We start from the raw sequence: 288,358 nt of genomic DNA on the forward strand, positions 1-288,358 counted from the left end.
CGCAGAGCCTAAGTGCAACTTCCCACCAACTTGTTTTCCCATTTATCTCTGACTCTTAAAAGCAGAGCTGTCAATCAAAATAGAGGGAGGGCGGAGATAGAGAAAAAAATAAGTTGATGGGAAAGAGCTATTAAAGGGGTTGTACACTATTAGGACAACCCCTTCTTAAAAGAAATGTTCAGCCCCCAATCCCGCGCTCTCGGCCCTCACTCTCCCAGAGGCTATAATGCGTGTTGTGACACATGATCCAAGCACCCAATCAGCGCTGGCATCACTGTCTCCGCATTTGGACAAACTGAACATGAAAAGGAAGACAGATCAGCTGCAGTCTGGACTGCATCTTCATGTTGAGTTTGTCCGAGGCAGTGATGCCAGCACCGATTGGGCGCCGGACATCACGAATCACTCCACTGCATCACAGCCCGGGGGACCACGAGTGTCAAGACCGCTGAAATGGAGCTGGCACAGGAGGTGAGTATAGTCTTATGATTTTATCGAGGCAGAACATTTAGTTTAAGAAGGGGTTGTCTTAGTAGTGGACAACCCCTTTTAAATGTCTGGCCCACAAGGGTGCACCCGAGCACCTGCGATTGTTTTCAATAATCATTCTGTGCTGACAAAGTCCTTTAAAGGGGTCGTGCAGTGAAAATAAGTTATCACCTAACTAGGGGACAGGTCATAACATGCTGATCAGTGAGTGCGACCGCTCGGACCTGCACCGATTGGCAAAACAGGGACTTTCTATCCCTGCTACAAAATAGGGTGGCTGGTTGGATGCCGACCACTACTCCGTTCATCCTCAATGGAGCTGCTGGAAGAAGCAGAGCTCTCTGCAGCCCTATAGAGCAAGAATGGAGCTCAGACTGAGCATGTGCAGTGCTGCTCAATTCTAAGGACTTAATTATCTGTCCCATTCTCATCCAGGAGAGTAGGACGATTGTACACGGAAGACAAGTGAGAAACAATCTGTTTTTTACTTAGCAGGTATTAATCTTTTACAGGATCATTTAGTTTCCCACTTTACAGAATTATAATTTTGGGGAATCGGGGGTCGGCGGGCGCCCAAGTCCGCTAGCCGGGACCGCATGAACCAGGAATCGTCCCACCTAATGCCCACTCTCCCGTTAACGTGGGCATAACACTACTCAGACAATGCAGGGTGAGGGTAAAACAGTGTGGCAATAATTTATTGAACCACAAAACAGGCAGATAACACATGGAACAGTCCCAGCAAAATTCCCCAAGATGGTCCATATTACAGAGTCTTGCCCTCCCGCTGGCCCGCCGGATTAATGGGAGATGTTACCTCAGACCTCCCAAGGTCGGCTACCCCACCTTGGTACACACACAGAGAAGAGGTACCGATAAGCGTAGGAAGAAGACAGTCCACTGAGTCCATACAAGGTCCAAAGCCAGTTGACACGAGACTCACCACCTGGCTTATCCGAACATCTCCATGGAGCCAGGCGATCAGTGGGTCCCAATCCTGGCTTTATCCAAACGTATTTATGGTTCAGCGATGGTCAATGGAACAGATCTGTATTCTTCCAAACGGGGCCAAAAGCCCCTAGGTTGTTTTTTATATAATGAGAGATCCGTGTCCCTCGTGATGATGCCATGAGTTAAAATAAAATGGCTGCCGCCTTCTCTGGTTCTTTGGATGTTTTTGCAGAATGTCCGGCTGTGTCGCTCTCTCAGTCTCTGAGTCTCTTTATACAAAGGCATGCAACCTATTTTTAGATTTACCCAGTGTCCTTCAGTTCACCCTCACAGTTAAGGAGAATGGTGACAAACAAGTTGCCTTGTTTGATTATGTCATCTGTTTGTTGATTTTTAAAACAGAGGAGGAAAATCTATGCAAACTATCTGGGCTAGACAATGTATAATTAGGATATCAGTAGACCTCACTATTCATCAACGATAACAGCACACCATGTTATATCAAATATCAGCTTACAAGTCAGTATTCCAGGCTTACACAATCAAAAGTCTGTTTTCTCGACAGACCAGAAATCAACACTTAAATCCAAAAGCCAACATACAGATAAAAAGTCAATTCTTCATGGTTTGCTAAACATTGTCGTCTAGGTAATTAAGATATAATCTGGTTTCTTCATAGTAATGTATCTGGAAAAATCTGATGCCATACTGGTGGTCCATATAAAGATGGTCCATATGCTGGTGGTCCGCATACTGATGGTCCGTATACTGGTGTTCTATATGGCATCTGATTTTTTTGTGACACCCATCACATTTCAGAGTGAAATCGTGTTATGCTGAATACAGCTGAGAAAAAATGCACAGATCTGCAGGGCCTCATTATAACATTGGTCCGAGAGCAATCTGATTTTTTTAATCAAATTGCACTTATCCAACTTATATGCCAGTGTGATCGCAGCCTTGAGGAGATAAGTGTGCCCAATTCTGCCGATCAGTGCAAGTCCCAGCTGATGGACACCAATCACCTTGGATAGGTGATAAAGGGGTTGTATGATGAAAACAAGTTATCTATTCACACATGGAAGCATCGATATAAGATCCAGCTTCCCCTCATAGTGAGATTTTAGTGTTCTGTACATCAGGGGTGACCAATTTATTTTCCCGAGGGGCCACATGAGAGTGTGACTGTTCTGGAGGTCAAACCAATAGGCTGAAATTCTGCTCAATATTAATATAATTATTACTATTTTATATCATTTGTATCAGTTAATACTGAGCAGAATTAATTCCACTGACTCGCTGCTACATGTTACGATAGTGATTATTGCCACTTGTTTCCTTACTTGTAGCAGAGAATCAGCTCCATATAACTCACTGCATTTTATGAAATCTATAAATCATTTGTTGCCGTTATTCAGCCATTGTACCTTGAAAAACAACCTTACTACACAGTACAATACCACAACGTACGATGCTTCCACAGCCCCAGCCACACAGCACGATGCCCCCAAACACAGTACAATGCCGCAACGTAGGATGCCCCCACAGCCCCAGCCACACACAGCACAATGCCCCCACACACAGTACAATGCCGCAACGTAGGATGCCCCCACAGCCCCAGCCACACACAGCACAATGGCCCCACACACAGTACAATGCCACAACGTAGGATGCCCCCACAGCCCCAGCCACACACAGTACAATGCCACAATGTAGGATGCCCCCACATCCCCACACAGTACGATGCCCCCACACACAGTACAATGCCACAACGTAGGATGCCCCCACAGCCCCAGCCACACACAGTACAATGCCACAACGTAGGATGCCCCCACAGCCCCACACAGCACGAAGCCCCCACAATGTACGATTACCCCACAGTCTGGGATCCATGAGATCACCTTGACGTTGGTGAATGGGCTGACATTTTTTGGCCAAATTTTGTGCTAAATTTCACATTGATATTTCACATTGATATGCCTTAATGCAATTGAGTGCAACCATTTCATTTTGAAATGTAAGCGGTTTTTTGGCATGCACTTGTTCAGACTAGTTCTTGATGTGCCCTCAGTTTTCTGTTATTTGTATACCCCACAGACCCAGCCACATACAATACGATTTCCCCACAATGTACGATGACCCTTAAACCACACACAGTATGATGACCCCATAGCCCCAGCCACACACAGTACGATGCCCCTACAGCCCTTCCGGAGTACAATCCCCACAATGTACAATTACCCCACTGTCTCAGCCACACACAGTACGATGCCCTCACAACATAAGCCCCAGCCACACACAGCCCCAGCCACACACAGTACGACAGACAGTATGATGGATCTCACAGCACCCCCATACATTGCTTGATGGTCATCACAGCCCCCCCCCTTACACAGGACGGTCCTCACAGACAGCCGCACATAGTATGACTGTCCTCACAGCGCCCCACATATGATATAATGGTTCTCATGGGCCCCTATACACAGTATAAGCCCCACAACACCCCAGAAAATATTATGGTCACCACATCCCTCTATATAGTATGAGTCTTCACACACACAGCCACTTATATACACTCATAGCCCCCCTATATACCGATGAGACCCCACACCAAAAAAAATAATCACCTTGTTCCCATTCTCCTGCGCTCTGCACCGGTCTTTCCGGTATGCACGCACGTTCCGCACAGCAGACGCAGTGTAGTGACATCATCGCATCTTCTTTCAGGTGCTTGTGCCGAATAGTGGGAGGAGCCACTGGCTGCCTTCTCCAATAGATTCACCCAAGCAGGGTTGCCTTCTCCACCATATATTGGGAAGTCGGTAGGGTTGTCTCCTCCACCATATATTGCATCTCCGATAGGATTGCCAACTTGACTTTTTATTTTTTTCTGGACAGCCAATTAAAAAATCAGGCAAAAAAAAAAAAATAAAATTATGGACACAGTGAAAAATCATTATGACTGTAAATGGTACATACTGTATCTACAATCCATAATTATATGAAGACAATAGCTGCTTTCACTATAAAATTATGAAAATTAGTCAAATTTATCTGCATAAGTTTCTTCAGATTCAAAAAAGAAATATCATGGCCAGGCAAAAAATTGCCATGTTTTCATAGACTGTCCTGGAATATCTGGATGGTTGGCAAGCTTGGTTGCCAAGAAAGCAATTGTATGGTGCAACCCATGGGCCACAATTTTCAGGCCCTTTGGCTGCCTCAGTCCACATGTCAGACAGGAACAGCCGGAAGGCTGTATCTCCTGCGTGAAGAGGGTGTCCCATCAATGCAAGACTGCAGGTCCTGGCCTGGAAGTGGGCGGGCTTCAGGAAAAAAGCCGCCTCATCATCCCCCCTCCTCCCCACACAGCCCCGCATCATCCCCCCTCCTCCCCACACAGCCCCTCATCATTCCCCCTCCTCCCCACACAGCCCCACATCACCCCCCCCTCCTCGCCAAACAGCCCCTCATCATGCCCCCACTCCCAACACAGCCCCTCATCATTCCCCAACAGCCCCTCATCAACCCCCCACAGCTCCTCATCATCCCTCCATTCCCACCACAGCCCTTCATTATCCCCCCATTCCCCACACAGCCCCTCATCATCCTACCATACAGCCACTCATCTTCACCCATTCCCCACACAGCCCCTCCTCACTCCCCATTCCCCACACAGCCCTTCGCCACCCCCCATTGCCCTCACAGCCCCTCGTCACCCCCCATTCCCCACACAGCCCCTCGTCACCCCCCATTCCCCACACAGCCCCTCGTCACCCCCATTTCCTACACAGCACCTCATCATCTGCCCTATGCAGCCCCACTCAAGTAACATCAACCCCTTTCCAAAAGAGATCCTCAGAGCATTCACAGCGAGTCCTGTGTCCTCATACCCATTTGTACAAGGGTCCATAGTGCGGCCCCTCAGTCCTCTCCTCACAAAGCTCCATGGTGCAGCCCCTCAGTCCACTCCTCACACAGCTCCATGGTGTAGCCCCTCAGTTCTCTCCTCTCACAGCGCCATGGTGCAGCCCCTCAGTCCTCTCCTCACACAGCTCCATGGTGCAGCCCTTTACTCCTCTCCTCACACAGCTCCATGGTGCAGCCCCTCAGTCCTCTCCTCACACGGCTCCATGGAGCGGCCCCTCAGTCCTCTCCTCACACAGCTCCATGGTGCGGCCCCTCAGTCCTCTCCTCACACGGCTCCATGGTGCGGCCCTTCAGTCCTCTCCTCACACGGCTCCATGGTGAAGCCCCTCAGTCCTCTCCTCACACAGCTCCATGGTGCAGCCCCTCAGTCCTCTCCTCACACAGCTCCATGGTGCGGCCCCTCAGTCCTCTCCTCACACAGCTCCATGGTGCGGCCCTTTAGTCCTCTCCTCACACGGCTCCATGGTGAAGCCCCTCAGTCCTCTCCTCACACAGCTCCATGGTGCAGCCCCTCAGTCCTCTCCTCACACAGCTCCATGGTGCGGCCCCTCAGTCCTCTCCTCACACAGCTCCATGGTGCGGCCCTTTAGTCCTCTCCTCACACAGCTCCATGGTGCAGCCCTTCAGTCCTCTCCTTACACGGCTCCATGGTGAAGCCCCTCAGTCCTCTCCTCTCACAGCTCCATGGTGCAGCCCCTCAGTCCTCTCCTCACAAAGCTCCATGGTGCAGCCCCTCAGTCCTCTCCTCACACAGCTCCATGGTGCAGCCCCTCAGTCCTCTCCTCTCACAGCTCCATGGTGCAGCCCCTCAGTCCTCTCCTCACACAGCTCCATGGTGCAGCCCCTCAGTCCTCTCCTCACACAGCTCCATAGTGCAGCTCCAGTCCTCTCCTCTCACAGCTCCATGGTGCAGCCCCTCAGTCCTCTCCTCACACAGCTCCATGGTGCAGCCCCTCAGTCCTCTCCTCACACAGCTCCATGGTGCAGCCCCTCAGTCCTCTCCTCACACAGCTCCATGGTGCAGCCCCTCAGTCCTCTCCTCACACGGCTCCATGGTGCAGCCCCTCAGTCCTCTCCTCACACGGCTCCATGGTGCAGCCCCTCAATCCTCTCCTCACACAGCTCCATGGTGCAGCCCCTCAGTCCTCTCCTCACACAGCTCCATGGTGCGGCCCCTCAGTCATCTCCTCACACAGCTCCATGGTGCAGCCCCTCAGTCCTCTCCTCACACAGCTCCATGGTGCAGCCCCTCAGGCCTCTCCTCACACAGCTCCATGGTGCAGCCCCTCAGTCCTCTCCTCACACAGCTCCATGGTGCAGCCCCTCAGTCCTTTCCTCTCACAGCTCCATGGTGCAGCCCCTCAGTCATCTCCTCACACAGCTCCATGGTGCACCCCCTCAGTCCTCTCCTCACACAGCTCCATGGTGCAGCCCCTCAGTCCTCTCCTCACACAGCCCCATGGTGCAGCCCCTCAGTCCTCTCCTCACACAGCTCCATGGTGCGGCCCCTCAGTCCTCTCCTCACACAGCTCCATGGTGCAGCCCCTCAGTCCTCTCCTCACACAGCTCCATGGTGCAGCCCCTCAGTCCTCTCCTCACACAGCTCCATGGTGCAGCCCCTCAGTCCTCTCCTCACACGGCTCCATGGTGCGGCCCCTCAGTCCTCTCCTCACACGGCTCCATGGTGCGGCCCCTCAGTCCTCTCCTCACACAGCTCCATGGTGCGGCCCCTCAGTCCTCTCCTCACACAGCTCCATGGTGCAGCCCCTCAGTCCTCTCCTCACACAGCTCCATGGTGCGGCCCCTCAGTCCTCTTCTCTCACGGCTCCATGGTGAGGCCCTCAGTCCTCTCCTCACACAGCTCCATGGTGCAGCCCTTCAGTCCTCTCCTTACACGGCTCCATGGTGAAGCCCCTCAGTCCTCTCCTCTCACGGCTCCATGGTGCGACCCCTCAGTCCTCTCCTCTCACAGCTCCATGGTGCAGCCCCTCAGTCCTCTCCTCACAAAGCTCCATGGTGCGGCCCTTTAGTCCTCTCCTCACACGGCTCCATGGTGAAGCCCCTCAGTCCTCTCCTCACACAGCTCCATGGTGCAGCCCCTCAGTCCTCTCCTCACACAGCTCCATGGTGCGGCCCCTCAGTCCTCTCCTCACACAGCTCCATGGTGCGGCCCTTTAGTCCTCTCCTCACACAGCTCCATGGTGCAGCCCTTCAGTCCTCTCCTTACACGGCTCCATGGTGAAGCCCCTCAGTCCTCTCCTCTCACAGCTCCATGGTGCAGCCCCTCAGTCCTCTCCTCACAAAGCTCCATGGTGCAGCCCCTCAGTCCTCTCCTCACACAGCTCCATGGTGCAGCCCCTCAGTCCTCTCCTCTCACAGCTCCATGGTGCAGCCCCTCAGTCCTCTCCTCACACAGCTCCATAGTGCAGCTCCAGTCCTCTCCTCTCACAGCTCCATGGTGCAGCCCCTCAGTCCTCTCCTCACACAGCTCCATGGTGCAGCCCCTCAGTCCTCTCCTCACACAGCTCCATGGTGCAGCCCCTCAGTCCTCTCCTCACACAGCTCCATGGTGCAGCCCCTCAGTCCTCTCCTCACACGGCTCCATGGTGCAGCCCCTCAGTCCTCTCCTCACACGGCTCCATGGTGCAGCCCCTCAATCCTCTCCTCACACAGCTCCATGGTGCAGCCCCTCAGTCCTCTCCTCACACAGCTCCATGGTGCGGCCCCTCAGTCATCTCCTCACACAGCTCCATGGTGCAGCCCCTCAGTCCTCTCCTCACACAGCTCCATGGTGCAGCCCCTCAGGCCTCTCCTCACACAGCTCCATGGTGCAGCCCCTCAGTCCTCTCCTCACATAGCTCCATGGTGCAGCCCCTCAGTCCTTTCCTCTCACAGCTCCATGGTGCAGCCCCTCAGTCATCTCCTCACACAGCTCCATGGTGCACCCCCTCAGTCCTCTCCTCACACAGCTCCATGGTGCAGCCCCTCAGTCCTCTCCTCACACAGCCCCATGGTGCAGCCCCTCAGTCCTCTCCTCACACAGCTCCATGGTGCGGCCCCTCAGTCCTCTCCTCACACAGCTCCATGGTGCAGCCCCTCAGTCCTCTCCTCACACAGCTCCATGGTGCAGCCCCTCAGTCCTCTCCTCACACAGCTCCATGGTGCAGCCCCTCAATCCTCTCCTCACACGGCTCCATGGTGCGGCCCCTCAGTCCTCTCCTCACACGGCTCCATGGTGCGGCCCCTCAGTCCTCTCCTCACACAGCTCCATGGTGCGGCCCCTCAGTCCTCTCCTCACACAGCTCCATGGTGCGGCCCCTCAGTCCTCTCCTCACACAGCTCCATGGTGCAGCCCCTCAGTCCTCTCCTCACACAGCTCCATGGTGCGGCCCCTCAGTCCTCTTCTCTCACGGCTCCATGGTGAGGCCCTCAGTCCTCTCCTCACACAGCTCCATGGTGCAGCCCTTCAGTCCTCTCCTTACACGGCTCCATGGTGAAGCCCCTCAGTCCTCTCCTCTCACGGCTCCATGGTGCGACCCCTCAGTCCTCTCCTCTCACAGCTCCATGGTGCAGCCCCTCAGTCCTCTCCTCACAAAGCTCCATGGTGCAGACCCTCAGTCCTCTACTCACACAGCTCCATGGTGCAGCCCCTCAGTCCTGTCCTCTCACAGCTCCATGGTGCAGCCCCTCAGTCCTCTCCTCACACAGCTCCATGGTGCGGCCCCTCAGTCCTCTCCTCACACAGCTCCATGGTGCGGCCCTTTAGTCCTCTCCTCACACGGCTCCATGGTGAAGCCCCTCAGTCCTCTCCTCACACAGCTCCATGGTGCAGCCCCTCAGTCCTCTCCTCACACAGCTCCATGGTGCGGCCCCTCAGTCCTCTCCTCACACAGCTCCATGGTGCGGCCCTTTAGTCCTCTCCTCACACAGCTCCATGGTGCAGCCCTTCAGTCCTCTCCTTACACGGCTCCATGGTGAAGCCCCTCAGTTCTCTCCTCTCACGGCTCCATGGTGCGGCCCCTTAGTCCACTCCTCTCACGGCTCCATGGTGCAGCCCCTCAGTCCTCTCCTCACACGGCTCCATGGTGCAGCCCCTCAGTCCTCTCCTCACACAGCTCCATGGTGCAGCCCCTCAGTCCTCTCCTCACACAGCTCCATGGTGCGGCCCCTCAGTCCTCTTCTCTCACGGCTCCATGGTGAGGCCCTCAGTCCTCTCCTCACACAGCTCCATGGTGCAGCCCTTCAGTCCTCTCCTTACACGGCTCCATGGTGAAGCCCCTCAGTCCTCTCCTCTCACGGCTCCATGGTGCAGCCCCTCAGTCCTCTCCTCACAAAGCTCCATGGTGCAGACCCTCAGTCCTCTCCTCACACAGCTCCATGGTGCAGCCCCTCAGTCCTGTCCTCTCACAGCTCCATGGTGCAGCCCCTCAGTCCTCTCCTCACACAGCTCCATGGTGCGGCCCCTCAGTCCTCTCCTCACACAGCTCCATGGTGCGGCCCTTTAGTCCTCTCCTCACACGGCTCCATGGTGAAGCCCCTCAGTCCTCTCCTCACACAGCTCCATGGTGCAGCCCCTCAGTCCTCTCCTCACACGGCTCCATGGTGCGGCCCCTCAGTCCACTCCTCTCACGGCTCCATGGTGCAGCCCCTCAGTCCTCTCCTCACACGGCTCCATGGCGCAGCCCCTCAGTCCTCTCCTCACACAGCTCCATGGTGCGGCCCCTCAGTCCTCTTCTCTCACGGCTCCATGGTGCGGCCCCTCAGTTCTCTCCTCACACGGCTCCATGGTGCGGCCCCTCAGTCCTCTCCTCACACAGCTCCATGGTGCAGCCCCTCAGTCCTCTCCTCACACAGCTCCATGGTGCAGCCCCTCAGTCCTCTCCTCACACAGCTCCATGGTGCAGCCCCTCAGTCCTCTCCTCACACGGCTCCATGGTGCAGCCCCTCAGTCCTCTCCTCACACAGCTCCATGGTGCAGCCCCTCAGTCCTCTCCTCTCACGGCTCCATGGTGCGGCCCCTCAGTCCTTTCCTCTCACAGCTCCATGGTGCAGCCCCTCAGTCCTCTCCTCACACAGCTCCATGGTGCAGCCCCAGTCCTCTCCTCACACAGCTCCATGGTGCAGCCCCTCAGTCCTCTCCTCACACAGCTCCATGGTGCAGCCCCTCAGTCCTCTCCTCACACAGCTCCATGGTTCAGCCCCTCAGTCCTCTCCTCACACAGCTCCATGGTGCAGCCCCTCAGTCCTCTCCTCACACGGCTCCATGGTGCGGCCCCTCAGTCCTCTCCTCACAAAGCTCCATGGTGCTGCCCCTCAGTCCTCTCCTCACACAGCTCCATGGTGCGGCCCCTCAGTCCTCTCCTCACACGGCTCCATGGTGCAGCCCCAGTCCTCTCCTCTCACAGCTCCATGGTGCAGCCCCTCAGTCCTCTCCTCACACAGCTCCATGGTGCAGCCCCTCAGTCCTCTCCTCACACAGCTCCATGGTGCAGCCCCTCAGTCCTCTCCTCACACAGCTCCATGGTGCAGCCCCTCAGTCCTCTCCTCACACAGCTCCATGGTGCAGCACCTCAGTCCTCAGCTCACACGGCTCCATGGTGCAGCCCCTCAGTCCTCTCCTCACACAGCTCCATGGTGCAGCCCCTCAGTCCTCTCCTCACACAGCTCCATGGTGCAGCCCCTCAGTCCTCTCCTCACACGGCTCCATGGTGAAGCCCTTCAGTCCTCTCCTCACACGGCTCCATGGTGCAGCCCCTCAGTCCTCCCCTCACACAGCTCCATGGTGCAGCCCCTCAGTCCTCTCCTCACACGGCTCCATGGTGCAGCCCCTCAGTCCTCTCCTCACACGGCTCCATGGTGCAGCCCCTCAGTCCTCTCCTCACACAGCTCCATGGTGCAGCCCCTCAGTCCTCTCCTCACACAGCTCCATGGTGCGGCCCCTCAGTCCACTCCTCTCACAGCTCCATGGTGCAGCCCCTCAGTCCTCTCCTCACACGGCTCCATGGTGCGGCCCCTCAGTCCTCTCCTCACACAGCTCCATGGTGAAGCCCTTCAGTCCTCTCCTCACACAGCTCCATGGTGCGGCCCCTCAGTCCACTCCTCTCACGGCTCCAAGGTACGGCCCCTCAGTCCTCTCCTCACACGGCTCCATGGTGCAGCCCCTCAGTCCTCTCCTCACACAGCTCCATGGTGCGGCCCCTCAGTCCTCTCCTCACACGGCTCCATGGTGAAGCCCTTCAGTCCTCTCCTCAAACGGCTCCATGGTGCAGCCCCTCAGTCCTCTCCTCACACAGCTCCATGGTGCAGCCCCTCAGTCCTCTCCTCACACAGCTCCATGGTGCGGCCCCTCAGTCCTCTCCTCACACGGCTCCATGGTGCGGCCCCTCGGTCCTCTCCTCACACGGCTCCATGGTGCGGCCCCTCAGTCCTCTCCTCACACGGCTCCACTGTGCGGCCCCTCAGTCCTCTCCTCACACGGCTCCATGGTGCGGCCCCTCAGTCCTCTCCTCACACGGCTCCATGGTGCGGCCCCTCAGTCCTCTCCTCACACGGCTCCATGGTGCGGCCCCTCAGTCCTCTCCTCACACGGCTCCATGGTGCGGCCCCTCAGTCCTCTCCTCACACGGCTCCATGGTGCAGCCCCTCAGTCCTCTCCTCACACGGCTCCATGGTGCGGCCCCTCATTTCCCGCTTCTCTTCTCCAGCAGCTTCCTTCTATTTTGGTTCTTCACTATCCAGACGAAGCTGAAGTTGGTTTCTTATTCGGCTAATTTTTACTTTCTGCTTTTTTCAGGTTTTTCAATAAAAATAAAACATTCTAAGTATACAATAATATGCAATCATGTGTCCTTTAGTGAATACACTTAAAAACAGATAAAAAAAATAGAAGGCTGGCACAAAAATGGGCATCAAAGTGGGCACTGGGGTATGGTATTGAAGGGGTTAAATGGCTTTGTGCCACTGATCTGACACCTGATTTACATACCTACTGATGCCCCACATGAAATCCATGTCTCTCCAGCCTGGCACAAATGGGTTATCGGCATCAGAACTGGCATCAAAGTGGGCAAATCACCCATTTTCACAGATTCAAATCTTCGTACTATCCAGCACAGCAGAGTCCTGCAGACACTGAGACACCTGGAGCTCCGCCTCTGATCATGTGACTGCCCCCCATGTGACTGATCACATGACTGTGACGTCACGCAGGTCCTGTCCGCACACGGCGGGGCAGCTCTGCAGGTGGAGGTATGTGTGTGTTTCTGTCACTCGCTTCTATGGCGCCACCATATTCCTCAGCGCTGTACAGACATTATCACAATCTAATTCCCCATCAGTCTCTGGAGCGCGGGAGGAAACACGGGGAGAACATACAGACTCCCTGCAGATGGCGCCCTCCTCCTGTTATTGGGGAGGATTAACCCTTTATGCGGCTGATGATGGGAGGAGTTGTAGTTGTTATTCTCTGTGTGGTAACATCTGATGTCACATGACCGCTGCTGTATTCAGTCTCCAGCCCCCAGGACTCTCCTGTACCTTCCTCCCTATGACGTGTCCCCTCCGGGCTCCTGTACCTTCCTCCCTATGACATGGCCTCAGTGTGGCCCCTCAGGGCTCCTGTACCTTCCTCCCTATGACATGGCCTCAGTGTGGCCCCTCAGTGCTCCTGTACCTTCCTCCCTATGACATGGCCTCAGTGTGGCCCCCAGGACTCTCCTGTACCTTCCTCCCTATGACATGGCCTCAGTGTGGCCCCTCAGGGCTCCTGTACATTCCTCCCTATGACATGGCCTCAGTGTGCCCCTCAGGGCTCCTGTACCTTCCTCCCTATGACATGGCCTCAGTGTGGCCCCTCAGGGCTCCTGTACCTTCCTTCCTATGACATGGCCTCAGTGTGGCCCCTCCGGGCTCCTGTACCTTCCTCCCTATGACATGGCCTCAGTGTGGCCCCTCAGGACTCTCCTGTACCTTCCTCCCTATGACATGGCCTCAGTGTGGCCCCTCAGGGCTCCTGTACCTTCCTCCCTATGACATGGCCTCAGTGTGGCCCCTCAGGGCTCCTGTGCCTTCCTCCCTATGACATGGCCTCAGTGTGGCCCCTCTGGGCTCCTGTACCTTCCTCCCTATGACATGGCCTCAGTGTGGCCCCTCTGGGCTCCTGTACCTTCCTCCCTATGACATGGCCTCAGTGTGGCCCCTCAGGGCTCCTGTACCTTCCTCCCTATGACATGGCCTCAGTGTGGCCCCTCCGGGCTCCTGTACCTTCCTCCCTATGACATGGCCTCAGTGTGGCCCCTCCGGGCTCCTGTACCTTCCTCCCTATGACATGGCCTCAGTGTGGCCCCTCAGGGCTCCTGTACCTTCCTCCCTATGACGTGTCCCCTCCGGGCTCCTGTACCTTCCTCCCTATGACATGGCCTCAGTGTGGCCCCTCAGGGCTCCTGTACCTTCCTTTCTATGATATGGCCTCAGAGTGGCCCCTCAGGGCCCCTGTCCAGCAGCCCAGTATTCCTCTGCTCGGCTGCCCGCTCCTGGTCTGTACCGGCCCCTTGTCCTCGGTGTCTCCTTCACATCGGTATTTGGACTCTCCATAATCCGCAGAACACATCCCCTCTGTCTCCATGTGACACTTCTGGGCGTAGCGATCTCCTCCTCACTGTGTGATCTCCTCTGTTCGGCCTCTGTCGCTCCTTCCTCTTCTTGCTGTTACCGCTGCTGCTCTCCTATAACAGTGACTGGATGTGACGCTCGGCCGCTCTTACTGGGCCTCTATGGACGGGGTCTGCACAAATCCTGACCCTAAGCCTCTATTGTGGTCAGGAGTTAAGGCGGACCCCTGGAATACATTCACGGCGTGGCTGCTGGCCGGTGGAGCGAGCTGGCAGAGAAGAAGTATGATGAGAAATCAAAGTCAGGAGGTGAAAGTCCGGGACAGAATGCAAAACAAAGAGCGAACTACAAGTGATAACCAGCGCTCCGCTGTAAGACACAGAATCCCTGCTGGGTGGCACCATAAGTCCCAGCAACACTAAAGTTATATAGGAACATGTCACTGCCTGCACACAGTGCAAGAGCGGCGCCACCTACAGGCAGAGGTCACGGGAGAGGATAGAAATGGGGGTTAGTTTATAAATGTTTCTCCATATTGTTTCCTATGAAGTTTATGTTGTTTTAATCTCATATTTTCCATTCAGGTTTCTCCAATAAAGGATCCTCTGCTGAGAACGTCTCTGTGGGAATCTTCCTGATTAATGTGTCAGGGATGAATAAGGACAGAGGCAAGATGGCGGAGAGGATACTAAACCTCACCCTGGAGATAATCTTCCATCTTACCGGAGAGGTGAGAGGCTCTGATGTCATCACATGACCTCATTATCTATGTGAATAACAGGGGATATGACCGGAGAGGTGAGAGGCTCTGATGTCATCACATGACCTCATTATCTGTGGGAATAACAGGGGATATAACTGGAGAGGTGAGAGGCTCTGATGTCATCACATGACCTCATTATCTATAGGAATAACAGAGGATATGACCGGAGAGGTGAGAGGCTCTGATGTCATCACATGACCTCATTATCTATGGGAATAACGGGATATGACCGGAGAGGTGAAAAGTTCTGATGTCGTCACATGACCTCATTACCTATGGGAATAGCAGGGGATATGACCGGAGAGGTGAGAGGCTCTGATGTCATCACATGACCTCATTATCTATAGGAATAACAGAGGATATGACCGGAGAGGTGAGAGGTTCTGATGTCATCACACGACCTCATTATCTATGGGAATAACAGGATATGACCGGAGAGGTGAAAGGTTCTGATGTCGTCACATGACCTCATTATCTATGTGAATAACAGGGGATATGACCGGAGAGGTGAAAGGTTCTGATGTCATCACATTACCTCATTATCTATGGGAATAACAGGGGATATGACCGGAGAGGTGAAAGGTTCTGATGTCATCACATTACCTCATTATCTATGGGAATAACAGAGGATATGACCGGAGAGGTGAAAGGTTCTGATGTCATCACATGGCCTCATTATCTATGGGAATAACAGGGGATATGACCGGAGATTTGAGAGGCTCTGATGTCATCATATGACCTCATTATCTATGGGAATAACAGGGGATATGACCTGAGATTTGAGAGGCTTTGATGTCACCACATGACCTCATTATCTATGGGAATAACGGGATATGACTGGAGAGGTGAGAGGCTCTGATGTCACCACATGACCTCATTATCTATGGGAATAACAGGGGATATGACCGGAGAGGTGAGAGGCTCTGATGTCACCACATGACCTCATTATCTATGGGAATAACAGGGGATATGACCGGAGAGGTCAGAGGCTCTGATGTCATCACATGACCTCATTATCTATGGGAATAACAGGGGATATGGCCGGAGAGGTGATGGACTCTGGAGATGTCTGTAGTGATATTATTAATGTCTCCACACTCAGGATTACACAGTAGTGAAGACCTCTAGTGATCGCTGTCAGGCTCCTGTGTCTGAAGGACGGAGAGGAACCCTGAGCCCAATCCCAGGGCCTCTACCTCACCCCCGGATACATGAGGACATCAATGACCAGAAGATCCTAGAACTCGCCAACAAGATGATTGAGCTGCTGACTGGAGAGGTGACACTGCTGGGAATGCTGGGACATTATACAGGACAGCACTGGAGGATTCTGGGTGATGACGGTATCATTGTGTGTGTCAGGTTACTATAAGGTTTCAGGACGTCACCGTCTATTTCTCCATGGAGGAGTGGGAGTATCTAGAAGGACACAAGGATCGGTACCAGGAGGTGATGATGGAGGAGCACCGGCCCCGCACATCACCAGGTAATAGACAGGACTAAATACACACGGCCTCTAATTCTCTGTATGTAATAATGATGTCAGTCCTGTCTGTGTCTCCTCAGCTCTCTCCAGTAAGAGGACAACCCCAGAGAGATGTCCCTCTCCTCCTCCACAGGACCATCAGGTAGATGGAGATCTCCCTATGATGTGTAGACGGCTGTGACGTCCTTGTGTTCAGTCTTGTTTTCTGCTCCAGTATTATATGTTTTATACTTGTGTAATGAGAGCGGTGGAGACGCCATTATTCCCGGGGACTTCTCCGATCATCGGGGACTTTTACAATATTTGTTTTTCAGCTTTTGCATCCAGATAAAGATCTGATCAATAGTAATGGTTCCGAGAGAAATGTGAGGGGCGATCAGCGGTTTAGAGAGGAGACCCCTACAGATCACTGCCCAGGTGAGGGTCTTTTGATGAATATTCACTTTCAGCACAATGTGAATTGATAATGATGTGCTCCTGTTATATCTGAGGTCACAGGTTGTCATTTATAATGTGGATGATAATACTGTATATACTTGTGTATAAGCCGATCCGAGTATAAGCTGAGGCACCTGATTTTGCCACAAAAAAGTAGGAAAACTTATTGACTCGCGTATAAGTCGGATATGCATGGCTCCTCATCCCTATCCTTGTCTGCATTGCTTTTCCTCCCTATTCTTTTATGTGTGGCCCCCATGAATAAAGCATAAAAAAACAAAAAGCCTCCTACTTACCTTCCCTGTGCGCCCTTGCAGCATCTTGTTCCTGCACCATCAGTTGCTGCGGCCGAGCGATCACTTTTCCCCGCTCATTAATGAATATTCACCTCTTTCCACGCCTGTGGGTGTGTAGAGAGGTGAATATTCATTATCTTAATGAGCGGGCACATGTGGAAGCTGGCGGCTGCTGCTGACACTGTGTTCGCTATAAAAGAAATGAATATTAATTTCTCTTTAGCAGTGGGCACAGTCTTTAGCCGCAGCAGCTGGCTCCTGCCTCTGTGACCGGTTGCTCCCCCTCCCCTGCCGTCTTCTGGGACAATGACTCGTGTATAAGCCGAGCGGGATGTTTTCAGCATAAAGAAAGTGCTGAAAAACTCTACTTGTACACGAGTATATACGGTATACAGCTGGAGATGAATTATGCTTATGTGAGCGGCCAATTTCTTCATCATCTGATGTGATTGTGCCATTGATCTGGTGCCAGGGTCTAAATTGCCTAAGGCTCGATTGTTCAACCTTTCTGGTCCTGAGCTGGTTGCCATGAAGGAATATATATCTGAGAGCCTCCGCAAAGGACATATTCGCCCTTTTGTGTCTCCTATTGCCGCAGGGTTCTTTTTTGTAAAAAAAAAAAAGACAGTGGCCTTCGCCCATGCCTTGACTTTCAGGAACTATAAAATCACGATAATAAACACATCCCCTTTCAGTCACTCCCGATTTGTGTAACCAATTGTCCTGGGCCAAATGGTTTTCTGAGTTGGACTTGGGGGGGGGGGGGGGGGGGGGGGCTTATAACCTTATCCGGGTACAGGAGGGGGATGAGTGGAAGGCGGCGTTTCTTACCTCTGAAGGGTTATTTCAAAATCTTGTTATGCCGTTTGGTTTGACCACTGCTCCTGCAGTCTTCCAAAACTTCATTGATTATGTGTTCTCTGATTTCATTGGGTGGTTTGTGGTCATATACTTAGATGATATTTTAATCTACTCATCCTATAGGGTCTTCAGCGCTTCTTGAGATTTGCTAATTACTACTGGAGGTTTATTAAAGGGTTTTCACATGTGGTCAATCCCCTCACTGACTTGACACAAAAGGGGGCTGATGTGAAGAACTGGTCTCCCTCAGCGGTAGCGGCATTCCTGACTCTGAAAAATTGTTTTATGACTACCTGGTTCAGCCAGATCTATCTAAACCCTCTGTGGTGGAAGTTGACGCCTCTGAGGTGGGGGTGGGGGCGGTGTTGTCCCAATGGCCCGCCACATTGACCAGTCTGAGACCTTGCGCCTTCTTTTCTAAAGAATTCTCCCCGGCAGAAAAAAATTTCGATGTGGACATTCGGGAACTGCTGGCGGTGAAGTTGGGTTTTGAGGAATGGAGGGAGGCATTTTTTGGAGGGGGCTGCTCATCCCATTACGGTGATTACTGATCACAAGAACCTGGCGTACATTGAGTCTGCTAAACGATAGACCCCGAGGCAGGACCGATGGTCACTTTTTTTTTTTCCCGGTTCCAGTTTTCAATCACTTTTCGTTCACGATTCAAGAATGTGAAGGCTGATGCCTTGTCCTGGATTCTGGATCCGGTTTCTCCTCCTGAACCTCCATTCTTCAACCAGGGGTGGGGGTGGCTGATGTTTTGTGGGGGTTGGAATGGGAGATTCGAGAAGCTCAGTCTCAAGCTCCCTCATCCAAACCGGTTGATAAACTGTTCCAATTCAGTTTTGACTCGGGGTTCTTCGAGAGTTCCATGATTCGGTTCTAAGTGGTCATCCTGGGATCTTGGCTACGGGGGGGGGGGCATCGCAAGGGTATTTTGGTGGTCCTTGCTTTTGTCTGATGTTAAGAAGTTTGTGTCTGCTTGTGTAATCTATGCCCGCGCTAAGAGCTTTTCATAACCGTCCGGCCAGGGAATTGGTGCCTTTGCCAGTTCCTGATAGACCATGGACACATTTGTCCATGGATTTTATCACCAATCTTCCTCCTTCCAAGGGCAATACCGTTGTAAGGGTAGTTGTGGACAGATTTTCTAAACAAGCACACTTCGTACCCATGGTGGCTTTGCCTTCTGCGGAAACTTTGTCCAGGTTGTTTGTACAGCATGTGGTTCGTTTGCATGGGGTGCCCTTGAATGTGGTATCTGATCGTGGAGTGCAGTTTGTGTCCAGGTTTTGGAGAGAGTTTTGCAAAATGCTGGGTGTTGAGTTGTCCTTTTCGTCTGCATATCATCCGGAGACCAACAGCCAGACTGAGTGGACCAACCAGTTGGAGCAAAAGCTTAAGGTTTCTGTGGCGAAATTGGGGCCTAAGTTTATCGGCCCTTATGAGATCATGGAAGTGGTTAACCCGGTGGCGTTTCGGTTGCGTCTTCCTTCGTCTTTTAAGATCCCCAATGTGTTTCATAGGTCCCTGTTTAAACCGTTAGGGGCTGTTGAGGAAGGATCAGTGAATCCTTTGCCACCCATTTTGGTGGATGGGCAGAAGGAGTATGAGGTGGAGCGCATCGTGGATTCCCGGATGGTCCGTTGTTACCTTCAGTATCTTGTTCATTGGAAGGGATATGGTCGAGAGGACCGATCTTGGGTTCCTGCACAATCAGTTCACGCCGCTGGTGCGTTCTTTTCATGCTTGATTTCATGTGAAACCTGGGGTTCGGTGGCCCCCATTGAGAGGAGGGTACTGTCATAACTCAGATCGGGGTGGTTTTGGCTTCATCTTGGTCAGGTCAGGGTTAAGTCTGTCTGCCTCTCTTTGGTTCTGGGGCGGCTATTTAGTGTTGGTAGTTCCTGGGTCCAGTATCGGTGATACTTCGTCTACTCGGTTTGATGTCGCTGACCCAGATTACTTTCTGTATCGTTGTTCCTCTGCCTGTGTTTGTTTGCTGTATATGACCCAGTTTGCCCCCTGACTTTTGTCTCTGTCTTTCTGCTCAGTACTGATTCGTCCCTCCTGGGAATCTGACCCCTTGGCCTGCCTCTGGTTACTCATCTGTCTTGTCCCTGGTTACCTCATTCCTGTCTGGCGTCTGACCCTCGACTTTGCTCTCTGACTACTTTATTGGTTTTGTCCTTTGTATTCTGTGCCCTCAGCCAGCTCCCTGTCCTGGCGTGGGGTAGCTCTGCCCCCTGTGGTCACGTGACTGGCTAAGCTCAGGTCCTGTGTGCACTGCGCTCCTCGGTCTCTGCACACTAGGGTGACCGCAAAAAATCGATGTTGGAATTTTGTCCGTCTGGACCCCACAAAACGATTCCCCTTTCCAGATATTGAGAGAGCCAAAATTTGAGCTCGATCAAACGACGTTAACCCGTGCCGCTCGTCGCTCAAAGTTTGAAAAAAGCCAAATTGAGGTATTTTAAGATTTAGGTATTTTGCATAGTCTGTTAGACTATAAAGAATGTGACAACAACATTGCAGAAATAGCCCTGACCAAATCTTCGAACCATTAGTGGTATTTGAATGCAGAGTTGGTGGGATTATCGTTTTTTGATCCCACCATTACAGACAATGAAAAGTTGTTAATGGCTAATAAATTGCTCAGTAGCACAGATGAACCATCAGAGCACGCTAGGGTTGGAAATCCAAAAGTTAGGAAAGAAAAATTAAAAGAGGTAGGAAGTATCCGACTTTAACGACCTTCTGACAAAAGATGAAGAACAAAAGCAATATGTCCTGCAAGTTGTAAGCAAATGCCGAGCATTATATTCTGACGTTTCAAAAACTACTTTAACAAAAGCTCTAGAATAGATTAGATAACTATGTAAAATGATCAACTCATGTAGGTTAGCGTGCTCTGATGGTTCATCTGTGCTACTGAGCAATTTATTAGCCATTAACAACTTTTCATTGTCTGTAATGGTGGGATCAAAAAACGATAATCCCACCAACTCTGCATTCAAATACCACAAATGGTTCGAAAATTTGGTCAGGGCTATTTCTGCAATGTTGTTGTCACATTCTTTATAGTCTAACAGACTATGCAAAATACCTAAATCTTAAAATACCTCAATTTGGATTTTTTCAAACTTTGAGCGACGAGCGGCACGGGTTAACGTCGTTTGATCGAGCTAAAATTTTGGCTCTCTCAATATCTGGAAAGGGGAATCGTTTTGTGGGGTCCAGACGAACAAGATTCTGACATTTTTTCCCCCCCATATGAGATCCGGTCACCCTACTGCACACTAGTGATGAGCAGTCCAGCTCTTTTTGGTGATCCAGCTCTTATAGCTCCGCTCACCAAAAAGAGTCGGCTCTTTTTCGATCCTAAATGGATCCCTATTGCATGTGTGCTCAAGCATCCGAAACCCCGCCCACCTACCGCTTAAACCCCACCCACTTTATAGGGACCAATTAAATTACTGAATGGGCAGAGTTTTGTTCTGGTGGGCGGAGTTACGTCTGTCGAACGCCGGGATTTTACTCCCAGTGAGAGCCATTCAGAGATTTTAGTGGCTCTCACTGGGGTGCAGGCTCCCATTATTCACAGCAGGGAGCCGGCTCTTTGTGTCGGATCGTTCGCGAACGACACATCACTACTGCACACCCTGTCTATTGGCGCATGTTCCTTGTTAACCCCGGTGACACTGTCACTACAACATGCTTTTTAGAGATCGGTTGTGGCCACTTTTGGATTGCCTCCACTTTGTCTTTTTGTGGATTTATTTCACCCCTTCCAACGATGAGCCCAAGTACTTTGCCTCTTCTTTCCCGAGGGTGCACTTCTTTGGGTTTATGGTAAACCATGCCTTCCCCAGTGCATCGAGCACCGCCTGGACCTTCTGCAGGTGACATACCCAATCCGGGCTGAAGTTCACGATGTCATCTAAGTAAGTGGTCGCATACTTGTGAGGGACTAGTATACGGTCCATAGCCCTCTGGAAGGTAGGTGGAGCGCCTTGTAGTCCGAACCTCACCTGGGTATATTGATAGCACCCATCAGGTATAGAGTAGGCTGTCTTCTCCGTGGCACTTGGAGACAAGATAATTTGCCAGTACCCTTTCATCAGGTCCAGGGTGGTGATGTAGCTGGCTGACCCTAGCCTCTCAATAAGCTCATCGACCCGGGGCATCGGCTATTTGTAAAATTTGGACACCACATTGAGCTTCTTGTAATCGTTACAGAAGCGCCACTCTATCCAGTTTCGGCACAAGGATAGTAGGGCTGGACTAGCCGCTCTTTGATGCCTCGATGTCCAGGCTCAACATTCTCTTGGAGACCACCTCACGGCAAGCTCCAGGAATCCAACGAGGCCTTTGGTTCACCTTCACATGTGGTTCCGTCAGGATATTGTACTCTACAACCTGTGTACATCGTTGTTACTCCGAAAAAAGATCTTGGTTCCTCTGAAGCAGCTCACGGCACTCTTGTTTCTGGGCCGGCGACAGTGTCCCTGCCACCGTGACATCCACGACTTTGCATTCAGGATGGGCCCCTAGGCATGTTGCTTCTTCCAGATCCCTGTCTCACCACATTTTCAGCAGGTTAATGTGGTACACCTGGTGTGGTTTTCTTCTTCTTGGTTGGTACACCTTGTAGTTGATGTCACTCAACTTTTCGACCACCTCATATGGCCCTTGCCACTTGGCCAGTAATTTACTTTCAATGGTGGGGATTAGCACCAGCACCCAGTCTCCAGGGCTAAACTGTCTCAGTCTTGCCGATCGATTGTAGACCCTTGCCTGGGCTTGTTGTGCTTGGTGGAGACTCTCCCTCACAATCAGCATCACAGTCGCGATCCTGTCCTGCATCTGGGCCACATGTTTGATAACGCTTCGGTGGGGTGTTACCTTCGATCCCATATCTCCTTTGCAAGTCCAGAAGACTTCGAGGGTGTCATCCGTATAAAGGCTCAAACAGTGAGAACCCCGTAGAGGCCTGTGGGCCTTCTCTCTGATAGAGAACAGTAAAGATGGCAGGAGGCAATCCCAATCTTGAAGACAAAGGATTTTTCCAGCACTGGAGATTTTTCCATAAAAAAAACATCATCTTTATTCAGGAAATCTTCATTTTTAAAAAACAATACATTCGGGGGAAGCCCCCAACGCCTGACGCGTTTCAGACCTGAAGCGGTCCTTCCTCTAAGGCATACAGACTTAAAATCAACAATTCCTTTATATGTTCTCAACCATTGCAAAAGCACATTTGGCTAATTAAGGAGACCACTTCCATTTAACTATTTAACAACCAATACTATTTTCCTAGAATGTGGGCACACAAAAAACGCATGTCACTGTTATAATACCGCATAAAGTGCATATCTGCATGCTAATTTCATGTGCATCGCTTATTGTGAACGGGTAAAGTTAGCTGAAGATCTACAAACTTTAAATTCTAAAAAACCTTTTTTTTTTCATATATTGAGACAATAATATAAATACAATGTACCAAAATCTCCTGAATTCGTGCAGATATCTCAACCAAAAAAATGCATGAAAAACTTTCTACAATAAAGGTTTAGAATATGATCTCATAAAAACAAAAAGCACGTAATAGCACCTAAATGGCGCAAAGAATATGTATACCTATTTTCATGTATATATTGAATTGATCAATCACTACAGCATATATATATTCAACCCTATTACAGTGAAAATTTAAACAGAAAAAAAGGTGTCTTTAATTTTCATATATAAAAATGCATTAAGAAAACTTCTAAAAAATTGTTACAAGAACTTATACCTGGAAAGGGTTAGGAATAATTTAATAGAAATATATAAGAGCATTTCTATAGTTGAGACCTTCTGGGTAACGCGCATTCATGGCCAATATCCAAAAAGCTTCCCGACACTGAAGCGTGCGCTCCTAGTCACCTCCCCTAATCGGTCTATTCACCCTTTCAATTCCCTTAACCCTTAAACCCCGTAAGTCCCCACCATGCATATCCAAAAAATGTTTTGATAAACCCAAGATATTTTTCCGACTTGCTGCGGACACTGGATTTGCAGTGGTGATATGCTCACTCAACCTTTTCTTTAACCCCTTTCTGACATCTGACGTACTATGCCATCCATGGTACCCGGGCCCGTATCACCGGGGATGTGATAGTACGTCACCGCGACGGGTGGAGCGCCGCTGATCGCGGCCGGGTGTCAGCTGATTATCACAGCTGACACCTGGCACTATGTGCCAGGGGCGGTCACGGACCGCCCCCGGCACATTAACCCCTGGCACACTGCGATCAAACATGATCGCAGCGTATTGGGGGCATAGGGAAGAATCGCGCAGGGAGGAGGCTCCCTGTGTGTTTCCCTGAGACCCTCAGAACAGCGTGATGTGATCACGCTGTTCCGAGGGCCTCCTCCCTTCCGGGCCCCTGATCCAATAATAGCCGCGGGGGCCTTCAGGGTCCTGCAGGGAGGCGGCTTTCTCAGTGCCTGCTAAGAGCAGGCGCTGAGAAAGCCTCCTCAGTGCCTGTAAGATTGCTGATCTGACACAGTGCAATGCAAAGTGTCAGATCAGCGATCTGACACTTTATAGTGATGACCCACCCTGGGACAAAGTAATAAAAAAAAAAATTCCCTAATTCTTTTTTTTTTTTTTGTAAATTAAAAAACAAACCAATAAAAGTACACATATTTGGCATCGCCACGTCCGTAATGACCCGCCCTATAAAACTGTCCTACTAGTTAACCCCTTAAAAAAATAAATAAAAAACAAAGCAAAAAACAATGCTTTATCATCATACTGACTTTTTTTATTCCACAGTAGCCTTCTCACACTGGCTTTGTACCCATTCTGCAGAATATCTTGCAAGAACTAATACACCCCGATCACATCTATGGAGCTTCGCAACTTACAGGAGTTTTACAACCCCAATTTCATGTAAGCAATTTCCAACTTACAGGAGGCTACAAACTCCAATTGGAATTGTTGACAATCCGAGTCCCCAAATCAGTTCCTAAAATAACATTAACACTGGATTAACAAGGTTACTGAATATGATGAAAATTATTCAGATACAGACGATTCCCAGAGATCCTTTGACTATACAAAATCCGTCACTTCCCCCTCAGTCCGGGATAACTGGTAATGCTCCTGTTGAAGCCTAATGCTAAGATGGAGGACTTACTTAAGGAGTTCCAGACTCCGCCGTGCACGGTTTACAGTCCTCCCCGGTGAGGGAAAGATGATGGATTTCCCGGCCAATGCACCAAATGTCAGTGGAGTTTTAGTCTTCGAATTAGAAATCATCCAGACCTGAATAAGTAAGATGATTTGTTCTTTATTGATCATGCCGGCATGGAGAGAGAATGACGGCCGCACCAGATGTGAGCAGTCACCTGTCTGCCCCAATACAGAGTCTTTGAGTTTAAATAGAATAAACAGAAGGGCGTTCAAAATACAAAGTTTGCAAAGTAGTACATATGCTGGAATATGCTTATCTCCGTTCTGTACATCTATGTCTCTTTGGAGTAATTTTAATATATTTACTAATAAACTATATTTTATTCTTGGTCTGGTACTTCCCTTTCTTTGGGTAGATCATCTCCTTTTGGAAGTTGACATATTTATGATCTCTCTTTTGGATTTGTTACCAGAGAAGAGAAAGGGATGACATCTTTATTTGTATGTAAGATTAGGAAAGCCAGCTAAGCATTCACAAATGTTACACCCATGACGGCTCAATACATCAGCTGAATAGTTTCTAAGTCTAGAAACTTAAATGTCATATATGCAATTATTTATATATATATACAGTACAGACCAAAAGTTTGGACACACTTTCTCACTCAAAGGCTTTTCTTTATTTTCATGACTAAGAAAATTGTAGATTCACTCTGAAGGCGTCAAAACTATGAATTAACACATGTGGAATTATATAATTAACAAAAAAGTGTGAAACAAGTGAAAATATGTCTTATATTCTAGGTTCTTCAAAGTAGCCACCTTTTGCTTTGATTACTGCTTTGCACACTCTTTGCATTCTCTTGATGAGCTTCAAGAGGTAGTCACCGGAAATGGTCTTCCAACAGTCTTGAAGGAGTTCCCAGAGATGCTTAGCACCTGTTGGCCCTTTTGCCTTCACTCTGCGGTCCAGCTCACCCCAAACCATCTCGATTGGGTTCAGGTCTGGTGACTGTGGAGGCCAGGTCATCTGGCGTAGCACCCCATCACTCTCGTTCTTGGTCAGATAGCCCTTACACAGCCTGGAGGTGTGTTTGAGGTCATTGTCCTGTTGAAAAATAAATGATGGTCCAACTAAACGCAAACGGGATGGAATAGCATGCCGCTCCAAGATGCTGTGGTAGCCATGCTGGTTCAGTATGCCTTCAGTTTTGAATAAATCCCCAACAGTGTCACCAGCAAAGCACCCGCACACCATCACACCTCCTCCTCCATGCTTCACGGTTGGAATGAGGCATGTAGAGTCCATCCGTTCACCTTTTCTGCATCGCACAAAGACACGGTGGTTGGAACCAAAGATCTCAAATTTGGACTCCTCAGACCAAAGCACAGATTTCCACTGGTCTAATGTCCATTCCTTGTGTTCTCTAGCCCAAACAAGTCTCTTCTGCTTGTGGCCTGTCCTTAGCAGTGGTTTCCTAGCAGCTATTTTACCATGAAGGCCTGCTGCACAATGTCTCCTCTTAACAGTTGTTGTAGAGATGTGTCTACTGCTAGAACTCTGTGTGGCATTGACCTGATCTCTAATCTGAGCTACTGTTAACCTGCGATTTCTGAGGCTGGTGACTCGGATGAACTTATCCTCCGCAGCAGAGGTGACTCTTGGTCTTCCTTTCCTGGGGCGGTCCTCATGTGCGCCAGTTTCTTTGTAGCGCTTGATGGTTTTTGCCACTGCATTTGGGGACACTTTCAAAGTTTTCCCAATTTTTCGGACTGACTGACCTTCATTTCTTAAAGTAATGATGGCCACTCGTTTTTCTTCACTTAGCTGCTTTTTTCTTGCCATAATACAAATTCTAACAGTCTATTCAGTAGGACTATCAGCTGTGCATCCACCAGACTTCTGCACAACACAACTGATGGTCCCAACCCCATTTATAAGGCAAGAAATCCCACTTATTAAACCTGACAGGGCACACCTGTGAAGTGAAAACCATTTCCGGTGACTACCTCTTGAAGCTCATCAAGAGAATGCCAAGCGTGTGCAAAGCAGAAATCAAAGCATAAGGTGGCTACTTTGAAGAACCTAGAATATAAGACATATTTTCAGTTGTTTCACACTTTTTTGTTAATTATATAATTCCACATGTGGTAATTCATAGTTTTGATGCCTTCAGAGTGAATCTACAATTTTCATAGTCATGAAAATAAAGAAAACTCTTAGAATGAGACGGTGTGTCCAAACTTTTGGTCTGTACTGTACATACATAAAAGTAAGGACTTTATTATAGTTATTATAACAAAAAATAAGCTTTATTGTAATTCTTGCAGGAATAAGGAATCATGCACTGTAACTTAGGATGGAAATAAAACAATATTTGCATAAATCAATAGGACAGATGCTAAGTATAAAGTTTGTAAAATATGTTGTTAGCTAGCTTTACTCTGCACTTTCAATGTCAGGCTTGTCTCAGGGTACAGCTCACTAAATGCTTCACATCATATTTCTTCACAGTCTATGAAGAGGGGAGGAGGGAGGGAGCATGTTTGTGCTGAATACATCCACGGCGTGGCTGCTGGCCGGTGGAGCGAGCTGGCAGAGAAGACGTATGATGACAAATCAAAGTCAGGAGGTGAAAGTCCGGGACAGAATGCAAAACAAAGAGCGAACTACAAGTGATAACCAGCGCTCTGCTGTAAGACATAGAATCCCTGCTGGGTGGCACCATAAGTCCCAGCAACACTAATGTTATATAGGAACATGTCACTGCCTGCACACAGTGCAAGAGCGACGCCACCTACAGGCAGAGGTCACGGGGAGGATAGAAATGGGGGTTAGTTTATTAATGTTTCTCCATATTGTTTCCTATGAAGTTTGTTATTTTTATCTCATATTTTCCATTCAGGTTTCTCCAATAAAGGATCCTCTGCTGATAACGTCTCTGCGGGAATCTTCCTGATTAATGTGTCAGGGATGAATAAGGACAGAGGCAAGATGGCGGAGAGGATACTAAACCTCACCCTGGAGATAATCTTCCATCTTACCGGAGAGGTGAGAGGCTCTGATGTCATCACATGACCTCATTATCTATGGGAATAACAGGGGATATGACCGGAGAGGTGAGAGACTCTGATGTCATCACATGACCTCATTATCTATGGGAATAACGGGATATGACCGGAGAGGTGAGAGGTTCTGATGTCATCACATGACCTCATTATGGGAATAACGGGATATGACCGGAGAGGAGAGAGGCTCTGATGTCATCACATGACCTCATTATCTATGGGAATAACGGGATATGGCCAGAGAGGTGAGAGGCTCTGATGTCATCATATGACCTCAGTATCTATGGGAATAACAGGGGATATGACCGGAGAGGTGAGAGGCTCTGATGTCATCACATGACCTCATTATCTATGGGAATAACGGGATATGACCGGAGAGGTGAGAGGTTCTGATGTCATCACATGACCTCATTATGGGAATAACGGGATATGACCGGAGAGGTGAGAGGCTCTGATGTCATCACATGACCTCATTATCTATGGGAATAACGGGGGATATGACTGGAGAGGTGAGAGGCTCTGATGTCATCACATGACCTCATTATCTATGGGAATAACGGGATATGACCGGAGAGCTGAGAGGCTCTGATGTCATCACATGACCTCATTATCTATGGGAATAACGGGGGATATGACTGGAGAGGTGAGAGGCTCTGATGTCATCACATGACCTCATTATCTATGGGAATAACGGGATATGACCGGAGAGGTGAGAGGCTCTGATGTCATCACATGACCTCATTATCTATGGGAATAACGGGGGATATGACTGGAGAGGTGAGAGGCTCTGATGTAATCACATGACCTCATTATCTATGAGAATAACAGGGGATATTGTTATGATGAGTCACCGAAGGAGGAAAAAACAAAATACCAGCTAAGTCCAGAAAAACCAGAGAGGTTGGCAGCTATCGGATTGCAGACCCCTGAACCTATCCACAACAACTAGCAGTAGCCGTGGGGGGTTCCTACGGTGCCCTAGACCCCTCGATCACAGCCGGAGAACTATATAGCCTAAAGACAGAAAGGGGAAAAACTAAACTGCCCCAGAGCAGACCCCAAAGCAATAGGCAGCCCCCAACATATAATGACGGTGAAGCAAGATGAAAACACCAACACAGATAGAAAGATAGGTTGAGCAAATGATGGGGCCCAAGCTAACTACATAGGACAGGATAGGAAAGCTGCTGTCAGCCATCCGCAAAAACCCTATCAAAATGAGCCAACCGACTGATAGGAAAAACAGGCCCTGAAGTCGCTAGGCTTCAAAAGACTATATCAGCACTCAGGTATATTCTGAAGACAGAGCAAAATATCAACAGATCAGAGACAAAAATGGAATTCAACTCACCCCCGGCCGGGGATGGCAGAACTCCCCAAAGAACAAGGCAAAACAAAAACAAAACTGAGGAGTACAAAGCAGAGCAGAAAAACTTAGCTTTTAGATGCAGGAATCAGACTGGTCTCCAAGAATCCAGCAGGAAAATCACCAGCCAGGAACAAGGGCGTCGGCAGCCTTATATCCAGTCCTCAATTCCAGCCACCCAATCATCATCTAGCTGCCCAGGTGTTTGGTAATCAGTCTCACTACCTTCCTTCACTAGAGGAGAGTGAGAGGCTCTGATGTAATCACATGACCTCATTATCTATGGGAATAACAGGTGATTGGACCGGAGAGGTGAGAGGCTCTGATGTCATCACATGACCTCATTATCTATGGGAATAACAGGGGATATGACCGGAGAGGTGAGAGGCTCTGATGTCATCACATGACCTCATTATCTATGGGAATAACGGGGGATGTGACCGGAGAGGTGTTGGACTCTGGAGATGTCTGTAGTGATATTATTAATGTCTCCACACTCAGGATTACACAGTAGTGAAGACCTCTAGTGATCGCTGTCAGGCCCCTGTGTCTGAAGGACGGGGAGGAACAATGAGCCCAATCCTGTGGCCTCCACCTCACCCCTGGATACATGAGGACTTCAATGACCAGAATATCCTAGAACTCGCCAACAAGATGATTGAGCTGCTGACTGGAGAGGTGACACTGCTGGGAATGCTGGGACATTATACAGGACAGCACTGGAGGATTCTGGGTGATGACGGTATAATTGTGTGTGTCAGGTTCCTATAAGGTGTCAGGACGTCACCGTCTATTTCTCCATGGAGGAGTGGGAGTATCTAGAAGGACACAAGGATCGGTACCAGGAGGTGATGATGGAGGAGCACCGGCCCCGCACATCACCAGGTAATAGACAGGACTAAATACACACGGCCTATAATTCTCTGTATGTAATAATGATGTCAGTCCTGTCTGTGTCTCCTCAGTTCTCTCCAGTAAGAGGACAACCCCAGAGAGATGTCTCGCTCCTCCTCCTCCACAGGACCATCAGGTAGGTGGAGATCTCCCTATGATGTGTAGACGGCTGTGACGTCCTTGTGTTCAGTCTTGTTTTCTCCTCCAATTTTATATGTTTTATACTTGTGTAATGAGAGCGGTGGAGACGGCAGGATCACAGCTGACCACAGACATCACATGTCCGGATCTTCTCACCATTATTCCCGGGGACTTCTCCGATCATCGGGGACTTTTACAATATTTGTTTTTCAGCTTTTGGATCCAGATAAAGATCTGAACAATATTAATGGTCCAGAGAGAAATGTGAGGGGCGATCAGCGGTGTAAAGAGGAGACCCCTAATGTGAGGAGCGATCAGTGGTGTAAAGAGGAGACCCCTAATGTGATGGGCGATCAGTGGTGTAAAGAGGAAACCCCTAATGTGAGGGGCGATCAGTGGTGTAAAGAAGAAACCCCTAATGTGATGGACGATCAGCGGTGTAAAGAGGAGACCCCTACAGATCACTACCCAGGTGGTGAGTGTCTTTAGATGAATATTCACTTTCAGCACAATTTGAATTGATAATGATGTGATCCTGTTATATCTGAGGTCACAGATTGTCATTTATAATATAGGTGATAATACTGTAAATACTCATGTATAAGCCGACCTGAGTATAAGCTGAGGCACCTGATTTTGCCACGAAAAACTAGGAAAACTTATTGACTTCAGTATAAGCCTGATATGCATGGTTCCTCATCCCCATCCTTGTCTGCATTGCTTTTCATCCCTATCCTTATATGCGTCGCCCCCATGAGTAAAGCATAAAAAAAACTCCTACTTACCTTCCCTGTGCGCCCTCCCAGCATCTTGTTGCTGCGGCCGAGCGATCACTTGTCTCCGCTCATTAAAGGAATGAATATTCACCTCTCTCCACGCCTGTGGGTGTGGAGAGAGGTGAATATTCATTACCTTAATGACCGGGCACACGTGGAAGCTGGTGGCTGCTGCTGACTCTTTGTTCGCTGTAAAAGAAATGAATATTCATTTCTCCTTAGCAGCGGGCACAAGCTTTAGCCGCAGCAGCTGGCTCCTGCCTCTGTGACCGGCTGCTCCCCCTCCCCTGCCGTCTTCTAGATGATCTTGTTGAAGCTGCTTCACACCTCTTTCCTATTCATCACATGCGCTGTGTTGTGCACACGCTGCAGCTGGCAATAAGAGACAGTCTGCAAGAGGGACATGCTGGATCTTTGATTAGCAAAGTGAGGAAATTGGCTATTGCTGCCGGAACCCCGAAAATTGATTCCTTCTTGAAGAGACGTGCTGGAAAAGGGGCAATTGTGGATCAAGCCACTCGAAGGGGGAGCACCTATTTAATGACTGAAGGATTGCTTGAGCTGAAACCCTTCCTTGTAGATATGGCCGACCGTCAGGTAACAATACATGAAGGTCAATGGACACAGGTGGCTGAAATGAAGGAATTGCTTCATCACCCATTTACAGTGACTAAAAAGTTACAAGCTGAGGATTTACACACGTGGTCAAAATTGTTGGTACTCCTCGTTTAATGACAGAAAAAAACACTGGTGACAGAAATAACTTGAATCTGACAAAAGTAATAATAAATAAAAAATGTATGAAATTTAACAAATGAAAGTCAGACCTTGCTTTTCAACCATGCTTCCACAGAATTTTTTTTATAAATAAAACTCATGAAATCGGCCTGGACAGAAATGATGGTACTCTTACCTTAACTTAATATTTTGTTGCACAACCTTTTGAGGCAATCACTATAATCAAATGATTCCTGTAACTGTCACTGAGATTTCTGCTCCTCTCGACAGGTATTTTGTCCACTCCTCAAGAGCAAACTGCTCCAGTTGTCTCGTGATTGAAGGTTGCCTTTTCCAGGCGGCATGTTTCAGCTCTTTCCAAAGATGCTCAATAGGATTTAGGTCATGGCTCATAGAAGGCCACTTCAGAACAGTCCAATGTTTTCCTTTTAGCCATTCTTGGGTGTTTTTAGCTGTGTGTTTTGGGTCATTATCCTGTTGCAAGACCCATGACCTGCGCCTGAGACCAAGCTTTCTGACACTGGGCAGCACAATTCTCTCTAGAATTCCTTGATAGTCTAGAGATTTCATTGTACCCTGCACAGATTCTAGACACCCTGTGCCAGATGTAGCAAAGCATCCCCAGAACATAACAGAGCCTCCTCCATGTTCTTTTCTTGATATGCTTAATTTTTTCATCTGTGAACATAGAGCTGATATGCCTTGCCAAAAAAGTTAAATTTCCAGTTCACCACCTGACAGCATCATGGAGGACGTCCTTCTTATCCTCATTGGGACAGGAAACATTGAGAGGTTAAAAGGACCCTCCCCGTACCTCCCTTCAGTGTTTGTTCCTGTCCCACTAAAGATAGGAACGACGAGAGCTTCTATTCTTGACTGTATCGGGCAGATTGATGAGGATCTGGGGGCCCGGCCTTCCTTTCCCTCCTCAAGAGATCTGCGGCTGACACCCTTCCTGGGAGTCCCTCAGCCTACCTCACTGTAGCGCTGCTACTGAGGAATGGGCCGCTTCCCCCTACCTGGGGACTCTCTGCTCCGACGCTCTGCCCCCGGCATGCTATGGTCCACGGGACGCGCCTCCGGCTGCTCCCTCCCTGCGGCAAGTCGTGGCTCCATGGCTCCAGTCGCGTCCTCCCTATACTTCCGGGTTGCGGCCGGCAATTGTCTATACTTTATGGCAGCGTCACCTCTGCAGGCTGGGCAGAGGACTTCCGGGTCGTGGTCAGCTGTGCACTCCAGCATGTGTTTCAGGAGGCCAGCTCTACAGGAGATGTGGGTATCGTATAAATAGGGTCATTTTATTGTGCAGGCTGCCCTACTGTAAGCGGGGACTGCTTCCTTTAGCTAGCATGGAGGATTCCACTAAAGCAGAGATTTGGCTCAGAACAAAGCCAGGGGCACGTGAGTAGGCTTCCAAAGCATTACCACCATTAGCCCCTTCCCTACACTTAGAAACACATAGCCTGTACTCTGTGTATTCTAGGGGGAGAAACCTGCCTTGACAGCTGCCAAGAAGGATAGCAAAAAATCTGGAAAAAATAAAAAATGCCATATCTGTACTGCTAAACTACCTGAGACCTGGCAGAAGCACCTCTGCGATGCTTGTACTATGAAGATTGTCGGAGAGGAACAAATCTCTTTAATGGCCAATATGAGATCCATCATAAGGCAGGAGGTCCAAGCATCTATCTCGAGTCTAGGGTATCCTCAGACCATGCAATCGGAACCTCAGGGATCTCGGAAGAGACCGAGAGAGTCTGACATATCCTCTGAAGACGAGTTATCAGAGGGATCCGACCAGGATGAGGGGAAAGCCATTATTGATCCACCGGAAGGGGGGAAGAAGTACCACTTTCATCCGAGGACACAGATGAACTCCTCCGTGCAGTGCGAGATACTATGCAGGTGGAGGAAACCCCAAAGGCCTGCTCTGTACAAGACGAGATGTTCGGCGGTCTATGTTCCCAGATGAGTAGAGTGTTCCTGGTTAATGCCCACATCCAATCAATGATCCTGAAGGAATGGGAGGACGCTGAAAAAAGGCTGGTGATCCCAAGAGACTTCAGATTCCGTTTACCCTTTGATTCGGAAGCTGTCAAGACCTTGGAAGATATTCCCAAAATAGATGATCCAGTGGCCAAGGTGGCGAAAAGAACTTCTATCCCCTTTGAGAACTCCTCCATCCTGAAGGAGCCTATGGATCGTAAAGCAGACGTACTTCTGAAAAGAACCTGGGAGACTTCAGCAGCCATAATACGGGCCAACATTGCCGCAAAATCGGTGGCTCACTCTATTCACTTATGGGTGGACGACTTGGAAGAGCGATTCGCAGCCAAGAATGGGTCATTGTGAAATGCAGCTTGAAGGGCTATTTGGCTAAAGACTTGGTCAGGGGACAAACAATCTAAAAATCAACTTTGCTCCATCCCCTTCTCAGGTGGTAAAGTGTTTGTGCCTATTCTGGATGACATTCTGGAAAAAGCCTTAGATAAAAAGAAGGGGTTCCCTGAGGAGAAGCTAAAGGAATACCAGCCCTTTCCTAGGCCCCGGCCTACAGACTTCAAGGGGAAAGGTTGCGTAGCCCAAAAAAATTTTTAAGGATAAAAAATCTTTATCGATGAAATAGTTAAAAAATATAATATATTAAATACAAATGCTAATCAAGCTTGCAGAACTCAAGAGTGCAAAACACCGGAATGAATCATGCAAATGAGTAGTGGCAAAGAAGCACACCTGTAGTTCAGACCAGAAAATCAAAAAAGTTTTTTAGAAAAAATTTTCGATACATGAAATTAATGAATACACATTATCCACATATTAAAGTGCATGATGCAAAAAAAATTATTTAAACAGTGAAAAAATATTAAATCTCACATAATGAAAAAATTATAATAGGAACAGATATCTGGCACCTGAACCGCAGATTATAACATGTGTAGGTTAATCCAAAATGCTGCAGAGCCTTCAATGAATTCTAGGTAAAGGATATATCTCCTACAATAAAGTGCTTGCGTGCACATAAATAACAATAATGAGATACCATAAACCAAAAGAAATGAAAAAGCAGCAACCAAAAAATGTAGTGCAAATCAATGTGTATCTGAAATGAAGTGCTTGCGTGCACATAAGTATAATACCCCCTGTCAAATGAAAAGCACAGAAAGGGGGAAAAAAAACTGCACTGCACAAATATGAAGCCCCCATAGAGGAAGCATTTAGCGAAATGGCGCTGTCGGGGTTGGAGCGCACACCGGACATTCCTGCGTTGAAGCACTTTCAGGTATAACCACACTTTATTGCTGCTAATCTCTTTTTGCCTTATAGTTTAAGCACCATTGTTTTATGTGCATGGGCACATTTTATACTTTAAAAGCACCCTTATAAAAAATATTAGTGCAGTTTTTTGGTTTTCCCCCTTTCTGTACTTATGTGCACGCAAGCACTTCATTTCAGATACACATTCATTTGCACTACATTTTTTGTTTGCTGCTTTTTCATTTCTTTTGGTTTATGGTATCTCATTATTGTTATTTATGTGCACGCAAGCACTTTATTGTAGGAGATATATCCTTTACCTAGTGCTTTTCATTTGACAGAGGGTATTATACTTATGTGCACGCAAGCACTTCATTTCAGATACACATTCATTTGCACTACATTTTTTGGTTGCTGCTTTTTCATTTCTTTTGGTTTATGGTATCTCATTATTGTTATTTATGTGCACGCAAGCACTTTATTGTAGGAGATATATCCTTTACCTAGAATTCATTAAAGGCTCTGCAGCATTTTGGATTAACCTACACATGTTATAATCTGCAGTTCAGGTGCCAGATATACAGTATGTTCTAATTATAATTTTTTCATTATGTGAGATTTAATATTTTTTCACTGTTTAAATACTTTTTTTTTGCACTATGCACTTTAATATGTGGATAATATGTGTATTCATTTATTTCATGTATTTTTCTAAAAAACTTCTTTGATTTTTTGGTCTGAACTACAGGTGTGCTTCTTTGCCATTACTCATTTGCATGATTCATTCCAGTGTTTTGCACTCTTTTGAGTTCCGCAAGCTTGATTAGCATTTGCATTTAATATATTTATTATATTTTTTAACTATATTTCATCAATAAAGATTTTTTATCTTAAAAATTTTTTTTTGGCTACGCAACGTTTTTTCCTCCAGCTTTATTTCTGGTGGTTGTGTTTGTATATATCATGAATAGACGTTCTTTTTTTGTTCATCACATATGTATTTTGGACTGTGTTAATTCATTCGAGCGGAAAGGGAAGACGCGTAGATGCAGTTACCCCAAAAAAGGAAAGGGTAGAGACTCCATTTTTTCAGGCTCAGGTTCACGTAGGAAATGACGCCGTCAGAATAGGGGTTCGGCTAAGAGAGTTCCTGGGAGGCTGGCAGAAAGTTTCTCAAAATCAGTGGGCTTTACAGACTGTCTCCCAAGGTAACAAGATAGAGTTCGCCCATCTACCCCCAGAGAGGTTCGTGATGACCAACCCTTGCATTCCCTCAACCTCCCCGATGTGGTCGGACATTCAGGTCCTATTAAGAATTGGGGCTATAGTCCCGGTTCTCGTTCAGGATAAAGGCAGAGGTCATTACTCAAGCCTTTTCTCGATAAAGAAATCTTCGGGAGAAACCAGGATAATAATGAATCTCAAACCCTTAAGCAAATGGATAAGGTACAAGAGATTCAAGATGGAGTCCATAAGGTCCACAATACCCCTCATAGACAAGGATATGTGTACTTTAGATTTGAAAAGTGCATACTATCACGTCCCGATTCACGAATCCTACCAAAGATATCCGAGGTTTACCCTAAGAGTTCAGGGGTGTGATGTACAATGTCGGCAAGATATGTTTTCTGTTGCAATGTGCTAACAAATCCTCCATCCTAGGACATTGTAAACTGTCAGTAATAGGAATTCCTTCCCCCCAGGTTTTATCAACCCTGCCACTTCCTCTGGAAGAGCAGGAATGTTAATTAGCTAGACCATCTTCCTCACACCATTTGGCTTCTCTCAGCTGAAAGAGAAAAAAAAGTGCGGGAACTAAACTCTTTGTTTGAAACCAGGAGTTTGAATAAAACAATAAGGGATTGTCCCGCGAAAACCATACCCAGCAGAAATATAAAAATCATATTTCTGCGATCCGAGCAGACCCAGCTTCGCTGTGGTGCCTGTTGCAAAACTCTCGGATGTCCAGAACCTGAGATATGATTTGCGCCCAAATGGACGGTCATATCGCATAGATGTTTGATGTTTTCTTGATGGGCTCATTACGCTGGGAAACATGATACCACTGATGAGTCCATACCAGCTTCTCCCATAAAGTTATAGCTAATCTAAGTTTTGTAGCCAAAACATAACTTGGATAAGAGAGGTGGGATCAACCCAGAATGCACCTCTCTGTGATGTCACATAGGAAAGTCTATAAGGCATTCCCTGGCAGAACCAGCTCAGAACAGCTCAAGTCGTCGTGCTAGAAAGATCCAGATGAGCGGAGAAGTGCAGCTCCGGCTCCACCCACCTTAAAGCCACATGGTCTGCCTAAGGAACAATATGGAACTGTGAGTGTAATCTCTTTGTTTTCTCCACTTTTATTTTATACCTGTACTGTACATATTTTATGTCTCAATTTTATAGCAACTTTTATCTGTAATCACTGTCCTCTTTCGGAAAATAAATGAAATTATTTAGATCTGTCTCCATGCTCTAAGAATCGAACTATACGCCTTTGATAGATAATCGCTACTAATTCAAGGGGTTTGCCACGGACCCTCTTAATTTAACACTGTGAATTAAGTAACCGTGACTGGTGGCAGCGCGTTGTATACGGCTATAGAGGCTTGCTGGCAGTCTAGAAGGGTCTTATATTGCTGAGTAAGGGGCTTCAGCCACAGCATTGATAATTCCCTTACTGCAGAAGCCTAATTGCCGGTTCACAACAGGCAGCCCGTCCGGCGACTAATTATCCTAGGTGCAGTTCCCTGACTGACCTGAGGGTAAGGGGGGCGCCGGAGAGCTGTGAGTTCCAAAGTGGAACTGAGAAAGTGGGATATACATAAATCCCCGCAGTACTTGGAAGATTGATAGCAGTGGTGGGGCATCCAAATTAAACTCCCCCTGCGGCAAATTGTAGAGCGAGATTAGCTTGCTGGATATTTTTGTCACATGGTGCCGGTGGTGGGATAACTAAGATAAGTCCCAACGGTGCCTGTGATAGCCGTGTGCCGGCATTGTGTCACGTCCCTCCGTCCGCTGATACACCCGTGTCAGTGGTGGGACTGTGACATAGTGGTGACACAGGGTCCGCTGTCCGTCGCGTTTTGGTGGCAGCGGGACCCCCGTTAGTGTCGCCCGTAAGTGGACGAACGGCGGTGGGCTGTTCGTCACAAGGGGAGGATCTGTCACTGCCAGTTTTGGTGTCTTCCCTTCGGCCTAGTTTCAGCTCTCAGGGTGTTTACCAAACTAGTGGTAGAGGTGGTCGCCTATCTGAGAAATAACAACATCATCACCATAATATCTTACTTAGACGACTTCCTAATAGTGGCCAATTCCAAAGAACAGCTCAGGGTCAATTGCCATATCTCGATCTCCAATGGATTATAAACTGGGAGAAGTTGAACCTGGTCCCAGAGCCAAGGATAAGATTTCTGGGGGTCTTGCTAGACTCCCATTTGAGAACATCTTTCTTACCAGAAGAAAAACAGACACTGATAGTGAAAAGGATTCACCAGTTCGCAAGAAACCGCTGCTCCATCAGGGAAGCGATGAAGGTTCTGGAACAGGGTGTCTTGCATCCCTTGTGTAAGGTGGAGTCAGTTCCACTCTCGGGAACTGCAGACGGTGGTCCTATCAACCTGGGACAGAAGTCAATTCTCGCTGGACAAGGGAATGTCCCTATCTTCTCGGGTGAGGAAATTCTTGTGTTGGTGGACCATTCCGAAAAACCTTCAGACTGGCGTTCCGTGGATTCTCTCGCAGTGTGTCATTATCACCACCGACTCGAGTCAGCTGGGTTGGGGCGGTCATGTGGAAGGGAGATACTTCCAGGGAGAAAGGAGTGCAGAGATAAAAGCCAAGTCCTCGAATTTCAGAGAGCTATACTAAGTGTGGAAAGTGCTTCTCCAAGTTCAGTTGCTGGTCAAAGGGCAAGCATATAAAAAATTTTATCCGACAACACGACCGTAGTAGCATTTCTGCGTTATCAAGGAGGTCTGAACCATCTGGCGCTACAACATCTGGCAAAGCGGATCTTTAGATGGGCAGAAGGATAGGTCCTATCCATCTCGGCAGTGCATCTAGAAGGAGCCTAAAACCAGGTGGCAGATTTTCTGAGCAGGAAGAAGATAGCCTCCACGGAGTGGGAATTGAACAACGATGTGTTCAACATGTTGTGCCAACGCTGGGGAAGACCAGACGTGGATCTGTTCTCCGCCATAGAAAATGCAAAAGTCAGAACATTTTTTTTTCCCTAGATCCTCTGGTTCAGTGGGACTTGATGCTCTATCCCAGCCATGGGAAAAGGGTGTCATATGCATTCCCACCTCTTCCTCTGATTCCATGAATTCTCAGGAAAATATACGACAAAAGGGCGACAGTTATCTTAGTAGTGCCCTTCTGGTCGAAGAGGAGCTGGTCTCCTCTCCTGAGGAAGATGTTGAGGGAAGACCCCATCCTGCTGCCAAGGAGGAAAGATTTCTTCCACCAAGGCCCGGTCGTCCATCACAACCGAGATGCTTTTCAACTCTCAGCCTGGATCCTGAGCGACAGGTCCTGAAGTCCATAGGTCTGTCCGATAAAGTGATCTCTACGCTTCAAGCAAGTAGGAAACCAGTGATCTTTGCCATTTACAACAAAATATGGGAACAATTCTGCAGTTATTGTGGAGAGGCGTCAGTAGATACTACCCATCCAAACATTCCTAAAATTCTTGACTGACTTCAGTCAGGATTTAAGAAAGGCCTTAGACCTAGTACCCTGAGGGTGCAGATCTTGGCCCTTAGTGTATTCTTTGACTTTTCTCTGTCCTTGCAGCCCTGGATAGCTAGGTTTTCCAAAGCCGTACAGAGGCTGAAGCCTTTGATATGGAAGTCGGTACCACCATGGGATCTTAATCTGGTCCTTAATGCCCTGTGTAAGCGCCCATATGATCTATCAGAGTATATGGATATTAGCAAGCTTTCACTCAAAACTGCCTTCTTGGTTGCTATTACTTCATCAAAAAGACTAGGGGAACTACAAGCCCTATCTATTCAGAACCCGTACTAGCAAATTCTGCCAGTGGTAAGTAGGTTGCCCAATCCTCCTAATATTCGGAGACAAAACACCTGAGGTAAATCTCCAAATTCTGATTTAAGGCGCTCGGTCTGTCCATTCGACTGGGGATGGAAGGCCGAGGAAAAAGACAGCTGCACTTCCAGTCGAGAACAGAACACCCTTCAGAACTTGGAAACAAACTGGGTCCCCCGATCTGACACCGCAGCGGAGGGAACCCCGTGAAGCTTCACAATCTCATTTATAAACACCTGAGCAAGAGTCTTGGCATTCGAAAGTGCCGGTAGTGCGTCAAAGTGAACCATCTTACTGAACCTATCTACAACCACCAAAACCACAGTCTAGCCTGCAGATACCGGTAGGTCAGTAATAAAATCCATGAACAAGTGCGTCCATGGCCTGCTAGCAATAGTTAGCGGAAGAAGAGTACCAGACAGATGGGTATGCTATACTTTAGAAAGCGTGCAGATACTGCAAGGAGATATGTTCAACCACATCCTGATACAACCCCGGCCGCCAAAAAATACGAGAAATGAGGTCTGCACTTGCCTTACCACCTTTATGTGACCAGCAAGCACAGAGTTGTGATGTTCCTTAATTATTTTGCAGCGCAGATTAGATGGTACAAATAACCTTCCTGAAGGGTAGGAGGCAGGGGCATCCCCCTGAGCCTCCAACACCTCACCCTCCAGCTCAGGGTATGCCGAAATGACTACCCCTTCTGTAAAATCAAGGCAGGGTCCTCATGGTCACCACCACCAGGGAAACTCCAGGACAAAGCATCAGCCTTGACATTTTTGACCCCTGGACAGAAAGTGATAACAAAATTGAACCTAGTGAGAAACAGGGACCATCTAGCTTGCCTAGGACTTTTAGGCGATTGAAGATATGAGAGATTCTTATGATCAGTTATAACAGTAAAAGGACGGACAGCCCCCTCCAACCAATGTCGCCATTCTTCAAATGCCAATTTAATAGCCAAAAGCTATTATCCACGTCATAGTTTCTCTCAGATGAAGACAATTTTTTGGAAAAAAATGCGCATGGATCCCATTTACCAGGGGTAGGACCCCGAGACAACACAGCCCAAACCTCCACCTCTGACGAATCAACCTCCACAACGAAGGGCTGGGAAACATCAGGTTGACTAAGTGTAGGAGCTGTGGAAAAACAGCTCTTAAGGGAGGAAAAAGTCTGCAGGGCAGCATCCGACCATTTGGAAAAAATCAGAACCCTTCCTTGACATGTCAGTAAGGGGTTTCACAATCGCTGAATAATTTTGGATACATTTCCGATAAAAAAAATAAGTAAAGCCCAGAAAACATACAGCCTTCACTTTCTCGGGACAGTCCCAATCAAGCACAGCAAAGACCCAGGATCCATCTGAAAACCCGAAGATGGCAACAGAGCCCCCTAAAACTGCACCTCCTGGACGGCGAAATCATTTTTCTAGTTTGGCGTATTGTTTATTCTTTGATATTTGCAGCACCTGTTTAACATGCCCCTGATGTGTCCCAAAATCAGTAAATCAAAATATCGCCTAGATAGACCACCACAAACCTGCCCACCAAATGATGGAAAATATCATTGACGAAATGTTGGAATACCGCAGGTGCATTGGTCAGACCGAAAGGTATGACCAGACTCTTGAAATGAGCCTCAGGGGTATTGAACGCTGTCTTCCATTCATCCCCTTCTCTGATTTTTAATAAGGTTGTAGGCCCCCTTAAATCCAACTTGGAGAACACATTAGCTCCCTCTACCTGCCTGAACAGATCCGGAATCGGAGGAAGAGGATATGGATCTCAGATTGCAATCTGATTTAATTCCCGGAAATCTAGACCACCATCTTTTTTTTTTTTTTTTTTTTTTTTCACAAAGAAGACCCCTGCTGCCATGGGTCTGATGTGTCTGTTCAGACTTTCCGCAATGAAATCCTTCATGGCTTGTCTCTCAGGGCCCGAAAGATTATACATTCTGGACTTCGGTAATTTAGCTCTGGGTGTCAGGAAAATAGAACAGTCATATGTACGGTGAGGAAGCAAATCCTTACACCCCCCCCCCCCCTCAGAAAAAATGTCCTCAAACCCTGACAAGAATGCAGGTAAGGTTATTGTAGATACTGAAGAAAGGGAGATATTTAAACAGTTCTCATGGCAGTAATCTTCCTACTCAACGATCTCCCTGGCTTGCCAATTCACCAACGGATTATGTTTGACCAACCAGGGAAGACCCAATGTATTTGGAGTGTGAAGACTGTCAAGGACATAGCAAAGAATTATCTGACAATGAACCAACCCCACCCTCAGTCTTACATTCTGTACAATTTCAGTGAGAGCTTTCTGTGCAAATGGCGCTGAGTCGATGGCAAAAATGGGAATGGGCTTAGCTAAGGTACAGGAAGCCAGCCTGTGAGTTGTGTCAAACTTAGCATCAACCATTCTGACTCCAGCTCCACTGTGAACAAACACAGAAATCTCCTCGGTTTTGCTCTCTAGCACCACCCCTGCTGTCAGGACAAACAGGAAAATGCTCACTTATCTCATCAGTCCATAAGACCTGTGAATAATCTGTCTTTAGACATTTCTGAGTCGAGTGTTGATGTTTCTTCTTCTGTGGTTGGGTTGAGCCTCTTTACCTCGGTTGTGTCTCTGCCAACTGAACACCTTGTACTTCTGGGCCTCCAATGAGGCTGAAATTCTGGAATTTAATAGCACTGGAGGTTAATGGCTTCCTGGTGTTACACTTCTGTTCCTAGTATCTCAGGCTTCGCTTCCTTCACCTCGGCCCACTGCTCTCTGTTGTGCTCCACGTCGGGTTTTGCAGTGTGCCCGACATACAGTAGATCTATGATATCTCCCTAGACATATTTAAGGCCCATTAGGACTCACACATGTCTTCGGATTGTGATTAAAGACTGCAGTTAGGAAGACTCCACCCCACACCATGCTAACATGTTTCTATCCCTGCTGACTTCTTTTCATCTGTCCTGCTGTTCTCTGTACTACTATGTGTGCCACGTCCTTGCTCCCAACTTGCCTTTGCAGCTGCACCAACGCCCGGATCCGAGTGCCCACCTGCCGTGTGCACAGAGACCGGAACCATTAACCATTGCTGCAGCATCTAAATAGTTAAACAGCAGGGAATTGTGCTAGCTCCGGGCGCAGTGAGGGAAGGAATGAGCTAGTTATATGATGATTGTATAATTTGGCTGTATCCACCCCTAGATTTAAGTAAAGAAAAAAAGTAGAAAACTGTAGGCTTTTTTTTACATGGCCATACTTGCTTCTGTCTTCAACACAGGAGTTGAAAACCGCAACAAAAAAGCCTGTTATCATAACATTGTGACCTAGTGGTCCTTGCTGTGAGATTGTGATCCATTGTGCAACCAAATATTTTAGGCCAGTAATAACTTAATTTTGCTATATACTATTCAATTGTAATGTCATAAAAAGTCAGTATAATTGTTGAGTTTCTATTACTAAAATAATATAATCAGTTTTATTCTTTGCAGATGACTGTACCGGGAGCTCAGAGGAACATCCAAAATCTTCACATGATGATGCAGATGATTATATTGTGTTTCAATATGGATGTGAGAAAAATGCCAATATTGAAGATATACCCTCCGCCCCTCATATCCAAAATGTATCATCTGATCCCGTTAAACAGATCCAATCTCCTGATTCATCACATTTATGTTCAGAATGTGGCAAATGTTTTTCCCATAAATCAGGTTTGGTTAGACATCATAGAATTCACACAGGGGAGAAGCCGTATTCATGTTCAGAATGTGGGAAATGTTTTGAACAGAAATCACATCTGGTTAGACATCATAAAAAACACACAGGGGAGAAACCATTTTCTTGTTCAGAATGTGGGATCTGTTTTAACGAGAAACATGGTCTTATTAGACATCAAAGAATTCATACAGGAGAGAAGCCGTATTCATGTTCAGAATGTGGAAAATATTTTACTGTAAAATCAGCTTTGATAAGACATCAAAGAATCCACAAAGGGGAAAAGCCATATTCATGCTCAGAATGTGGGAAAACTTTTCAACTGAAACATGTTCTTATTAATCATCAGAGAATTCACACAGGGGAGAAGCCATTTTCATGTTCACAATGTGGAAAATGTTTTACCGTGAAACCAAAGCTGATTAGACACCAACAAAGCCACACGGGTGAGAAGCCATTTAAATGTTCACAATGTGGAAAATGTTTTAGTTTGAAACATGTTCTTACTAGGCATCAAAGAATTCACACAGGGGAGAAGCCATATTCATGCCCAAAATGTGGAAAATGCTTTACCAATAAATCAGGTCTTGTTAGACATGAAAAATCTCACACAGAGGGAAACCAGCTTCATGTTTAGAATGTGGAAAATCTTTCACTGTTAGATCAGATCTTGTTAACCCCTTAACCCCCAGAGCTTTTTTTGGTTTTGTGTTTTCGTTTTTCGCTCCCCTCCTTCCCAGAGCCATAACTTTTTTATTTTTCTGTCAATTTGGCCATGTGAGGGCTCATTTTTTGCAGGACGAGTTGTACTTTTGAACGACTCCATTGATTTTACCATGTCATGTACTAGAAAATGGGAAAAAATTCCAAGTGAGGTGAAATTGCAAAAAAATGTGCAATCCCACACTTGTTTTTTGTTTGGCTTGTTTGTTAGGTTCGCTAAATGCTAAAACTGACCTGCCATTATGATTCTCTAGGTCATTACGAGTTCATAGACACCAAACATGTCTAAGTTCTTTTTTTATCTAAGTGGTGGAAAAAAATTCCAAACTTTGTTTAAAAAAAAAAAATTGCACCATTTTCCGAGACCCATAGCATCTCCATTTTTTAGTGATCTCGGGTTGGGTGAGGGCTTATTTTTTGCGTGCCGAACTGACGTTTTTACTGATACCATTTTGGTGCAGATACGAACTTTTGATCGCCCGTTATTGCATTTTAATGTAATGTTGCAGTGATCAAAAAACAGTAATTCTGGCATTTTGAATTTTTTCTTGCTACGCCGTTTAGCGATCAATTTAGTCTGAACGCAGCAATACCAAATATGTGTATGTTTGATTTTATTTTTGTTTTATTTTGAATGAGGCGATAGGGGGGTGATTTCAACTTTTTAGTTTTTTTTTTCATATTTTTAAAAACTTTTTTTTTTACTATTGGCATGCTTCAATAGTCTCCATGGGAGGCTAGAAGCTGCCACAACTTGATCGTCTCAGCTACATAGAGGCGATCTGATCATCACCTCTATGTAGCAGAATTACTGACTTGCTATGAGCGCCGACCACTGGGTGGCGCTCGTAGCAATCTGGCACTGACAACCATAGAGGTCTCAAGGAGACCTCCGGTTGTCATGCCAACACACCGGTGACTCACGATCACATGATGCTGGTCACCGGTGTGCGCATTTCTGGTGCGATTGCCGGAAGTGCCATTTAAATGCCGCAGTCAGTGTTTGAAAGCGGCATTTAACTAGTTTATAGTCATGGGTGGATCGCGATTCCACCCGCGGCTATTGCAGGCACATGTCAGCTGTTCAAAGCAGCTGACATGTCCTGGGAAAGATGTGGGCTTAGCGCCAGAGCCCACATCAAAGGGAGGGATACCGACATCGGCATACTATTACGCCCTATGTCGGTAAGGGGTTCAACATCAGAGAATTTACACGGGAAATGCCACTTTCAAGTTCAGAATATGGAAAACTTTATAGCTGTAGATTAGCTCTGACTGAACATCAAAGAATTCACGGAGGGTTGAAGCCATTTTTATGCTTTACTTGAGAAACTAATCAGAGCATATAGACAAGTCAGTATGGGATTTCAGCTGATTCTTTCTGTAAAGTAAAACTTTTCCCTGCCTGTTTCCAAAGAATTTGAGTGCTGTAAATGTATGATTATTAATTAATTCTTAACTTACTGTGATCAAAGTGGCCTTGACAAATATAAAAACAGAAGGAAATCACTCTGTCTTATCTTTCCCTTGGCTATGTCAGAAAGCCCGTCCCGTACTGCATACAGTTAGGTCCATATATATTTGGACAGAGACAACATTTTTCCAATTTTGGTTCTAGACATTACCACAATGAATTTGAAACAAAACAATTCAGATGCAGTTGAAGTTCAGACTTTCAGCTTTCATTTGAGGGTATCCACATTAAAATTGGGTGAAGGTTTAGGAGTTTCAGCTCCTTAACATGTGCCACCCTGTTTCTAAAGTGACCAAAAGTAATTGGACAATTGTCTCCAAGGCTATTTCATGGACAGGTGTGGGCAATCCCTTCGTTATGTCATTCTCAATTAAGCAGATAAAAGGCCTGGAGTTGATTTGAGGTGTGGTGCTTGCATTTGGAAGGTTTTGCTGTGAAGGAAACATGCGGTCAAAGGAGCTCTCCATGCAGGTGAAACAAGCCATCCTTAAGCTGCAAAAACAGAAAAAAACCCATCCGAGAAATTGCTACAACATTAGGAGTGGCAAAATCTACAGTTTAGTACATCCTGAGAAAGAAAGAAAGCACTGGTGAACTCATCAATGCAAAAAGACCTGGGCGCCCACGGAAGACAACAGTGGTGGATGATCGCAGAATAATCTCCATGGTGAAGAGAATCCCCTTCACAGCAACCAACCAAGTGACCAACACTCTCCAGGAGGTAGGTGTATCAATATCCAAATCTACCATAAAGAGAAAACTGCATGAAAGTAAATACAGAGGGTTCACTGCACGGTGCAAGCCACTCATAAGCATCAAGAATCAAAAGGCTAGACTGGACTTTGCTAAAAAACATCTAAAAAAGCCAGCACAGTTCTGGAAGAACATTCTTTGGACAGATGAAACCAAGATCAACCTCTACCAGAATGATGGAAAGAGAGAAGTATGGCGAAGGCATGGTACAGCTCATGATCCAAAGCATACCATCTCATCTGTAAAACACGGCGGAGGCAGTGTGATGGCTTGGGCATGCATGGCGGCCAGTGGCACTGGGTCACTAGTGTTTATTGATGTGACACAGGACAGAAGCAGCCGAATGAATTCTGAGGTATTCAGAGCCATACTGTCTCAGATCCAGCCAAATGCAGCCAAACTGATTGGTCGTCGTTTCATACTACAGATGGACAATGACCCAAAACATAAAGCCAAAGCAACCCAGGAGTTTATTAAAGCAAAGAAGTGGAATATTCTTGAATGGCCAAGTCGGTCACCTGATCTCAACCCAATTGAGCATGCATTTCACTTGTTAAAGACTAAACTTCAGACAGAAAGGCCCACAAACAAGCAGCAACTGAAAACCACCGCAGTGAAGGCCTGGCAGAGCATCAAAAAGGAGGAAACACAGCGTCTGGTGATGTCCATGAGTTCAAGACTTCAGGCAGTCATTGCCAACAAAGGGTTTTCAACCAAGTACTAGAAATGAACATTTTATTTACTATTATTATTATTTATTATAGCGCCATTTATTCCATTGCGCTTTACATGTGAGGAGGGGTATACATAATACATACAAGTACAGTAATCTTAAACAATACAAGTCATGACTGGTACAGGATGAGAGAGGACCCTGCCCGCGAGGGCTCACAATCTACAACGGGATGGGTGAGGATAAAGTAGGCGAGGGTAGAGCTGGTCGTGCAGCGGTTTGGTGGATTGGTGGTTACTGCAAGTTGTAGGCTTGTCGGAAGAGGTAGGTCTTCAAGTTCTTTTTGAAGGTTTCCATGGTAGGCGAGAGTCTGATATGTTGTGGTAGAGCGTTCCAGAGTAGAGGGGATGCGCGGGAGAAATCTTGTATGCGATTGTGGGAAGAGGAGTACAGAAGGAGATCTTGTGAGGATCGGAGGTTTCGTGCAGGTGAGTACCAGGAGACTATTGTATGGAGGACTCAGGTTGTGGATGGCTTTGTATGTCATGGTTAGGGTTTTGAACTGGAGTCTTTGGGTAATGGGGAGCCAGTGCAGGGATTGACAGAGGGGAGAAGCCGGGGAATAGCGGGGGGACAGGTGGATTAGTCGGGCAGCAGAGTTAAGAATATATTGGAGGGGTGCGAGAGTGTTAGAGGGGAGGCCACAGAGCAGGAGGTTGCAGTCGTCAAGGCGGGAGATGAGGGCATGGACTAGGGTTTTTGCAGATTATTGGTTGAGAAATGTACGGATCCGTGAAATATTTTTGAGTTGAATTCGGCAGGAAGTGGAAAGGGCTTGGATATGTGGTTTGAAAGAGAGATCAGTGTCAAGGATGACCCCGAGGCAGTGAGCTTGTGGGGCTGGAGAGAGTGGGCAGCCATTTATTTTAATAGATAGGTCCGTTGGGAGGGTCACGTGAGATGGGGAAAGATGATTAATTCTGTTTTGTCCATATTAAGTTTTAGAAATCTAGCGGAGAAGAAGGATGAAATAGCAGACAGACATTGAGGGATTCTGTTTAGTAGGGAGGTGATATCTTGTCCAGAGATGTAGATCTGTGTGTCATCAGCATAGAGATGATACTGAAAGCCATGAGATTCTATGAGCTGTCCGAGGCCAAAGGTGTAAACAGAGAAGAGCAGGGGCCCTAGGACTGAACCTTGCGGGACTCCAACGGATAGGGGGCACGGTGAGGAGGTGGTGTGCGAATGGGAGACGCTGAATGTCCGGTCTGCTAGGTATGACACAATCCAAGATAGGGCCAAGTCTGTGATACCAAGAGATGAGAGGGTCTGTAGTAATAGGGAATGGTCCACTGTGTCAAAGGCAGAGGACAGGTCCAGGAGGAGGAGGACAGAGTAGTGTCGCTTGGCCTTGGCAGCAAGTAGGTCATTGGTGACCTTAGTTAGGGCAGTTTCAGTGGAGTGGTGTGGCCGGAAGCCGGATTGCAAGTGGTCAAGGAGGGAACAAGAAGAGAGGTGGGAGGATAGTTCAAGATGGATGTGTTGTTTCAGTAGTTTTGAGGCATAGGGGAGAAGTGATATAGGGCGATAGCTAGATACAGAGGATGGGTCAATAGAGGGCTTTTTGAGGATAGGTGTGATTGAGGCATGTTTAAAGCTTGAGGGGAAAACACCAGTTGTTAGTAATAGGTTGAAGAGATGGGTTAGGGTTGGGATGAATACTGCGGTGAGGTTTGGGATGAAGTGGGATGGGATCGGGTCAAGTGCACAGGTAGTGAGATGTGATCTTGAGAGTAGAGTGGAGAGTCGATCTTCTGTAATGGTGGAGAAGTTGGTTTTGGGGGAGGAGGGCAGGACAGGTAGGAGGAAAGGCACTGGTGGTTGTTGACCAAAACTGTCTCTGATGTTATCAATCTTCTTGAAAAATGAGGCAAAGTCTGAGATGAGTGGAGAGGGAGGAGGTGCTGGGGGGGCGGAGGAGAGAATTGAAGGTGTTGAATTACTGTTTAGGGTTGTGAGACAGGGAGGATATGAGAGATGTGAAGTAGGTTTGTTTTGCTGCAGCCAGTGTGGCCTTGAAAGTAGTGAGGGACTGTTTGAATGTGATGAAGTCCTCATTGGAGTGGGATTTTTTCCATATCCGCTCAGCAGCCCTGGAAGCCCACCTCAGTTCTTTGGTCAGACTGGTGTGCCAGGGCTGTCTGTTGATTTTGCGAGCTTTGGTATGTTTGAGAGGGGCAACTGATTCCAAAGCTACAGCTATTGTGGTGTTATTTAGAGCGGCATCCGCATTGTGTAGAGAACTTATGTCTGTAAGAGGGAGGAGGGATTCAGACAGTGAGTGTAGATCGAGGTGTTGAAGATTTCTGCGAGGGTGTGCGAGTTTTTGAGGTGGGGATTGTGGACCTGAGGAGGAGAGGGAAGAGAATGTAAGTAGGTTATGGTCAGAGAGAGGAAGAGGTGAGTTAGAGAGGCTAGATAGGGAGCAGAGGCGGGTGATGATGAGATCTAGTGGGTGGCCATCTTTGTGAGTGGCTGCAGAAGACCATTGAGTGAGGCCGAAGGAGGAAGTGAGAGAGAGATATTTAGTGGCAGCTGAGAGGGAAGTGTCAATGGGGATGTTGCAGTCGCCCAAGATGATAGTGGGGATATCAGTGGAAAGGAAATGAAGTAGCCAGGTGGTGAAGTGGTCAAAGAAGGTGGTGGCTGACCCTGGAGGGGGGTATATGACAGCTAGTTGGAGGTTGGAGGGGGAGTAGATGCGCACATAGTGCACCTCAAAGGAAGGGAGGGTAGCAGAGGGCGGCAGTCGGAATGGGGTGAAGGAGCAGTTATCTGACAGGAGAAAACCAACTCCTCCACCATGCTTGCAGCTGAGGTGGGGGGTGTGGGAAAGGTGGAGTCCACCATATGAGAGTGCAGCAGGAGAGACTGTGTCAGAGGAGGTGAGCCAGGTTTCGGTGATGGCGAGGAAGGAAAGTTTGTTAGTAATAAAAAGATCATGGATGAAAGAAAGTTTGTTGCAGACAGGGCCGAGCGTTCCACAGAGCTCCTGTTAGTGGGACTGGGGAAGCTGGGGTTGGGCGAATGTGTATAAGGTTGGCGTGGTTACGGAAAGTTGTGATTGGGTGTGGATGGGAGGTAGAAATGACTGTGGGAATGTGGTGAGGAGGACCAAGATTTGGAGAGCTATCGCTGGCAGTGAGGAGGAGCAGAGAGAGTGTTAGCAGGTGGGAGCAGGAGAGGGCATGAGGGGGCTGTCTGTGTTTGGAGACAGGATTGTATGTTGAGGAACAGATCTGAGGAAGAGGCGAGATGGATTGGAAGGATTGAAGAAGAGATGAACAGTTCCTTGCTTGGTGTGGGGTTTAGTGAGGTTATCAGAAAGTGAAGGATTATAGGGGTCAGAGTGGAAACAAACAAAAACATTGTTTACAGTGACTCTTTCCAGTTACCTTCTGTTCCAATTCTGGATTAATTCATATTTTCATATCATCTCACACTTTTAAGATACACACTTCTAGGATACACACTGCAGACTAAAGTCTTGGCAGACTTGTGCTATGCAATATATGTGCTACAACGTGCATTCAGGTGTGAAGCTGAGACGAGTGGTCTGTCCAATTACTTTTGGTCCCTTTAAAAATAGGGTGGCACATGTTGAGCTGAAACTCCTAAACCCTTCATCCAATTTTAATGTGGATACCCTCAAATGAAAGATGAATGTCTGAACTTCAACTGCATCTGAATTGTTTAGTTTAAAATTCATTGTGATATTGTCTATATCCAAAATTGGAAAAATGTCTCTGTCCAAATATATATGGACCGAACTGTGTATCGTACAGAATATTACCAATGCAAACAGGAGATCTTGTGTCAAGTCCCCTTGTAGGACCAATAAATATTGTAAAAAAAAATTATTTAAAAAAATTTGTCTAAAAGCAAAATAATTTTTTTCTGAACAAAAAGTAGTTTATTCTAATAAAAAAATAAACTTATAAACTTTGTGTATGTATATTTATGTGTGTGTATTGTGATAGAGCGGCTCACTCGGCTGGACAAAGAGGTGGAGACGGAACACTGTCTCTTTACGAATGTGTTTGGTTTATTAAAGGCAGCATAAACCAAGCTGGGAAAAATAAACACGGCCCTCTGGGTAAAACAGCAAACAAAAAAACAGTCCATCTAGCGGGGATCAGCCAGCTCACGGATAGCAATGTCCATGGTTCAAGTCCTTAACATACCACACGAGCACAAACACTTTCCTGGAGTGTTGGCGTCAGAGGACCATTTGACCTTCGTCGACTTTGTGCCCTTGAGATGATCAGTGAGGGGGGCAGCTATCAAGACGAAATTCGGGATAATTCGCCGATAATATCCTACAATTCCCAGAAATGCCCTAACCTGTGTCATGACTCAGGACGGGGTGGTTATGGCTCCGTCCTGGTCAGGTCAGGGTTAAGTCTGTCTGCCTCTTTGGTTCTGGGGCGGCTATTTAATGTTGGTAGTTCCTGGTTCCAATGTCGGTGATACTTCCGTCTGCTCGGTTTGAGGTCGCTGACCCAGGTTACTCTCCGTATCGCTGTTCCTCTGCATGTGTTTGTTTGCTGTGTATGATCCAGTTTGCCCCCTGACTTTTGTCTGTGTCATTCTGCTCAGTACTGAAAGCTTTCAGACGAGCGGGGGAAACCGCGTCTAGCCCGGCACGCCGACACAGCAGCTCCACGTCTTATACGGACTCTGTCCTCTACTGTGCCCTATAGTGTTAGTCCAAACAGGCTAATATCAACAGCACTCTCAAATGGGATTTATATAATCCCTTTCTGTGTGTATATATATATATATATATTCACCTATCAGCAGACTGACGAAGGCCGATTATGGGCCGAAACGTCTTTCTAGGACTGCATAGAAAATATATATAAAAAATAAAATAACTCCATGTGCAAAGGATCATTCAGTTGAGTGCCAAGTTATTTGTATTATTTCACTTTGATCTGGGTAACCTACTTGTGCACCTTGTGGTGGTGCCACGCTATTCTTGACACAGACTGAATTTACCAACTTTAAAGGTCGTGCTAGCTATTATTTCTTCTATGTGATATAGTTGGTTTACCTTCTGCAACCATTCTCCCAGGGTTGGGCAGCTCTGTGATAGCCAATGTAAGGGTATAAGCATTTTAGCTGCTGCTAACAAATACATAAGAAGTTTTTTGTGTTTGTATTGTGCGAGGTCGCCTGACCAGTTTAGAAAAATCAATTTCAAGGATGGGGGGGTTTGGAAGCTGACAAAGTCTTGTTACAATTTTAAGCACTTTTCTCCAGAGTGGTTGAATATTTTCACACTGCCACCATATGTGCAAATACGATCCCTTCTCCTTTAAACATCTCCAACAATTACAGGATACCTCAGGCTGCCACATCTTTCTAGTATCAGGGGTGGTGTACCACCTCTTAAGGACTTTGTAGGAGTTTTCTTGGACCCTTACACAACCAGAAGGACCATGTGAATTTTTATATATCTTTTCAACCTCCCATTCTTGCAATTCAACCTCCAGGTCTCTTTCCCATTTCATTATAAACGCTTGTTTAATAGAGGTTGAGTGGGTCAGAAGTATCTGGTAGAGCTTACCCAACACTCCCCTTGGTTTATTTTTCTGAGTCAGCAACTTTTCAAAAGCGGTCAACTCTCTCTGAGCGGAAGTCCAGATTGTAAATATGATCTAATCGAGTTTTTAAGCCTATTTGTATTGAAGAAAGTTAATGTGGCAGTGTGGAAATTTCATTTGTAAATCCTGCAGTGGGAGGATCGCACCGTCTTCCATGAAAGCATCTAAACTTTCGTTTATCTTTTGTAAAGAATCTGTGTCCCTAAAAAAAGGACGATCTAAATAAAGGCCAGGTAGGTCTCTTACTTTTATCAGGGGTGATGGGAGTGGTATTAGTGAGGATGAGAATCTGGCCCAGGTCTTGATCAAATTTTTTGTTATTTCATTTGCGGAAAGAACTTTCTTTATGAAACCGGTTGACGAGTGAAGGATAGTAGAGACTGGCACTGACATCGACTCGCTAGCAATCCCTGTCCAAAGTTTGTGATTACCATCTCTCGTCCAATCTATTAATTGCGACAAAGTTGCCGCTGCGTGATATTTTTGTGGGTCCAGAAGTCCTATACCCCCTCTACGTTTAGGTAGGGAAAGTGTAATATAGCTTATTCTAGGTTTTAGACCCCCCCCCCCCATATGTACTTCCCAAAAAGAGATCGGACCTTCTGAAAAATCGTGTCTGGGACTTTAATAGGCAACATTCTGGATATATTACTATACTTAGGTAAAATGAACCCTTTGATGAGATTTTTGTCTTCCTATCCAGGAAGTATAGGGTGCTCTCCCTTAACTTAATGGCTTCAAGAGTATCGTCGAGAAGGGGTAAAAAGTTGAGCGAGAAAAGGGAATTCCATTGTGGACTTAGTTTAATGCCTAAATACTTAATATATTTAGAATTCCATTTTATTGGGAATTTAGCTTTCAAATTTTGGATTGCTGTGTGCCGAATATTAATCCCCATCGCCTCAGACTTCTCTAGATTGATCTTAAAGTTCGATAACTCTCCAAATGCCTCAAACTTCTCCAACACCGCCGGTATTTCTTTTTCAGGGTCCGATAGGAGCAAGAGAAGGTCGTCTGCGAACGCTGCTACTACATGTGAGGAGTCCGAGATCTCAATGCCCCCTATTGCTGAATGCTGTCTAATGCTCTGGATTAACGTCTCAATGGTTAGGACAAATAAAGCTGGTGAAAGGGGGCAGCCTTGACGTGTGCCGTTTTTGATCTCAAAGAGTGGGGAAAAATCCCCGTTGACTCTTACCCTCGCAGACGGTGACTTATCCATTTGAAAAATGGCATCTACAACTGTGGGAGGAAAACCAAACCTTGTGAGAGTCTCTCGCATGAATGTCCAGTCCACCCTGTCAAACGCTTTCTCTGCGTCGTTAATCTCAAAGCACTCTTGAATTTTCTTTTTTATTTTACTTCTGGCGGGCTCATCTGCAATTAAAGTTTCATTCAACCTCCAAGGGTTGTTGTTTGGTCTATGGCCTATCATAAGTTTGTTTATTAAGATGGAGTGGTCAGAGTGAACGCTCGGGACTATTTGTGAGTCTTTCTGCTGTACGGACATCTGGAATGGGATAAAAAGATTGCGCTTGTGAGAAATGTGAAAAGTCTCGTACAGTAGGGTGGAGAAATCTCCAAGTATGAATCAGTTGGTTTAGATGTAGGGTTGTTCGGATGCGTGTTAATGCATTCTTGGGAACACTAGATTTCCCCATAGAAGAATCCAATGGTGGTTCCAGAGGAACATTCAGGTCACCTCCCAGGATCAAAGTACCCTCTACAAGTTAACTTGTCTCTCTCATAATTCTGGAAAACCAGGTGTCTTGTTTTGTGTTGGGGGTGTATACACATCCTATCGTGACCAATTTGTGTGCCAATTTCCCCTTTATGAAGATATATCTACCATCTCTGTCATGAAGCATGTCGAGATACTGAAATGGTGTATTTTTAGCAAGAGCGATTGCCACTCCCCTCCCCTTCCTGGAAGAGGTAAACAAATGGAACCATGTATTATAGTAGTGTTTCTCAAAATTCGGGGCTTTTTCCTGTATAAAGTCGGTCTCCTGCAGGAGTGCAATGTCAGCTCCCAATCTCTTAATGTGTGCCAATACCTGAGCTCTTTTAATTGGCGCATTTGGTCCTCTTACGTTGTATGATGCTATTGTCGTTCCTTGCTAACGGTCAGCCATGTCGGGTCAGTAGGTGCCCGAGACTCGGAACGAGATGAAAAGTGAATCGCCGATGGACATGGGAAAGGTTGGGGAGGGGAAGAGAGAAAGGTAAAAGACAAAAACATTAGCATATATTCAACAATAAGGGCTTTTTGCCCTAAATTAACAAAGTTCTTCGTAATAAGCAAAATTACAAATACCACTGTAACACCCATCAGGGAGTGTATCAGGGTAAAGCATGACAATTTTTCAATTTGTTCCATATGTTAACTAGGCAGTCACTGTAGATCAGCTGAAAGGATCCATACAGAGATGGTTAGGAGACAAGGGTCCCCAATTAATCGCTGGAGGGATGCTGCTTCCCTGCTTGTCTTTTTCTGCTTCTTTGCTCTTTAGAGTTGCTCGCTCTTCTCCAAGGTTCTTGCAATGACGTATCCGGAAGACTGATATCAGTGCGGGTGAGACGAAGATCAGGCAGAAAGTCGAGTTGAATACCCAGCTCTGCACATACTTTGTTGATGTCGGAATATGATTTAACAGTAAATCTCTTGCTGTCTCCTGTGATGAAAAGGCTGAATGGAAAAAGCCATCGAAAAGGAAACTGTCTCTGCTTGAGGGCGTCTGTAAAGGGTTTCAATAAGTATCTCTGAGACAAGGTTGACGGTGCCAGATCCTGAAAAACCCAAATTTTAAAGCCTTTATATTCCAGAGAGCTTAGTGTCCTTGATTTTTTGAGAATTTTCTCTTTCATGCGGAAGTCCAGAATTCTGCAAATTATATCTCTAGGGAATTCTGATTGTTTCAGCTTGGGTTTTAGTGCCCTATGTGCTCTCTCAAGAATTAACATCTTTCCTTCTTCTGTGTCCAGCATAGGCAAAAAGAGTTCAGAGAGAATGGCTGGTACATCCTCTCGGTTGGTCGCCTCCGGCACTCCCCGGACTCTGAGATTGTTTCTTCTGTTGCTGTTTTCAATATCTTCCATTGCTGTGTAGAGGGAATTAATATGATCCTCATGTTGTTGAAGGCCTGCTTTAAGGTCCCCACAGCGAAGGCGGACAACTTTAACTGCGCCTCCTCTAGCTCCTCCACCCTGCTGCCAATCTGTTGAATGTCTTTTTTAATTGTTGATAAATCTTTCGCTAGGGGGGCCAAGGCTGAAGACAGTATACTTTTAATGAAGCTTCTAGAAATAGGTTTATCTGAGTCCGCAAAGTCAGAAGGATCCTCATGCGATTCATCCAATTCTGGGCCATCACCTGATTCCTTATACTGCGATGGCCCTTGTTTTTTTTTTTTTATCAAATAGATTTTTATTAATCAGAATTCAAAATACAGAATATACAGTAAATCTTCCACAAACAATAGATTTACAAATTGAACATTCCTGTCCCCCCCCACGTAGACAGCTTATATAACTCTTTTCTCCATAAGATTTCTCTTACACCGTAATTTACCATTAGTCATCCTCTTTACCCATATTGTCAATCAAACCATACAAAACAGAAATGTTCCTATGTCCGGGTGTTAATGGTTTATCCACAACACCAGCATTGTAAAATATAGCACATTCCCATCAGTTCACTGTACCGTATTGTAGGCAGGGATTCCACAACCTCTCATAGGTTCTAGAATTGCCTCTTTTAGCTTATATCCTTTCCTCCAGCCGGATGATACAAGACACCTGTTTCACAAACTCTCTCCCAGAAGGTGGTTCTTTCCTGATCCAGTTCCTCGCAATCAGCTTCCTTGCTACATATAGTAGTCTGGCTATAGCAAGCTTTGCACTATTAACTATTTCAATTTCCTCCACATATCCCAGTATGCAGACCAGTGGGCTTTTGGGTATAACACTTCCGTAAGACCCTTCTATTCTGTCAATGACATTAAACCAGAACACAGATAGCCTGGGACAAGTCCACATCATATGAAGGATTCCGGCATCAGACCCCCCACATCTTGGACAGTCAGAGTTGTCCCTCAGCCCCATTTTAAACATCAGAAGGGCGGTACGGTACACACGATGGATCACATAAAGATGGGACAACCTAGCTGGTTCACTCATAGTGAGTTTGGGGACATATTCTAGGATGCTGTCCCATACCTCGTCAGTCATCACCCCAATCTCTCCCTCCCATTTGGATCTTGCTTTAAGTGGGAACCCCATTAAATGTGTATGCAATATATCTTTGTAGGTGTTAGAAATGACCCCTTTTGTAAGTCCATCACCACCACATATATAGTCCAACACTATGTCAGATAGTATCTGCAGGTTTCTGGAAAGTTTTTGAGCTGTAATGGCATGCCGTAGCTGACAGTAGTGGTAGCATTCAGAATCCGGCAACTGAAGCTCACTCTGTAATTGCACAAACAGTCTCAGCTCCCCGTTACCCATAATTTGAGACATTAATGTCAGCCCCCTACGTTTCCAGCCTTCCAGTCTCCCAAGTTTCCGAATCTCTGGGAGGTTACTCTTATCCCATATAACTGTGAATCTAGTCAACCCGGTCACCCCGCGATGGCCCTTGTTTAGGTCCACTTTGTTTTGTGATAAATTTTTTCATCTTTTTGGTTGTTTGTGACCCACTATTAGCGCTTGTGTCAGCTGATCTGCCAATCTTGACCTAGGTCTGTTTTTGCTGATAAAAACTGGTGATGTATTGCGTTTCGTCACTAATAATCGTGGGCAGTTATCCGGGCTGTTAAATATGATTTCTCACGGCAGGAGAGGGACAAGGATTCAGAGGGAATTTTCAGCTGGCGCCTCTCAAGTGCACCACTAGATGGGGATGACTCCCTGTTTTCTTTAAGGCTTTTCAGTGGCCCAGACAATAGTATACAGCATGAAAAAGAGAAGAAAAAAATTGCTTGACAACTGCCTAGCAAATCATTCAGGAGTGAACATTATGTTATGAGAGAGAAAGTAGCATCTTCATGTCCCATGGGAGCCCCAGGTCTCTCAATCTCTATGGAACTTTAATATATAAACCTCCCCGGAGGGCATAATGTCAGTTCTTTAAATCATCACAGGGACGTAAAAACTGAGTGGTTATCCAGAGAGACTGAGCTTAAAGCAGAGATAGGGGTCACGCATGGCGTTGCCTCCAGTTAATGTTGGAGATGAAGGTTTTTGTTTCTAGCTTCCAGCTATGATCACTGCTGCATATATCTTTCTTTAGGGGAGGGGGAGAGCGACTGTTGCTGGGGTGAGTGGGCTTTAAGTAGCGCCCTGTAAATATAAGTCACTTTGGCACCAGGGCCTATTGGTGGGTCTGTTAGTGAGTCCCAGCGGCGCTTGTTTCTTCCCACTATGCTAGGGCAAATTATCGCCCCCTGTTTCACCCGTCACCCACCTCCTAGAAGCGTTGTCTCCTCGGTCTCACCAGGATCGATAAGGCACTGAGGTAATAAGCAGTTTCTGATATTGTGCCCGTGAGCGGCGCCTGCAGCCGTGTGGAAAGGTGAACGCCAGGCCTCATGGAGGGAAACTCCAGACCCCTGTCTCCTGCCTCCCGCCGACTGCAGCACGTCTGGCCGTCCACGCTCCCGGGATTCCCCGCTCAGGTACCTGCTTCTACCGTTATCGTGCGGTATTTTCTCGGCACTTCTCTCTTCAGACCCCCTGCAGTGAGTGGTTAGCCGTGGGGAGATCCAACTCTCTGGGCCCTGCGTTTGCCCCACGCTCCGCTGCCTCCCGCGTGTGTCAGGGGAAAGCCCCTCAGATAGTGGACAGATGGGTTCTGGTCTTAAAATGAGGTAGTCTCTAATAAGGCTAGATGGTCTTGATAGTCTCGGGGCCCTTTTAACACCGGTTCCGAGGCTGGATGAGGATTGCTTCAGATGGAGCAGGAGCTCAGCTGAGCGTGTCCTGCTCCCTCGGCGGCCATCTTGGATCACCCGAGTGCCAGGTTCTGAAAGGTTTTTGAGCTCATAGATAATGTTTTCAATAGCAAAAGCAGATTAGAAAAGTGCCACACAAACTGACATGGTCATTCAGCACGAAAAACTATCTTCACAAAACAATGTGTCTGAATGTCATATCTTGAAACCCATTGACTTTGTTGGGATGCCCAGAGTCACTGCATTTTACTGCAAAAAAAATGGATCCGCAAAAACGCTGTGTGAATCATGGCCGTAGCAAGGGGCAGGGGGGCAGCTGCCACCCCTAGAAGCAGGGGCACGCACCTATCAAACCTCACTTGTATGCTGCAGTGCTCCCGTCCTGCACCGGCTCTAGACTGCAGGGGGCAATCTCCCCTGCTCTATCCTGTCTTCTGCCGTCTTCACCAGAGAGAGGAGGGGGAGGGGTGCCTGCCCTACACAGGATCCATTTCCTGGGCCCCGAGCTGGAGAAAGTAAGAAAGTTGTGCACATGCTGCAGCTGGCAATAAGAGATAGTCTGCAAGAGGGACATGCTGGAAATCTGATTGGAAAAGTGAGGAAATTGGTTATTGCCGCCAGAACCCCTAAAATTGATTCCATCTTGAAGAGACTTGCTGGGAAAGGGGCAATTGTCGATCAAGCCACTCGGTGGGGAAGCACTTATTTAATGATTGAGTGATTGCTTGAACTAAAACCGTTTCTTAAGGGCCCGTCACACTAAGCGAGATTGCTAGCGATATCGCTTAAGTGTCACCGATTTTGTGACGCAGCAGCGATATTACTAGCGATATCGCTATGTGTGATACTTACCTCCGACCGTCTCCCCCGCTGGTTATCGCTGATCGCGCGAGAACGTCCTGGGCCGTTTCTCGTCAGCGCCAGCAGGAAGCCGCCGACGAGAAACGTGGACGGGAGCGGGAGGACGTCTTCATCGCCGCGTCTGACAGGTAAGTAACGACCTCCGACCGCTGCTATGTCGCTGGTGAGATCTGCCTGTTTGGCAGCTCATTAGCGACCATTTAGAGATGCATCAGCGATCCTGACCGGGTCGTATCGTTGTCGGGATCGCTGGTGCATCGCTAAATGTGACGGTACCCTTATAGATATGGTGAACCCTCAGGTAACCCTAAATGAAGGTCAATGGACACAGGTGACTATGACCATTTACCGTGACTAAAAAATTACAAGTTGAGGATTTAACTCCTGGCATTTTCATAAGGGAGTGGAAGAACTTGCTATTTTGCCTGTCCCAAAGAGGAGGTTTAATCGCAGATGGCATTTCTGCTTCAATGAAATGGAGAGAGACACAGCTATTGGAAAATAAAATTTTTCTGGCAGCTGTTTATGTGGACCCGAGTCATCGTATACTGCTTGATGATCAACAGCTTACTAAAGGAAAAGCTCTGACTGAGGTAGCAGTTAGGATGAGTGGCCTACAGGAGGACTGCCAGGCGCAAGAGGACTTGGGTCCTGACATTGCTACTGCTGGCATATCTTTATCCTCATCAGATGAGGAGTTTGACTTTGACAAGTATTTGGACGACATGGAGCAGGCAAAGCGTTGCAGCTAGGAAAAAGATTTCACTCAGTCTCCAATAGCAGCAGATTGACCATATTTCAGCAAAATGTTTCAATTGCTCTCAAAGAAATAGAAAAATTCAACCGTTCATCAAAACTGACTGTGCATGAGGCAATTCCTTTACACCCGGAAATTGTTAGAGATGTTGTGTCACGACTGCAGCCGCAGACGCGGCCCAGCAGGCGCCTCCACGCCGAAGGCGAGGGGCGGGAATCCCCCGGGGATGAATATGGACCCTCTATACCACAGACGGGGCCCCGGCCTACCCGAACTAGGGAAGGGCAGCGACCAGGATTCTGTGGCAGCTGAGCATGTGGACAAAAAAGACACGTAGGACTAGATAACACCGCACAACTTCAGGTGTCAAAAACGTAAAGTTTACTAAAGTAAAGTCACAGTACATAGATGAAACAGGGCTATGCCAGGCTCCCAATTCCACACCTCGCAGAAGGGTACCACCCAGTGGACCCCAAAGCATCAACGGATCACCGAGGCATATATAGGCAGGACATCGGGACACAAGGGTACATAAGGACATCAGGACATCCTAGTCACCGGCAGACATCAGACAGGAGTCGTTTGGTTCCGGATATCCAACATGACTTACAGACACCACTGCAGTCATCAAGCTCCAGGCTCCAGGCAGCGGTCATCAGGTTCCAGACTGCGGTCGACAGGCTCCTCCGGACATCGTTACCTAGGAAGGAACTCAAGAGTGATGGTGCTAGAACCGCAGGATTGCTGGGCCTGCATGGAGCTAGCACCGCATGGTAGTCATGTCGAGGGAGCTATTGAGGGAGGGCTAAATTAACCCTTCACGGTTGACCAAGTGATTTCCAAATTAATCCACAGGGCGTTGCTAGCAACTGGGAAAGACCACACAGAGATGGGGGTCTCTGTACGGGAGGATCAAGACAGATCACTAGTCCCGTTTATTTTAGTAACTTCTTTTATAAAATTTTGCTTAATTATGCAAAGTTCTCAACTACCAATAGCATCATGGTAATGCTTCACTTTATAAGCCAATAATATTGCAAGAAAATCGGAAACTACAAATATGTCCGTATCCAAATAGCATAGAAAGTAGTATAATGCCATATTCTTCAGAGTAATACACCCCCGGGTCCCTTATCTTGCACCTGATGAGGAACAGTCTGGTTTCATGACAGCCTGAACTTTTACCCCAATTACAAAAATTTATCTTAAAGCAACAAAAATGGAGAAATGAAACCTTCAGAGAATGGAGAAAATGAAACTTCAGCTCTGATTTTAGTTTTAACCCTTCACAGTCAGAGCACAGGGTAGTAGATGCTCAGCAGGAAGACTGGTTACAAGAGACTCAGAGTCACTGGGTGCGAGGCTCCAAACACAGAGGGATTCCAGGAACATAACACAGCAGACGGTTCAGACATAGTCAGGTACGGGATAGGTACAGGATCAAGGATTCAAGCCTGGATACACCGCCTCCAGGCCAGGGCGAATTTAGACGGGGTCAGGTACAGGACAGGTACAGGATCATGGATTCAGGCCCGGATATACCGCCTCCGGGGCAGGGCGAGGGAACAGGACAAAGCAGGAATCAAGGCAGAGGCCCAATTACAAAAATTTATCTTAAAGCAACAAAAATGGAGAAACGAAACCTTCAGAGAATGGAGAAATGAAACCTTCAGAGAATGGAGAAATTAAACTTCAGCTCTGATTTTAGTTTTAACCCTTCACAGTCAGAGCACAGGGTAGTAGATGCTCAGCAGGAACACCGGTTACAAGAGACTCAGAGTCACTGGGTGCGAGGCTCCAAACACAGAGGGATTCCAGGAACATAACACAGCAGACAGTTCAGACAGTCAGGTACGGGATAGGTACAGGATCAAGGATTCAAGCCTGGATACACCGCCTCCAGGGCAGGGCGAATTTAGACGTGGTCAGGTACAGGATCATGGATTCAGGCCCGGATATATCGCCTCCGCGGCAGGGCGAGGGAACAGGACAATGCAGGAATCAAGGCAGGGACTTTGGTACCATAACCGAGACAGACATGGCAAATTCCAGGAGCGTTGTGAGCAGCTCTGGCCCCGCCAATAGGGCAGGGTAAGTTTATAAAGGGGCTGCCCCTCAGCAATTGGCTGGGGACAGCATTTCAAGTACACACACTGTAACGGGGTCATCCAAGCTGGGGTACCTCTTTCAGTACCACCCCGTGTTTTCGGAGGTCCACTCTGCGTTGGCTGGAGTCTGAATGAAGGACGCTGGCTGGAATTCCTCTGAGTGCATGGGCGCATATAAAAGATCACTGCTTCTCCATGTATTTCCAGTCTGACAACACTTTACTCACAGGACACAGAATATATCACACAGATACAGAGGGCCGGCCAATAGACAAGCGTCAGGCCAGACATGCATTACAAAAGCCGCAGATGGCCGGAGCCTGCGGATGTTTACTGTGGGAATTACAAAGGTGGGGGGAGGACATGCATCTCACATGGAACCTATTATATATACATATAACTGCACAACATATTCTGGGTGCTGAGTGGTTCTGTAACACGGCTCCCCCTTTTCAGCAACGCGATCGGCATACACAGTCTGATCCTCAACGGATCGGTTTGGGGATGACCGAAGTTTATGGGGTTGGTACAAGTTCCGTTTGTCGACTTAGTCCATCGGCGTTACCGTTTTGTTTGCCGGGTCTGTGGTGGATGGTGAAGTCCAGAGGTTCTAGGGCTAAACTCCACCGCAGCAATCTGGCGTTGTCTCCGGAGAGCCGATTAAGCCAGACTAGGGGATTATGGTCCATTAGGAGGGAAAACTGTCGTCCATACAAATATGGTTGCAACTTCTTGAGTGCCCATACTACCGCCAGGCACTCCTTCTCGATGGCCGCATAGCTTACTTCACGGGGCAGTAGTTTCCGACTCAGGTAAGCTACCGGGTGTTCTTGGCCGTCCGGCCCGACTTGGCTCAGTACTGCCCCCAATCCAAACATAGAAGCGTCTGTGTGAACCAGAAAACGTTTAGTTGGATCGGGTGCAGCCAATACAGGGGTATTGGTGAGGGCGTCCTTTAGTTGGCGGAAGGCTTCCTCACACTCTGAGGTCCAGGTTACCTGGCGGGGTTGGTTCTTATGGGTCAGATCAGTGAGGGGTTTGGCTACGCTGCTGTAATTGGGAACGAATTTCCTGTAATACCCCGCTGTCCCTAGAAACGCCATGACCAGGGTTTTAGTGCGTGTGATGGGCCATTTGGCTATGGCCTCAATCTTGGCTGGTTCTGGTCGCTATTTCCCACTTCCCACCCAATGCCCTAAATACTGAACCTCTGCTTTGCCCACGTGACACTTGTTTGGGTTCAGGGTGATTCCGGCCTGGTGGATCCTGTCCAATACTGTCTCTAGGTGATTTAGATGCTCTTCCCATGTCGCACTGTAGATGGCGATGTCGTCCAGGTAGGCACAAGCATAGTCCTGCAGACCATCCAGAAGCCGGTCAGCCAGCCTTTGGAAGGTCGCCGGGGCATTCTTCATCCCGAATGGCATAACTCGAAACTGGAATAAGCCGAATGGGGTGACAAATGCCGACTTGGGAATAGCGTCAGGACTAAGGGGAATCTGTCAGTAGCCTTTGCATAGATCGATGGTGGTCAAATACTTTGCCCCCGCCAGCCGGTCTAACAACTCATCCACACGCGGCATGGGGTATGCATCCGTCACTGTTTTCTCATTGAGCTTACGATAGTCTACACAAAACCATGTAGTCCCATCCTTCTTGGGCACTAACACTACGGGGGATGCCCAGGGACTATCTGACTCTTCAATGACCCCTAAACGCAACATCTCTTGTTGCATCCCCTCTCGTACAGACTCAGGGACGCGGAAGGGGTTTTGTCGCAGGGGGGTCTGATCCTGGGTCTCAACCTTGTGTTGTGCCAGGCGAGTGTACCCCGGTCTCTCTGAAAACATCCCCTGTCGCAGCCTCAACAACGCCTCCGCCTGCTGTCTCTCCTGGGGGCCTAAGTCTTCACCCAAGTGTATCTGGTCCCATGTTTTAGACTGAGTCCTTTCCCCTAAGACATCCGGCAAGGGAAGTCCGGCTAAATCCTCTGCTTCAGGTGCACAGATGGCCACTACCTCTTCAGGGCGCTCCCGGTAGGGCTTCAGCATATTCACGTAGAACATGCGGATAACCCTGGGGTCGTCACAATTGGCGACATTATAGGTTGTGCCGGCTATTTTCCCCACTACCTGGTAGGGCCCCTGCCATGCAGCTTGGAACTTGTTCTGCTTAGTGGGCTCTAACACCAGGACCTTCTGTCCTATTTCCAAGGTGCGCTCTCTGGCCCTCCAATCGTACCATACGCACTGGCGCCGCTGGGTCGCCTGCAGGTTCTCACGTACAACCTGGGTCAGCTCCTGTAGGCGGTCCCGGAATTCCAGAACATAGGGTACAATAGGTACCCCTTCTATGAGGCCCTCCCCTTCCCAGTGTTCCAGCACTAAGTCTAGGGGTCCCCTTACCTGTCTCCCGTATGCCAGCTCGAACGGGGAGAACCCCGTGGATTCTTGGGGCACCTCCCGCTAGGCAAACAGGAGGTGTGGCAAGAATTTCTCCCATCCCTGTAGGTCCTGGTAAAAGTCCCAATGAGCTGTTTTAATGTCCCATTAAAGCGTTCACACAACCCACTGGTTTGCGGGTGGTACGGGGCGCTTCTAATGGTCTTTACACCGCAGAGCTTCCACAGTTGGTTGGTCACCTCTGCTGTAAACTGGGTGCCCTGGTCCGAGATAATCTCCCGGGGAAATCCAACCCGTGAGAAAACCTGGAGCAGGGCGGCCACCACCGTCTCTGCCAGTATGTTAGGTAACGCAACCGCCTCTGGATACCGTGTGGCATAATCTACCACTGTCAATATATACCTTTTCCCTGACGGACTGGGTTTGGCTAACGGCCCTATCAGATCGACCGCTACTCGGCTAAATGGTTCCTCCACAATGGGGAGGGGGCGTAATTTGGCCTTGCATCGATCCCCCCTCTTGCCAATGCGCTGGCAACTGTCACAGCTCTGGCAGTACTGACGAACATCATAGGTTACCCCCGGCCAAAAGAAGTTTTGTGTCAGACGATGCCTGGTGCGAATGACGCCGAAGTGCCCGGCCAAGGGTATATCATGAGAGATTCGCAGTAACTCCTGTCTATACTTCTTGGGAACTACCAACTGTCGTTTTATAGTGGGGCTCGTCCCTGTGTGGTGCTGCTCTGTGATCCGGTAGAGGAGTCCCTGCTTCCATACAAACTGTTCCCCTTCCAGTACCCCTCTCCCCTCCTGTGCCTTCCCACGATATCCCTCTAATGAAGGATCCTCAAGTAACTCCCTCTTAAATTCATCTGGGGTGGCCCAAGTAATGTGTCTGGCTATGGGAATACGTGTAGGGCTGGAATGTCTTACCTGGGCCTCTGAGTGTGATTCCGCCTCCGCAGCTCGAGCTTGTCTCAGGGTGGTCACAGGATATGTCTCAGACAGAGGGGCCACCGAGAATGCAGACAACATGGGCCCCAAGTCATTTCCCAGCAAGACGTCTGCAGGCAAATCCTCCATCAAGCCGACCTCAACAAGGCCATCCCCGACTCCCCAGTTCAGGTGAATCCTGGCAGTGGGTAGTCGATGTATGGCTCCCCCTGCTACATGGACTGCCACTGTCCGGTCCGTCTTCTCTTGGTCCCGGACGAGATGAGGCTTCACAAGGGTCAAAGTTGCCCCGGAATCTTAGTCCCTGCATATGTTTCCCATTAACCCACACGACCTGTCGATGCTGTTGTCGATTATCTGCCCGGGCTGCCTGCACGGGGTCTACTTCATGCAGCACTTCCTCCATCTCTTCCACCCCTTGGTTAATCGTAGCCCCCAATGCCGGGTCAGCTTCGCCTTGGTAGCAGTGTACAGCAGCCCGGCTGAAGGTAGCTGTTCCCGCCTTTGGCCACTGGGTATGCTGAGTCCGGTTGGGGCATTGTCTTTGCAGGTGGCCCAGCTGACGACAGGTGTGGCATCGCGCCCCAGGGGGACTGTGGTAGTCCGGGTTTCTAGCTGGTCCCCCTTCAATCTTCGGTGGTTTGGGGCCCTCCAGGTCCATGGGCGGGCCCCTAGTGACCACCTTTAATCCGGACAACTGCGGCCTCCTGGCATCATGATGTTCATCGGCCAGACGAGCGTCTTCCACAGAGTCGTTGGCCGCCTGTCCCGAAGCCATTCCTGTGTCTTGGGGTTTAGTCCATTAAACAATCGTTCTAACAGGAAGAGCTGGAGGACGTCCTCCTTAGTGGTTGCTTGGCTCCCTTGTACCCACTGTAGCAGTGACCGCCGTAATTTACAGGCCCATTCAGCGTGGGTATCGGTTACGCATTTTATAAGTCTGCGGAACTTTTGGCGGTAGGCCTCTGGTGTCAGCGCATACCGGGCCAAGATCACTTCTTTGATCCGCTCATAGTCCATACAGTCCTCATCAGGTACCGTGCGATAGGCGTCCGCTGCCCGGCCTGTCAGCTTGCTGGCCAGAATCTGAACCCGTTCCTCCAGCTTTACTTGATGAAGGGCACACTGCCGCTCAAAGTCCTGCAGAAAGCCATCAATGTCTTCCTCTGCCTCCCCCAACTGTCTGAAGGCATTGTACTGGATCTTTTTGTGGCTTACTGTTGAAGGTACCTGGTCGAAGGCCAGAGCTCCCCCTGCTCGCTGACTCTCCTCTCTCCGCTCTGCCATCTCCATCTTGGCCAGCTCCACTTTGGTCCGCTCTGCCATTTCCATCTTGGCTAGCTCTATCCTGGTCCGCTCGGCCATCTTTTCCTTCAGATCAGTACGCACATCAGCCATCACCTCTCGTATGATCTCTACCGCAGGGATTGGGCCATAGAACGCCAGTCTGTTCTTTACCTCCCTCTGGAATTCGGTCTCCTCCACATTCACATTGGGGGGCGCTGCACTGTCGTGTTCCATGATGGCTGCTATCAAATCCACTTTTGTTTTGTTGCTGGCGATCAACCCTCGGGCTTCCACCAGATCTTTTAATGTAGTCCTCTTTAACTTCTGGTAATTATTTTCCATTCATTCCTTTCCTCCTGTAGAAGGGGTATCAAATCCCGCTGTCTGCCACCAGTGTAACGGGGTCATCCAAGCTGGGGTACCTCTTTCAGTACCACCCCGTGTTTTCGGAGGGCCACTCTGCGTTGGCTGGAGTCTGAATGAAGGACGCTGGCTGGAATTCCTCTGAGTGCATGGGCTCATATAAAAGATCACTGCTTCTCCACGTATTTCCAGTCTGACAACACTTTACTCACAGGACACAGAATATATCACACAGATACAGAGGGCAGGCCAATAGACAGGCGTCAGGCTAGACATGCATTACAAAAGCCGCAGGTGGCCGGAGCCTGCGGAGGTTTACTGTGGGAATTACAAAGGTGGGGGGAGGGCGGACACTGCTGATACATTAGGGAAATGCATCTCACATGGAACCTATTATATATACATATAACATGCGAATGGTCAAGCAGCAGAGCAAAGACCCAACACCACATGTGCAGCTACGCAGCAGAGCAGGGAACTGAGCGGGCTCCATACAGGTAAAAGCCAGCAATATCCCAGCTCAATTAGGGGGAAAGGAGTAAGGGGTTAAAGCAAACACATGCATTGTCACGCCGACAAGCAGATACGGACAGAACGGCGTGACATGTTGCCCATGTGGTTACGGCTTTGCCTCCAACCCAAGTTAGTGTAGAGAGGTTGCTCTCTGGCCTTAAAATTATTAGGTCAGATGTGAGGTCATCTATGAAGGAGGATCTGATGGAGGCAATTCTATTTCTTAGAACAAATTCATAGACTTCACAAATGTTATTTAGTAGGTTTTTGTTGAAAACTGTTTTTTGCCACTTACATAGTTTATTACATAGTGTAAAAAAAAATAAAAATATATATATATACAGTTCAGCAGTACAGACCAAAAGTTTGGACACACCTCATTAAAAGAGTTTTCTTCATTTTCATGACTATGAAAATTGTAGATTCACTCTGAAGGCATCAAAACTATGAATTAACACATGTGGAATTATATAATCAACAAAAAAGTGTGAAACAACTGAAAATATGTCTTATATTCTAGGTTCTTCAAAGTAGCCACCTTTTGCTTTGATTTCTGCTTTGCACACTCTTGGCATTCTCTTGATGAGCTTCAAGAGGTAGTCACCGGAAATGGTTTTCACTTCACAGGTGTGCCCTGTCAGGTTTAATAAGTGGGATTTCTTGCCTTATAAATGGGGTTGGGACCATCAGTTGTGTTGTGCAGAAGTCTGGTGGATACACAGGTGATAGTCCTACTGAATAGACTGTTAGAATTTGTATTATGGCAAGAAAAAAGCAGCTAAGTAAAGAAAAACGAGTGGCCATCATTACTTTAAGAAATGAAGGTCAGTCAGTCCGAAAAATTGGGAAGACTTTGAAAGTGTCCCCAAGTGCAGTGGCAAAAACCATCAAGCGCTACAAAGAAACTATTACGGGCTGGCGGAACACACCCAATAAATAAAGATGAAATAATAGAAGAAGTGAGTTCGCAACCCGGCCCCACCGTGCAGAGGTGACCAACTGCTGCTGAACAATGAGGGAAAGGCGTGTAGGAGGAAAGTCGGACACCAGTGGGTAACCACTGAGCCGGTGCTAGCAGGCACGAGTTCCGTTACTTCACGTAACACGAACCAGCCGGCGAACAACCGCAACCTGTTAGCGTCACAGGTCACGGTGTTGTGAACCACTGCTTGCAACGTGTGTAGTGTCCGCCCTGACGAACGCCACTAACCAGCCAAACAGCGGTGCTGGAAAGCGCACACACGGCGCACGGCGCTACTGTAGCGGACGCTGCGGTAGCAGTGGCCAAGGAGGCCTATACTGGCCGACGCCCTAGGCACTAGCGATAGATGAGCAGCAACACTGTGACGCTATACAGTGCTAGAGCTAATGTGCTGACTCTAATTCCTAACCCATGCGTAATATCCAAGGAGAGGGAATTATAATGCGTCAGTCACCAGGCTCATTCATCCATCATCATACATACACTAAATACATTAGCCTCAGAGTCTATCATAGCGCATGGCAGGGCGGCCATGCGAGCCTTTTATAGCCGTGCCCTTCCGGGACCTTCCTGATCCTCCAGATCAGAACTGGAGAAGGACCTGAGCATGTGACTTCCGATCCCCAATGGGAGATCGTCTCATGAGCATGCTCAGTAGACTGAAGAAAGGACTTAGACTCTGGAGTCTTTTGCTACTGGACAGGTTGCATTGCCATAACTAGACCAGAGGTTGCAGCAGCAACCGAACCCACAATGCTGGGGTGGGCAGAATGCCGGGATCGTGGAGTCTGCTGAGCAGGCTCCACTGCGACCGGAGGGGAATGGGAGACCGTCGACGGCAAGGCTCGGGATTCCCGCTGTGCAGCACCTGGAACCCGACGCCTAACATGGACCCCCCTCCCTCTGAGCCTTGCTGTGTTCAAATGCAGCGATAAGGAGCGGGGCATGGCTATTCTCCTCTGGCTCCCAGGTCTGAGCCTCAAGACCATGACCCTTCCAGTACAGCAAATAAAATTTTTTGCCACGCACCACCCTGCATCCCATGATGGCATTGACCTCGAACTCGTCCGAGGACTGGTCGGATGTCTCGGCAGATGACTCGGAAAACTGGGACAAGTGGGCAGGCTTGAGGAGGTACACGTGAAAGGTGTTAGAAATGACCAAGTGGGGAGGAAGAGCCAGGCGATAGACCACAGGGTTGACCTGCTCAAGGACCTTTAAGAGACCAATGTATCGAGGCGCAAACTTGGTGGACTCGGCCCGCAGCCTGATATTACAGGCAGACAGCCACACCAAGTCGCCAGGGGCAAAAGTGGGAGCGGGTCGCCGATGCGTGTCGGCGGACGCCCTCATTCTCTTCTTAGAGGCCCGGATGGCATCCTGAGTGCGATCCCAAATGTCGCGAGCCTTCACTACCCAGTCTGCCACCCTGGAATCAGTGGAAGATACTGGCACCGGGACGGGAACGCACGGATGCTGGCCGTAATTAAGGAGGAACGGGGTCTGACCAGTGGAATCAGCTACTGCGTTGTTCAGCACAAATTCTGCCCACAGTAGTAAGGATGCCCAGTCATCTTGCCTGGCCAAGACAAAATGTGACCAGAGTTTGCTTAGCCCTCTCAACCAACCCGTTCGTCTCGGGGTGATAGGAGGAGGACAAATTTAGCTCAATGCTGAGCAGACTGCAGAGCTCCCTCCAAAAGCGAGAAGCAAATTGGGGACCCCAGTCACTAACTATCTTGTCCAGGCATACTGTGCAAACGAAAAACATGCTTTATGAACAGCGCAGCGAGACCACGGGCAGAAGGCAGCCGCGCGAGTGGCACCAGATGCACCATTTTAGAAAAATTATCGGTGACCACCCAAATGACCGTGCTGCCACTGGATTTGGGCAGGCCAACCACAAAATCCATGCCGACCATCTCCCAGGGTCTGTCTGCCACCGGCAAGGGATAAAGTAACCCAGCCAGCCTCTGCCTAGAAGACCTGTTCCGAACACAGGAAACGCATGCCTGAATGTATTCTCTCGTGTCCCAAGTCATGTGCAGCCACCAATAAGTCCTTGTCAGGAGTTCCGTGGTCTGCCTAGTTCCAAAGTGACCACCCACCTTGGACGCGTGAGCCCACGAGATGACCTCTGGCCGCAGGCGAGAAGGAACAAAGGTCTTGCACGGTGGCACTGACTCGAGAGCTACCGGGGCCACGGTCCTCAGATACTCAGAGGGGATGATTAGCCGAGGCTCAGCCTCCTCCTCCTCCACTGACACTACCGAGCGAGAGAGGGCATCAGCCCACACGTTCTTCTCACTGGACAGATAGTGCAGGGTGAAGCGGAAGCGGGAGAAAAAAGAGACCACCTGGCTTGGTGAGAATTCAAGCGCTGGGCTGTTTGTAAGTACACCAGGCTTTTATGGTCAGTGTACACCTGAAAGGGAAACCGGGCTCCCTCCAGGAGATGTCTCCACTCGGAAAAGGCCAACTTTATTGCCAGCAGCTCCCTGTCCCCGATGGAGTACTTTCTCTCTGCCGGTGAGAAGGTCTTGGAGAAAAAGAAGCAGGGATGCTTTCAACCTTGAGCATCCTTCTGGAAAAGGACTGCTCCTGCACCGACGGACGAGGCATCTACCTCTAGGATAAAGGGTTTATCCACATCGGGACGATGGAGGATAGGAGCGCCGGCAAAATGGATCTTAAGAGATGGCCGCGGAGACCTGTTCCGACCAGACCTTAGGATTGTCTCCCTTTTTGGTGAGGGTAACCAGAGGAGCCACCAGTGTGGAGAAGTGGGGAATGAACTGGTGGTAGTAATTAACGAACCCTAAAAAGCGCTGCACCGCTTTAAGAGAGTGGGGCTCCTGCCAGTCCATTACTGCCTGCAATTTTGCAGGATCCATATCCAACCCCTGGGCCGAGATGATATAGCCCAGGAAAGGCAAAGACCCCTGCTCAAACTGACACTTCTCCAACTTCGCGAAGAGGGAATTCACCCGAAAGCGGTCGATGACCCTGCAGACGTCTCTCGGGTGAGAGGCCAAATATGGAGAAAAGATGAGAATGTCATCCAGATAGACCACCACCGAGGTGGAGAGCATATCGCAAAAGACATCATTCACAAAGTCCTGGAAGACAGCTGGTGTGTTACAGAGGCTGAAGGGCATGACCAGATACTCATAGTGGTCATCCCTGGTATTAAAGGCTGTCTTCCACTCGTCCCCTTCACGTATACGGATCAGGTTGTAAGCCCCCTGTAGATCTAGCTTAGTGAAGATCCGGGCCCCAGGCAACCTGTCAAACAACTCAGATTAGGGGAATAGGATACTTATTTTTGACAGTTATGGCATTGAGACCTCTATAATCAATGCACGGACGCAGCTCTCCACTCTTCTTCTGTAAGAAGAAGAACCCCGCCCCTGCTGGTGACACCGACTTCCTAATAAATCCTCTTGCCAGGTTCTCCAAGATGTATTGTGACATGGCCTCCGTCTCTGGTAGCAACAGAGGATATACACGGCCTCGAGGAGGCTCCGCGCCTGGCATAAGGTCTATAGGACAGTCGTAGGGACGGTGGGGCGGAAGGGTCTCTGCAGATTTTTTAGAGAACACGTCCGTGTTCTGCTGGTAATGTCTTGGGAGTGAGGAGAGGTCCGCAGGACCCTCGGTGGAGGCTACCTGAAGGCAGTCCCTCACGCATCTACCCTCGCAGGACTTGCTCCAACCCAGTATTCTACTCAATATGAGGACCACTCAATATGAGGAGAGTGGCAATGGAGCCAGGGAACTCTCAGGAGAACCTAGTCGATGCCCACGGGCATAATGAGCAGAGACAACGTCTCCTGATGGGACGGCGAGAGTGAGAGCCCAAGGGGTGCTGTCTCATGTGTGATTTGTGTTGGCAAGGTCGTACCGTTGACCACCCTGATGGTTACGGGGTGAGGAAGTGGCACCAAGGGAATGGCATGCCGTTGGGTGAAGGCCAAAGACATGAAGATCCCCTCTGCCCCTGAGTCCACACAGATCTCTACCTCCCAGGTGGAAGCACCATTTTCTAACGTCCCTCGGAAGGACAGTTTGGAGGAGAAGGTTCCAGTGTCTAGTAGGCCTCCTCCGACTACCACTAGACGCGATCGTTTCTCGACCAATGAGGGCACCTGTTGGCCAGGTGACCAGGCTGTCGACACTGGAAACAGCGTGTGGAGATTTGCACCGGGCGCGACTTGGAGCCGGTGCGAGACACCTCCATGGCCTCCGGGGGCATGACTCCCAGAGCGGGGGGTTCGAGAGGTTTAGAATAGGCTGGAGCCAACCTAACCCTCGGTCTGGACTGAGAACGCTCCAACCCGCGCTCCGTGAAACGGAGATCTATACGGGTGGAGACGGTAATCAGTTCCTCCAGACTAACAGGAACCTCCCTGGTGGCTAGAGCATCCTTAACGTGCTCAGCCAAACCTCTCCATAAAACAGGGACAAGTGCTTTCTCAGGCCATTCCAGCTTGGAAGCCAGTGTCCGGAAGCGGACGGCATAATGGCTGACCAAGAGGGGTTCCTGTGTTAATGCCAACAACTGGAGAGAGGTGTCGTGTGTGACCCGTGGCCCCAAAAAGACCTGCTTTAGAGACGTCAGGAACTGAGCAGCACTCAGAACCATGGGGTCACCACGCTCCCACAATGGAGTGAAACATTCCAAAGCCCTGCCTGACAGGAGGGAGATGATAAACCCCACCTTAGCCCGCTCTGAAGGGAGTCATGTGGCCAGTAACTCAAGCTGGATAGAGCACTGGCTCACAAAACCGCTACAGGTGGCGCTGTCACCCGAGAACTTGTCGGGCAATGGGAGATGGGACAATGTCGGGGCAGGAATGGATATAGAGGTGCGGGAGACTGCAGTGACGTCCGCTGCTGAGGCTGAGTACTCGAGAGCGGACGACCTGCCCTCCAGCTACTGGACATATCGCTGCAGGCGCTGCTCGTCCGTCATTGTTAGCCAGGCCCTGGCGCTATGATAATATTACGGACTGGCGTATCGCACCCAATAAAGATGAAATAATAGAAGAGGTGAGTTCGCAGCCCGGGCCCACCGTGCAGAGGTGACCAACTGCTGCTGAACAATGAGGGAAAGGCGTGTTGGAGGAAAGCTGGACACCAGTGGGTAACCACTGAGCCAGTGCTAGCAGGCATGAGTTCCGTTACTTCACGTAACACGTACCAGCCGGCGAACAACCGCAACCTGTTAGCATCACAGGTCACGGTGGTGTGAACCACTGCTTGCAATGTGTGCAGTGTCCGCCCTGACGGACGCCACTAACCAGCCAAACAGTGCTGGAAAGCGCACACACAGCGCACAGCGCTACTGTAGCGGACGCTGCGGTAGCAGTGGCCAAGGAGGCCTATACTGGCCGACGTCCTAGGCACTAGCGGTAGATGAGGAGCAACACTGCGACGCTATACAATGTTAGAGCTAATGTGCTGACTCTAATTCCTAACCCATGCGTAATATCCAAGGAGGGGGAATTATAATGTGTCAGTCACCAGGCTCATTCATCCATCATCATACATACACTAAATACATTAGCCTCAGAGTCTATCATAGCTCATGGCAGGGCGCCATGCGAGCCTTTTATAGCCGTGCCCTTCCGTGACCTTCTTGATCCTCCAGATGGACCAATCAGAACTGGAGAAGGACCTGAGCATGTGACTCCCTTTCCCCAATGGGAGATCGTCTCATGAGCATGCTCAGTAGACTGAAGGAAGGACTTAGACTCTGGAGTCTTTTGCTGCTGGACAGGTTGCATTGCCATAACTGGACCAGAGGTGGCAGCAGCAACCGAACCGACAATGCTGGTGTGGGCAGAACACCAGGATCGTGGAGTCTGCTGAGCAGGCTCCACTGCGGCCAGAGGGGAATGGGAGACTGCCGACGGCAAGGCTCGGGATTCCCGCTGCGCAGCGCCCAGAGCCCAATGTCTAACAGAAACTGGCTCACATGAGGACCGCCCCAGGAAAGGAAGACCAAGAGTCACCTCTGCTGCAGAGGATAAGTTCATTCAAGTCACCAGCCTCAGAAATCGCAGGTTAACAGCAGCTCAGATTAGAGACCAGGTCAATGCCACACAGAGTTCTAGCAGCAGACACATCTCTACAAAAACTGTTAAGAGGAGACTTTCTGCAGCAGGCCTTCATGGTAAAATAGCTTCTAGGAAACCACAGCTAAGGACAGGCCACAAGCAGAAGAGACTTGTTTGGGCTAAAGAACACAAGGAATGGACATTAGACCAGTGGAAATCTGTGCTTTGGTCTGAGGAGTCCAAATTTGAGATCTTTGGTTCCAACCACCGTGTCTTTGTGCAATGCAGAAAAGGTGAACAGATGGACTCTACATGCCTGGTTCCCACCGTGAAGCATGGAGGAGGAGCTGTGATGGTGTGGGGGTGCTTTGCTGGTGACACTGTTGGGGATTTATTCAAAATTGAAGGCATACTGAACCAGCATGGCTATCACAGCAATCTTGCAGCGGCATGCTATTCCATCCGGTTTGTGTTTAGTTGGACCATCATTTATTTTTCAACAGGACAATGACCCCAAACACACCTCCAGGCTGTGTAAGGGCTATTTGACCAAGATGGAGAGTGATGGGGTGCTGCGCCAGATGACCTGGCCTGCACAGTCACCAGACCTGAACCCAATCGAGATGGTTTGGGGTGAGCTAGACTGCAGAGTGAAGGCAAAAGGGCCAACAAGTGCTAAGCATCTCTGGGAACTCCTTCAAGACTGTTGGAAGACCATTTCCGGTGATTACCTCTTGAAGCTCATCAAGAGAATGCTGTCATGGTTTGAATAGGGTTCTTGCCCTGCACTCACAGGGTTAAGTGTTCGTGGCCTCTTTCTGGATCTGGGAGGGGTATTTATACTCACTCTTTACCAGGGTTCTCTGTCAGCTATACTGTTGTTCTGGTGTGTCTGACCCCTGTTGTGCATGTATTCTGCGTTGCTTGTTTGCTTCCCGTGTATGACCAGGCCTGTTCCCTCACTCTGTACTCCATCTCTCGCTTTGGTACTACTGTCCTCTCCGGTTCTGACCTCCTGGCTTGGCTATCGTTACTCCGTTACAGTTTGTCCCTATTGTACCGTCTATTGCCCGTTCTGGTTTTCTGACCTATTGCTATGTCCTGACCATCCATTCTGTCTAACCATTTGGTACTGTATTGCTATCTTGTGCTTTGACCCTGGCTTCATCTGGTGTCTGTCTCTGTCTATGCCCCTTGGTAACATTGTCCTGTAGTTACCTTTCTAGGAGTTTCCCTGCAGCTCCTAGATCTGTGGAGCGTAGGTCACGCCCCCAGCAGTCATGTGCTTCAGGTCCTGATACTCTGAAGCACGTATCGTCACCGCTGCTGCCCTGCTCCACAGGTATCTTTGAGCACTGTCTTTGTACTCAGGACACCCGCACTGGCTCAGTGAGCAAGTGCAGTGCGGGGCTCCTAACAAATGCCAAGAGTGTGCAAAGCAGTAATCAAAGCAAAAGGTGGCTACTTTGAAGAACCTACAATATAAGACATATTTTCAGTTGTTTCAAACTTTTTTGTTAAATGTATAATTCCACATGTGGTAATTCATAGTTTTGATGCCTTCAGAGTGAATCTACAATTTTCATAGTCATGAAAATATGGAAAACTCTTTGAATGAGAAGGTGTGTCCAAACTTTTGGTCTTTACTGTATATGTAATCGATATTACATAGTGAATTACATATTTACTATTTATTACAGTTTTTTGTGTTCTAAAGTTGTATTCCAATAAATATATTATGTTCTATCTAAATATCTTGATTATTGTATCATAAAAATGATTTTTCACTTAAATATAAGCAATATATGTGGGAGTTTGAGTCGTGGAGTCGGAGTTGGAGTCGGTGTAAGGGAAATTGAGGAGTCGGAGTCGCAGATTTGGCTTACCGACTCCACAGCCCTGGGCTTAACCCCGGTGACACTGTCCCCGTGTCACTACATTATCACCGACCGCACATTTTTTCGGGGGCTGTGGGATTTACTGTATGCCATGGACCCACTCTGTGCTCTGTCAGATCAGGTGCATAACCTGAACAAAATGATGCAGGACCTGTCTGTTGAGCAAAGAGCCTTGATCACTTCCCACCAGCAGGTGCAAAGGGAGTTAGCTGATACTGTTAACTCTATTCGGGGTGCCCCTTCCCCATCGGGCAATGTGGGTGGTGCGGTGTCAGATGTTTCTTTGTCTTCTCTTGAACACTCTGTCAAACTTCCGGATGCTTTTTCTGGGGATAAAAAAGTTCCGGGTATTTAGAGAAAGTTGCAAATTATTGTTTTCCCTGCGCCCTCGGTCCTAGGGTTATGAGAGTCAAGGAGTGGGAAAAGTGATATCTCTTCTACGGGAGGGGCCGTAGGCTTGGGCTTTCTCCCTATCTCCCACCTCTCCTGAGACTGTGGATCGGTTCTTCAAGGCCTTGGGTCTGATTTACGATGAACCCGATTGAGTGAGTTTGGCAGAGGACACGATTGTGGGTCTCACCCAGGGAAAACGCTCTGCTGAGTGGTATTGTTTGGAGTATAGGTGATGGGCATCAGAAGTGTCTTGGGTTAACTCTTGAAAATGGCGGCCATTGACTCTACTTTCATCAAGGATGGGATCCACTTGGTTACTAAAGAATTCATCCTTAAGGTGAGCCTTGTTCATTTGGAGCATACAGCCTGTTTCATTCTGGACAACCTCCCTGCCAGGTTGGTTTTGAGATTCCCTTGGTTGCAATGTCATAACCCAGTCATTGATTGGGAAGCTTTAAAAATTGTTAAATGGGGTCCGAATTGTGAAAATAAATGTCTGATTTCTGCATCTGTGTCATGTGTTGGTCTGGAGGATATTCCGGAGTACCTAAAGGACTTTGAAGACATGTTCTCCAAAAGTCATGCTAAGGGGTTGCCACCGCACCGTCCTTTTGGTTGTGCCATTGATCTGGTGCCAAGGGCTAAATTGCCTAAGGCTCGATAGTTCAACCTTTCTGGTCCTGAGCGGGTTGCCATGAAGGAATATATATCTGAGAGCCTCTGCAAAGGACATATTCGCCCTTCTGTGTCTCCTGTTGCTGCAGGGTTCTTATTTATAAAAAAAAAACCAGTGGCCTTCACCCATGCCTTGACTTTCGTGAACTTAATAAAATCATGATAAGAAACACATATCTCCTTCCAATCAATCCTGATTTGTGTAACCAATTGTCCGGGGCCAAATAGTTTTCTAAGTTGGACTTGCGGGGGGCTTACAACCTTATCTGGGTACGGGAGAGGGGTGAGTGGAAGATGGTGTTTCTTACCTCTGAAGGGTTATTTGAAAATCTTGTTATGCCATTTGGTTTGATCATTGCTCCTGCAGTCTTCCAAAACTTAATACAATTATGTGTTCTTTGATTTTATTGGGCGGTTTGTGGTCATATACACTGCTCAAAAAAATAAAGGGAACACTCAAATAACACATCCTAGATCTAAATGAATTAAATATTCTCATTGAATAAATTAATAGAAACTGCTGATGGCACCGCTATTACCATATATCAGCTGATGGTATGCGTCTGGCAGCAAGCTGTCATCCAATGCTCCTGGGTGCTTGACCTCACAGCGATCAAATCATTGAATCCAACTATAGGAAAGGTCGCACTCGACAGGATAAAATATAGCTCCTTTATTGACACATATTTACATGTCAGGTCAGAGTGGTGTGGCAAGAGTGTTCACAAGCTGACAAGGGCTGTTTCGCGCTGTTCAAGGGAAGCGCTTGAACAGCGCGAAACGGCCGTTGTCAGCTTGTGAACACTCTTGCCACACCACTCTGACCTGACATGTAAATATGTGTCAATAAAGGAGCTATATTTTATCCTGTCGAGTGCGACCTTTCCTATACTTGGATTCAATGATTCTCATTGAATACTTTGTTCTGTACAAAGTTGAATGTGCTGTCAACATAATCACACAAAAATCATCAATGAAAATCAAATATTTGAACCAATGGAGGCCTGGATTTGGAGAGACCCCCAAAATGAAAGTGGAAACAAGTCAAAATCAAAACAAGACAAAATTAAAGTGGAAACAAGTCAAAATGATGCTCAGTATTGTGTGTGGTCTCCACGTGCCTGTATGACCTCCCTATAATGCATGGGCATGCTCCTGATGAGTTGCATATGATCTTCTGAGGGATGTCCTCCCAGACCTGGACTAAAGCATCCGTCAACTCCTGGACAGTCTGTGGTGCAACGTGACGGTGGCTGGAGCGAGACATGCTGTCCCAGAGGTGCTCAATCAGGTCTGGGGAATGGGCAGGTCAGTCCATAGCTTCAATGCTTCCATCTTGCAGGAACTGCTGACCCACTCCAGCCTCATGAGGTCTGGCATTGTCCTGCATTAGGAGGAACCCAGGGCCAACCGCATCAGCATATGGTCTCACAAGGGGTCTGAGGATCTCATCTCGGTACCTAATGGCAGTCAGACTACCTCTGGCGAGCACATGGAGGGCTGTGTGGCCCTCCAAAGAAATGTCACCCCACAGCATTTCTGACCCACTGCCAAACCGGTCATGCTGAATGATCTTGTCCTCAGTTGGGTAATTTGAAGGGCCTTACACAACTCTCTCATTGCCTTGGACATGAACAGTGTCCCTTGATCTGTCAAGATTTCCTTCGGCAGGCCCGTCTGGGAGAAGATATACACTAGCTCCCGTGCTATACTGTGGATGGGGGAGTTTCTCTGTGTTACCGCCTTTGGGTACCCTGTAGCATAGTCCATTACTACCAAGATGTATTGATGACCCCTGGTGGAGGTAGCTAAAGGACCGACCATGTCCACGGCAATCTGGTCAAATGGGGCTTCATTTATGGGTAATGGAATGAAGGGATGGTGGAAGTGGGATACAGGGGCAGTTAGTTGACAGGTAGGGCAGGACCGGCAGGAATTAACAATGTTCCTGTGAGACCCAGGCCAGTAGAACCTCTGAAGGACTTGCCCCCCCAAGACATGAGCATAGGCCAGATCTAGTTCCCTACATCTACAGGGACCCAGGACTAATAGCTGTTCTAATACTTCCCACCACTTTTTAGTGACCCTATATAGCAACTCCTCATTGACTACAAAGTACGGGAACCTGGTGACGGCCCCTGTATCTTGGGCAATTTTTAAAGTAAAATCCTGCATTTGGGCAGTCCCAAAATTCCTGCCAGAAACCTCCAGTTCAGGAATTTCGGCCTCACTGGTCACCATCTTGTGCTCATCGCCAGCCAGGACACAGAAGGGGAACTCATCCAGCTCCAATTTCGATGGGATTTCAACAAGGCTGAGCTGGCCCCTGTCTGTGTCCATAGGTATCTCCACCCTACCCACAAGTCCCAGAAAAGGCTGAAGTCCCGCCCAATTATCACGAGGTGTAGCAAACCTTCGACTACCCCGACCTCATAGTACTCAGTACTCCGGCTTATTTTAATCGAAACTCTGATGGCGGGATAGACCTTGGCGTCACCGTATATACAAAAGACACCCGAGATCAACTGATGTGGAAGTGTGGCCCTTATCAGGGTCACCAAACTCCCTGAGGGACAACTGTCTGCTATATGTCTAGAACCGTGACATCTCCAGCAAAGCAAGTCTCTCCCTGTGGCATTTGACAACCCCTCAGAGACCCCTTGGGATCTAGGACTCCCCCCAGTGGTGGCTCTACTACCTCTCTTTTGGTGTTCAGGCTCTCGCTGCGTATCTCTCAAAACCCTGGTACTGTTCCACTATGTCAAATAGTTCGTCTGAATTCTGGGGATCTCCTTGGGCATCCCAGGTCTTGACCGGACTAGGAAGGGTGTGTTCGAATCTGTCCATGTCAACCTGCTTGACCATTTGGGCTTTATTGGAGGACTCTGGCTGCAACCATTTTTGCACAAGATGCAGCATGTCAAACATTTGGGACTGAGGCTGTTTGTCCCATAATATGCCCAGTGGTGAACCCTTTGTGCCCTGACTGACTTAGTCACTCCTGCATGCACCAAAATTCAGCTTTTAATTTGGCATACTCTTGTGCATCCTGCCAAATCATAGTAGGCCTTCGGTGACTCACCAGTTAGATAGTGGGCCAGCACCTCCGCCCACTGCTCTGCCGGTAGCCTCTCACACTCCGCCACCCGTTCGAACAGAGTTGAAAATGCCTCCACATCATCACCCGTGGTCATTTTTTGCATGGCTTGTCTTACCGTCTTCCAGATGTACGTGTCATCAACTGGACTTGGGGTAGGGGCTGCTGACCTTCCACGAACTGCCTCTGCAAGCAAGTCAATCTGCAGTGTCTGAAAAAAGTAGATGGAGAAGACCCGAGTGGCTGCTTTACATATAGAATCAATGGAAGCCTCTGCCTTCTCTGCCTAAAACATGGAGTGAGTTACTGTATAAGACCCCTCCTGTGGCGGAGTAGAAGACTCCTAGGCCCCCGCAATAGTCTGTTTAATCCACCTAGGTTGGTTGTATTGCTAGTCGCTTTCCTTTTATTTAGTCCTCCAAACTGAACAGAAAAGGAATTAGTTGAAAATAAGATGTAACCTCGAGACATTTAAAACACCTTTTTTTTTTCCATCGTTTTAAATGTAAGTCCCTTTCCCCCGGTCATATAATCACCATCCGGCGTCTTCACCATTTTTCTGCACTGCTACGGTCCCGTGGCATCATCTTGTGCAGGCAGCTTCTGACTGTCTGGAAATCTGAAGCTACGTCACATGCTTTGAATTGAAGTGTCTCAGCACTGTTGCAGGAAATCCCAGGGCTAGGGTCTTCTTCCTTATCCCTAAAGCTAGGGATGCCCTAGCTATCCCTGCTCCCTGGATTACCTCTGATGGTGAAGATGCTGGGGCCACGTGTCTTGCTGAGTTCCTAAATAGTGATGAGTGAATTTGTTCGAAAAACGATCGCCAATCATAAATTCGTCACGAATATGTCACATTTGAATTTGTATCCAAGAAGTATCATTTCTCCTTGCGGAGAATGACATGCTAAGCATGTCGAGGTGAGGAGACTTAAAGCCGCAATGCTCCTCTGGGAAATATGCTAATTATGCAAATTGTCTCTTCAGAGAGGAAACCCCGAAACACAGTGTCAGCAAATCGAGATTCTGGCTTGGCTTTTATCCTAAGTCATGTAACTAGGCTCGCTCACTCATTCACTTTTTATCTGTGTATTTTGTATGTGTTTTTGACATTAAATAAAAATTTAGTAATTTTATAAGAAAAAACTCATGCATTACTCCTAGCACCCACGGCTCCGCTCACATTACATCCACGGCTCCGCTCCGCGCACATTACACACGCGGCTCCGCTCTGCACACATTACACACGCGGCTCCGCGCACATTACACATGCGGCTCCGCTCCGCGCACATTACACACGGGGCTCCGCACACATTACACCCGCGGCTCAGCTCCGCACACATTACACACGGGGCTCCGCTCCGCACACATTACACCCGCGGCTCCGCTTCGCACACATTACACACGCGGCTCCGCCCCGCGCACATTACACACGGGGCTCCGCTCCGCTCACATTACACACGCGGCTCCGCTCCGCACACATTACACCCGCGGCTCCGCTCCGCACACATTACACACGGGGCTCCGCTCCGCACACATTACACACGGGGCTCCGCTCCGCACACATTACACACACGGGGCTCCGCTCCGCTCACATTACACACGCGGCTCCGCTCCGCGCACATTACACACGGGGCTCCGCTCCGCACACATTACACCCGCGGCTCCGCTCCGCACACATTACACACGCGGCTCCGCTCCGCGCACATTATACACGCGGCTACGCTCCGAGCACATTACACACGCGGCTCCGCTCCGCACACATTACACACGCGGCTCCGCTCCGCACACATTACACACGCGGCTCCGCTTACATTACACACGCGGCTCCGCTCCGAGCACATTACACACGCGGCTCCGCTCCGCACACATTACACAAGCGGCTGCGCTCCGCACACATTACATACGCGGCTCCGCTCCGAGCACATTACACACGCGGCTCCGCTCCAAGCACATTACACACGCGGCTCCGCTCCGAGCACATTAAACACGCGGCTCCGCTCCGAGCATATTACACACGCGGCTCCGCTCCGCACACATTACACTAGCGGCTGCGCTCCGCACACATTACATACGCGGCTCCGCTCCGAGCACATTACACACGCGGCTCCGCTCTGCACACATTACACACGCGGCTCGGCTCTGCGCACATTACACCCGTGGCTCCGCTCCACGCACATTACACCCGCTGCTCCGCTCCGCACACATTACACCCGCTGCTCCGCTCCGCACACATTACACACGCGGCTCCGCTCCGCACACATTACACACGCGGCTCCGCTCCCCGCACAATACACACGCGGCTCCGCTCTGAGCACTTTACACACGCGGCTCCGCTCCGAGCACATTACACACGCGGCTCTGCTCCGCACACATTACACACGCGGCTCCGCACACATTACACACGCGGCTGCGCTCCGTACACATTACATACGCGGCTCCGCTCCGAGCACATTACACACGCGGCTCCGCTCACATTAGGCTGGTTTCACATTAGCGCTTTTGTGCGCAGCGCATCGTGCGCACTGCGCACCTATGTTTAACATGAGGTGCGCATGGTCTTGCGCACACTTGCGTTTTCGTGCGCATGCGTTTTTTTGTCTTTCGCGCCAGACGCAACATGTTGCATTTTTGGTTCCGCCCTGTCTCGTCAAAAAAACGCATGCGCACGCTTGCGCACGGAATGCGCAAAAACACCACAATGGAGCCTATGGGAACGCATGCGTGTGCATGGTCTTGCGCACGCTTGCGTTTTTATGCGCATGCGTTTCTAAGATAAACACGTCTGGAATGTGGTCTAGACAGTAAAAAAAAAAAATTAAAACAAGGTGATAAAATGGTGTGGGCACTGGGATTCCACAATACTTAACAGACTGCTCAACGAGTGGACACACAGCTAAAAGCACAAGCTGCACCAATGTAAGTATGAAAAACCTAATGTCTGGCTGAAATTTCAATACATTTCTATGTACTTATGTCTCTTTTTTTTTTTATTGCAGCATGTCTTCATCTGGTGACGAATATGTCCCCGGGACAGGGCAAGAGGCAGAAGAAGTGAGTACCATGCTTCCGTATGGATTGGTAAAAATATACACATGTGGTTAATTTTTTTTGTTTAATTTTCAGACCTCATCCTCCACCACGCCACCACCACCGGAGGAACGGCAGGAGCAGCAAGGCCAAGTGCGGGCGGGAAGACGGGATGTAAGTACAGACGGACTGTTTTTTTTTTTACTTAATTTCTATGCTGGTTTATTTTTTTTTTGGAACTGTATTGAAAATTCTTTCAGGTGTTTATTTTTTTTATGTTTTTGGTAAATTTTTATTAGTATTTTTTGGTAATTTTCCTTGGTTTTTTTTGCTGCTTTTTTGGTTACAGATTTTTTTTAAACTTAATTTCTAGGCTGGTTTACTTTCTTTTTTTTTTGGTAATCATTTTTTAAAGTATTTTTTTTTTATTTTCATGGTTGTTTTTTTCAGTGTTTTTTGCTTTTTTTGCATTTATTTTCATTTAAAACAAAATTTTTTTTCATGGCTTGTGTATCAATATCTAAAGCTCAAAGTGTGTGTGTGTGTATGTGTATGTTTGTTTGTATGTTTGGGTATATGGGCACGGGACTATGGGATGGCGGATATGTATGATGGTATATGGGCACGGGACTATGGGATGGAGGATATGTATGATGGGTATATGGGCACGGGACTATGGGATGGAGGATATGTATGATGGGTATATGGGCACTGGACTATGGGATGGAGGATGTGTATGATGGGTATATGGGCACTGGACTATGGGATGGAGGATATGTGTGATGGGTATATGGGCACGGGACTATGGGATGGAGGATATGTATGATGGGTATATGGGCACTGGACTATGGGATGGAGGATGTGTATGATGGGTATATGGGCACGGGACTATGGGATGGAGGATATGTATGATGGGTATATGGGCACGGGACTATGGGATGGAGGATATGTATGATGGGTATATGGGCACTGGACTATGGGATGGAGGATGTGTATGATGGGTATATGGGCACTGGACTATGGGATGGAGGATATGTATGACGGGTATATGGGCATGGGACTATGGGATGGAGGATATGTATGATGGGTATATAGGCACGGACTATGGGATGGAGGATATGTATGATGGGTATATGGGCACGGGACTATGGGATGGAGGATATGTATGATGGGTATATGGGCACGGGACTATGGGATGGAGGATATGTATGACGGGTATATGGGCACTGGACTATGGGATGGAGGATGTGTGATGGGTATATGGGCACGGGACTATGGGATGGAGGATATGTATGACGGGTATATGGGCACGGGACTATGGGATGGAGGATATGTATGATGGTATATGGGCACGGGACTATGGGATGGAGGATATGTATGATGGGAGCCCAGCTGCCAAATTATCCTCAACCAGTTCCCACAATCCATCTCTTCTGACCCAGCAGTCTGGACTATAAATGTGAACCATTCTTAGGGGTGCACGCATGTGGGGGTGCACGCATCACAGAAGCAAAGCGTCACGAAGATAAGCGTCGGGATACAGCAGTTATTACATGGCAGTTAGTCAGGACAGGAGTCAGGTAACCCTCACTCTGCTGTCCCTTTTAACCATGTGCTTTATTCCTATCCTCCTATGTTCTCTTGCAATCCACTTTCACCGACCAATCCCCCCTCCATCACAACTCATATACATCAGCTCCTCTCTCTTTCCTTCTCCCATGTACAGCTCCCATGCACTTCTCACCTTCTTAAAAAGCCTTAGCCCATCTTGCCCAAACACACTGCACAAAAAATCTTCATACAATTCCAAAAACTACTTGCTCTTTATCTTCCTGCTCCTACTGATTTCAGGGGACATCTCCCCCAACCCCGGTCCACCATCCCCCAACCTCAACCCCTACCCTACCTCACATCGAAACCTTAATAATCTTACTAATATTATTTGCACTCCTTCATCTCCTTCTTTCAATTGTGCCCTTTGGAATCCACGGTCTGTATGCAACAAGCTTCCTTTCCTACACAATTACTTTCTGAAAAACTCTCTGAATCTGTTGGCCCTCACGGAAACCTGGATTCAGGATTCTGACACTGTCTCTCCTGCTGCCATTTCCCATGGTGGCTTACAATTCTCCCATTCCCCGAGACCGACAGACCTGGTGGTGGAGTCGGCATACTCCTGTCCCCACAATGCACTTTCCAGGTCATCCCCCCAGTTCCATCACTCTCATTCCCTTCTTTTGAAGTCCACACCATCAGGCTCTTTCGTCCCCTCTCCCTCAGAGTAGCGGTCATATACCGGCCCCCAGGCTCACCCACCCACTTCCTGGACCATTTCTCTGCCTGGCTGCCGCACTTCATGTCCTCAGAACTACCAACCCTTATCCTGGGAGACTTCAACATCCCCATTAACAGCCCCACTTCCACATCTGCATCCCAGCTTCTATCACTAACCACTTCTCTAGGCCTCTCTCAGCTCTCAACCTCTGAAACACACAAAGACGGTAACACCCTGGACCTGGTTTTCGCCCGGCTCTGCTCAATCTCCTACATAGATAACTCACCGCTTCCCCTCTCTGACCACAACATTCTCTCCTTTACACTCACAAATCCTCGCTCACCCCAGCACCCTCCTACCTACCATTCAGTCAGAAATCTACAAGCCATTAACCCTCATACACTTTCAGACTCCCTACACTCATCACTGTCCCCAATCTCTTCTTTGTCCTGTCCTGATCTGGCTGTACATCACTTCAATGACACTCTTAGAAGTACCCTTGACCAAGTAGCTCCCCTCACCCTCAGAACCTCCAAACACAGAGTGAAACAGCCCTGGCTCACATCGCAAACCCGATTTCTCCAGCGATGCTCTAGGTGTGCTGAACGCTTATGGAGGAAAACACGCACACCAGAAGACTTCATACACTTCAAATTTATGTTAAGGACATATAACTCTGCCCTTCACCTCGCCAAACAGACCTACTTCACCACCCTGATCTCCTCACTATCCAACAACCCCAAGAAACTTTTTGACACCTTTCACTCCCTCCTCAGGCCAAAAGCACAAGCCCCTATCACAGACATTTGTGCTGATGACCTTGCCTCCCACTTTATAGAGAAAATAGACAATATCCGTCAGGAAATCCGCTCCCAATCACCAAATTCAGTGACTCCCATCCCTTCCTGCATTCCCCCTGGCTCACTCTCCACATTCGATCCCATCACAGAAGAAGAAGTCTCCAGGCTCCTCTCCTCTTCTCGTCCGACTACATGCACAACCGACCCCATTCCCTCACATCTCCTCCAGTCTCTCTCCCCAGTCGTCACAACTCACCTAACTACAATCTTTAATCTCTCCCTCTCCTCTGGCATTTTCCCCTCCTCCTTCAAACACTCTATCATTACTCCATTACTAAAGAAACCCACCCTCGACCCATCCTGCACAAACAACTACAGACCAGTCTCCAATCTCCCCTTCATCTCTAAACTCTTGGAGCGCCTGATATACTCACGCCTTACCCGTTACCTCTCCACTCACTCCCTCCTAGACCCATCACAGTCCGGTTTCCGCCCCCTACATTCGACAGAAACTACACTCATCAAAGTGACCAATGACCTTCTGACAGCAAAACGTAATGGTGACCACTCTCTGCTCATTCTTCTCGACCTTTCTGCAGCTTTCAACACTGTTGACCATTCTCTCCTACTCTCTAGGCTCCAGTCACTAGGCATTAAGGACACTGCTCTTTCCTGGTTCTCCTCCTATCTTTCCGACCGCTCCTTCAGTGTTCTGTTTTCTGGCTCCACTTCATCTCCTCTTCCTCTCACTGTTGGGGTACCTCAGGGCTCAGTCCTTGGCCCCCTTCTCTTCTCTCTCTATACGGCCCCAATTGGACAGACCATCAGCAGATTTGGCTTTCAGTACCATCTTTATGCTGATGACACACAACTGTACACATCATCCCCTGACCTTACCTCCGCTGTACTACAGAACGCCACTGACTGTCTGTCTGCAGTCTCCAACATCATGTCTGCTCTCTATCTGAAACTCAACCTCTCCAAAACTGAACTTCTTCTGCTCCCACCATCTACTAACCTCCCTAAATCTGACATTTCCCTCTCTGTGGGTGGCACCATAATAACACCCCGACAGCAGGCACGCTGTCTGGGTGTTATGTTCGACTCCGATCTCTCCTTCACCTCCCATATACAATCTCTTGCCCGCTCATGCCGCTTACACCTAAAGAACATCTCTAGAATCCGCCCTTTTCTCACCATGGAAACAACAAAAACTCTCACTGTCGCCCTGATCCACTCCCGCCTGGACTACTGTAATGCTCTATTAATTGGCCTCCCTCTCACTCGACTCTCCCCTCTCCAGTCTATCCTTAATGCAGCAGCCAGGGTTGTCCATCTGGCTAATCGTTACTCAGACGCGTCCGCTCTTCGCCAGTCGTTACACTGGCTGCCAATTCATTACAGGGTACAATTCAAAGTACTTGTTCTCACCCACAAAGCTCTCCACAGTGCGGCACCCCCTTACATCTCCTCCCTCATTTCTGTCTATCGGCCTAACCGACCGCTGCGCTCTGCAAATGACTTTCGACTAACCTCTGCCCTAATCCGTACCTCCCACTCCCGACTCCAAGACTTCTCCCGTGCTGCGCCAATCTTCTGGAATGCTCTACCCCAAGATATTAGGACCATCCACAATTTGCATAGTTTTAGGCGCTCGCTCAAAACGCATTTGTTCAGAGCGGCCTATCACATTCAGTAATCAAAGTCATGTTATGTTTGTGTGTGTGTAGCCCATTCACTATCTCCATCTAACCCCCACCCCCTGAAGATGGCTGGACCGTCATTGTAAATACATCATTGTAAATACAAACCTATGCTTTGTATCTCCCCCACCTCATTGTAGATTGTAAGCTCCACAAGCAGGGTCGTCTTATTTCGCTTTAATTATTGTATTGTTAACGTTGTTACTTATGACTGTTGTGTTTGAAACTGTTCAACTGTAAAGCGCTGCGGAATATGTTGGCGCTATATAAATAAAGATTATTATTATTATTATGGGCACAGGACTATGGGATGGAGGATATGTATGATGGTATATGGGCACGGGCCTATGGGATGGCGGATATGTATGATGGTATATGGGCATGGGACTATGGGATGGCGGATATGTATGATGGTATATGGGCACTGGATTATGGGATGGAGGATATGTATGATGGGTATATGGGCACAGGCCTATGGGATGGAGGATGTATGATGGGTATATGGGCACGGGACTATGGGATGGAGTATATGTATGATGGGTATATGGGCACGGGCCTATGGGATGGCGGATATGTATGATGGTATATGGGCACGGGCCTATGGGATGGCGGATATGTATGATGGTATATGGGCACGGGCCTATGGGATGGCGGATATGTATGATGGTATATGGGCATGGGACTATGGGATGGCGGATATGTATGATGGTATATGGGCACTGGATTATGGGATGGAGGATATGTATGATGAGTATATGGGCACAGGACTATGGGATGGAGGATGTATGATGGGTATATGGGCACGGGACTATGGGATGGAGTATATGTATGATGGGTATATGGGCACGGGCCTATGGGATCGTGGATATGTATGATGGGTATATGGGCACGGGCCTATGGGATCGTGGATATGTATGATGGGTATATGGGCACGGGACTATGGGATGGAGGATAATTATAATTTTCTATAACTAACCACAGTTCTACTATGCCCGGGCAGCGCCGGGCTCTTCAGCTAGTTTTCTATATTTTTCATTTTAAAATCTTTCAAAGATTAATGTTTGTCTTTCTTTTCTAGGCTCCACAGCGGGAGGAGGACCTCGCCCTGGACAACGACGAGCTCATCCGTCTAGTCCAGGAGCAAGTCCCGTTGTGGGACACCCTTCACCAACTGCACTCGGACAACGTGGTGATCCGGCGGCTCTGGAACGAGGTGGCCGCATCGCTGATGGATGGCTGGGACAACGCCTCTCCCCGGGTCCGCAAGGATTTTCGTAAGTATTTAAATGCAGTGTGATGCAGCAGTGACCTTGGCCGGGATCACCCAACTGTGTGTGATGCTATTAACTCCATGGAGTTTCTATCATCACACACAGTTGGATGATCACAGCCTCCAGTGCATAGTCTTACTTTTTTTCTTTTCCCCACAGTGAACAAAGTCAGAACCCGTTGGCGCTCGATGAAGGACCGCTTCAACAGGGATATCCGTCAGGAGAATCAGGTTCGCAGTGGTGCTGCGGCAAGGACCGGCACGAAGTACAGATACCATCGTGCCTTGGCATTTTTAAGACCGGTCCTTGCCTCCCGAACGTATTTTCTAGTTGTATTGTGTTTAATTCTGTGCTTTTCTATTCCACAGGAGTTGGCAATTGTTAATTTATGGTAGTAAATTATTTCTTTTCACAGCACCTGGAGCAGCACCCTGCAACCTGGGCCCGAAGCGGTCCTTCATCAAGCTGCCCCGGACCCCTCCCAGCCATCCATCAGCGAGGAAGCACCTTGCAGGTCTGCACCACAGTCATCTGGAGACCAGGAAGCTGGTCGCTCAGGTGTTCCCCTGTCCCAGGTCTCTGCCACTGGTTTTGCGGGCACTTCCCGCCAGCAGCGGCAGAGGACCTCGGACATCCCTCTCATGCCCGAGTTCGTTGAACTGAGCTCGGTCTTTCAGAGTAGCCTCAAGGCACTCTCCGATAGACTTGAGAGTGGTTTCCTCCTTTTGGACCAACGCTACAAGTCTATCGAGGGTCGCCTTGAGCGCCTGGAAGTCGACCTCGCCAGACCAGCGCATCATTTTTATACACAAATAGCTCGGGACACGGCGGAACACCTTACCCCTGACCTCCAGTTGACTGTCATGCAGGCCTGCAACAATGCTTTTATGCAGGCTATGCAGCAGAGTAGGATTATGCAGCAGTCAGCGGTGGCATTTCCACCGGTGCCACCCCTGACTCGTTTTACAGCATTACCTACTTCTGCTGCATATCACTACACAGCCACCACACTTCCAAGCCTCGCCGGACACCAATATACCGCCCCAAGTCTGAGTGCAGCTGGACACTTACCCGCCAACACCATGCCAAGCGCTGCTCCTGCCTGGCCCACCACTGCTGCCGCCACTACCACTGGATGGCCCGTCGTCACCACCCCTGCCTGGAGCGCCGCCACCACCACCACCACCAGCGGGAGGACCACCCCGGTATGGACCGCCACAGCCACACCTGCATGGACCGCTACCACCACCAGCACCACCACCTCGGAGCAGCATCAGCTGGGGGACCCGCATTCAATATTTACGGCCCCTGCCAGGACATCCACCACCACCAGCATGCCACAGCAGGTACAAGATCCTGGCAGGCGGTCCACAAGCGCCAGGCGGTCCCCCAGCTCCAGCCGGTGCACAGCCTCCAGGCGGTCCAGAGGCTCAAGGCGGTCCAGAGGCTCAAGGCGGTCCAGAGGCTCAAGGCGGTCCCCGGGGTCTAGCCAGTCCTCAGGCTCTAGCCGCTCTAGACAGGACAGCAGCAAGACGACGGGCCACTGTCATAAAAAAACAAAGAGGAGGACTCTGACCCTCCCTCCTCCCACATCACAACTTTCCTTGCCTCGGCTCCCTTCCCCCACTTCTTTGGTTCCTCCTTCCCCTAGAACCCCTTACTCCACCCAAAGCCGTTCCTCATCCCTCCACACCCCCCAGTTTCCACCAACTAAGTAAAATAAATGTTAAAGTTTTATTTCAAAATAATGTTTGGTTATTGTGTCTTTCGCCGCCTGCACACACTGCGCCGTACACTATGGTTTGTTTTTCTTTACTTTATACCGGATGGTCAGCCATCCAACTCTGAAAGGGATACTATATTTCAGATTTTTCTTTTTTTTATTATATATATATATATATATATATATACACCCATATATATATATATATATATATATATTTACATATATACACACATACATATATATATATATATATTTTTTTTATGGTGGTTTCCCTTTCTTTCCTTTAACCTGGGCAGGTGAGTAGTGGAGTTTATTAAGACACAGTACACTGGGTACAGGTATAAAAAAACATGTATTTTATTTTTTACCAAACAACAAAACTATTAAACCATTTGATCCTGCCATGCTACACGACCCACATCGGATAAAAAGAAGTCCGCAAATTGGTCCCTCATTTGGGCAACTTCGACTGAGGACCGAAGAGGGTGCTGAGTAAAATCTGGCAAAGGGTTGGCAGCAGGCTCATCCATGTCAAAGTTCGGCCGCTCCTTTGCCATAACAAAATTGTGCAGAACCACGCACACCTTCACCACCTCATCCACTGTTTCCAGTTTGAGATTGATGGCGGTGCTGAGAATTCGCCATCTGGACACTAGAATGCCAAAGGCGCTCTCTACAGTCCTGCGAGCCCTCGTAAGCCTGTAGTTGAAAATTTTCTTGCGGTGGTCCAAGTCACGGCTGGAGTACGGCTTCAGCAGGTTTGGGCACATCTGAAATGCCTCATCCCCAACCACTACAAATGGCAGTGGTGGAGTTTGGGTTTGGGGAAGAGGCCGTGCCAGTGGAAAATTGAAATGGTTGCCGTACAACCTCCGGCCCATATCAGAGTTCTTAAAAGTCTGGGAATCGTTGCCCCGTCCGAATGCCCCTATGTCCACCGCCACAAAGCGGCAGTCTGCATCCGCAATGGCCATTAGTACTGTGGAAAAGTACTTCTTGTAGTTGTAGTACTCAGAGCCACTTCTTGCAGGTTTTGTGATGCGGATGTGCTTCCCGTCCACCGCTTCTAGGCAGTTCGGGAAATTGCAGACTGCCCAGAATTTCTCCGATATTTGAAGCCACTTTTCGGCAGTGGGCAATGGCAGAAACTCCGGACACAGAACATCCCACAGAGCCCTGCAGGTGTCGGCAACAATCCCGGATAAAGTAGAGATTCCCAGCCGGTACTGGAAATGCAGGGATGAAAGACTCTCTCCAGTTGCCAGGAACCTGCAAAACATAAAAAGAAAAAATAATTATATTTCTGTCTTGGGTATTACTAAAAACACTGAAAATAAAAAGTACATGGCCTAACTATTTTGCATGTTTTTTTAATACAACATAGCAAAAAATTTTTTATAAAGGCTTGGGATTAGTACATGCCAGAAGAAAAACCATTATGCAAAAAAGCAATTTCCCAAAAATAATGTTAAAATTCAATAGCCAAAAAAAACCCGAATTTTTTGGCCAAAAAAAAAAAAAATAAAAAAATTGAAAAAGCAAAAAAAATTATGCAAACATAACAACATACATACCGTAAGGTGACAAGGAGCCTATCTTCGGGAGGAATGGCACGCCGGAGCTGAGTGTCCCGTCTCCGGATGTTTCCTTCAACCATACCCAGCAAGTCAAGGAAGCTTTCCTGGGACATCCGTGTATAGTCAGCAAATTTCTCCGGGTTTTCCTGTAGCTCGCTGTACAGCGTGTGATATGCTCCACGGCTTGCCCGGAGTTCAATAATTGGATGCCTCCAAAACCGACTCCGCTGCCGTCTCTGCTGTCCCTCCCTCTCCCTTTCTTGCTGGCAACAAAAGACATACGCCTGAGACAGCGCGATGTCAAGATCCAGCTTGAAGCGGAAATTATCCAGACGCAGGTCCATCTTGACACCGGAAACAGCAGCAAAATCTGATGAATTCAGCAGTACAGGGTCTATAAAACATTCCAATGACACAAGCCCACTGGTGACCCATTGGTGTTCAAGGATTTTTCTATTGTGAAATGTCACACCTAAAAACGCATGCGCATAAAAACCGCAAACGCATGCAAAAACGCATGTAAAACGCAAATAACGCTGCGTTTTTTTGACGCATCAGCGTGCGCATGACGTAAAAAAACGCGCGCTTGTTTTGCGTTTTTCTTTGCGTTTTTTATGCGCCCGATGCGCTGCGCAAAAAAACGCTAATGTGAAACTAGCCTTACACACGCGGCTCCACTCCGCACACATTACACACGCGGCTCCACTCCACACACATTACACACGCGGCTCCACTCCACACACATTACACACGCGGCTCCGCTCCGCACACATTACACACGCGGCTCCGCTCCGCACACATTACACACGCGGCTCCGCTCCGCACACATTACACACGCGGCTCCGCTCCGCACACATTACACACGCGGCTCCGCTCCGCACACATTACACACGCGGCTCCGCTCCGCTCACATTACACACGCGGCTCCGCTCCGCACACATTACACACGCGGCTCCGCTCCGCGCACATTACACACGCGGCTCCGCTCCTCGCACATTACACACGCGGCTCCGCTCCGCGCACATTACACACGAGGCTCCGCTCCGCACACATTACACACGAGGCTCCGCTCCGCACACATTACACACGAGGCTCCGCTCCGCGCACATTACACACGCGGCTCCGCTCCGCACACATTACACACGCGGCTCCGCTCCGCACACATTACACACGCGGCTCCGCTCCTCGCACACTGGTGACCCATTGGTGTTCAAGGATTTTTCTATTGTGAAATGTCACACCTAAAAACGCATGCGCATAAAAACCGCAAACGCATGCAAAAACGCATGTAAAACGCAAATAACGCTGCGTTTTTTTGACGCATCAGCGTGCGCATGACGTAAAAAAACGCGCGCTTGTTTTGCGTTTTTCTTTGCGTTTTTTATGCGCCCGATGCGCTGCGCAAAAAAACGCTAATGTGAAACTAGCCTTACACACGCGGCTCCGCTCCGCTCACATTACACACGCGGCTCCACTCCACACACATTACACACGCGGCTCCACTCCACACACATTACACACGCGGCTCCGCTCCGCACACATTACACACGCGGCTCCGCTCCGCACACATTACACACGCGGCTCCGCTCCGCACACATTACACACGCGGCTCCGCTCCGCACACATTACACACGCGGCTCCGCTCCGCACACATTACACACGCGGCTCCGCTCCGCTCACATTACACACGCGGCTCCGCTCCGCACACATTACACACGCGGCTCCGCTCCGTGCACATTACACACACGGCTCCGCTCCGCTCACATTACACACGCGGCTCCGCTCCGCGCACACTACACACGCGGCTCCGCTCCGCGCACACTACACACGCGGCTCCGCGCACACTACACACGCGGCTCCGCTCCGCTCACATTACACCCGCGGCTCCGCTCCGCGCACACTACACACGCGGCTCCGCTCCGCGCACACTACACACGCGGCTCCGCTCCGCGCACACTACACACGCGGCTCCGCGCACATTACACATGCGGCTCCGCTCCGCTCACATTACACACGCGGCTCCACTCCGCGCACATTACACACGCGGCTCCGCTCCGCGCACATTACACATACGGCTCCGCTCCACGCACATTACACACGCGGCTCCGCTCCGAGCACATTACACACGCGGCTCCGCTCCGCACACATTACACAAGCGGCTGCGCTCCGCACACATTACATACGCGGCTCCGCTCCGAGCACATTACACACGCGGCTCCGCTCCAAGCACATTACACACGCGGCTCCGCTCCGAGCACATTAAACACGCGGCTCCGCTCCGAGCACATTACACACGCGGCTCCGCTCCGCACACATTACACACGCGGCTCCGCTCCGCACACATTACACACGCGGCTCCGCTTACATTACACACGCGGCTCCGCTCCGAGCACATTACACACGCGGCTCCGCTCCGCACACATTACACAAGCGGCTGCGCTCCGCACACATTACATACGCGGCTCCGCTCCGAGCACATTACACACGCGGCTCCGCTCCAAGCACATTACACACGCGGCTCCGCTCCGAGCACATTAAACACGCGGCTCCGCTCCGAGCATATTACACACGCGGCTCCGCTCCGCACACATTACACTAGCGGATGCGCTCCGCACACATTACATACGCGGCTCCGCTCCGAGCACATTACACACGCGGCTCCGCTCTGCGCACATTACACCCGTGGCTCCGCTCCACGCACATTACACCCGCTGCTCCGCTCCGCACACATTACACCCGCTGCTCCGCTCCGCACACATTACACACGCGGCTCCGCTCCGCACACATTACACACGCGGCTCCGCTCCCCGCACAATACACACGCGGCTCCGCTCTGAGCACTTTACACACGCGGCTCCGCTCCGAGCACATTACACACGCGGCTCTGCTCCGCACACATTACACACGCGGCTCCGCACACATTACACACGCGGCTGCGCTCCGTACACATTACATACGCGGCTCCGCTCCGAGCACATTACACACGCGGCTCCGCTCACATTAGGCTGGTTTCACATTAGCGCTTTTTTGCGCAGCGCATCGTGCGCACTGCGCACCTATGTTTAACATGAGGTGCGCATGGTCTTGCGCACACTTGCGTTTTCGTGCGCATGCGTTTTTTTGTCTTTCGCGCCAGACGCAACATGTTGCATTTTTGGTTCCGCCCTGTCTCGTCAAAAAAACGCATGCGCACGCTTGCGCACGGAATGCACAAAAACACCACAATGGAGCCTATGGGAACGCATGCGTGTGCATGGTCTAGCTCACGCTTGCGTTTTTATGCGCATGCGTTTCTAAGATAAACACGTCTGGAATGTGGTCTAGACAGTAAAAAAAAAAAATTAAAACAAGGTGATAAAATGGTGTGGGCACTGGGATTCCACAATACTTAACAGACTGCTCAACGAGTGGACACACAGCTAAAAGCACAAGCTGCACCAATGTAAGTATGAAAAACCTAATGTCTGGCTGAAATTTCAATACATTTCTATGTACTTATGTCTCTTTTTTTTTTTATTGCAGCATGTCTTCATCTGGTGACGAATATGTCCCCGGGACAGGGCAAGAGGCAGAAGAAGTGAGTACCATGCTTCCGTATGGATTGGTAAAAATATACACATGTGGTTAATTTTTTTTGTTTAATTTTCAGACCTCATCCTCCACCACGCCACCACCACCGGAGGAACGGCAGGAGCAGCAAGGCCAAGTGCGGGCGGGAAGACGTGATGTAAGTACAGACGGACTGTTTTTTTTTTTTACTTAATTTCTATGCTGGTTTATTTTTTTTTTGGAACTGTATTGAAAATTCTTTCAGGTGTTTATTTTTTTTATGTTTTTGGTAAATTTTTATTAGTATGTTTTGGTAATTTTCCTTGTTTTTTTTTGCTGCTTTTTTGGTTACAGATTTTTTTTAAACTTAATTTCTAGGCTGGTTTACTTTCTTTTTTTTTTGGTAATCATTTTTTAAAGTATTTTTTTTTTATTTTCATGATTGTTTTTTTCAGTGTTTTTTGCTTTTTTTGCATTTATTTTCATTTAAAACAAAAATTTTTTTCATGGCTTGTGTATCAATATCTAAAGCTCAAAGTGTGTGTGTGTGTGTATGTGTATGTTTGTTTGTATGTTTGGGTATATGGGCACGGGACTATGGGATGGCGGACATGTATGATGGTATATGGGCACGGGACTATGGGATGGAGGATATGTATGATGGGTATATGGGCACGGGACTATGGGATGGAGGATATGTATGATGGGTATATGGGCACGGGACTATGGGATGGAGGATATGTATGACGGGTATATGGGCACTGGACTATGGGATGGAGGATGTGTATGATGGGTATATGGGCATGGGACTATGGGATGGAGGATATGTATGATGGGTATATGGGCACTGGACTATGGGATGGAGGATGTGTGATGGGTATATGGGCACGGGACTATGGGATGGAGGATATGTATGATGGTATATGGGCACGGGACTATGGGATGGAGGATATGTATGATGGTATATGGGCACTGGACTATGGGATGGAGGATGTGTATGACGGGTATATGGGCACTGGACTATGGGATGGAGGATGTGTGATGGGTATATGGGCACGGGACTATGGGATGGAGGATATGTATGATGGTATATGGGCACGGGACTATGGGATGGAGGATATGTATGATGGTATATGGGCATGGGCCTATGGGATGGAGGATATGTATGATGGTATATGGGCACGGGACTATGGGATGGAGGATATGTATGATGGTATATGGGCACGGGACTATGGGATGGAGGATATGTATGATGGGAGCCCAGCTGCCAAATTATCCTCAACCAGTTCCCACAATCCATCTCTTCTGACCCAGCAGTCTGGACTATAAATGTGAACCATTCTTAGGGGTGCACGCATGTGGGGGTGCACGCATCACAGAAGCAAAGCGTCACGAAGATAAGCGTCGGGATACAGCAGTTATTACATGGCAGTTAGTCAGGACAGGAGTCAGGTAACCCTCACTCTGCTGTCCCTTTTAACCATGTGCTTTATTCCTATCCTCCTATGTTCTCTTGCAATCCACTTTCACCGACCAATCCCCCCTCCATCACAACTCATATACATCAGCTCCTCTCTCTTTCCTTCTCCCATGTACAGCTCCCATGCACTTCTCACCTTCTTAAAAAACCTCAGCCCATCTTGCCCAAACACACTGCACAAAAAATCTTCATACAATTCCAAAAACTACTTGCTCTTTATCTTCCTCCTCCTACTGATTTCAGGGGACATCTCCCCCAACCCCGGTCCACCATCCCCCAACCTCAACCCCTACCCTACCTCACATCGAAACCTTAATAATCTTACTAATATTATTTGCACTCCTTCATCTCCTTCTTTCAATTGTGCCCTTTGGAATCCACGGTCTGTATGCAACAAGCTTCCTTTCCTACACAATTACTTTCTGAAAAACTCTCTGAATCTGTTGGCCCTCACGGAAACCTGGATTCAGGATTCTGACACTGTCTCTCCTGCTGCCATTTCCCATGGTGGCTTACAATTCTCCCATTCCCCGAGACCGACAAACAGACCTGGTGGTGGAGTCGGCATACTCCTGTCCCCACAATGCACTTTCCAGGTCATCCCCCCAGTTCCATCACTCTCATTCCCTTCTTTTGAAGTCCACACCATCAGGCTCTTTCGTCCCCTCTCCCTCAGAGTAGCGGTCATATACCGGCCCCCAGGCTCACCCACCCACTTCCTGGACCATTTCTCTGCCTGGCTGCCGCACTTCATGTCCTCAGAACTACCAACCCTTATCCTGGGAGACTTCAACATCCCCATTAACAGCCCCACTTCCACATCTGCATCCCAGCTTCTATCACTAACCACTTCTCTAGGCCTCTCTCAGCTCTCAACCTCTGAAACACACAAAGACGGTAACACCCTGGACCTGGTTTTCGCCCGGCTCTGCTCAATCTCCTACATAGATAACTCACCGCTTCCCCTCTCTGACCACAACATTCTCTCCTTTACACTCACAAATCCTCGCTCACCCCAGCACCCTCCTACCTACCATTCAGTCAGAAATCTACAAGCCATTAACCCTCATACACTTTCAGACTCCCTACACTCATCACTGTCCCCAATCTCTTCTTTGTCCTGTCCTGATCTGGCTGTACATCACTTCAATGACACTCTTAGAAGTACCCTTGACCAAGTAGCTCCCCTCACCCTCAGAACCTCCAAACACAGAGTGAAACAGCCCTGGCTCACATCGCAAACCCGATTTCTCCAGCGATGCTCTAGGTGTGCTGAACGCTTATGGAGGAAAACACGCACACCAGAAGACTTCATACACTTCAAATTTATGTTAAGGACATATAACTCTGCCCTTCACCTCGCCAAACAGACCTACTTCACCACCCTGATCTCCTCACTATCCAACAACCCCAAGAAACTTTTTGAAACCTTTCACTCCCTCCTCAGGCCAAAAGCACAAGCCCCTATCACAGACATTTGTGCTGATGACCTTGCCTCCCACTTTATAGAGAAAATAGACAATATCCGTCAGGAAATCCGCTCCCAATCACCAAATTCAGTGACTCCCATCCCTTCCTGCATTCCCCCTGGCTCACTCTCCACATTCGATCCCATCACAGAAGAAGAAGTCTCCAGGCTCCTCTCCTCTTCTCGTCCGACTACATGCACAACCGACCCCATTCCCTCACATCTCCTCCAGTCTCTCTCCCCAGTCGTCACAACTCACCTAACTACAATCTTTAATCTCTCCCTCTCCTCTGGCATTTTCCCCTCCTCCTTCAAACACTCTATCATTACTCCATTACTAAAGAAACCCACCCTCGACCCATCCTGCACAAACAACTACAGACCAGTCTCCAATCTCCCCTTCATCTCTAAACTCTTGGAGCGCCTGATATACTCACGCCTTACCCGTTACCTCTCCACTCACTCCCTCCTAGACCCATCACAGTCCGGTTTCCGCCCCCTACATTCGACAGAAACTACACTCATCAAAGTGACCAATGACCTTCTGACAGCAAAACGTAATGGTGACCACTCTCTGCTCATTCTTCTCGACCTTTCTGCAGCTTTCAACACTGTTGACCATTCTCTCCTACTCTCTAGGCTCCAGTCACTAGGCATTAAGGACACTGCTCTTTCCTGGTTCTCCTCCTATCTTTCCGACCGCTCCTTCAGTGTTCTGTTTTCTGGCTCCACTTCATCTCCTCTTCCTCTCACTGTTGGGGTACCTCAGGGCTCAGTCCTTGGCCCCCTTCTCTTCTCTCTCTATACGGCCCCAATTGGACAGACCATCAGCAGATTTGGCTTTCAGTACCATCTTTATGCTGATGACACACAACTGTACACATCATCCCCTGACCTTACCTCCGCTGTACTACAGAACGCCACTGACTGTCTGTCTGCAGTCTCCAACATCATGTCTGCTCTCTATCTGAAACTCAACCTCTCCAAAACTGAACTTCTTCTGCTCCCACCATCTACTAACCTCCCTAAATCTGACATTTCCCTCTCTGTGGGTGGCACCATAATAACACCCCGACAGCAGGCACGCTGTCTGGGTGTTATGTTCGACTCCGATCTCTCCTTCACCTCCCATATACAATCTCTTGCCCGCTCATGCCGCTTACACCTAAAGAACATCTCTAGAATCCGCCCTTTTCTCACCATGGAAACAACAAAAACTCTCACTGTCGCCCTGATCCACTCCCGCCTGGACTACTGTAATGCTCTATTAATTGGCCTCCCTCTCACTCGACTCTCCCCTCTCCAGTCTATCCTTAATGCAGCAGCCAGGGTTGTCCATCTGGCTAATCGTTACTCAGACGCGTCCGCTCTTCGCCAGTCGTTACACTGGCTGCCAATTCATTACAGGGTACAATTCAAAGTACTTGTTCTCACCCACAAAGCTCTCCACAGTGCGGCACCCCCTTACATCTCCTCCCTCATTTCTGTCTATCGGCCTAACCGACCGCTGCGCTCTGCAAATGACTTTCGACTAACCTCTGCCCTAATCCGTACCTCCCACTCCCGACTCCAAGACTTCTCCCGTGCTGCGCCAATCTTCTGGAATGCTCTACCCCAAGATATTAGGACCATCCACAATTTGCATAGTTTTAGGCGCTCGCTCAAAACGCATTTGTTCAGAGCGGCCTATCACATTCAGTAATCAAAGTCATGTTATGTTTGTGTGTGTGTAGCCCATTCACTATCTCCATCTAACCCCCACCCCCTGAAGATGGCTGGACCGTCATTGTAAATACATCATTGTAAATACAAACCTATGCTTTGTATCTCCCCCACCTCATTGTAGATTGTAAGCTCCACAAGCAGGGTCGTCTTATTTCGCTTTAATTATTGTATTGTTAACGTTGTTACTTATGACTGTTGTGTTTGAAACTGTTCAACTGTAAAGCGCTGCGGAATATGTTGGCGCTATATAAATAAAGATTATTATTATTATTATTATTATGGGCACGGGACTATGGGATGGAGGATATGTATGATGGTATATGGGCACGGGCCTATGGGATGGCGGATATGTATGATGGTATATGGGCACGGGACTATGGGATGGCGGATATGTATGATGGTATATGGGCACTGGATTATGGGATGGAGGATATGTATGATGGTATATGGGCACTGGATTATGGGATGGAGGATATGTATGATGGTATATGGGCACTGGATTATGGGATGGAGGATATGTATGATGGGTATATGGGCACGGGACTATGGGATGGAGTATATGTATGATGGGTATATGGGCACGGGCCTATGGGATCGTGGATATGTATGATGGGTATATGGGCACGGGCCTATGGGATCGTGGATATGTATGATGGGTATATGGGCACGGGACTATGGGATGGAGGATAATTATAATTTTCTATAACTAACCACAGTTCTACTATGCCCGGGCAGCGCCGGGCTCTTCAGCTAGTTTTCTATATTTTTCATTTTAAAATCTTTCAAAGATTAATGTTTGTCTTTCTTTTCTAGGCTCCACAGCGGGAGGAGGACCTCGCCCTGGACAACGACGAGCTCATCCGTCTAGTCCAGGAGCAAGTCCCGTTGTGGGACACCCTTCACCAACTGCACTCGGACAACGTGGTGATCCGGCGGCTCTGGAACGAGGTGGACGCATCGCTGATGGATGGCTGGGACAACGCCTCTCCCCGGGTCCGCAAGGATTTTCGTAAGTATTTAAATGCAGTGTGATGCAGCAGTGACCTTGGCCGGGATCACCCAACTGTGTGTGATGCTATTAACTCCATGGAGTTTCTATCATCACACACAGTTGGATGATCACAGCCTCCAGTGCATAGTCTTACTTTTTTTCTTTTCCCCACAGTGAACAAAGTCAGAACCCGTTGGCGCTCGATGAAGGACCGCTTCAACAGGGATATCCGTCAGGAGAAGCAGGTTCGCAGTGGTGCTGCGGCAAGGACCGGCACGAAGTACAGATACCATCGTGCCTTGGCATTTTTAAGACCGGTCCTTGCCTCCCGAACGTAAGTATTTTCTAGTTGTATTGTGTTTTATTCTGTGCTTTTCTATTCCACAGGAGTTGGCGATTGTTAATTTATGGTAGTAAATTATTTCTTTTCACAGCACCTGGAGCAGCACCCTGCAACCTGGGCCCGAAGCGGTCCTTCATCAAGCTGCCCCGGACCCCTCCCAGCCATCCATCAGCGAGGAAGCACCTTGCAGGTCTGCACCACAGTCATCTGGAGACCAGGAAGCTGGTCGCTCAGGTGTTCCCCTGTCCCAGGTCTCTGCCACTGGTTTTGCGGGCACTTCCCGCCAGCAGCGGCAGAGGACCTCGGACAGGCCTCTCATGCCCGAGTTCGTTGAACTGAGCTCGGTCTTTCAGAGTAGCCTCAAGGCACTCTCCGATAGACTTGAGAGTGGTTTCCTCCTTTTGGACCAACGCTACAAGTCTATCGAGGGTCGCCTTGAGCGCCTGGAAGTCGACCTCGCCAGACCAGCACATCATTTTTATACACAAATAGCTCGGGACACGGCGGAACACCTTACCCCTGACCTCCAGTTGACTGTCATGCAGGCCTGCAACAATGCTTTTATGCAGGCTATGCAGCAGAGTAGGATTATGCAGCAGTCAGCGGTGGCATTTCCACCGGTGCCACCCCTGACTCGTTTTACAGCATTACCTACTTCTGCTGCATATCACTACACAGCCACCACACTTCCAAGCCTCGCCGGACACCAATATACCGCCCCAAGTCTGAGTGCAGCTGGACACTTACCCGCCAACACCATGCCAAGCGCTGCTCCTGCCTGGCCCACCACTGCTGCCGCCACTACCACTGGATGGCCCGTCGTCACCACCCCTGCCTGGAGCGCCGCCACCACCACCACCACCAGCGGGAGGACCACCCCGGTATGGACCGCCACAGCCACACCTGCATGGACCGCTACCACCACCAGCACCACCACCTCGGAGCAGCATCAGCTGGGGGACCCGCATTCAATATTTACGGCCCCTGCCAGGACATCCACCACCACCAGCATGCCACAGCAGGTACAAGATCCTGGCAGGCGGTCCACAAGCGCCAGGCGGTCCCCCAGCTCCAGCCGGTGCACAGCCTCCAGGCGGTCCAGAGGCTCAAGGCGGTCCAGAGGCTCAAGGCGGTCCAGAGGCTCAAGGCGGTCCCCGGGGTCTAGCCAGTCCTCAGGCTCTAGCCGCTCTAGACAGGACAGCAGCAAGACGACGGGCCACTGTCATAAAAAAACAAAGAGGAGGACTCTGACCCTCCCTCCTCCCACATCACAACTTTCCTTGCCTCGGCTCCCTTCCCCCACTTCTTTGGTTCCTCCTTCCCCTAGAACCCCTTACTCCACCCAAAGCCGTTCCTCATCCCTCCACACCCCCCAGTTTCCACCAACTAAGTAAAATAAATGTTAAAGTTTTATTTCAAAATAATGTTTGGTTATTGTGTCTTTCGCCGCCTGCACACACTGCGCCGTACACTATGGTTTGTTTTTCTTTACTTTATACCGGATGGTCAGCCATCCAACTCTGAAAGGGATACTATATTTCAGATTTTTCTTTTTTTTATTATATATATATATATATATATATATATATATATATATATATATATACACCCATATATATATATATATATATATATATTTACATATATACACACATACATATATATATATATATATTTTTTTTATGGTGGTTTCCCTTTCTTTCCTTTAACCTGGGCAGGTGAGTAGTGGAGTTTATTAAGACACAGTACACTGGGTACAGGTATAAAAAAACATGTATTTTATTTTTTACCAAACAACAAAACTATTAAACCATTTGATCCTGCCATGCTACACGACCCACATCGGATAAAAAGAAGTCCGCAAATTGGTCCCTCATTTGGGCAACTTCGACTGAGGACCGAAGAGGGTGCTGAGTAAAATCTGGCAAAGGGTTGGCAGCAGGCTCATCCATGTCAAAGTTCGGCCGCTCCTTTGCCATAACAAAATTGTGCAGAACCACGCACACCTTCACCACCTCATCCACTGTTTCCAGTTTGAGATTGATGGCGGTGCTGAGAATTCGCCATCTGGACACTAGAATGCCAAAGGCGCTCTCTACAGTCCTGCGAGCCCTCGTAAGTCTGTAGTTGAAAATTTTCTTGGGGTGGTCCAAGTCACGGCTGGAGTACGGCTTCAGCAGGTTTGGACACATCTGAAATGCCTCATCCCCAACCACTACAAATGGCAGTGGTGGAGTTTGGGTTTGGGGAAGAGGCCGTGCCAGTGGAAAATTGAAATGGTTGCCGTACAACCTCCGGCCCATATCAGAGTTCTTAAAAGTCTGGGAATCGTTGCCCCGTCCGAATGCCCCTATGTCCACCGCCACAAAGCGGCAGTCTGCATCCGCAATGGCCATTAGTACTGTGGAAAAGTACTTCTTGTAGTTGTAGTACTCAGAGCCACTTCTTGCAGGTTTTGTGATGCGGATGTGCTTCCCGTCCACCGCTTCTAGGCAGTTCGGGAAATTGCAGACTGCCCAGAATTTGTCCGATATTTGAAGCCACTTTTCGGCAGTGGGCAATGGCAGAAACTCCGGACACAGAACATCCCACAGAGCCCTGCAAGTGTCGGCAACAATCCCGGATAAAGTAGAGATTCCCAGCCGGTACTGGAAATGCAGGGATGAAAGACTCTCTCCAGTTGCCAGGAACCTGCAAAACATAAAAAGAAAAAATAATTATATTTCTGTCTTGGGTATTACTAAAAACACTGAAAATAAAAAGTACATGGCCTAACTATTTTGCATGTTTTTTTAATACAACATAGCAAAAAATTTTTTATAAAGGCTTGGGATTTGTACATGACAGAAGAAAAACCATTATGCCAAAAAGCAATTTCCCAAAAATAATGTTAAAATTCAATAGCCAAAAAAAACCCGAATTTTTTGGCCAAAAAAAAAAAAAATAAAAAAATTGAAAAAGCAAAAAAAATTATGCAAACATAACAACATACATACCGTAAGGTGACAAGGAGCCTTTCTTCGGGAGGAATGGCACGCCGGAGCTGAGTGTCCCGTCTCCGGATGTTTCCTTCAACCATACCCAGCAAGTCAAGGAAGCTTTCCTGGGACATCCGGGTATAGTCAGCAAATTTCTCCGGGTTTTCCTGGAGCTCGCTGTACAGCGTGTGATATGCTCCACGGCTTGCCCGGAGTTCAATAATTGGATGCCTCCAAAACCGACTCCGCTGCCGTCTCTGCTGTCTCTCCCTCTCCCTTTCTTGCTGGCAACAAAAGGCATACGCCTGAGACAGCGCGATGTCAAGATCCAACTTGAAGCGGAAATTATCCAGACGCAGGTTCATCTTGACACCGGAAACAGCAGCAAAATCTGAGGAATTCAGCAGTACAGGGTCTATAAAACATTCCAATGACACACGCCCACTGGTGACCCATTGGTGTTCAAGGATTTTTCTATTGTGAAATGTCACACCTAAAAACGCATGCGCATAAAAACCGCAAACGCATGCAAAAACGCATGTAAAACGCAAATAACGCTGCGTTTTTTTGACGCATCAGCGTGCGCATGACGTAAAAAAACGCGCGTTTGTTTTGCGTTTTTCTTTGCGTTTTTTATGCGCCCGATGCGCTGCGCAAAAAAACGCTAATGTGAAACTAGCCTTACACACGCGGCTCCACTCCGCACACATTACACACGCGGCTCCACTCCGCACACATTACACACGCGGCTCCACTCCGCACACATTACACACGCGGCTCCGCTCCGCGCACATTACACACGCGGCTCCGCTCCGCGCACATTACACACGCGGCTCCACTCCGCACACATTACACACGCGGCTCCGCTCCGCACACATTACACACGCGGCTCCGCTCCGCACACATTACACACGCGGCTCCGCTCCGCACACATTACACACGCGGCTCCGCTCCGCACACATTACACACGCGGCTCCGCTCCGCTCACATTACACACGCGGCTCCGCTCCGCACACATTACACACGCGGCTCCGCTCCGCGCACATTACACACACGGCTCCGCTCCGCACACACTACACACGCGGCTCCGCTCCGCGCACACTACACACGAGGCTCCGCTCCGCACACACTACACACGAGGCTCCGCTCCGCGCACATTACACACGCGGCTCCGCGCACATTACACACGCGGCTCCGCTCCGCGCACATTACACACGCGGCTCCGCTCCGCACACACTACACACGCGGCTCCGCTCCGCGCACACTACACACGAGGCTCCGCTCCGCACACACTACACACGAGGCTCCGCTCCGCGCACATTACACACGCGGCTCCGCGCACATTACACACGCGGCTCCGCTCCGCGCACATTACACACGCGGCTCCGCTCCGCGCACATTACACACGCGGCTCCGCTCCGCGCACATTACACACACGGCTCCGCTCCGCTCATATTACACACGCGGCTCCTCTCCGCGCACACTACACACGCGGCTCCGCTCCGCGCACACTACACACGCAGCTCCGCGCACACTACACACGCGGCTCCGCTCCGCTCACATTACACACGCGGCTCCGCTCCGCGCACACTACACACGCGGCTCCGCTCCGCGCACACTACACACGCGGCTCCGCTCCGCGCACACTACACACGCGGCTCCGCGCACATTACACATGCGGCTCCGCGCACATTACACACGCAGCTCCGCTCCGCGCACATTACACACGCGGCTCCGCTCCGCACACATTACACACGCGGCTCCGCTCCGCACACATTACACACGCAGCACCGCTCCGCGCACATTACACACGCAGCACCGCTCCGCGCACATTACACACGCGGCTCCGCTCCGCGCACACTACACACGCGGCTCCACTCCGCACACACTACACACGAGGCTCCGCTCCGCACACACTACACACGAGGCTCCGCTCCGCGCACATTACACACGTGGCTCCGCGCACATTACACACGCGGCTCCGCTCCGCACACATTACACACGCGGCTCCGCGCACATTACACACGCGGCTCCGCTCCGCGCACATTACACACGCGGCTCCGCTCCGCGCACATTACACACGCGGCTCCGCTCCGCGCACATTACACACGCGGCTCCACTCCGCGCACATTACACACGCGGCTCCGCTCCGCACACATTACACACGAGGCTCCGCTCCATCCTTCTCTATAATACTAGACATCATCCAGCACAGTAGAGTCCTGGAGACACTGAGACACCTGGAGCTCCGCCCCTGATCACATGACTGTGACGTCACGCAGGTCCTGTCCGCACACGGCGGGGCCGCTCTGCAGGTGGAGGTATGTGTGTGTTTCTGTCACTCGCTTCTATGGCGCCACCATATTCCTCAGCGCTGTACAGACATTATCACAATCTAATTCCCCATCAGTCTCTGGAGCGCGGGAGGAAACACGGGGAGAACATACAGACTCCCTGCAGATGGCGCCCTCCTCCTGTTATTGGGGAGGATTAACCCTTTATGCGGCTGATGGTGGGAGGAGTTGTAGTTGTTATTCCCTGTGTGGTTACATCTGATGTCACATGACCGCTGCTGTATTCAGTCTCCAGCCCCCAGGACTCTCCTGTACCTTCCTCCCTATGACATGGCCTCAGTGTGGCCCCTCAGGGCTCCTGTACCTTCCTCCCTATGACATGGCCTCAGTGTGGCCCCTCCGGGCTCCTGTACCTTCCTTCCTATGACGTGGCCCCTCAGGGCTCCTGTACCTTCTTCCCTATGACATGGCCTCAGTGTGGCCCCTCAGGGCTCCTGTACCTTCCTCCCTATGACATGGCCTCAGTGTGGCCCCTCAGGGCTCCTGTACCTTCCTCCCTATGACGTGGCCTCAGTGTGGCCCCTCAGGGCTCCTGTACCTTCCTCCCTATGACGTGGCCTCAGTGTGGACCCCAGGACTCTCCTGTACCTTCCTCCCTATGACATGGCCTCAGTGTGGCCCCTCAGGGCTCCTGTACCTTCCTCCCTATGACATGGCCTCAGTGTGGCCCCTCAGGGCTCCTGTACCTTCCTCCCTATGACATGGCCTCAGTGTGGCCCCTCCGGGCTCCTGTACCTTCTTCCCTATGACATGGCCTCAGTGTGGCCCCTCAGGGCTCCTGTACCTTCTTCCCTATGACATGGCCTCAGTGTGACCCCTCAGGACTCCTGTACCTTCCTCCCTATGACATGGCCTCAGTGTGGCCCCTCAGGGCTCCTGTCCAGCAGCCCAGTATTCCTCTGCTCGGCTGCCCGCTCCTGGTCTGTACCGGCCCCGTGTCCTCGGTGTCTCCTTCACACCGGTATTTGGACTCTCCATAATCCGCAGAACAGATCCCCTCCGTCTCCACGTGACACTTCTGGGCGCAGCGATCTCCTCCTCACTGTGTGATCTCCTCTGTTCGGCCTCTGTCGCTCTTTCCTCTTCTTCTTGTTGTTACCGCTGCTGCTCTCCTATAACAGAGACTGGATGTGACGCTCGGCCGCTCTTACTGGGCCTCTATGGACGGGGTCTGCACGAATCCTGACCCTAAGCCTCTACTGTGGTCTGGAGTTAAGTTGGACCCCTGGAATACGTCCACGGCGTGGCTGCTGGCCGGTGGAGCGAGCTGGCAGAGAAGACGTATGATGAGAAATCAAAGTCAGGAGGTGAAAGTCCGGGACAGAATGGAAAACAAAGAGTGAACTACAAGTGATAACCAGCGCTCCGCTGTAAGACACAGAATCCCTGCTGGGTGGCACCATAAGTCCCAGCAACACTAATGTTATATAGGAACATGTCACTGCCTGCACACAGTGCAAGAGCGGCGCCACCTACAGGCAGAGGTCACGGGAGAGGATAGAAATGGGGGTTAGTTTATAAATGTTTCTCCATATTGTTTCTTATGAAGTTTATGTTGTTTTTATCTCATATTTTCTCCATTCAGGTTTCTCCAATAAAGGATCCTCTGCTGATAACGTCTCTGCGGGAATCTTCCTGATTAATGTGTCAGGGATGAATAAGGACAGAGGCAAGATGGCGGAGAGGATACTAAACCTCACCCTGGAGATAATCTTCCATCTTACCGGAGAGGTGAGAGGCTCTGATGTCATCACATGACCTCATTATCTATGTGAATAACAGGAGATATGACCGGAGAGGTGAGAGGCTCTGATGTCATCACATGACCTCATTATCTATGGGAATAGCAGGGGATATGACCGGAGAGGTGAGAGGCTCTGATGTCATCACATGACCTCATTATCTATGGGAATAACCGGGGATATGACCGGAGAGGTGAGAGGCTCTGATGTCATCACATGACCTCATTATCTATGGGAATAGCAGGGGTATGACCGGAGAGGTGAGAGGCTCTGATGTCATCATGTGACCTCATTATGGCAATAACAGGGGATATGACCGGAGAGGTGAGAGGCTCTGATGTCATCATGTGACCTCATTATCTATGGGAATAACAGGGGATATGACCAGAGAGATGAGAGGTTCTGATGTTATCACATGACCTCATTATCTATGGGAATAACAGGGGATATGACCGGAGAGGTGAGAGGCTCTGATGTCATCTCATGACCTCATTATCTATGGGAATAACAGGGGATATGGCCGGAGAGGTGAGAGGCTCTGATGTCATCACATGACCTCATTATCTATGGGAATAACAGGGGATATGACCAGAGAGGTGAGAGGCTCTGATGTCATCACATGACCTCATTATGGGAATAACAGGGGATATGACCGGAGAGGTGAGAGGTTCTGATGTCATCACATGATCTCATTATCTATGGGAATAACAGGGGATATGACCGGAGAGGTGAGAGGCTCTGATGTCATCACATGACCTCATTATCTGTGGGAATAACAGAGGATATGACCGGAGAGGTGAGAGGCTCAGATGTCATCACATGACCTCATTATCTATGGGAATAACAGGGGATATGACCGGAGAGGTGAGAGGTTCTGATGTCATCACATGACCTCATTATCTATGGGAATAACAGGGGATATGACCGGAGAGGTGAGAGGTTCTGATGTCATCACATGACCTCATTATGGGAATAACAGAGGATATGACCGGAGAGGTGAGAGGCTCTGATGTCATCACATGACCTCAGTATCTATGGGAATAACATGGGATATGACTGGAGAGGTGAGAGGCTCTGATGTCATCACATGACCTCATTATCTATGGGAATAACAGGGGATATGACCAGAGAGGTGAGAGACTCTGATGTCATCACATGACCTCATTATGGGAATAACAGGGGATATGACCGGAGAGGTGAGAGGCTCTGATGTCATCACATGACCTCATTATCTATGGGAATAACAGGGGATATGACCGGAGAGGTGAGAGGTTCTCATGTCATCACATGACCTCATTATCTATGGGAATAACAGAGGATATGACCGGAGAGGTGAGAGGCTCTGATGTCATCACATGACCTCATTATCTATGGGAATAACAGGGGATATGACCAGAGAAGTGAGAGACTCTGATGTCATCACATGACCTCATTATGGGAACAGGGGATATGACCGGAGAGGTGAGAGGCTCTGATGTCATCACATGACCTCATTATCTATGGGAATAACAGGGGATATGACCAGAGAGGTGAGAGGCTCTGATGTCATCACATGACCTCATTATCTATGGGAATAACAGGGGATATGACCAGAGAGGTGAGAGGCTCTGATGTCATCACATGACCTCATTATCTATGGGAATAACAGGGTATATGACCAGAGAGGTGAGAGGTTCTCATGTCATCACATGACCTCATTATCTATGGGAATAACGGGATATGACCGGAGAGGTTCTGATGTCATCACATGACCTCATTATCTATGGGAATAACAGGGGATATGACCGGAGAGGTGAGAGGCTCTCATGTCATCACATGACCTCATTATCTATGGGAATAACAGGGGATATGACCAGAGAGGTGAGAGGTTCTGATGTCATCACATGACCTCATTATGGGAATAACAGGGGATATGACCGGAGAGGTGAGAGGCTCTGATGTCATCACATGACCTCATTATGGGAATAACAGGGGTTATGACCGGAGAGGTGAGAGGCTCTGATGTCATCACATGACCTCAGTATCTATGGGAATAACATGGGATATGACCAGAGAGGTGAGAGGCTCTGATGTCATCACATGACCTCATTATCTATGGGAATAACAGGGGATATGACCAGAGAGGTGAGAGACTCTGATGTCATCACATGACCTCATTATGGGAATAACGGGATATGACCGGAGAGGTGAGAGGCTCTGATGTCATCACATGACCTCATTATCTATGGGAATAACAGGGGATATGACCGGAGAGGTGAGAGGTCCTGATGTCATCACATGACCTCATTATCTATGGGAATAACAGGGGATATGACCGGAGAGGTTCTGATGTCATCACATGACCTCATTATCTATGGGAATAACAGGGGATATGACCGGAGAGGTGAGAGGTTCTGATGTCATCACATGACCTCATTATCTATGGGAATAACAGGGGATATGACTGGAGAGGTGAGAGGTTCTGATGTCATCACATGACCTCATTATGGGAATAACAGGGGATATGACCGGAGAGGTGATGGCCTCTGGAGATGTCTGTAGTGATATTATTAATGTCTCCACACTCAGGATTACACAGTAATGAAGACCTCTAGTGATCGCTGTCAGGCCCTTATTCCTGAAGGACGGGGAGGATCCCTGAGCCCAATCCCGGGGCCTCCACCTCACCCCCGGATACATGAGGACATCAATGCCCAGAAGATCCTAGAACTCGCCAACAAGATGATTGAGCTGCTGACTGGAGAGGTGACGCTGCTGGGAATGCTGGGACATTATACAGGACAGCACTGGAGGATTCTGGGTGATGACGGTATCATTGTGTGTGTCAGGTTCCTGTAAGGTGTCAGGACGTCACCGTCTATTTCTCTGTGGAGGAGTGGGAGTATCTAGAAGGACACAAGGATCGGTACCAGGAGGTGATGATGGAGGAGCACCGGCCCCGCACATCACCAGGTAATAGACAGGACTAAATACACACGGCCTATAATTCTCTGTATGTAATAATGATGTCAGTCCTGTCTGTGTCTCCTCAGTTCTCTCCAGTAAGAGGACAACCCCAGAGAGATGTCCCGCTCCTCCTCCTCCTCCACAGGACCATCAGGTAGATGGAGATCTCCCTATAATGTGTAGACGGCTGTGACGTCCTTGTGTTCAGTCTTGTTTTCTCCTCCAGTATTATATGTTTTATACTTGTGTAATGAGAGCGGTGGAGACGGCAGGATCACAGCTGACCACAGACATCACATGTCCGGATCTTCTCACCGTTATTCCCGGGGACTTCTCCTTTCATCGGGGACTTTTACAATATTTGTTTTGCAGCTTTTGGATCTGGATAAAGATCTGAACAATATTAATGCTCCAGAGAGAAATGTGAGGAGCGATCAGCGGTGTGAAGAGCAGACCCCTAATGTGAGGGGCGATCAGCGGTGTAAAGAGGAGACCCCTAATGTGAGGGGCGATCAGCGGTTTAGAGAGGAGACCCCTACAGATCACTGCCCAGGTGAGGGTCTTTAAATGAATATTCACTTTCATCACAATCTGAATTGATAATGATTAGTGATGAGCGAGTATACTCGTTGCTCGGGTAGTCTACGAGTATTTTGGCGTGCTCGGAGAATTAGTTTGCGTCGACGCAGCTGCATGATTTGTGGCTGCTGGACAGGCAGAATACATATGAGGAATGCCTGTTTGTTAGGGACTTGGCACATGTATTCAGGCTGTCTAGCAGCCACAAATCATGCAGCTGCGTCGACACAAACTAAATCACCCAGCACGCCAAAATACTCGGAGGACACCTGAGCATGCTCGGGAAAACCAGAGCAACGAGTATACTCGCTCATCACTAATAATGATGTGATCCTGTTATATGTGAGGTCACACGTCGTCATGTATAATATGGCTGATAATCTACAGCTTGAGATGAATTTTACTTATGTGAGCGGCCGATTTCTTCATCTGATGTCAGTTTTGATGAAGGAAAAGTATTTGTCCAATTTGGTCCTCAGAAACCATAAGCTCCTATTAATCTGATGATTTGTGTGGAGATAGAATCCAGAACATGGAGACGTCCCCACAAATAACCGGGACTGACAGCCGGGCTCCTCCACAATGATGGGGACAGAGAGAAAAAATGAAAACCTTTTTATTTTGACATAACTTGGATTTATGTTGTGAAAGTAAAAAAACAAACGAAAAAGACCCCAATATAATGTAACCCACATAATAAATTTATTACATTGTTTCAACCCCTTCACTACCTTAGACGTGTCCGTTCATCCACGTTAGCTGGTACTTGCCGATCTTGGACATATGGATACGTCATGGTGATTTTGCACTCACAGGAGCTGTGTCACGATGTTACCACGTCGAACTGGAGCCAGAAGACTGCAGCGTCTGGTTGTTCCTAGTACTCCGGCGCTGAGAAGAAGCCCTTCTCTGGTGTATTAAACGTGTTTGTTTCTTCCGGCAGAACAATGGTTAATTGGCCATGTTGGAAATCTCAGTGCTCAGCTGAGCTCGGTTAGCCACTCCTTTTCCCTATATAATCTGGGCACTATTTCTAATCCTCGTTAGAGTTAGCTCTTCGCTGTATCGCTAATGGAGGGAGAGAAGTTGGTATGAGAAGGAGTGCTGGAGGAGTTATTAGTGACTGTTGTTTGGTTTGTACGCTTGGTAATTCCTTGTCCTTCCCTGATTTGCTTTCTTCCCCTTCCTGCACACCCCGGTGGATTCCTCTGTTACATGTGAGTGAATATTTGGTGTGTGTGGAGTTTTCATTTTCACTTGTCTTTGTCGCTCTGTTTGTCGGGTTGGTGTACTACCTTGCACAATAGCGCCCCCTTCTCCCTGGGTGGGGGAGGAGAACAGGGCTAACTTAGGAGATAAGGCAAAGGTGGAGGCCCCGGCATCTTCGCCATCTGAAGTATCTAGTGTTAGGGCCATTGAAGGAGTCCCAGGTCACCCGAGAGCTGTGTCATGACATTAACACTGACCGTTTTCATTTTCTCTGATCCATTATGGATCCAATCCCTGCTCTGATGGGGCAATTGCGGCAGCTCAGTCTGGAGTGGGCGGATTTACACACGGTGGTTTTTCCACTCCCTGATACATCTGATGTGGGGATCTCATCTCTCAGGCAAACCATTGTGGAGCCCAAAGTCGCGGTACCTGACAGGTTCTCTGGGGGGCGCAACAAGTTTGTTGTGTTCAGTAAGGCCTTTACTTCCGGTTACGTCCAGTTTCCTCAGGTACAGAAGAGCAACGTGTGGTGATTGTTATCTCGCTCCTCCAGGGCGACCCACAAACATGGTCGTTTTTCCAGTCACCCATGACAGCACCAACGAGAGAGAGGATCTGCCCTTCAAGGACAGGAAACCTTCAAGATAAAAAGGGCGGCTCCTCTCTCTGCATCAGTGGTTTCCTGTCCTTGACGGGGAACCTTCAATCCTGCACAGCGGCAGAAGAAAAAGACAAATTCCCAGACCTGGGCCCGTCAATTGGGGCAGGGCCACCGTCTCTGCTGCGGCCGGCGCTGGGATTGCTCGAAGCTCCGCGAGGGGGGCGATGGGGTCTCTGTAGTGCGGGAGTCTGCCGTGCCATCACTACATGGTTAGCTGGCAGCCTTGCTTCCCGTCGCAGCCAGAAACCGGAAGTTGCGCTCGTCGCGGCCGGGACCTTTCACTCGGAGCACTTCCAGGGGTGGGTACCGAGCGCGCCGTCCGGCATATCCCCTACAGCACAGTACTTAAGGGTAGATCGCTGGCTAGGCAGGCGCACCAGTGCAGCTATGGATGCACCGCAGCCCTCTCCGCAGGGGCTGCAGCCACAGCAGCAGCATTTGGAGCCAGAGAAGCAGCAGCGACCCCACAGTCAGATGCAACTGCATCAGGATAGGCGTTCCAGCGGGGCACTAAGGTCCAAAGATTCTAGGACAAGTCAGCACAGCTCTATTAGGATGGAAGATTCCGCTGTCTCTAAAGGAGACCTTTCGGACGACATTCTGCCTCCTGTTCCAGTACCCTTCAATTTCCTCTGAGTGGTGAGTGAGCTACGAGAATCTCATTTTAATAATGCGAGTCTCTCTCTCCGGCCATTCTGGTAGGATCCCCCTAGAAAATGCATAGGGAAATCGAAGCACAGAGCTTTGTGCTCTGTGCGGGCAGGGTCTGGCTAGTACATGGCCCAAAAAATTATGCCAAGCATGTATCAATGACATTGTGGCAAATGAGACCCCAGACTTCTCCTCCACCCTAAGAACTTCATCAGGACGGAGGTAGAAAACTCTTTAAGGTCCTAATCCCTCTCGGAGGAAACGCCATGCAGGGATAGGGCTAAAGTGTCTCCCATATCATCGACTGTATGGGAGACACTTACCTATTCGGTAATCCTTCCCAGGGTGGTAGGAAGCCCTCCAAATGACTCCCTACCCCAGTTGGGAGGTCAACTCTCACTTTCCTTTCAGCCTGGGAGAAAATACCCTCTAGCCCTTGGATTCTCAGCCTGGTAAGATCAGGGTTAAAGCTGGAGTTCTGGAGATATCCACCAGACAGGGGGTCACCGTGACAGCCCCACTAGCTTCCAGCTCGGAGCAAGTAGCACTGGAATCAGAGGTACTAATCCTCCTAGAGAAAAACGTTCTGCAGGGTGTTACAGCAGAGGAAGGGAAAGGCTTTTATTCTCCCCTGTTTCTAATAAGGAAGTCAGATGGCTCATACAGAACAATTTTCAACCTGAAAGGCCTGAACAAGTTCTTCAAGATTCCCAAGTTCAAGATGAAGTCAATAAAGTCAGCGATACAACTGCTCTTTCCTGGTTGCTATGTGGCCGTCCTGGACCTGAAGTACATGTATTACCACATGCCAATATAAGTAGCTTTCCAGAAGTTTCTCAGAGTAGCAGTATACCAGTAGGGGGCACCACAAGGCACTTCCAGTACAGGGCCCTCCCCTTTGGCCTAGCGGTAGCTCCTCGTGTGTTCACGAAACTATTAGCGGAGGTTACGGCCCACCTCAGAGAAAGAAACAGACTGGTCATCCCATACCTGGACAACTTCGTGATAGTGGGTTGTTCTTTCAGTCATTGCCAGAGTTACGTGAGAGACATAGCCTCCTTCTTAGAAAGCTTGGGGTAGTGTTTAAACATAGAAAAATCAAGGTTAGACGCACAAAGGACACATCTTTCTGGGACTCTTACTCGACTCCTGCCAGCAGGAGTGTCGCTTACCGGATCAAAAGAAGGAAAAATTAACTCAGTCTCCTCTTCAGGTCAATACAAGATCTGGCGATGTCCCTCAGGAACGCCTTGTCCCTCCTGGGGTCCCTGACCTCCTGCATCGCAGCAGTAAAATGGGCCCAAATATGGGGTTATCTGGAAGGTACACTGCCTCGGGAGGTAATTGGTGGTTGGAGATAGAATCCCTTCGGGAGGCGGACCCTTGGTTTCCTCACGTCACCAGGGTAGGCACCACAGATGCCAGTCCCAGGGGATGGAGAGCATATCTGCACAACCATTTGGTCCAGGGAACATGGTCGGCGGTAGAAAAGGAAGGTGAAGCAGAAGTCCAGCGAGGGTGATATCCATAAAAAATAACTTTTATTCCATTTTTATTAAAAGCACATAAGTCCAAAATCCAACTTTATATCCAGAGACACAAACAGGTAGTTCCTACCAGTGACAGTCACAGGCTTAAAGGGCATTTAAAATCATATGCCTTCGACACAGTTAACCACTGCCTCCTACTACAGATCCTCTCTTCTTTTGGCATCAAAGACCTTGCCCTATCCTTGATCTCCTCTCTAACCGCACATTCAGCGTCTTCCACTCCCACACTACCTCCTCATCCCACCCTCTCTCTGTTGGAGTCCCCCAAGGCTCTGTTCTAGGACCCCTACTCTTCTCAATCTATACACTTGGCCTGGGGCAACTCATAAAGTACCACGGATTCCAGTACCATCTTTATGCCGATGACACTCAGATCTACCTCTCTGGCCCAGACGTCACCTCTCTGCTGTCCAGAATCCAGTGTCTATCAGCCATATCCTCCTTCTCCTCCCGCCTCCTCAAACTGAATGTGGACAAATCTGAACTGATCATCTTTCCCCCATTTCACAGATCCTCCTTACCTGACCTATCTATAACAATTGACGACATCACTCTTTCCCCCGTACCGGAGGTCCGCTGCCTCGGAGTAACCCTTGACTCTGCCCTGACCTTCAAACCGCACATCCAAGCTCTCTCCACCTCCTGTCGCCTCCAGCTCAAAAATATCTCCAGAAACCGTCCCTTCCTCAACCCTCAATTTACTAAAATGCTTGTGCATGCCCTCACCATCTCCCGTCTTGACTACTGCAACATCCTTTTCTGTGGCCTGACTGCTAACACCCTCGCACCTCTCCAGTCCATCCTTAACTCTGCTGCCCGACTAGAGTCCTGAGGAGATCATTTGCATATTCCCAGTGCCTTCTGGGATAAGTGAAGAGTCTCCGCGAGCTCAACGATCACTGGGTTTTGGCCGTTGCAGCTGAAAAGAGGAAATCGAAAAACCGGAATTTTGGCTCATCTTTCATCGTTTTTAAGAAATCTCAATATGGAAGAGGCCAGGAGCCATCTGGTGAGCTGCATTTCTTGCTACATGTTCACAGACTTACCAGTGGAAAATCCAAACTTCACATGCCACAAATGCAAGCTTGTGTCTCTGTTGGAGGAAAAGTTGCAAAATCTCGAAGAGAGGTTAGCTACGTTGAAGATCATTAAGGAAGGGGAAGAGTTCTTAGACAGAGCAGAATTATCTCTTCATGTTACAGAAAGAGAAGAATTTTGAAGTACACCTGAAGAAACAGAGGAATGGAAGCATGTGACCCAGAGAAGCAGGAGGATCGGGAGGCAGTCAGCGCCCATACTGCTCAGGAACCAGTACCAGGCTCTCACGCAGGAAAATGATGAAGAAACACATCAGGATAAGACTTTGCCCACAAACAGCAACCTTGTACGCCTTCAGAGTCCTCCTGGATGGAGAAAGAAAAACGTCGTGAAGAAGAAACGGAGAGTGGTGGTCATGGGGGATTCCCTGCTGAGAGGAACAGAGGCCGCTATCTGCAGACCGGATATAACTTCAAGAGAAATGTGCTGTCTTCCAGGTGCAGAAATTAAAGATGTGTCTGACAGGATATCAGGACTCTTCAGACCTACAGATGACTACCCATTCCTGCTACTACATGTGGGGACAAATGACACCGCAAGAAACGACCTGGAAACCATCTGCAGAGACTTTGAAGACTTAGGAAAGAAAGTGAAAGAACTGGGAGCGCAGGTGGTCTTCTCTTCCATCCTCCCAGTGGATGGCCATGGAACAAGGAGGTGGAATAAGATTCTGCAGGTGAACAACTGGCTACGTCGATAGTGCCGTCAGCAACAATTTGGATTTATGGATCACGGAGTGAATTACCTTTACGATGGACTACTTGCTAGAGATGGGGTGCACCTTACGAAGACTGGAAAACATGTATTTGGAAGTCGCCTTGCTACACTTGTAAGGAGAGCTTTAAACTAGAACAACATGGGAAGGGAAGCAAAAGACCAGAAAAAGCCATACACCTGACAAATGCTATTGAGAACTCTGCTATTAGAAGTGGAAAGGAAGAAAAAAGACAAAAGAATCTAAATAATAAAAATATTGGAGAAAGAGAAACCAATCACAAACTAAAATGTTTCTATACTAATGCACAAAGCATGAGCAACAAACAAGGAGAATTGGAACTACTAACACAGGAAAAGAAATATGATGTCATTGGAATCACTGAAACTTGGTGGGACGATACACATGATTGGAATACAAGACTAGAAGGATACAACTTATTTGCAAGAAACAGACTTGATAAACGAGGAGGGGGTGTCGCATTGTATGTTAGAAACGCGTATATCTGCTCAGAGATTGAAGCTTCAGAGACTGGGAGTTCTGTGGAAACTGTTTGGGTAAGAATACAAGGACAGAACAATGGAAAGGACACAATTGTAGGCATTTACTACAGGCCGCCTGTGCAAGCTGAAGATATGGATGAACTCTTTATGAAGCAAATGGCCAAGTTCTCAAAAAAATATGACATAGTTGTCATGGGAGATTTCAACTATCCAGACATTTGTTGGGAATCTCTCTCAGGCAAAACTAACAGGTCAAGGAAATTCTTATCCTCTCTTGCTGACAACTTTATCTTCCAAAAGGTAGGGGAGAAAACAAGGGGAACTGCTACCTTGGATCTAATCCTTACAAACAGGGAGGAAATGGTTGAGGAGGTAAAAGTGGCTGGGACCCTAGGAGGTAGCGACCATGCTATTTTAGAATTTTGGATAACTAGGGGAGGAAGACCCGTGAAGACTCAGACGTCAAGGTTAGATTTCAGAAAGGCAGATTTCAAGGGATTCAGAAAGAGAATTGGAGGGATCCAATGGCTGGATATCCTTAAAGACAAAAATGTCCAGGAAGGATGGGAAATCTTGAAAAATGAAATTCTCAGAGCACAATTGTTAACAATTCAGAAAAGAGGGAAGAATAGGAAGCATTTAAGGAAACCAGGATGGATGAACACAGAACTTAAGCACATGCTAAAAAGGAAGAAAAAAATGTTTATAAAATGGAAAGAGGGAGGCATATCTAAAGAAGAATATAATGCTGTCTGCAGAACCTGCAGGGCACAAATCAGATTACTAAAGCTGACAATGAATTGAGGCTTGCAAGAGATGTCAAAAGCAATAATAAAGGATTTTGGGGATATGTCAAAAGTAAAAGAAAAGTCAAAGATGCTATAGGATTTTTACAGGATGAAAATGATGAAATGGTAAGACAGGATGTTGAGAAGGCCGAACTTTTAAATTCCTATTTTGCATCTGTTTTCTCTCAGAAAGGAAATGTAACATCAACTGTTCTTCACTGTCCTATTAAGGGAATAGAAGAATCCAGGATATCTATAAACAGAAAGATAGTGAGGAAACACTTAGCTAACCTAAATGAATTCAAGTCTCCAGGTCCAGATGAATTACACCCCATAGTACTGAAGGAGATAGCAGAAGAAATGTTTGAACCCCTCTCCATAATCTTTGAAAATTCTTGGAGAACAGGAGAAGTCTCAGAAGACTGGAGAAGAGCAAATGTTGTTCCTATCTTCAAAAAGGTGAAGAAGGTGGACCCAGGCAACTATAGGCCGGTGAGTCTGACTTCTATACCAGGAAAAATCTTTGAACAAATTATTAAACAACATGTATGTCAGTACCTGGATAAGAATGAACTGATTAAACAGAGTCAGCATGGGTTTGTAACTAATAAGTCATGTCAGACTAACTTAATTTCCTTCTATGATGGAATCACTGATTGGGTGGATCAGGGAAATGCTGTAGATATAGTATATCTTGACGTCAGCAAAGCATTTGACAAAGTCTCTCATACAATCCTTATTGAAAAAATGACTAAGTATGGAATGGACAAGGCAACTGTTAGGTGGATTCATAACTGGCTTAGTGATCGGACCCAAAGAGTGGTCGTAAATGGCTGCACATCCAGTTGGAAGAATGTCTCAAGTGGGGTACCACAGGGCTCTGTCATGGGCCCTGTATTATTCAACATCTTTATCAACGATTTAGATGAAGGAATTGAGGGTAAACTGATTAAATTTGCTGATGACACAAAGCTAGGAGGGATAGCTAATACTAGAGAAGAGAGAGAGAGGATTCAAAAAGATATAAATAAACTGGAGAAGTGGGCAGCAACTAACAGAATGGTTTTTAACAGGGAGAAATGCAAAGTACTACATCTGGGCAATAAAAATGAAAAAAGCATATACAGAATGGGAGGAATAGGGCTAAGTGACAGCACATGTGAAAAAGACTTGGGTATACTAATAGATCACAGACTGAATATGAGTCAACAGTGTGATGCAGCAGCAAAAAAAGGCAAATGCAATTCTAGGATGTATTAACAGAAGCATACAGTCTAGATCACGTGAAGTCATTATTTCCCTTTACTCCTCTTTGGTCAGACCTCATCTGGAATATTGTGTCCAGTTTTGGGCACCACATTTTAAAAAAGACATCAACAAACTGGAGCAAGTTCAAAAAAGAGCGACCAGAATGGTGACCAGTCTGCAAACCCTGTCTTATGAGGAAAGGTTGCAGGATTTGGGATTGTTTAGTTTGCAAAAGAGAAGACTGAGAGGAGACTTAGTAGCTGTCTACAAATATCTAAAGGGCTGTCACATTGTAGAAGGATCAACTTTATTCTCATTTGCACAAGGAAAGACTATAAGCAATGGGATGAAACTGAATGGGAGGAGACACAGATTAGATATTAGAAAAAACTTTTTAACAGAGTGATCAATGAGTGGAACAGGCTGCCACGAGAAGTGGTGAGTTCTCCTTCAATGGAAGTATTCAAACAGAGGCTGTACAGATATCTGACTGGGATGATTTAGCGAATCCTGCTTTGAGCAGGGGGTTGGACCAGATGGCCCAGGAGGTCCCTTCCAACTCTACGATTCTATGATTCTATGCGGCCGAGCTCTTATGAGGGATTTTCACCTCTCTTTTACTCATGTCATAGACTTCTTTGGTGGTAGAATTCCTCTTACACCTGTAGAGTTCCCCCACATGTTTTTTTTATTACATGTCTTGGATGCCATGATTTGGCGTATAATATGGAGTTAGTGGCGGGACTTTTCCTGAAAGGGGAGATTGTGATGATTGAATCTGAATTTAGACAGTTTTTTATCCAGTGCTCCTAGAGCGCAAACCCTCAGAAAGCAGATCTTTTAGTATTTTCTGGAATAATTCAGTGGGATCATGCTGTAGTCTCCTGTATGTTCTGTTGTTATTCAGCATCAAGATGTCCTGCTGTACGTATAGACCTGCATTCAATAGGTCCACAGCTCCCCCCTCTTGTCAGCTCTTCTGACTATGAGATCTTGATTCCCTTTCATCTCCTCCAAAGCGTTCCTTTCTGTTTTAGTCAGGTTGGGTCTGCTGTGGTTACATGAGGATTTCTTCTCAAGTTCTATCAGGTCCTCCTCTATGCATTCCTGGAATGAATCCAAGATGTTAGGTCTTGAATTGACAGGGTAAAAATAGGGTTTTTTAGGTTTATAACCAGAGTTTAAATTTGGGATGAATTCTATGGATTCACTCTCTAGGGTCCTCAGATCACTAATGGAGCAAAGCTCCTGGAAAGTCCCTATTCTACCCAGTGTGGTCAGGTCACTCTGTGTGGTTGAGTTCTGTATAACGTCATGATCAGATTTTTCCTTGAAAAAATGACATTTTAAAGTCAGATTTCGGACAGATAATGTTCTGTACATTTCAAAGTCATTCGTGGGGGAGAAAGTGAGACCTTTAGATAGAATCTCCATTTGGGTCTCACTAATTAGATAGCTGGACAAGTTGATCGCCACATTTTTCTCGCCTTCTTTCGCCTCTGTGGATATCTTCTTGTTGTTATGCTTCCTGCCACCCCTTCTCCTGCGTCTCGTACGTTTTTTGGAGGTGCTTGAGTTGGGGGGGTCTTTTCCAAATCTTTGGTCATGATGAGGGACAAATTGTTGTCTTTCATAAGAGGAACCAGACGTATTTCCTGAGGTGTATTCGTCCGTATTTTCATGAGAGACGTCCGTATCAGATAAATTAACCCTTCTTTGCTGGTAATTCATCTGTCGATTTCTATTACTCCCTTTCAAGATTGAATTAGGTGATTTATATGGTGCACGTCTTTTTTTCATGCCAATCATCTACCTCATTGCAAATATAATCCTGATTGTCCCTTTCAAATTTGCTTTTCTTAGTTTGGGTGATATGTTCCTCAAGTTTGTTGAGATTTGATTTAATAGATTTCATCCATTCATCATATTGTTTCAAAGATGAGTATACTTTTAAAGAGTTTTTAGTCTCATCAATTTGTTCATGTCACGTCGCCGTCGGACTCGGGGGCTGGTGTTCCTGCCTCGGCCACTAGGAGGCGCTGGACTGTCACGTCGCCATCTGACTAGGGGGCTGCTGTTCCTGCCTCGGCCACTAGGAGGTGCCGGACTGTCACGTCGCCATCGGACTCGGGGGCTGCTGTTCCTGCCTCGGCCACTTGGAGGCGCCGGACTGTCACGTCACCGTCGGACTCGGGGGCTGCTGTTGCTGCCTCGGCCACTTGGAGGCGCCGGACTGTCATGTCACCGTCGGACTCGGGGGCTGCTGTTGCTGCCTCGGCCACTGGGAGGCGCCGGACTCCGACTGGTGGTGCCGGCGATAGGAGGGCTATATCCTCATGTGGGTCCGCTCCTTTGACACATGCCTCTGTCGTTGGGCATTGCCGTGGTTCTCCCGTGGGTGATGGTGGTGAAAGAGAAGGGGCTCCTGCGCAGGCATCTGGTGGGTGCAGGCTCCGCTCCTCTGTCAGAGGTGATGGGGTTGGTGCATTGCCATCTGGCCTGGTCCTGGGGGCGGTCCAGATGAGGTCATCAGACTGTGAGCCTGTGAGGGATAGCCTTATCCTTCAAATGCTTTAGGGCCTGTCCTGCAGGCTGCCAGATATAGTTTTGGTTTCCCCAGTGTGCTAGTATTCTGACTCTGACCTTAGCCTGGATTTCTGACTCTGCTATTGCCTGCCGATTTTGTACCTCTGCTGCTCTCCTGGTTAATGACTCTGACCATGGCCTGGATTTTGACTCTGCTACTTTCTGCCGATTTTGTACCTCTCGCGCCCGCCTGGTTTAGAATACGCTTTTGGACCCGTTAATTTATCCCTTTCTGGCGACCGTCCTGCTCTGGTCCGCTGCTCTTTTACAGACAGCCACCTCCTGGGCTCTGCTGTAATTCCAGATCCCTGTATAGGGGTAAAGGGTCTCGGGGTTGCTCGGGGTGCTGTCTCAATTGCAGTCCAGACTCGCACCAGACGGACATCACAGTTCATGAATTGAAGCTAAAACTTTCTCTTCTTCTTGAATAATAAGTTTCATGAGCTGAATGGAGCAATTATCCAGGACCTCATACCACGATTTCTCAAAGCTATCAGAAAGAGTAGTGGTTGCTTTTTTCTTTAGTGTGAATCCCCTTGGAATCATGTTTTTACTTATATATGCGTTCAATGTGGTAAAGTCCCACCATGTTTTAGGTTCCCTTGTTTGTAATTTTTCCAATAGTTTCATAAGGGTATCAAGTTCACATGATTCCTTTGTGTAGTCAGGTTTATTTCTTGAGAATATTTCTTGTGCCTTATTTCCTCTGGCTGTATACTCTCCCTCTAATGATTGTGTGGTGTGTACTCCTTGGGCCGTGTCCACATTAGAAGCCATATGTGACATTTTTGTCAAAGGTAACCCGTGTGTCTTATTAAGTATATTATGATGGAAAATGATATTTGAGAGGGGAGCAAGATCACACTAAATATCAAAAAAGAAGCCACGAAGATCCGCTCACCTCCTCTCCAGTCCCACCGCGCGGATCATGCAGTGCTGCAAGTAGTAGGAAGGTGAAGCAGAAGTCCAGCGAGGGTGATATCCATAAAAAATAACTTGTGTTCCATTTTCATTAAAAAGCACATAAGTCCAAAATGCATCTTTATATCCAGAGACACAAACGGGTAGTTCCTACCAGTGACAGTCACAGGCTTAAAGGGCATTTAAAATCCTCCGCGTTTCAGCGGTCGTGCCGCCTCAATCATTGTGATAGCGATAAAATGGCAGAGGGCCGCTATAAAGGACGAGGCCCATTAGGTGACACCCTCTGATCCTGCAGACAACAGAAACAGCAACACCTACAGATAATCCATGAGTTCAGCCTGGAATTTGCATATACAGATCCTATGCTTAAGGCAGGAGAAAGAGCGAAACAAAACACAAGAATTAGAACTTATCATTCATCATGAGGTCTTGCCGAATATTCACGCCTAGGGGGGCTCTGGGCTTAAGTTGTTACATCCACCATGTCTCTCTGTTGGTCATTTTTCTTTTTATATCTCCCCCTCGAAACCGGAGCTTTAACCCTTTCAATACCGCGGACCTCAAATGAGCTGACATCCCCATTGTGTTTCTGGATGAAATGTTTGGATGCGGCAGAGCTCTTATGAGGGATTTTATTCTCTGCCTGCGTCAGACAGGTGCCTCCTGATTCTGACCTTCAGGGGGCGCCCTGTACACCCCACATATGGCTGGTCACAAGTGGTGCAAGTAATCAAATACACAACATTGGGGGTATTACAGGTGATGTAGGGGTTAATTGTGTCCGTCTTTTTAGTGACATATGAGTGACATGTAGGTACAGCAGGTGCAGATATTATGCCCACCCTTGTATGGACCTTTTGTACTGAGCCAGTTTTCTCTCTCTTTTAACCTTTTGTCCTCACTAGCAAAGAGGCTGGGGGATAGGACGGCGTTCAGACTAGGAGCTTTTTTTAGCAATATAGCGCACTGGTTTGGATAGGATTTGGTTCAGCGTTCTATCCCGGCTCAGCATAGGGATTTTTCTTCTTCTGATGATATTAGTGATCTCTTTACACTGCGGGCTGTATGTAGCGGTGAAGGGGATGTGCTCCTCGCTGGACATGTGGTCATTACTTGCATTATTAAGCAAGTAAAAACCCGCAGGTGAATCCGCAGCACGTGCACATAGCCTTACCGGTAGGAACTGCCCGTTTGTGTCTCTGGATATAAAGATGGATTTTGGACTTATGTGCTTTTTAATGAAAATGGAACAAAAAGTTGTTTTTTTTTATGGATATCACCCTCGCTGGACTTCTGCTTCACCGTCATAAAAAGTCAGTACATTTGTTGAGTTTCTATTACTAAAAAAATAATATCCGTTTTACTCTTTGCAGATGACTGTACCGGGAGCTCAGAGGAACATCCAAAATCTTCAGATGTTAATGCAGATGATTGTAGTGTCATTCAATATGGATGTGAGAAAAATGCCAATATTGAAGATATAATCTCCGCCCCTCGTATCCAAAATGTATCATCTGATCCTGTGAAACAGATCCGATCTCCTGATTCATCACAGACTGGAAATCAAAATACAAGTGACAAATCGGGTGTCAAAGTTCACAAAGTTCTCAAAGGGAAAAAGCCACATTTATGTTCAGAATGTGGGAAATGTTTTTCCTATAAATCAGGTTTGGTTAGACATCATAGAATTCACACAGGGGAGAAGCCGTATTCATGTCAAGAATGTGGAAAATGCTTTGCTAATAAAGCATGTCTTGGTAGACATGAGCAAATTCACAAAGAAGAAAAGGCATATTCATGTTCAGAATGTGGGAAATGTTTTGAACGGAAATCACGTCTGGTTAGACATCATAGAAGACACACAGGGGAGAAACCATTTTCTTGTTCAGAATGTGGGATCTGTTTTAACGCGAAGCATGGTCTTATTGGACATCAAAGAATTCATACAGGAGAGAAGCCGTACTCATGTTCAGATTGTGGAAAATGTTTTACTGTAAAATCTGCTTTGATTAGACATCAAAGAAGCCACAAAGGAGAAAAGCCATATTCATGCTCAGAATGTGGGAAAACTTTTCAACTGAAATATATTCTTATTAGGCATCAAAGACTTCACACAGGGGAGAAGCCATTTTCTTGTTCACAATGTGGAAAATGTTTTACCGTGAAACCAAAGCTGATTGAACACCAAAAAAGCCACACGGGGGAGAAGCCATTTAAATGTTCACAATGTGGAAAGTGTTTTAGTTTTAAACATGTTCTTATTAGGCATCAAAGAATTCACACAGGGGAGAAGCCATTTTCATGCCCAAAATGTGGAAAATGCTTTACCAATAAATCAGATCTTGTTAGACATGAAAGAGTTCACACAGGGAGAAGCCAGCTTCATGTTTAGAATGTGGAAAATCTTTCACTGTTAGATCAGATCTTGTTAACTCCTTAACACCCGGAGCTTTTTTCGGTTTTGTTTTAGTTTTTCGCTCCCCTTCTTCCCAGAGCCATATCTTTTTTATTTTTCTGCCGATATGACCGTGTGAGGGCTTGTTTTTTGCGGGACGAGTTGTACTTTTGAACGACTCCATTGATTTTACCATGTTGTGTACTAGAAAACGGGAAAAAAATTCCAAGTGAGTTGAAATTGCAAAAAAAGTGCAATCCCACACTTGTTTTTTTGTTTGGCTTTTTTGTTAAGTTCACTAAATGCTAAAACTGACCTGCCGTTATGATTCTCTAGGTCATTACGAGTTCATAGACACCAAACATGTCTAGGTTCTTTTTTTATCTAAGTGGTGAAAAAATTCCAAACTTTGTAAAATAAAAAATTGTACCATTTTTTCATGATGTCGGGTTGGATGAGGGCTTATTTTTTGCGTGCAGAGCTGATGTTTTTACTGATACCATTTTGGTACAGATACGAACTTTTGATTTAATGTAATGTCACAGTGACCTAAAAAACAGTAATTCTGGCGTTTTTAATTTTTTTCTTGCTACGCCGTTTAGTCATCAGGTTAGTCCTTTTTTTATTGATAGATAGGGGGATTCTGAATGCGGCGATACCAAATATGTGTATGTGTGATTTTATTTTTATTGTTTTATTTTGAATGAGGCGATAGGGGGGTGATTTCAACTTTTAAATTTTTTTTCATATTTTTAAAAACATTTTTTTTTTTTTTTTTAACTTTTGACATGCTTCAATAGTCTCCATGAGAGGCTAGAAGCGGCCACGACTTGATCGTCTCAGCTACATAGAGGCGATCTGATCATGGCCTCTATGTAGCAGAATCACTGACTTGCTATGAGCGCCGACCACTGGGTGGCGCTTGTAGCAATCCGACACTGCCAACCATAAAGGTCTCAAGGAGACCACATGACGCGGGTCACCGGTGTGCGCATTTCTGGCGCGATTGCCGTAAGTGCCATTCAAATGCCGCTGTCAGCATTTGACAATGCGAACAGGAGATGTTGTGTCAAGTCCCCTTGTAGGAACAATAAATATTGTAAAATAATTATTTAAAAAATATTTGTTTAAAAACAGAAAATACATGTTTTCTGAATAAAAAGTAGTTTGTTCTAATAAAAAATAAACTTATAAACTTTGTGTGTGTATGGATATATATATTGTGGCGTAGCTAAGGGTTGTATAATCGATGGGAGATATGTGTCTCAGAGATGGCTTGTCTCCATAATGTAAGGCAGATATTGCTGTATTATTATTGTTTTATAGGGACCTGTGGTGAGGTCACAGTCACGTGACCAGTCAGCTGTTGGGTTCATGGGTATGGCTACACGCTTATAATGTAGCCTGCTCCTGAACCAGGTAGCTTGTGTGTAAGGAGGGACAAGCCTCCTGTGTGTCCTGAGGCTCCAGGTCTGAGCCTGAGTTAGCGGACGTTTGTGTTCTTTTTGCCCAAGCTAAAGGGCCATTTTGGTTATAAGCTGCTTTGTGGGTTTATGATGAAAATAAACCTCATGAACTTTTGGAAGAACCTGTCTCATGATTGTCTCCCGCTGCACCTGAGCGAGTCGAATCCCTACAATATATTTATGTGTGTGTATTGTGATAGAGCGGCTCACTCGGCAGGACAAAGAGGTGGAGACGGGACACTGTCTCTTTAAGAATGTGTTTGGTTTATTAAAGGCAGCATAAACCAAGCTGGGAAAAATAAACACGGCCCTGTGGGCAAAACAGCAAACAAAAAAAACAGTCCATCTAGCGGGGATCAGCCAGCTCACGGACAGCAATGTCCATGGTTCAAGTCCTTAACATACCACACGGGCACAAACACTTTCCTGGAGTGTTGGCGTCAAAGGACCATTTGACCTTCGTCGACTTTGTGCCTTTGAGATGATAAGTGAGGGGGCGGCTATCATGAGGAAATTCGGAATAATTCGCCGATAATATCCTACAATTCCCAGAAATGCCCTAACCTGTGTCATCACTCAGGACGGGGTGGTTATAGCTCCATCCTGGTCAGGTCAGGGTTAAGTCTGTCTGCCTCTTTTTGGTTCTGGGGCGGCTATTTAATGTTGGTAGTTCCTGGGCAAGGGCGGACACTGACAGCTTGGGGCCCCTGTGCTAGAAATTAGATTAGATTAGTTGCCCTTTTAGAAGAAAAGGTGCGTGGTCTGGAAAAAAGAATTGCAACTTTGAAACTCATCAAAGAAAATGAAGACTTCCTAGACAGAACAGGAGCATCTCTACTGGTCACAGAAGGTGAAGAAAGTGTCAGAGAACCTCCAAAAGCAGACGAGTGGAAGCATGTGACCAAAAGAAGCAAGAAGACCATAGAGACATCACCAACCACACAACTGACAAACCGATACCAAGGCCTTGCGGAGGATGACGATGGTACACCTAAGGATGAGGCACAACCAGCAAGCAAAGAAGAAAAGGGTACACAGCAACACCCAGAAGCGACAACAAAAAGTACAGCCAAGAAGCGAAGAAGAGTGGAAGTGGTGGGAGACTCACTACTGAGAGGCACAGAAGCAGCCATCTGCAGACCGGATATAACCGCAAGAGAAGTATGCGGCCTCCCAGGTGCGAAGATCAAGGATGTGACCGGTAGGATACCAAAGCTCATCAGTTCCAAGGACGTCCACCCATTTCTTCTGATACATGTTGGCACCAATGACACGGCAAGGAAGGACCTAGCGACAATCTGTAAGGACTTTGAAGAGTTTGGGAAGAAAGTAAAGGGACTGGATGCACAGGTAGTTTTTTCTTCTACCCTTCCAGTAGACGGGCATGGCACCAGGAGATGGAACAGAATCCTTGATGGGAACAACTGGCTAAGACGATGGTGCAGACAACAAGGATTCGAATTCCTGTTCCACGGTGTGAATTACCTGTACGATGGACTCCTCGCCAGAGATGGACTACACCTCAACAAACCTGGGAAACACACATTCGCCAGAAGACTCGCTACACTCATCAGGAGAGCGTTAAACTAGAAGAAGAGGGGATGGGAAGAAAAACGTTAGACACGAACATGAAACCAGATATTATACTGATGAATGATATGGGGTGTGGCAAAGAAGATCCAAGACAACATACTCAGAAGGGAGGTAAGAAAATTTCTACAACAATCAACAGGGAGGAGATTGGAACAAAGCAAAATTCTCTAAAATGCATGCTCACAAATTCCAGAAGCCTAACAAACAAGATGGAAGAACTAGAAGCAGAAATATCTACAGGTAACTATGACATAGTGGGAATAACTGAGACATGGTGAGATGAAAGCTATGACTGGGCAGATAACTTACAGGGTTACAGTCTGTTTAGAAAGGATCGTAAAAATCGGAGTGGAGGAGGGGTTCGTCTTTATGTAAAGTCTTGTCTAAAGTCCACTTTAAGGGAAGATATTAGCAAAGGGAATGAGGTTGTCGAGTCCATATGGGTCGAAATACATGGAGGGAAAAATAGTAACAAAATTCTCTTTGGGGTCTCTTACGAACCCCCAAATTATTATTTATTTATATAGCACCATTGATTCCATGGTGCTGTACATGAGAAGGGGGGTTACATACAAATTACAGATCACTTACAGTAAACAAACTAACAATGACAGACTGATACAGAGGGGAGAGAGGACCCTGCCCTTTCGGGCTTACATGCTACAGGATGGTGGGGAAGGAGACAGTAGGTTGGTGGGTTGCAGCAGTTTCGGTGTTGGTTGAGGTGAGATCACCAGTAGTGGTGAGAGAGGAGGTAGCGGGGTCATTGCAGGCTGTAGGCTTTCCTGAAAAGGTGGGTTTTCAGGTTCCGTCTGAAGGATCCAAATGTGGTTGATAGTCGGACTTGTTGGGGCAAAGAATTCCAGAGAATAGGGGCTATTCGGGAGAAGTCTTGGAGGTGGCTGGGTGAGGAGCGAATAAGTGTGGAGGAGAGGAGGTCTTGGGAGGACCGGAGATTACGTAAGGGAAGGTATCGGGAGATTAGTTCAGAGACATATGGGGGAGACAGGTTATAGATGGCCTTGTAGGTCAGTATTAGTAAATTGAACTGGATATGCTGAGGGAATGGGAGCCAGTGAAGAGATTTGCAGAGGGGAGAAGCGGAGGAGTAGCGAGGAGAGAGATGAATTAGTCGGGCGGCAGCGTTAAGGATGGACTGGAGAGGTGCGAGGGTGTTAGCAGGGAGACCACAGAAAAGGATGTTGCAGTAGTCGAGGAGGGAGATGATGAGGGCATGCACAAGCATTTTAGTACACTGAGGCTTGAGGAAAGGACGGATTCTGGAAATATTTTTGAGCTGGAGGCGACAGGAGGTAGAAAGAGCTTGGATGTGCGGTTTGAAGGACAGGGCAGAGTCAAAGGTTACTCCGAGGCAGCGGACTTCCGGCACTGGGGAAAGTGTGATGTTATTAATTTTTATAGCTAGGTCAGGTAAGGAAGATCTGAGAGATGGAGGAAAGATGATGAGTTCAGATTTGTCCACATTGAGCTTGAGGAAGCGAGAGGAGAAGAAGGAGGATATGGCTGATGGACACTGGGATTCTGGACAGCAGAGAGGTGACGTCTGGGCCGGAGAGGTAGATCTGGGTGTTATCAGCATAAAGGTGGTAGTGGAATCTGTGGGACTTTATGAGATGCCCCAGACCAAGTGTATAGATTGAGAAGAGTAGGGGTCCTAAAACAGAGCCTTGGGGGACTTGGGGGACAGAGAGAAGGTGGGATGAGGAGGTGGTGTGGGAGTGGGAGACGCTGAATGTGCGATTGTGCAAATATAACAGAAATCATGGAAAGTTTACTACTAAGGCAGATAGATGAAGCTGCAACCCATAATGAGGTCCTTGTTATGGGGGACTTTAACTACCCGGATATTAACTGGGAAACAGAGACTTGCGAAACCCATAAAGGCCACAGGTTTCTGCTAATAGCCAAGAATAATTATCTTTCACAATTGGTGCAGAATCCGACCAGAGGAGCAGCACTTTACACCTAATACTATCTAACAGACCTGACAGAATAACAAATCTGCAGGTTGTTGGGCGTCTAGGAAATAGCGGCCACAATATTGTAGTTTCACTTGTCTTTTGCTGGGGGGACTTGTCAGGGAGTCACAAAAACACTGAACTTTACGAAGGCAAAGTGTGACCAGCTGAGAGATGCCCTCAATCTGGGTGACTGGGACAATGTCTTCAGAAATAGGAATACAGAAAATAAATGTGAAATGTTTAAGAACATCCTTAATAGGCGCTGCAAGCGGTTTATACCTTGTGGGAATAAAAGGACAAGAAATAGGAAAAACCCAAAGTGGCTAAACACAGGAGTAAGAGGGCAATTAGCAGTAAAAAGAAAGCATTTACACTACTAAAGCAGGATGGCCCCGCTGAAGATCTAACAACTATAGGGAGAAAAATTCTTTATCTAAAAAAATAATTAAAGCTGCCAAAAAGGAAACAGAGAAGCACATCGCTAAGGAGAGTAACACTAATCCCAAGCTGTTCTTCATCTATATCAATAGTAAAAGAATCAAAAGTGAAAGTGTAGGCCCATTAAAAAATTGTGAGGAAAGTATGGATGTAGATGATGAGGAAAAAGCTAATATATTAAACACCTTCTTCTCCACAGAATTCACGGTGGAAAATGAAATGCCGAGAAACAAAGAAAACCCTATATTAAGGGTCACCAATAGTGAGGAAACACTTAGCTAACCTAAATGAATTCAAGTCTCCAGGTCCAGATGAATTACACCCCATAGTACTGAAGGAGATAGCAGAAGAAATTTTTGAACCCCTCTCCATAATCTTTGAAAATTCTTGGAGAACAGGAGAAGTCCCAGAAGACTGGAGAAGAGCAAATGTTGTTCCTATCTTCAAAAAGGGGAAGAAGGTGGACCCAGGCAACTATAGGCCGGTGAGTCTGACTTCTATACCAGGAAAGATCTTTGAACAAATTGTTAAACAACATGTATGTCAATACCTGGATAAGAATGAAGTGATTAAACAGAGTCAGCATGGGTTTGTAACTAATAAGTCATGTCAGACTAACTTAATTTCCTTCTATGACGGAATCACTGATTGGGTGGATCAAGGAAATGCTGTAGATATAGTATATCTTGACTTCAGCAAAGCATTTGACAAAGTATCTCATACAATCCTTATTGAAAAAATGACTAAGTATGGAATGGACAAGGCAACTGTTAGGTGGATTCATAACTGGCTTAGTGATCGGACCCAAAGAGTGGTCGTAAATGGCTGCACATCCAGTTGGAAGAATGTCTCAAGTGGGGTACCACAGGGCTTTGTCCTGGGCCCTGTATTGTTCAACATCTTTATCAACGATTTAGATGAAGGAATTGAGGGTAAACTGATTAAATTTGCTGATGACACAAAGCTAGGAGGGATAGCTAATACTAGAGAAGAGAGAGAGAGGATTGAAAAAGATATAAACTGGAGAAGTGGGCAGCAACTAACAGAATGGTTTTTAACAGGGAGAAATGCAAAGTACTACATCTGGGCAATAAAAATGAGAAAAGCATATATAGAATGGGAGGAATAGGGCTAAGTGACAGCACATGTGAAAAAGACACGGGTATACTAATAGATCACAGACTGAATATGAGTCAACAGTGTGATGCAGCAGCAAAAAAAGGCAAATGCAATTCTAGGATGTATTAACAGAAGCATACAGTCTAGATCACGTGAAGTCATTATTTCCCTCTACTCCTCTTTTGGTCAGACCTCATCTGGAATATTGTGTCCAGTTTTGGGCACCACATTTTAAAAAAGACATCAACAAACTGGAGCAAGTTCAGAAAAGAGCGACCAGAATGGTGACCGGTCTGCAAACCCTGTCTTATGAGGAAAGGTTGCAGGATTTGGGATTGTTTAGTTTGCAAAAGAGAAGACTGAGAGGAGACTTAATAGCTGTCTACAAATATCTAAAGGGCTGTCACATTGTAGAAGGATCAACTTTATTCTCATTTGCACAAGGAAAGACTAGAAGCAATGGGATGAAACTGAATGGGAGGAGACACAGATTAAATATTAGAAAAAACTTTTTGACAGAGTGATCAATGAGTGGAACAGGCTGCCACGAGAAGTGGTGAGTTCTCCTTCAATGGAAGTCTTCAAACAGAGGCTGGACAGACATCTGACTGGGATGATTTAGCGAATCCTGCTTTGAGCAGGGGGTTTGACCAGATGGCCCAGGAGGTCCCTTCCAACTCTACCATTCTATGATTCTATGATTCAATCTAAACCAGGAAGAGGTGCAAAAGCGGCTAAATAAGATTAAACTAGATAAATCTCCGGGTCCGGATGGCATACACCACGAGTACTAAGAGAACTGAGTAATGTAATAGACAAACCATTATTTCTTATATTTAGAGACTCTATAGCGACGGGGTCTGTTCCACAGGACTGGCGCATAGCAAATGTGGTACCAATATTCAAAAATGGCTCTAAAAGTGACCCTGGAAATTATAGGCCAGTAAGTCTAACCTCTATTGTTGGTGAGTTATGTGAAGGGTTTCTGAGGGATGTTATTCTGGATTATCTCACTGAGAATAACTGTGTAACTCCATATCAGCATGGGTTTATGAGGAATCGCTCCTGTCACACCAATCTAATCAGTTTTTATGAAGAGGTAAGCTATAGACTGGACCAAGGTGAGTCATTGGATGTGGTAGATCTTGATTTTTCCAAAGCGTTTGATACCGTGCCACACAAGAGGTTGGTACACAATATGAGAATGCTGGGTCTGGGGGAAAATGTGTGTAAATGGGTAAGTAACTGGCTGAGTGATAGAAAGCAGAGGGTGGTTATAAATGGTATATTCTCTAACTGGGTCGCTGTGACCAGTGGGGACCGCAAGGGTCGGTGTTGGGACCTCTTCTCTTCAACATATTTATTAACGATCTGGTAGAAGGTTTGCACAGTAAAATATCGATATTTGCAGATGATACAAAACTATGTAAAGCAGTCAATGCAAGAGAAGATCGTATTCTGCTCCAGATGGATAAGTTGGAAACTTGGGCGGAAAGGTGGCAGATGCAGTTTAACAATGATAAATGTAAGGTTATACACATGGGAAGAAGGAATCAATATCACCATTACACACTGAACGAGAAGCCACTGGGTAAATCTGACATGGAGAAGGACTTGGGGATCCTAGTTAATGATAAAGTTACATGGAGCAGCCAGTGCCAGGCAGCGGCTGCCAAGGCCAACAGGATCATGGGGTGCATTAAAAGAGGTCTGGATACACATGATGAGAGCATTATACTGCCTCTGTACAAATCCCTGGTTAGACCGCACATGGAGGACTGTGTACAGTGTTGGGCACCGCTGCTCATGAAGGATATAATGGAACTAGAGCGGGTACAAAGGAGGGCAACAAAATTAATAAAGGGGATGGGGGAACTACAATACCCAGATATTAGCAAAATTAGGATTATTTAATCTAGCAAAAAGACGACTGAGGGGCGATCTAATAACCATGTATAAGTTTATAAGGGGACAATACAAATATCTCTCCGAGGAACTGTTTATACCAAGGAAGGTGACGGTCACAAGGGGGCATTCTCTGCGTCTGGAGGAGAGAAAGTTTTTCCACCAACATAGAAGAGGATTCTTTACTGTTAGGGCAGTGAGAATCTGGAATTCCTTGCCTGAGGAGGTGGTGATGGCGAACTCAGTCGTGGGGTTCAAGAGAGGCCTGGATGTCTTCCTGGAGCGGAACAATATTGTATCTTACAGTTATTGTTAGGTTCTTTAGAAGGACGTAGATCTGGGGATTTATTCTGACGGAATTTTATAGGCTGAACTGGATGGACTAATGTCTTTTTTCGGCCTTACTAACTATGTTATGTTACTGTGTTAGAAATGTGTCTGGGCCCCCTTCCTTTTATGGCGTCAAAGATATATATATACACACACATTGCCACGGAAGGTTCAGATATCGGTCAGACGCCGGATAAGGCCTGGGCTGTGAGGGAGATTTGTTCTCTGTGCCAGTAGAAGATTGTAAGCAGCTCCAGGCTTGGTAGACAGTCCGGCTGTAGCAGAGGAACGTTCCTGTGGCCATTGCTTCCACTGCAGGCGTACGGTACAGAGTATGGGCTGGGGCTGTTCTTCATGGTACGGCGATGGCCAGTGTATATCCTGTGACTTGCATATCTAGGACTTGGGGCCTAGCGGGAAATATCGGTGACCCCCGCTAGGGCCAGTGTAACAATCACAGGAGCTTATGGAGACTGATGGGGACAGGCCTAGTTCTGAGAGTGACACCCGTCAACACGTAAAGGCATAAACAGCCATTTAACTGATAGAAAATAAGACCATTCAGAACAGTGTATATAATAGAACACAGTGTCGGACTGGCCCACCAGTAACATTGACTTTGGGGGGCCCACTTTTCACCTGCATACAAATATTACACGACCCTGGCTCACACATTTACTTATATCTCTATATAATAATAAATTGGGCAGTTTGGTTAATGAATGATGAGATGCTGCTTTTTTCTGAACAGAGTGAATAAAGTGAATTATGACAAGTCCTGCCCATACAGTAAGGTTGGGGGCCCTGATTTGCACAGGGGCCCCTGTTACCCTATGGGCCAGTCCGAGCCTGATAGAGCGTGTCATAGATGTTATAGCGCTTGCAGTATAATATACTGTAGTGACCCTGTTAGTGTAACCCGCCATATAGTGCTCACTTATATACACTTATACATAGATTTTCCTTTTTGTGCTAGTTAAATGGTGCTGCCTAACGTCCACCATCTCCTCACTGTCTGCGCTGTTACATAAAAGTAACCTGCTCATGTGTGGAAGGAAACCGGAGCACCCAGAGGAAACCCCCAAAAACTCCGGGCAGATGTAGCCCTTGGTGGGACCCCAGTACTGCGCGGCCCATTCTCTGACTTATCACTCTGCACTGTCTGGCATGGTTATTGTTATAACTGGAGATTTGGTGGCGCCATGACTTGGGTTCTCTGACACAGTAATAACTGAAATATTAGATGTCGATACTGGCACTTTCTTTGCTCCTATAATATATACGTCTCAGAACACTATTATTTGGGCACCACATGCAGTGTTACTATGGTGGCGTTATATGGTCCTGGACTCTGCGGGACTGTCCCACATTAGTGGGCTACGCCAGGAGCAGTATTCTGTGTGGGGGCTGCGCAGGGACTGTGCCTCTTTCTTGACTTGGTATTATGGGGGTCAGGCTTATCTCCCTTTTCCCTACAGAATGTTAGAGGTTTTGCTTCTCTCCTGCGCGGGCTGCTACCAGAAAGTAATAGTTGTCTGGGGATGCCAGGACGCATAGGTCAGCATACATATATACACACAGACACACATCCATACACACACACACATACATACATACACATCCATACATACACACACATCCATACATACACACACATACACACATCCATACATACACACACATCCATACATACACACATACATACATACACATCCATACATACACACATACATACACACACATCCATACATACACACATACATACACACACACACATCCATACATACACACATACATACATACACATCCATACATACACACATACATACACACACATCCATCCATACACACACATACACACATCCATACACACACATCCATACATACACACACACATACACACATCCATACATACACACACATCCATACATACACACATACATACATACACATCCATACATACACACATACATACACACACATCCATACATACACACATCCATACACACACACACATCCATACACACACACACATCCATACACACATCCATACACACACACACATCCATACATACACACATACATACATACACATCCATACATACACACATACATACACACACATCCATACATACACACACATACACACATCCATACACACACATCCATACATACACACACACATACACACATCCATACACACACATCCATACATACACACACACATACACACATCCATACACACACATCCATACATACACACACATACACACATCCATACACACACATCCATACATACACACATCCATACACACATCCATACATACACACATACATACACACACATCCATACATACACACATACATACACACACATCCATACATACACACATACATACACACACATCCATACATACACACATCCATACACACATCCATACATACACACATATACACACATCCATACACACACATCCATACATACACACATCCATACACACACATCCATACATACACACATCCATACACACACATCCATACATACACACGCACATCCATACACACGCACATCCATACATACACACATCCATACATACACACATCCATACATACACACACATACACACATCCATACATACACACATCCATACACACATCCATACATACACACATACATACATACACACAACATACACACACACATCCATCCATCCATACACACACACACATCCACACACACATCCATAGAGACACACATACATGCAAACACACATCCATACATACATACACACACACACACACACATACACACGCACACAGTGACAGCACCTGTCCGCAGCATCTCCACCTCCGGCTGCTTCGGCTTCCTCGCTCTCGCACAGTGGCCGCTGAATGATGACGTCATTCAGCGGCGCTGCTCTCAGAGACAGGAAGTGCTGGCGCCGGGCAGGAAGGATCCATCAGCTCCGCTCCTGCCCGCCACACATGAGAGCAATCTGGCCAGGGGCCCCCGGAGCCTCAGGCCTGGAGAAACCGGCCAGATTCCCCTCATCATTAGCCGCCCTGCAGGGGCCCCCTAGAGCCTCTGGGCCCCGGTGCACTGCACCGGTTGAACCGGCGGTATGTCCGCCCCTTTTTCCTGGGTCAGTCTACTCGGTTTGAGGTCGCTGACCCAGGTTACTCTCTGTATCGTTGTTCCTCTGCCTGTGTTTGTTTGCTGTGTATGATCCGGTTGGCCCCCTGACTATTGTCTGTGTCTTTCTGCTTGGTACTGATTCGTCCCTCCTGGTAATCTGATCCCTTGGCTTGCCTCTGGTTACTCGTCTGTCTTGTCCTTGATTACCTCATTCCTGTCTGGCTTCTGACCCTCGACTTTGCTCTCTGACGTTATTGGTTTTGTCTGTCTAGGCTCAGGTCCTGTGCGCACTGCACTCCTTGGACTTCGCACACCCTGTCTATTGCTGCACGTCCTCTGTTAGCACCCCCAGGCTTAACCTCTGTGACACCCCGTGTCACTACATTATCACCGACCGCACATTTTTTCGGGGGCTTTGGGATTTACTGTATGCCATGGACCCACTCCGTGCTATGTCAGATCGGGTGGATAACCTGAACAAAATGATGCAGAACCTGTCGAGCAAAGTGCCTTGATCACTTCCCACCAGCCGGTGTAAAGGGAGTTAGCTGATACTGTTAACTCCAGTTACCTCTTAAGCGCAGGGGAAGGGCAATTCATGAGCCATGGTTCCCTGGAGGTTTCCCCCACAGGGGTTCTTTCCTCTCCTGACGGCTGGAGGATGGCTCTTCATGAGCAGTGGGGTTCTACTCGGGTGCATTGATATTTTATGGCGTTGGTGGGTCCTTAAAGTTGGCTAAATTTCGGCTTGGGAGATTCCTGAAATACATGGATCCTTTCATTGGATGGTGTTGTGGTGGTGGTCTGGTGAGATTGGGTCATACCCGGCGATGGAATATCGGGGTCACATTACTTGGAGTTTGGGCGATACCTGGCGATGGAACGTCAGATTCACATTAATTGGAGACTTGGGTGACACCCGGCGAGGGAACGTTGGGGTCACATTATTTGGAGTTTGGGTGATACCCGGCGATGGAACGTCGGGTTCATACGGATACAAGAGTTGGGTGATACCCGGCGATGGAACATTGGGATCACATTGTCAGGAGGGCAACCTCTTCCCTCAGTTTAATGGTACTTCTGGGTCTCATGGCTAGAAGTAAGGCTGGGAGGGAAGAGTCAATGCCATGGAAAGATAAGTCACCAGACCTTTTTAGCTTCGAGGACCTCACCAAGGGTCTTTAATTATCAAAATATCAATAAATTGGCTGCTGTGGTCGTTTTATACCCAAGAAATGGTTGTTGCTTGTCCTTGTTTGGCGGGGAGGGGGGGAGTGGGGGGAACGGGGAATTATTCACGAGGAATCGACCTTACCAGAGTCAAGTATCAGCAGGACATGAAACAGCGTGATAAGGGGAGGCTGACATGATGATGGGGGGAGTGATAAGACGGCTGAATGGGAAGGGGGGGAGAAAGATGAGCCGACAGGTAGTAGTATAGGACTACAGGGGAAATGACATAGGGGAGGAGGGATTAAGTAAGGACACAAAAGGATAGGATGGGGTCGAGTGGCCCTCTTTGTTCCCAGACTTGACGGAGGGGGCAGCAAGTCCCACCCATCCACCCAAGAGGAGAAGAAATTCCAGGTCACAGCGTTAAAGACCGGCGGCATGAACAAGCTCGATGATTTATGTATATATACAGTGGGGAAAAAAAGTATTTAGTCAGTCAGCAATAGTGCAAGTTCCTCCACTTAAAAAGATGAGAGGCGTCTGTAATTTACATCATAGGTAGACCTCAACTATGGGAGACAAACTGAGAAAAAAAAATCCAGAAAATCACATTGTCTGTTTTTTTTTCATTTTATTTGCATATTATGGTGGAAAATAAGTATTTGGTCAGAAACAAGCAATCAAGATTTCTGGCTCTCACAGACCTGTAACTTCTTCTTTAAGAGTCTCCTCTTTCCTCCACTCATTACCTGTAGTAATGGCACCCGTTTAAACTTATCAGTATAAAAAGACACCTGTGCACACCCTCAAACAGTCTGACTCCAAACTCCACTATGGTGAAGACCAAAGAGCTGTCAAAGGACACCAGAAACAAAATTGTAGCCCTGCACCAGGCTGGGAAGACTGAATCTGCAATAGCCAAACCAGCTTGGAGTGAAGAAATCAACTGTGGGAGCAATAATTAGAAAATGGAAGACATACAAGACCACTGTTAATCTCCCTCGATCTGGTGCTCCACGCAAAATCCCACCCCGTGGGGTCAGAATGATCACAAGAACGGTGAGCAAAAATCCCAGAACCACGCGGGGGGACCTAGTGAATGAACTGCAGAGAGCTGGGACCAATGTAACAAGGCCTACCATAAGTAACACACTACGCCACCATGGACTCAGATCCTGCAGTGCCAGACGTGTCCCACTATTTAAGCCTGTACATGTCCGGGCCCATCTGAAGTTTGCTAGAGAGCATTTGGATGATCCAGAGGAGTTTTGGGAGAATGTCCTATGGTCTGATGAAACCAAACTGGAACTGTTTGGTAGAAACACAACTTGTCGTGTTTGGAGGAAAAAGAATACTGAGTTGCATCCATCAAACACCATACCTACTGTAAAGCATGGTGGTGGAAACATCATGCTTTGGGGCTGTTTCTCTGCAAAGGGGCCAGGACGACTGATCCGGGTACATGAAAGAATGAATGGGGCCATGTATCGTGAGATTTTGAGTGCAAACCTCCTTCCATCAGCAAGGGCATTGAATATGAAACGTGGCTGGGTCTTTCAACATGACAATGATCCAAAGCACACCGCCAGGGCAACGAAGGAGTGGCTTCGTAAGAAGCATTTCAAGGTCCTGGAGTGGCCTAGCCAGTCTCCAGATCTCAACCCTATAGAAAACCTTTGGAGGGAGTTGAAAGTCCGTGTTGCCAAGCGAAAAGTCAAAAACATCACTGCTCTAGAGGAGATCTGCATGGAGGAATGGGCCAACATACCAACAACAGTGTGTGGCAACCTTGTGAAGACTTACAGAAAACGTTTGACCTCTGTCATTGCCAACAAAGGATATATCACAAAGTATTGAGATGAAATTTTGTTTCTGACCAAATACTTATTTTCCACCATAATTTGCAAATAAAATGAAAAAAAAACAGACAATGTGATTTTCTGGATTTTTTTTTCTCAGTTTGTCTCCCATAGTTGAGGTCTACCTATGATGTAAATTACAGACGCCTCTCATCTTTTTAAGAGGTGGAACTTGCACTATTGCTGACTGACTAAATACTTTTTTGCCCCACTGTATATATATATAGAAAAAAACATTTATTAAGGATTGGCAAAATATCAATAAATTGGCTGCTGCGGCCATTTTATACCCAAGAAATGGTTGTCGCTTGTCCTTGTTTGGGGGGGGGGGGGGATGGAGAATTATTCATGAGGAATCAACCTTACCAGAGTCATGCCTCTGTTGACGCCTGATGTTAAGATGGAGGACTTACTTCAGAGTTTCAGACTCCGCCGTGCACGGTTTACAGTCCTACCCGGTGAGGGAAAGATTTTGGATTTCCCGGCCAATACACCAAATGTCAGTGGAGTTTTAGTCTTCCAATTTAAAATCATCCAGACCTGAATAAGTAAGATGATTTGTTCTTTATTGATCATGCCGGCATGGAGAGAGAATGACGGCCGCACCAGATGTGAGCAGTCACCTGTCTGCCCCAATACAGAGTCTTTGAGTTTAAATAGAATAAACAGAAGGGCGTTCAAAATACAAAGTTTGCAAAGTAGTACATATGCTGGAATATGCTTGCCTGTCACCTTCCCTTATCTACGTTACCAGAGAAGAAATAGGGATGACACCTTTATTTGTATGTAAGATTAGAAAAGCCAGCTAAGCATTCACAAATGTTACACCTATGTCTTCACAATACGTCAGCTGAATAGTTTCTAAGTCTAGAAACTTAAATGTCATATATGCAATCATGTACATATATATTGTGAGGCAGCGACCGGAGTCATATGTGAGGGTCGCTATGTGTCCCCAAGGATATGCTCAGAAGCGTATTAGATCTGCTGGACTGCCTTGTGGTCACAGCAGCATGCCTGTGACTCACAAGGCGGAATAAAAGTAAGATTGAACCTGGTCAAGTTATTTTGACCAAGGAGTTTGTTCAGGAAAACCTAGTATGGGCTTTTATATTTTAAACGGACTGCAGGAAGGTAGTGGGGTCCGGTCCGTTTTCTCCAGCCCAGGTCTTATAAGTGGCCTTTGCAACAGATTGGAAGAAGGGAAAAAAAAACCTGCAGAAAGAGTTTTTGGGTGTGTCAGTTCTGTCTTGCAAGCAGACAGAGCAGGTGGTCTGCAGAGTATTCCCTGTGTGAGGCAACACGGCCAAGCGGAGCCAAAAGGTCTGGCACCCCTGGCATACACGGCAGCGCGGCCGCTCATGGCAACTGGCCATGGACTGTTTTTTTGTTTCCCAGCTGTGATCCGGAGGATGCAGTGTGCTGTGCACTGTGTGAGTTTTGCTGGACATTAAACACCTTTTGTTTTTTTGAATTTGCTTGGGTCACTGCCTCATCACTGCACAACGTGGACACCGCTGCTTTACATATGGTGGAGAATGCGGGCAGTGTGAACTGAGGCATACCCAAAACGTGCTGCATGACGTATATTAGGCCTGCAACGCTGCAGCTTAAGTCGACTGCTAAGATTGAGGAAATACTGAGACAGTTGGCCGTCTCACAAGTGCGACAGAAGAAGCTGCAAGAGGAACAGCAGCAAACCAACAATTTAATTCTGCAGCAGATTGCATCTCTACAAGAGGCAGGTTCCTCAGCCACCATATACCGATCGGAAGCCCGATATAAGGTCCGCTCAGCGCTGAGGAAGATGGAACCTGAGGACGACATGGAGGCTTTTCTCACCATTTTTGAAAGCACTGCGGAGTGGGAGAGATTGCCGGTGGCTCAGTGGGCTGAGGTGGTGTCCAACTTCTTGATGGGAGATGCACAAAAGGTCTACCTGGACCTCAGTCGGGACGATGTCCTGGACTATGGGAAGCTGAAAGGTGAGATCCTTGCCCGACTGGGGGTTAATACATACAATGGGTGATCCAGTGGTCCTTTTCTGAGACTCGCCCTGTCCGATCTCAAGCCTATGACTTACTGCAACGGGTTAAAAAATGGCTCCAGCCTGAGACTTTAACCCCGATCCAGATGGTAGAGAGGGTTGTGGTCGACCGGCTGGTGAGGGCGCTGCCAGCCACCATACAGAGTTGGGTGGGGCAAGGGGACCCGGGCACTCTGGACCAGGTGGTAGCACTGGTTGAACGGTACAGAGCCACTCAAGACTTTATAAGGGACACTGCCCCACTTCGGCTGTCACGTAAGCCCGTTAGCTCAGGAGCCTGGGAAAAGTCCACAACCCTTCACCAAGGCTAATACGGATCATGCCCGTACTGAGGGGATATCTCGGAAGGAGAGTGTCAACTGCCCCGTGTCCCCTAACGTAGCCCCAAGTTTCCCTCGTGCCCCAGTTTTTAAGTGTTGGCGATGCCAAGAGCCTGGACATGTAGTTGCTAACTGCCCCCTAACAACCGAACCCATGGACTGCGGGTATACCCAACAGGTATCTATGTATGCCCAGCCAGTCTGCACTGCCACTACAGACCATGCCTCAGCAGTGCAAGGTACTCGTTAATGGGTACCAGATGGACCCTCTCTTGGACTCAGGGAGTTTGGTGACCCTGTAACACGGGTCCCTGGTTGAGAGGGATAGACCTAATGGACGGAAGGTGAGGGTAGTGTGCATACATGGGGACCTCCGAGAGTACCCAACTGAGGAGGTCACATTCTCTACCCCGTGTGGGGAGATAAAACAGGTGGTGGGAGTGGTAAAGACTCTTCCGTATGGGACTGTATTAGTAAGAGACTTTCCCCTGTTCTGGTCCCTCTGGGAGACCAGGGTTAATCCTCTCAGGGTAAATAGTATTCCGGGCGCAGAACCTGAAGATCCCGAGTCAGGGATACCTGCCGTAGGGGTCACCAATATAGGGACAGAGTGTAACCCCGATAGGTGTCCCCTAGAGGTGTTGGCAGGAGAAGTTGGGGACAACCCACCGATTCCTGAGCTGGGGGTATCACCTGGTAAGTTCGGGACTGCCCAGCTCCAGGATCCCACTTTGACAGGGCCAGGGAAAGAGTAATCATGGTGAGTGGGGTGGCTCAATGACCAGGGGCAGAGAGGGAGTTTGCCCAGATGGAGATCAACCAGGAGTTACTGTACAGGGTTGATAAAATCAGGGATGAGGTGGTAGAACAGCTGGTGGTGCCTCAATCCTATCGTCGGGAGGTGCTCGACATGGCTCACTCTCACATGCTGGGGAGGCATTTGGGGGCCAAAAAGACGGCAGAGCGCATATTGCAGCAGTTTTTCTGGCCTGGTGTCTATGTTGAGGTCAAAAGGTATTGCGACACATGTCCTGAGTGCCAACTAACCTCACCCACCATGAACTACCGGAGTCTATTGGTGCCTCTGCCCATTATAGAGGTACCTTTTGAGTGGATTGCGATGGATCTGGTAGGTCCATTAGTAAAATTCGCCCGGGGCCACCAGCACATATTAGTAGTCGTAGATTACGCCACCCGGTACCCAGAGGCAATACCACTCTGCCACACTTCGGCTAAGCTAATAGCCCGTGAACTGTTCGCCAAGTTCTGTCACCTAGGGCTACCCAAGGAGATCCTTACTGATCAAGGTACTCCATTTATGTCTAAGGTGATGGGAGCTGTGTAAGCTGCTCCAAATCAAACAGCTACGTACGTTGGTGTACCATTCACAAACCGACGGGTTGGTGGAGAGGTTTAATAAGACCCTCAAAGCCATGCTAAAAAAGGTAGTCCCCAAGGATGGGAGGGATTGGGACATGTTACTGCCCTATCTAATGTTTGCCATTCGCGAGGTACTGCAGGCATCCACGGGGTTCTCCCCATTTGAACTATTGTATGGAAGGCACCCGAGGGGACTGCTGGATGTAGCCGAAGAGATGTGGGAACAGGTGCCCACGCCACATAAGAGTGTCATCGAGTATGTGACAAATATGCAGGATCGGATTGCAGTCGTGCGTCCCATAGTAAAGGAGCATCTGTTGGATGTCCAGGCCACTCAGAGCCACACGTATAATAAAAAGGCCATGGTCAGGACCTTTAAAGAAGGAGACCGGGTGTTGGAACTAGTACCCACCCCAGAGAGCAAACTCATGGCCAAGTGGCAAGGGCCTTATGAGATACGGGGGAAAGTTGGGAAAGTGAATTATAAGTTGTACCAACCTAGGAAAAGGAAACCTGAGCAACTGTGCCCTATAAACCTGCTAAAGGCTTGGAAGGACCGAGAATGTTTGGTTACAGAGGCGACTCCGGTCATACAAACGGGGGTTCCTCTGGCTCTGGCCAAGGACACAACTGGGTATGAGGTAAAAGTAAATGACGCCTGTGGAGAAACGGGGTTAGTGGGTGCTCTCGTCCGCTGGCCCGGCTGTCTTTAGCAAGACTGCATGGACCAGGGCTCATACCCCTGAACACCCGCGCTATCTCCTTGTGGGCAAAACACTACACAGACAACACATGGTTAGGGTAAAACAGTGTGGCCAAGCTTTATTGAACCACAACACCCAGTAGCAAACAGAACAATTCCAGCAATTTCCCCAAGATGGTGCACATTACAAGGTCTCTCCCCTCCGCTGGCTCATAGGGATGCCAGTGGATGTTATGTTAGAGCTCCCAGGGTCGCTATTCCACCTGTGATAACACACAGAGAGGAGGTCCCGACAAGCGTAGGGAGATAACCGAGAGCAGTCCTGTGTTCTTTCAGCCATGTCTGACATACCCTCAGCTGGGATCCTGAACAGTTTCTTCTCTGTTAAGCGTTTAGCAGAATGTCCAGCTAGTAGCTCTATGTGATGAGATGAGACCCCATCTCTCTGTCTCAGGGTCTTTTATACCCAAGGCAGGTAAGCTAGTTTTAGAATTACCCAGTGTCCTTCAGTACACCCTCACACCCTTCCCTATCTACATTCAAGTCAACAAACTGATTCCAGAATATAAACAAACATCAGATAAGCACACACTATGTTACATGGTATATCATTGTGCAAGACCCACCAGAATTCACACTTAAATCCACAAGCCAACTATACAGACAAAAAGTCAATTCCTCCAGGCCTGTTAAGACATAGCCATCTGGGCAATTAAGATATACTCTGGTTTCTTCACAAAACAGCAGCGACGGGAGGCTCGAGCTTTGGTGCAGCAGAATACGGATATATTCTCAGAGCTGCCGGGGCAAACCTCGGTGATACAGCATGACATTGTCACCGAACCCCGGGTAAGGGTACGGATGAAACCATACCGAGTGCCAGAAGCCAGGAGGCAAGCAATAGTGGCTGAAATGAAGCAAATGCTTCAATTGGGAGTCACTGAAGAGTCTGGAAGTGAGTGGGTAGCCCCATTGTGTTAATACCTAAACCGGACGGGTCATTACGCTACTGTAATGACTTCAGGAAGTTAAATAAGGTGTCAAAATTTGACCTCTACCAAATGCCTCGGGTGGACGAGCTAATTGAAAGACTGGGGAAGGCCCAGTACTTCACCACGCTCAACCTCACCAAAGGATACTGGCAGGTTCCCCTGACAGAATCGGCTAAAGAGAAGACCGCATTTATCACACCAGAGGTTCTGTTTCACTATGTTGTCTTTCCCTTTGGGTTACATTGGGCTCCGGCCACATTCCAGGGACTGATGGATATAGTGTTAGAACCACATCGGAAATGAGCATCGGCCTATTTAGATGACATAGTCATCTTTAGTACCAAGTGGGAGACCAACCTGTCCCAGGTATAAGCCGTGTTAGAGTTGCTCCGGGTCGCGGGGTTAACAGCAAACCCAAAGAAATGTGCAATAGGGCTCACGGAAGCTCAGTACTTGGGTTACGTGATCGGTCGCGGGGTGATCAAACCCCAAGTAAACAAGATCGAGGCCATCCAAAACTGTCCCAAGCCCTTAAGTACTAAACAGGTGAGGGCATTCCTTGGTATCATTGGTTACTACCGCCGGTTTATACCCAATTTTGCGGGGCAATCAGCACCCCTAACGGACCTGTTAAAATGTAAGAAGTCAGTAATGATCCGATGGAATCCTCAGGAGGAGAAAGCATTCCAGTCCCTGAAGTCGGCGTTGTGTGGACAGCCAGTTCTCATCTGCCCCGACTTCAAGAAGACCTTTATTGTACAAACCGATGCCTCGGAGGTAGGTCTAGGAGCGATGCTGTCGTAAGAGGTGAACGGGGATGAGCATCTAGGAAACTGACCCCGGCCGAGAAAAATTACAGCATAGTGGAGAAGGAATGCTTGGTGATTAAATGGGCCTTGGAGACCATATGCTATTATTTGCTCGGGCATCAGTTTCGTTTAGTAATAGACCATTCCCCCCTCGTCTGGATGAGAAACGCAAAAGAGAGGAATGCCCGAGTCACCAGGTGGTTCCTGTCCCTACAAAACTTCAGTTTTTCAGTGGAACATAGGGCGGGCAAATCACAGGGAAATGCGGATGCCTTGTCACGGTCCCCCTGTATGGTGACAAATGTTCAACCCCACAAGTTTGAACAGTGGGGGGGTATGTGAGGCAGCGACCAGAGTCATATGTGAGGGTCGCTATGTGTCCCCCAGGATGTGCACAGAAGCGTATTCGATCTGCTGGAGTGCCTTGTGGTCACAGCAGCATGCCTGTGACTCACAAGGTGAAATAAAAGTAAGTTTGAACCTGGTCACGTTATTTTGACCAAGGAGTTTGTTCAGGAAAAACTAGTATGGGCTTTTATTTTTTAAACGGACTGCAGGAAGGTAGTGGGGTCCGGTCCATTTCCTCCAGTCCAGGTCTTATAAATGGCCTTTGGCAACAGATTGGAAGAAGGGAAAAAAAAACCTGCAGAAAGTTTTTGGGCGTGTCAGTTCTGTCTTGCAAGCAGATAGAGTAGGTGGTCTACAGAGTATTCCCTGTGTGAGGCAACACAGGGCCAAGTGGAGCCAAAAGGTCTGGCACCCCTGGCATACACGGCAGCGCGGTCGCTTACGGCAACTGGCCACGGACTGTTTTTTTTCTGGTTCCCGGCTGTGATCCAGAGGATACAGTGTGCTGTGCACTGTGTGAGTTTTGTTGGACATTAAACACCTTTTGTTTTTTTGAACTTGCTTGCGTCTTGGCCTCATCACTGCACAACGTGGAAACCGCTGCTTTACAATATATACATACTGTACACATACGTACACACATATATACATACATATATATATATATATATATATACATACATAAAAGTAAGGACTTTGTTATAGTTATTATAACAAAAAATAAGGTATATTGTAATTCTTGCAAGAATAGGGAATCATGCACTGTATAATTTAGGATAGAAATAAAACAATCTTAAATCAATAGGACAGATAAGTATAAAGTTTAACCCCTTAGCGACAGAGCCAGTTTGCAGCTTAATGACCAGGCCAATTTTTACAATTCTGACCACTGTCCCTTTATGAGGTTATAACTCTGGAAAGCTTTAATGGATCCCGCTGACTCTGAGATTGTTTTTTTCGTGACATATTGTACTTCATGTTAGTGATAAAATTTCTTCAATATGTCTTGTGTTTATTTCTGAAAAAAAACGGAAATATGGCGAAAATTTTGAAAATTTTGCAATTTTAAATTTTTATGCCCTTAAATCAGAGAGATGTGTCACACAAATTTCTTAATAAATAACATTTCCCACATGTCTACTTTACATCACCACAATTTTGGAAGCAAAATTTTTTTTTTGTTAGGAAGTTACAAGGGTTAAAAGTTGACCAGCGATTTCTCATTTTTACAACAAAATTTACAAAACCATTTTTTTTAGGGACCACATCATATTTAAAGTCATTTTGAGGGGTGTAAATGACAGAAAATACCCAAAAGTGGCACCATTCTAAAAATTAGACCCCTCAAGGTGCTCAAAACCACATTCAAGAAGTTTATTAACTCTTTAAGTGCTTCACAGGCACTAAAGCAATGTGGAAGGAAAAAATTAACATTTAACTTTTTTTTGCAAAAAATTTACTTCAGAACCAATTTTTTTATTTTCACAAGTGTTAAAAGAGAAAATCAACCACAAAATTTGTTGTACAATTTCTCCTGAATACGCCGATACCCCATATGTGGGGGTAAACCACTTATTCAGCACACGGCAGAGCTCGCAAGGGATGGAGCGCCGTTTGACTTTTTCAACGCAGAATTGGCTGGAATTGAGATCGGATGCCATGTTGCGTTCGAAGAGCCCTTAATGTGCCTAAACAGTGGAAACCTCCAACAAGTGACCCCATTTTGGAAACTAGACCCATTAAGGAACTTATCTAGATGTGTGGTGAGCACTTTGAACCTTCAAGTGCTTCACAGAAGTTTTTAACGTAGAGCCGTGAAAATAAGAAATCCATTTTTTTTCCACAAAAATGATCTTTTCGCCCGCAAATTTTTATTTTTACAAGGGTAACAGCAGAAATCATACCCCCACAGTTATTATGCGATTTGTCCTGAGTACGCTGATACCCCATATGTGGGGAGGAACCACTGTTTGGGCGCATGGGAGAGCTTGGAAGGGAAGGAGTGCCATTTTGGAATGCAGACTTTGATGGAATGGTCTGCGGGCATCATGTTGCGTTTGCAGAGCCCCTGATGGGCCTAAACAGTGGAAACCCCCCACAAGTGACCCCATTTTGGAAATTAGACCCCCTAAGGAACTTATCTAGATGTGTGGTGAGCACTTTAAACCCCCAAGCGCTTCACAGAAGTTTATAAACGCAGAGCCGTGAAAATAAAGTCTTTTTTATTTCCACAAAAGTGATTTTTTTAGACCCCAATTTTTAGATCCCCAAAGTTGGTAAATAGTGGAAACCCCTCTATTCTTGCTCCAACCCTAACCCCAACACACCCCTAACCCTAATCCCAACCCTAACCCTAATCCCAACCCTATTTCCTAATCCTAATTCTAACCCTAATCCTAGTTCGCCCTAACCCTAATTCTAACACTAGGCCTAACCCGAGCCCTAGCCCAACCCTAACCCTAGCCCAACCCTAACCCTACCCTAACTCTAGCCCAACCCTAACCCTAGCCCAACCCTAACCCTAACCCTAGCCCTAACCCTAATGGAAAACTGAAAAAAAATATTTTCTTTATTTCTTTATGTTTGCCAATATAAGGGGGTGATAAATGGGGGGGTTATGTACTATTTTTTTTTTTATTTTGATCACTATGATCGTTTATCATAGTGATCAAAATAATGAATGGAATCTGCCAGCCGGAGCCGGCAGATTCCCGGCGGGCGCACTGCGCATGCCATTTTCAAGATGGCGGCGCCCATCGGAGGACGCCGGCAGGACGCGGGACCACCGGGAGGGAAGTGAGGACCACGGAGATGTACCGGGGGGGATCGGGGACCCTATTTCTCTTTCCTCTGATGTGCGATCACATCAGAGGAAAGAAATTTAATGCATAATCGCGGCTTTTTTTTGCGGTCGCCGTTATAGGGTTAATAACGGTGATCGCAAAAGCGGGGTCGGTAAAAACCGACCGATTCATGTTCTCTGGGGTCTCGGCTATCCCTGGCAGCCGAGACCCCGGAGAAAATCCGACACTGGGGGGGCTATGTACTTTCTCCACAGTGCCGTGAATTAACGGCGCTGTTGTTTTAGTACCCTTAATTACCGCCGTTAAAAGGCGTATCGGCGGTCGGTAAGGGGTTAAAGGGACCCTGTCACCCCCCTAGGGTGTTTTTCAGTTAAAGAGCCACCTTCAGCAGCACTAAGGCTGCATTCTGTGAAGGTGACTCTTCTTTTTCTGACCCCTAGTAACGCTGAAATATTGACTTTTATAAATAGCTCCTCATGCCTGTAATGTGTCCCATAGGGACACATTACAGTAGCCTGATGTCGTTTCTCAGCAGCGCGCACTGCGCATGCCCGAAAACTCTTGTCACAGCGCAGGCGCCTGCATTCGAAACAGGAGGAGGCAGCGACGCACAGGGGCATCATGATGGACAGATGGTGGGCGGTGCCAAGACACCGGACAGGCATGAGGACGGATGGTAGGCGGCTGATACAGAGGGACACACCATACCTATGGGACACATTACAGGTATGAAGAGCTATTTATTAAAGTCGATATTTCAGAGTTACTTGGGGGTCAGAAAAAGAAGAGCCACCTTCACCGAATGCAGCCGTAGTGCTGCTGAAGGTGGCTCTTTAACTGAGAAATGCCCTGGGGGGGGTGACAGGTTCCCTTTAATATTTGGTGTTAGATAGCTTTACTCTGAACTTTTAATGTCAGGCTTGTCTCAGGGTACAGCTCACTAAATGCTTCACATCATATTTCTTCACAGTCTATGACGAGGGGAGGAGGGAGGAAGCATGTTTGTGCCAAATCATATTCCAGAACACACACAAAAATATATATGTCCCCATCGATCCTGTTACTGTATTTCTGAATTTGAGATGTTAGAAAACAGTTTTTCCCTTTATATTCTATATATAGTGTATATAAGTCATCAGAGCAGCTAATTTCTCCAAACAGGAGCTAAGAGGAAAAACAAACTAAAACATCAAGCATACAGAGATAACTTATACTGGACTATTGATTTATGCACAGTTTATTGAAAGTTTAGATATGCTTTAAGAAGTACTTACGTTCCTTAATCCTGCTTTCCTATACACTCCAGAAGTTCTGAGATGATTGCAGGCATTCCTTCCCTGTGTGTTTGTTATTTTCCCCGTTATCTGTAGAGGAGGAGCTTCACTACTTATCATGAACATAAACTGCAGCACAGATTCATCTCGGCTAAAAGTCTACACCTTAGATCAGGAATAGTACAGACATTTATAGGACATTTCATGACTTTCTATGAAAAAAAATATTCCCCACAAATAGCATTGAACTACTGTACCCAATTTATTATATATTTAAGGAGTTGGAGTCTTTCTATTTTATATCGACTCCACCAAAATGAGCTCCGGCGCCGACTCCACAGCCCTGTTACACATGCGGCTACACGTCTAACACATTACACACACGGCTACACTCCGCGCACATTACACACGAGGCTCAGCTCGGCGCATATTAAACATACAGCTCCACTCCGCGCACATTACACATGTAGGGGTCAGCCAGGGCAGTAGTCGTGGCTGAGCTTAACCGGCTTTGCGTGCTCTGGCCTCCCTCTACAAAAAAATTACGTTTCACTTTCAGCTTACTTGCCTCTGCATTCTCTGCACCATCAGGGTTCTTCCTTTGCTCTTTAAGGTCACCTGTGGCCCTTTGTACAATAACAGAGACACAGTCCGCTTGTAACTTGAAACAATAAACTTTACTTTCAGGAATTCTCAAGGCATCCATACTTAACACAGTAGTCACGGCAGTTTCAACATTATACGTCACTTCAACTTTCCATTCTCTGCTCTCTTTGTAACAAGGCTTGAGATCGGACCGTACCTTGTATGTTTTCCAGGCATCCTCCCTGTGCAACCTTGCCTGTTGTGGGGGTTCCCTCAGCCTCCGGTTCACCCCGGTTCTGAGGGCATCAGCCCACGGAAAGCTCTGCAACATGGTAAGTGACCTGCCCGTCTATCCTGCCGTGTCCTTCTCTGTAGCCTTTTTCTCTCTCTCTCTGCAGCTCCTGTGGCGGTTCCTGTGTAGCACCGCACGTTTTACATGCCTGGGCTCTTACTTAGATGAAACATTACGGGGTATTTACTGCTGCTCGGGCCTCTGCCCACCTGAGCTCTATGGGCGCCCTCACCCTTCTCACAAGCTCCCATCTTCTAACCCACAGGTCCCTAACCTTTCTGACCTTGAAAGCCACATTAAGCTCTGAGAGAGGGGCACAAGCCACATCCAGCCTTGAGAGTGGGGCGCAAGCCACATCCAGCCTTGAGAGGGGGTCACGAGCCACATTCAGCTCCCGCCCCCTCACAATAGTGGAAACCAAAGCCCCTATTACAGGCATAATGGTAACCAAACATTTTCCACAGACGTCACCCCAAAGCAGTATATCAAGATCCTGGGGTTCCCACAATACCCCCATTCAGCTCTCTCTCATCAAGCACTCCCAACACACTGTCATATCAAGCTTCAAGCACCTCCTCTGACAGGTAGTATCATCTTGTCTCCAGCGTACCGTTCTTAAATTATCTCAAAACCACCTAGACCAATATATGGGTGTCCAGAACTGCTCTTCTGTGCCGGGCTACTCACAAAATTCACCATTTTCAGATGCGCTCTTCATACCTGTTTGCTCGATCTGGATCTAATGCGCTAAGCTGGCAGACAGTCGCGAGCCAGAATTCATGGGCCAGTAAGCCACATGTGGCTCCCGACCTACAGGTTGGGTCCCCTGCTCTATCCAAAGTGACACCTCCTACAGTTAACTATTTACTATTGTTAAAGCTTTATCCTATATTATGCTCACTATCTCCATCTAATGGTCCAAAACTAATATTACACTTTCCATGACAAAACATATATTACAATATAATTATTATTTTTATTATTTATTTATATAGTGTGACGAACAGCCCACGGCCGTTCGTCCACTTACGGAGGCGACTAACGGGGGTCCCGCTGCCACCAAAACGTGACGGACAGTGGACCCTGTGTCACCACTATGTCACAGTCCCACCACTGACACGGGTGTATTAGCGGACGGAGGGACGAGACACAATGCCGGCACACGGCTATCACAGGCGCAGTGAGGCTTATCTTAGTTATCCCACCACTGGCACCATGTGACAAAAATATCCAGCAAGCTAATCTCGCTCTACAATTTGCCGCAGGGGGAGTTTAATTTGGATGCCCCGCCACTGCTATCAATCTTCCAAGTACTGCGGGGATTTATGTATATCCCACTTTCTCAGTTCCACTTTGGAACTCGCAGCTCTCCGGCGCCCCCCTTACCCTCAGGTCAGTCAGGGAACTGCACCTAGGATAATTAGTCGCCGGACGGGCTGCCTGTTGTGAACCGGCAATTAGGCTTCTGCAGTAAGGGAATTATCAGCTGTGGCCGCAGCCCCTCATTCAGCTATATAAGACACTTCTAGACTGCCAGCAAGCCCCAATAGCCGTGCACAACGTGCTGCCACCAGTCACGGTTACTTAATTCACAGTGTTAAATTAAGAGGGTCCGTGGCAAACCCCTTGAATTAGTAGCGATTATCTATCAAAGGCGTATAGTTCGAGTCTTAGAGCATAGAGACAGATCTAAATAATTATTTCATTTATTTTCCGAAAGAGGACAGTGATTACAGATAAAAGTTGCTATAAAATTGAGACATAAAATATGTACAGTACAGGTATAAAATAAAAGTGGAGAAAACAAAGAGATTACACTCACAGTTCCATATTGTTCCTTAGGCAGACCATGCGGCTAAGGTGGGTGGAGGCGGAGCTGCACTTCTCCGCTCATCTGGGTCTTTCTAGCACGACGACTTGAGCTGTTCTGCCCTGGTTTTGTCCAGGAAATGCTTTATAGACTTGCTATGTGACATCACGGAGAGATGCATGCTGGGTTAATCCCACCTCTCCCTTTTGGATTTAGAACTACACTAGAAAACTTATACTAATCATAACTCCATGGGGGCAGCCCGCACAGACCCATATAGGGCATCATTGGTTGTGATTTGTTGAGTACAATAATTCAAGACCAAATATGCAGTAGTTCTGATACACCGTTTAGCTGGAACACATATCTCAGGTTCTGAAAGGATTAGGCTTCGCAAGAACCACGGCAGCGACGCTGTGACCGCCCGGATTACAAAAATATGATTTTCCTATCTCTAGGGTATTTGGTTCTTATGGTATAGTCTCTCATAGTTTTATTCGTTTCAAACAAAGAAGTTTTTCCCGCTCTGAAGAGGAGAGAAGGAAACAAATGGTTGTAACAGCAGGGGGGTCTCCTATTACTAGTGCGAACACAGGCTGTAGAGGAGGGGGGGTGGCACTGCTCTGTGTGTGTGTGAAGGGAGGAGGGATGAAGCTGCAGAGCTAGCAGCCTGGATTGTCATATCTGCCGGATCTTTCTGGAAAGTTACAACAGAAAACATCATATTTTGTGGACAAAACCCCATACCTCACAGACATTGTACATCACACCTCCCCCCTTAAGAGGGCGCTAAGGAGGCATTACCTCTCGGTAATCGGCCATGCGCACCTCAGCGGGTTCGCCCCGGCGGGACAACCCATCGGCATTGCCGTTTTCACTGCCCTTCCTGTGTTTTACAGTAAAATCGTACTGTTGAAGGGCAAGGCTCCAGCGGAGCAATCTTCCATTGGTTCCGGACACTGTGTGCAACCAGCTCAGAGGGTTGTGGTCAGTTACCACCGTGAAGGCACGCCCGTACCGGTAGGGCTGCAAATGCTGCAGTGCCCACACCATGGCCAGACACTCCTTCTCGATGGTCGAGTATGCCACTTCCCTCGGCAAAAGTTTCCGGCTCAGGTACAACACGGGGTGCTCTTGGTCCCCCGAGTCGACCTGGCTAAGCACAGCACCGAGGCCAAACTCGCTGGCGTCGGTCTGTACCAGAAACGGGCGACTGCTGTCGACTGCTCTCAACACTGGAGAGTTGCACAGGGCTGCTTTCAAAGCTTGGAAAGCCGCCTCACAGTCATCTGTCCAGTTGACTGTTTGGGGTAGCCTCTGCTTGGTGAGGTCAGTCAAGGGTTTGGCAAGGGCGCTATAGTCCTGTACGAACCGCCTATAGTACCCTGCAGTGCCCAAGAAGGACTTCACCTGTTTCTTGGTCCTGGGGGTGGGCCAGGACACGATTGCGTCCACTTTTTCTGGCTCCGGACTCATGGAACCCCCGCCTACCCGGTGCCCCAGGTAGTGGACCTTGCGCATGCCTATCTGGCACTTCCCCGGCTTGATGGTCAGGCCTGCCTGGTGAAGACGCTTGAGCACCTCCTGGAGGTGCTGAAGGTGTTCCTCCCAGGTGGAACTGAAGATGGCAATATCGTCTAAGTACGCCACTGCGTACTCCTCCAGTCCCCGAAGCAGGTGGTTGACCATCCGCTGGAAAGTGGCAGGGGCATTCTTCATGCCGAAGGGCATGACCGTGGACTCGTACAGTCCAAAGGGGGTGATAAAGGCGGATTTCTCCTGCGCCTCAGGGCTCAGGGGAATCTGCCAGTATCCCCGACTCAAATCCATGATGGATATGTAGTTGGCGTTTGTCAACCGCTCGAGCAGATCCTCGATGCGCGGCATTGGGTGGGCATCAGAGGTTGTGATGGCGTTGAGCCCCCTGTAGTCCACGCAGAACCGGGTGGTTCGATCCTTTTTAGGCACGAGGACTACAGGTGAAGCCCACGCGCTTTTTGACCGTCGAATCACCCCCAGCCTTAACATGTCATCGATCTCTTGGCGCATGACTTGTTGCACTGTCTCAGAGATCCGATAGGGTGTTCGCCGTAATGGGGCGTGATTCCCGGTGTCCACCTCATGAACCGCTAACTCCGTCCTCCCCGGTTGGTTGGTGAACACGGGCCGGAAGAGTTTCAGGGTGGCCATCAACTGCAACCGCTGGGACACGGTGAGCGAACCACTTATCTCCATGTCCTCAATGGACTCATTGGCCTTGGCCTGGGCCAGCATGTCCAGGAGGGGATCTTCCTCCCCATCCTCTGGCAGATTGCAGACCGGTAGGACGCAAGCTTCACGTTCGTAGTGCGCCTTCAGCATGTTGACGTGAAAGGCCTTGCGCCTACCCCGAGCATGGTCAAGCGTGACCACGTAGGTGACCGGGTTGAGCTGTTGGTGGACGACGTATGGGCCTTCCCAGGCTGCCTGAAGCTTATCCGTTGGTACAGGGACCAGCACCCACACCTTTTGACCCACCTGGTAGGTCCGCTCCCGGGCGTTCTGGTCGTACCAGCGCTTCTGGTCAGCCTGAGCCTGCATCATGTTGTCATGCACCAACTGCGTCAAGGTCTGCATCTTGTCACGGAAGCGCATGACATAATCCACGATGGACACTTCTGTGGGGTTTGGCTCATCTTCCCAGGATTCTCTTATCAACCCAAGGGGTCCCCGGACTCGCCTGCCATACAGGAGCTCGAAGGGGGAGAACCCGGTCGAGGCCTGCGGAACTTCTCTGTAAGCGAACAGCAGGTGTGGGAGGTACCGCTCCCAGTCGCGCCCTTGGGTCTCAACCAGTATGCGGAGCATCTGTTTGAGGGTACCGTTGAAACGTTCACACAAACCATTAGTCTGTGGGTGATACGGACTCGATACCAGCTGCGTCACCTGCATTTTCTCACAGAGAGCCTCCATTAGGCGAGACATGAATTGGGGCCCTTGATCGGTAAGCATCTCCCTGGGAAATCCTACTCTTGAAAAGATGGTCACCAGTGCGTCAGCCACCTTATCTGCCCTGGTTGAAGACAGAGCTACTGCCTCTGGGTACCGGGTAGCGTAGTATCGCTTTCCGGAGCTGCTGGGGACGGACAGCGGTCCTACAATGTCCACCGCGATTCTCTGGAAAGGCTCCTCTATCACCGGCAAAGGAATAAGGGGAGCCTTAAGAGCAGGCCCCGCCTTACCCACTTTTTGACAGGTGGCACAGGAGCGGCAGTAGTGTGTTACCTCTGTCCCCATCTTGGGCCAATAGAAGTGTTGAGACAGCCGTGCCTTTGTTTTGCTGATCCCCAAGTGTCCAGCGAGTGGAATCTCATGGGCAATCCGCAACAACTCGGTTCTGAACTGATAGGGGACGACCAGCTGTCTTTCCCTCAACCACTCCTTTTTAGGATCTCCGGGTACTGTCTCCCGGTACAACCTTCCTCGTTCCCAGAACACCCTCTCCTTATCAGACTTGGAGGTGGGCGTCTCGGCGAGACCTCTCAATTTCTCCAGGCTGGCATCTGAGTGCAGAGCAGCCTGGAACTCCATGCTGGAGGCTGCCAGAAGTGACGTCAGGGTCCCCTCTTTACTGGGACCCTCTGGAACCGGCTCTGGGTTCACCTCTGGTTCAGTCTCTCCTGTAGCAGCAGAGGGTCCAGAAGACAGTGCGTTACCTGCGATCTGGGCACTCTGACTGCGTGTGACAGCTGCTATGTATGCTGTCTCCCTGGGGATTTCTACAGACCCACCAGCCGGTGCTGGCTTGGGCTCTACCTCCCCATCCACCCCCAACACTTCAGGAGCAGTGCTACATATGGGCCAGTTACCTTCCTCGGTGGCACTGGTCAGCTGCATGGCATTACCTTCCTCATGGTCCCCATGCACCTCCCCATTCCCTTGAGCACCGTTGCTTACTCCTGCCAGGGGTTCCTCAGCCGTCTCACTCCGCAGAGTGACGGGGCTGAGCACTTCGGTACCTGTGGACACATCTACCGCTTCAAAGAAAGGGTTAACGGGTTCAGTCGGCACATATTCATCAACATCATCATCATCCTTCCTAGGAGAAGAATGGTTATCAGTTTGCTTTGGTACATTCACATCAGCATCAGCATCGTACCTGGGGAAAGAATGGTTGTTAGTTGCATCATTACTCATCAAGGCATTAGCAGGTAACACATTCAGTTTCCCGTCATCATCATCATCATCAGGGTTAACGTTACCCTTATTATCAGTTTGGGGAAGGGTGTCAGGGACGTAGTATGCAACCATCCGCCCCAAGTCAGTCCCCAATAAAACATCAGTGGGCAGGTTTTCAGACACTCCCACCTCCCTCAACCCGCTCCCAGCACCCCAATCGAGATAAACTCGTGCCACTGGCAAGGGACAACGGGTGCCTCCAATCCCGGTGACAGTCAGGGTTTTCCCCTCAACAAACTCTTCAGGGGCCGCCAGTCCAGGACGGATGAGGGTTCGTTCAGCCCCGGTGTCCTTGAGGCCTGTAGCAAGACGGGCCCCCACCTGAACAGGTTGAACGTTGTCGTCAGCCCTCCCAACCACACCTCCCACCAAAAGAACAGAGGCGTTGGGCCCGGGGGCCTTGGCTGGGGGGTTCTTCGGCCTGTTCGGACAGGCGTAAAAGAAGTGACCAGGCCGCTGGCAGTGGTGACACAGGCGACTGTCAGTAGCAGGCCTGTTGTTGGCAACAGGGACAGGGCCTCCGGAGGGACGGCTAGCTGGGGCATTGGGGTTGGTTGCTGGCTTACCCCCTTTCCAGCTGGTGGAGACTGGCCTCCGCGTCTCGGGCTTCCGGTTGGCCTCGTGGTTGTCGGCGATCTGCGCCGCTTTGTCCGCGTTCGTTGGTTCGCGGTCCAGGATGAACTGTCGGACCTCAGCTGGGCAGAGATGCAGGAACTGGTCTTTGATCATCAGGTCCCGTAGCTGCTCAAAGGTTTCAACGGACAGTCCATGGATCCACTGGTCAAAGTGGGTCCTGAGTCCTTGCCCCACATCACTGTAGCTATCATGTGGGCCACGTTGGAGGTGTCGGAACTTCTTTCGGTATACCTCAGGTGTCAGCCGATATTTGGCGATCAGCGCCTCTTTTATGGCGCGATAGTCATCATCATGCGCTTGCGGAAGAGAAGCAAACGCCTCCAGAGCTTTGCCTTTTAGCCCTGGGGTCAAGTACCTGGCCCATTGGTCTTCGGGCAGTCGGTACTGTCTGCAGGCTTTCTCAAAGGCTCGCAGAAACGTGTCCAAGTCCCTGTCCTTTTCCATCACGGGAAAATGCTCTGTCCGGGGTTTAGGAGTCTGGACGCTGCTGGGCTCACTGGTTCGGGCTGTGGGGGCATTCCACCCCCGCTGGAGCATCTCCAGCTCATGGGCCCTCTGAGCTTCTGCATGGCACTCAGCTCTCTCAGCCTGGGATTGACGCTCACGTTCGGCTCTCAGCCTGGGCTTGACGCTCGGCCTGGGCCTCCTGCCGATATTGCCGGATCAGTGTCAGACGACCCTCACTGTCTTCGGCAGGGAGTTCGTCCAAGGCCATTTGCAGATAGGGGTCCACCCCGTTATGGTTGAATTTGGGGCCAGCGCTCATGAGTGGAGCCTCTGCTGCAGCCCCATTGTTACTTGAGCCCGCTTCTGCGTTCGCTGGGCTCTGGTCGTTTTCCCGTTGCACCAGAGCCGCGATCATTTGGGCTTTGTTTTTGTTCGTGGTGTCGATCCGCCACACCCCGCAGAGGGCAATAAGAGATGCCTTGTTATGCTGCTTATACCACTCTGCTCCCATCGTAGCCATGGTTGCCAAATAAAAGACAGAAAAGAAAAACGGAGAAAAAGGGAGGGAATACTTGCAAGTACACACTAATGTCTCAGGACTAGTAACCACTGAGTCTGTTCTCCAAAACCTATGATGCAGGATTCCCGCAGGAACCGTGCAGGTCTTTAGTGAGAGGAATGATTGCTCAAACCAAATCACTAATGCTCTAGGATTATCCCACCGCTCTGCCACCAATATGTGACGAACAGCCCACGGCCGTTCGTCCACTTACGGAGGCGACTAACGGGGGTCCCGCTGCCACCAAAACGCGACGGACAGTGGACCCTGTGTCACCACTGTCACAGTCCCACCACTGACACGGGTGTATCAGCGGACGGAGGGACGAGACACAATGCCGGCACACGGCTATCACAGGCGCAGTGGGGCTTATCTTAGTTATCCCACCACTGGCACCATGTGACAAAAATATCCAGCAAGCTAATCTCGCTCTACAATTTGCTGCAGGGGGAGTTTAATTTGGATGCCCCGCCACTGCTATCAATCTTCCAAGTACTGCGGGGATTTATGTATATCCCACTTTCTCAGTTCCACTTTGGAACTCGCAGCTCTCCGGCGCCCCCCTTACCCTCAGGTCAGTCAGGGAACTGCACCTAGGATAATTAGTCGCCGGACGGGCTGCCTGTTGTGAACCGGCAATTAGGCTTCTGCAGTAAGGGAATTATCAGCTGTGGCCGCAGCCCCTCATTCAGCTATATAAGACCCTTCTAGACTGCCAGCAAGCCGCAATAGCCATGCACAACGTGCAGCCACCAGTCACGGTTACTTAATTCACAGTGTTAAATTAAGAGGGTCCGTGGCAAACCCCTTGAATTAGTAGCGATTATCTATCAAAGGCGTATAGTTCGAGTCTTAGAGCATAGAGACAGATCTAAATAATTATTTCATTTATTTTCCGAAAGAGGACAGTGATTACAGATAAAGTTGCTATAAAATTGAGACATAAAATATGTACAGTACAGGTATAAAATAAAAGTGGAGAAAACAAAGAGATTACACTCACAGTTCCATATTGTTCCTTAGGCAGACCATGCGGTTAAGGTGGGTGGAGGCGGAGCTGCACTTCTCCGCTCATCTGGGTCTTTCTAGCACGACGACTTGAGCTGTTCTGCCCTGGTTTTGTCCAGGAAATGCTTTATAGACTTGCTATGTGACATCACGGAGAGATGCATGCTGGGTTAATCCCACCTCTCCCTTTTGGATTTAGAATTACACTAGAAAACTTATACTAATCATAACTCCGTGGGGGCAGCCCGCACAGACCCATATAGGGCATCATTGGTTGTGATTTGTTGAGTACAATAATTCAAGACCAAATATGCAGTAGTTCTGATACACCGTTTAGCTGGAACACATATCTCAGGTTCTGAAAGGATTAGGCTTCGCAAGAACCACGGCAGCGACGCTGTGACCGCCCGGATTACAAAAATGTAATTTTCCTATCTCTAGGGTATTTGGTTCTTATGGTATAGTCTCTCATAGTTTTATTTGTTTCAAACAAAGAAGTTTTTCCCGCTCTGAAGAGGAGAGAAGGAAACAAATGGTTGTAACAGCAGGGGGGTCTCCTATTACTAGTGCGAACACAGGCTGTAGAGGAGGGGGGGTGGCACTGCTCTGTGTGTGTGTGAAGGGAGGAGGGATGAAGCTGCAGAGCTAGCAGCCTGGATTGTCATATCTGCCGGATCTTTCTGGAAAGTTACAACAGAAAACATCATATTTTGTGGACAAAACCCCATACCTCACAGACATTGTACATCACATATAGCACCATTGATTCCGTGGTGCTGTACATGAGAAGGGGTTACATACAAATTACAGATATCACAGTAAACAAACTACCAATCACAGACTGATATAGAGGGGAGAGGACCCTGCCCTTTCGGGCTTACATTCTACAGGATGGTGGGGAAGGAGCTAGTAGGTTGGGGGTGCAGCAGCTCCAGTGATGGTGAGGCGGTGGCTCCAGTAGTGGTTAGGAGGTAGCGGGGTCATTGCAGGCTGTAGGCTTTCCTGAAGAGATGGGTTTTCAGGTTTCGTCTGAAGGAGATCCGAGTGTGGTTGATAGCCGGACGTGTTGGGGCAAAGAACTCCAGAGGAATGGGGGATATTCCGGAGAAGTCTTGGAGGTGGTTGGGTGAGGCGCGAATAAGTGTGGAGAAGAGGAGGTTGTCACGATGACCCGTCCTGTTATGATTGAGTCACCGAGGAGGAAAAAACAAAACACAAGCTCAGCCCAGAAAATCAGAGAGGTTGGAAACTAGCGGATTGCAGACCCCTAATCCTATCACACAGCTAGCAGTAGCCGTGGAGTGTTCCTACGGTGATCCTAGACACCTCGTCACAGCCGCAGATCTACATAAGCCTAAAGAGAGAAAAGGGAAAAACTGACTGCCCCAGAGCAGACCCCAAAGCAATAGACAGCCCCCAACATATAATGACGGCGAAGCAAGATGAAAACACTAACACAGATAAAAAGATAGGTTGAGCAAACGATGGGGCCCAAGCTAACTAAAAAGGACAGGACAGAAAAGCTGCTGTCTGCAATCCGAGAAAACCCCTGCTAAAAATATTACCAACACAACTGAAAAGCAAAAAGGACCCTGAAGTCACTAGACTTCAAACCCTATATCAGCACTCAGAATATTCTGAAAGCAGAGCAATAGAGAACACTGATCAAGGAAAAAGAATCCAGCACACCCCCAGCCGGGGATGGCTGAACTCAGAAAACAAAAACAAAAAGTTCAATAGCAGAGCAAAAACTTATCTTTGGGAAGCAGGAATCAGACTGGTCTCCAAGAATCCAGCTGAGAAATCACCAGCCACTCAGAAGGGCGTCGGCTGCCTTATATCCAGTCTGAAGTTCCCGTTACCCAGTCACAATCCACCTGATCAGGTGTTTGGTTTCTTTCATCCAAATCAGCCTCACTACCTTCCTTCACCAGAAGAGGGAGATCCTCGGACACAAAAGGTGAATGAACAGATGAGCTCACAACACCGTCCTGTGTGATGCGACCCACAGGCCGGTAACTAAAACAACAAGACGCGGCACGTGATACTGTCCTGTGTGACGCGGCCCGCAGGCCGGTAACTAAAACAAGACACGGGGAAAGGGGAAACAGTTACAATGGTGGGCCCTGCGATAGGGAAAGGGGACGGGTAGACCTCCTGTACTCCCCTGAGTCAGCGTCCCTAACGCTCCTAACGTTCCCTATGCCGGTTCCACACCGGGCGCCGCTCAGGATACCTGTCGCCCTAGCACACCCTAACCCTATCCCTTGCTAGGGAGCTGGGTGGCGCAGGCACTGGCCCCACCGCTCTACTAATACACACTAAGTAAAAACACAAGCAGGGAAACACCACTTAGCTTTACTCTGTTGCACTTGCTCCTGGCAACAGAGTCCACCACCAGAATGCAGCTCTCCTCCTGAATCGCTGCCACCAAGCTCTGTCAGAGCTACAAGGAAATCCCCTATGACTCCCTCCACACCAGGGCTAAGACAGTGCTGCAAGGAACGCTCTCCAGCTCCTTCCTCCACCAAGGATGGTTGAAATGAACACTATCATCAACACTGATTGCAACATCTGTGACTCTTTTATAGCAGAGCCAGATCAATCACACCTGCATTATAATCATGTGCAATTAACTAAAGAAACCAGAGTGCAATGACGCTCACCACCACCGGGGGCAAACTTAGAACAAACGACACCACAGTGCAATAATCCTAATGGCTACCGGGGGCAAAAACCAAACTTAAGCACAGCTTAAGAAAAAAAAAGGTTACTTGTGCTTTTTATCAGTCCTGATCCAGTATGGATCATGACAGAGGTCTTGGGAGGATCGGAGATTACGTGAGGGAAGGAATCTGGAGATTAGTTCAGAGATATATGGAGGAGACAGGTTGTAGATGGCCTTGTAGGTCAGTATTAGTAATTTTACCTGGATACGCTGAGGGAATCGGAGCCAGTGAAGAGATTTGCAGAGAGGAGTAGCGATGAGAGAGATGAATTAGTGGGGCAGCAGAGTTGAGGATGGACTGGAGAGGTGCAAGGGTGTTAGAAGGGAGGCCACAAAAAAGGATGTTGCAATAGTTGAGGCGGGAGATGATGAGGGTGTGCACAAGCATTTTAGTAGAGTGAGGGTTGAGGAAGGGACGGATTCTGGAAATACTTTAGAGCTGGAGGCAACAGGAGGTGGAGAGAGCTTGGATGTGCGGTTTGAAGGACAGGGCAGAGTCAAGGGTTACTCCGAGGCAGCGGACCTCCGGTACGGGGGAAAGCATGATGTCATTAATTGTTATAGCTAGGTTAGGTAAGGAAGATCTGTGAGATGGGGGAAAGATGATTAGTTCAGATTTGTCCACATTCAGTTTGAGGAAGCGGGAGGAGAAGGAGGAGGATATGGCTGATAGGCACTCTGGGATTCTGGAGAGCAGAGAGGTGACGTCTGGGCCAGAGAGGTAGATCTGAGTGTCATCAGCATAAAGGTGGTACTGGAATCCGTGGGACTTTATGAGTTGCCCCAGGCCAAGTGTGTAGATTGAGAAGAGTAGGGGTCCTAGAACAGAGCCTTGGGGGACTCCAACAGAGAGAGGGAGGGATGAGGAGGTAGTGTGGGAGTGGGAGAAGCTGAATGTGCGGTTGGAGAGGTATGAGGAGATCCAGGATAGGGCGAGGTCTTTGATGCCAAAGGAAGACAGGATCTGTAGTAGGAGGCAGTGGTCAACTGTGTCGAAATCAGAGAACAGGTCTAGGAGGAGTATGGAGTATTGTCCATTAACTTTGGCTGTAAGTAGGTCGTTAGAAATTTTGGTCAGGGCTGTCTCACTTGAGTGATGGGGGCGGAAGCCAGATTGTAGATTGTCAAAGAGGAAGTTAGATGAGAGGTGGGAGGAAAGTTTAGCGTGGACGTGCAGCTCCAGGAGTTTGGAAGCGAATGGGAGCAGCGATATTGGGCGATAGCTGGATATAGCGGTTGGGTCGAGGGTTGGCTTTTTATGGATAGGCGTGATTGTGGCATGTTTGAAAGCAGAAGGGAAGGTACCGGACGTTAGTGATAGGTTGAACAGGTGGGTTAGAGATGGGATAAGACTGGTGGCGAGGTTGGGGAGGAGGTGGGATGGGGTCAAGTGCACAAGTGGTGAGGTGTGATTTGGAGAGATGAGCAAGTTCCCCTTCAGTGATGTTAGATAGGGAGGTCATGGGGTTTGGGCATTGGTCTGGTATACAAAGGGGTTGTGGTGGTTAAGCAATAAAGACTTGCCGTGTTTACACATACAAACATTACTGAGCAACAGAAAATATGTATACAGCAGCATAGTGCACACCTGTTTATCACACTATAAAATACTAGTCCTGGTAATATTACACAAATGTATATTATATACACTTAACACCAGAACATGATTAGGGATTGAGGAGAGCTACTATGACCCACTTACACACACGCGGCTCCGCTCCCCGCACACATTACACACGCGGCTCCTCTCCGCGCACATTACACACGCGGCTCCGCTCCCCGCACATTACACACGCGGCTCCTCTCCGCGCACATTACACACGAGGCTCCGCTCCGCGCACATTACACACGAGGCTCCGCTACGCGCACATTACACACGCGGCTCCGCTCCCCACACATTACACACGCGGCTCCGCTCCACGCACATTACACACGCGGCTCCGCACACATTACACACGCGGCTCCGCTCCGCTCACATTACGCACGCGGCTCCGCTCCTCGCACATTACACACGGGGCTCCGCTCCGCACACATTACACACGCGGCTCCGCTCCACGCACATTACACACGCGGCTCCGCTCCGCGCACATTACACACGCGGCTCCGCTCCGCGCACATTACACACGCGGCTCCGCTCCGCGCACATTACACACGCGTCTCCGCTCCGCGCACATTACACACGGGGCTCCGCTCCGCACACATTACACACGCGGCTCCGCCCCGCGCACATTACACACGTGGCTCCGCTCCGCGCACATTACACACGCCGCTCCGCTCCGCGCACATTACACACGCCGCTCCGCTCCGCGCACATTACACACGCCGCTCCGCGCACATTACACACGCCGCTCCGCTCCGCGCACATTACACACGCCGCTCCGCGCACATTACACACGCCGCTCCGCGCACATTACACACGCGGCTCCGCTCCGCGCACATTACACACGCGGCTCCGCTCCGCACATTACACACGCGGCTCCGCTCCGCACATTACACACGCGGCTCCACTCCGCGCACATTACACACGCGGCTCCGCTCCGCGCACATTACACACGAGGCTCCGCTCCGCACATTACACACGCGGCTCCGCTCCGCGCACATTACACACGTGGCTCCGCTCCGCGCACATTACACACGTGGCTCCGCTCCGCTCACATTACACACGCGGCTCCGCGCACATTACACACGTGGCTCCGCTCCGCGCACATTACACACGCGACTCCGCTCCGCGCACATTACACACGTGGCTCCGCTCCGCACATTACACACGCGGCTCCGCTCCGCACATTACACACGCGGCTCCGCTCCGCGCACATTACACACGAGGCTCCGCTCCGCACATTACACACGCGGCTCCGCTCCGCGCACATTACACACGAGGCTCCGCTCCGCACATTACACACGCGGCTCCGCTCCGCGCACATTACACACGCGGCTCCGCTCCGCGCACATTACACACGCGGCTCCGCTCCGCGCACATTACACACGCGGCTCCGCTCCGCACATTACACACGCGGCTCCGCTCCGCACATTACACACGCGGCTCCGCTCCGCGCACATTACACACGCGGCTCCGCTCCGCACATTACACACGAGGCTCCGCTCCGCGCACATTCCGCTCCGCGCACATTACACACGCGACTCCGCTCCGCGCACATTACACACGTGGCTCCGCTCCGCACATTACACACGCGGCTCCGCTCCGCACATTACACACGCGGCTCCGCTCCGCGCACATTACACACGAGGCTCCGCTCCGCACATTACACACGCGGCTCCGCTCCGCGCACATTACACACGCGGCTCCGCTCCGCGCACATTACACACGAGGCTCCGCTCCGCACATTACACACGCGGCTCCGCTCCGCGCACATTACACACGCGGCTCCGCTCCGCGCACATTACACACGCGGCTCCGCTCCGCACATTACACACGCGGCTCCGCTCCGCACATTACACACGCGGCTCCGCTCCGCGCACATTACACACGCGGCTCCGCTCCGCACATTACACACGAGGCTCCGCTCCGCGCACATTACACACGCGGCTCCGCTCCGCACATTACACACGCGGCTCCTTTCCGCGCACATTACACACGCGGCTCCGCTCCGCACATTACACACGCGGCTCCGCTCCGCACATTACACACGCGGCTCCGCTCCGCACATTACACACGCGGCTCCGCTCCGCACATTACACACGCGGCTCCGCTCCGCACATTACACACGAGGCTCCGCTCCGCACACATTACACACGAGGCTCCGCACACATTACACACGCGGCTCCGCTCCGCACACATTACACACGCGGCTCCGCTCCGCACACATTACACACGCGGCTCCGCTCCGCGCACATTACACACGCGGCTCCGCTCCGCGCACATTACACACGTGGCTCCGCTCCGCTCACATTACACACGCGGCTCCGCTCCGCGCACATTACACACGTGGCTCCGCTCCGCGCACATTACACACGCGGCTCCGCTCCGCGCACATTACACACGTGGCTCCGCTCCGCACATTACACACGCGGCTCCGCTCCGCACATTACACACGCGGCTCCGCTCCGCGCACATTACACACGAGGCTCCGCACATTACACACGCGGCTCCGCTCCGCGCACATTACACACGCGGCTCCGCTCCGCGCACATTACACACGAGGCTCCGCTCCGCACATTACACACGCGGCTCCGCTCCGCGCACATTACACACGCGGCTCCGCTCCGCGCACATTACACACGCGGCTCCGCTCCGCGCACATTACACACGCGGCTCCGCTCCGCACATTACACACGCGGCTCCGCTCCGCACATTACACACGCGGCTCCGCTCCGCGCACATTACACACGCGGCTCCGCTCCGCACATTACACACGAGGCTCCGCTCCGCGCACATTACACACGCGGCTCCGCTCCGCACATTACACACGCGGCTCCGCGCACATTACACACGCGGCTCCGCTCCGCACATTACACACGAGGCTCCGCTCCGCGCACATTACACACGCGGCTCCGCTCCGCACATTACACACGCGGCTCCGCTCCGCACATTACACACGCGGCTCCGCTCCGCACATTACACACGAGGCTCCGCTCCGCGCACATTACACACGCGGCTCCGCTCCGCGCACATTACACACGCGGCTCCGCTCCGCACATTACACACGAGGCTCCGCTCCGCGCACATTACACACGCGGCTCCGCTCCGCACACATTACACACGCGGCTCCGCTCCGCGCACATTACACACGCGGCTCCGCTCCGCGCACATTACACACGAGGCTCCGCTCCGCACATTACACACGCGGCTCCGCTCCGCACATTACACACGAGGCTCCGCTCCGCGCACATTACACACGCGGCTCCGCTCCGCGCACATTACACACGAGGCTCCGCTCCGCACACATTACACACGCGGCTCCGCTCCGCGCACATTACACACGAGGCTCCGCTCCGCGCACATTACACACGAGGCTCCGCTCCTCACACATTACACACGCGGCTCCGCTCCGCACACATTACACACGCGGCTCCGCTCCGCGCACATTACACACGAGGCTCCGCTCCGCACATTACACACGAGGCTCCGCTCCGCACATTACACACGCGGCTCCGCTCCGCACATTACACACGAGGCTCCGCTCCGCACATTACACGCGCGGCTCCGCTCCGCGCACATTACACACGAGGCTCCGCACATTACACACGCGGCTCCGCTCCGCACATTACACACGAGGCTCCGCGCACATTACACACGCGGCTCCGCTCCGCGCACATTACACACGAGGCTCCGCTCCGCACACATTACACACGCGGCTCCGCTCCGCGCACATTACACACGAGGCTCCGCTCCGCGCACATTACACACGAGGCTCCGCTCCGCACATTACACACGCGGCTCCGCTCCGCACACATTACACACGCGGCTCCGCTCCGCGCACATTACACACGAGGCTCCGCTCCGCACATTACACACGAGGCTCCGCTCCGCACATTACACACGCGGCTCCGCTCCGCACATTACACACGAGGCTCCGCTCCGCACATTACACACGCGGCTCCGCTCCGCGCACATTACACACGAGGCTCCGCTCCGCGCACATTACACACGAGGCTCCGCTCCGCACATTACACACGCGGCTCCGCTCCGCACACATTACACACGCGGCTCCGCTCCGCGCACATTACACACGAGGCTCCGCTCCGCACATTACACACGAGGCTCCGCTCCGCACATTACACACGCGGCTCCGCTCCGCACATTACACACGCGGCTCCGCTCCGCGCACATTACACACGAGGCTCCGCTCCGCGCACATTACACACGCGGCTCCGCTCCGCACACATTACACACGAGGCTCCGCTCCGCACACATTACACACGCGGCTCCGCTCCGCACACATTACACACGAGGCTCCGCTCCGCACATTACACACGCGGCTCCGCTCCGCGCACATTACACACGAGGCTCCGCTCCGCACATTACACACGCGGCTCCGCTCCGCACACATTACACACGAGGCTCCGCTCCGCACACATTACACACGAGGCTCCGCTCCGCGCACATTACACACGAGGCTCCGCTCCGCACATTACACACGTGGCTCCGCTCCGCGCACATTACACACGAGGCTCCGCTCCGCGCACATTACACACGCGGCTCCGCTCCGCGCACATTACACACGAGGCTCCGCTCCGCACACATTACACACGCGGCTCCGCTCCGCACACATTACACACGCGGCTCCGCTCCGCGCACATTACACACGAGGCTCCGCTCCGCACACATTACACACGAGGCTCCGCTCCGCGCACATTACACACGAGGCTCCGCTCCGCACACATTACACACGCGGCTCCGCTCCGCCCACATTACACACGAGGCTCCGCTCCGCACACATTACACACGAGGCTCCGCTCCGCGCACATTACACACGAGGCTCCGCTCCGCACACATTACACACGAGGCTCCGCTCCGCGCACATTACACACGAGGCTCCGCTCCGCACATTACACACGTGGCTCCGCTCCGCGCACATTACACACGAGGCTCCGCTCCGCGCACATTACACACGAGGCTCCGCTCCGCGCACATTACACACGAGGCTCCGCTCCGCACACATTACACACGAGGCTCCGCTCCGCACACATTACACACGCGGCTCCGCTCCGCACACATTACACACGCGGCTCCGCTCCGCACACATTACACACGAGGCTCCGCTCCGCACACATTACACACGAGGCTCCGCTCCGCGCACATTACACACGAGGCTCCGCTCCGCACACATTACACACGAGGCTCCGCTCCGCGCACATTACACACGAGGCTCCGCTCCGCACACATTACACACGCGGCTCCGCTCCGCGCACATTACACACGAGGCTCCGCTCCGCACACATTACACACGCGGCTCCGCTCCGCGCACATTACACACGAGGCTCCGCTCCGCACACATTACACACGAGGCTCCGCTCCGCACACATTACACACGCGGCTCCGCTCCGCGCACATTACACACGAGGCTCCGCTCCGCACACATTACACACGAGGCTCCGCTCCGCACACATTACACACGCGGCTCCGCTCCGCACACATTACACACGAGGCTCCGCTCCGCACACATTACACACGAGGCTCCGCTCCGCGCACATTACACACGAGGCTCCGCTCCGCACACATTACACACGCGGCTCCGCTCCGCACACATTACACACGCGGCTCCGCTCCGCGCACATTACACACGAGGCTCCGCTCCGCACACATTACACACGCGGCTCCGCTCCGCGCACATTACACACGAGGCTCCGCTCCGCACACATTACACACGCGGCTCCGCTCCATCCTCCTCTATAATACTAGACATCATCCAGCACAGCAGAGTCCTGCAGGCACTGAGACACCTGGAGCTCCGCCCCCGATCATGTGACTGCTCCCCATGTGACTGATCACATGACTGTGACGTCACGCAGGTCCTGTCCGCACACGGCGGGGCCGCTCTGCAGGTGGAGGTATGTGTGTGTTTCTGTCACTCGCTTCTATGGCGCCACCATATTCCTCAGCGCTGTACAGACATTATCACAATCTAATTCCCCATCAGTCTCTGGAGCGCGGGAGGAAACACGGGGAGAACATACAGACTCCCTGCAGATGGCGCCCTCCTCCTGTTATTGGGGAGGATTAACCCTTTATGCGGCTGATGATGGGAGGAGTTGTAGTTGTTATTCTCTGTGTGGTTACATCTGATGTCACATGACCGCTGCTGTATTCAGTCTCCAGCCCCCAGGACTCTCCTGTACCTTCCTCCCTATGACATGGCTTCAGTGTGGCCCCTCAGGGCTCCTGTACCTTGCTCCCTATGACATGGCCTCAGTGTGGCCCCTCAGGGCTCCTGTACCTTGCTCCCTATGACATGGCCTCAGTGTGGCCCCCAGGACTCTCCTGTACCTTCCTCCCTATGACATGGCTTCAGTGTGGCCCCTCAGGGCTCCTGTACATTCCTCCCTATGACATGGCCTCAGTGTGGCCCCTCAGGGCTCCTGTACATTCCTCCCTATGACATGGCCTCAGTGTGGCCCCTCAGGACTCCTGTACCTTGCTCCCTATGACATGGCCTCAGTGTGGCCCCTCAGGGCTCCTGTACCTTGCTCCCTATGACATGGCCTCAGTGTGGCCCCTCAGGACTCCTGTACCTTGCTCCCTATGACATGGCCTCAGTGTGGCCCCTCAGGGCTCCTGTACCTTCCTTCCTATGACATGGCCTCAGTGTGGCCCCTCAGGACTCCTGTACCTTCCTCCCTATGACATGGCCTCAGTGTGGCCCCTCAGGGCTCCTGTACCTTGCTCCCTATGACATGGCCTCAGTGTGGCCCCTCAGGGCTCCTGTACCTTCCTCCCTATGACATGGCCTCAGTGTGGCCCCTCAGGGCTCCTGTACCTTGCTCCCTATGACATGGCCTCAGTGTGGCCCCTCAGGGCTCCTGTACCTTGCTCCCTATGACATGGCCTCAGTGTGGCCCCTCAGGGCTCCTGTGCCTTGCTCCCTATGACATGGCCTCAGTGTGGCCCCTCAGGACTCCTGTACCTTCCTCCCTATGACATGGCCTCAGTGTGGCCCCTCAGGGCTCCTGTACCTTGCTCCCTATGACATGGCCTCAGTGTGGCCCCTCAGGGCTCCTGTACCTTCCTCCCTATGACATGGCCTCAGTGTGGCCCCTCAGGGCTCCTGTACCTTGCTCCCTATGACATGGCCTCAGTGTGGCCCCTCAGGGCTCCTGTACCTTGCTCCCTATGACATGGCCTCAGTGTGGCCCCTCAGGGCTCCTGTACCTTCCTCCCTATGACATGGCCTCAGTGTGGCCCCTCAGGGCTCCTGTACCTTCCTCCCTATGACATGGCCTCAGTGTGGCCCCTCAGGTCTCCTGTACCTTGCTCCCTATGACATGGCCTCAGTGTGGCCCCTCAGGGCTCCTGTACCTTGCTCCCTATGACAAGGCCTCAGTGTGGCCCCCCTAGGGCTCCTGTACCTTCCTCCCTATGACATGGCCTCAGTGTGGCCCCTCAGGACTCCTGTACCTTCCTCCCTATGACATGGCCTCAGTGTGGCCCTTCAGGGCTCCTGTACCTTGCTCCCTATGACATGGCCTCAGTGTGGCCCCTCAAGGCTCCTGTACCTTCCTCCCTATGACATGGCCTCAGTGTGGCCCCCCTAGGGCTCCTGTACCTTGCTCCCTATGACATGTCCTCAGTGTGGCCCCTCAGGGCTCCTGCACCTTCCTCCCTATGACATGACCTCAGTGTGGCCCCTCAGGGCTCCTGTACCTTCCTCCCTATGACATGGCCTCAGAGTGGCCCCTCAGGGCTCCTGCACCTTCCTCCCTATGACATGGCCTCAGTGTGGCCCCTCAGGGCTCCTGCACCTTCCTCCCTATGACATGGCCTCAGTGTGGCCCCTCAGGGCCCCTGTCCAGCAGCCCAGTATTCCTCTGCTCGGCTGACCGCTCCTTGTCTGGACCGGCCCCGTGTCCTCTGTGTCTCCTTCACACCGGTATTTAGACTCTCCATAATCAGCAGAACAGATCCCCTCCGTCTCCACATGACACTTCTGGGCGCAGCGATCTCCTCCTCACTGTTTGATCTCCTCTGTTTGGTGCTCCGCTGTAAGACATAGAATCCCTGCTGGGTGGTACCTTAAGTCCCAGCAACACTAATGTTAAATAGGAACATGTCACTACCTGCACACAGTGCAAGAACGACGCCACCTACAGGCAGAGGTCATGGGAGAGGTTAGAAATGGGGGTTAGTTTATAAATGTTTCTCCATATTGTTTCCTATGAAGTTTATGTTGTTTTTATCTCATATTTTCCATTCAAGTTTCTCCAATAAAGGATCCTCTGCTGATAACGTCTCTGCGGGAATCTTCCTGATTAATGTGTCAGGGATGAATAAGGACAGAGGCAAGATGGCGGAGAGGATACTAAACCTCACCCTGGAGATAATCTTCCATCTTACCGGAGAGGTGAGAGGCTCTGATGTCATCACATGACCTCATTATCTATGGGAATAACAGGGGATATGACCGGAGAGGTGAGAGGTTCTGATGTCATCACATGACCTCATTATCTATGGGAATAGCAGGAGATATGACCGGAGAGGTGAGAGGCTCTGATGTCATCACATGACCTCATTATCTATGGGAATAACAGGGGATATGACCAGAGAGGTGAGAGTGTTATGAGTTCATTTTCCCCTTCACCATTGAGGTCTGATGAACTCCCTCTTCTGGTGAAGGAAGGTAGTGAGGCTGATTACCAAACAGCTGAGCAGAATAATGATGACTGGGTGACTGGAATTGCTGACTGGATATAAGGCAGCCGACGCCCTTCTGCTTTGCAGGTGATTTCTCTGAGGGATTCTAGGAGACCAGTCTGATTCCTGCTCCTCAAAAGCTAAGTTTTCTGCTCTGTTTTTTGTATTTGTGTTTTGGTTTTGTTTTGTCATGTTTTTCTGGATTTCTGCCTTCCCCTGCTGGTTGAGCTGAATTCCTTTTTGCTCTGTCTTCAGAAAATACCTGAGTACTGATATAGTCTTTTTGAAGCCTAGCGTCTTCAGGGCTTTTTTCCCTATCAGTCTGTTGGCTCTTGTTTTTGTGAGTGTTTTGGCGGATTGCAGACAGCAGCTTTTCTATTCTGTCCTATTTAGTTAGCGTGGGCCCCATCATTTGCTCAGCCTATCTTTCTATCTGTGTGAGTGTTTTTTCATCTTGCTTCACCGTCATTATATGTTGGGGGCTACCTATTGCTTTGGGGTCTGCTCTGGGGCAGTTTAGATTTCCCTTTCTGTCTTTAGGCTATGTAGTTCTCCGGCTGTGATCGAGGGGTCGAGGGCACCGTAGGAACCCCCCACGGCTACTGCTAGTTGTTGTTGTTAGGTTCAGGGGTCTGCAATCCGATAGCTGCCAACTTCTCTGGTTTTCTGGACTTAGCTAGTATTTCTGTTTTTGCCTCCTACGGTGACTCATTCATAACAGAATCACCCGCCATACCACAGATCCTAGGGTACTCAATAGCAGGAAAGAATTGTAAAAAAAAAAAAAAAAAAGAAGTGTGTATATCGGTATCCGTTACCCCTGATTTCGGATCTATTCTCCAGAGTTAAAGGTGCTTGCTGGTTTACCAAGCTTGACCTCAGGGGGGCGTATAATCTTATCCGCATTAAGCATGGGGATGAATGGAAGACGGCGTTTAATACTCCGGAGGGACATTTTGAGTACCTGGTGATGCCTTTTGGGCTCACTAATGCCCCTTCTGTCTTCCAGTGCTTCATGAACGACATTTTCCGAGACTTTGTGGATAAATTTTTGATTATCTACCTGGATGATATTTTGATCTTCTCCAAGGATTGGGATTCTCATGTGGAACATGTTCGGACTATGTTCCAGATCTTGAGGGAGAATTCCCTGTATGTCAAGGGATCGAAATGCCTTTTTGGGGTACAGAGGATTTCATTTTTGGGATTTATTTTGTCTCCGTCAACTATTGAAATGGACCCGGCCAAGGTACAGGCCATTTATGATTGGGTTCAGCCCACTTCTTTGAAGGCCCTTCAGAAGTTTTTGGGTTTTGCTAATTTTTATCGGAAATTTATAGCAAAATTTACTAGTATTGCCAAGCCATTGACTGATCTGACTAAGAAGGGTGCTGATGTGTTGAATTGGTCTCTGGAGGCTGTTTCTTCCCTTCAGGAGCTGAAGCGAAGATTCACTTCGGCCCCGGTTTTGCGGCAACCTGATGTCTCACTCCCGTTCCAGGTAGAGGTGGACGCTTCTGAGATTGGTGCAGGAGCTGTTTTCTCCCAAAAGGATCCTGTAACATCTAAAATGAATCCCTGTGCTTTCTTTTCCCGAAAGTTCTCCCCATCTGAACGTAACTATGATGTGGGGAATCGGGAACTGTTAGCCATGAAATGGGCATTTGAGGAGTGGAGACATTGGTTGGAGGGAGCTAAACATCAAGTCGTGGTCCTCACTGACCACAAGAATTTGATTTACCTGGAGTCGGCCAAACGCTTGAACCCTAGACAGGCTAGATGGGCCTTGTTTTTTACACGTTTTGATTTTGTGGTCTCTTTTCTTCCTGGCACTAAGAATGTCAAGGCTGACGCTCTTTCTAGGAGCTTCTTGGCTGATTCTCCTGTGGTGACCAAGCCTGCTACCATCTTAGGTGAAGGGGTAGTTCTTTCTACCATCTCGCCTGATTTGAGACATGCTCTGGAAGAGTTCCAGGAGGACAAACCTGAGCGTTGTCCCAGTGGAAAGTTGTATGTTCCTGACCAGTGGAAGAAGAGAGTGATGTCTGAAGTTCATTGCTCTGCATTGGCTGGTCATCCAGGTATTTTTGGTACTAGAGATCTGGTGAGTCGGTCTTTTTGGTGGCCCGCCTTGTCAGAAATTTTGTGCAGTCCTGAGGGACTTGCTCCCGGTCTAAACCTTGTTCTCGCTCTAGTGGGTTGTTGATGCCTTTGCCGGTCCCCAGGAGGCCATGGACCCATATTTCAATGGATTTCATCTCTGATATGCCTGTCTCTCAGAGAATGACTGTTATTTGGGTGATTTGTGATAGGTTCTCTAAGATGGTCCATCTTGTACCACTCCCTAAGTTGCCATCTTCTTCTGAGTTGGTGCCCCTGTTTTTGCAACAGGTGGTTCGCTTGCACGGGATTCCTGAGAACATTGTATCTGACAGAGGAGTTCAGTTTGTGTCTAGATTTTGGAGGACTTTCTGTTCCAAACTGGGAATTCAGTTGTCCTTCTCCTCTGCGTTTCACCCTCAGACCAATGGAAAGACGAAGAGAACAAACCAGACCTTGGAGTCGTATTTGAGATGTTTTATTTCTGCTGATCAGGATGATTGGGTTTCATTTTTGCCCTTGGCCGAATTTGCTTTAAATAATAGAGCTAGTTCTGCCACTTTGATGTCACCTTTTTTTTGTAACTTTGGGTTTCATCATAGATTTTCTTCAGGGCAGGTGGAGCCTTCTGCCTACCCAGGTGTTGACACTGTGGTGGAGAGAATGCACCAGATCTGGGACCAAGTGGTGGATAAGTTATCTCTCTCCCAGGAAAAGGCCCAGCGGTTTTCCAACTGACATAGGACCATTGGTCCCCGGTTTAAGGTGGGTGATATGGTTTGGTTATCATCAAAAAATATCGCTATGAAGGTAGCTTCTCCTAAGTTTAAGCCTAGATTTATTGGACCTCACAAGATTTTGGAGATCATTAATCCGGTCTCTTTTCGGTTGGCTCTTCCTGTCACATTTAAAATCCATAATGTGTTTCATAAGTCCTTGTTGAAGAGGTTTGTTAAACCAGTAGTTCCTGGGGTGGCACCTCCTGACCCTGTATTGGTTGAAGGTAACATGGAATATGAGGTAGATAAGATACTGGATTCCCGTCTGGCTAGACGGAGACTCCAGTATTTGGTTAAGTGGAAGGGTTATGGTCAGGAGGATAATTCCTGGGTCTCTGCCTCTGATATTCATGCCAAAAGATTGGTGCGTGCCTTTCATCGGGCTCACCCTGATCGCCCTGGTGTCGTGGATGAGGGTTCGGTGACCCCTCCTCAAGGGGGAGGTACTGTTATGAGTTCATTTTCCCCTTCACCATTGAGGTCTGATGAACTCCCTCTTCTGGTGAAGGAAGGTAGTGAGGCTGATTACCAAACACCTGAGCTGGTAGAGGATGACTGGGTGACGGGAATTACTGACTGGATATAAGGCAGCCGACGCCCTTCTGCCTCGCTGGTGATTTCTCTGAGGGATTCTAGGAGACCAGTCTGATTCCTGCTCCTCAAAAAGCTAAGTTTTCTGCCTCGCTTTTTGCATTTGTGTTTTGGTTTTATTTTGCCTTGCTTTTCTGGATTCTGCCATTCCCTGCTGGGGTGAGCTGAATTCCTTTGTGTCTTTTTGCTCTGTCTTCAGAAAATACCTGAGTACTGACATAGTCTTTTTGAAGCCTAGCGTCTTCAGGGCCTTTTCCCCTGTCAGTCTGTTGGCTCTTGTTTTGATAGGGTTTTTGGCGGATTGCAGACAGCAGCTTTTCTATCCTGTCCTATCTAGTTAGCTTCGGCCCCATCATTTGCTCAGTCTATCTTTCTATCTGTGTTAGTGTTTTTTCTTCTTGCTTCACCGTCATTATATGTTGGGGGCTGCCTATTGCTGTGGGGTCTGCTCTGGGGCAGTTTAGATTTCCCTTTCTGTCTTTAGGCTATGTAGTTCTCCGGCTGTGATCGAGGGGTCTAGGGCACCGTAGGAACCCCCACGGCTACTGCTAGTTGTTGTAGATAGGTTCAGGGGTCTGCAATCCGATAGCTGCCAACTTCTCTGGTTTTCTGGACTTAGCTAGCATTTCTGTTTTTGCCTCCTACGATGACTCGTTCATAACATGAGAGGCTCTGATGTCATCACATGACCTCATTATGTATGGGAATAACAGGTGATAGGACCAGAGAGGTAAGAGGCTCTGATGTCATCACATGACCTCATTATCTATGGGAATAACGGGATATGACTGGAGAGGCGAGAGGCTCTGATGTCATCACATGACCTCATTATCTATGGGAATAATAGGGGATATGAAGGGAGAGGCGAGAGGCTCTGATGTCATCACATCACCTCATTATCTATGGGAATAACAGGTGATATGACTGGAGAGGTGAGAGGCTCTGATGTCATCACATGACCTCATTATCTATGGGAATAACGGGATATGACCGGAGAGGTGAGAGGCTCTGATGTCATCACATGACGTCATTATCTATGGGAATAACGGGATATGACCGGAGAGGTGAGAGGCTCTGATGTCATCACATGACCTCATTATCTATGGGAATAACAGGGGATATGACCGGAGAGGTGAGAGGCTCTGACGTCATCACATGACCTCATTATCTATGGGAATAATAGGGGATATGACCGGAGAGGCGAGAGGCTCTGATGTCATCACATGACCTCATTATCTATGGGAATAACAGGGGATATGATCGGAGAGGCGAGAGGCTGTGATGTCATCACATCACCTCATTATCTATGGGAATAACAGGTGATATGACTGGAGTGGTGAGAAGCTCTGATGTCATCACATGACCTCATTATCTATGGGAATAACAGGTGATATGACGAGAGGTGAGAGGCTCTGATTTCATCACATCACCTCATTATCTATGGGAATAACAGGGGATATGACCGGAGAGGTGAGAGGCTCTGATTTCATCACATTGACCTCATTATCTATGGGAATAACAGGGGATATGACCGGAGAGGTGAGAGGCTCTGATGTCATCACATTGACCTCATTATCTATGGGAATAACAGGGGATATGACCGGAGAGGTGAGAGGCTCTGATGTCATCACATTGACCTCATTATCTATGGGAATAACGGGATATGACCGGAGAGGTGAGATGCTCTGAAGTCATCACATGACCTCATTATCTATGGGAATAACAGGGGATATGACTGGAGAGATGAGAGGCTCTGATGTCATCACATTGACCTCATTATCTATGGGAATAACATGGGATATGACCGGAGAGGTGAGAGGCTCTGATGTCATCACATTGACCTCATTATCTATGGGAATAACAGGGGATATGACCGGAGAGGTGAGATGCTCTGATGTCATCACATGACCTCATTATCTATGGGAATAACAGGAGATATGACCGGAGAGATGAGAGGCTCTGATGTCATCACATGACCTCATTATCTATGGGAATAACAGGGGATATGACCGGAGAGATGAGAGGCTCTGATGTCATCACATGACCTCATTATCTATGGGAATAACAGGGGATATGACCGGAGAGGTAATGGACTCTGGAGATGTCTGTAGTGATATTATTAATGTCTCCACTCTCAGGATTACACAGTAGTGAAGACCTCTAGTGATTGCTGTCCTGTGTCTGAAGGACGGGGAGGAACCCTTACCCCAATCCCGGGGCCTCCATCTCACCCCCGGATATATGAGGACATCAATGACCAGAAGATCCTAGAACTCACCAACAAGATGATTGAGCTGCTGACTGGAGAGGTGACACTGCTGGGAATGCTGGGACATTATACAGGACAGCACTGGAGGATTCTGGGTGATGACGGTATCATTGTGTGTGTCAGGTTCCTATAAGGTGTCAGGACGTCACCGTCTATTTCTCCATGGAGGAGTGGGAGTATCTAGAAGGACACAAGGATCGGTACCAGGAGGTGATGATGGAGGAGCACCGGCCCCGCACATCACCAGGTAATAGACAGGACTAAATACACACGGCCTATAATTCTCTGTATGTAATAATGATGTCAGACCTGTCTGTGTCTCCTCAGCTCTCTCCAGTAAGAGGACAACCCCAGAGAGATGTCCCGCTCCTCCTCCACAGGACCATCAGGTAGATGGAGATCTCCCTATGATGTGTAGACGGCTGTGACGTCCTTGTGTTCAGTCTTGTTTTCTCCTCCAGTATTATATGTTTTATACTTGTGTCATGAGAGCGGTGGAGACGGCAGGATCACAGCTGACCACAGACATCACATGTCCGGATCTTCTCACCATTATTCCCGGGGACTTCTCCGATCATCGGGGACTTTTACAATATTTGTTTTTCAGCTTTTGGATCCAGATAAAGATCTGAACAATATTAATTGTCCAGAGAGAAATGTGAGGGGCGATCAGTGGTGTAAAGAGGAGACCCCTAATGTGAGAGGTGATCAGCGGTGTAAAGAGGAGACCCCTAATGTGTGGGGCGATCAGCGGTGTAAAGAGGAGACCCCTAATGTGAGAGGCGATCAGCGGTGTAAAGAGGAGACCCCTAATGTGAGGGGCGATCAGCGGTGTAAAGAGGAGACCCCTAATGTGAGGGGCGATCAGCGGTGTAAAGAGGAGACCCCTAATGTGAGAGGCGATCAGCAGTGTAAAGAGGAGACCCCTAATGTGAGGGGCGATCAGCGGTGTAAAGAGGAGACCCCTAATGTGAGGGGCGATCAGCGGTGTAAAGAGGAGACCCCTAATGTGAAGAGCGATCAGTGGTGTAAAGAGGAGACCCCTAATGTGAGGGGTGATCAGTGGTGTGAAGAGGAGACCCCTACAGATCACTGCCCAGGTGAGTGTCTTTTTATGAATATTCACTTTCATCACAATCTGAATTGATAATGGTTAGTGATGAGCGAGTATACCCTTTTCTCGGGTGTTCTCCGAGTATTTTGGCGTGCTCGGAGATTTAGTTTGTCGACGCAGCTGCATGATTTGTGGCTGCTGGACTGGCTGAATGTGTATGTGGAATGTCTGTTTGTTAGGTAATTGGCACATGTATTCAGGCTGTCTAGCAGCCAGAAATCATGCAGTTGCGTCGACAAACTAAATCTCCGAGCACACCAAAATACTCGAGAGGACACCCGAGCAACGTGTATACTCACTCATCACTAATAATGATGCGATCCTGTTATATGTGAGGTCACAGGTCGTCATGTATAATATGGCTGATAATCTACAGCTGGAGATGAATTATACTTATGTGAGCGGCCGATTTCTTCATCATCTGATGTCAGTTCTGATGAAGGAAAAGTATTTGTCCAGTTTGGACCTCAGAAACCAACAGCTCCTATTAATCTGATGTTAGTGTGGGGTGATAGAATCCAGAACATGGACACTTTCCCCCAAATAACCGTGACTGACAGCCGGGCTCCTCCATAATGATGGGGACAGAAAGAAAAAATGAAAACCTTTTTATTTTGACAAAACTTGGTTTTATTTTGTGAAAGTAAAAAACAAACTAAAAAGACCCCAAAATAATGTAACCCACATAATAAATTTATTACATTGTTCCAACCCCTTCACTACCTTAGACGTATCCGTACGTCCATGTTAGTTGGTACTTACCAATCTTGGACATAAGGATACGTCATGGTGATTTTGTGCTCACCGGAGCTGGGTCACGAGGTTACCACGTCTGACTGGAGCCAGAAGACCGCAGCGTCTGGTTGTTCCTACTATGGCGCTGAGAAGAAGCACTTCTCCGGTGTATTAAACGTGTTTATTTCTTCCAGCAGAACAGCGGTTAATGTTATGATGAGTCACCGAAGGAGGAAAAAACAAAATACTAGCTAAGTCCAGAAAAACCAGAGAGGTTGGCAGCTATCGGATTGCAGACACCTGAACCTATCCACAACAACTAGCAGTAGCCGTGGGGGGTTCCTACGGTGCCCTAGACCCCTCGATCACAGCCGGAGAACTACATAGCCTAAAGACTGAAAGGGGAAAAACTAAACTGCCCCAGAGCAGACCCCAAAGCAATAGGCAGCCCCCAACATATAATGACGGTGAAGCAAGATGAAAACACTAACACAGATAGAAAGATAGGTTGAGCAAATGATGGGGCCCAAGCTAACTAAAATAGGACAGGATAGGAAAGCTGCTGTCTGCCATCCGCAAAAACCCTATCCAAAATGTGCCAACCGACTGATAGGAAAAACAGGCCATGAAGTCGCTAGGCTTCAAAAGACTAAATCAGCACTCAGGTATATTCTGAAGACAGAGCAAAAGATCAACAGATCAGAGACAAAAATGGAATTCAGCTCACCCCCAGCCGGGGATGGCAGAACTCCCAAAATACAAGGCAAAACAAAAACAAAACTGAAGAGTACAAAGCAGAGCAGAAAAACTTAGCTGTGAGACGCAGGAATCAGACTGGTCTCCAAGAATCCAGCAGGATCGGCTGCCTTATATCCAGTCCTCAATTCCAGCCACCCAGTCATCATCTAGCTGCCCAGGTGTTTGGTAATCAGCCTCACTACCTTCCTTCACCAGAGGAGGGAGTTCATCAGACCTCAACGGTGAAGGGAAAAATGAACTTATAACAGTACCTCCCCCTTGAGGAGGGGTCACCGAACACTCATCCATGCCACCAGGGCGATCCGGGTGAGCCCGATGAAAGGCATGCACCAATATTTCGGCATGAATATCAGAGGCAGAGACCCAGGAATTATCCTCCTGACCATAACCCTTCCACTTAACCAAATACTGGAGTCTCCGTCTAGCCAGACGGGAATCTAGTATCTTCTCTACCTCATATTCCATGTTACCTTCAACCAATATAGGGTCAGGAGGTGCCACCCCAGGAACTACTGGTTCAACAAACCTCTTCAACAAGGACTTATGAAACACATTATGAATTTTAAATGTGACAGGAAGAGCCAACCGAAAAGAGACCGGATTAATAATCTCCAAAATCTTGTAAGGTCCAATAAATCTAGGCTTAAACTTAGGAGAAGCCACCTTTATAGCGATATTTTTTGATGACAACCAAACCATATCACCCACCTTAAACTGGGGACCAACGGTCCTACGCCGGTTGGAAAACCGCTGGGCCTTTTCCTGGGAGAGAGACAACTTATCCACTACTTGGTCCCAGATCTGGTGCATTCTCTCCACCACAGTGTCAACACCTGGGCAGGCAGAAGGCTCCACCTGCCCTGAAGAAAATCGAGGGTGAAACCCAAAGTTACAAAAAAAAGGAGACATCAAAGTGGCAGAACTAGCTCTATTATTTAAAGCAAATTCGGCCAAGGGCAAAAATGAAACCCAATCATCCTGATCGGCAGAAAACAACATCTCAAATAAGACTCCAAAGTCTGGTTTGTTCTCTCCGTCTTTCCATTGGTCTGAGGGTGAAACGCAGAGGAGAAGGACAACTGAATTCCCAGCTTGGAACAGAAAGTCCTCCAAAATCTAGACACAAACTGAACTCCTCTGTCAGATACAATGTTCTCAGGAATCCCGTGCAAGCGAACCACCTGTTGCAAAAACAAGGGCACCAACTCAGTGGAAGATGGCAACTTAGGGAGTGGTACAAGATGGACCATCTTAGAGAATCTATCACAAATCACCCAAATAACAGTCATTCTCTGAGAGACAGGCATATCAGAGATAAAATCCATTGAAATATGGATCCATGGCCTCCTGGGCACCGGCAAAGGCATCAACAAGCCACTAGAGCGAGAACAAGGTTTAGACCGGGAGCAAGTCCCACAGGACTGCACAAAATTCCTGACGACATGAGACAAGGCGGGCCACCAAAAAGACCGACTCACCAGATCTCTAGTACCAAAAATACCTGGATGACCAGCCAATGCAGAGCAATGAACTTCAGACATCACTCTCTTCCTCCACTGGTCAGGAACATACAACTTTCCACTGGGACAACGCTCAGGTTTGTCCTCCTGAAACTCTTCCAGAGCACGTCTCAAATCAGGCGAGATGGCAGAAAGAACTACCCCCTCGCCTAAGATGGTAGCAGGCTTAGTCACAACAGGAGAATCAGCAAGGAAACTCCTAGAGAGGGCGTCTGCCTTGACATTCTTAGTGCCCGGAAGAAAAGAGACCACAAAATCAAAACGTGTGAAAAACAAGGCCCACCTAGCCTGTCTAGGATTCAAGCGCTTGGCCGACTCCAGGTAAATCAAATTCTTGTGGTCAGTAAGGTCCACGACTTGGTGTTTGGCTCCCTCCAATCAATGTCTCCACTCCTCAAATGCCCATTTCATGGCCAACAGTTCCCGATTCCCCACATCATAGTTACGTTCGGATGGGGAGAACTTTCGGGAAAAGAAAGCACAAGGATTAATTTTAGATGTCACAGGATCTTTTTGGGACAACACCGCTCCTGCACCAATCTCAGAAGCGTCCACCTCCACCTGAAACGGGAGTGAGACATCAGGTTGCCGCAAAACCGGAGCAGAAGTGAATCTTCGCTTCAGCTCCTGAAAGGAAGAAATAGCCTCCGGAGACCAATTCAGCACATCAGCACCCTTCCTAGTCAAATCAGTCAATGGCTTGGCAATACCAGAAAAATTAGCTATAAATTTCCGATAAAAATTAGCAAAACCCAAAAACTTCTGGAGGGCCTTCAAAGAAGTGGGCTGAACCCAATCATAAATGACGGTGAAGCAAGATGAAAACACTAACACAGATAGAAAGATAGGTTGAGCAAATGATGGGGCCCAAGCTAACTAAAATAGGACAGGATAGGAAAGCTGCTGTCTGCCATCCGCAAAAACCCTATCCAAAATGTGCCAACCGACTGATAGGAAAAACAGGCCCTGAAGTCGCTAGGCTTCAAAAGACTAAATCAGCACTCAGGTATATTCTGAAGACAGAGCAAAAGATCAACAGATCAGAGACAAAAATGGAATTCAGCTCACCCCCAGCCGGGGATGGCAGAACTCCCAAAAAACAAGGCAAAACAAAAACAAAACTGAAGTGTACAAAGCAGAGCAGAAAAACTTAGCTTTGAGACGCAGGAATCAGACTGGTCTCCAAGAATCTAGCAGGATCACCAGCAAGGCAGAAGGGCATCGGCTGCCTTATATCCAGTCCTCAATTCCAGCCACCCAGTCATCATCTAGCTGCCCAGGTGTTTGGTAATCAGCCTCACTACCTTCCTTCACCAGAGGAGAGAGTTCATCAGACCTCAACGGTGAAGGGAAAAATGAACTCACAACAGGTTAATCGGCCATGTTGGAAATCTCTGTGCTCAGCTGAGCTCGGTTAGCCACTCCTTTTCCCTATATAATGTGGGCTTTATTACTAATCCTCGTTAGAGTTAGCTTTTTGCTGCATAGCTAATGGAGGGAGAGAAGTTGGTATGAGAAGAAGTTCTGGAGGAGTTATTAGTGACTGTTGTTTGTTTTGTACGCTTGGTAATTCCTTATCCTTCCCTGTTTTGCTTTCTTCTCCTTCCTGCACACCCCAGTGGATTCCTCTGTTACATGTGAGTGAGTATTTGGTGTGTGTGGAGTTTTCAGTTACCCCTTGTCTTTGTCGCCCTGTTTGTCGGGTTGGTGTACTACGGTGCACAGTAGCGCCACCTTCTCTCTGGGCGGGGGAGGAGAATAGACGTAGGGCAATCTTTTGAGATACTGCAAGGGTGGAAGCCCCGGCATCTTCGCCATCTGAAGTATCCCGGTGAGCAGGGCAAGCTAGGGCACCCCCTAGTGCTAATGCCAGAGAAGGAGCCCCAGGTCACCCCACAGCTGTGTCGTGACATTAACTCTGACCGTTATCATTTTCTCTGATCCATTAAGGATTCAATCGCTGTTCTGATGAGGCAATTGCGATAGCTCAGTCTGGAGGTGGTGGATTTACGCACAGTGGTTTTTCCGCTCCCTGATACATCTGATGTGGGGATCTCATCTCTCAGGCAAACCATTGTGGAGCCCAAGTTCGTGTTGCCTGACAGGTTCTCTGGGGGGAGCGACTAGTTTGTTGTGTTCCATAAGGACTGTAAACCTTACTTCCGGTTACGTCCAGTTTCCTCAGGTACAAAGAAGCAGCGTGCGGGGATAGTTATCTCGCTCCTCCAGGGCTACCCACAAGCATGGGCGTTTTTCCAGTCACCCATGACAGCACCAACGAGAGAGAGGATCTGCCCTTCAAGGACAGGAAACCTTCCAGATAAAAAGGATGGCTCCTCTCTCTGCATCAGTGGTTTCCTGTCCTTGATGGGAGAACCTTCAATCCTGCACAACGGCAGAAGAAAAGACGAAAAAGACAAGTTCCCAGACCTGGGCCTGTCAGTTGGGGCAGGGCACTGTCTCTGCTGCGGCCGGCGCCGGGATTGCTGGAAGCTCTGCAGGGGGGCCGATCGGGTCTTGGTCCTGCGGGAGTCTGCGCCACCATCACCGCATGGTTAGCCGGCTGCCTTGCTTCCCGATGCAGCCAGAAACCGTGAGTCGCGTTCTGATGACGCGGCCGGGACCTTTCACCCGGAGCACTTCTGGGGGTGTGTACCAGAAGCTGCAGGAGCGCACCGTCTGGCACATCCCCTACAGCACAGTACTTAAGGGTAGATCGCCAGGCAGGGGCACCAGTACAGCTATGGATGCACAGCAGTCCTCTCAGACCCCAGACTTCTCCTCCACCCTAAGAACTTCATCAGGACGGTGGTAGAAAACTCTTTAAGGTCCTAATCCCTCTCGGAGGAAACGCCATGCAGGGATAGGGCTAAAGTGTCTCCCATATCCTCTTATCTCCTCTTCCCACAATCGCATACAAGATTTCTCTCGCGCATCACCCCTACTCTGGAACTCTCTACCACAACATATCAGACTCTCACCTACCATCGAAACCTTCAAAAAGAGCCTGAAGACCCACCTCTTCCGACAAGCCTATAACCTGCAGTAACCACCGATCGACCAAACCGCTGCACGACCAGCTCTACCCTCGCCTACTGTATTATCACCCATCCCTTGAAGATTGTGAGCCCTCGCGGGCAGGGTCCTCTATCCTCCTGTACCAGTTATGACTTGTATTGTTTAAGATTATTGTACTTGTTTTTATGTATACCCCCCTCACATGTAAAGCGCCATGGAATAAATGGCGCTATAACAATAAATAATAATAATAATAATAATATCATCAACTGTGTACTCGGATGAGGGGGTTCTGCAGGATACTTCAGAATCATCCTTGTTGGAAGACGACTCGGGGGCAGGTTATTGCTTCCCCCCCTAGAGGAGCTCGACAATTTAGTTAAGGCCATGAGGTCCACAATTCGATTAGTCGACCAGAAGGCCAAAAAGTAATGTTTGGGACCTTGGACAGGAAAAAATGTAGATCCTTCCCTATGAATGAGAAGGTGCTAAATCTCATTAATAAAGAATGGGAAAAGCCAGATAAGAAGGGCACCCTGCCATCCTCCTTTAAAAGGAAGTATCCCTTTGAGGAAGAGGCTACTTCATCCTGGAATAAAGCACCCAAATTGGCTGTCGATATATCCATTGCCTCATGAAGATCATCCATTCTGTCATGGTCTGTTTGGAATCTGTGGCTGGTGCTCCAGGGGTTAATACTTGGAACCTCTCCTTGGCTCTGGGAGGGCTTTATATGACTGCTGTCCAGCTCCACTCCTTGTCAGTTATAATTCTACTCTTGGCTGAGTTAGTGGACCCGAGTGCCTGTGCCTGCTTTGTTGTCTGATCCCCTGCTTTTGACCCGGTCCGTTTACCGTTGTGCTCTTGTCTCCTGATTTGGTACTGTGTATGTGTTCTCCTGGTTTTCGACTTCCCTCTAGCCTTTGGATTCTCAGCCTGGTAAGATCAGGGTTAAAGCTGGAGTTCTGGAGATATCCACCAGACAGCGGGTCATCGTGACAGCCCTACGAACATCCAGCTCGGAGCAAGAAGCACTGAAATCAGAGGTACTAATCCTCCTAGAGAAAAACGTTCTGCAGGGTGTTACAGCAGAAGAAAGGAAAGCCTTTTCTTTTCCCCTGTTTCTAATGAGGAAGCCGGATGGCTCATACAGAACAATTTTCAACCTGAAAGGCCTGAACAAGTTCTTCAAGATTCCCAAGTTCAAGATGGAGTCAATAAAGTCAGTGATACAACTGCTCTTTCGTGGTTGCTATGTGGCCATCCTGGATCTGAAGGACGTGTATTACCACATGCCAATATACGTAGCTTTCCGGAAGTTTCTCAGAGTAGCAGTACCAGTAGGGGGCACCACAAGGTACTTCCAGGACAGGGCCCTCCCCTTTGGCCTGGCGGTAGCTCCTCGTGTGTTCACTAAACTATTAGCGGAGGTTACGGCCCACCTCCGAGAAAGAAACAGACTGGTCATCCCATATCTGGACAACTTCCTGATAGTGGTTCGTTCTTTCAGTCATTGCCAGAGTTAAGTGAGAGACATAGCCACCATCTTAGAAAGCTTGGGGGGTAGTGTTTAAACATAGAAAAATCAAGGTTAGACCCACAAAGGACACAAATCTTTCTGGGACTCTTACTTGTCTCCTGCCAGCAGGAGTGTCGCCTACCGGATGAAAAGAAGGAAAAATCTCCTCTTCAGGTTAATACAAGATCTGGCGATGTCCCCTAAGGAAGACTATGTCCTTCCTGGGGTCCCTGACCTCCTGCATCGTGGCAGTAAAATGGGCCCAAATATGGGGTTATCTGGAAGGTACGCTGCCTTGGGAGGTAATACATTGACTTACACTCCACTGTTGGTTGGAGATAGAATCCCTTCGGGAGAGGGTCCCTTGGTTTCCTCACGTCACCAGGGTAGTCACCACAGTCGCCAGTCCCAGGGGATGGAGAGCATGTCTGGACAACCATTTGGTTCATGGAACATGTTCGGCTGTAGAAAACGAAGGCTCCTCAAACACATGGGAGCTCTTGGCGGTAGAGCATGCATTACAGAGTCTCCTACCATTCCTTCAAGGCCATTGTGTAAAAATTCTTTCAGACAACCAGGTCACAGTCACATATCTGAATCATCAGGGGGTCCGCGGTCCCGTTCCATAATGCAGATTACCAAGCGGATTTTCAGCCTCGCGGAGGAAGAACATCCTTACATTATCCGCTCTTCACATCAGAGGAAAGACAAAATAACAGCAGATTTTTTGAGCTGCAAACCGCTGCTACAGGGAGCATGGTCCCTCGAGACCTCATTCAGGCGGTTAGTGTCCATGTGGGGGTGTACGGAGATCAACCTTTTCGCTACTCGGCAGAACAGCAAAGTGGAGAGGTTCTGCTTCCTGGATCTTAAAGAAAATCCTCAGGTGGTGGATGCCTTTTGGATCAGGTGGGACTTTACCCTGGCCTACGACTTCCCCCCCAATTTGTCTAAGTCCAGCGGTTCTCAGGAAGATCAGGCAGGACAGGGCAAGAGTAGTGCTCACAGTCCTTTTTTGGCTCAAGAGGCCCTGGTTCTTTTGGCTGATCAACATGTCAGTCACGGAACCATGGATCCTTCCAGAGATCCCGGACCTTCTAGCTCAGGGGTCCGTATTCCATTCTCAGGCAAGACGTGGCGAAAGTAATACTCATAGCCCCCTTTTGGCCCAAGAGGCCCTTGTTCTTTTGGCTGAGGAGAATGTCAGTCATGGAGCCATGGGACCTTCCAGAGATCCCAGACCTTCTAGCTCAAGGGCCTGTGTTTCATCCTCAGGTGACTGGGCTGCACTTAACAGCCTGGAACTAGAGAGGTCAGTGCTAGGGAGTAAGGGGTTTTCTCCCAACTTGGTCTCTACCTTGCTTGCTAGTGGAAAGCCAGTCAGAGCAAACATTTATTGTAGGAAAAAGATATTGTCATCCACGGGGTGTACTCTGGAAGGAAAGGTGCCCCTAAGACAAATCCTGGAGTTCCTTCAGAGGGGGAAGGAACAAGGCCTGGTGGTTAGTACCTTGAAAGTCCAGGTTTTGGCCTTAGGGGCTCTATATAATTACAACCTCATGGTCAGGTTTATTAAAGAATGTGCTAGATCCAGACCGGTAGCGGGAGAGCTTGGCGTGTTCCCAGTGGGCTGAAGTGGTGGCCCCCTTCCTGACGGGAGATGCCCAGAAGGCCTACCTGGACCTCAGTCGGGACGATACCCTGGACTATGGGAAATTTAAAAGGTGAGACCCTTGGCCGACTGGGGGTTAACACTTATGTACATGCACAACGGGTATTCCAATGGTCTTTTGTGGAGTCTCGTCCCGCAGGGTCAAAGGCCTATGACTTGTTGCAGTTGGTAAAAAAAAATGGCTCCAGCCTGAGACCTTAACCCAGTTCCAGATGGTAGAGAGGGAGGTGGTCGACCGGCTGTTGAGGGCTCTGCCAGAAGCCATACAGCATTGGGTGGGACAAGGGGATCCAGGCACTCTAGTCCAGGTGGTTGGACTGGTTGAGCGGTATATAGCCACTCAGGACTTTATAATGGACACTGCTCCACTTCGGCTGTCATGATGGGCACCACCAACCCAGGAGCCTGGGGAAAAGTCCGCAACCCTCTGTTGGGGCTAATCAGAACCGAGCCCCTACTGAGGAGGTAACGCGGAGTGAGGGTGACAAAAGTTCCTTTTCCCCTAAACCGGCCCCAAGGTCCAGTGGTGCCACAGCTATTAAGTGTTGGCGGTGCCAACTGCCCCCTGTGAAGAAACCAGATTGTATCTTAATTTCCCGGTTAACCATGTTTTTGCAAACCAAGAAGAATTGACTTGCAAGCTGATATACCATATACCATAGTGTGCGTTTATCTTTGGCTATTGATGTCTGCTGATATGCTAATTTTCCATTGTATTCTGGAAACAGTTTGTTGACTTCGAAAGTAGATAGGTAAAGGCTGTGAGGGTGGACTGAAGGACGCTCGTTAAATTTAAAAATAGATCACATGCCTCGGGTATAAAAGAGACTTATTTTCCTCTGGTGCGGTCACTCTTCAGGATCTCAGCTTGAGGGTACATCGGACCCAGCTGAAAAAACACAGTGGTTATCTCCCTATGCTTGTCATTACCTCATCTCTGCGTGCGTATCACAGGTGGAGTAGCGACCCTGGGAGCTCGGACATAACATCTACCTAAATTGTCCCGGCGAGTCAGCGGAAGGGTGAGACCCTGTAATATGCACCATCTTGGGGTAATTGCTGGGATTGTTCTGTTTGCTACTGGGTGTTGTTGGTCAATAAAGAATTGCTACACTGTTTTACCTTAACCCTGCATTGTCTGTGTAGTGTTAGGCTCACGGGGAGAGATAACGGGCGTTCAGTGGTTTGAGCCCTGGTCCATGCAGTCTTGCTAAAGGCAGCCAGGCCAGCGGACGAGAGCACCCACTGACCCCATTTCTCTACACCCCCTAACAGCTGAACCCATGGACTGTGGGTTTACTCGCCAAGTGTCTATGTACGCCCAGTCCGACAGCACCGTAACTACAGGCACCGCCGGCAGCGAACCCCAACTGTGCCAGTTACTTGTCAACGGGTACTAAACGGATGCTCTCTTGGACTCTGGGAGCTTAGTGACACTGGTTCATGAGTCTCTTGTTGCCGGGGACAACCCCAATGGACGGAAAGTGGGGGTGGGGCGTATCCATGTGGAACTCCAAGAGTACCTGACCAAGGAGGTTACTTTTTCCACACCGATTTGAGAAATCAAACATGTGGTGGGAGTGGTGAAGTCCCTTCCATATGGGATTGTGTTGGTCAGAGACTTGCTACTATTCTGGTCCCTGTGGGAGACCAGGGTTAACCCTCCCAAGGTAAATGTTATTCCGGGCATGGAATCTAAGATCACGAGTCAGGGATACCTGCTGTAAGGATTGCCAAACTAGGGACAGAGTGTAACCCCAATAGGTTTCCTCTAGAGGTATTGGCAGGAGTGGTCGAGGCGATCCCACCGATCTCTGAGCTGGAAGTGTCCCCTGGTAAGTTTGGGACAGCGCAGCTCCAGGATCCCACCCTGACACAGGCACGAGAAAGGGTGGTGGAAATAAATGGGGTGGCTCAGCACCCGGGTGCAGAAATGTTTTTTCCCCACATGACTGTCAACCAAGACTTATTGTATAGAGTTGATAAAATCCGAGATGAAGTGGTAGAACAGTTGGTGGTGCCCCAGTCATATCGTCGGGCCGTGCTAGAGATGGCACACACACACATGCTGGGAGGACACTTAGGGGTAAAGAAAAGCCAAGAATGCATACTGCAGCGGTTCCTTTAGTCCGGAGTGTATGCGGAGGTACAATGGTATTGAGTCGTGTCCCTAGTGCCAACTAACCACTCCCATTGCGAAGTTCCAGAATCCATTGGTGCATTTACCCATCTTAGAGGTACCCTTTGAGTAGATAGCAATGGATTTGGTGGGTCCTGTATTGAAATCCGCCCAGGGCCACCAACGTATTCTGATCGTAGTGGACTACTACACGTGGTACCCAGAGGCGATATCATTTCGCCACACCTCGGCAAAACTAGTCACCCGCAAACTGTTTACCATGTTTTGTCACCTTGGGCTGCCAAAGGAGATCATTACCGATCAGGGGACTCCTTTTATATCCAAGGTGACCAGGGAGCTATGTAAGCTGCTTACAGCTACGTACGTCAGTGTACTACCCACAAACCGACGGCCTAGTAGAGAGATTTAATAAGACCCTTAAACAATGCCTAAGAAGGTGGTCTCCAAGGACAGGAGGAATTAGGGCAATAACATGTCCCATCTGATGTTAGCTATCCATGAGGTACCACAGGCGTCCACAGGTTTTCCCCATTTGAGCTATTGTATGGTAGGCATCCGAGGGGGTTTCTGGATGTAGACAAGGAGATATGAGAACAGGTGCCAACTCCGCTTTGGAGTGTGATCAAGTACGTGGTAAGCATGCAGGACCGGATTGCTGCCGTCAGACCCATAGTCAAAGAGCATCTGTTGGATGCCCAGGCTGTGCAGAGCCACACATATAAGAGAGTCACGGTCAGGACCTTTTAAAGAAGGTAACCGGGTGTTGGTACTGGTGCCCACTCCAGAGAGTAAGCTCATGGCCAAGTGGCAAGGGCCATATGAGATGCAGGTGAAGGTGGGAGAAGTGAATTATAGCGTGTATGAACCCGTAAAAAGGAAACACGAAAACTGTACTTTGTCAACCTACTAAAAGCCTGGAAGGACCGGGAATGTTTGATCACAGAGGCGACTACTGTCATACCAATGGGAAACCCTCTGTCACCAGTCAAGAATGCGGCTGGGGGTGAGGTTAAAATAAATGACGCTGTCACAAAACGGCAGAGACGAGAGACTCTGGCTCTGGTGCAACGGAATACGGACGTATTTTCAGCTGCTGGGGCGGACCTCAGTGATGCAGCATGAAATTGTCACCAAGCCTTGGGTAAAGGGTACGGATGAAACTATAGCGTATCAGAGGCCCGGAGTTAAGCCATCGCTGCTGAAGAAGTGAAGCAAATGCTTCAGTTAAGAGTCATCGAGGAATCCCGGAGTGAGTGGGCTAGCCCCATTGTGCTGATTCTAAAGCCAGATGTAATGACTTCAGGAAATTAAATGAGGTATCCAAGTTTGACCTCTATCCAATGCCCTGGCTGGACGAGCTAATTGAGAGACTGGGGAAGACCCAGTATTTCACCACACTTGATCTCACCAAAGGTTACTGGCAGGTTCCGTTAACAGCATCGGCAAAAGAAAAGACAGTTTTTATAATGCCAGAGGGTCTCTATCACTATGTCGTCTTGCCTTTTGGGTTACATTCTAGAGGCTGATGGACATTGTATTAGTGCCTCATCAGAAATACGCGTCGGCATATTTAGATGACATAGTCATCTTTAGTGCGGATTGGAATACCCACCTGTCCCACAAGCAGTGCTGGAGTCTCAGAATCGCGGGTTTAACAGAGAACCCAAAGAAATGCGCGATAGGACTCACGGAAGCTGGTAGTTAGGTTACGTGCTCGGCCGTGGGGTTATCAAACCCCAAGTAAACAAGATCGAGGCCATCCAAAACTGGCCCAAGCCGTTAAGTACCAAACAGGTGAGGGCATTCCTTGGCATCATTGGGTACTACTGCCAGTTTATACCCAATTTTGCGGGAAAATCGGCACCCCCTAACTGACCTGTTAAAAGGTAAGAAGTCGTGCTAGTCCAGTGGAATCCTCAAGCGGAGGAAGCATTCCAGTCCCTGAAGCCAGCGTTGTGTAGACAGCCAGTCCTCATTAGCCCAAACTTCAAGGAAACATCATGCAGACAGATGCCTCGGAGGTAGGTCTAGGAGCGGTGCTGTCGAAAGAGGTGAACAGGAATGAGCATCCAGTCACCTACTTGAGCAGGAAACCGACCCTGTCGGAGAAAAATTATAGCTTAGTGGAGGAGTGCTTGGCGATTAAGTGGGCCTTGGAGTCTCTATGCTGCTATTTGCTCGGGCGTCAGTTTCGCTAAGTAACAGACCATTCACCCCTTGTCTGGACGAGAAAGACAAAGGAAAGGAATGCTCGGGTCGCCAGATGGTTCCTCTCCCTACAAAACTTCAGTTTTTCAGTGGAACATCGGGCAGGGAAGTCACAGGGAAATGCGGATACCCAGTCACGGGCCCCCTGTATGGTGACAAATGTTTAACCCCACAATTTTGATCAGAGGGGGGGTATGTGAGGCAGTGACGGGTGTTATATGTGAGGGTCACTATGTGTCCCCCAGGATGCGTACAGAAGCGTATTGAGGCCGCTGGAGTGCATTGCAGTCACAGTCATAGCTGTGATTGCAATGCAGAATAAAAGTAAGTGCTGGTCTTAGGCAAGCTATTTGTCCAAGGCAGATTTAAGAAAACCTGCCATGGGCTTATATTTTTGAAGCAGACTACAGGATGGTAGTGGGGCGGTCCGCTTCCTCCTGGGCCAGTTCTTCCAGGTGGCCTACGGCCACAGGTTCCTTGTAAAAAAAGAAAATCCTGCAGCAGAGGGTTGGGTGTGTCAGTTTTGGTTTACAAGTGTGCAGAGCAGGAGGCACTGCAGAGCTCTGACTGTGTGAAGCAGCACAGAGCCAAGCGGAGCTAAAAGGCCTGGCACCCACGTCAACTGGTTTTGGTTATGAACGGTCTTGTTTTCTGGCTGTGATCCAGAGGATACTATTTTGCTTTCTGTTTGTGAGTATGCTGACCATTAAAAGAGACTTTGTTTTTGAACTTTCCTATTAGCACTGCCTCTCTGTCACACCACACCAACCCCGTTCCATTACACTGCCTTTACCGTAGTAATGGACAATGGAGTAGTCTTAAAACCTGAGCCTTCCTATCTACCTAAAGTAGTATCTAAGTTCCATAGGTCACAGGAGATATCTCTGCCGTCCTTCTGTCCTGACTCTAAAAATAATAGGGAAATAAGTTTAACACCCTAGACGTCAGGAGGTGCCTTCTTCACTATTTGTTAGCAACAAAACTTTGGAGGAAGGATAGGGCTCTATTTATCTCCTTTCAGGACTCTTGAAAAGGAATGAGAGTCTCAAAGGGTACCCTATCCAGGTGTATTTGGGATGCTATCAAATTGGCCTATACTGGCGCAGGAAGACCAGTCCCTCACAACCTGAGGGCCCACTCTACAAGAGCGATGGCAACGTCTTGGGCAGAAAGAACAGACGTGTCCATAGAACATATCTGTAAGACAGCTACGTGGTCGTCACCTTCCACCTTTTATAGCCACTATAGACTGGATCTCTTTGCCTCTTCTGATCTCACGTTTTGGAAGAGGGTTCTACAGGCTGTGGTCCCTCCCTAATTGAATGATTCTCTGTTTTTCTCTTGTTGGTGCTGTCATGGATGACTGGAAAAAACATATAGTACGTACCTGTAATGTGTTTTTACGGAATCCATGGCCGCACCCTTATATTCCCTCCCGTTACTAAGCCATCACCTTCTGGTTAGTGGGTTATTGTATATAGTGTACCACTTGGGGTGTGGTTAAGGATAGTTTACACACGTGGTCAAAATTGTTGGTACCCCACGTTTAATGACAGAAAACCCACAATGGTCACAGAAATAACTTGAATCTGACAAAAGTAATAATAAATCAAAAATCTATGAAAATGAACAAATGAAAGTCAGACATTGCTTTTCAGCCATGCTTCCACAGAATTTTAAAAAAATAAAACTCATGAAATAGGCCTGGACAGAAATAATTGTACCCTTAACTTAATATTTTGTTTCACAACTTTTTGAGGCAATCACTGCAATCAAACGATTTCTGTAAATGTCAATGAGACTTCTGCTCCTCTCGGCAGGTATTTTGGCCACTCCTCAAGAGCAAACTGCTCCAGTTGTCTAGTGTTTGAAGGTTGCCTTTTCCAGACAGCAAATGCCAGTTCCTCGATAGGATTTAGGTCAGGGCTCATAGAAGGCCACTTCAGAATAGTCCAATGCTTTCCTCTTAGCCTTTTTGGGTGTTTTTAGCTTTGTGCTTTGGGTCATTAACCTGTTGCAAGACACATGACTTGTGAATGAGACCAAGCGTTCTGACACTGGGCAGCACATTTCTCTCTAGAATCCCTTGTTAGTCTTGAGACTTCATTGTACACTGCACAAATTCTAGACACCCTGTGCCAGATGCAGCAAAGCAGCCCCAGAACATAACAACATAGCAGAGCCTCCTCCATGTTTCACAGTAGGGACAGTGTTCTTGATATGCTTCATTTTTCCGTCTGTGACCATAGAGCTGATGTGCCTTGTCAAAAAGTTCCATTTTTGTCTCATCTGTCCATAGAACTTTCTCCCAGAAGCTTTGTGGCTTGTCAACATGTAGTTTGGCAAATTCTAGTCTGGCTTTTTTATGATTTTTTTTAACAAGGGTGTCCTCCATGGTCGTCTCCCATGAAGTCCACTTTGGCTTATACAATGACGGATGGTGCGATCTAACACTGATGTTCCTTGAGCTTGAAATTCTCCTTTAATCTGTTTAGCAGTTTTTCTGGGCTGTTTTGTTACCATTTGTATTATCCGTCTCTTTGATTTGTCATCAATTTTCCTCCTGCGGCCAAGTCCAGGGCGGTTGGTTACAGTCCCATGGAGTTTAAATTTCTGAACAATATGTACACGTGTAGTCCCAGAAACATCAAGCTGCTTGGAGATAGTCTTTTAACTTTTACCTGTAACATGTTTGTCTATAATTTTCTTTCTAAACTCCTGAGACAACTCTTCCCTTCGCTTCCTTTGGTCCATGTTGAGTGTGATACACACCATGTCACCAACCAGCACAGTGAGTATCTGTAGCCTCTATACAGGCCACTCACTGACTCCAAGATTGTAGACACCTGTGATGCTAATTAGTGGACACACCCTGATTTAACATGTCCCTTTTGTCACATTATTTTCAGGGGTACCATCATTTCTGTCCAGGCCTATTTTATGAGTTTTATTTTTTTTAAATTCTGTGGAAGCATGGTTGAAAAGCAAGGTCTGACTTTCAATTGTTCATTTTCATAGATTTTTATTTATTATTACTTTTGTCAGATTCAATTTACTTCTGTCACCATTGTGGGTTTTTCTGTCATTAAACTAGGGGTATCAACAATGGACCACGTATTTATGTAAATGTATATAGATATGCGTGCACTATCTCGGAGGTCCTCTCCTGCTCTGTAATCCATTGATACGGAGAGAGGATCCCCCCTTTGTATCTTGAAGGTTTCCTGTCTTTGAAGGACTGATCCTCTCCCTCGTTGGTGCTGTCATGGGTTCTGTGAAAACACACCAACCAGAAGGTGATGACTTAGTAACAGGAGGGAATATAAGAGTGCTGTCATGAGTTCCGTAAAAACACATTACCGGTAAGTAATATACGTGTTTTCCATCTCGGTTGTTTATTTTCATCTGTTACACTGAGAATAAGAACCTAACAACCGAACTACTCAAAATGTACAAAATACATTTCTCACATTTCAAAATAATCTTGGTGACCAAAATAGTAATATGGCCGCCCTTCTTCTCAATAACAGCCATAAGCTCCATCCATGGAGTCTGTCAGTTTCTTCATCATTTTGGCCATAACCAACCACAGCTCCAGACACTGATCAGAGAGGTGACTTTTCCTTTACCGTAAATCTTCTGTGTAAGAAGGGCCCAGAAGTTCTCACTAGGGTTTAGGTCATCTTTAAGACCTTTATTGGCTGCCAAGCAGTGGAGACCTCAGTGCTGTGATGGAGAATTGTTCTGCAGAAAAATCATAGCTTTCTTGAAGGATGCAGACTGTGACGAACAGCCCACCGCCGTTCGTCCACTTACGGGCGACACTAACGAGAGTCCCGCTGCCACCAAAACGCGACGGACAGCGGACCCTGTGTCACCACTATGTCACAGTCCCACCACTGACACGGGTGTATCAGCGGACGGAGGGGCGTGACACAATGCCGGCACACGGCTATCACAGGCGCAGTGGGGCTTATCTTAGTTATCCCAACACTGGCACCATGTGACCAAAAATATCCAGCAAGCTAATCTCGCTCTACAATTTGCCGCAGGGGGAGTTTAATTTGGATGCCCCACCACTGCTATCAATCTTCCAAGTACTGCGGGGATTTATGTATATCCCACTTTCTCAGTTCCACTTTGGAACTCGCAGCTCTCCGGCGCCCCCCTTACCCTCAGGTCAGTCAGGGAACTGCACCTAGGATAATTAGTCGCCGGACGGGCTGCCTGTTGTGAACCGGCAATTAGGCTTCTGCAGTAAGGGAATTATCAATGCTGTGGCTGAAGCCCCTTACTCAGCAATATAAGACCCTTCTAGACTGCCAGCAAGCCGTAATAGCCGTACACAACGCGCTGCCACCAGTCACGGTTACTTAATTCACAGTGTTAAATTAAGAGGGTCCGTGGCAAACCCCTTGAATTAGTAGCGATTATCTATCAAAGGCGTATAGTTCGATTCTTAGAGCATGGAGACAGATCTAAATAATTTCATTTATTTTCCGAAAGAGGACAGTGATTACAGATAAAAGTTGCTATAAAATTGAGACATAAAATATGTACAGTACAGGTATAAAATAAAAGTGGAGAAAACAAAGAGATTACACTCACAGTTCCATATTGTTCCTTAGGCAGACCATGCGGCTAAGGTGGGTGGAGGCGGAGCTGCACTTCTCCGCTCATTGGGGTCCTTCTAGCACGACGACTTGAGCTGTTCTGAGCTGGTTTGCCCAGGAAATGCCTTATAGACTTTCCTATGTGACATCACAGAGAGGTGCATTCTGGGTTGATCCCACCTCTCTTATCCAAGTTATGTTTTGGCTACAAAACTTAGATTAGCTATAACTTTATGGGAGAAGCTGGTATGGACTCATCAGTGGTATCATGTTTCCCAGCGTAATGAGCCCATCAAGAAAACATCAAACATCTATGCGATATGACCGTCCATTTGGGCGCAAATCCTATCTCATGTTCTGGACAGGGTAGAACTTCGAAACATACGCGGTCTCGAAGCTGGGACCGCTCAGGTTACAAAAATATGATTTTCATATCTCTAGGGTATTTGGTTCTTATGGTATAGTCTCTCATAGTTTTATTCGTTTCAAACAAAGAAGTTTTTCCCGCTCTGAAGAGGAGAGAAGGCAAATGGTGTGAGGAAGATGGTCTAGCTAATTAACATTCCTGCTCTTCCAGAGGAAGTGGCAGGGTTGATAAAACCTGGGGGGAAGGAATTCCTACTACTGAGAGTTTACAATGTCCTAGGATGGAGGATTTGTTAGCACATTGCAACAGAAAACATATCTTGCAGACATGGTACATCACACAGACGTTTTTCTGTATCACTGCTGGAAGCAAGTGTCTTCTAAATTCTGGCAGTAGGTTTGGGAGTTGATTTTGAGTCCATAATCAACCCGAAAAGGTCCAACTATCCCATCTGTAATTATCCCAGCCCATACCAGCACCCCCACAACCTCACTGGCTTCTAAGAAGAAGTGGAGGCCCATTACTGATCCAGCCACATGTCCATCCATCTGGTCCGTCCAGATTTACTCTTGTCTCAACAGTCCATAAAATCTGTAAACAATCGATATCAGATGTTTCTTGGCCCGGTCTTGGCGTTCCCACTTCTGTGTCTTGCTCGGTGGTAGTCGGGTTCAGTCTCCTTACCTTGGCCATATCTCTGAGCACTGAACACCTTGTGCTTCTGGCCTCCAGGCAGGTTGCAGTTCTGGAATATGACATCACTGTAGGAAAATGGCTTCCTGATTGTCTTCACGTTTGATTCTTCTCAGATCTTTGGCAGTTAATCTGACTTTTTTTCTCAACACATTTTTTGTGACCCTGTTTGATATTTCTAACAAAACTTTTTATGGTTTTGTGATCATGTCCCAATATCCAAGCAATTTCAGAACTTCTGCCTCTATCTGTAAGACTTGTAACCATGTTTTACTTTTCAAAGTCAGATAAATCTCTTTTTGACCTGTTTTGCCAATAATTCTGCAAACCTAAATTAAGAGTGTTGTATCCTTAGGCCACATCTTCCTAAATTACGTGAATAGACATGTAATGTATGTATGTATATAGAATTACATATATTATATTTATATATTTTTTGTAAATTTAACTGTTTTTTTATTATTTTTTTATTAATAATGAATTTGCAGACTATAAAGAAATTAAAAGGAGCTCTAAAAATGATGTCGACAGGGCCTTTATTGAGCACCCAGCTTCCATGGTAGCCTATCGGCACTCCACGATTTTGTTGTGTGCACAGAGGTTGGAACCATGTAACCATTGCTGCAGCATCTAAATAGTTAAACAGCAGCGAATGGAGCTAGGGATTGTGATCAGATGGACAGCACCTAACAGCTTGGACCTACAGGTTCACTTATTATTCTCCACTGGGCAAATTTCTGAGAAAAGAGCGATGACCGACATGAGACATGAAGATGTCTTCAACACAGAAGTGGAAAACCGCAACAGAAAAGCCTGTTATCATAACATTGTGATCTAGTGATCCCTGCTCTGAGGTTGTGATCTGTTTTACAACCAATAATTAAGTTATTAAATGAATGCTTCTCAATTGTAATGTCATATAACGTCAGTACAATCGTTATATTAGGCTATATTGCTATAAAATAATATAATCAGTTTTATCCTTTGCAGATGACTGTACCGGGAGCTCAGAGGAACATCCAAAATCTTCACACGTTAATGCAGATGATTGTAGCATCATTCAATATGGATGTGAGAAAAATGCCAATATTGAAGATATACCCTCCGTCCCATATATCCAAAATGTATCATTTGATCCTGTTCGACTGATCCTATCTCCTGATTTATCACAGACGGTAGAACAAAATACAAATTACAGATCGAGTGTCGAACGTCAACAAGTTCCCATAGGGGAAAAGCCATATTCATGTTCAGAATGTGGAAAATGTTTTTCCACAAAATCAATTTTGATTACACATCAGAGAAGTCACGCAGTGGAGAAGCCATATTCATGTCTGGAATGTAGGAAATGTTTTAATCACAAACATGTTCTTATTAGACATCAAAAAATTCACACTGGGGAGAAGCCATTTTCATGTTCTGAATGTGGCAAATGTTTTACCTTAAAACCAGATCTCATAAGACATCATAAAACCCACACAGGGAAGAAGCCATTTTTATGTTCAGAATGTGGGAAATGTTTTTCCCAGAAACGAAATCTTACAGGACATCAAAGAATTCACGCAGGGGAGAAGCCATATTCATGCCCAAAATGTAGACAATGCTTTCCGCAGAAATCAGATCTTTTTATTCATGAGAGAATGCACACAGGGAAAAAAATATATTCATGTTCAGAATGTGGGCAATATTTTACCCAGAAACAAAATCTTCTTAGACATCAAAGAATTCACACAGGGGAGAAGCCATATTCATGCCCAAAATGTGGAAAATACTTTACCCGTAAATCAAATCTCGTTAGTCATGAGAGAATTCACACAGGGGAAAAACCATTTTCATGTTCACAATGTGGAAAATGTTTTCACAATAAACGTATTCTTTTTAGACATCAAAAAACTCACACAGGGGAGAAGCCGTATTCATGTTCATAATGTGGAAAATGCTTTACCCAGAAATCAGATCTTATTAGACATGAAAGATCTCACACAGGGGAGAAGCCATTTTCATGTTTAGAATGTGGAAAATGTTTTCACAATAAACGTATTCTTTTTAGACATCAAAAAACTCACACAGGGGAGAAGCCGTATTCATGTTCATAATGTGGAAAATGTTTTACCCAGAAATCAGATCTTATTAGACATGAAAGATCTCACACAGGGGAGAAGCCATCTTCGTGTTTAGAATGTGGAAAATGTTTCACTGTTAGATCAGATCTTGTTAAACATCAAAGAATTTACAAGGGAAAAGCCACTTTCAAGTTCAGAATGAGGAAATGGTAGCTTTATCCGCTTCCTGACATGGCCAATTTCTGTTTTTGCATTTCCATTTTTTTACCCCATTCTTCCAAGAGCCTTAACTTTTTTTTTAGATAAACCTAGAAGAAGCACAAAAGAAAAATAGGGAAAACTCTCACCGTGTGGTAAATGTAGCATTGCTCCTTGTTAACACGGCATGGATCCAATACCGTTGACCACTGGAGAAAATTGAGTAAAAAAGGGAAATGTATCCACATGGCCGTATGAATAAAAATGTCCAGCTTTATTTCACATCATTAAAAAGAGAAGTCCAGACAATTCAAAAAAACTGTTAGAGAAGCTTTGGAGAAGGACGGCTTTGAGTGTTTCCAACCCGTTTCCGCATACCCACTCTGTGAACTTTCTCCTGCCATCTGTTTTCTATATTGTCTAATAAACATTTTGGATTTTCAGAAGCTGGAACGTTACCCGTTTTTTAAGATTCACTAAATGTGTGAATACACAAGTTCATGCTTAAGCCACGCCGCATGCCGCTGCAGGTGAGCTGGTTTTCCTTCCCCTTGGTTTCCGCTGAGAATTACAGTCAGTATATAAAGGACAGGAGGAGCGGTACTGTGCAGTGTGTATATAAAGGAGGAGTGGTGCTGTGCAGTGTATATATACAGGAGGAGTGGTACTGTGCAGTGTGTGTATATATATATATATATATATATATATACAGTGGGGAAAAAAAGTATTTAGTCAGTCAGCAATAGTGCAAGTTCCACCACTTAAAAAGATGAGAGGCGTCTGTAATTTACATCATAGGTAGACCTCAACTATGGGAGACAAACTGAGAAAAAAAAATCCAGAAAATCACATTGTCTGTTTTTTTTTCATTTTATTTGCATATTATGGTGGAAAATAAGTATTTGGTCAGAAACAAGCAATCAAGATTTCTGGCTCTCACAGACCTGTAACTTCTTCTTTAAGAGTCTCCTCTTTCCTCCACTCATTACCTGTAGTAATGGCAGCTGTTTAAACTTGTTATCAGTATAAAAAGACACCTGTGCACACCCTCAAACAGTCTGACTCCAAACTCCACTATGGTGAAGACCAAAGAGCTGTCAAAGGACACCAGAAACAAAATTGTAGCCCTGCACCAGGCTGGGAAGACTGAATCTGCAATAGCCAACCAGCTTGGAGTGAAGAAATCAACTGTGGGAGCAATAATTAGAAAATGGAAGACATACAAGACCACTGATAATCTCCCTCGATCTGGTGCTCCACGCAAAATCCCACCCCGTGGGGGTCAGAATGATCACAAGAACGGTGAGCAAAAATCCCAGAACCACGCGGGGGGACCTAGTGAATGAACTGCAGAGAGCCGGGACCAATGTAACAAGGCCTACCATAAGTAACACACTACGCCACCATGGACTCAGATCCTGCAGTGCCAGACGTGTCCCACTGCTTAAGCCTGTACATGTCCGGGCCCGTCTGAAGTTTGCTAGAGAGCATTTGGATGATCCAGAGGAGTTTTGGGAGAATGTCCTATGGTCTGATGAAACCAAACTGGAACTGTTTGGCAGAAACACAACTTGTCGTGTTTGGAGGAAAAAGAATACTGAGTTGCATCCATCAAACACCATACCTACTGTAAAGCATGGTGGTGGAAACATCATGCTTTGGGGCTGTTTCTCTGCAAAGGGGACAGGACGACTGATCCGGGTACATGAAAGAATGAATGGGGCCATGTATCATGAGATTTTGAGTGCAAACCTCCTTCCATCAGCAAGGGCATTGAAGATGAAACGTGGCTGGGTCTTTCAGCATGACAATGATCCAAAGCACACCGTCAGGGCAACGAAGGAGTGGCTTCGTAAGAAGCATTTCAAGGTCCTGGAGTGGCCTAGCCAGTCTCCAGATCTCAACCCTATAGAAAACCTTTGGAGGGAGTTGAAAGTCCGTGTTGCCAAGCGAAAAGCCAAAAACATCACTGCTCTAGAGGAGATCTGCATGGAGGAATGGGCCAACATACCAACAACAGTGTGTGGCAACCTTGTGAAGACTTACAGAAAATGTTTGACCTCTGTCATTGCCAACAAAGGATATATCACAAAGTATTGAGATGAAATTTTGTTTCTGACCAAATACTTATTTTCCACCATAATATGCAAATAAAATGAAAAAAAAACAGACAATGTGATTTTCTGGATTTTTTTTTCTCAGTTTGTCTCCCATAGTTGAGGTCTACCTATGATGTAAATTACAGACGCCTCTCATCTTTTTAAGTGGTGGAACTTGCACTATTGCTGACTGACTAAATACTTTTTTTCCCCACTGTATATACAGGAGGAACGGTACTGTGCAGTGTATATATACAGGAGTGGTACTGTGCAGTGTATATATACAGGAGTGGTACTGTGCAGTGTATATATACAGGAGGAGCGGTACTGTGCAGTGTATTTATACAGGAGGAGTGGTGCTGTGCAGTGTATATACACATGAGGAGTGGTACTTGTGACGAACAGCCCACCGCCGTTCGTCTACTTACGGGCGACACTAACGGGGGTCCCGCTGCCACCAAAACGCGACGGACAGCGGACCCTGTGTCACCACTATGTCACAATCCCACCACTGACACGGGTGTATCAGCGGACGGAGGGACGTGACACAATGCCGGCACACAGCTATCACAGGCACCGTTGGGGCTTATCTTAGTTATCCCACCACCGGCACCATGTGACAAAAATATCCAGCAAGCTAATCTCGCTCTACAATTTGCCGCAGGGGGAGTTTAATTTGGATGCCCCACCACTGCTATCAATCTTCCAAGTACTGCGGGGATTTATGTATATCCCACTTTCTCAGTTCCACTTTGGAACTCGCAGCTCTCCGGCGCCCCCCTTACCCTCAGGTCAGTCAGGGAACTGCACCTAGGATAATTAGTCGCCGGACGGGCTGCCTGTTGTGAACCGGCAATTAGGCTTCTGCAGTAAGGGAATTATCAATGCTGTGGCCGCAGACCCTTATTCAGCAATATAAGACCCTTCTAGACTGCCAGCAAGCCGCAATAGCCGTGCACAACGCGCTGCCACCAGTCACGGTTACTTAATTCACAGTGTTAAATTAAGAGGGTCCGTGGCAAACCCTTTGAATTAGTAGCGATTATCTAACAAAGGCGTATAGTTCGATTCTTAGAGCATGGAGACAGATCTAAATAATTTCATTTATTTTCCGAAAGAGGACAGTGATTACAGATAAAAGTTGCTATAAAATTGAGACATAAAATATGTACAGTACAGGTATAAAATAAAAGTGGAGAAAACAAAGAGATTACACTCACAGTTCCATATTGTTCCTTAGGCAGACCATGTGGCTTTAAGGTGGGTGGAGGCGGAGCTGCACTTCTCCGCTCATCTGAGTTCTTGTCAGCACGGACTCTGCAGCTGTTCTGTGCTGGTTTGCCCAGGGAAGGCCTTATAGGCTTTGCTTTGTGACATCACGGAGAGATGCATTCTGGGTTGATCCCTCCTCTCTCATCCGAGTTATGTTTTGGCTACAAAACTTAGATTAGCTATAACTTTATGGGAGAAGCTGGTATGGACTCATCAGTGGTATCATGTTACCCAGCGTAATGAGCCTATCAAGAAAACATCAAACATCTATGCGATATGACCGTCCATTTGGGCGCAAATCATATCTCAGGTTCTGGACATCCGAGAGTTTTGCAACAGGCACCACAGCGAAGCTGGGTCTGCTCGGATCGCAGAAATATGATTTTCATATCTCTACTTGGTACGGTTTTCGCAGGGCAGGCTCTTAAAGTTTTTATTTCAAACAAAGACCTTTTTCCCGCATTTTTCTCTTTCAGCTGAGAGAAGCCAAATGGTGTGAGGAAGATGGTCTAGCTAATTAACATTCCTGCTCTTCCAGAGGAAGTGGCAGGGTTGATAAAACCTGGGGGGGAAGGAATTCCTACTACTGACAGTTTACAATGTCCTAGGATGGAGGATTTGTTAGCACATTGCAACAGAAAACATATCTTGCAGACATTTGTACATCACAGTACTGTGCAGTGTATATATACAGGAGGAGTGGTACTGTGCAGTGTATATATACAGGAGGAGTGGTGCTGTGCAGTGTATATATACATGAGGAGTGGTACTGTGCAGTGTATATATACAGGAGGAGTGGTACTGTGCAGTGTATATATACAGGAGGAGTGGTGCTGTGCAGTGTATATACAGGAGGAGTGGTACTGTGCAGTGTATATACAGGAGGAGTGGTACTGTGCAGTGTATATATACAGGAGGAGCGGTACTGTGCAGTGTATATATACAGGAGGAGTGGTGCTGTGCAGTGTATATATACAGGAGGAGTGGTGCTGTGCAGTGTATATATACAGGAGGAGTGGTACTGTGCAGTGTATATATACAGGAGGAGTGGTGCTGTGCAGTGTATATATACAGGAGGAGTGGTACTGTGCAGTGTATATACAGGAGGAGTGGTGCTGTGCAGTGTATATATACAGGAGGAGTGGTACTGTGCAGTGTATATATACAGGAGGAGTGGTACTGTGCAGTGTATATACAGGAGGAGTGGTACTGTGCAGTGTATATATACAGGAGGAGCGGTACTGTGCAGTGTATTTATACAGGAGGAGTGGTGCTGTGCAGTGTATATATACAGGAGGAGTGGTACTGTGCAGTGTATATATACAGGAGGAGTGGTGCTGTGCAGTGTATATATACAGGAGGAGTTGTGCTGTGCAGTGTATATATACAGGAGGAGTGGTGCTGTGCAGTGTATATATACAGGAGGAGTGGTACTGTGCAGTGTATATATACAGGACAGGAGGAGTGGTACTGTGCAGTGTGTATATATATATATATATATATATATATCAGGAGGAATGGTACTGTGCAGTGTATATATACAGGAGGAGTGGTGCTGTGCAGTGTATATATACAGGAGGAGTGGTACTGTGCAGTGTATATATACAGGAGGAGCGGTACTGTGCAGTGTATTTATACAGGAGGAGTGGTGCTGTGCAGTGTATATATACAGGAGGAGTGGTACTGTGCAGTGTATATATACAGGAGTGGTGCTGTGCAGTGTATATATACAGGAGGAGTGGTGCTGTGCAGTGTATATATACAGGAGGAGTGGTACTGTGCAGTGTATATATACAGGACAGGAGGAGTGGTACTGTGCAGTGTATATATACAGGAGGAGCGGTACTGTGCAGTGTATATATACAGGAGGAGCGGTACTGTGCAGTGTATATATACAGGAGGAGTGGTACTGTGCAGTGTATATATACAGGAGGAGTGGTACTGTGCAGTGTATATATACAGGACAGGAGGAATGGTACTGTGCAGTGTATATATACAGGACAGGAGGAGTGGTACTGTGCAATGTATATATACAGGAGGAGTGGTACTGTGCAGTGTATATATACAGGACAGGAGGAGTGGTACTGTGCAATGTATATATACAGGAGGAGTGGTACTGTGCAGTGTATATATACAGGACAGGAGGAGTGGTACTGTGCAGTGTATACATACAGGAGGAGCGGTACTGTGTGTGATGTACCATGTCTGCAAGATATGTTTTCTGTTGCAATGTGCTAACAAATCCTCCATCCTAGGACATTGTAAACTCTCAGTAGTAGGAATTCCTTCCCCCCAGGTTTTATCAACCCTGCCACTTCCTCTGGAAGAGCAGGAATGTTAATTAGCTAGACCATCTTCCTCACACCATTTGCCTTCTCTCCTCTTCAGAGCGGGAAAAACTTCTTTGTTTGAAACGAATAAAACTATGAGAGACTATACCATAAGAACCAAATACCCTAGAGATATGAAAATCATATTTTTGTAACCTGAGCGGTCCCAGCTTCGAGACCGCGTATGTTTCGAAGTTCTACCCTGTCCAGAACATGAGATAGGATTTGCGCCCAAATGGACGGTCATATCGCATAGATGTTTGATGTTTTCTTGATGGGCTCATTACGCTGGGAAACATGATACCACTGATGAGTCCATACCAGCTTCTCCCATAAAGTTATAGCTAATCTAAGTTTTGTAGCCAAAACATAACTTGGATAAGAGAGGTGGGATCAACCCAGAATGCACCTCTCTGTGATGTCACATAGGAAAGTCTATAAGGCATTTCCTGGGCAAACCAGCTCAGAACAGCTCAAGTCGTCGTGCTAGAAGGACCCCAATGAGCGGAGAAGTGCAGCTCCGCCTCCACCCACCTTAGCCGCATGGTCTGCCTAAGGAACAATATGGAACTGTGAGTGTAATCTCTTTGTTTTCTCCACTTTTATTTTATACCTGTACTGTACATATTTTATGTCTCAATTTTATAGCAACTTTTATCTGTAATCACTGTCCTCTTTCGGAAAATAAATGAAATTATTTAGATCTGTCTCCATGCTCTAAGAATCAAACTATACGCCTTTGATAGATAATCGCTACTAATTCAAGGGGTTTGCCACGGACCCTCTTAATTTAACACTGTGAATTAAGTAACCGTTGTGACGAACAGCCCACCGCCGTTCGTCCACTTACGGGCGACACTAACGGGAGTCCCGCTGCCACCAAAACGCGACGGACAGCGGACCCTGTGTCACCACTATGTCACAGTCCCACCACTGACACGGGTGTATCAGCGGACGGAGGGGCGTGACACAATGCCGGCACACGGCTATCACAGGCGCAGTGGGGCTTATCTTAGTTATCCCAACACTGGCACCATGTGACCAAAAATATCCAGCAAGCTAATCTCGCTCTACAATTTGCCGCAGGGGGAGTTTAATTTGGATGCCCCACCACTGCTATCAATCTTCCAAGTACTGCGGGGATTTATGTATATCCCACTTTCTCAGTTCCACTTTGGAACTCGCAGCTCTCCGGCGCCCCCCTTACCCTCAGGTCAGTCAGGGAACTGCACCTAGGATAATTAGTCGCCGGACGGGCTGCCTGTTGTGAACCGGCAATTAAGCTTCTGCAGTAAGGGAATTATCAATGCTGTGGCTGAAGCCCCTTACTCAGCAATATAAGACCCTTCTAGACTGCCAGCAAGCCGTAATAGCCGTACACAACGCGCTGCCACCAGTCACGGTTACTTAATTCACAGTGTTAAATTAAGAGGGTCCGTGGCAAACCCCTTGAATTAGTAGCGATTATCTATCAAAGGCGTATAGTTCGATTCTTAGAGCATGGAGACAGATCTAAATAATTTCATTTATTTTCCGAAAGAGGACAGTGATTACAGATAAAAGTTGCTATAAAATTGAGACATAAAATATGTACAGTACAGGTATAAAATAAAAGTGGAGAAAACAAAGAGATTACACTCACAGTTCCATATTGTTCCTTAGGCAGACCATGCGGCTAAGGTGGGTGGAGGCGGAGCTGCACTTCTCCGCTCATCTGGATCTTTCTAGCACGACGACTTGAGCTGTTCTGAGCTGGTTTGCCCAGGAAATGCCTTATAGACTTTCCTATGTGACATCACAGAGAGGTGCATTCTGGGTTGATCCCACCTCTCTTATCCAAGTTATGTTTTGGCTACAAAACTTAGATTAGCTATAACTTTATGGGAGAAGCTGGTATGGACTCATCAGTGGTATCATGTTTCCCAGCGTAATGAGCCCATCAAGAAAACATCAAACATCTATGCGATATGACCGTCCATTTGGGCGCAAATCATATCTCAGGTTCTGGACATCCGAGAGTTTTGCAACAGGCACCACAGCGAAGCTGGGTCTGCTCGGATCGCAGAAATATGATTTTCATATCTCTACTTGGTACGGTTTTCGCAGGGCAGGCTCTTAAAGTTTTTATTTCAAACAAAGACCTTTTTCCCGCATTTTTCTCTTTCAGCTGAGAGAAGCCAAATGGTGTGAGGAAGATGGTCTAGCTAATTAACATTCCTGCTCTTCCAGAGGAAGTGGCAGGGTTGATAAAACCTGGGGGGGAAGGAATTCCTACTACTGACAGTTTACAATGTCCTAGGATGGAGGATTTGTTAGCACATTGCAACAGAAAACATATCTTGCAGACATTTGTACATCACAGTACTGTGCAGTGTATATATACAGGAGGAGTGGTACTGTGCAGTGTATATATACAGGAGGAGTGGTGCTGTGCAGTGTATATATACATGAGGAGTGGTACTGTGCAGTGTATATATACAGGAGGAGTGGTACTGTGCAGTGTATATATACAGGAGGAGTGGTGCTGTGCAGTGTATATACAGGAGGAGTGGTACTGTGCAGTGTATATACAGGAGGAGTGGTACTGTGCAGTGTATATATACAGGAGGAGCGGTACTGTGCAGTGTATATATACAGGAGGAGTGGTGCTGTGCAGTGTATATATACAGGAGGAGTGGTGCTGTGCAGTGTATATATACAGGAGGAGTGGTACTGTGCAGTGTATATATACAGGAGGAGTGGTGCTGTGCAGTGTATATATACAGGAGGAGTGGTACTGTGCAGTGTATATACAGGAGGAGTGGTGCTGTGCAGTGTATATATACAGGAGGAGTGGTACTGTGCAGTGTATATATACAGGAGGAGTGGTACTGTGCAGTGTATATACAGGAGGAGTGGTACTGTGCAGTGTATATATACAGGAGGAGCGGTACTGTGCAGTGTATTTATACAGGAGGAGTGGTGCTGTGCAGTGTATATATACAGGAGGAGTGGTACTGTGCAGTGTATATATACAGGAGGAGTGGTGCTGTGCAGTGTATATATACAGGAGGAGTTGTGCTGTGCAGTGTATATATACAGGAGGAGTGGTGCTGTGCAGTGTATATATACAGGAGGAGTGGTACTGTGCAGTGTATATATACAGGACAGGAGGAGTGGTACTGTGCAGTGTGTATATATATATATATATATATATATATCAGGAGGAATGGTACTGTGCAGTGTATATATACAGGAGGAGTGGTGCTGTGCAGTGTATATATACAGGAGGAGTGGTACTGTGCAGTGTATATATACAGGAGGAGCGGTACTGTGCAGTGTATTTATACAGGAGGAGTGGTGCTGTGCAGTGTATATATACAGGAGGAGTGGTACTGTGCAGTGTATATATACAGGAGTGGTGCTGTGCAGTGTATATATACAGGAGGAGTGGTGCTGTGCAGTGTATATATACAGGAGGAGTGGTACTGTGCAGTGTATATATACAGGACAGGAGGAGTGGTACTGTGCAGTGTATATATACAGGAGGAGCGGTACTGTGCAGTGTATATATACAGGAGGAGCGGTACTGTGCAGTGTATATATACAGGAGGAGTGGTACTGTGCAGTGTATATATACAGGAGGAGTGGTACTGTGCAGTGTATATATACAGGACAGGAGGAATGGTACTGTGCAGTGTATATATACAGGACAGGAGGAGTGGTACTGTGCAATGTATATATACAGGAGGAGTGGTACTGTGCAGTGTATATATACAGGACAGGAGGAGTGGTACTGTGCAATGTATATATACAGGAGGAGTGGTACTGTGCAGTGTATATATACAGGACAGGAGGAGTGGTACTGTGCAGTGTATACATACAGGAGGAGCGGTACTGTGTGTGATGTACCATGTCTGCAAGATATGTTTTCTGTTGCAATGTGCTAACAAATCCTCCATCCTAGGACATTGTAAACTCTCAGTAGTAGGAATTCCTTCCCCCCAGGTTTTATCAACCCTGCCACTTCCTCTGGAAGAGCAGGAATGTTAATTAGCTAGACCATCTTCCTCACACCATTTGCCTTCTCTCCTCTTCAGAGCGGGAAAAACTTCTTTGTTTGAAACGAATAAAACTATGAGAGACTATACCATAAGAACCAAATACCCTAGAGATATGAAAATCATATTTTTGTAACCTGAGCGGTCCCAGCTTCGAGACCGCGTATGTTTCGAAGTTCTACCCTGTCCAGAACATGAGATAGGATTTGCGCCCAAATGGACGGTCATATCGCATAGATGTTTGATGTTTTCTTGATGGGCTCATTACGCTGGGAAACATGATACCACTGATGAGTCCATACCAGCTTCTCCCATAAAGTTATAGCTAATCTAAGTTTTGTAGCCAAAACATAACTTGGATAAGAGAGGTGGGATCAACCCAGAATGCACCTCTCTGTGATGTCACATAGGAAAGTCTATAAGGCATTTCCTGGGCAAACCAGCTCAGAACAGCTCAAGTCGTCGTGCTAGAAGGACCCCAATGAGCGGAGAAGTGCAGCTCCGCCTCCACCCACCTTAGCCGCATGGTCTGCCTAAGGAACAATATGGAACTGTGAGTGTAATCTCTTTGTTTTCTCCACTTTTATTTTATACCTGTACTGTACATATTTTATGTCTCAATTTTATAGCAACTTTTATCTGTAATCACTGTCCTCTTTCGGAAAATAAATGAAATTATTTAGATCTGTCTCCATGCTCTAAGAATCAAACTATACGCCTTTGATAGATAATCGCTACTAATTCAAGGGGTTTGCCACGGACCCTCTTAATTTAACACTGTGAATTAAGTAACCGTTGTGACGAACAGCCCACCGCCGTTCGTCCACTTACGGGCGACACTAACGGGAGTCCCGCTGCCACCAAAACGCGACGGACAGCGGACCCTGTGTCACCACTATGTCACAGTCCCACCACTGACACGGGTGTATCAGCGGACGGAGGGGCGTGACACAATGCCGGCACACGGCTATCACAGGCGCAGTGGGGCTTATCTTAGTTATCCCAACACTGGCACCATGTGACCAAAAATATCCAGCAAGCTAATCTCGCTCTACAATTTGCCGCAGGGGGAGTTTAATTTGGATGCCCCACCACTGCTATCAATCTTCCAAGTACTGCGGGGATTTATGTATATCCCACTTTCTCAGTTCCACTTTGGAACTCGCAGCTCTCCGGCGCCCCCCTTACCCTCAGGTCAGTCAGGGAACTGCACCTAGGATAATTAGTCGCCGGACGGGCTGCCTGTTGTGAACCGGCAATTAAGCTTCTGCAGTAAGGGAATTATCAATGCTGTGGCTGAAGCCCCTTACTCAGCAATATAAGACCCTTCTAGACTGCCAGCAAGCCGTAATAGCCGTACACAACGCGCTGCCACCAGTCACGGTTACTTAATTCACAGTGTTAAATTAAGAGGGTCCGTGGCAAACCCCTTGAATTAGTAGCGATTATCTATCAAAGGCGTATAGTTCGATTCTTAGAGCATGGAGACAGATCTAAATAATTTCATTTATTTTCCGAAAGAGGACAGTGATTACAGATAAAAGTTGCTATAAAATTGAGACATAAAATATGTACAGTACAGGTATAAAATAAAAGTGGAGAAAACAAAGAGATTACACTCACAGTTCCATATTGTTCCTTAGGCAGACCATGCGGCTAAGGTGGGTGGAGGCGGAGCTGCACTTCTCCGCTCATCTGGATCTTTCTAGCACGACGACTTGAGCTGTTCTGAGCTGGTTTGCCCAGGAAATGCCTTATAGACTTTCCTATGTGACATCACAGAGAGGTGCATTCTGGGTTGATCCCACCTCTCTTATCCAAGTTATGTTTTGGCTACAAAACTTAGATTAGCTATAACTTTATGGGAGAAGCTGGTATGGACTCATCAGTGGTATCATGTTTCCCAGCGTAATGAGCCCATCAAGAAAACATCAAACATCTATGCGATATGACCGTCCATTTGGGCGCAAATCATATCTCAGGTTCTGGACATCCGAGAGTTTTGCAACAGGCACCACAGCGAAGCTGGGTCTGCTCGGATCGCAGAAATATGGTTTTTATATTTCTGCTGGGTATGGTTTTCGCGGGACAATCCCTTATTGTTTTATTCAAACTCCTGGTTTCAAACAAAGAGTTTAGTTCCCGCACTTTTTTTTCTCTTTCAGCTGAGAGAAGCCAAATGGTGTGAGGAAGATGGTCTAGCTAATTAACATTCCTGCTCTTCCAGAGGAAGTGGCAGGGTTGATAAAACCTGGGGGGAAGGAATTCCTATTACTGACAGTTTACAATGTCCTAGGATGGAGGATTTGTTAGCACATTGCAACAGAAAACATATCTTGCCGACATTGTACATCACAACCGTGACTGGTGGCAGCGCGTTGTGTACGGCTATTACGGCTTGCTAAAGTATCAAAACTAAAGGAACAGAAAGAGCGCAATAGGGTCTTATCCGGGTTTAATGCTGGTAAAATAATTTAGATTGTACTCACCCTTTTCAAGAGAAATTCAAGCATGTAGGATCAGTAATCTGCTTGCTGCACGTCCAAAGGTCAGCTCTGTGACCGCTTACACATCAGTATTAGGAATAAATTCTTGGACTTTTGTGCGCTGCCAGATGAATTCACCAATCCAATATTTAGGAAAAAAGATTAATTCATTTATTTCCCAACGCGTTTCGAAATGTATACCATTTCTTCATCAGGGGATGACAATATATGATCAAATAGAACTGTCACAGGTTATATACAGCAAGATTTCAAAAAGCGGCGCCAAAGAAAGGTCACATGTCATCTGATGCAAATGTCAGGGTTCAAAGTATCACAGTTTGGACTAATATACTTGTTAATCTCAATTCATTAAAAACAATGTTTTTATTATAGGAAAAGATGAAGAAAAGAAAAAAGAAGAAAAGAAGACCAAAGAAAAGTTTTTATATGCTAAAAAAAGTTTTTTTATATGCTGAAAAAACGAACTTATGGCAACTAAAAGGGACTTTTAACAAAGAAATGTATATCCCAATGCAATGAACCACAAACAGGTCATACTTGGCGGAGATGGAGTAAAAAGAACTGGTGGAGAGAGATTAAATTTATAATAAAAAGTTATAATAAAAAGTTTTAATAAAGATGTTATAATAAAAACTGATGTGTATAATTTATTAGACAATGAAGGAGACTTACTTTTGCTCTTTTAAAATTGCGTGAAACATCAATTAAAAATTTTTTTTATATATATATATGTGTGTGTCCATGGAAAAAATATCGCACATCACTTAGGGAAGGAGTGTTGGTTTCATTCACCAATTTTTCAGACTAACAGATAGTCAGAGGGGAAAGGTGCTGGCCACGGAAGACCTGCGCAGCGTTTGGTGAAGAAGACCAGGATCGCTACCCGTATTATCCCATGTAGATGGAGAGAAATATAAAGGAGGGGAAGAGGGAGGAATTCATCTTTTGTACAGGAATATGAACACATGCATATAAAATGCATATAAAATATATGATAAAATATATAAAAGGAGAAAATTATCACATTATAGAGGTAAAATACATGAAAATAAAAGGACATGGAATAACAAAGTCGCACATGAAAAAGGGGATAAAACATACCAAATTGGATAAAATTAATTCTAAAATAACAGGTATAAGCTTATAAAAAATTATTGGAAGAGAAAATCATCAAATTTGTTCTATTCTAAAGAAAAACTTCTGAGATTTCGTTTAAACCAAATGGTTTGAGTGTATTTAACCTATAGATCCAAAATACTTCTTTTCTATTCAATTGTTTTAACCTGTCAGGAACATTAACAGGAATGTGTTCAATTGGGCTAATTTTTAGTTCACTTGGATCCTTATTATGTTTTATAGTGAAATGTCTAGAAAGACCATGTTGTAAAAAACCTTTTTTGATGTTACATCTATGCGAGTTAACTCTTAAATGTAGCGGTTGGGTTGTTCTTCCCACATATTGTTTTCCGCACCCACACTCAATGAGGTATATCACAAATTCAGTAGTGCAGCTCAAATAATTCTTTATAGGAAAAATTTCATTAGTAATAGATGATTTTACAAATTTTATTCTATGGGTAATGATATTACAACAGAGACAATTTCTCCTTCCACATTTATAAATCCCTTTCAAAGGGGCCTGAATTGGATTCATTGTTAGTTCAGTTTTTGGTCGACTGGGGGCCACCAATCCCTTAATAGTTGGTGCCCTTCTGAATGTTATTCCTGGATTCTTAGGTAGAAATTTTTGCAGTATAGGATCATTTAAAAGTATATACCAGTTATCACATAAAATTTTCCGAATTCTTGTGTGTTCGGCACAATATTGAGTGATAAAATTTATCATGAATTTTTTATTATCGGGTTTGACTGTTTTTTGTCCATGAATAAGAGTGTTTTGTGGTATATTGACACATCTATTGTAAGCACTTGTAATCAGATTATTGGGGTATTTTTTATTCATAAACCTATTTTTTAGAATATCAGCTTGGTCTTTAAAATCCTCAAAGCTAGAACAATTTTTTCTAATCCTCTTGAACTGGTTCTCTGGGATATTTCTCAGCCATTTTCCATAGTGTCCACTGTCAAAGGGAATATAACTATTAATATCCACATTTTTAAAAAAGGTTTTGGTTAGAATAGTGTTATCCTTGATAAAAATAGTTATATCTAAAAAATTAATGCTCTCATATTCATAAACTGAGGTAAACGATAGTCCCCAGTTATTGTTATTAATGTCATCAATAAAGTTGTTAATGCTACTATCAGAGTTATCCCAGATAAAGAAAAGGTCATCAATAAATCTCTTGTACATAATTAAATTATTACACCACTTGGTATTAAAAATATAAAATTCTTCAAAAACCCCCATAAAAATATTTGCATATGTAGGTGCGACCTTCGAGCCCATCGCGGTCCCGAGCTTCTGGTGGTATAAATATCCATCAAATGTAAAATAGTTATTTCTTAAAATAAAATCCATGCCTTTTAATAAAAACTTCTTTTGGTCTTTAGACAACCTATTGTCTCTTATTAAAATCTTGTTAAAACAGGCTAGCCCCAAGTTGTGTGGTATATTTGAGTATAATGAAGATACATCCATAGTAAGAAAAAGATAGCCTGATTTCCATTGTATTTGTTGTAGGAATTGAATAAGATGAGTAGAGTCTCTAATGTAGCTTTTTAACAATGGAATATTAGTCACCATAATTCTGTCGATATAGTGTGATAGGTTACTTGTTAAAGAACCTAACCCTGAAATAATTGGTCTCCCTGGGGGGTTTACCAAACTCTTATGAATTTTTGGTAGGTGATAAAAGAAAGGAATTCGTGGATTTTGAACAGTAAGAAATTTTAATTCCTTTTTATTAAAAATGTTCGTTTTTTTGCCATCCTGGATTAATATATCATAGTTTAATTTTATTCCTGGGATGATTTCAAATGAGTTTTTACTATAGTATTTATCATCGGATAGTATTCTCATTGCCTCTTTAAAATAATCAGATCTATTCTGAATAATTATCCCACCTCCCTTATCTGCTGACCGAATTATGATATCAGTATTAGTCTTCAATGCCTGTAACGCCAATTTTTCACCCCTATTTAAATTATTTTTATAATAATATGTGTCTTTAATAGATGTAATTTCTTTAAATTTCTTTTGTACAATATCGTTAAATACATTCAAAAAATGACCCTTATTTTCAATGGGATAGAAATTTGACTTGACAGGTACATCCAAATGAAATCCAGTTTCAATAATTTCATTATTTGAGAAATCACTTTCTTTATCATTTTTGGAGTTTGGTATCTGATTTGATTCTTTTAATAAAAAGTGTCGTTTTAATGTTAATTTCCTAATGAATACTTGTAGGTCTAGGAAAAGATCAAAGTCGTTGGTTTTATGCATAGGACAGAAAGTTAAACCTTTGGAGAGAACTTTCTTCTCTTCTATTGTGAGGACATATGAAGATAGATTAAAAATATTATTTTCATGATTATTTTTTATTATTTCACTTTCCCTTTCTTTTTTTCTCCCCCCTCTGCTTCCTCTAAAGGACCTTTTCTTTTGCCATTTTTTGGAGAAAAAAAGTTTTTTATATCTTTGATCTGTGTACTTTTCAGTGCTCGTGGCAAAAAAGGAACAGTGGCTGTATTATTTGTGTTGGAATTGTCAATTAAAGTTAGTTCACCGTTAGTTGTATTAGATGAATCGTCATCATAAATGGAAAAATCCAATAGTGATATCGGTGTGGAATCAGGAAATTCCATAAGGGACGGTGATGAAATTTCTATCGGAGTGGGTGTAATAATTTTACTCATATCTGTATTTGGATTTATTGTGTCCATCAGATTGCTATTAATTTTATTTACATTTAAACGTTTCATTTGTTCCTTAATGCTCTCAAGGTGATTTATGGCTTCAACAAGCGGTGCCGTCATTTTAGTGGTCTTAATAGGTGGTGGTTTTAAAAAAATATTTTTATCTATATCTCCATTTGTCATCACTTCAATATTAGTAACAGTTTTTTTACTAATATTTTCCGTATCACATTTATTATTACACTCCACAGTATCTCTTTTTTTATTAGTAATATCTATCGTTCTGGTAGATTTTAATACCTCTATTTGTTTTAATACTTCTATTGGTTTTACTGTTGCTTTGTTTATGATATTATCAATATTTTCCACTGGTATAGTGATATCCATTTCAGCAGAAACAGTCTCATTTTTATTCTTATTTTCTTCGTTTTTTTCATTCATTTTCCTATAGTCCTCCCTATCTCTCTGTAGCTTCTTTGATTTTTTAAGGACTGTTTCATGCTCAATTTGCATAATATGTGTTGTAACATTCGAGTTAATTTTCTTAAACTCTGGGTGTTTTAGAAAAGGACTCAATTTATTTGATATATCCATTACCTTACTTGTTGCTAATTCTGCAAGTTTAGACCGTTTTTTGTATAAAAGTAGGATCATCCTGTGCATGCAATTGTTTAAATTAGTGTCCCATTGCTGCGTGAATTCTGGGTCTTTGTCAAAAGGAGAGTCAAAGACTAACCTTAGTCCACGTGGACAAATGTTCTCCTCTAGATAGATTGATAAAAAGCGAGCGTCCAGGCTGTAATGCAGTTCTTCCTTGATAGCTTCTTTTAAGTTCAAAAAAGTCTTGCGAAAAGTCCTAGTTTCTTCTTCACTAAATGAATTAGTGTTATCTTCTGTGTGGTTCGTGAATCCAATGTTGCCAATAGTTTGCAGGATCAGTCTTTCCCTTGAAGAAAGTCTGCTTTGAAAGTATTCCATTCTGTCACAAAGGAACGGACCCTCTGCTGCTGCACGTTCCTATACACCGGCGGCGCTTTCCAGGAACCGTCAGAGAAAATTCCAAAGTATCAAAACTAAAGGAACAGAAAGAGCGCAATAGGGTCTTATCCGGGTTTAATGCTGGTAAAATAATTTAGATTGTACTCACCCTTTTCAAGAGAAATTCAAGCATGTAGGATCAGTAATCTGCTTGCTGCACGTCCAAAGGTCAGCTCTGTGACCGCTTACACATCAGTATTAGGAATAAATTCTTGGACTTTTGTGCGCTGCCAGATGAATTCACCAATCCAATATTTAGGAAAAAAGATTAATTCATTTATTTCCCAACGCGTTTCGAAATGTATACCATTTCTTCATCAGGGGATGACAATATATGATCAAATAGAACTGTCACAGGTTATATACAGCAAGATTTCAAAAAGCGGCGCCAAAGAAAGGTCACATGTCATCTGATGCAAATGTCAGGGTTCAAAGTATCACAGTTTGGACTAATATACTTGTTAATCTCAATTCATTAAAAACAATGTTTTTATTATAGGAAAAGATGAAGAAAAGAAAAAAGAAGAAAAGAAGACCAAAGAAAAGTTTTTATATGCTAAAAAAAGTTTTTTTATATGCTGAAAAAACGAACTTATGGCAACTAAAAGGGACTTTTAACAAAGAAATGTATATCCCAATGCAATGAACCACAAACAGGTCATACTTGGCGGAGATGGAGTAAAAAGAACTGGTGGAGAGAGATTAAATTTATAATAAAAAGTTATAATAAAAAGTTTTAATAAAGATGTTATAATAAAAACTGATGTGTATAATTTATTAGACAATGAAGGAGACTTACTTTTGCTCTTTTAAAATTGCGTGAAACATCAATTAAAAATTTTTTTTATATATATATATGTGTGTGTCCATGGAAAAAATATCGCACATCACTTAGGGAAGGAGTGTTGGTTTCATTCACCAATTTTTCAGACTAACAGATAGTCAGAGGGGAAAGGTGCTGGCCACGGAAGACCTGCGCAGCGTTTGGTGAAGAAGACCAGGATCGCTACCCGTATTATCCCATGTAGATGGAGAGAAATATAAAGGAGGGGAAGAGGGAGGAATTCATCTTTTGTACAGGAATATGAACACATGCATATAAAATGCATATAAAATATATGATAAAATATATAAAAGGAGAAAATTATCACATTATAGAGGTAAAATACATGAAAATAAAAGGACATGGAATAACAAAGTCGCACATGAAAAAGGGGATAAAACATACCAAATTGGATAAAATTAATTCTAAAATAACAGGTATAAGCTTATAAAAAATTATTGGAAGAGAAAATCATCAAATTTGTTCTATTCTAAAGAAAATCTTGCTGTATATAACCTGTGACAGTTCTATTTGATCATATATTGTCATCCCCTGATGAAGAAATGGTATACATTTCGAAACGCGTTGGGAAATAAATGAATTAATCTTTTTTCCTAAATATTGGATTGGTGAATTCATCTGGCAGCGCACAAAAGTCCAAGAATTTATTCCTAATACTGATGTGTAAGCGGTCACAGAGCTGACCTTTGGACGTGCAGCAAGCAGATTACTGATCCTACATGCTTGAATTTCTCTTGAAAAGGGTGAGTACAATCTAAATTATTTTACCAGCATTAAACCCGGATAAGACCCTATTGCGCTCTTTCTGTTCCTTTAGTTTTGATACTTTGGAATTTTCTCTGACGGTTCCTGGAAAGCGCCGCCGGTGTATAGGAACGTGCAGCAGCAGAGGGTCCGTTCCTTTGTGACAGAATGGAATACTTTCAAAGCAGACTTTCTTCAAGGGAAAGACTGATCCTGCAAACTATTGGCAACATTGGATTCACGAACCACACAGAAGATAACACTAATTCATTTAGTGAAGAAGAAACTAGGACTTTTCGCAAGACTTTTTTGAACTTAAAAGAAGCTATCAAGGAAGAACTGCATTACAGCCTGGACGCTCGCTTTTTATCAATCTATCTAGAGGAGAACATTTGTCCACGTGGACTAAGGTTAGTCTTTGACTCTCCTTTTGACAAAGACCCAGAATTCACGCAGCAATGGGACACTAATTTAAACAATTGCATGCACAGGATGATCCTACTTTTATACAAAAAACGGTCTAAACTTGCAGAATTAGCAACAAGTAAGGTAATGGATATATCAAATAAATTGAGTCCTTTTCTAAAACACCCAGAGTTTAAGAAAATTAACTCGAATGTTACAACACATATTATGCAAATTGAGCATGAAACAGTCCTTAAAAAATCAAAGAAGCTACAGAGAGATAGGGAGGACTATAGGAAAATGAATGAAAAAAACGAAGAAAATAAGAATAAAAATGAGACTGTTTCTGCTGAAATGGATATCACTATACCAGTGGAAAATATTGATAATATCATAAACAAAGCAACAGTAAAACCAATAGAAGTATTAAAACAAATAGAGGTATTAAAATCTACCAGAACGATAGATATTACTAATAAAAAAAGAGATACTGTGGAGTGTAATAATAAATGTGATACGGAAAATATTAGTAAAAAAACTGTTACTAATATTGAAGTGATGACAAATGGAGATATAGATAAAAATATTTTTTTAAAACCACCACCTATTAAGACCACTAAAATGACGGCACCGCTTGTTGAAGCCATAAATCACCTTGAGAGCATTAAGGAACAAATGAAACGTTTAAATGTAAATAAAATTAATAGCAATCTGATGGACACAATAAATCCAAATACAGATATGAGTAAAATTATTACACCCACTCCGATAGAAATTTCATCACCGTCCCTTATGGAATTTCCTGATTCCACACCGATATCACTATTGGATTTTTCCATTTATGATGACGATTCATCTAATACAACTAACGGTGAACTAACTTTAATTGACAATTCCAACACAAATAATACAGCCACTGTTCCTTTTTTGCCACGAGCACTGAAAAGTACACAGATCAAAGATATAAAAAACTTTTTTTCTCCAAAAAATGGCAAAAGAAAAGGTCCTTTAGAGGAAGCAGAGGGGGGAGAAAAAAAGAAAGGGAAAGTGAAATAATAAAAAATAATCATGAAAATAATATTTTTAATCTATCTTCATATGTCCTCACAATAGAAGAGAAGAAAGTTCTCTCCAAAGGTTTAACTTTCTGTCCTATGCATAAAACCAACGACTTTGATCTTTTCCTAGACCTACAAGTATTCATTAGGAAATTAACATTAAAACGACACTTTTTATTAAAAGAATCAAATCAGATACCAAACTCCAAAAATGATAAAGAAAGTGATTTCTCAAATAATGAAATTATTGAAACTGGATTTCATTTGGATGTACCTGTCAAGTCAAATTTCTATCCCATTGAAAATAAGGGTCATTTTTTGAATGTATTTAACGATATTGTACAAAAGAAATTTAAAGAAATTACATCTATTAAAGACACATATTATTATAAAAATAATTTAAATAGGGGTGAAAAATTGGCGTTACAGGCATTGAAGACTAATACTGATATCATAATTCGGTCAGCAGATAAGGGAGGTGGGATAATTATTCAGAATAGATCTGATTATTTTAAAGAGGCAATGAGAATACTATCCGATGATAAATACTATAGTAAAAACTCATTTGAAATCATCCCAGGAATAAAATTAAACTATGATATATTAATCCAGGATGGCAAAAAAACGAACATTTTTAATAAAAAGGAATTAAAATTTCTTACTGTTCAAAATCCACGAATTCCTTTCTTTTATCACCTACCAAAAATTCATAAGAGTTTGGTAAACCCCCCAGGGAGACCAATTATTTCAGGGTTAGGTTCTTTAACAAGTAACCTATCACACTATATCGACAGAATTATGGTGACTAATATTCCATTGTTAAAAAGCTACATTAGAGACTCTACTCATCTTATTCAATTCCTACAACAAATACAATGGAAATCAGGCTATCTTTTTCTTACTATGGATGTATCTTCATTATACTCAAATATACCACACAACTTGGGGCTAGCCTGTTTTAACAAGATTTTAATAAGAGACAATAGGTTGTCTAAAGACCAAAAGAAGTTTTTATTAAAAGGCATGGATTTTATTTTAAGAAATAACTATTTTACATTTGATGGATATTTATACCACCAGAAGCTCGGGACCGCGATGGGCTCGAAGGTCGCACCTACATATGCAAATATTTTTATGGGGGTTTTTGAAGAATTTTATATTTTTAATACCAAGTGGTGTAATAATTTAATTATGTACAAGAGATTTATTGATGACCTTTTCTTTATCTGGGATAACTCTGATAGTAGCATTAACAACTTTATTGATGACATTAATAACAATAACTGGGGACTATCGTTTACCTCAGTTTATGAATATGAGAGCATTAATTTTTTAGATATAACTATTTTTATCAAGGATAACACTATTCTAACCAAAACCTTTTTTAAAAATGTGGATATTAATAGTTATATTCCCTTTGACAGTGGACACTATGGAAAATGGCTGAGAAATATCCCAGAGAACCAGTTCAAGAGGATTAGAAAAAATTGTTCTAGCTTTGAGGATTTTAAAGACCAAGCTGATATTCTAAAAAATAGGTTTATGAATAAAAAATACCCCAATAATCTGATTACAAGTGCTTACAATAGATGTGTCAATATACCACAAAACACTCTTATTCATGGACAAAAAACAGTCAAACCCGATAATAAAAAATTCATGATAAATTTTATCACTCAATATTGTGCCGAACACACAAGAATTCGGAAAATTTTATGTGATAACTGGTATATACTTTTAAATGATCCTATACTGCAAAAATTTCTACCTAAGAATCCAGGAATAACATTCAGAAGGGCACCAACTATTAAGGGATTGGTGGCCCCCAGTCGACCAAAAACTGAACTAACAATGAATCCAATTCAGGCCCCTTTGAAAGGGATTTATAAATGTGGAAGGAGAAATTGTCTCTGTTGTAATATCATTACCCATAGAATAAAATTTGTAAAATCATCTATTACTAATGAAATTTTTCCTATAAAGAATTATTTGAGCTGCACTACTGAATTTGTGATATACCTCATTGAGTGTGGGTGCGGAAAACAATATGTGGGAAGAACAACCCAACCGCTACATTTAAGAGTTAACTCGCATAGATGTAACATCAAAAAAGGTTTTTTACAACATGGTCTTTCTAGACATTTCACTATAAAACATAATAAGGATCCAAGTGAACTAAAAATTAGCCCAATTGAACACATTCCTGTTAATGTTCCTGACAGGTTAAAACAATTGAATAGAAAAGAAGTATTTTGGATCTATAGGTTAAATACACTCAAACCATTTGGTTTAAACGAAATCTCAGAAGTTTTTCTTTAGAATAGAACAAATTTGATGATTTTCTCTTCCAATAATTTTTTATAAGCTTATACCTGTTATTTTAGAATTAATTTTATCCAATTTGGTATGTTTTATCCCCTTTTTCATGTGCGACTTTGTTATTCCATGTCCTTTTATTTTCATGTATTTTACCTCTATAATGTGATAATTTTCTCCTTTTATATATTTTATCATATATTTTATATGCATTTTATATGCATGTGTTCATATTCCTGTACAAAAGATGAATTCCTCCCTCTTCCCCTCCTTTATATTTCTCTCCATCTACATGGGATAATACGGGTAGCGATCCTGGTCTTCTTCACCAAACGCTGCGCAGGTCTTCCGTGGCCAGCACCTTTCCCCTCTGACTATCTGTTAGTCTGAAAAATTGGTGAATGAAACCAACACTCCTTCCCTAAGTGATGTGCGATATTTTTTCCATGGACACACACATATATATATATAAAAAAATTTTTTAATTGATGTTTCACGCAATTTTAAAAGAGCAAAAGTAAGTCTCCTTCATTGTCTAATAAATTATACACATCAGTTTTTATTATAACATCTTTATTAAAACTTTTTATTATAACTTTTTATTATAAATTTAATCTCTCTCCACCAGTTCTTTTTACTCCATCTCCGCCAAGTATGACCTGTTTGTGGTTCATTGCATTGGGATATACATTTCTTTGTTAAAAGTCCCTTTTAGTTGCCATAAGTTCGTTTTTTCAGCATATAAAAAAACTTTTTTTAGCATATAAAAACTTTTCTTTGGTCTTCTTTTCTTCTTTTTTCTTTTCTTCATCTTTTCCTATAATAAAAACATTGTTTTTAATGAATTGAGATTAACAAGTATATTAGTCCAAACTGTGATACTTTGAACCCTGACATTTGCATCAGATGACATGTGACCTTTCTTTGGCGCCGCTTTTTGAAATCTTGCTGTATATAACCTGTGACAGTTCTATTTGATCATATATTGTCATCCCCTGATGAAGAAATGGTATACATTTCGAAACGCGTTGGGAAATAAATGAATTAATCTTTTTTCCTAAATATTGGATTGGTGAATTCATCTGGCAGCGCACAAAAGTCCAAGAATTTATTCCTAATACTGATATTACGGCTTGCTGGCAGTCTAGAAGGGTCTTATATTGCTGAGTAAGGGGCTTCAGCCACAGCATTGATAATTCCCTTACTGCAGAAGCCTAATTGCCGGTTCACAACAGGCAGCCCGTCCGGCGACTAATTATCCTAGGTGCAGTTCCCTGACTGACCTGAGGGTAAGGGGGGCGCCGGAGAGCTGCGAGTTCCAAAGTGGAACTGAGAAAGTGGGATATACATAAATCCCCGCAGTACTTGGAAGATTGATAGCAGTGGTGGGGCATCCAAATTAAACTCCCCCTGCGGCAAATTGTAGAGCGAGATTAGCTTGCTGGATATTTTTGGTCACATGGTGCCAGTGTTGGGATAACTAAGATAAGCCCCACTGCGCCTGTGATAGCCGTGTGCCGGCATTGTGTCACGCCCCTCCGTCCGCTGATACACCCGTGTCAGTGGTGGGACTGTGACATAGTGGTGACACAGGGTCCGCTGTCCGTCGCGTTTTGGTGGCAGCGGGACTCCCGTTAGTGTCGCCCGTAAGTGGACGAACGGCGGTGGGCTGTTCGTCACATATTGGTGGCAGCGCGGTGGGATAATCCTAGAGCATTAGTGATTTAGTTTGAGCAATCATTCCTCTCACTAAAAACCTGCACGGTTCCTGCGGGAATCCTGCATCATAGGTTTTGGAGAACAGACTCAGTGGTTACTAGTCCTGAGACATTAGTGTGTACTTGCAAGTATCCCCCTCCCGTTTCTTCGTTTTTCTTTTTCTATCTTTTATTTGGCAACCATGGCGGCAAAAGGAGAACCTTGGTACACCCGGCAGACAAAGGAAGTTCTTGCTGCGTTATGCACGTACCAAGGCCTTGACGCCACGAACAAAAACAGAGCTCAAATGATCGCGGCTCTAGTGCAGCTGGACAACGACCAGAATCCAGCGAGCGCAGAAGTTGGCCCAAGTTGCAATGGGGCTGCAGCAGAGGCTCCACTCCTGAGCGCTGGCCCCACATTCAACCAGAACGGGGTGGACCCCTATCTGCAAATGGCCTTGGACGAACTCCCCGCCGAAGACAGTGATGGGCGGGTGAGGCTGATCCAGCAAGCTTGAGAGAGAGCAGAGCAGCGAGCCGAGCGCCAGGCGGAGAGAGCTGAGCGCCAAGCTGAGGCTGAGAGAGCCGAGCGCCAGGCGCAGAGGGCCCATGAACTGGAGGTACTCCAGCGGGGTGGGAATGCCCTCACAGCCCGAAGCCGTGAGCCCAGCAGCGTCCAGACTCCTAAACCCCGGCCAGAGCATTTTCCCGTGATGGAAAAGGACGGGGACTTGGACACATTTCTGCGAGCCTTTGAGAAAGCCTGCAGACAGTACCAGCTGCCTAGAGACCAATGGGCAAGGTACTTGACCCCAGGGCTAAAAGGCAAAGCCCTGGAGGCATTTGCTTCTCTTCCGCCAGAAGCCGATGATGACTATGACGCCATAAAGCAGGCGCTGATCGCCAAATACCGGCTGACACCTGAGGTATACCGAAAGAAGTTCCGACACCTCCAACGTGGCCCACACGATAGCTACAGTGATGTGGTGCAAGGACTCAGGACCCACTTTGACCAGTGGATCCATGGACTGTCCGTTGAAACCTTTGAGCAGCTACGGGACCTGATGATCAAAGACCAGTTCCTGCATCTCTGCCCAGCTGAGGTCCGACAGTTCATCCTGGACCGCGAACCAACGAACGCGGACAAAGCGGCGCAGATCGCCGACAACCACGAGGCCAACCGGAAGCCCGAGACGCGGAGGCCAGTCGCCACCAGCTGGAAAGGGGGTAAGCCAGCAACCAACCCCAATGCCCCAGCTAGCCGTCCCTCCGGAGGCCCTGTCCCTGTTGCCAACAACAGGCCGGCTACTGACAGTCGCCTGTGTCACCACTGCCAGCGGCCTGGTCACTTCTTTTACACCTGTCCGAACAGGCCGAAGAACCCCCCAGCCAAGGCCCCCGGGCCCAATGCCTCTGTTCTTTTGGTGGGAGGTGTGGTTGGGAGGGCTGACGACAACGTTCAACCTGTTCAGGTGGGGGCCCGTCTTGCTACAGGCCTCAAGGACACCGGGGCTGAACGAACCCTCATCCGTCCTGGACTGGCGGCCCCTGAAGAGTTTGTTGAGGGGAAAACCCTGACTGTCACCGGGATTGGAGGCACCCGTTGTCCCTTGCCAGTGGCACGAGTTTTTCTTGACTGGGGTGCCGGGAGCGGGTTGAGGGAGGTGGGAGTGTCTGAAAATTTGCCCACTGATGTTTTATTGGGGACTGACTTGGGGAGGATGGTTGCATACTATGTCCCTGACACCCTTCCCCAAACTGATAATAAGGGTAACGTTAACCCTGATGATGTTGATGATGGGAAACTGAATGTGTTACCTGCTAATGCCTTGATGAGTAATGATGCAACTAACAACCATTCTTTCCCCAGGTACGATGCTGATGCTGATGTGAATGTACCAAAGCAAACTGATAACCATTCTTCTCCTAGGAAGGATGATGATGATGTTGATGTATCTGTGCCGACTGAACCCGTTAACCCTTTCTTTGAAGCGGTAGATGTGTCCACAGGTACCGAAGTGCTCAGCCCCGTCACTCTGCGGAGTGAGACGGCTGAGGAACCCCTGGCAGGAGTAAGCAACGGTGCTCAAGGAAATGGGGAGGTGCATGGGGACCATGAGGAAGGTAATGCCATGCAGCTGACCAGTGCCACCGAGGAAGGTAACTGGCCCATAAGTAGCACTGCTCCTGAAGTGTTGGGGGTGGATGGGGAGGTAGAGCCCAGGGCAGCACCAGCTGGTGGGTCTGCAGAAATCCCCAGGGAGACAGCATACATAGCAGCTGTCACACGCAGTCAGAGTGCCCAGATCGCAGGTAACGCACTGTCTTCTGGACCCTCTGCTGCTACAGGAGAGACTGAACCAGAGGTGAACCCAGAGCCGGTTCCAGAGGGTCCCAGTAAAGAGGGGACCCTGACGTCACTTCTGGCAGCCTCCAGCATGGAGTTCCAGGCTGCTCTGCACTCAGATGCCAGCCTGGAGAAATTGAGAGGTCTCGCCGAGACGCCCACCTCCAAGTCTGATAAGGAGAGGGTGTTCTGGGAACGAGGAAGGTTGTACCGGGAGACAGTACCCGGAGATCCTAAAAAGGAGTGGTTGAGGGAAAGACAGCTGGTCGTCCCCTATCAGTTCAGAACTGAGTTGTTGCGGATTGCCCATGAGATTCCACTCGCTGGACACTTGGGGATCAGCAAAACAAAGGCACGGCTGTCTCAACACTTCTATTGGCCCAAGATGGGGACAGATGTAACACACTACTGCCGCTCCTGTGCCACCTGTCAAAAAGTGGGTAAGGCGGGGCCTGCTCTTAAGGCTCCCCTTATTCCTTTGCCGGTGATAGAGGAGCCTTTCCAGAGAATCGCGGTGGACATTGTAGGACCGCTGTCCGTCCCCAGCAGCTCCGGAAAGCGATACATTCTCACCGTGGTAGACTACGCTACCCGGTACCCAGAGGCAGTAGCTCTGTCTTCAACCAGGGCAGATAAGGTGGCTGACGCACTGGTGACCATCTTTTCGAGAGTAGGATTTCCCAGGGAGATGCTTACCGATCAAGGGCCCCAATTCATGTCTCGCCTAATGGAGGCTCTCTGTGAGAAAATGCAGGTGACGCAGCTGGTATCGAGTCCGTATCACCCACAGACTAACGGTTTGTGTGAACGTTTCAACGGTACCCTCAAACAGATGCTCCGCATACTGGTTGAGACCCAAGGGCGCGACTGGGAGCGGTACCTCCCACACCTGCGGACCTACCAGGTGGGTCAAAAGGTGTGGGTGTTGGTCCCGGTACCAACGGATAAGCTTCAGGCAGCCTGGGAAGGCCCGTACGTCGTCCACCAACAGCTCAACCCGGTCACCTACGTGGTCACGCTTGACCATGCTCGGGGTAGGCGCAAGGCCTTTCACGTCAACATGCTGAAGGCGCACTACGAACGTGAAGCTTGCATCCTACCGGTCTGCAATCTGCCAGAGGATGGGGAGGAAGATTCCCTCCTGGACATGCTGGCCCAGGCCAAGGCCAATGGGTCCATTGAGGACATGGAGATAAGTGGTTCGCTCACCGTGTCCCAGCGGTTGCAGTTGATGGCCACCCTGGAACTCTTCCGGCCCGTGTTCACCAACCGTCCTGGGAGGACGGAGTTAGCGGTTCATGAGGTGGACACCGGGAATCATGCCCCATTACGGCGAACACCTTATCGGATCTCTGAAACGGTGCAACAAGTCATGCGCCAAGAGGTCGATGAGATGTTAAGGCTGGGAGTGATTCGACGGTCAAAAGGTGCGTGGGCTTCACCTGTAGTCCTCGTGCCTAAAAAGGATCGAACCACCCGGTTCTGCGTGGACTACAGGGGGCTCAACGCCATCACAACCTCTGATGCCCACCCGATGCCGCGCATCGAGGATCTGCTCGAGCGGTTGACAAACGCCAACTACATATCCATCATGGATTTGAGTCGGGGATACTGGCAGATTCCCCTGAGCCCTGAGGCGCAGGAGAAATCCGCCTTTATCACCCCCTTTGGACTGTACGAGTCCACGGTCATGCCCTTCGGCATGAAGAATGCCCCTGCCACTTTCCAGCGGATGGTCAACCACCTGCTTCGGGGACTGGAGGAGTACGCAGTGGCGTACTTAGACGATATTGCCGTCTTCAGTTCCACCTGGGAGGAACACCTTCAGCACCTCCAGGAGGTGCTCAAGCGTCTTCACCAGGCAGGCCTGACCATCAAGCCGGGAAGTGCCAGATAGGCATGCGTGAGGTCCACTACCTGGGGCACCGGGTAGGCGGGGGTTCCATGAGTCCGGAGCCAGAAAAAGTGGACGCAATCGTGTCCTGGCCCACCCCCAGGACCAAGAAACAGGTGAAGTCCTTCTTGGGCACTGCAGGGTACTATAGGCGGTTCGTACAGGACTATAGCGCCCTTGCCAAACCCTTGACTGACCTCACCAAGCAGAGGCTACCCCAAACAGTCAACTGGACAGATGACTGTGAGGCGGCTTTCCAAGCTTTGAAAGCAGCCCTGTGCAACTCTCCAGTGTTGAGAGCAGTCGACAGCAGTCGCCCGTTTCTGGTACAGACCGACGCCAGCGAGTTTGGCCTCGGTGCTGTGCTTAGCCAGGTCGACTCGGGGGACCAAGAGCACCCCGTGTTGTACCTGAGCCGGAAACTTTTGCCGAGGGAAGTGGCATACTCGACCATCGAGAAGGAGTGTCTGGCCATGGTGTGGGCACTGCAGCGTTTGCAGCCCTACCTGTATGGGCGCGCCTTCACGGTGGTAACCGACCACAACCCACTGAGCTGGTTGCACACCGTGTCGGGAACCAATGGAAGATTGCTCCGCTGGAGCCTTGCCCTTCAACAGTACGATTTTACTGTAAAACACAGGAAGGGCAGTGAAAACGGCAATGCCGATGGGTTGTCCCGCCGGGGCGAACCCGCTGAGGTGCGCATGGCCGATTACCGAGAGGTAATGCCTCCTTAGCGCCCTCTTAAGGGGGGAGGTGTGATGTACCATGTCTGCAAGATATGTTTTCTGTTGCAATGTGCTAACAAATCCTCCATCCTAGGACATTGTAAACTCTCAGTAGTAGGAATTCCTTCCCCCCAGGTTTTATCAACCCTGCCACTTCCTCTGGAAGAGCAGGAATGTTAATTAGCTAGACCATCTTCCTCACACCATTTGCCTTCTCTCCTCTTCAGAGCGGGAAAAACTTCTTTGTTTGAAACGAATAAAACTATGAGAGACTATACCATAAGAACCAAATACCCTAGAGATATGAAAATCATATTTTTGTAACCTGAGCGGTCCCAGCTTCGAGACCGCGTATGTTTCGAAGTTCTACCCTGTCCAGAACATGAGATAGGATTTGCGCCCAAATGGACGGTCATATCGCATAGATGTTTGATGTTTTCTTGATGGGCTCATTACGCTGGGAAACATGATACCACTGATGAGTCCATACCAGCTTCTCCCATAAAGTTATAGCTAATCTAAGTTTTGTAGCCAAAACATAACTTGGATAAGAGAGGTGGGATCAACCCAGAATGCACCTCTCTGTGATGTCACATAGGAAAGTCTATAAGGCATTTCCTGGGCAAACCAGCTCAGAACAGCTCAAGTCGTCGTGCTAGAAGGACCCCAATGAGCGGAGAAGTGCAGCTCCGCCTCCACCCACCTTAGCCGCATGGTCTGCCTAAGGAACAATATGGAACTGTGAGTGTAATCTCTTTGTTTTCTCCACTTTTATTTTATACCTGTACTGTACATATTTTATGTCTCAATTTTATAGCAACTTTTATCTGTAATCACTGTCCTCTTTCTGAAAATAAATGAAATTATTTAGATCTGTCTCCATGCTCTAAGAATCGAACTATACGCCTTTGATAGATAATCGCTACTAATTCAAGGGGTTTGCCACGGACCCTCTTAATTTAACACTGTGAATTAAGTAACCGTGACTGGTGGCAGCGCGTTGTGTACGGCTATTACGGCTTGCTGGCAGTCTAGAAGGGTCTTATATTGCTGAGTAAGGGGCTTCAGCCACAGCATTGATAATTCCCTTACTGCAGAAGCCTAATTGCCGGTTCACAACAGGCAGCCCGTCCGGCGACTAATTATCCTAGGTGCAGTTCCCTGACTGACCTGAGGGTAAGGGGGGCGCCGGAGAGCTGCGAGTTCCAAAGTGGAACTGAGAAAGTGGGATATACATAAATCCCCGCAGTACTTGGAAGATTGATAGCAGTGGTGGGGCATCCAAATTAAACTCCCCCTGCGGCAAATTGTAGAGCGAGATTAGCTTGCTGGATATTTTTGGTCACATGGTGCCAGTGTTGGGATAACTAAGATAAGCCCCACTGCGCCTGTGATAGCCGTGTGCCGGCATTGTGTCACGCCCCTCCGTCCGCTGATACACCCGTGTCAGTGGTGGGACTGTGACATAGTGGTGACACAGGGTCCGCTGTCCGTCGCGTTTTGGTGGCAGCGGGACTCCCGTTAGTGTCGCCCGTAAGTGGACGAACGGCGGTGGGCTGTTCGTCACACTGTGCAGTGTATATATACAGGAGGAGTGGTACTGTGCAGTGTATATATACAGGAGGAGTGGTACTGTGCAGTGTATATATACAGGAGGAGTGGTGCTGTGCAGTGTATATATACAGGAGGAGTGGTACTGTGCAGTGTATATATACAGGAGGAGTGGTACTGTGCAGTGTATATATACAGGAGGAGTGGTGCTGTGCAGTGTATATATACAGGAGGAGCGGTACTGTGCAGTGTATATATACAGGAGGAGTGGTGCTGTGCAGTGTATATATACAGGACAGGAGGAGTGGTACTGTGCAGTGTATATATACAGGAGGAGTGGTGCTGTGCAGTGTATATATACAGGACAGGAGGAGCGGTACTGTGCAGTGTATATATACAGGAGGAGTGGTACTGTGCAGTGTATATATACAGGAGGAGTGGTACTGTGCAGTGTATATATACAGGACAGGAGGAGTGGTACTGTGCAGTGTATATATACAGGACAGGAGGAGTGGTACTGTGCAGTGTATATATACAGGAGGAGCGGTACTGTGCAGTGTATATATACAGGAGGAGCGGTACTGTGCAGTGTATATATACAGGAGGAGTGGTACTGTGCAGTGTATATATACAGGACAGGAGGAGTGGTACTGTGCAGTGTATATATACAGGACAGGAGGAGTGGTACTGTGCAATGTATATATACAGGAGGAGTGGTACTGTGCAGTGTATATATACAGGACAGGAGGAGTGGTACTGTGCAGTGTATATATACAGGAGGAGCGGTACTGTGCAGTGTATATATACAGGAGGAGCGGTACTGTGCAGTGTATATATACAGGAGGAGTGGTGCTGTGCAGTGTATATATACAGGAGGAGTGGTACTGTGCAGTGTATATATACAGGAGGAGTGGTGCTGTGCAGTGTATATATACAGGAGGAGTGGTACTGTGCAGTGTATATATACAGGAGGAGTGGTGCTGTGCAGCGTATATATACAGGAGGAGTGGTACTGTGCAGTGTATATACAGGAGGAGTGGTACTGTGCATTGTATATATACAGGAGGAGCGGTACTGTGCAGTGTATATATACAGGAGGAGCGGTACTGTGCAGTGTATTTATACAGGAGGAGTGGTGCTGTGCAGTGTATATATACAGGACAGGAGGAGTGGCACTGTGCAGTGTATATATACAGGACAGGAGGAGTGGTACTGTGCAGTGTATATATACAGGAGGAGCGGTACTGTGCAGTGTATATATACAGGACAGGAGGAGTGGTACTGTGCAGTGTATATATACAGGAGGAGTGGTACTGTGCAGTGTATATATACAGGACAGGAGGAGCGGTACTGTGCAGTGTATATATACAGGAGGAGCGGTACTGTGCAGTGTATATATACAGGAGGAGTGGTACTGTGCAGTGTATATATACAGGAGGAGTGGTACTGTGCAGTGTATATATACAGGATAGAAGGAGTGGTACTGTGCAGTGTATATATACAGGAGGAGCGGTACTGTGCAGTGTATATATACAGGAGGAGCGGTACTGTGCAGTGTATATATACAGGAGGAGCGGTACTGTGCAGTGTATATATACAGGAGGAGTGGTACTGTTCAGTGTATATATACAGGACAGGAGGAGTGGTACTGTGCAGTGTATATATACAGGAGGAGTGGTACTGTGCAGTGTATGTATACAGGACAGGAGGAGCGGTACTGTGCAGTGTATATATACAGGAGGAGCGGTACTGTGCAGTGTATATATACAGGAGGAGTGGTACTGTGCAGTGTATATATACAGGAGGAGTGGTACTGTGCAGTGTATATATACAGGACAGGAGGAGTGGTACTGTGCAGTGTATATATACAGGAGGAGCGGTACTGTGCAGTGTATATATACAGGAGGAGCGGTACTGTGCAGTGTATATATACAGGAGGAGTGGTACTGTGCAGTGTATATATACAGGAGGAGTGGTGCTGTGCAGTGTATATATACAGGAGGAGTGGTACTGTGCAGTGTATATATACAGGAGGAGTGCTGTGCAGTGTATATATACAGGAGGAGTGGTACTGTGCAGTGTATATATACAGGAGGAGCGGTACTGTGCAGTGTATATATACAGGAGGAGCAGTACTGTGCAGTGTATATATACAGGAGGAGTGGTACTGTGCAGTGTATATATACAGGAGTGGTGCTGTGCAGTGTATATATACAGGAGGAGTGGTACTGTGCAGTGTATATATACAGGAGGAGTGGTGCTGTGCAGTGTATATATACAGGAGGAGTGGTACTGTGCAGTGTATATACAGGAGGAGTGGTACTGTGCATTGTGTATATATACAGGAGGAGCGGTACTGTGCAGTGTATATATACAGGAGGAGTGGTGCTGTGCAGTGTATATATACAGGAGGAGCGGTACTGTGCAGTGTATATATACAGGAGGAGTGGTACTGTGCAGTGTATATACAGGAGGAGTGGTACTGTGCATTGTGTATATATACAGGAGGAGCGGTACTGTGCAGTGTATTTATACAGGAGGAGTGGTGCTGTGCAGTGTATATATACAGGAGGAGCGGTACTGTGCAGTGTATATATACAGGAGGAGCGGTACTGTGCAGTGTATATATACAGGAGGAGTGGTACTGTGCAGTGTATTTATACAGGAGGAGTGGTGCTGTGCAGTGTATATATACAGGAGGAGTGGTACTGTGCAGTGTATATATACAGGAGGAGCGGTACTGTGCAGTGTATTTATACAGGAGGAGTGGTGCTGTGCAGTGTATATATACAGGAGGAGTGGTACTGTGCAGTGTATATATACAGGAGGAGTGGTGCTGTGCAGTGTATATATACAGGAGGAGTGGTGCTGTGCAGTGTATATATACAGGAGGAGTGGTGCTGTGCAGTGTATATATACAGGAGGAGTGGTGCTGTGCAGTGTATATATACAGGAGGAGTGGTACTGTGCAGTGTATATATATACAGGAGGAGCGGTACTGTGCAGTGTATTTATACAGGAGGAGTGGTGCTGTGCAGTGTATATATACAGGAGGAGCGGTACTGTGCAGTGTATTTATACAGGAGGAGTGGTGCTGTGCAGTGTATATATACAGGAGGAGTGGTACTGTGCAGTGTATATATACAGGAGGAGTGGTGCTGTGCAGTGTATATATACAGGAGGAGTGGTACTGTGCAGTGTATATATACAGGACAGGAGGAGTGGTACTGTGCAGTGTATATATACAGGACAGGAGGAGTGGTACTGTGCAGTGTATATATACAGGAGGAGCGGTACTGTGCAGTGTATATATACAGGAGGAGCGGTACTGTGCAGTGTATATATACAGGAGGAGCGGTCCTGTGCAGTGTATATATACAGGAGGAGTGGTACTGTGCAGTGTATATATACAGGAGGAGTGGTACTGTGCAGTGTATATATACAGGACAGGAGGAGTGGTACTGTGCAATGTATATATACAGGAGGAGTGGTACTGTGCAGTGTATATATACAGGACAGGAGGAGTGATACTGTGCAGTGTATATATACAGGACAGTAGGAGCGGTACTGTGCAGTGTATATATACAGGAGGAGTGGTACTGTGCAGTGTATATATACAGGAGGAGCGGTACTGTGCAGTGTATATATACAGATATACAGGAGGAGTGGTACTGTGCAGTGTATATATACAGGAGGAGTGGTACTGTGCAGTGTATATATACAGGAGGAGTGTTACTGTGCAGTGTATATATACAGGAGGAGTGGTACTTGTGATGTATAATATCTGCAAGATATGTTTTCTGTTGCAATGTGCTAACAAATCCTCCATCCTAGGACATTGTAAACTGTCAGTAGTAGGAATTCCTTCCCCCCAGGTTTTACCAACCCTGCCACTTCCTCTGGAAGAGCAGGAATGTTAATTAGCTAGACCATCTTCCTCACACCATTTGGCTTCTCTCAGCTGAAAGAGAAAAAAGTGCGGGAACTAAACTTCTTTGTTTGAAACGAATAAAACTATGAGAGACTATACCATAAGAACCAAATACCCTAGAGATATGAAAATCATATTTTTGTAACCTGAGCGGTCCCAGCTTCGAGACCGCGTATGTTTCGAAGTTCTACCCTGTCCAGAACATGAGATAGGATTTGCGCCCAAATGGACGGTCATATCGCATAGATGTTTGATGTTTTCTTGATGGGCTCATTACGCTGGGAAACATGATACCACTGATGAGTCCATACCAGCTTCTCCCATAAAGTTATAGCTAATCTAAGTTTTGTAGCCAAAACATAACTTGGATAAGAGAGGTGGGATCAACCCAGAATGCACCTCTCTGTGATGTCACATGGGAAAGTCTATAAGGCATTTCCTGGGCAAACCAGCTCAGAACAGCTGCAGAGTCCGTGCTGACAAGAACTCAGATGAGCGGAGAAGTGCAGCTCCGCCTCCACCCACCTTAGCCGCATGGTCTGCCTAAGGAACAATATGGAACTGTGAGTGTAATCTCTTTGTTTTCTCCACTTTTATTTTATACCTGTACTGTACATATTTTATGTCTCAATTTTATAGCAACTTTTATCTGTAATCACTGTCCTCTTTCGGAAAATAAATGAAATAATTATTTAGATCTGTCTCTATGCTCTAAGACTCGAACTATACGCCTTTGATAGATAATCGCTACTAATGCAAGGGGTTTGCCACGGACCCTCTTAATTTAACACTGTGAATTAAGTAACCGTGACTGGTGGCAGCGCGTTGTGTACGGCTATTACGGCTTGCTGGCAGTACAGAAGGGTCTTATATTGCTGAATAAGGGTCTGCGGCCACAGCATTGATAATTCCCTTACTGCAGAAGCCTAATTGCCGGTTCACAACAGGCAGCCCGTCCGGCGACTAATTATCCTAGGTGCAGTTCCCTGACTGACCTGAGGGTAAGGGGGGCGCCGGAGAGCTGCGAGTTCCAAAGTGGAACTGAGAAAGTGGGATATACATAAATCCCCGCAGTACTTGGAAGATTGATAGCAGTGGTGGGGCATCCAAATTAAACTCCCCCTGCGGCAAATTGTAGAGCGAGATTAGCTTGCTGGATATTTTTGTCACATGGTGCCAATGGTGGGATAACTAAGATAAGCCCCACTGCGCCTGTGATAGCCGTGTGCCGGCATTGTGTCACGTCCCTCCGTCCGCTGATACACCGGTGTCAGTGGTGGGATCGTGACATAGTGGTGACACAGGGTCCGCTGTCCGTCGCGTTTTGGTGGCAGCGGGACCCCCGTTAGTCGTCGCCCGTAAGTGGACGAACGGCCGTGGGCTGTTCGTCACATATTGGTGGCAGCGGTGGGATAATCCTAGAGCATTAGTGATTTGGTTTGAGCAATCATTCCTCTCACTAAAGACCTGCACGGTTCCTGCGGGAATCCTGCATCATAGGTTTTGGAGAACAGACTCAGTGGTTACTAGTCCTGAGACATTAGTGTGTACTTGCAAGTATCCCCCTCCCGTTTCTTCGTTTTTCTTTTTCTATCTTTTATTTGGCAACCATGGCGGCGATGACAGTGGAGTGGTATCAGAAGCAGAAAAAGGACACCCTTGCTGGGTTATGCACGTACCGAGGCATAGACGCCGCAGGCGGAACCAAAGATCAAATGATCGCGGATCTAGTGCAGCTGGACAACGACCAGAATCCAGCGAGCGCAGAAGTTGGCCCAAGTTGCCATGGGGCTGCAGCAGAGGCTCCACTCCTGAGCGCTGGCCCCACATTCAACCAGAACGGGGTGGACCCCTATCTGCAAATGGCCTTGGACGAACTCCCCGCCGAAGACAGGGATGGGCGGGTGAGGCTGATCCAGCAATATCGGCAGGAGGCCCAAGCCGAACGTGAGCGCCAAGCTGAGGCTGAGAGAGCCGAGCGCCAGGCGCAGAGGGCCCATGAACTGGAGGTACTCCAGCGGGGTGGGAATGCCCCCACAGCCCGAAGCAGTGAGCCCAGCAGCGTCCAGACTCCTAAACGCCGGCCAGAGCATTTTCCCGTGATGGAAAAGGATGGGGACTTGGACACATTTCTGCGAGCCTTTGAGAAAGCCTGCAGACAGTACCAGCTGCCTAGAGACCAATGGGCAAGGTACTTGACCCCAGGGCTAAAAGGCAAAGCCCTGGAGGCATTTGCTTCTCTTCCGCCAGAAGCCGATGACGACTATGACGCCATAAAGCAGGCGCTGATCGCCAAATACCGGCTGACACCTGAGGTATACCGAAAGAAGTTCCGACACCTCCAACGTGGCCCACACGATAGCTACAGTGATGTGGTGCAAGGACTCAGGACCCACTTTGACCAGTGGATCCATGGACTGTCCGTTGAAACCTTTGAGCAGCTACGGGACCTGATGATCAAAGACCAGTTCCTGCATCTCTGCCCAGCTGAGGTCCGACAGTTCATCCTGGACCGCGAACCAACGAACGCGGACAAAGCGGCGCAGATCGCCGACAACCACGAGGCCAACCGGAAGCCCGAGACGCGGAGGCCAGTCGCCACCAGCTGGAAAGGGGGTAAGCCAGCAACCAACCCCAATGCCCCAGCTAGCCGTCCCTCCGGAGGCCCTGTCCCTGTTGCCAACAGCAGGCCGGCTACTGACAGTCGCCTGTGTCACCACTGCCAGCGGCCTGGTCACTTCTTTTACACCTGTCCGAATAGGCCGAAGAACCCCCCAGCCAAGGCCCCCGGGCCCAACGCCTCTGTTCTTTTGGTGGGAGGTGTGGTTGGGAGGGCTGACGACAACGTTCAACCTGTTCAGGTGGGGGCCCGTCTTGCTACAGGCCTCAAGGACACCGGGGCTGAACGAACCCTCATCCGTCCTGGACTGGCGGCCCCTGAAGAGTTTGTTGAGGGGAAAACCCTGAATGTCACCGGGATTGGAGGCACCCGTTGTCCCTTGCCAGTGGCACGAGTTTTTCTTGATTGGGGTGCCGGGAGCGGGTTGAGGGAGGTGGGAGTGTCTGAAAACCTGCCCACTGATGTTTTATTGGGGACTGACTTGGGGCGGATGGTTGAATACTACGTCCCTGACACCCTTCCCCAAACTGATAATAAGGGTAACGTTAACCCTGATGATGATCATGATGATGATGACGGGAAACTGAATGTGTTACCTGCTAATGCCTTGATGAGTAATGATGCAACTAACAACCATTCTTTCCCCAGGTATGATGCTGATGCTGATGTGAATGTACCAAAGCAAACTGATAACCATTCTTTTCCTAGGAATGATGATGTATCTGTGCCGACTGAACCCGTTAACCCTTTCTTTGAAACGGTAGATGTGTCCACAGGTAACGAGGTGCTCAGCCCCGTCACTCTGCGGAGTGAGACGGCTGAGGAACCCCTGGCAGGAGTAAGCAACGGTGCTCAAGGAAATGGGGAGGTGCATGGGGACCATGAGGAAGGTAATGCCATGCAGCTGACCAGTGCCACCGAGGAAGGTAACTGGCCCATAAGTAGCACTGCTCCTGAAGTGTTGGGGGTGGATGGGGAGGTAGAGCCCAGGGCAGCACCAGCTGGTGGGTCTGAAGAAATCCCCAGGGAGACAGCATACATAGCAGCTGTCACACGCAGTCAGAGTGCCCAGATCGCAGGTAACGCACTGTCTTCTGGACCCTCTGCTGCTACAGGAGAGACTGAACCAGAGGTGAACCCAGAGCCGTTTCCAGAGGGTCCCAGTAAAGGAGGTACCCTGACGTCACTTCTGGCAGCCTCCAGCATGGAGTTCCAGGCTGCTCTGCACTCAGATGCCAGCCTGGAGAAATTGAGAGGTCTCGCCGAGACGCCCACCTCCAAGTCTGATAAGGAGAGGGTGTTCTGGGAACGAGGAAGGTTGTACCGGGAGACAGTACCCGGAGATCCTAAAAAGGAGTGGTTGAGGGAAAGACAGCTGGTCGTCCCCTATCAGTTCAGAACTGAGTTGTTGCGGATTGCCCATGAGATTCCACTCGCTGGACACTTGGGGATCAGCAAAACAAAGGCACGGCTGTCTCAACACTTCTATTGGCCCAAGATGGGGACAGATGTAACACACTACTGCCGCTCCTGTGCCACCTGTCAAAAAGTGGGTAAGGCGGGGCCTGCTCTTAAGGCTCCCCTTATTCCTTTGCCGGTGATAGAGGAGCCTTTCCAGAGAATCGCGGTGGACATTGTAGGACCGCTGTCCGTCCCCAGCAGCTCCGGAAAGCGATACATTCTCACCGTGGTAGACTACGCTACCCGGTACCCAGAGGCAGTAGCTCTGTCTTCAACCAGGGCAGATAAGGTGGCTGACGCACTGGTGACCATCTTTTCAAGGGTAGGATTTCCCAGGGAGATGCTTACCGATCAAGGGCCCCAATTCATGTCTCGCCTAATGGAGGCTCTCTGTGAGAAAATGCAGGTGACGCACCTGGTATCGAGTCCGTATCACCCACAGTCTAATGGTTTGTGTGAACGCTTCAACGGTACCCTCAAACAGATGCTCCGCATACTGGTTGAGACCCAAGGGCGCGACTGGGAGCGGTACCTCCCGCACCTGCTGTTCGCTTACAGAGAAGTTCCGCAGGCCTCGACCGGGTTCTCCCCCTTCGAGCTCCTGTATGGCAGGCGAGTCCGGGGACCCCTTGGGTTGATAAGAGAATCCTGGGAAGATGAGCCAAACCCCACAGAAGTGTCCATCGTGGATTATGTCATGCGCTTCCGTGACAAGATGCAGACCTTGACGCAGTTGGTGCATGACAACATGACGCAGGCTCAGGCTGACCAGAAGCACTGGTACGACCAGAACGCCCGGGAGCGGACCTACCAGGTGGGTCAAAAGGTGTGGGCGCTGGTCCCTGTACCAACGGATAAGCTTCAGGCAGCCTGGGAAGGCCCGTACGTCGTCCACCAACAGCTCAACCCGGTCACCTACGTGGTCACGCTTGACCATGCTCGGGGTAGGCGCAAGGCCTTTCACGTCAACATGCTGAAGGCGCACTACGAACGTGAAGCTTGCATCCTACCGGTCTGCAATCTGCCAGAGGATGGGGAGGAAGATTCCCTCCTGGACATGCTGGCCCAGGCCAAGGCCAATGGGTCCATTGAGGACATGGAGATAAGTGGTTCGCTCACCGTGTCCCAGCGGTTGCAGTTGATGGCCACCCTGGAACTCTTCCGGCCCGTGTTCACCAACCGTCCTGGGAGGACGGAGTTAGCGGTTCATGAGGTGGACACCGGGAATCATGCCCCATTACGGCGAACACCTTATCGGATCTCTGAAACGGTGCAACAAGTCATGCGCCAAGAGATCGATGAGATGTTAAGGCTGGGAGTGATTCGACGGTCAAAAGGTGCGTGGGCTTCACCTGTAGTCCTCGTTCCTAAAAAGGATCGAACCACCCGGTTCTGCGTGGACTACAGGGGGCTCAACGCCATCACAACCTCTGATGCCCACCCAATGCCGCGCATCGAGGATCTGCTCGAGCGGTTGACAAACGCCAACTACATATCCATCATGGATTTGAGTCGGGGATACTGGCAGATTCCCCTGAGCCCTGAGGCGCAGGAGAAATCCGCCTTTATCACCCCCTTTGGACTGTACGAGTCCACGGTCATGCCCTTCGGCATGAAGAATGCCCCTGCCACTTTCCAGCGGATGGTCAACCACCTGCTTCGGGGACTGGAGGAGTACGCCGTGGCGTACTTAGACGATATTGCCGTCTTCAGTTCCACCTGGGAGGAACACCTTCAGCACCTCCAGGAGGTGCTCAAGCGTCTTCACCAGGCAGGCCTGACCATCAAGCCGGGGAAGTGCCAGATAGGCATGCGCAAGGTCCACTACCTGGGGCACCGGGTAGGCGGGGGTTCCATGAGTCCGGAGCCAGAAAAAGTGGACGCAATCGTGTCCTGGCCCACCCCCAGGACCAAGAAACAGGTGAAGTCCTTCTTGGGCACTGCAGGGTACTATAGGCGGTTCGTACAGGACTATAGCGCCCTTGCCAAACCCTTGACTGACCTCACCAAGCAGAGGCTACCCCAAACAGTCAACTGGACAGATGACTGTGAGGCGGCTTTCCAAGCTTTGAAAGCAGCCCTGTGCAACTCTCCAGTGTTGAGAGCAGTCGACAGCAGTCGCCCGTTTCTGGTACAGACCGACGCCAGCGAGTTTGGCCTCGGTGCTGTGCTTAGCCAGGTCGACTCGGGGGACCAAGAGCACCCCGTGTTGTACCTGAGCCGGAAACTTTTGCCGAGGGAAGTGGCATACTCGACCATCGAGAAGGAGTGTCTGGCCATGGTGTGGGCACTGCAGCGTTTGCAGCCCTACCTGTATGGGCGCGCCTTCACGGTGGTAACCGACCACAACCCTCTGAGCTGGTTGCACACAGTGTCCGGAACCAATGGAAGATTGCTCCGCTGGAGCCTTGCCCTTCAACAGTACGATTTTACTGTAAAACACAGGAAGGGCAGTGAAAACGGCAATGCCGATGGGTTGTCCCGCCGGGGCGAACCCGCTGAGGTGCGCATGGCTGATTACCGAGAGGTAATGCCTCCTTAGCGCCCTCTTAAGGGGGGAGGTGTGATGTATAATATCTGCAAGATATGTTTTCTGTTGCAATGTGCTAACAAATCCTCCATCCTAGGACATTGTAAACTGTCAGTAGTAGGAATTCCTTCCCCCCAGGTTTTACCAACCCTGCCACTTCCTCTGGAAGAGCAGGAATGTTAAATAGCTAGACCATCTTCCTCACACCATTTGGCTTCTCTCAGCTGAAAGAGAAAAAAGTGCGGGAACTAAACTTCTTTGTTTGAAACGAATAAAACTATGAGAGACTATACCATAAGAACCAAATACCCTAGAGATATGAAAATCATATTTTTGTAACCTGAGCGGTCCCAGCTTCGAGACCGCGTATGTTTCGAAGTTCTACCCTGTCCAGAACATGAGATAGGATTTGCGCCCAAATGGACGGTCATATCGCATAGATGTTTGATGTTTTCTTGATGGGCTCATTACGCTGGGAAACATGATACCACTGATGAGTCCATACCAGCTTCTCCCATAAAGTTATAGCTAATCTAAGTTTTGTAGCCAAAACATAACTTGGATAAGAGAGGTGGGATCAACCCAGAATGCACCTCTCTGTGATGTCACATAGGAAAATCTATAAGGCATTTCCTGGGCAAACCAGCTCAGAACAGCTGCAGAGTCCGTGCTGACAAGAACTCAGATGAGTGGAGAAGTGCAGCTCCGCCTCCACCCACCTTAGCCGCATGGTCTGCCTAAGGAACAATATGGAACTGTGAGTGTAATCTCTTTGTTTTCTCCACTTTTATTTTATACCTGTACTGTACATATTTTATGTCTCAATTTTATAGCAACTTTTATCTGTAATCACTGTCCTCTTTCGGAAAATAAATGAAATAATTATTTAGATCTGTCTCTATGCTCTAAGACTCGAACTATACGCCTTTGATAGATAATCGCTACTAATTCAAGGGGTTTGCCACGGACCCTCTTAATTTAACACTGTGAATTAAGTAACCGTGACTGGTGGCAGCGCGTTGTGTACGGCTATTACGGCTTGCTGGCAGTACAGAAGGGTCTTATATTGCTGAATAAGGGTCTGCGGCCACAGCATTGATAATTCCCTTACTGCAGAAGCCTAATTGCCGGTTCACAACAGGCAGCCCGTCCGGCGACTAATTATCCTAGGTGCAGTTCCCTGACTGACCTGAGGGTAAGGGGGGCGACGGAGAGCTGCGAGTTCCAAAGTGGAACTGAGAAAGTGGGATATACATAAATCCCCGCAGTACTTGGAAGATTGATAGCAGTGGTGGGGCATCCAAATTAAACTCCCCCTGCGGCAAATTGTAGAGCGAGATTAGCTTGCTGGATATTTTTGTCACATGGTGCCAGTGGTGGGATAACTAAGATAAGCCCCACTGCGCCTGTGATAGCCGTGTGCCGGCATTGTGTCACGTCCCTCCGTCCGCTGATACACCGGTTGTGACGAACAGCCCACCGCCGTTCGTCCACTTACGGGCGACACTAACGGGAGTCCCGCTGCCACCAAAACGCGACGGACAGCGGACCCTGTGTCACCACTATGTCACAGTCCCACCACTGACACGGGTGTATCAGCGGACGGAGGGGCGTGACACAATGCCGGCACACGGCTATCACAGGCGCAGTGGGGCTTATCTTAGTTATCCCAACACTGGCACCATGTGACCAAAAATATCCAGCAAGCTAATCTCGCTCTACAATTTGCCGCAGGGGGAGTTTAATTTGGATGCCCCACCACTGCTATCAATCTTCCAAGTACTGCGGGGATTTATGTATATCCCACTTTCTCAGTTCCACTTTGGAACTCGCAGCTCTCCGGCGCCCCCCTTACCCTCAGGTCAGTCAGGGAACTGCACCTAGGATAATTAGTCGCCGGACGGGCTGCCTGTTGTGAACCGGCAATTAGGCTTCTGCAGTAAGGGAATTATCAATGCTGTGGCTGAAGCCCCTTACTCAGCAATATAAGACCCTTCTAGACTGCCAGAAAGCCGTAATAGCCGTACACAACGCGCTGCCACCAGTCACGGTTACTTAATTCACAGTGTTAAATTAAGAGGGTCCGTGGCAAACCCCTTGAATTAGTAGCGATTATCTATCAAAGGCGTATAGTTCGATTCTTAGAGCATGGAGACAGATCTAAATAATTTCATTTATTTTCCGAAAGAGGACAGTGATTACAGATAAAAGTTGCTATAAAATTGAGACATAAAATATGTACAGTACAGGTATAAAATAAAAGTGGAGAAAACAAAGAGATTACACTCACAGTTCCATATTGTTCCTTAGGCAGACCATGCGGCTAAGGTGGGTGGAGGCGGAGCTGCACTTCTCCGCTCATTGGGGTCCTTCTAGCACGACGACTTGAGCTGTTCTCAGCTGGTTCTGCCAGGGAATGCCTTATAGACTTTCCTATGTGACATCACAGAGAGGTGCATTCTGGGTTGATCCCACCTCTCTTATCCAAGTTATGTTTTGGCTACAAAACTTAGATTAGCTATAACTTTATGGGAGAAGCTGGTATGGACTCATCAGTGGTATCATGTTTCCCAGCGTAATGAGCCCATCAAGAAAACATCAAACATCTATGCGATATGACCGTCCATTTGGGCGCAAATCCTATCTCATGTTCTGGACAGGGTAGAACTTCGAAACATACGCGGTCTCGAAGCTGGGACCGCTCAGGTTACAAAAATATGATTTTCATGTCTCTAGGGTATTTGGTTCTTATGGTATAGTCTCTCATAGTTTTATTCGTTTCAAACAAAGAAGTTTTTCCCGCTCTGAAGAGGAGAGAAGGCAAATGGTGTGAGGAAGATGGTCTAGCTAATTAACATTCCTGCTCTTCCAGAGGAAGTGGCAGGGTTGATAAAACCTGGGGGGAAGGAATTCCTACTACTGAGAGTTTACAATGTCCTAGGATGGAGGATTTGTTAGCACATTGCAACAGAAAACATATCTTGCAGACATGGTACATCACACCTCCCCCCTTAAGAGGGCGCTAAGGAGGCATTACCTCTTGGTAATCGGCCATGCGCACCTCAGCGGGTTCGCCCCGGCGGGACAACCTATCGGCATTGCCGTTTTCACTGCCCTTCCTGTGTTTTACAGTAAAATCGTACTGTTGAAGGGCAAGGCTCCAGCGGAGCAATCTTCCATTGGTTCCCGACACGGTGTGCAACCAGCTCAGTGGGTTGTGGTCGGTTACCACTGTGAAGGCGCACCCATACAGGTAGGGCTGCAAACGCTGCAGTGCCCACACCATGGCCAGACACTCCTTCTCGATGGTCGAGTATGCCACTTCCCTGGGCAAAAGTTTCCGGCTCAGGTACAACACGGGGTGCTCTTGGTCCCCCGAGTCGACCTGGCTAAGCACAGCACCGAGGCCAAACTCGCTGGCGTCGGTCTGTACCAGAAACGGGCGACTGCTGTCGACTGCTCTCAACACTGGAGAGTTGCACAGGGCTGCTTTCAAAGCTTGGAAAGCCGCCTCACAGTCATCTGTCCAGTTGACTGTTTGGGGTAGCCTCTGCTTGGTGAGGTCAGTCAAGGGTTTGGCAAGGGCGCTATAGTCCTGTACGAACCGCCTATAGTACCCTGCAGTGCCCAAGAAGGACTTCACCTGTTTCTTGGTCCTGGGAGTGGGCCAGGACACGATTGCGTCCACTTTTTCTGGCTCCGGACTCATGGAACCCCCGCCTACCCGGTGCCCCAGGTAGTGGACCTCGCGCATGCCTATCTGGCACTTCCCCGGCTTGATGGTCAGGCCTGCCTGGTGAAGACGCTTGAGCACCTCCTGGAGGTGCTGAAGGTGTTCCTCCCAGGTGGAACTGAAGACGGCAATATCGTCTAAGTACGCCACTGCGTACTCCTCCAGTCCCCGAAGCAGGTGGTTGACCATCCGCTGGAAAGTGGCAGGGGCATTCTTCATGCCGAAGGGCATGACCGTGGACTCGTACAGTCCAAAGGGGGTGATAAAGGCGGATTTCTCCTGCGCCTCAGGGCTCAGGGGAATCTGCCAGTATCCCCGACTCAAATCCATGATGGATATGTAGTTGGCGTTTGTCAACCGCTCGAGCAGATCCTCGATGCGCGGCATCGGGTGGGCATCAGAGGTTGTGATGGCGTTGAGCCCCCCTGTAGTCCACGCAGAACCGGGTGGTTCGATCCTTTTTAGGCACGAGGACTACAGGTGAAGCCCACGCACCTTTTGACCGTCGAATCACTCCCAGCCTTAACATCTCATCGACCTCTTGGCGCATGACTTGTTGCACCGTTTCAGAGATCCGATAAGGTGTTCGCCGTAATGGGGCATGATTCCCGGTGTCCACCTCGTGAACCGCTAACTCCGTCCTCCCAGGACGGTTGGTGAACACGGGCCGGAAGAGTTCCAGGGTGGCCATCAACTGCAACCGCTGGGACACGGTGAGCGAACCACTTATCTCCATGTCCTCAATGGACCCATTGGCCTTGGCCTGGGCCAGCATGTCCAGGAGGGAATCTTCCTCCCCATCCTCTGGCAGATTGCAGACCGGTAGGATGCAAGCTTCACGTTCGTAGTGCGCCTTCAGCATGTTGACGTGAAAGGCCTTGCGCCTACCCCGAGCATGGTCAAGCGTGACCACGTAGGTGACCGGGTTGAGCTGTTGGTGGACGACGTACGGGCCTTCCCAGGCTGCCTGAAGCTTATCCGTTGGTACAGGGACCAGCGCCCACACCTTTTGACCCACCTGGTAGGTCCGCTCCCGGGCGTTCTGGTCGTACCAGTGCTTCTGGTCAGCCTGAGCCTGCGTCATGTTGTCATGCACCAACTGCGTCAAGGTCTGCATCTTGTCACGGAAGCGCATGACATAATCCACGATGGACACTTCTGTGGGGTTTGGCTCATCTTCCCAGGATTCTCTTATCAACCCAAGGGGTCCCCGGACTCGCCTGCCATACAGGAGCTCGAAGGGGGAGAACCCGGTCGAGCCTGCGGAACTTCTCTGTAAGCGAACAGCAGGTGTGGGAGGTACCGCTCCCAGTCGCGCCCTTGGGTCTCAACCAGTATGCGGAGCATCTGTTTGAGGGTACCGTTGAAACGTTCACACAAACCGTTAGTCTGTGGGTGATACGGACTCGATACCAGCTGCGTCACCTGCATTTTCTCACAGAGAGCCTCCATTAGGCGAGACATGAATTGGGGCCCTTGATCGGTAAGCATCTCCCTGGGAAATCCTACTCTTGAAAAGATGGTCACCAGTGCGTCAGCCACCTTATCTGCCCTGGTTGAAGACAGAGCTACTGCCTCTGGGTACCGGGTAGCGTAGTCTACCACGGTGAGAATGTATCGCTTTCCGGAGCTGCTGGGGACGGAAAGCGGTCCTACAATGTCCACCGCGATTCTCTGGAAAGGCTCCTCTATCACCGGCAAAGGAATAAGGGGAGCCTTAAGAGCAGGCCCCGCCTTACCCACTTTTTGACAGGTGGTGCAGGAGCGGCAGTAGTGTGTTACATCTGTCCCCATCTTGGGCCAATAGAAGTGTTGAGACAGCCGTGCCTTTGTTTTGCTGATTCCCAAGTGTCCAGCGAGTGGAATCTCATGGGCAATCCGCAACAACTCAGTTCTGAACTGATAGGGGACGACCAGCTGTCTTTCCCTCAACCACTCCTTTTTAGGATCTCCGGGTACTGTCTCCCGGTACAACCTTCCTCGTTCCCAGAACACCCTCTCCTTATCAGACTTGGAGGTGGGCGTCTCGGCGAGACCTCTCAATTTCTCCAGGCTGGCATCTGAGTGCAGAGCAGCCTGGAACTCCATGCTGGAGGCTGCCAGAAGTGACGTCAGGGTCCCCTCTTTACTGGGACCCTCTGGAACCGGCTCTGGGTTCACCTCTGGTTCAGTCTCTCCTGTAGCAGCAGAGGGTCCAGAAGACAGTGCGTTACCTGCGATCTGGGCACTCTGACTGCGTGTGACAGCTGCTATGTATGCTGTCTCCCTGGGGATTTCTTCAGACCCACCAGCTGGTGCTGCCCTGGGCTCTACCTCCCCATCCACCCCCAACACTTTAGGAGCAGTGCTACTTATGGGCCAGTTACCTTCCTCGGTGGCACTGGTCAGCTGCATGGCATTACCTTCCTCATGGTCCCCATGCACCTCCCCATTTCCTTGAGCACCGTTGCTTACTCCTGCCAGGGGTTCCTCAGCCGTCTCACTCCGCAGAGTGACGGGGCTGAGCACTTCGGTACCTGTGGACACATCTACCGCTTCAAAGAAAGGGTTAACTGGTTCAGTCGGCACAGATACATCAACATCATCATCATCCTTCCTAGGAGAAGAATGGTTATCAGTTTGCTTTGGTACATTCACATCAGCATCAGCATCGTACCTGGGGAAAGAATGGTTGTTAGTTGCATCATTACTCATCAAGGCATTAGCAGGTAACACATTCAGTTTCCCATCATCAACATCATCAGGGTTAACGTTACCCTTATTATCAGTTTGGGGAAGGGTGTCAGGGACATAGTATGCAACCATCCTCCCCAAGTCAGTCCCCAATAAAACATCAGTGGGCAAATTTTCAGACACTCCCACCTCCCTCAACCCGCTCCCGGCACCCCAGTCAAGAAAAACTCGTGCCACTGGCAAGGGACAACGGGTGCCTCCAATCCCAGTGACAGTCAGGGTTTTCCCCTCAACAAACTCTTCAGGGGCCGCCAGTCCAGGACGGATGAGGGTTCGTTCAGCCCCGGTGTCCTTGAGGCCTGTAGCAAGACGGGCCCCCACCTGAACAGGTTGAACGTTGTCGTCAGCCCTCCCAACCACACCTCCCACCAAAAGAACAGAGGCGTTGGGCCTGGGGGCCTTGGCTGGGGGGTTCTTCGGCCTATTCGGACAGGTGTAAAAGAAGTGACCAGGCCGCTGGCAGTGGTGACACAGGCGACTGTCAGTAGCCGGCCTGCTGTTGGCAACAGGGACTGGGCCTCCGGAGGGACGGCTAGCTGGGGCATTGGGGTTGGTTGCTGGCTTACCCCCTTTCCAGCTGGTGGCGACTGGCCTCCGCGTCTCGGGCTTCCGGTTGGCCTCGTGGTTGTCGGCGATCTGCGCCGCTTTGTCCGCGTTCGTTGGTTCGCGGTCCAGGATGAACTGTCGGACCTCAGCTGGGCAGAGATGCAGGAACTGGTCTTTGATCATCAGGTCCCGTAGCTGCTCAAAGGTTTCAACGGACAGTCCATGGATCCACTGGTCAAAGTGGGTCCTGAGTCCTTGCACCACATCACTGTAGCTATCGTGTGGGCCACGTTGGAGGTGTCGGAACTTCTTTCGGTATACCTCAGGTGTCAGCCGGTATTTGGCGATCAGCGCCTGCTTTATGGCGTCATAGTCATCATCGGCTTCTGGCGGAAGAGAAGCAAATGCCTCCAGGGCTTTGCCTTTTAGCCCTGGGGTCAAGTACCTTGCCCATTGGTCTCTAGGCAGCTGGTACTGTCTGCAGGCTTTCTCAAAGGCTCGCAGAAATGTGTCCAAGTCCCCGTCCTTTTCCATCACGGGAAAATGCTCTGGCCGGGGTTTAGGAGTCTGGACGCTGCTGGGCTCACGGCTTCGGGCTGTGAGGGCATTCCCACTCCGCTGGAGTACCTCCAGTTCATGGGCCCTCTGCGCCTGGCGCTCGGCTCTCTCAGCCTCAGCTTGGCGCTCAGCTCTCTCCGCCTGGCGCTCGGCTCGCTGCTCTGCTCTCTCTCGAGCTTGCTGGATCAGCCTCACCCGCCCATCACTGTCTTCGGCGGGGAGTTCGTCCAAGGCCATTTGCAGATAGGGGTCCACCCCGTTCTGGTTGAATGTGGGGCCAGCGCTCAGGAGTGGAGCCTCTGCTGCAGCCCCATTGCAACTTGGGCCAACTTCTGCGCTCGCTGGATTCTGGTCGTTGTCCAGCTGCACTAGAGCCGCGATCATTTGAGCTCTGTTTTTGTTCGTGGCGTCAAGGCCTTGGTACGTGCATAACGCAGCAAGAACTTCCTTTGTCTGCCGGGTGTACCAAGGTTCTCCTTTTGCCGCCATGGTTGCCAAATAAAAGATAGAAAAAGAAAAACGAAGAAACGGGAGGGGGATACTTGCAAGTACACACTAATGTCTCAGGACTAGTAACCACTGAGTCTGTTCTCCAAAACCTATGATGCAGGATTCCCGCAGGAACCGTGCAGGTTTTTAGTGAGAGGAATGATTGCTCAAACCAAATCACTAATGCTCTAGGATTATCCCACCGCGCTGCCACCAATATGTGACGAACAGCCCACCGCCGTTCGTCCACTTACGGGCGACACTAACGGGAGTCCCGCTGCCACCAAAACGCGACGGACAGCGGACCCTGTGTCACCACTATGTCACAGTCCCACCACTGACACGGGTGTATCAGCGGACGGAGGGGCGTGACACAATGCCGGCACACGGCTATCACAGGCGCAGTGGGGCTTATCTTAGTTATCCCAACACTGGCACCATGTGACCAAAAATATCCAGCAAGCTAATCTCGCTCTACAATTTGCCGCAGGGGGAGTTTAATTTGGATGCCCCACCACTGCTATCAATCTTCCAAGTACTGCGGGGATTTATGTATATCCCACTTTCTCAGTTCCACTTTGGAACTCGCAGCTCTCCGGCGCCCCCTTACCCTCAGGTCAGTCAGGGAACTGCACCTAGGATAATTAGTCGCCGGACGGGCTGCCTGTTGTGAACCGGCAATTAGGCTTCTGCAGTAAGGGAATTATCAATGCTGTGGCTGAAGCCCCTTACTCAGCAATATAAGACCCTTCTAGACTGCCAGCAAGCCGTAATAGCCGTACACAACGCGCTGCCACCAGTCACGGTTACTTAATTCACAGTGTTAAATTAAGAGGGTCCGTGGCAAACCCCTTGAATTAGTAGCGATTATCTATCAAAGGCGTATAGTTCGATTCTTAGAGCATGGAGACAGATCTAAATAATTTCATTTATTTTCCGAAAGAGGACAGTGATTACAGATAAAAGTTGCTATAAAATTGAGACATAAAATATGTACAGTACAGGTATAAAATAAAAGTGGAGAAAACAAAGAGATTACACTCACAGTTCCATATTGTTCCTTAGGCAGACCATGCGGCTAAGGTGGGTGGAGGCGGAGCTGCACTTCTCCGCTCATTGGGGTCCTTCTAGCACAACGACTTGAGCTGTTCTCAGCTGGTTCTGCCAGGGAATGCCTTATAGACTTTCCTATGTGACATCACAGAGAGGTGCATTCTGGGTTGATCCCACCTCTCTTATCCAAGTTATGTTTTGGCTACAAAACTTAGATTAGCTATAACTTTATGGGAGAAGCTGGTATGGACTCATCAGTGGTATCATGTTTCCCAGCGTAATGAGCCCATCAAGAAAACATCAAACATCTATGCGATATGACCGTCCATTTGGGCGCAAATCCTATCTCATGTTCTGGACAGGGTAGAACTTCGAAACATACGCGGTCTCGAAGCTGGGACCGCTCAGGTTACAAAAATATGATTTTCATATCTCTAGGGTATTTGGTTCTTATGGTATAGTCTCTCATAGTTTTATTCGTTTCAAACAAAGAAGTTTTTCCCGCTCTGAAGAGGAGAGAAGGCAAATGGTGTGAGGAAGATGGTCTAGCTAATTAACATTCCTGCTCTTCCAGAGGAAGTGGCAGGGTTGATAAAACCTGGGGGGAAGGAATTCCTACTACTGAGAGTTTACAATGTCCTAGGATGGAGGATTTGTTAGCACATTGCAACAGAAAACATATCTTGCAGACATGGTACATCACACCGGTGTCAGTGGTGGGATCGTGACATAGTGGTGACACAGGGTCCGCTGTCCGTCGCGTTTTGGTGGCAGCGGGACCCCCGTTAGTCGTCGCCCGTAAGTGGACGAACGGCCGTGGGCTGTTCGTCACAGTACTGTGCAGTGTATATATACAGGAGGAGTGGTACTGTGCAGTGTATATATACAGGAGGAGTGGTGCTGTGCAGTGTATATACAGGAGGAGTGGTACTGTGCAGTGTATATATACAGGAGGAGTGGTACTGTGCAGTGTATATATACAGGAGGAGTGGTGCTGTGCAGTGTATATATACAGGAGGAGCGGTACTGTGCAGTGTATATATACAGGAGGAGTGGTGCTGTGCAGTGTATATATACAGGACAGGAGGAGTGGTACTGTGCAGTGTATATATACAGGAGGAGTGGTGCTGTGCAGTGTATATATACAGGACAGGAGGAGCGGTACTGTGCAGTGTATATATACAGGAGGAGTGGTACTGTGCAGTGTATATATACAGGAGGAGTGGTACTGTGCAGTGTATATATACAGGACAGGAGGAGTGGTACTGTGCAGTGTATATATACAGGACAGGAGGAGTGGTACTGTGCAGTGTATATATACAGGAGGAGCGGTACTGTGCAGTGTATATATACAGGAGGAGCGGTACTGTGCAGTGTATATATACAGGAGGAGCGGTACTGTGCAGTGTATATATACAGGAGGAGTGGTACTGTGCAGTGTATATATACAGGACAGGAGGAGTGGTACTGTGCAGTGTATATATACAGGACAGGAGGAGTGGTACTGTGCAATGTATATATACAGGAGGAGTGGTACTGTGCAGTGTATATATACAGGACAGGAGGAGTGGTACTGTGCAGTGTATATATACAGGAGGAGCGGTACTGTGCAGTGTATATATACAGGAGGAGTGGTACTGTGCAGTGTATATATACAGGAGGAGCGGTACTGTGCAGTGTATATATACAGGAGGAGTGGTACTGTGCAGTGTATATATACAGGAGGAGCGGTACTGTGCAGTGTATATATACAGGAGGAGCGGTACTGTGCAGTGTATATATACAGGAGGAGTGGTGCTGTGCAGTGTATATATACAGGAGGAGCGGTACTGTGCAGTGTATATATACAGGAGGAGTGGTGCTGTGCACTGTATATATACAGGACAGGAGGAGTGGTACTGTGCAGTGTATATATACAGGAGGAGTGGTGCTGTGCAGTGTATATATACAGGACAGGAGGAGCGGTGCTGTGCAGTGTATATATACAGGAGGAGTAGTACTGTGCAGTGTATATATACAGGAGGAGTGGTACTGTGCAGTGTATATATACAGGACAGGAGGAGTGGTACTGTGCAGTGTATATATACAGGACAGGAGGAGTGGTACTGTGCAGTGTATATATACAGGAGGAGCGGTACTGTGCAGTGTATATATACAGGAGGAGCGGTACTGTGCAGTGTATATATACAGGAGGAGCGGTACTGTGCAGTGTATATATACAGGAGGAGTGGTACTGTGCAGTGTATATATACAGGACAGGAGGAGCGGTACTGTGCAGTGTATATATACAGGAGGAGTAGTACTGTGCAGTGTATATATACAGGAGGAGTGGTACTGTGCAGTGTATATATACAGGACAGGAGGAGTGGTACTGTGCAGTGTATATATACAGGAGGAGCGGTACTGTGCAGTGTATATATACAGGAGGAGCGGTACTGTGCAGTGTATATATACAGGAGGAGCGGTACTATGCAGTGTATATATACAGGACAGGAGGAGTGGTACTGTGCAGTGTATATATACAGGAGGAGCGGTACTGTGCAGTGTATATATACAGGAGGAGCGGTACTGTGCAGTATATATATACTGGAGGAGTGGTACTGTGCAGTGTATATATACAGGAGGAGTGGTACTGTGCAGTGTATATATACAGGACAGGAGGAGTGGTACTGTGCAATGTATATATACAGGAGGAGTGGTACTGTGCAGTGTATATATACAGGACAGGAGGAGTGGTACTGTGCAGTGTATATATACAGGAGGAGCGGTACTGTGCAGTGTATATATACAGGAGGAGCGGTACTGTGCAGTGTATATATACAGGAGGAGTGGTGCTGTGCAGTGTATATATACATGAGGAGTGGTACTGTGCAGTGTATATATACAGGAGGAGCGGTACTGTGCAGTGTATATATACAGGAGGAGTGGTACTGTGCAGTGTATATATACAGGAGGAGTGGTACTGTGCAGTGTATATATACAGGAGGAGTGGTGCTGTGCAGTGTATATACAGGAGGAGTGGTACTGTGCATTGTATATATACAGGAGGAGCGGTACTGTGCAGTGTATATATACAGGAGGAGCGGTACTGTCCAGTGTATTTATACAGGAGGAGTGGTGCTGTGCAGTGTATATATACAGGACAGGAGGAGTGGTGCTGTGCAGTGTATATATACAGGAGGAGTGGTACTGTGCAGTGTATATATACAGGAGGAGCGGTACTGTGCAGTGTATATATACAGGAGGAGCGGTACTGTGCAGTGTATATATACAGGAGGAGCGGTACTGTGCAGTGTATATATACAGGAGGAGTGGTACTGTGCAGTGTATATATACAGGAGGAGCGGTACTATGCAGTGTATATATACAGGAGGAGTGGTGCTGTGCAGTGTATATATACAGGAGGAGTGGTACTGTGCAGTGTATATATACAGGAGGAGTGGTGCTGTGCAGTGTATATACAGGAGGAGTGGTACTGTGCATTGTATATATACAGGAGGAGCGGTACTGTGCAGTGTATATATACAGGAGGAGCGGTACTGTGCAGTGTATTTATACAGGAGGAGTTGTGCTGTGCAGTGTATATATACAGGACAGGAGGAGTGGTGCTGTGCAGTGTATATATACAGGAGGAGTGGTACTGTGCAGTGTATATATACAGGAGGAGCGGTACTGTGCAGTGTATATATACAGGAGGAGCGGTACTGTGCAGTGTATATATACAGGAGGAGCGGTACTGTGCAGTGTATATATACAGGAGGAGTGGTACTGTGCAGTTTATATATACAGGACAGGAGGAGTGGTACTGTGCAGTGTATATATACAGGAGGAGTGGTACTGTGCAGTGTATATATACAGGACAGGAGGAGTGGTACTGTGCAGTGTATATATACAGCAGGAGCGGTACTGTGCAGTGTATATATACAGGAGGAGCGGTACTGTGCAGTGTATATATACAGGAGGAGCGGTACTGTGCAGTGTATATATAGGAGGAGTGGTACTGTGCAGTGTATATATACAGGACAGGAGGAGTGGTACTGTGCAGTGTATATATACAGGAGGAGCGGTACTGTGCAGTGTATATATACAGGACAGGAGGAGTGGTACTGTGCAGTGTATATATACAGGAGGAGTGGTACTGTGCAGTGTATATATACAGGAGGAGCGGTACTGTGCAGTGTATATATACAGGAGGAGTGGTACTGTGCAGTGTATATATACAGGAGGAGCGGTACTGTGCAGTGTATATATACAGGAGGAGTGGTACTGTGCAGTGTATATATACAGGAGGAGTGGTGCTGTGCAGTGTATATATACAGGAGGAGTGGTACTGTGCAGTGTATATATACAGGACAGGAGGAGTGGTACTGTGCAGTGTATATATACAGGAGGAGCGGTACTGTGCAGTGTATATATACAGGAGGAGCGGTACTGTGCCGTGTATATATACAGGAGGAGTGGTGCTGTGCAGTGTATATATACAGGAGGAGTGGTACTGTGCAGTGTATATATACAGGAGGAGCGGTACTGTACAGTGTATATATACAGGAGGAGTGGTACTGTGCAGTGTATATATACAGGAGGAGTGGTGCTGTGCAGTGTATATATATACAGGAGGAGTGGTACTGTGCAGTGTATATATACAGGAGGAGTGGTGCTGTGCAGTGTATATATACAGGAGGAGTGGTACTGTGCAGTGTATATACAGGAGGAGTGGTACTGTGCATTGTATATATACAGGAGGAGCGGTACTGTGCAGTGTATATATACAGGAGGAGCGGTACTGTGCAGTGTATTTATACAGGAGGAGTGGTGCTGTGCAGTGTATATATACAGGACAGGAGGAGTGGTACTGTGCAGTGTATATATACAGGACAGGAGGAGTGGTACTGTGCAGTGTATATATACAGGAGGAGCGGTACTGTGCAGTGTATATATACAGGAGGAGCGGTACTGTGCAGTGTATATATACAGGAGGAGTGGTACTGTGCAGTGTATATATACAGGACAGGAGGAGTGGTACTGTGCAGTGTATATATACAGGAGGAGTGGTACTGTGCAGTATATATACAGGACAGGAGGAGTGGTACTGTGCAGTGTATATATACAGGAGGAGTGGTACTGTGCAGTGTATATATACAGGACAGGAGGAGTGGTACTGTGCAGTGTATATATACAGGAGGAGCGGTACTGTGCAGTGTATATATACAGGAGGAGCGGTACTGTGCAGTGTATATATACAGGAGGAGCGGTACTGTGCAGTGTATATATACAGGAGGAGTGGTGCTGTGCAGTGTATATATACAGGAGGAGTGGTACTGTGCAGTCTATATATACAGGAGGAGTGGTACTGTGCAGTGTATATATACAGGAGGAGCGGTACTGTGCAGTGTATATATACAGGAGGAATGGTACTGTGCAGTGTATATATACAGGAGGAGTGGTGCTGTGCAGTGTATATATACAGGAGGAGCGGTACTGTGCAGTGTATATATACAGGAGGAGTGGTGCTGTGCAGTGTATATATACAGGACAGGAGGAGTGGTACTGTGCAGTGTATATATACAGGACAGGAGGAGTGGTACTGTGCAGTGTATATATACAGGAGGAGTGGTACTGTGCAGTGTATATATACAGGAGGAGCGGTACTGTGCAGTGTATATATACAGGAGGAGTGGTACTGTGCAGTGTATATATACAGGAGGAGTGGTACTGTGCAGTGTATATATACAGGAGGAGTGGTACTGTGCAGTGTATATATACAGGAGTGGTACTGTGCAGTGTATATATACAGGAGGAGTGGTGCTGTGCAGTTTATATATACAGGAGGAGTGGTACTGTGCAATGTATATATACAGGAGGAGTGGTACTGTGCAGTGTATATATACAGGACAGGAGGAGTGGTACTGTGCAGTGTATATATACAGGACAGGAGGAGCGGTACTGTGCAGTGTATAGATACAGGAGGAGTGGTACTGTGCAGTGTATATATACAGGAGGAGCGGTACTGTGCAGTGTATATATACAGGAGGAGTGGTACTGTGCAGTGTATATATACAGGAGGAGTGGTACTGTGCAGTGTATATATACATGAGGAGTGGTACTGTGCAGTGTATATATACAGGAGTGGTACTGTGCAGTGTATATATACAGGAGGAGTGGTACTGTGCAGTGTATATATACAGGAGGAGTGGTACTGTGCAGTGTATATATACAGGAGGAGTGGTGCTGTGCAGTGTATATACAGGAGGAGTGGTACTGTGCAGTGTATATATACAGGAGGAGTGGTACTGTGCAGTGTATATATACAGGAGGAGTGGTGCTGTGCAGTGTATATATACAGGAGGAGCGGTACTGTGCAGTGTATATATACAGGAGGAGTGGTGCTGTGCAGTGTATATATACAGGACAGGAGGAGTGGTACTGTGCAGTGTATATACAGGAGGAGTGGTGCTGTGCAGTGTGTATATATACAGGACAGGAGGAGCGGTACTGTGCAGTGTATATATACAGGAGGAGTGGTACTGTGCAGTGTATATATACAGGAGGAGTGGTACTGTGCAGTGTATATATACAGGACAGGAGGAGTGGTACTGTGCAGTGTATATATACAGGACGGGAGGAGTGGTACTGTGCAGTGTATATATACAGGAGGAGCGGTACTGTGCAGTGTATATATACAGGAGGAGCGGTACTGTGCAGTGTATATATACAGGAGGAGCGGTACTGTGCAGTGTATATATACAGGAGGAGCGGTACTGTGCAGTGTATATATACAGGAGGAGCGGTACTGTGCAGTGTATATATACAGGAGGAGCGGTACTGTGCAGTGTATATATACAGGAGGAGTGGTGCTGTGCAGTGTATATATACAGGAGGAGCGGTACTGTGCAGTGTATATATACAGGAGGAGCGGTACTGTGCAGTGTATATATACAGGAGGAGCGGTACTGTGCAGTGTATATATACAGGAGGAGCGGTACTGTGCAGTGTATATATACAGGAGGAGCGGTACTGTGCTGTGTATATATACAGGAGGAGCGGTACTGTGCAGTGTATATATACAGGAGGAGTGGTGCTGTGCAGTGTATATATACAGGAGGAGCGGTACTGTGCAGTGTATATATACAGGATGAGCGGTACTGTGCAGTGTATATATACAGGAGGAGCGGTACTGTGCAGTGTATATATACAGGAGGAGCGGTACTGTGCAGTGTATATATACAGGAGGAGCGGTACTGTGCAGTGTATATATACAGGAGGAGCGGTACTGTGCAGTGTATATATACAGGAGGAGCGGTACTGTGCAGTGTATATATACAGGAGGAGCGGTACTGTGCAGTGTATATATACAGGAGGAGCGGTGCTGTGCAGTGTATATATACAGGAGGAGCGGTACTGTGCAGTGTATATATACAGGAGGAGCGGTACTGTGCAGTGTATATATACAGGAGGAGCGGTACTGTGCAGTGTATATATACAGGAGGAGTGGTACTGTGCAGTGTATATATACAGGAGGAGTGGTACTGTGCAGTGTATATATACAGGAGGAGTGGTACTGTGCAGTGTATATATACAGGAGGAGTGGTACTGTGCAGTGTATATATACAGGAGGAGCGGTACTGTGCAGTGTATATATACAGGAGGAGCGGTACTGTGCAGTGTATATGTACAGGAGGAGCGGTACTGTGCAGTGTATATATACAGGAGGAGTGGTGCTGTGCAGTGTATATATACAGGAGGAGCGGTACTGTGCAGTGTATATATACAGGAGGAGCGGTACTGTGCAGTGTATATATACAGGAGGAGTGGTACTGTGCAGTGTATATATACAGGAGGAGTGGTACTGTGCAGTGTATATATACAGGAGGAGCGGTACTGTGCAGTGTATATATACAGGAGGAGCGGTACTGTGCAGTGTATATATACAGGAGGAGTGGTGCTGTGCAGTGTATATATACAGGAGGAGTGGTACTGTGCAGTGTATATATACAGGAGGAACGGTACTGTGCAGTGTATATATACAGGAGGAGCGGTACTGTGCAGTGTATATATACAGGAGGAGTGGTGCTGTGCAGTGTATATATACAGGAGGAGTGGTGCTGTGCAGTGTATATATCAGGGCTGTGGAGTCGGAGTCGGTGCTCATTTTGGTGGAGTCGGAGTTGGAGTCGGTATAAAATGGACCAACTCCGACTCCTAAAATATATAATTCAATGCAGAATGTGCTGAATATTTTTTCATAAGAATTTGGGAAAGTTATGATATTGTCCTATAAATGGCTGTTATATTCCTGATCTAAGGCTACATTCACACACAGCGTTTTTCCTGTGTTTTTTGAGGATACGTTTTTCAGCTGCAAAAGCTGATCATCTTTTTAAAAAACTGCATCACCTGAAAGGTTTTTGAGCTCATAGATAATGTTTTCAATAGCAAAAGCAGATTAGAAATCTGCTCTATCTATATATCCATTTATCCATATGTCTATCCATATCGTATCTGTACCAAAAAGAATGAAAACCGGGTAGTACACCAATATATATTCTGTTCTATCTAAATATCTTGATTATTGGATCATAAAAATGATTAAATGTCTGAGGTTCACATTGTACTACAATAAATTTTTCACTTAAATATAAGCAATATGTGTGGGAGTCGGAGTCGGAGTCGGTGTAAGGGAAATTGAGGAGTCGGAGTCGCAGGTTTGGCTTACCGACTCCACAGCCCTGGTATATATACAGGAGGAGCGGTACTGTGCAGTGTATATATACAGGAGGAGTGGTACTGTGCAGTGTATATATACAGGAGGAACGGTACTGTGCAGTGTATATATACAGGAGGAGTGGTACTGTGCAGTGTATATATACAGGAGGAGTGGTACTGTGCAGTGTATATATACAGGAGAAGTGGTACTGTGCCATGTATATATACAGGACAGGAGGAGTGGTACTGTGCAGTGTGTGTATATACAGGAGGAGTGGTACTGTGCAGTGTATATATACAGGAGGAGCGGTACTGTGCAATGTATATGTACAGGAGGAGTGGTACTGTGCAGTGTATATATACAGGAGGAGTGGTACTGTGCAGTGTATACATACAGGAGAAGTAGTACTGTGCCGTGTATATATACAGGACAGGAGGAGTGGTACTGTGCAGTGTATATATACAGGAGGAACGGTACTGTGTAGTGTATATATACAGGAGGAGTGGTGCTGTGCAGTGTATATATACAGGAGGAGTGGTACTGTGCAGTGTATATATACAGGAGGAGTGGTACTGTGCAGTGTATACATACAGGAGAAGTAGTACTGTGCCGTGTATATATACAGGACAGGAGGAGTGGTACTGTGCAGTGTGTGTATATACAGGAGGAGTGGTACTGTGCAGTGTATATATACAGGAGGAGTGGTGCTGTGCAGTGTATATATACAGGACAGGAGGAGCGGTACTGTGCAGTGTATATATACAGGAGGAGTGGTGCTGTGCAGTGTATATATACAGGAGGAGTGGTACTGTGCAGTGTATATATACAGGAGGAGTGGTACTGTGCAGTGTATATATACAGGATAGGAGGAGCGGTACTGTGCAGTGTATATATACAGGAGGAGTGGTGCTGTGCAGTGTATATATACAGGACAGGAGTGGTACTGTGCAGTGTATATATACAGGAGGAGCGGTACTGTGCAGTGTATATATACAGGACAGGAGGAGCGGTACTGTGCAGTGTATATATACAGGACAGGAGGAGTGGTACTGTGCAGTATACAGTGAGGAAAGAAGGTACCGTATTTTTCGGATTATAAGACGCACTTTTCCCCCCCAATTTGCGTCTTGTAATGTGTATACACTACCGTTCAAAAGTTTACGGTCACTTAGAAATTTCCTTATTTTTGAAAGAAAATGAAGCTAACATTAAATGATTCAGAGATATACTCTCTACATTGTTAATGTGGTAAATGACTTCTAGCAGCAAACGTCTGGTTTGTAATTCAATATCTTCATGGGTGTATAGAGGCCCATTTCCAACACCCATCACTCCAGTGTTCTTATGGTACTTTGTGTTTGCTAACTGTGTAAGAAGGCTAATGGATGGTTAGAATACCCTTGAAAACACTTGTGCAAGTATGTTAGCACAGCTGAAAACAGATTGGCTGATTAGAGAAACTATAAACCTGACCTTACTTTGAGCTAGCTGAGAATCTGGAGCATTACATTTGTTGGTTTCATTAAACTCTCAAAATGGCCAGAAAAAAAGAACTTTCATGTGAAACTCGACAGTCTATTCTTGTTCTTAGAAATGAAGGCTATTCCATGCGAGAAATTGCCAAGAAACTGAAGGTTTCCAACAACGGTCTTCCTTTAGAGGAGAGCACAAACAGGCTCTAACCAGAGTAGAAAGAGAAGTGGGAGGCCCCGCTGCACAACTGAGCAACAAGACAAGTACATTAGAGTCTGTAGTCTGAGAAATCGACGCCTCACAGATCCTCAACTGGCAGCTTCATTAAATAGTACATGCAAAACGCCAGTGTCAACGTCTACAGTGAAGAGGCGACTCCGGGATGCTGGCCTTCAGGGCAAAGTGGCAAAGAAAAAGCCATATTTGAGACTGGCTAATAAAAGGAAAAGATTAACCCCTTTCTTACATTGGATGAACTATTCCGTCCATGTGAACTGGGACTTAAGTCTCATGGACGGAATAGTACGTCATGCTCTTTAATGCGACATCGCGACTTAAGTCACGGTGGTCGCATTAAAATTCCGACGCCATCTTATCTTTAGGAAGATGTCGGGTTTCTGGGCTGTCTTCTCCCTGGTCCGGCCCCCTGAGCGCTGTGATTGGCTGTTCAATAACAAGCAGCCAATCATAGCGCTTCTCAGTTTTTCAGCCAATGAGAGCGGCTAAAACAATGAGGTCCTAGGCTAGGATCGAGTACTGATGTACTTGATCCTAGGCTGGTGCCTGGCAACTCCAGGCACCAGCGAAAAGTCCCCGGATTGGCGCGAATGCCGATCGAATCGATCGCGCCAATCGCAGGGCACAGCGGCGTTATACCGCCACTGTGCCCTGCTGGTACCGGCCAGAGACTAGGACAGGCCCAGTAGGGCCTGCAGGAGCTGATTGGCGAGATCGATGTCATTGTCAATCGCGACAATCACAGGGCACAGCTGCGGTCACGCTGTGACCTGTCTAGGAATCGGAGCTGTGAGCTCCGATCCTAGGCTGTTGCCAGGGTCACCAGGGGAAGCTCTGATTGGTGGGATCGATGTAATCATTCGATCCCACCAATGACAGGTCACAGCAGCTGTGTGACCGCTCTGTGACCTGTCTGTCACCTGCATGTGACCTGTGTGACCACACTGCAGGGGTCCTCACCCATAGCTGAGGATTCCTGCAGAGCGGTCACACACTGCGAGAGCTCCTGTGCTGGGATTGTCGTGCCACAGCAGCCTCTAGCACCACAATCCCTGCTGAAGACAGAAGAAAAAAGAGACACAGTTCAACTGTGTTACCTGATGCCTGCCCAATCTATCTTCACCCCCCCAATCTATCTTCATCACCCTTCCCCCTCTTTTTACCCCCCTCCACCCCCCCCTTTTGCGCCACCTCCGTGCTCACATTTAGCAGCCGCGGAGCGAAGATTGGTGACGCAGTGCACCGATCAACACTCGTGCTCGCTTTTTTTCCTCAGCCCTCTTTGCGCCACCTCCGTGCACACATCCCACAGCCGCCAAACTTTGATAAGTGATGCAGTTCACTTATCAGAGCTTGTGCATGCCATTTTCCATTTTTTTTCACCCCCCTTTGCGCCACCTAACTACAACCCTAATTATTCATCCCTGCCCGATCTCTCTTAATCCACCTCCCCCTCTTTTTACCCCCCTCTACCCCCCTTTGTGCAACCGCCGAGCATTGATTGGTGACGCAGTTCACCGATCAACACTCGTGCTCACTTTTTTCTAAGCCCCCTTTGAGCCAACTCCGTACACACATCCTGCAGCTGCCAAACTTTGATAAGTGACGCAGTTCACTTACCAGAACTCGGGCCTGCCGTTTTCCATTTTTTTCACCCCCTTTGCGCCACCTGACTAAATACATAAGTGTTGATCCCTGATCCCTGCCCGATCTCTCTTCATCCACCCCAATCTCCCCCTTCCTCCTCTTTTTACCCCCCTTTGCGCCGCCTACGTGTGCATTCTTAGCAGCTGCCGAATTTTGATAAGTGACGCAGTTCACTTATCAGAGCTTGTGTCGGCTGTTTTCCATTGTTCTTTTTCACCCCCCCTTCTTTGCGCCACCCCTGTGCGCACATCCAGCTGCCGCTAAATTTTGATAAGTGACACCGTTCACTTATCAGAGCTAGGGCCTGCTGTTTTAGACTTTTCTTTTCACAGCTATTTTTTCTCCCTATTTGCTTTTTTTCCTTTTAGCTTTTTTTTTTTCAAAATAGTTTGCACCAATCACTAGCCCCCACACACATACACAGTTATAAATAAAGTACACCCAAAGCACCATACTCTCACAAAAAAATGTCCCGCTCGTCACGTTCGTCCCAACAGTGCTATTCAATGGAGGAGGCATATTCTTTCCTTGTCTCCGACACTGATAGTGAGGGAGAAGATCCCACTTTTCTTTACTTTTCCGATTCTTCATCCTCTTCCTCTTCCCCTCCTCATCTTCCTCCTCAGATCCTGCGGAACCGCCACGCAGACACCCCAGGACAGAAGATGAGGCCCCCGAAAATTACGAGCCACTGATTCCTGATTTTGTGGCAGAATCAATAATCAAGTTTGACACCACCAGCCTCACAGAAATTGACTTTTTCAAAGTCTTTTTCTCTGAATATTTTAATAACCTCATGGTGGAGCAAACTAATTTGTATGCTCGTCAATTTTTAGGACAAAACCCCGATTCATCATATTCTAACTGGTCTCCTGTAGACGCAGTTGAAATGATGCAGTTTTGGGGCCTGGTCCTCCACATGGGGATCCTGAAGAAGCCAGAACTTCGGCAATATTGTAGTGTTGATATTTTATATAACACTACAGTGTTCCGACCTGTCATGGTCCAGATGCGTTTTTAGGCCATCCACAAATTCCTGCATTATACCGATAATGCACAGTGTCCCGCACGAGAAGACCCCAACTTTGACCGTCTGTTCAAAGTTCGGCCGGTCATCGAACACTTCAACAAAAAGTTTGCTGAAGTGTACATTCCACAAAGGGACATCTGCGTGGATGAGTCCTTAGTCCATTTTAAGGGAAGGCTCAGATTCCATCAATACCTCCCCAGTAAGAGGGCCAGGTACGGAATCAAACTCTACAAACTGTGAGAGTACCTCAGGGTACACCCACAGGTTTAGAGTGTCTGAAGGAAAGGACACCAGGATTGAACCCCCTGAGTGTCCTCCTGTCCTGGAAGTGAGTGGGAAAATTGTGTGGGATTTGGTGCACCCACTGCTAGATAAAGGTTATCACCTCTACACTGATATCTTTTATACCAGCGTCCCACTCTACAAATCCCTCTCTGCGTGAGGTACTGCAGCCTGTGGTACTGTCCGCAAAAATCAGAGAGGCCTCCCGAAGACGCTACTTGAGCAGATGCTCAGAAAAGGTGAGAGCAGAGCCCAATGTAGTGACCACCTGCTGGTGGTCAAGTACAAGGACAAGAGGGATGTCCTTCTCTTGACCACCATACACGGTGATGGCAGCGCCCTCAGCACTGTACGAGGTACCTCTACACATGTCAGCAAACCGACCTGTGTACTGGGGTACAACAAAAACATGGGGAACGTTGATCTCTCCGATCAACTCCTCCAACCGTACAATGCTTTGAGAAAGGCCAGGGTGTGGTACAAAAAGCTGGCCGTGTACATTGTGCAAATGGAAATACTCAATGCTTTACTGCTGTCACAATGTGCACACCACACATACACCATACCTTCAGTTCCAGGGGGTAGTGGTTAAGGCCCTGATGTTTGGCACTCTGGAAGAAGTGGGCCCCAGTACTTCTGGAACTGAAGGTGCTCGTATCGTACCAGGTCAGCATTTCCCGGGGGAGGTCGCGCAAACTGCAAAAAGAGGTAAGTCGCAAAAAAGGTGCCCAGTGTATTACAAAAGGGGAATATGCAAGGACACCATTTATCAATGCAACACCTGCCCCGAAAAACCTGGCCTGTGTATGAAGGATTGCTTCAAATTGTACGACACCTCAATGCACTACTAATTTACTTTATCGGAAACATTAGGTTAGTTGGGGCACATCTAGATAAGTTCCTTGGGGGTCTAGTTTCCAAAACCATGTCACTTGTGGGGTTTTTTTTTACTATTTAGGCACATCAGGGGCTCTGCAAATGGAAAATGACACCCGCAGACCATTCCATCAGTCTGTATTCCAAAACATCACCCTTCTGAGCCCGGACGTGTTCCCAAACAGTTTTTTCCCACATATGGGGTACCAGCGTACTCAGGACAAATTGGACAACAACTTTTGGGGTCAATTCCTCCTGTTACCCTTGGGAAAATAAAATATTGGGGACTAAATGATCATGTTTGTGGAAAAAATGTGATTTTTTATTTTCACGCCTGGGCGTTATAATCTGTGAAGCCCTTGGGGGTTCAAAGTTCTCACCACACATCTAGATAAGTTCCTTAGGGGGTCTAGTTTCCAAAATGTGGTCATTTGTTGGGGGTTTCCACTGTTTAGGCACATCAGGGGCTCTTCAAACGCGTCATGTCGTCTGATTTCAATTCCAGTCAATTTTAGGTTGAAAAAGTCAAACGACGCTCCTTCCCTTCGGAGCCCTACCATGTGCCCAAACAGTGGCCCCCCCACATATTGGGTATCAGCATACTCAGGACAAATTGGACAACTTTTGGGGTCCAATTTCTCCTGTTACCCTTGGTAAAATAAAAAAATTGTTGCTAAAAGATTATTTTTGTGACTAAAGTTAAATTTTCATTTTTTTCCTTCCATGTTGCTTCTGCTTCTGTGAAGCACCTGAAGGGTTAATAATCTTCTTGAATGTAGTTTTAAGTAACTTGAGGGGTGCAGTTTTTAGAATGGTGTCACTTTTGGGTATTTTCTGCCATATAGACCCCTCAAAGTGACTTCAAATGTGAGGTGGTCCCTAAAAAAAATGGTTTTGTAAATTTTGTTGTAAAAATGAGAAATCGCTGGTCAATTTTTAACCCTTATAACTTCCTAACAAAAAAAATTTGTTTCCAAAATTGTGCTAATGTAAAGTAGACATGTGGGAAATGTTATTTATTAACTATTTTGTGTGATATATTTCTCTGTTTTAAGGGCATAAAAATTCAAAGTTTGAAAATTGCAAAATTTCAAAATGTTCCCATATTTCCGTTTTTTTCATAAATAAACGCAAGTCATATCAAAGAAATTTTACCACTAACATGAAGTACAATATGTCACGCGAAAACAATGTCAGAATCACCGGTATCCATGGAAGTGTTCCAGAGTTATTACCTCATAAGGAGACAGTGGTCAGAATTGTAAAAATTGGCCCAGTCATTAATGTGCAAACCACCCTTGGGGGTAAAGGGGTTAATATGGCCAAAAGAGCACAGACATTGGACAGAGGAAGATTGGAATAATGTGTTATGGACAGACGAATCCAAGTATTGAGGTGTTTGGATCACACAGAAGAACATTTGTGAGACGCAGAACAACTGCAAAGATGCTGGAAGAGTGCCTGACGCCATCTGTCAAGCATGGTGGAGGTAATGTGATGGTCTGGGGTTGCTTTGGTGCTGGTAAAGGGGGAGATTTGTACAAGGTAAAAGAGATTTTGAATAAGGAAGGCTATCACTCCATGTTGCATCGCCATGCCATACCCTGTGGACTGCGCTTGATTGGAGTCAATTTCATCCTACAACAGGACAATGACCCAAAGCACACCTCCAAATTATGCAGGAACTATTTAGGGAAGAAGCCGGCAGCTGGTATTCTATCTGTAATGGAGTGGCCAGCGCAGTCACCAGATCTCAACCCCATTGAGCTGTTGTGGGAGCAGCTTGACCGTATGGTGCGCAAAAAGTGCCCATCAAGCCAAACCCACTTGTGGGAGGGGCTTCTGGAAGCATGGGGTGAAATTTCTCCAGATTACCTCCGCAAATTAACTGCTAGAATGCCAAAGGTCTGTAATGCTGGAATTGCTGCAAAGGAGCATTCTGTGACGAAAGCGAAGTTTGAAGGAGAAAATAAATCTTTTTTTTTTAGCCTTGTCAATGTCTGGACGAGATTTTACATTCATTTGTCAATTCATTTGATTAATAAAAGTATGAGTTTTCATGGAAAACACAACTTTCTGGGTGACCCCAAAATTTTGAACGGTAGTGTATATCTTACCGGTAGTGTATATCTTACCGATACCGTTGCTGCAGACTGGGATGAGGGGATGCCGGGCGGAGCTGCAGGTGCCCAACTGTGCTGCGCGGGGGTCTCCTGTGCTACTGCGGGGGTCTCCATTGCTACGTGGGCTCTGCCAACATTTAGTGAAAGGTCTGAGCTCCCCACAGTTCCATGGTTTCCTGTGCGGTGGACTCTGGGAAAATGGCCACCGGGGGTCGGCACAAAGATAGCGGGAGATGAGATCTCAGCGCATGAAATCTCCCGAGATATTGGTGCCGAGATCTCCATCTGCGCATGCGCTGCCCCCGGCGGCCATGTTCCTGGAGTCCACCGCACAGGAAACCACGGAACTGCGAGGGGCTCTGACCTTTCACAAAATGTCGGCAGAGCCTTCCCCCGCAGCACTGGGGACAGAGCTCAGCAGCAGCCTCGGGGACAGAGCGGCACGCCGCACATCAGAACATCCCCTCATTCCAGCCTGCAGCAATGCTCCATGCTTGTCTCCTCCAGCAGCGATCCGAGACGCATGAAAGCTGTAATTAAAAATCATGGTTATTCCACAAAATATTGATTTCTGAACTCTTCCTGAGTTAAAGCATTAGTATTGTTGTTTCTCAATGATTCTGAACTTGTTTTCTTAGCATTATTTGAGGTCTGCCAGCACTCTGCATTTTTTTGTTATTTTGACCATTTCTCATTTTCTGAAAATAAATACAAAATTTAGTGCTTGGAAATTCAAAGACATGTTATCAGTAGTTTATAGAATAAAAGTAATTTACATTTTACGCAAAAATCTAATATATAAAGCTCAAGTGTATGTGTGTGTGTGTGTATGTGTATGTGTGTGTGTGTGTGTGTATGTGTGTGTGTGTGTGTGTATATGTATGTGTGTGTGTATATGTATGTGTGTGTATGTATGTATGTATGTGTGTGTTATGATTGAGTCACTGTAGGAGGCAAAAATAGTAATGCTAGCTAAGTCCAGAAAACCAGAGAAGTTGGCAGCTATCGGATTGCAGACCCCTGAACCTATCAACACAACTAGCAGCAGCCGTGGGGGGCTCCTACGATGCCCTAGGCCCCTCGATCACAGCCGGAGGACTACATAGCCTAAAGACAGAAAGGGAAATCTAAACTGCCCCAGAGCAGACCCCAAAGTAAAAGGCAGCCCCCCACATATAATGACGGTGAAGCAAGAAGAAAGAACAAAACACAGACAGAAAGATAGACTGAGCAAAGATGGGGCCCACGCTAGCTTAGATAGGAAAGGACAGGAAGGCTGCTGTCTGCAATCCGTGCAAAACCCTATGAAAATAAGAGCCAACAAACTGACAGTAAAAAAAGCCCTGAAGATGCTAGGCTTCAAAAAAGCTATGTCAGTACTCAGGAATATTCTGAAGACAGAGCAACAGGCAAAAGGAGATTCAGCTCGCCCCAGCAGGGAATGGCAGAATCCAGAAAAGCAAGGAAAACAAAACACTAATGCAAAAAGGCAAAGCAGAAATCAGCTTTAGATGAGCAGGAATCAGTCTGGTTTCCTAGAAGTCCACAGAGAAATCACCCGCAGGCCAGAAGGGCGTCGGCAGCCTTATATCCAGTCATTAACTCCACTCAGCCAGTCATCATCATCAGCCCCAGGTGTTTGACAATCAGGCTCACTACCTTTCTTCACCAGAAGAGGGAGTTCCTCGGGCCTCAGTAGTGAAGGGGAAAATGAACTCACAACAGTACCTCCCCCTTGAGGAGGGGTCACCGAACCCTCAACCACGCCACCAGGGCGATCAGGGTGAGCCCGATGAAAGGCATGCACCAATCTTTTGGCATGAATATCAGAGGCAGAGACCCAGGAATTATCCTCCTGACCATAACCCTTCCACTTAACCAAATACTGGAGTCTCCGTCTAGCCAGACGGGAATCCAGTACTTTCTCTACCTCATATTCCATGTTACCTTCAACCAATACAGGGTCTGGAGGTGCAACCACCGGAACAACAGGTTCAACAAACCTCTTCAACAAAGATTTATGGAACACATTATGGATTTTAAATGTGACAGGAAGAGCCAAATGAAAAGAGACCGGATTAATAATCTCCAAAATCTTGTAAGGTCCAATAAATCTAGGCTTAAACTTAGGAGAAGCCACCTGTGACGAACAGCCCACCGCCGTTCGTCTACTTACGGGCGATACTAACGGGGGTCCCGCTGCCACCAAAACGCGACGGACAGCGGACCCTGTGTCACCACTATGTCACAATCCCACCACTGACACGGGTGTATCAGCGGACGGAGGGACGTGACACAATGCCGGCACACAGCTATCACAGGCACCGTTGGGGCTTATCTTAGTTATCCCACCACCGGCACCATGTGACAAAAATATCCAGCAAGCTAATCTCGCTCTACAATTTGCCGCAGGGGGAGTTTAATTTGGATGCCCCACCACTGCTATCAATCTTCCAAGTACTGCGGGGATTTATGTATATCCCACTTTCTCAGTTCCACTTTGGAACTCACAGCTCTCCGGCGCCCCCCTTACCCTCAGGTCAGTCAGGGAACTGCACCTAGGATAATTGGTCGCCGGACGGGCTGCCTGTTGTGAACCGGCAATTAGGCTTCTGCAGTAAGGGAATTATCAATGCTGTGGCTGCAGACCCTTATTCAGCAATATAAGACCCTTCTGTACTGCCAGCAAGCCGTAATAGCCGTACACAACGCGCTGCCACCAGTCACGGTTACTTAATTCACAGTGTTAAATTAAGAGGGTCCGTGGCAAACCCTTTGAATTAGTAGCGATTATCTATCAAAGGCGTATAGTTCGAGTCTTAGAGCATGGAGACAGATCTAAATAATTATTTCATTTATTTTCCGAAAGAGGACAGTGATTACAGATAAAAGTTGCTATAAAATTGAGACATAAAATATGTACAGTACAGGTATAAAATAAAAGTGGAGAAAACAAAGAGATTACACTCACAGTTCCATATTGTTCCTTAGGCAGACCATGCGGCTAAGGTGGGTGGAGGCGGAGCTGCACTTCTCCGCTCATCTGGATCTTTCTAGCACGACGACTTGAGCTGTTCTGAGCTGGTTCTGCCAGGGAATGCCTTATAGACTTTCCTATGTGACATCACAGAGAGGTGCATTCTGGGTTGATCCCACCTCTCTTATCCAAGTTATGTTTTGGCTACAAAACTTAGATTAGCTATAACTTTATGGGAGAAGCTGGTATGGACTCATCAGTGGTATCATGTTTCCCAGCGTAATGAGCCCATCAAGAAAACATCAAACATCTATGCGATATGACCGTCCATTTGGGCGCAAATCATATCTCAGGTTCTGGACATCCGAGAGTTTTGCAACAGGCACCACAGCGAAGCTGGGTCTGCTCGGATCGCAGAAATATGATTTTTATATTTCTGCTGGGTATGGTTTTCGCGGGACAATCCCTTATTGTTTTATTCAAACTCCTGGTTTCAAACAAAGAGTTTAGTTCCCGCACTTTTTTTTCTCTTTCAGCTGAGAGAAGCCAAATGGTGTGAGGAAGATGGTCTAGCTAATTAACATTCCTGCTCTTCCAGAGGAAGTGGCAGGGTTGGTAAAACCTGGGGGGAAGGAATTCCTACTACTGACAGTTTACAATGTCCTAGGATGGAGGATTTGTTAGCACATTGCAACAGAAAACATATCTTGCAGATATTATACATCACACCTCCCCCCTTAAGAGGGCGCTAAGGAGGCATTACCTCTCGGTAATCGGCCATGCGCACCTCAGCGGGTTCGCCCCGGCGGGACAACCCATCGGCATTGCCGTTTTCACTGCCCTTCCTGTGTTTTACAGTAAAATCGTACTGTTGAAGGGCAAGGCTCCAGCGGAGCAATCTTCCATTGGTTCCGGACACTGTGTGCAACCAGCTCAGAGGGTTGTGGTCAGTTACCACCGTGAAGGCGGGCCCGTACAGGTAGGGCTGCAAACGCTGCAGTGCCCACACCATGGCCAGACACTCCTTCTCGATGGTCGAGTATGCCACTTCCCTCGGCAAAAGTTTCCGGCTCAGGTACAACACGGGGTGCTCTTGGTCCCCCGAGTCGACCTGGCTAAGCACAGCACCGAGGCCAAACTCGCTGGCGTCGGTCTGTACCAGAAACGGGCGACTGCTGTCGACTGCTCTCAACACTGGAGAGTTGCACAGGGCTGCTTTCAAAGCTTGGAAAGCCGCCTCACAGTCATCTGTCCAGTTGACTGTTTGGGGTAGCCTCTGCTTGGTGAGGTCAGTCAAGGGTTTGGCAAGGGCGCTATAGTCCTGTACGAACCGCCTATAGTACCCTGCAGTGCCCAAGAAGGACTTCACCTGTTTCTTGGTCCTGGGGGTGGGCCAGGACACGATTGCGTCCACTTTTCCTGGCTCCGGACTCATGGAACCCCCGCCTACCCGGTGCCCCAGGTAGTGGACCTTGCGCATGCCTATCTGGCACTTCCCCGGCTTGATGGTCAGGCCTGCCTGGTGAAGACGCTTGAGCACCTCCTGGAGGTGCTGAAGGTGTTCCTCCCAGGTGGAACTGAAGACGGCAATATCGTCTAAGTACGCCACGGCGTACTCCTCCAGTCCCCGAAGCAGGTGGTTGACCATCCGCTGGAAAGTGGCAGGGGCATTCTTCATGCCGAAGGGCATGACCGTGGACTCGTACAGTCCAAAGGGGGTGATAAAGGCGGATTTCTCCTGCGCCTCAGGGCTCAGGGGAATCTGCCAGTATCCCCGACTCAAATCCATGATGGATATGTAGTTGGCGTTTGTCAACCGCTCGAGCAGATCCTCGATGCGCGGCATTGGGTGGGCATCAGAGGTTGTGATGGCGTTGAGCCCCCTGTAGTCCACGCAGAACTGGGTGGTTCGATCCTTTTTAGGAACGAGGACTACAGGTGAAGCCCACGCGCTTTGTGACCGTCGAATCACCCCCAGCCTTAACATCTCATCGATCTCTTGGCGCATGACTTGTTGCACCGTCTCAGAGATCCGATAGGGTGTTCGCCGTAATGGGGCGTGATTCCCGGTGTCCACCTCATGAACCGCTAACTCCGTCCTCCCAGGACGGTTGGTGAACACGGGCCGGAAGAGTTCCAGGGTGGCCATCAACTGCAACCGCTGGGACACGGTGAGCGAACCACTTATCTCCATGTCCTCAATGGACCCATTGGCCTTGGCCTGGGCCAGCATGTCCAGGAGGGAATCTTCCTCCCCATCCTCTGGCAGATTGCAGACCGGTAGGACGCAAGCTTCACGTTCGTAGTGCGCCTTCAGCATGTTGACGTGAAAGGCCTTGCGCCTACCCCGAGCATGGTCAAGCGTGACCACGTAGGTGACCGGGTTGAGCTGTTGGTGGACGACGTACGGGCCTTCCCAGGCTGCCTGAAGCTTATCCGTTGGTACCGGGACCAACACCCACACCTTTTGACCCACCTGGTAGGTCCGCTCCCGGGCGTTCTGGTCGTACCAGCGCTTCTGGTCAGCCTGAGCCTGCGTCATGTTGTCATGCACCAACTGCGTCAAGGTCTGCATCTTGTCACGGAAGCGCATGACATAATCCACGATGGACACTTCTGTGGGGTTTGGCTCATCTTCCCAGGATTCTCTTATCAACCCAAGGGGTCCCCGGACTCGCCTGCCATACAGGAGCTCGAAGGGGGAGAACCCGGTCGAAGCCTGCGGAACTTCTCTGTAAGCGAACAGCAGGTGTGGGAGGTACCGCTCCCAGTCGCGCCCTTGGGTCTCAACCAGTATGCGGAGCATCTGTTTGAGGGTACCGTTGAAACGTTCACACAAACCGTTAGTCTGTGGGTGATACGGACTCGATACCAGCTGCGTCACCTGCATTTTCTCACAGAGAGCCTCCATTAGGCGAGACATGAATTGGGGCCCTTGATCGGTAAGCATCTCCCTGGGAAATCCTACTCTCGAAAAGATGGTCACCAGTGCGTCAGCCACCTTATCTGCCCTGGTTGAAGACAGAGCTACTGCCTCTGGGTACCGGGTAGCGTAGTCTACCACGGTGAGAATGTATCGCTTTCCGGAGCTGCTGGGGACGGACAGCGGTCCTACAATGTCCACCGCGATTCTCTGGAAAGGCTCCTCTATCACCGGCAAAGGAATAAGGGGAGCCTTAAGAGCAGGCCCCGCCTTACCCACTTTTTGACAGGTGGCACAGGAGCGGCAGTAGTGTGTTACATCTGTCCCCATCTTGGGCCAATAGAAGTGTTGAGACAGCCGTGCCTTTGTTTTGCTGATCCCCAAGTGTCCAGCGAGTGGAATCTCATGGGCAATCCGCAACAACTCAGTTCTGAACTGATAGGGGACGACCAGCTGTCTTTCCCTCAACCACTCCTTTTTAGGATCTCCGGGTACTGTCTCCCGGTACAACCTTCCTCGTTCCCAGAACACCCTCTCCTTATCAGACTTGGAGGTGGGCGTCTCGGCGAGACCTCTCAATTTCTCCAGGCTGGCATCTGAGTGCAGAGCAGCCTGGAACTCCATGCTGGAGGCTGCCAGAAGTGACGTCAGGGTCCCCTCTTTACTGGGACCCTCTGCAACCGGCTCTGGGTTCACCTCTGGTTCAGTCTCTCCTGTAGCAGCAGAGGGTCCAGAAGACAGTGCGTTACCTGCGATCTGGGCACTCTGACTGCGTGTGACAGCTGCTATGTATGCTGTCTCCCTGGGGATTTCTACAGACCCACCAGCCGGTGCTGCCCTGGGCTCTCCCTCCCCATCCACCCCCAACACTTTAGGAGCAGTGCTACTTATGGGCCAGTTACCTTCCTCGGTGGCACTGGTCAGCTGCATGGCATTACCTTCCTCATGGTCCCCATGCACCTCCCCATTCTCTTGAGCACCGTTGCTTGCTCCTGCCAGGGGTTCCTCAGCCGTCTCACTCCGCAGAGTGACGGGGCTGAGCACCTCGGTACCTGTGGACACATCTACCGTTTCAAAGAAAGGGTTAACGGGTTCAGTCGGCACAGATACATCAACATCATCATTCCTAGGAAAAGAATGGTTATCAGTTTGCTTTGGTACATTCACATCAGCATCAGCATCATACCTGGGGAAAGAATGGTTGTTAGTTGCATCATTACTCATCAAGGCATTAGCAGGTAACACATTCAGTTTCCCATCATCAACATCATCAGGGTTAACGTTACCCTTATTATCAGTTTGGGGAAGGGTGTCAGGGACATAGTATGCAACCATCCTCCCCAAGTCAGTCCCCAATAAAACATCAGTGGGCAAATTTTCAGACACTCCCACCTCCCTCAACCCGCTCCCGGCACCCCAATCAAGAAAAACTCGTGCCACTGGCAAGGGACAACGGGTGCCTCCAATCCCGGTGACAGTCAAGGTTTTCCCCTCAACAAACTCTTCAGGGGCCGCCAGTCCAGGACGGATGAGGGTTCGTTCAGCCCCGGTGTCCTTGAGGCCTGTAGCAAGACGGGCCCCCACCTGAACAGGTTGAACGTTGTCGTCAGCCCTCCCAACCACACCTCCCACCAAAAGAACAGAGGCGTTGGGCCCGGGGGCCTTGGCTGGGGGGTTCTTCGGCCTATCCGGACAGGTGTAAGAGAAGTGACCAGGCCGCTTGCAGTGGTGACACAGGCGACTGTCAGTAGCCGGCCTGTTGTTGGCAACAGGGACAGGGCCTCCGGAGGGACGGCTAGCTGGGGCATTGGGGTTGGTTGCTGGCTTACCCCCTTTCCAGTTGGTGGCGACTGGCCTCCGCGTCTCAGGCTTCCGGTTGGCCTCGTGGTTGTCGGCGATCTGCGCCGCTTTGTCCACGTTCGTTGGTTCGCGGTCCAGGATGAACTGTCGGACCTCAGCTGGGCAGAGATGCAGGAACTGGTCTTTGATCATCAGGTCCCGTAGCTGCTCAAAGGTTTCAACGGACAGTCCATGGATCCACTGGTCAAAGTGGGTCCTGAGTCCTTGCACCACATCACTGTAGCTATCATGTGGGCCACGTTGGAGGTGCCGGAACTTCTTTCGGTATACCTCAGGTGTCAGCCGGTATTTGGCGATCAGCGCCTGCTTTATGGCGTCATAGTCGTCATCGGCTTCTGGCGGAAGAGAAGCAAATGCCTCCAGGGCTTTGCCTTTTAGCCCTGGGGTCAAGTACCTTGCCCATTGGTCTCTAGGCAGCTGGTACTGTCTGCAGGCTTTCTCAAAGGCTCGCAGAAATGTGTCCAAGTCCCCATCCTTTTCCATCACGGGAAAATGCTCTGGCCGGGGTTTAGGAGTCTGGACGCTGCTGGGCTCACTGCTTCGGGCTGTGGGGGCATTCCCACCCCGCTGGAGTACCTCCAGTTCATGGGCCCTCTGCGACTGGCGCTCGACTCTCTCAGTCTCAGCTTGGCGCTCACGTTCGGCTTGGGCCTCCTGCCGATATTGCTGGATCAGCCTCACCCGCCCATCCCTGTCTTCGGCGGGGAGTGCGTCCAAGGCCATTTGCAGATAGGGGTCCACCCCGTTCTGGTTGAATGTGGGGCCAGCGCTCAGAAGTGGAGCCTCTGCTGCAGCCCCATGGCAACTTGGGCCAACTTCTGCGCTTGCTGGATTCTGGTCGTTGTCCAGCTGCACTAGAGCCGCGATCATTTGATCTTTGGTTCCGCCTGCGGCGTCTATGCCTCGGTACGTGCATAACCCAGCAAGGGTGTCCTTTTTCTGCTTCTGATACCACTCCACTGTCATCGCCGCCATGGTTGCCAAATAAAAGATAGAAAAAGAAAAACGAAGAAACGGGAGGGGGATACTTGCAAGTACACACTAATGTCTCAGGACTAGTAACCACTGAGTCTGTTCTCCAAAACCTATGATGCAGGATTCCCGCAGGAACCGTGCAGGTTTTTAGTGAGAGGAATGATTGCTCAAACCAAATCACTAATGCTCTAGGATTATCCCACCGCTCTGCCACCAATATGTGACGAACAGCCCACCGCCGTTCGTCTACTTACGGGCGATACTAACGGGGGTCCCGCTGCCACCAAAACGCGACGGACAGCGGACCCTGTGTCACCACTATGTCACAATCCCACCACTGACACGGGTGTATCAGCGGACGGAGGGACGTGACACAATGCCGGCACACAGCTATCACAGGCACCGTTGGGGCTTATCTTAGTTATCCCACCACCGGCACCATGTGACAAAAATATCCAGCAAGCTAATCTCGCTCTACAATTTGCCGCAGGGGGAGTTTAATTTGGATGCCCCACCACTGCTATCAATCTTCCAAGTACTGCGGGGATTTATGTATATCCCACTTTCTCAGTTCCACTTTGGAACTCACAGCTCTCCGGCGCCCCCCTTACCCTCAGGTCAGTCAGGGAACTGCACCTAGGATAATTGGTCGCCGGACGGGCTGCCTGTTGTGAACCGGCAATTAGGCTTCTGCAGTAAGGGAATTATCAATGCTGTGGCTGCAGACCCTTATTCAGCAATATAAGACCCTTCTGTACTGCCAGCAAGCCGTAATAGCCGTACACAACGCGCTGCCACCAGTCACGGTTACTTAATTCACAGTGTTAAATTAAGAGGGTCCGTGGCAAACCCTTTGAATTAGTAGCGATTATCTATCAAAGGCGTATAGTTCGAGTCTTAGAGCATGGAGACAGATCTAAATAATTATTTCATTTATTTTCCGAAAGAGGACAGTGATTACAGATAAAAGTTGCTATAAAATTGAGACATAAAATATGTACAGTACAGGTATAAAATAAAAGTGGAGAAAACAAAGAGATTACACTCACAGTTCCATATTGTTCCTTAGGCAGACCATGCGGCTAAGGTGGGTGGAGGCGGAGCTGCACTTCTCCGCTCATCTGGATCTTTCTAGCACGACGACTTGAGCTGTTCTGAGCTGGTTCTGCCAGGGAATGCCTTATAGACTTTCCTATGTGACATCACAGAGAGGTGCATTCTGGGTTGATCCCACCTCTCTTATCCAAGTTATGTTTTGGCTACAAAACTTAGATTAGCTATAACTTTATGGGAGAAGCTGGTATGGACTCATCAGTGGTATCATGTTTCCCAGCGTATTGAGCCCATCAAGAAAACATCAAACATCTATGCGATATGACCGTCCATTTGGGCGCAAATCATATCTCAGGTTCTGGACATCCGAGAGTTTTGCAACAGGCACCACAGCGAAGCTGGGTCTGCTCGGATCGCAGAAATATGATTTTTATATTTCTGCTGGGTATGGTTTTCGCGGGACAATCCCTTATTGTTTTATTCAAACTCCTGGTTTCAAACAAAGAGTTTAGTTCCCGCACTTTTTTTTCTCTTTCAGCTGAGAGAAGCCAAATGGTGTGAGGAAGATGGTCTAGCTAATTAACATTCCTGCTCTTCCAGAGGAAGTGGCAGGGTTGGTAAAACCTGGGGGGAAGGAATTCCTACTACTGACAGTTTACAATGTCCTAGGATGGAGGATTTGTTAGCACATTGCAACAGAAAACATATCTTGCAGATATTATACATCACACCACCTTCATAGCAATATTTTTTGATGATAACCACACCATATCACCAACCTTAAATTGGGGACCAATGGTCCTATGTCGGTTGGAAAACCGCTGGGCCTTTTCCTGGGAGAGAGATAACTTATCCACCACTTGGTCCCAGATCTGGTGCATTCTCTCCACCACAGTGTCAACCCCTGGGCAGGCAGAGGGCTCCACCTGCCCTGAAGAAAATCGAGGATGAAACCCAAAGTTACAAAAAAAAGGAGACATCAAAGTGGCAGAACTAGCTCTATTATTTAAAGCAAATTCGGCCAAGGGCAAAAATGAAACCCAATCATCCTGATCAGCAGAAATAAAACATCTCAAATATGACTCCAAGGTCTGGTTTGTTCTCTCTATCTGCCCATTGGTCTGAGGGTGAAAAGCAGAGGAGAAGGACAACTGAATTCCCAGCTTGGAACAGAAAGTTCTCCAAAATCTAGACACAAACTGGACTCCTCTGTCAGATACAATGTTCTCAGGAACCCCGTGCAAGCGAACCACCTGTTGTAAAAACAGGGGCACCAATTCAGAGGAAGACGGCAACTTAGGGAGTGGTACAAGATGAACCATCTTAGAGAACCTATCACAAATCACCCAAATAACAGTCATCCTTTGAGAGACAGGCATATCAGAGATGAAATCCATTGAAATATGGGTCCATGGCCTCTTGGGGACAGGCAAAGGCATCAACAACCCACTAGAGCGAGAACACGATTTAGACCGGGAGCACGTCCCACAGGACTGCACAAAATTCCTGACATCACGAGACAAGGAGGGCCACCAAAAAGACCGACTCACCAGATCTCTAGTACCAAAAATACCTGGATGACCAGCCAAAGCAGAGCAATGAACTTCAGACATCACTCTCTTCTTCCACTGGTCAGGAACATACAACTTTCCACTGGGACAACGCTCAGGTTTGTCCTCCTGGAACTCTTCCAGAGCACGTCTCAAATCGGGCGAGATGGCAGAAAGAACTACCCCTTCGCCTAAGATGGTAGCAGGCTTGGTCACCACAGGAGAATCAGCAAAGAAGCTCCTAGAGAGGGCGTCAGCCTTGACATTCTTAGTTCCAGGAAGAAAAGAAACCACAAAATCAAAACGTGTGAAAAACAAGGCCCACCTAGCCTGTCTAGGGTTCAAGCGTTTAGCCGACTCTAGGTAAATCAAATTCTTGTGGTCAGTGAGGACCACGACTTGATACTTAGCTCCCTCCAACCAATGTCTCCACTCCTCAAATGCCCATTTCATGGCTAACAGTTCCCGATTCCCCACATCATAGTTACGTTCAGATGGAGAGAACTTTCGGGAAAAGAATGCACAGGGATTCATTTTAGATGTTACAGGATCCTTTTGGGACAAAACAGCTCCTGCACCAATCTCAGAAGCATCCACCTCTACCTGGAACGGAAGTGAGACATCAGGTTGCCGCAAAATCGGGGCGGAGGTGAATCTTCGCTTCAGCTCCTGAAAGGAAGAAACAGCCTCCGGAGACCAATTTAACACATCAGCACCCTTCTTAGTCAAATCAGTCAATGGCTTGGCAATACTAGAAAATTTTGCTATAAATTTCCGATAAAAATTAGCAAAACCCAAAAACTTCTGGAGGGCCTTCAAAGAAGTGGGCTAAACCCAATCGTAAATGGCCTGTACCTTGGCCGGGTCCATTTCAATAGTTGACGGGGACAAAATAAATCCCAAAAAAGAAATCCTCTGTACTCCAAAAAGGCATTTAGATCCTTTGACATACAGGGAATTCTCCCTCAAGATCCGGAACACAGTCCGAATATGTTCCACATGAGAATCCCAATCCTTGGAGAAGATCAAAATATCATCCAGATAGATAATCAAAAATGTATCCACAAAATCTCGGAAAATATCGTTCATGAAGCACTGGAAGACAGAAGGGGCATTAGTGAGCCCAAAAGGCATCACCAGGTACTCAAAATGTCCCTCCGGAGTATTAAACGCCGTCTTCCATTCATCCCCATGCTTAATGCGAATAAGATTATATGCCCCCCTGAGGTCAAGCTTGGTAAACCAGCAAGCACCTTTAACTCTGGAGAATAGATCAGAAATCAGGGGTAACGGATACTGATATTTAACAGTAATTTTGTTGAGAGCACGATAATCAATACAAGGTCTTAATGATCCATCCTTTTTGGCTACAAAAAAAAAAACCGGCACCTAAGGGTGACGAGGATGGTCTAATATGACCCTTCTCCAACGCCTCCTTAATATAGGATCGCATAGCCTCGTGCTCGGGTACAGATAAATTGAAGAGCCGACCCTTGGGAAATTTACACCCCGGGCTCAGTTCAATAGCACAGTCATAACTCCTATGAGGAGGCAGAGACGCAGACTCATTCTCACTAAATACATCATAAAAGTCCGCCAAATAATCAGGAACATCATGCGACTGAGGAGAGGTGGAAAACACCGGAGCCTCACTAAAGGCACACCGACAACCCCAACTCACCACAGACACAGATTTCCAATCCAAAACTGGATTATGAATTTGTAACCAGGGAAACCCCAGAACAATAGTATCATGCAGATTATGTAACACCAAAAACCTGCAATTTTCTTGATGGTCTGGGGCGACCCGCATTACCACCCGGGTCCAAACTGAGGTTTATTTTTAGCCAAAGGAGTAGTATCAATCCCCCTCAAACGGATAGGCGTCTGCAGAGGTGTCATCGCAAATCCACAACGTTTAGCAAAATCCAAGTCCATTAGGTTTAGAGCTGCTCCCGAATCCACAAAAGCCTTGGCGGAAAATGTGGACAGGGAGCAGATCAGAGTAATAGCCAGAAGAAACTTAGGTTGAACACCACCAACAGAAAACGTGTGTGCAAAGCGTTTCTCGCGTTTAGGACAGACAGAAATAATATGCGAGGCATCTCCACAGAAAAAACAACTTATTACGCCTTCTGAACTCCTGATGCTGCTCTCTGGAAAAAACTCTATCACATTGCATAGGTTCAGACATCTGTTCAACAGGTGGCAACACCTCTCGTGCAGCTCTGCGTTCGCGTAAACGCCGATCAACCTGAATGGCTAAAGACATAGAATCGTCAAGATCAGAGGGAACAGGAAATCCCACCATAGTATCTTTTACTGCTTCTGACAACCCCTTCCGAAAGAGAGCAGCCAAGGCACTATCATTCCAGGTAGTAAGTACCGCCCACTTTCGGAACTTTTGACAGTACAACTCTGCAGAATCACGACCCTGGTTCAATGCCAGCAGGGTCTTTTCAGCCTGATCAATGGCATTAGGTTCGTCATACAACAACCCCAAGGCCTGAAAAAATGCGTTCACATTAGTCAGAATAGGATCATCTGGTTTCAAAGAAAACGCCTAATCCTGGGGATCGCCACGCAGCAAAGAGATGACAATTTTAACCTGCTGCGCGGAGCTCCCTGACGAGTTAGGCTTCAAGGCAAAAAATAATTTACAATTATTTTTGAAAATCAAAAATTTAGACTGATCCCCAAAAAATACATCAGGTGTAGGAATCTTTGGTTCAGCAGCATGTGAATGAGCAAGGTAGGCGGAAATTCCCCGCACTTCCGCAGCGAGCTGCTCCACACGATCAGACAATTGCTTTATCTCCATTGAGAGAAAAAAAAGAAATTCCCCCTACGGCCTCAGAGATATAGAGGAAAAAATATACACACTTTTTTTTTTTTTTTATACAATTCTTTCCTGCTATTGAGTACCCTAGAATCTGCGGTATGGCGGGTGATTCTGTTATGATTGAGTCACCGTAGGAGGCAAACATAGTAATGCTAGCTAAGTCCAGAAAACCAGAGAAGTTGGCAGCTATCGGATTGCAGACCCCTGAACCTATCAACACAACTAGCAGCAGCCGTGGGGGGCTCCTACGATGCCCTAGGCCCCTCGATCACAGCCGGAGGACTACATAGCCTAAAGACAGAAAGTGAAATCAAAACTGCCCCAGAGCAGACCCCAAAGTAAAAGGCAGCCCCCCACATATAATGACGGTGAAGCAAGAAGAAAGAACAAAACACAGACAGAAAGATAGACTGAGCAAAGATGGGGCCCACACTAGCTTAGATAGGAAAGGACAGGAAGGCTGCTGTCTGCAATCCGTGCAAAACCCTATGAAAATAAGAGCCAACAAACTGACAGTAAAAAAAGCCCTGAAGATGCTAGGCTTCAAAAAAGCTATGTCAGTACTCAGGAATATTCTGAAGACAGAGCAACAGGCAAAAGGAGATTCAGCTCACCTCAGCAGGGAATGGCAGAATCCAGAAAAGCAAGGAAAACAAAACACTAATGCAAAAAGGCAAAGCAGAAATCTTAGCTTTAGATGAGCAGGAATCAGACTGGTTTCCTAGAAGTCCACAGAGAAATCACCCGCAGGCCAGAAGGGCGTCGGCAGCCTTATATCCAGTCATTAACTCCACTCAGCCAGTCATCATCATCAGCAACAGGTGTTTGACAATCAGGCTCACTACCTTTCTTCACCAGAAGAGGGAGTTCCTCGGGCCTCAGTAGTGAAGGGGAAAATGAACTCACAACATGTGTGTGTGTGTATGTATGTATGTGTGTGTATATGTATGTATGTATGTATGTGTGTGTATGTCCGGGAAAGGCATCCGCCCCGTCGCAGCTACAGCCACAAAATTTGGCAGTCACACGTCTGGACCCCGAGAGCGTCCTAAGCTATGTTGTGAGGCGAAATTTTAACCCCGCACGTTCCAGTTCACCAAACAATTTTGCCCCTGTCTACATACTGGGGAAAAAGTGTGTGCGTGTCAAGCCCCGCCCCTCATTATGTCATAATGCCCCTATCTACATAATGGGGAAACAGTGTGTGCGTATCAAGCCCCGCCCCTCATTATGATGTCTCAATGGTTGCCATGGCGACGCTGATGTCATCATAGGTTGCAAGCCCCGCCGCTCATTATGATGTCATAATGGTTGACTATGGGATGGAGGATGTGTGATGGGTATATGGGCACTGGACTATGGGATGGAGGATATGTATGACGGGTATATGGGCATGGGACTATGGGATGGCGGATATGTATGATGGGTATATGGGCACTGGACTATGGGATGGAGGATATTTATGATGGGTATATATGGGCACGGGACTATGGGATGGAGGATGTGTGATGGGTATATGGGCACTGGACTATGGGATGGAGGATATGTATGACGGGTATATGGGCACGGGACTATGGGATGGAGGATATGTATGATGGGTATATGGGCATGGGACTATGGGATGGCGGATATGTATGATGGGTATATGGGCACGGGACTATGAGATGAAGGATGTGTGATGGGTATATGGGCACTCAACTATGGGATGGCGAATATGTGTGATGGGTATATGGGCACTTGACTATGGGATGGAGGATATGTATGATGGGTATATGGGCACGGGCCTATGGGATGGAGGATGTGTGATGGGTATATGGGCACGGGCCTATGGGATGGAGGATATGTATGATGGGTATATGGGCACGGGCCTATGGGATGGAGGATATGTATGATGGGTATATGGGCACGGGCCTATGAGATGGTGGATATGTATGATGGATATATGGGCACGGGACTATGGGATGGAGGATGTGTGATGGGTATATGGACATGGGACTATGGGATGGAGGATGTGTGATAGGTATATGGGCACTCAACTATGGGATGGAGGATATGTATGATGGGTATATGGGCACGGGCCTATGGGATCGTGGATATGTATGATGGGTATATGGGCACGGGACTATGGGTTGGAGGATAATTATAATTTGTTATAACTAACCACAGTTAGTTACTATGCCCAGGCAGCACCGGGCTCTTCAGCTAGTATAACTATAAAGAGAAAAATCAGACAAACTGAAAATTTTGTAATGGTCTCTTAATTTTTGCCAGAGCTGTTTAACAAAATATTGAGATGAACTTTTGTTAATGACCAAATACTTATTTTCCACCA

The 288,358-nt window shown here is 47.8% G+C and overlaps 2 protein-coding genes and 3 long non-coding RNA genes across 5 annotated transcripts; all 5 read left to right on the forward strand.

The window, feature by feature from the left end:
- The first annotated feature begins 14,568 nt into the window (after positions 1-14,568).
- On the forward strand, positions 14,569-205,484 carry LOC141060473 (uncharacterized). Its single transcript, XM_073556738.1, is given in 19 exon segments — positions 14,569-14,710; positions 15,846-16,022; positions 16,106-16,229; positions 16,310-16,371; positions 16,544-16,646; positions 27,914-28,059; positions 29,944-30,120; positions 30,204-30,327; positions 30,408-30,472; positions 30,691-30,952; positions 43,804-44,613; positions 127,770-128,488; positions 173,858-173,970; positions 176,333-176,477; positions 182,376-182,546; positions 182,630-182,753; positions 182,834-182,895; positions 183,114-183,606; positions 203,840-205,484. Coding segments are annotated over 19 exon segments (5,256 nt in total). The 5' UTR covers positions 14,569-14,632; the 3' UTR covers positions 205,141-205,484.
- Positions 84,304-84,832, forward strand: LOC141060498 (uncharacterized). The gene is made up of 3 exons (XR_012222711.1): positions 84,304-84,548; positions 84,629-84,683; positions 84,756-84,832. It is a non-coding gene; the product is annotated as an uncharacterized lncRNA (long non-coding RNA).
- On the forward strand, positions 90,568-91,332 carry LOC141060495 (uncharacterized). Its single transcript, XR_012222708.1, has 3 exons — positions 90,568-90,711; positions 90,868-91,027; positions 91,124-91,332. It is a non-coding gene; the product is annotated as an uncharacterized lncRNA (long non-coding RNA).
- LOC141060496 (uncharacterized) lies at positions 97,342-97,739 on the forward strand. Its single transcript, XR_012222709.1, has 3 exons — positions 97,342-97,453; positions 97,534-97,588; positions 97,661-97,739. It is a non-coding gene; the product is annotated as an uncharacterized lncRNA (long non-coding RNA).
- Positions 103,046-115,121, forward strand: LOC141060465 (uncharacterized). Its single transcript, XM_073556732.1, has 6 exons — positions 103,046-103,242; positions 103,399-103,558; positions 103,659-104,671; positions 110,485-110,630; positions 113,960-114,049; positions 115,110-115,121. Exons 1-6 carry the CDS (start codon positions 103,197-103,199, stop codon positions 115,119-115,121), a joined length of 1,467 nt encoding a protein of 488 aa, XP_073412833.1. The 5' UTR covers positions 103,046-103,196.
- Positions 205,485-288,358: the final 82,874 nt, after the last annotated feature.

The sequence above is a fragment of the Dendrobates tinctorius genome, unplaced genomic scaffold, assembly GCF_039654945.1.
Source record: "Dendrobates tinctorius isolate UK_male_01 unplaced genomic scaffold, ASM3965494v1 ptg000237l, whole genome shotgun sequence".
In the NCBI taxonomy this organism is placed as follows: Eukaryota; Metazoa; Chordata; class Amphibia; order Anura; family Dendrobatidae; genus Dendrobates; species Dendrobates tinctorius.

What these genes read in the sequence shown, in the direction of transcription:
- LOC141060465 (XM_073556732.1), top strand. Translation starts at nt 103,197, where the DNA reads ATGGATGGCTGGGACAACGCCTCTCCCCGGGTCCGCAAGGATTTTC. An exon ending in CCGGTCCTTGCCTCCCGAAC is followed by an intron (nt 103,559 to 103,658) that starts GTAAGTATTTTC and finishes TTCTTTTCACAG; the next exon opens with CACCTGGAGCAGCACCCTGC. An exon ending in AGCCTCCAGGCGGTCCAGAG is followed by an intron (nt 104,672 to 110,484) that starts GCTCAAGGCGGT and finishes TTCTCCATTCAG; the next exon opens with GTTTCTCCAATAAAGGATCC.